This window comes from Mercenaria mercenaria, chromosome 12 (assembly GCF_021730395.1).
Source record: "Mercenaria mercenaria strain notata chromosome 12, MADL_Memer_1, whole genome shotgun sequence".
Lineage (NCBI taxonomy): Eukaryota > Metazoa > Mollusca > Bivalvia > Venerida > Veneridae > Mercenaria > Mercenaria mercenaria.
Window position 1 is genome coordinate 23,249,160 of NC_069372.1, and position 288,358 is coordinate 23,537,517.

Below are 288,358 nucleotides of genomic sequence, written 5' to 3' on the forward strand. Positions count from 1 at the left end.
ATACAGGACTGGTCTGAATGGACTCCAGGTAAATGTAACTTCCTGATGATCCAGAATGGAACAACACCACCTGGTTATTGTTGTCTACAGTTTCTTAGAACTGATGTTCCACTTCCTCATATACATCAAACACACAAAGACCAAGTAAAGGATACACAAGGACGGATCTTGTTGAAGAACACAATACTTGATACTTTAATGAAAGAAGGAGAACAGCGACAAGGACCATCACTTGCATCAGCTGCAAAACCAGGTTTTGCTGCAAGAGATGTTGTATTAGCACATTTTTGTAAATCATGGCCCCAGTCATCAAGAGCTTGGCTGCATCAGCAAGAAACAAATACATGACCAACAGCAGAAATGAAGAGATATGCAAAATCAACAAAGTGTTTTGTTGTTGGTGTTGGAAGCAGAGCAAGTGAAAATGCAGCCATTGAATGGAGACTTTCTACCTCAGTAGCTGAACGCTGCTTGATGTTCAATTTGAATATTACTCAGATAAAATGTTATATTTTAATGAAAATGATTCTTAAAACATACATGCATATTAATGCTGAAAGTTACATTTCAAGTTTCATGTGTAAAACTGTTTTATTTCACTGTATAGCAAATTAACCTTCATATGTATGGAATGAGTGTAATATATTAAACTGTTTAAATTATTGTCTATTTACACTGAACGATTGTTTATTGAATGAACATTGTCCGCACTTCATTGATCATGAAAACAATTTAATGGCAGAAAAATTTTCTCCTGAAGTCAAACAGCAGTTACTTGAAACAATGTCAACTTTGATACCATTTAATTGCATTTCTCTTTTTGGAATTCAGATTGACAACCTTGCTGAAAGACTTCAGATTAAGCTCAATATGATAAATGAAGTACATCATGATATACTACAGCCAGATGAGTATACAATGCTTGTAACGGGTAGATTATTAGTTAATGCAGCTGGATATGTTTTAAACATAGAGAAGAGCGAAGATAGAAATTTAGAAACACTATTACAGAAAGTGATACAACTAGAAAGATACTACAGAGCTGGTGACATGTTAGAAAAGACAGCATGCAGACTTCTAATACCTCTACTCTGTACCTCAATAGGATCTCGGTTAGCCTCACAGAACATTCAAATTAACAACACAGTTTCTCCTCAAGCGCTTACATGGATTGAAGCTGGACTGGACTCAGATTTCGCTTCAAGCAGACTAAAACTTGCATTTATAATGTACTGTGAAGGCAATGCAGAAATAACTGCTTTAATTCTTTCTCATATAGAGGAACGATATAATATAGAAGTTATCGAGCCCATATGTTACTGCTATGAATTCAATACACATTATGTTAAGAGAGGATTTTGTCAACTTTCTAGTCACTATGGTGTAGAAGCTTTAAAGTATATTGCTGCATTTTGTGTAATTTTTTTTCAGTTCGGAAATAAATTGTGTACCACATGAACTTCAGTTTGAAATGTTTAGGTCAACACAAGAAGACCTGCTACATAGAGGTAGACGTGATAACTGGATGGACTGTGCTGTAGTAGACACACTTCCATATCTTTACTTTCTACAGTACAAGACATACGGTTTCCTACAGAGACCCGAGGAACAGCAACAAGCACTAACCAAACTTGGGTGGGTCATTAGAACAGAGCGCAACCTTGCACGCAGAGAAACAGCACTGAATTTACTAGGACAGTGTATGGAACTGGAGAACAGACCTGTTGATACTTTACAATGTTACATGTCATCTTTACGCCTCAGAGAAATAAACAGTGCTGCGAAAATTCATATCTGCAGGTGTTTGGCTAATACAATCTCATAAAGATCTACCTACCTAAACTGACTGGTGATTCTGATTTTCAACTGACAAAATAACAAAAATACTTTACATTTAAAAAAAAAAAAAAAAAAAAAAAATAAGATATTATTCTTGTTATGAGCCAGTCAGCTTATTGTGAGCCTATGTTACAAAAGGGTTAGTTTTGTTTGTTTGCTTTTTAAATCAATTAGAGATATAACATGTAGCTATTTCTGTGATACAATTTGAATTTTTGCTTGTATTGGAGTTGTTCTTAACGTGATATTTGTAATGTTTGTAATTATGACATATATATTCACGAATAAATCTATCTATCTATCTACATTATCTACACTTATCAGGAATAGTTCTTAATGAGAGTGAATATCAGTAAAACTTTGTCACCTATTTTACCCATCCTACACAGAAAAGGTTATCATACTTGCAGTTATAGTGCGTTTTAATCGACTTGGCGGGACGGGGTTTCGCAACGGTCCACTGCATTATTGCGCAGGATGTGTAGTATATTCGGCAACCTGATTTCTATTCAGTGTTCATCTGCCTTACATTGTAACCAATGTAGCGTTGAATTTTAGTCATCAGTTTGCTCTACCTATTTTACTTGTTTTTTGAGATTACCCTTATTTGCATAAGTCAGAGATTAACTCCGCCCTGCCAGGTCAAATAAAATGCACTATATCACAAATACTGTGTACATGTACACTGAGATAAACAAAAATCTCACTTAAAACAAGAAATCACAGAGTGATCTTGGCGCCCACCATTGAGCCATTTTTGAATGTTCTAAATTTCAAGAATAGATCAAGGCCAAAATCAATGTCAAATTTCGTTTCAGTACACAAAACTGTGCATGTGATCCATGCATGTGGTCCAAATTTGAAGCTGTAGCTTGAGAAATTTGAAAGTAGGTCACTAGATCAATTTCAAGGTCAAAGTTCATTTCTGTACACAAAACTATGCACATGCTTCAAATCTGAAGGCTATAACTTGAGAAATATGAAAGTAGGTACTAGGTAAAAATCAAGGTGAAATTTCAATTCAGAATACAAAACTATGCATGTGGTCCAAATTGGAATCCTGTAGCTTCAAATTGTGAAGTAAGTCACTAGGTCAATCTCAAGGTCAAGGTTCATTTCAGTACACAAATCTATGCATGTGGTCCAAAGTTTATTTCTGAACACAAACAAATGCATGTGGTCCCAATTTGAAGGCTGTAGCTACAGAAATGTGGAAGTATGCCACTAGGTCAATCTCAAGGTCAAAGTTCATTTCTGTACACAAAACCATGCACATGGTCCAAATTTTAAGGCTGTAGGCTATATACTAATAAAAGAAATTGTTCTTTGTTTCATATAAAATTCAGCTACTTAGAACAATTTTGTTACAGTTTTTAGACTTTTACTCCGTCGTAGACCTATTTTCCAGAAGATATCCATACATATGCTTCAAGAAAAACGAAAAGAAAAAGGGATGTATGTATGCAGTGAAATGCAAGTCAACTGAAGTCAGATACCCTCATATTGCCGCATTTCAGAAAATGGTCCGCAGAATAAACACCCTACTTTCATTTTCAAGCAAACAACTCGAAAACATGCAAGTATTAGCATGAAACATGTCCTTTTATGTAAAATTCATTCCACGAGTGAAATAATGCCCATTTGGCCCCTGATTTACGCGTAAATGCGCGAAAAATGGAAAAATTAGAATCTATTTATTAGGAAGTTCTTTCGACTACACCACGGAAGCACATTTTGGACCGGATTACTGCATTATAACCTATAGCTTGAGAAATGTGAAAGAAGGTCATTAGGTCAAAATCTATGTCAAATTTCATTTCGGAACACAAAACTATGCATGCGGTCCAAATTAAATGTGACAGTAGGTCACTTAGTCCATGTCAAATTTTATTCGAGAAGACAAACCTATGCATGTGGTCCAAATTTGAAGGTTGTAGCTACAGAAATGTGACAGTAGGTCACTAGGTCAAGATCAAGGTCAACACATATCGAGGTTCATCTAGACACTCAATACTATACATACGGTCCAAATTTGAATGTTGTAGGTTATGACAAGAAGATTTTTAAAGTTTTTCCTTATGTAAGTCACCATGTGACCACTGGGGTGGGGCCATATTTGACCCTAGGGAGATAATTTAGAAATCTTGGTAGAGGACCACTAGATGATGCTACATACCAAATATCAAAGTCCTAGGCCCTGTGGTTTCGGACAAGAAGATTTTTCAAAGTTTTTCCCTATATAAATCTATGTAAATTATAAAAAATAAGCAAAGGGCCATAACTCAATCAAAAATTGTTGAACCAGTCTGATTTTCAGAGAAATTGTTAACGGATGGAAGGACGGCGGACACAGAGTGATTTAAATAGCTCATCATCTGATGATGGTGGGCTAAAATGTGCCCCAAGGGTGTAAACACACTTATTCTTTGATTTGACCTGGTGACCTAGTTTTTAACCCCACATGACAAAGATAAAAGTCCAAGATTTTATGCAGACAAACTTTCTGACCAAGTTTCATGCACATCAGTTGAAAAATGCAGCCCCTATTGCATGCACACGGTTTTTCTTTGATTTTACCAGGCGAACTAGTTTTTGACTCCAGATGATCCAGATTCGAACTTGGGCTAAAAATCATCACGATCATCATATTGATTAAGTGTTCACAAACCTTTCCTTTGATTTGACAAGGTGACCTAGTTCCTGACACAACATGACCCAGATTTAAAGTTTACCTAGAGATCATGACTAAAATACTGTGACCAAGTTTCATAAAGATTTGGTCACAACTGTGGCCTCTAGGTGTTCACAAGCTTTTCTTACGATCTGGCCTACTGACCAAGTTTTTGCCCCTTCATGACCCAGTTTCTTTCATGACCTAGAGATCATCAAGACAAACATTCTGACCAAGTTTCATAAAGATTGGGTCACAACTGTGGCCTCTAGAAAGTTCACAAGAAAGAGCAAATGTTAACGGATGACGGACAATAACACAATACCTCTCCTTGAGCACTTTGTAGTCAGGTGAGCTAAAAAATCCTTCAATGCAATCAAAAGTAATGGAGAGGAAACAAATTTCTACTTGACTATAATCAGTGACCTTGACCTTTAAGCAACAAGTATAGATCATGTGTTGACATATTGTCTTAGATAATCCATCCATGCATACAAAAGTTATGGAGTGGAAACAATTAGTAGTATTCTTGACCTTTGACCTACAAGCATAAGCATAATCTACATATTGCACTCTATTCACATACCAAGTTTTATGAACCTAGCTTGAATACTTTTTGAGTAATTGCAGAATCCAGATTTGCTGATGGACAGACGGGCAGACAGATGGAAGACATTCCTATAGTTTCCACCGGTGTTTCATGCTCATTGTATCTTTTTTGCACCAATTTTTCTTATCAATGATCTTTTTAGAAACACTTTACCAGAAGATATACTGACTGGACAAGGACACAGTTTAAAGCTCCATAAGGTTTATCATTTCATGTTAAAAACTGACAAAGCAACTATCCAAACAGAGAAGCAGGACTTTCTATATAACTGTACACATGAACTTAGGACAATAAAGGGAGGTAACTAAAATAATAAATTCAGTAACATTTCCTACAATGTTTATCAAATACTCAAACACATGAGAAAACAATTTTTGAATATGGTATCTGAGAAGAAAAATATATGAGCCGTGTCATGAGAAAACCAACATAGTGGCTTTGCAACCAGCATGGATCCAGACCAGCCTGAGCATCCATGCAGTCTGGTCAGGATCCATGTTGTTCGCTAACAGTTTCGCTAATTGTAATAGGCTTTGAAAGCGAAGTGCATGGATCCTGAGAAGACTGCGCCACTATGTTGGTTTTCTCATGACGTGGCTCAATAATATCTTAATAAGACTTATGTTCGAGCCAAAAATAAGGCCTTATGACGCTTTAATGATGATTCTTTTATACTTTTAAAGTCTTTCTTTTTAACCTTTAACCTGTTATATATCTGAAACGGACTGGTCCATCATTCAGTTTGGACAATACTATTTATTATTAGAACGGATGTTTAACTGAATAACGGACACTGCAAACCATGATTAGCCTGCAGACTGATCTTGGTCTGCATTGGTCGCAAAAGCAAAATTACATGTTGCTAGCACGCTAAAGGTTAAAAACACTTTCTGTTCTGATCCCCAACAAGTAGAGAAAAAAGAGCTATCCATAGGACAGCCAAGCTCGACTATTCGAAATATTGTCCCAGAAAGTCAAGCTAGATGGTTACACAAAGAATTGGCTCAAACGTAGCAGCTTCGTTCATGAGGCAAAGAAACTCAACAGAGAGTTCAAAACTGAGCTGAGCATACCAACGACTCCACTAGGTAGTGAAGAAATTATAAACCCACTAGCGAATGATCTGTCCTTAGTGACTGTGAGTCTTGCTTTTCCTCGTCTTGACCGCGGGAAGCAAGAGGATGAAGGCATTTGGAAGAGCCTCACACTAATGCTATGATCAATGAAGACTATCCTCGGGAATCATGGACTCATGTCTATACAGACGGATCAGCCACATGCGCCGTCAAAGATTGAGGAGCAGGAGTTTTCATTCAATATCCTTCTGGCTAGAGAGAAACACTACATGCAACCACAGGAAAACACTGCAGCAATTACAAGGCAGAGACTGAAACACTCATGAAGGCCGTCTCAATGGTTGAAAACTCGGCAGAAAAAAAAGCTCCTCAGTCGTCTTTCTCCCAGCTGCACTGTTTGTCATGGAGGCTCTGATCAACAATAAAACTCCGCAGCTAGCCAGGAGAATGCAGAGCCTGAGTATAACCTGCAAAGTAGCACTTCAGTGGATTTCATCCCATTGTGGACTTGCAGGCAATGAAGAGGCAGACAAACTGGCTAAGCTAGGAGCTCAGTCAGAACAACCAACAGAACCTATGAGTTACAAGGAGAAAGTCACCACCATCACGGCACTAACGAGACCAAGGATGGAGGAAGATGCATTTCATCTCCTTGATCGGTCTGAACAAGTGGTGACGGTCAGGCTCCGCTTAGGGCACAACAAGCTCAATGCTCATATGTACAAGAAATAAGACTGACATCATTGCAAACTTGTCCATGTGGTGAAGAAGATCAGACTGCGGAGCATATACTCAGAGATGTAAAAGGCATGACCAGGAGCGAGCTGCGACTTGGCCGATAGATACCTCAATCCACCAGAAACTGTATGGAGGCATTGAGGATCTGCGGCATACCTCACCAGTTTCATCGAGACTGGTGGTCTGACAGTGGAGTCGCGAACAACAAGAAGAAGCCCCAAAAGCAGGAAAATATTACCAAAAATGTTAAATATCAAAAGAGTTTTAAGTTGAAAAGCGGACATTATTTGACCAAAATGCATATCAGAGTTATGGGACTTGCTGCTATCAACTAGTTTTATAACCCTGAATACACATGACTGTGAAGTTTCAATTCAATATCTACATTAGTTTTGGAGATAGTAACTTGCATGTAAGATTTTGCATGCAAGTTACTATGTACAAAAAGGGGCATAACTCGCCCAAAATTCAAATCAGAGGTATGGGAATTGACCCAGAAGGTCAGAGTTATGGGACTTGCTGCTATCGACTAATTTTATAACCCCGAACACACATGTGAAGTTTCAATTCAATATCTGCATTAATTTTGGAGATAGTAACTTGCATGTAAAACTTTAACCAGAATTTTCTAAGTCCAAAAGGGGGCATAATTTGCTCAAAATACATGTCAGAGTTATGGAACTTGACCCAGTGAGGTAAGTAATTGACCTAGAAAAAGAATAAATAAGTTTCAAAGCTATATGCCTTTAAATAATAGCTGTATGTAAACTTAACCAAAGTGTGACGCCGACGCCGACGCCAGGGTGAGTAGAATAGCTAGACCTAGACTATTCTTCGAATAGTCGAGCTAATGAGATGTCACAGGAGACAGCGCGCTCGACTATTTTGATGCTAGATATTGAAATTGGGTACACCTGAGGAAGTTGGAGCTGTCACTGTAGTGTTAAATGACTCACATGTGGATGACTATATTGGACAATAGCTTAAGTCTCAAAAATTAAATTTTTTTAAATCATTAAAAGGAACATAATTATGGAAAATTTCTGCAAAAGAAATGCACCATGTGTCATTAAATTTGAATTATAATTCGAACAACTATTTTAATTTTTAATCAAATCTATTTAGTATTACTGGAGAGACAGAAGAAGTGCATCGCAACTTGAACCAGAAATTCTATTTGTATAACTCAGAACATACTGGTGCCCCATAATTATTCCCCTCGGGTAAAAAGAGGCCCTGCATTTGGGTCCAAAGTTTTACATGGACTTATATGGAAAAAGGCTTTAAAAATCTTCTTGTCTGAAAGTTCAAGGTCTATGCCTTTGATATTTTGTTTGTATCATTGCCTAGTTGATCTCTAACAAAATTGTTCGAATTATGCCCCTGAGGTGAAAAAAGGCCCCGCCCCAGGGGTCACTTGATATATCAATTATATAGGACAAAATACTTAAAATATTATCAGATCATATTTCCTAGACTGTTTAATTATAATTACCTGAAGACCCAAGAGATAAGGGGTCACCCGATTGTGACTTTGACTACTTTCTTGTTTTTAAGATACAGCCTTGATATTTGGACGACATGTACAGTTTTGCATACCAATTTTAAAACTGAATTAAAGTGACCATGAGTATGACCTACTTTCTTGTTTTTGAAGCTTTAGCAAAGAAATTTGTCCAAGCAAGCAACTTAACTCAGGTGAGCGATATATGGCCATCATGGCCCTCTTGTGTTATCTTAGTAGGTGGGCTTTATTCTGTACTTCTGTTTTTGCCTGGTACTCCATTTTCACCAAAGTTATACTTGTTTCAGTCAGGCTAGTTTCACATTAATAATTATTATTTGGTATACTTGCACAACATGGTGCATAGCCTGATCAGAACATCGTGCCACATTTTGGTGTACTGATGATGTGATTGGGATAGACTGGTGTTACATGAATCAAGCCCATCTAGTGATAAAATTGATATAGCAGTAATTCGGCCGAAAAGAAGTCTTCACGACTAAAAAAAAAATATGATCTAGAAGTGAAATCAGTTCACACTGTGGTTCTTAGCTATAGACCTGTATCTTTGGTGTAACATGTCATGTTATGATATTTATCCACAGAATTTGATAAATACCGGAGTTGTGGTCTAGACATGAAATAGCATCTTCAGATAATTCAACATGAACATTTTATGCCAGATATAAATACATTGAAGAATGGCAAAACACTAGAGCTTGCTGGACATTGACACCCCCCCCCCCCACCCATCCCCTGCCGCTGCGAGTTTCTTACAAAAGTGGCCATGTGGCACAAAAGCAGTTATTTGCCCTTAACTAGCCCTACTACTTGATGGCAATGTTTTTTTAACATTTTTCTAAGGAAACAATATTTTAGTTATTGGTAGTTCTGCATGGATGACAAAGCTTTAAAGTATTTTGAAAGGGGACCACCCAAGGAATTTTAGGGGTTATCCAGTTCACCCAATAATGCTATCAAGTTTTAAGATAATAGGTCAAGTGGTTCTTAAGTTATTGCATGGAACAGTTTTTCAAGGTTTAATCCCCTGTGACCTTTGACCTACTGACCAAAATAAAAACAATGATTGGTATTAAGTTTGAAGGTTGTACTCTGTATTACATCATATAGCGGAGTATTTTTGTCCTTACGTTATTATTTTTCAAAACGTCTTGAATGCTAAAGTGACTCGAGATCGATAGAAATAATGATTTTGGCCGTAAGATATCAGTTCCCGCAATTCACTCTGTGCAGTGACATCGTTATATTGAAATTCAATGTTCGAAATAACAGAGTTAAGTTATTTTAACATGTATTTCACTTGCATAATGATAAGTTACCTCTGTGTTGAGGATATGTTCTTTATCAAGAGTTACTCTGACATATCTTACATAAAAGGTATTTCAAGGATGAAGCCCAAACATTCAGTAGTAAAGGACGTGGCAAAGGGGCATAAGTTTCCAGGCACTGGTTTTTCCTGGGAGAGTCGAACACGTTTTGGAAATCTTTGATGAATGTCATGTGAACTTGTAAAATATATTCGAAGATTGTTCATAAGCAGATGCATATTGTGTTTTATTAAATCACGTGTATCTATGGCTTGTCTGTTTAATCATGTCATCGCGAAAAAAAAAAATATGTGTCTTGCAAATCGCATGACAATGTCTGTTGATATTTGATTATGTGTAGTAAATAGATAGGACATTTATCTCTCCCAGAGTAGACACCAGATTCAATTTTTCATGTCATCTGAAACATTTGAGCCACGCCATGAGAAAACCAACACAGTGCGTTTGCAACCAGTGCTAGCATCCACGAAGTCTGGTCAGAATCCATGCTGTTTGCTAACAGTTTCTCCAATTACAATAGGCTTTGAAAACGAACAGCATGGATCCTGACCGGACTGCGTAGGCTGGTAAGGATCCATGCTGGTCGCAAACGCACTATGTTGGTTTTCTAATGGCGAGGGTCATTTTATAAACCATTTCATCCACATAACATCACATGCAGCATCATGACATCATCACAACATTATGAGGTCACAAGAGTTCATGTAAACAGGATTTAAATAATTCAATGAGAGTTACATATTTCTATAACAGTTAATATTAAGGTACGAATACGTCCTGTAGTACTTTAAGAGCATCTTTTGATTTTATTGAAGTTTGTCTTTGACAAGAATTCCCTATTATTTATAATTAATACACTTCCATATTCAAGTACCAGTGAAAAGTATCGTGTGAAAACATTTAATTTCATGCATAAAAACATCTTATTTCAGGAGAATAAAATTGTGATTCCACCAAAATGGCTATTTTATCGGATATAAATTTGAGGATTTGACCTTCAAACATAAAATTCATCTTCCTTATACTGTTTTGTTGAGATTAAATTTTGTGGACCAACAACTGCAAAATCCAACAAAAGTAGTCCCCCCTACCCTCCCCCCAACAAAAAAAAAATACTGATTTTACAGAACTTAATATTTTACTCTTCATATTTCAAAAATTCACTGAAACACATGTAATCAATTTCCCTACATACATGAGAATGAGCAAATAACTGATAGAGACAATCATTACATAGAACTACCGTACTTATACTAATGATAGCCTCATAACATTACATTTATCGGAAGTAAATATTTGTATATATCTTGTTATTACATTGATTATAGTAAGAATATTAATGTACCGTATACATTACAAAGACATCACAATTATCAGCACTTGTAACTTTGGAATGTATCTAATTTATCTCTCTACAGTATTCGTTACTTACAAATTATTGCATGTTTGCTGGTACCATCAAAAATCAAAACTTATAAGAAGGTAAAAAACTATTGGCTTAACATAGCGGACCCATAATGACAATGGTTATTTCCATTCCATTGTGTGTGTGTTTTTCTTTGTTGTTGTTTTTTTTGTATGGCAACTTTCCAACTTTGGCACCCACCCACACCCCACCCAGTTGCCCCTCGGTGCCTTATTTTATCATGGGCAAGCACCTGGGTAAACCACTGATTTCTGTAAGCCAGCTGGATGGCTTCCTCACATGAAGCATTTAATGCCCCGAGTGAGGCTCGAACCAACATCAGTGAGGGGCAAGCAATTTTTTAGTCGATGAACTTAACCAGCTGCCGACGGAGACGAGAATATGGAATCACACGGAAACTGCTGAATGCCTTTACGGGTCCACTACTTGAAGTTAAGCTACTAAAAGTGGTCTTGATTTTTCCCTACGACCAGTAATAACAAGAGGGCCATGATGGCCCTATACATCGCTCACCAGAGTTGATCTGGCCTACTGACCTAGTTTTTGACCCTGCATGACCAAGAGCTGAACTTGACCTAAAGATCATCAAGGCAAACATCTAACTAAATTTCGTAAAGATTTGGTTACAACTGTGGCTTCTAGAGTGTTCACAAGCTTTTCCTTTGATTTGACCGGTGACCTAGTTTTTGACCCCATATGACCCAGATTTGAACTTGACCTATATATATCAAAACAAACATTCTGACTAATTCCCTGAGTTTCAAACTTAAAGTGTTGTCTCTAGAGTGTTGAAAAGTATTTCCTTTGATCTGGCCTAGGCTAGTAACCTAGTTTTTGACCCCACATTACCCAGATTCATACTTGACCTAGAAATGATAAAGACAAACATTCTGACCAAGTTTCATAAAGACTGAGTCACAAATGTGGCCTCCAAAGTGTTCACAAGCTTTTCCTTTGATTTTACCAGGTGACCTAGTTTTTGACCCCATATGACCCAGTTTCAAACTTGACCTAGAGATCATCAAGACTAACGTTCTGACCATGATTCATAAAGATTGGGTCAAAAATGTGGTCTCTAGAGGGTTCACAAGCTTTTCCATTGATCTGACCTACTGACCAAGTTTTTGACCCCACATGACCCAGTTTCAAACTTGACCTAGAGATCGTCAAGACAAACATTCTGACCAAATTTCATAAATATTGGGTCAAAATGTGGTCTTAAGAGTGTTCACAAGCTTTTCCTTTGATCTGACCTACTGACCTAGTTTTTGACCCCACATGACCCAGTTTCAAATTTGAACTAGAGATCATCAAGACTAACATTCTGACCAAGTTTCATAGAGATTGGGTCAAAAATGTGGTCTCTATAGAGTGTTCACAAGGCAAATGTTGACGGACGACGGATGACGCACGATGGGCGTCGACGGACGCCGGACAATGACCGGTCACAATAGCTCACCTTGAGCACTTTGTGCTCTGGTGAACTAAAAAGTTACAATATAAGCTATTTATAGTAACAACATCTCAAGATGGTGAAAAATTGTGCCAAGCTATATCAAAATCCCTCCATGCACGAAAAAGAAATGCTCTGGACAAAGTCATTCTTGTATCTGACATTTGACCTCTTAGTGTGACCTTGACCTTAGACCTAGGGTCCTGGTTCTTGCGCATGACACTTCTGCACATGGTTGTGAACATTTGTGCCAAGTTACATCAAAATCCCTCCATGCATGAAGAAGAAATGCTCCGGACAGTCATTATTGAATTCAACGTTTGACCTCCAAGTGTGATCTTGACATTTGAGATAGGAACCTGCGGTTTGCGCTTGACACTTCGTCTCACTGAGCCAACATTCATGCCAAATATAAACAAGATTGCTTCATGCATGTCAAAGTTATGGTCCGGACAATCAAATCCCGACGGACGCACAGACGCACGCACGCACATACACCAAACAGCCATTTGGACAACTATGTCTTCGCTTCTGCAAGCGGGCTTGACAAAAATGGAAACATTTCTGATAGAGACTTTATGCATTTGAGCCGCGCCATGAGAAAACCAACATAGTCGCTTTGCGACCATGCTGTTCGCTAACAGTTTTTCTAATTGCTATAGGCTTTGAAAGCGAACAGCATAGATCCTGACCAGACTGCGCGGAACCCATTATGTTGATTTTCTCATGGCATGGCTCATTTAATAACACAACCCTGAGTATGGCAAGTTGATTATAACTTTTGACTAGTACAAACTTGATTATTTACATTATACCAGCATTCTTTTCATAAACAAGTGACAGTTCTGCAGTGGCAATATACAGAAGTCCCCTACCGGTGGAAATCATTAAATAGTGACCTTAAGGTATTCGGTCCATAATGGAGTACCTCTGTTTTGAAGAGTATTTAATTTCTATCATAAACCTACTTTGACAACAATTTTCAGGGGGCATAGGTTGAAGCCCCACTGGGACCAAAATTTGTTTTCCTTGTTTTCTTTTTTTTCTAGTAAGTTTTTACTTCTTTCAAGACTTGTTATTGATTTATTGTACAAAAATAGAGAAAAAAATTGATTTGATAAGTGATTTCTTGCTGTTCAAACTGAATTTACCTCTGAAACAGAAGGGGTAGAGTTAGACATCTCTAAAAATACTGAGTTACATATGGAAAAAGTTGTCAATTTTGCCATCATTCTTTAGATTACATATTGTGGAAGAAATGTAGGTAGGTTTTACTTCTGCCCCAAAGTTATTTTTGAATGAAGTGAGCAAAATGCAAAACAGACCCGCAGGATTCGACCTTAATTTTTCAATGTTGGATTTAGAATTCTGACTCATCAAATCCGTTTACTCGAGGCACCCTAGCAAAAATGATACTGACAGTTTTTATTTTAAGTTGTATAATTATTTATCAATAGTTTGATGTTTCTTTCATAAAAAGTAATGGTATAATGAATTCTCTGCAAACGTTTTGGATAAAGGCCACCACTTTGAAATTTGTCTCTACTTGAGCTTGAGGAAATACCATAAATTACACAAAATTTATAAAAATCGGCACGGTAAAAGTTTTTAAAAATTTGCAACTAAGTGCGAAGCACGGTCAGCTGTAAGAAAATACCCTGCAAATGCCATTTTTTAAACATTACTATTAGGGGCCTAATACCTTAACCTTTGACCAATAACCATGGGTCATGTGTGTGACACATACTAGTATTCTAATTATGGGAAACAATTCTGTGTAGTAAAAAACAAGAGGGGAATGATGACCCTATATCACTCACCTGTTAAACTTGGCCTTGGAATCATTAACATAAAAATTCTGACAAAGTTTCAGGAAGATCGGGTCATAATTATAGCCTTTGATTTGAGTGGGTGACTTAGTTTTTGACCTCACATGACCCATTTTTGATTCAAACTTGGCCTAGGAATCATCAAGATTAACATTCTGACCAAGTTTCATGAAGATAGGGACATCAATGTGGCCTTAAATAAACAATGTTAACAAGCTTTCCCTTTGATTTGAGTGGTGAACTAGTTCTTTACCCAACATGACCCAGTTTAGAACTTGGCTTAGGAGTTATAAAAATAAACATTCTTACTAAGTTTCATGAAGACAGGATCATAAATGTGGCCTCTAGAGAGTTTTTAACAAGATTTTCCTTTTATATGAGCAAGTAATTTTTGACCCCACATGACTGAGTTTCAAATTTGCCCTAGGAATCATTAAGATAAACATTCTGACCAAGGTTCAATAAGATAGGGTCATAAATGTGGTCTCAAGAGTGTCAACAAGTTTTTCCTTTGAGTTAAGTGGGTGACCTAGTTTCTGACCTCATAAGACCCAGTTTTGAACTTGACATAGCAATTATCAATATAAAAATTCCATCAAGTATCATAAATGTGGCCTCTAAGTTGTTAACAAGCTTTTCCTTTGATTTGACCTGGTGGCCTAGTTTTTGGCTCCACATGACCCAGTTTCGAATTTAATCTAGAGACTAGAGATGCTTTGAGAAAAGCGCATGTCTCCCACAACTGCCTAATCATCTAAATAGTAAGTCAGTCTGTGCTTTCTTGGACCCAAAATGTACCCTATACTACTTGTGCATGCGGTTTCTTGCACCCAAAACGTACTCTATACTACTAATAAAAGTAGTATAAGATACGTTTTGGGTGCACGAAAGCGCATGCGCTCCGAGGATTTTTTGGTAATTTAAGGGCCATAATTCAGAAGTGCCTGGGTCGATTTGGCTACTTATCGAACTTGGCCAAGGTCTTACGGTCAGACACATTTTGTTTAAGTTTGGTGAAGATCGGGTGAGAAATGTTTGACTTAGAGTGCGGACAAGCTTTGTGACAGACAGACACACAGACACACACACAGACTGGAGTAAATCAATATGTCTCCCACACCACTGTGTGGTGGGAGACATAATTACCAAGATAAACATTCTTTGCAAGTTTGTCAAAGCATAATTGAAACCTCTATATGGTTGAAAAGAGCCAAAATAGAAAAGTTTGTCCTTTTCAGGGGCAGAAACTCTTGAATAAATGACTGGATCTAGCCAATTTTCAAAGGAACCGAGATCTTATTGTAACTTAAGTTGTTTGTAAGTGTGGTCAAAATTGAATGTAAAATGTCACTTCTCTTGTATTCACAAGGCAAAAGTTAACAAATTGTCTCTTTCAGGGGTCAGTCAGGGGCTGTAACTCACAACCCTATGATTGGATCAGATGGATTCATCATAAATCCAAGATCTATTGTTGTTAACAACATTTTGCAAGTTTGAATCAAATCAAACTAGAGTTGTCACAGGAGTGACGAATTATACTCCCACAATATGGCTTTGTCAAAGAACTAAGCCAGTGTCAAAACTGAACTTACTTGACCTTTTACCTACTGACCTCAAAATCCATCAAGTGTCATAAATGTGGTTTCTAAGTTGTTAACAAGCTTTTCCTTTGATTTGAGTGGGTGACCTAGTTATTGACCCCGAAAGACCCAGTTTTGAACTTGGCATAGCAATCATCAATATAAACATTCCATCAAGTGTAATAAATGTGGCCTCTAAGTTGTTAACAAGCTTTTCCATTGATTTGACCTGGTGGCCTAGTTTTTGACTCCATATGACCCAGTTTCGAATCTGGTCTAGAGATTACCAAGATAAACATTCTGTGCAAGTTTGTCAAAGCATAAATGAAACCTCTATATGGTTGGAAGAGCCAAAATAGAAAATTCTGTCCCTTTCAGGAGCAGAAATTCTGGAACCAATGACTGGATCTAGCCGATTTTCAGAGAAACCGAGATCTTATTGTGACTTAAGTTGTTTGTAAGTGTGGTCAAAATTGAATGTAAAATGTCACTTCTATTGTATTCACAAGGTAAATATTAACAAATTCTGGCTGTTTCAGGGGTCAATCAAGGGCTGTAACTCACGACCCTATGATTGGATCTGATGGATCTATCACGAATCCAAGATCTATTGTTGTTAACAATATTTTGCAAGTTTGAATCAAATCAAACTAGAGTTGTCACAGGAGTGACGAATTATACTCCCACAATATGGCTTTGTCAAAGAACTAAGCCAATGTCAAAACTGAACTTACTTGACCTTTTACCTACTGACCTCAAAATCAATAGAGGTCATCAGCTGGTCATGATCAACCTCCCTATGAAGTTTCAAGCGTTCTCAAGTTATTGCCCAAAAATGGTTTAAATGTTCCCGGTCACTCTGACCTCTGACCTTTGGAACTCAGAATCAATACAGGTCATCTGCTGGTTATGATCAACCTCCCTTTTAAGTTTTGTAATCCTAGTCCCAAGCGTTCTGAAGTTATTGCCCGAAAACAGTTCAAATGTTCTGGGTCACTGTGGCCTTGACCTTTGACCTACTGACCTCAAAATCATAAGGGATCATCTGCTGGTCATAACCAACCTTCCTATCAATTTTCATGCCCAAGCATTCTCAAGTTATCATCCAGAAACCGTTTAACTTTTTCATGATATTGTGACCTTGCCCTTCGACCTACTGACCTCAAGGTCGAACTTGACCTGTATATTTTATTTTACACCTGTGTACAAAAAATATGATCCTAGGCCAAAGTGTTCTCAAGTTATCTTCCAGAAACCATTTAAAAGTTCTGAGTCACTGTGACCTTGACCTTTGACCTACAGACCTCAAAGTCGAGCTTGACCTGTATTTTATGATGTTACACCAGTGTTCCAAAAACTATTTAAATCGGGCAAGCTTTTCATGAGTTATCATCCAGAAACCATTTTACTGTTTAGGGTCACTGTGACATTGACCTTTGACCTAATGATCCCAAATTCGAACTTGACCTGTATTTTCTGATGTTACACCTGTGTACCAAAAATTATTTAAATTAGTCAAGCCTTTCAAGAGTTTTCATCCGGAAACTATGAAAACCAACGGACCGACTGACCACCAAGCTCACTCCTATATACCACAGCACCATCCCCCCCCCCCCCCCCCCCCCCCCCCCCCCCCCCCACCCACCCACCCTCACTCCAAACGTTGTTTTGTGGTGATATAACTATCAATAAAGTCTCTATATGGCTGCAAAACCCAAAATAGCAACTTTTGGCCCTTTAAGAGGCCAAAACTCTGGAATCTATGATGGAATCTGGCTAGTTTTCATAAGGAACAGAGATATTATGCCAATACAAGTTGTGTGCAAGTTTGATTAAAATCAATTGCAAAAAGTTGTCTCTATCGTGTTCACAAGAAATTGTGGATAGTCGAAATTGTGGCTGGATGACAGAAGGCGATCACAAAAAACACATCTTGTCACTATGTGACAGGTGAGCTAAAAATGTAAGTGGAAACCATTTTAGCAGGCACTGGGGTCTGGGAAAGATTCATTCATAGGCAATTAATAAAGATTCAGAGGGCAATGGATAGTTTGGTGGTTTTAGTGAAAGCTGTTGATGTTCAGGGAAACTGTAAAAGTAAACATACAAATAGAATATTACTAATGGAAAACACATTTAATATATATCACTATATAATATCATTTATATAAGGCACTGAATGCAAATGGTCATCATATACAATACATTGATATCAGAGTTACTTCCCTTGAAAAATAAGTTTCTGAAACCAAAAGAGGAAGTTATATCATTTGGAAAACAATATAATCACCAACTACGTAGACATTTAAATTTTAGTTTTCTGTAAATTTACAAGGTCAGTATTCCATTTTTTATCTTTATCAACTTCTTCTTACCAAATTTTAGTACTTACTTTATAAAAAAACTGCTCAAATCAAAAATGTAAAAAATATCATGTATACAAATCTAGGGCATAAAAGGTAAAAATTACATAACACAATCATGAAAATATTTTATGAAGTCTGCCATGTTTAAAATTATATTATTTCAGGATGTTTCATACACCAGATTACTATCATAATATATCCATGAGACTATCTGCGGTACTAGATGATATTGGAGTAAATGAAAATATTGTGATGAAGAGGAGGAGGACATATTTACTGAGTGAAACTATGCACACAATCCGTATGAGAGCAAATGGTAGACAAACAACTATCTATGATTTAGGCAGTCAATCAGAAGGCACCACAACACCAAGACTGCAATCAGATTTAGACAAACTTTTCTGTGCGGATCGTGTCATTGTGATACAGGACTGGTCTGAGTGGACTCCAGGTAAATATAACTACCTGATGATCCAGAATGAAACAACACCACCTGGTTATTGTCGTCTACAGTTACTTAGACCTGATGCTCCACTTCCTGTAACACATGAAACAGGCAATGACATCGCAGATGATACACAAGGACGGATCTTGTTAAAGAACACAATAATTGATACTTTGGTGGAAGGAGGCCTCCAGCGAGATGGACCATCAGTAGCATTGTTAGGTGTAGGACCAGATTTTCGTGCTAAAGACTCTGTATTTGCATATCCTTGTAAATCATGGCCCCAGTCACCAAGAGCTTGGCTGCATCAGCAAGAAACAAATACATGGCCAACAGCAGAAATGATAAGATATGCAAAATCAACAAAGTGTTTTGTTGTTGGTGTTGGCAGCAGAGCAAGTGAAAATGCAACCTTTGAATGGAGACTTTCTACCGCATTAGCTGAACGCTGCTTGATGTTCAGTTTGAATATTACTCAGATAAAATGTTACATCTTAATGAAAATGATTCTTAAGACATACATGTATATTAATGCTGAAAGTTACATTTCAAGTTTCATGTGTAAAACTGTTTTATTTCACTGTATAGCAAGTAAACCTTCATGTGTATGGAAGGAGTGTAATATATTAAACTGTTTAAATTACTGTCTATTTACACTGAACAATTGTTTATTGAATGAACACTGTCCCCATTTCATTGTTCATGAAAATAATTTAATGGCAGGAAAATTGTCTGCTGAAGTCAAACAGCAGTTACTTGAAAGAATGTCAACTTTGGTATCATCTGATGGCATTTCTCTTTTTGGAATTCAGATTGACAACCTCGGTGAAAGACTTCAGATTAAGCTCAATATGATAAATGAAGTACATCACGATATACTACAGCCAGATGAGTGCACAATGCTTGTAACGAGTAATTTATTAGTTGAAAATGTTTTACACATAAAGAAGATAGGAGATAGAAATTCAGAAACACTATTACAGAAAGTGATACAACTAGAAAGATACTACAGAGCTGGTGACATGTTAGAAAAGACAGCATGCAGACTTCTAATACCTCTACTCTGTACCTCAATAGGATCTCTGATAGCCTCACAGAATATTCAAATTAACAGCACAGTTTCTCCTCAAGCACTTACATGGATCGAAGCTGGACTTGATTCAGATGCTGCTTCAAGCAGACTAAAACTTGCATCTATAATGTACTGTGTAGGTAATGCAGAAATAACTGCTTTAATTCTTTCTCATATAGAAGAACAATATAAAATAGAAGTTATCGAGCCCATGTGTAACTGCTATAATTTCCATACACCTTATTTTAGGAGAGGATTTGGTCGCCTTTCTAGTCAATATGGTGTAGAAGCTTTAAAGTATATTGTTGCATTTTGTGTAAAATTTTTCACTTCTGAAATAAACTGTGTACCACATGAACTTCAGTATGAAATGTTTAGGTCAACACAAGAGGACCTGCTACATAGAGGTAGACCTGATAACTGGATGGACTGTGCTGTAGTAGACTCACTTCCATACCTTTACTTTCTACAATACAAGACATACAGTTTCCTGCAGAGACCCGAGGAACAGCAACAAGCACTGACCAAACTTGGTTGGGTCATTAGAACAGAAGACAACCTTGGACACAGAGAAACAGCATTGAATTTACTAGGCCAGTGCATGGAACAAGAGAACAGACCTGTTGATGCTCTGCAATGTTATAGGTCATCTTTAGGCCTCAGAGAAAGAAACAATGCTGCTAAAATTCATATCTGCAGGTGTTTAGCTAATACAGTCTCATAAAGATCTACCTACCTGATCTGACTGGTGATTCTGATTTTCAACTGACAAAATGACAGAAATACTTAACATTTCTAAAAAAAGCTATTATTCTTGTTATGAGTCAGTGAGCTTATTATGAGCCAATGACCCCATTGGCAATAAGTTGAAAAAAACTTTATGGGTTATCTTGTGGTATATATATATATATATATATATATATATATATATATATATATATATATATATATATATATATATATATATATATATATATATATGTCTCTAAATTTATATATGTTATAAAAGAGTTAATTTTTTTTGTTTGCTTTTCAAATCAATTAGAGATATAAGATGTAGCTATTTTTGTGATACGGTTTGAATGTTTGCTTGTATTGGAGTTGTTCTTAAAGTGATATTTGTAATGTTTGTAATCATGACATATATATTCTCGAATAAATCCATCTATATTATCTGCACTTATCAGAAATAGTTCTAAATGAGAGTGAATATAAGTAAAACTTTGTCACCTATTTTACCCACCCTACAGAAAAGGTTATCATACTTGCAGCTATAGTGCGTTTTAACCGACTTTGCGGGGCGGGGCTTTGCAACGGTCATTGCATTATTGTGCAGGACATGTAGTATATTCGGCAACCTGATTTCTTATTCAGTGGTCATCTGCCTTACATTGTAACCAATGTAGCGTTGAATTTTAGTCATCAGCTCGCTCTACCTATTTTTTTTTTTTTTTTTTTTTTGAGATTACCATTATTTGCGTAAGTCAGAGATTAACTCCGCCCTGCCATGTCAAATAAAATGCACTATAGGTACATCGAATTTCACAAATACTGTGTACATGTTCAATGAGATAAAAATAATCTTACTTTAAACAAGAAATCACAGAGTGATCTTGGCGCCCACCATTGAGCCGTGTTTGAATGTTCTAAATTTCAAGACTAGATCAAGGTCAAAATCAATGTCAAAGTTCATTCAGTCACAAAACTGTGCATATGTTCCATGCATGTGGTCCAAATTTGAAGCTGTAGCTTGAGAAATGTGAAAGTAGGTCACTAGATCAATATCAAGGTCAAAGTTCATTTCTGTATACAAAACTATGCATATGCTTCCAATTTGAAGCCTGTAACTTGAAAAATATGAAAGTAGGTACTAGGTAAAAATCAAGGTCAAATTTCAATTCAGAACACAAAACTATGCATGTGATCCAAATTTGAAGTCTGTTGCTTCAAAATGTGAAAGTAGGTCACTTGGTCAATCTCAAGGTCAATGTTCGTTTCGATATACATAACTATGCATGTGGTCCAAATTTGAAGGATGCAGCTTAAGAATTGTGAAAGTAGGTCACTAGGTCAAATTTCATTTCAGAACACAAAACTATGCACGTGATCCAAATTCGAAGCCTGTACCTTCAAAAATGAGAAAGTAGGTTACTAGGTCAATGTCAAGGTCAAAGTTTATTCCTGTACACAAACCGATGCATGTGGCCCAAATTTGAAGGCTGTAGCTTGAGAAATCTGAAAGTAGGTCATTAGGTCAAAATCAATGTATAATTTCATTTCGGAACACAAAACAATGTATATGGTCGAAATTAAATGTGAAAGTAGGTCATTAAGTCAATATGAAGGTCAAATTTTATTTCAGAAGACAAACCTATGCATGTGGTCCAAAGTTGAAGGCTGTAGCTACAGAAATGTGAAAGTAGGTCACTAGGTCAACTCATGTCAAGGTTCATCTAGCCACTCAATACTATACATAAGGTCCAAATTTGAATGTTGTAGGTTATGACAAGAAGATTTTTAAAGTTTTTCCTTATATAAGTCTATATAAACCATGTGACCCCCGGGGTGGGGCCATATTTGACCCTAGGGAAATAATTTGGAAAGCCTTGGTAGAGGACCACTAGATGATGCTACATACCAAATATCAAAGTCCTAGGCCCTGTGGTTTTGCACAAAAAGACAAGATATTCGAAGTTTTTCCCTATATAAATCTATATAAATTATAAAAATAAGCAAAGGCCCATAACTCACACAAAAATTGTTGAACCAGTCTGATTTTCAGAGACACAACTATGGTACTAATACATCATTCTGACAACGTTTGGTCAAAATCCCCACAGTAGTTTCTGAGGAGATGCGATAATGAGAAATTGATAACAGACAGAAGGACGGAAGGACCACGGACACAGAGTGATTTGCATAGCCCACCATCTGATGATGGTGGGCTAAAAAAGGGTGTAAACAAACTTAATCTTTGACCTGGTGACCAAGTTTTTGACCCTACATGACCCAGTTTCTATCATGACCTAGAGATCATCAAAAGAAATATTCTGACCAAGTTTCATAAAGATTGGGTCACATCTGTGACCTCTAGAGAATTTACAAGGCAAATGTTGACGAATGACGGAAGATGGACAATGACAAAATACCTCACCTTGAGCACTTTGTGCTCAGGTGAGCTAAAAATCCTTCAATGCAATCAAAAGTTATGGAGATGAAACAAATTTTTACTTGACCATAAACAGTGACCTTGACATTTAAGCAACAAGCATAGATCATGAGTTGACATATTGTCTTAGATAATCCATCAATGCATATAAAAGTTATGGAGCGGAAACAAATAATAGTATTCTTGACCTTTGACCTATAAGCATAAGCATAATCTATATACTGCCCTATATTCCCATACCAAGTTTTATGAACCTAGCTTGAATACTTTTTAATTGCAGAATCCAGATTTGCAGATGGACAGACGCGCAGATTGACGGAAGACATTCCTATAGTTCCCTCCGTGTTTAATGCTCATTGTATCTTTTTTGCACCAATATTTCTTATCAATTATCTTTTTAGAAACACTTTACCAGAAGATGTACTGACTGGACAAGGACATAGTTTAAAGCTCCATAAGGTTTTTTATTTCATGTTAAAAACTGACAAAGCAACTGTCCAAACAGAGAAACAGGACTTTCTATATAACTGTACACATGAACTTAGGACAAATAAAGGGAGGCAACTAAAATAATAAATTCAGTAACATTTCCTACAATGTTTATCAAATACTCAAACCTATGACAAACACATGAGAAAACAAATTTTGAAAATGGTATCTGAGAAGAAATATATAATATGAGCCGTGCCATGAGAAAACCAATATAGTGACTTTGCAACCAGCATGGATCCAGACCAGCCTGCGCATCCATGCAGTCTGGTCAGGATCCATGTTGTTCGCTAACAGTTTCTCTAATTGTAATAGGCTTTGAAAGCGAAGAGCATGGATCCTGACCAGACTGCGCGGATGCGCAGGCTGGTCTTGATCCATGTTGGTCGCAAAGCCACTATGTTGGTTTTCTCATGGCTTGGCTCATATCTTAATAAGACTTATGTTCGAGCCAAAAATAAGGCCTTATGACGCTTTAATGATGATTCTTTTATACTTTTAAAGTCTTTCTTTTTAACCTTTAACCTGCTATATATCTAAAACGGACTGGTCCATCATTCAGTTTGGGCAATACCATTTATTATTAGAACGGGTGTTTAACTGAATAACGGACACTGCAAACCATGATTAGCCTGCAGACTGATCTTGGTCTGCATTGGTCGCAAAAGCAAAATTACATGTTTCCAGCAGGCTAAAGGTTAAAAACACTTTCTGTTCTGATCCCCAACAAGTAGCGAGAAAACAAGAGCTGTCCATAGGACAGCCAAGCTCGACTATTCGAAATATTGTCCCAGAAAGTCAAGCTAGATGGCTACACAAAGAATCGGCTCAAACGTAGCAGCTGCGTACATGAGGCAAAGAAACTCAACCGAGAGTTCAAAACTGAGCTGAGCATACCAACGACTCCACTAGGTTGTGAAGACATTATAAACCCACTAGCGAATGATCTGTCCTCAGTGACTGTGAGTCTTGCTGTTCCTCGTCTTGACCGCGGGAAGCAAGAGGATGAAGGCATTTGGAAGAGCCTCACACTTGCTATGATCAATGAAGACTATTTTCCGGAATCATGGACACATGTCAGAACAGACGGATCAGCCACATGCGCCGTCAAAGATTGAGGAGCAGGAGTTTTCATTCAATACCCTTCTGGCTAGAGAGAAACACTACATGCAACCACAGGAAAACACTGCAGCAATTACAAGGCAGAGACTGAAGCACTCATGAAGGCCGTCTCAATGGTTGAAGACTCGGCAGAAGAAAAGCTCCTCAGTCGTCTTTCTCCCAGCTGCACTGTCTGTCATGGAGGCTCTGATCAACAATAAAGCTCCGCAGCTAGCCAGGAGAATGCAGAGCCTGGGTATAATCTGCAAAGTAGCACTTCAGTGGATTTCATCTCATTGTGGACTTGCAGGCAATGAAGAGGCAGACAAACTGGCTAAGCTAGGAGCTCAGTCAGAACAACCAACAGAACCTGTGAGTTACAAGGAGAAAGTTACCATCATCACGGCACTAACGAGACCAAGGATGGAGGAAGATGTATTTCATCTCCTTGATCGGTCTAAACAAGTGATGATGGTCAGGCTCCGCTCAGGGCACAACAAGCTTAATGCTCACATGTACAAGAAATACAGACTGACATCATCGCAAACTTGTCCATGTGGTGAAGAAGATCAGACTGCGGAGCATATACTTCAGAGATGTAAAAGGCATGACCAGGAGCGAGCTGCGACTTGGCCGATAGATACCTCAATCCACCAGAAACTGTATGGAGGCATTGAGGATCTGCGGCATACCACAAGTTTCATCGAGACTGCTGGTCTGACAGTGTAGTCGCGAACGACAAGAAGAAGAAGAAGTCCCAAAAGCAGGAAAATATTACCAAAAATGTTAAATATCAAAAGAGTTTTAAGTTCAAAAGCGGACATAATTTGACCAAAATGCATATCAGAGTATGGGACTTGCTGCTATCAACTAGTTTTATAACCCTGAATACACATGACTGTGAAGTTTCAACTGAATATCTGCATTAGTTTTGGAGATAGTAACTTGCATGTAAGGTTTTGCATGCAAGTTACTATGTACAAAAAGGGGCATAATTCGCCCAAAATATAAGTCAGAGGTATTGGACTTGACCCAGAAGGTCAGAGTTATGGGACTTGCTGCTATTAACTAGTTTTATAACCCCGAACACACATGTGAAGTTTCAATTCAATATCTGCATTAATTTTGGAGATAGTAACTTGCATGTAAAACTTTAACCAGAATTTTCTAAGTCCAAAAGGGGGCATAATTTGCTCAAAATACATGTCAGAGTTATGGAACTTGACCCAGTGAGGTAAGTAATTGACCTAGAAAAAGAATAAATAAGTTTCAAAGCTATATGCCTTTAAATAATAGCTGTATGTAAACTTAACCAAAGTGTGACGCCGACGCCGACGCCAGGGTGAGTAGAATAGCTAGACCTAGACTATTCTTCGAATAGTCGAGCTAATGAGATGTCACAGGAGACAGCGCGCTCGACTATTTTGATGCTAGATATTGAAATTGGGTACACCTGAGGAAGTTGGAGCTGTCACTGTAGTGTTAAATGACTCACATGTGGATGACTATATTGGACAATAGCTTAAGTATCAAAAATTAAACCTTTTTAAATCATTAAAAAGAACATAATTATGGAAAACTTCTGCAAAAGTAATGCACCATGTGTCATTAAATGTGACTTATACTTCGGAACAACTATTTTAATTTTTAATCGAATCTATTTAGTATTATTGGAGATACAGAAGAAGTGCATCGCAACTTGAACCAGAAATTCTTTTAGTATTAGTATAACTCAGAACATACTGGTGCCCCATAATTATTCCCCTGGGGTGAAAAGAGGCCCTGCCCTTGGGTCCAAAGTTTTACATGGACTTATATGGAAAAAAGCTTTAAAAATCTTCTTGTCTGAAAGTTCAAGGCCTATGCCTTTGATATTTTGTTTGTGTCATTGCCTAGTTGGTCTCTAACAAGATTGTTCGAATTATGCCCCTGAGGTGAAAAGAGGCCCCGCCCCAGGGGTCACTTGATATATCAATTATATAGGAAACTAGATGCCCACGGGCAACATGTTGAGCCCGTCAGCTGTCTAAAGGACTGGGAGTTGCACACGACACTCTGCCTCACTGAAGCAAACATTTATGCCAAATAAAAAAAAGGATTGCAAAAAATTACAATACAAGTTATTTGTAGTAACAACAAAGGGAACTGAATCCAAAAATAAAAAATTGAAGCCAATACACAAAAATCCTTACCAGTAGAGATAGGTCAAAAACACCTCAAAATTGGATGTAACATGCCTGTTGTACTGCAGAAAAGTGGTCTTGATTTTTCCCTACGACCTCTATGCATGAAGAAGAAGTGCTCCGGACAAAGTCATTCTTGTATCTGACTTCTGACATTTGACCTCTAAGTGTGACCTTGACCTTTGACCTAAGGACCTGGTTCTTGCGCATGACACTCCGTCTCATGGTGGTGAACATTTGTGCCAAGTTACATCAAAGTCCCTCCATGCATGAAGAAGAAATGCTCCGGACAAAGTTGTCATTCTTGTATCCTTTGACCTCTAAGTGTGACCTTGACCTTACACCTAGGGACCTGATTCTTGCGCATGACACTCAGTCTTATAATAGTGAACAATTGTGCCAAGTTACATCAAAATCCCCCCATGCATAAAGAAGAAATGCTCCGGACAAAGTCATTATTGAATTTGACCTTTGACCTCTAAGTATGACCCTGACCTTTGAGATAGGAACCTGGGGTTTGAGCAGGACACTCCGTCTCACTGAGGTTAACATTCATGCCAAATTAAACAAGATTGCTCCATGCATGTCAAAGTTATGGTCCGGACAAATAAATCCGGACGGACGCACGCACATACACCGAACAGCCATGGACAACTATGACTTGGCTTCCGCAAGCGGGCTCGACAAAAATGCTTAAAATATTATCAGATCATATTTCCTAGACAGTTTAATTATAATTACCTGATGACCCCAAGTGATAAGGGGTCACCCGACTGTGACCTTGACCTACTGACCTACTTGTTTTTTAAGATACAGCCTTGATATTTGGACGACATGTACAGTTTTGCATACCGATCTTAAAACTGACTTTTAGTGACCAAGAATATGAGCTACTGACCTACTTTCTTGTTCTTTAAGCTTTAGCAAAGAAATTTGTTCAAACAAGCAACTTAACTCAGGTGAGCGATATAGGGTCATCATGGCCCTCTTGTGTTATCTTAGTAGGTGGGCTTGATTCTGTACTTCTGTTTTTGCCCGATACTCCATTTTCACCAAAGTTATACTTGTTTCATCAGGCTAGTTTCACATTAATAATTATTATTTGGTATACTTGCACAGCTTGGTGCATAGCCTGATCAGAACATCGTGCCACATTTTGATGTACTGATCATGTGATTGGGATAGAATGGTGTTAACGAATCAAGCCCGTCTAGTGATAAAATTGATATAGCAGTAATTCGGCCGAAAAGAAGTTTTCACGATTGAAAAAAATTATGAAGTGAAATCAGTTCACACTGTGATTCTTAGCTATAGACCTGTATCTTTGGTGTAACATGTCATGTTATGATATTTATCCACAGAATTTGATAACAGTCGTGGTCTAGACATGAAATAGCATATTCAGATAGTTCAACATGAACATTTTATGCCAGATATAAATCAATTGATGAATGGCAAAACACTAGAGCTTGCTGGACATTGGCACCCCCTACCCATCCCTCTGCCGAAGCGAGTTTCTTACAAAAAGTGGCCAGGTGGCACAAAAGCAGTTATTTGCCCTTAACTAGCCCCACTACTTGGTGGCAATGTTTTCTTAACATTTTTCTAAGGAAACAATAATTTGAAGTTATTGGTAGTTCTGCATGGATGACAAAGATTTAAAGTAATTTGAAAGGGGACCACCCAAGGAATATTCCTCTGTTATTTGGTTGGATCTGGTTTGGTTGTGAAGGAGATTTAAAAAAAACAAGAGAGCCATGAAGGCCCTGTATTGCTCACCTGACCTATCGACCTAAAGATCATCAAGATAGTTTCATTAAGATATGGTCATAAATGTGGCCTCTAAAGTCTTAACTTACATCTTCTTTGATTTGATCCGGTGACCTAGTTTTTGACCCCACATGACCCAGATGACAGTCATAAATGAGTGTTAACAAGCTTTTCCTTTGATTTGACCTGGTGACCTAGTTTTTGATTCAACCTGACCCAGACTTGAACTTGACCTATAGATCATCAAGATTAACATTCTGACCAAGTTTCATTAAGATATGGTCATAAATGTGGCCTATAGAGTGTTAACTAGCTTTTCCTTTGATTTAACCTGGTGACCTAGTTTTTGTCTCTACGTAACCTAGATTCAAACTGGACTTCGAGATCATCGTGATTAACATTCTGACCAAGTTTCATGAAGATACAATCATAAATGTGGCCTCTACAGTGTTAACAAGCTTTTCCTTTGATTTGACCTGGTGACCTAGTTTTTAACCCCAGATGACCCAATATGAAACTTGTCCAAGATTTTATTTAGGGTAACATTCTGACCATGTTTCATTAATATTGGGTCAAAATTGTGACCTCTAGAGTGTTAACAAGCTTTTCCTTTGATTTGACCTGGTGACCTAGTTTTTAACCCCAGATGACCCGATATCGAACTTGTCCAAAATTTTATTGAGGGTAACATTGTGACCAAGTTTCATTAAGATTGTTCAAAATTGTGACCTCTAGAGTGTTAACAAGCTTTTCCTTTGATTTGACCCAGTGACCTAGTTTTTGAAACCAGATGACCTAGTATCAAACTCATCCAAGATTTTATTGAGGGCAACATTCTGGCCATGTCTCATTAAGATTGGGCCAAAATTGTGACCTCTAGAGTGTTAACAAGCTTTTCCTTTGATTTGACCTGGTGACCTGGTTTTTGACCCTAAATGACCCAATATCCAAATCGTCTAAGATTTTATTTAGGGTAATATTCTGACAAAGTTTCATTAAGATTGGGTCAAAATTGTGACCTCTAGTGTTAACAAGCTTTTCCTTTGATTTGACCTGGTGACCTAGTTTTTAACCCCAGATGACCCGATATCGAACTTGTCCAAAATTTTATTGAGGGTAACATTGTGACCAAGTTTCATTAAGATTGTTCAAAATTGTGACCTCTAGAGTGTTAACAAGCTTTTCCTTTGATTTGACCCAGTGACCTAGTTTTTGAAACCAGATGACCTAGTATCAAACTCATCCAAGATTTTATTGAGGGCAACATTCTGGCCATGTCTCATTAAGATTGGGCCAAAATTGTGACCTCTAGAGTGTTAACAAGCTTTTCCTTTGATTTGACCTGGTGACCTGGTTTTTGACCCTAAATGACCCAATATCCAAATCGTCTAAGATTTTATTTAGGGTAATATTCTGACAAAGTTTCATTAAGATTGGGTCAAAATTGTGACCTCTAGTGTTAACAAGCTTTTCCTTTGATCTGATCTGGTGACCTAGTTTTTTTACCCCAGATGACCCAATATCGAACTCATCCAAGATTTTATTTAAGGTAACATTCTGATCAAGTTTCATTAAGATTGGGTCAAAACTGTGACCTCTAGAGTGTTAACAGTCAAATTGTTGACGACGGACGGATGGACAGGGCGATCACAAAAGCTCACCTTGAGCACTTTGTGCTCAGGTGAGCTACAAATTGTGGAGGACGAACAATCAATGGACGTCCAATGCTCCTGAAAGCTCACTATGAGCACAGAGTGCACAGCTGAGCTATATATTTTATCAAATAACAACATAACTAAAATTTACAATTTTATGATAAATTTTAATTTTCCATAATCATTTATTTTTATATATATACATAAGACTTAATATTGCACAAAACATACTTTAAAAAGGCTGGAACAGATATGAGAGAAGACATATCACCCTTTAAACAACATACATAGATATCATCCTTAACATTACAGTTCTAGTTCTGTCACAAACAAAAGAAAAAAAACAAAATATAACTTTTTACTTGCCCATGCAAGGTATACAATAACACTTCTATTTTACTGCTGATCTGAGGGAAAGACAATGATTAGCATGTTACCTAAATTTTATGCCAACAGTGATGCTGGACTATCCCAGAGTCTCATACAAAACTTAAACGAAAGAATACCAAAAGGGCTTAACTTTCTGCAAGGGAAAAAACTGAGTTGTGGTTAAAACAACTTCAGGTCAAATTTATTTGAAACAACGACTCCAAGTTAAATATATTTATCTTACTAGAACATTGTTTTTTCCTAAACCTATTTTTCATAAAAGCTTACAATTAATAGAGAGCTGTTTGTAAAACATGTATGCACCCCCTCCATGATGGGTTGTCCTATTTTAGTCACATGGTTACTATGACCTTTACCTACTAACCCTAAAACTTTATGGGTTATCCAGTTCACTCAATCATGCTACCAAGTTTCAAAGTAACAGGTCAACTGGTTCTTTAGTTATTGCATGTAATAGTTTTACAAGGTTCAAGCCCCTGTGACCTTTGACCTACTGACCAAAAAAAAAACGACAATGATTATGTTATTTTAACAGGTATTTCACTTACATAATGATAAGTAACCTCAGTGTTGAGGATATGTTCTATATCAAGTGTTAATAGTTACTCTGACATATTGTATATAAAAGACATGGAAAAGGATCAGGTTTCCAGACATTGGGTTTTCCTGGGTGAGTCGAACACGTTTTGGAAACCTTTGATGAATTCATGTGAACTTGTAAAATATATTCGAAGATTGTTCATAAGCATATGGATAGTGTGTTTTATTAAATCACATGTATCTATGGCTTGTCTGTTTAAACATGTCATTGCTAAAAAGATGTGTCTCGCAAATCGCTCAACAATGTCTGTTGATATTTGATTTTATGTAGTAAATAGATAGAACATATATCTCTTCCAGAGTAGACACCAGATCCAATAATGAGTTTCATGTCATCTGAAACATTTGAGCCACGCCATGAGAAAACACACACAGTGCCTTTGAAACCAGTCCTAGCAGCCACACAGTCTGGTCAGAATCCATGCTGTTCGCTAACACTTTCTCTAATTACAATAGGCTTTGAAAGCAATATGGATTCTGACCGGACTGCGCAGATGCGCAGGCTGGTAAGGATCCATGCTGGTTGCAATCGTACTATGTTGGTTTTCTCATGGTGTGGGTCATTTTATAAACCATTTCATCCACATAACATCACATGCTGCATCATGACATCATCACAAAATTTTGAGGTCACAAGAGTTCATGTAAGCAGGATTTAAATAATTCTATGAGAGTTACATATTTCTATAACATTTAATATTAAGGTATGAATACGTCCTGTTGTACTTTAAGAACATCTTTTGATTTTATTGAAGTTTATCTTTGACAAGAATTCCCTATTATTTATAATTAATACACTTCCACATTCAAGTGCCAGTAAAAAATATCGTGTGAAAACATTTAATTTCAAGCGTGAAAACATTTTATTTCATGGGACTAAAATTGTGTTTCCACCAAAATGGCTATTTCATGGGATATAAATTTGAGGATTTGACCTTCAAACATAAAATTCATCTTCCTTATACTGTTTTGTTTTGTTGGAATTAAATTTTGTGGACCAACAACAACGAAATCCAAGAAAAGTAGCCCCCCCGCCCCTCCCCCGAAAAAAAATAATTTTTACTCTTCATATTTCAAAAATTCAGTGAAACACATGTAATCAATTTCCCTACATACATGAGAATGAGCAAATAACTGATAAAGACAATCATTACATAGATTTACCGTACTTATACTAATTATAGCCTCATAACATTACATTTTTTTTTTGGAAGTAAATATTTGTATATATTTTGTTATTACATTGATTATAGTAAGAATATTAACGTACCGTATACATTACAAAGACATCACAATTATCAGCACTTGTAACTTTGGAATGTATCTAATTTATCTCTCTACAGCATTCGTTACTTACAAATTATTGCATGTTTGCTGGTACCGTCAAAAATCACAACTTATAAGAAGGTAAAAAACTGTTGGCTTAATGTAGAGAACCCATAACGACAATGGTAATTTCCGTTTCATTTACTTTTCTTTGAATGTGATTTTGGAATTTTCCACCGAAACCATTGCTTGTATGGACTAAATTTATCACCCAAACATGTCTAAATAACAGACAAGAATATATATATATATATATTTTTGTTGGGTTTAACGTCACACCAACACAATTATAGGTCACAAGGCAACTTTCCAGCTTTGATTGTTGAGGAAGACCCCTAAGTGCCCCTCAGTGCTTTACTTTATCACGGGCAGGCACCTGGGTAAACGACTGGCTTTTTGTAAGCCAGCCGGATAACTTCCTCATGATCACATGAAGCACTGAATGCCCCGAGTGAGGTTCGATCGAACCCATTTTGGTGTGGGGCAAGAGATTTTAAGTCAGTGACCTTAACCACTCGCTCACGGAGATGAGAATATGGAATCCAACGGAAACTGCTGAATGCCGTTACAGGTCCACTACTTGAAAACAGGTTTACATGTTGAAATACAGGAAACAAGACTCAACATTGTGATTTCAAACAGGTTTTAATTCATTCGAGGAAAAATAAGGACCTTTAACTCTAAACTGCCAGAAGATTGATTAAGTGAACCGCGCCATGAGAAAACCAACATAGTGGCTTTGCGACCAGCATGGATCCAGACCAGCCTGCACATCCGCACAGTCTGATCAGGATCCACGCTGTTCGCTTTCAAAGCCTATAGCAATTAGAGAAACCGTCAGCGCACAGCATGGATCCTGACCAGACTGCGCAGATGCGCAGGCTGGTCTGGATCCATGCTGGTCGCAAACCACTATGTTGGTTTTCCCATGGCACGGCTCAAGTATTAGAAAAATTGCTATAACTTTACACTAATCCAGCCTTCTTTTTCTTCAGTTTTTTCCTTACCTTAAAACAAGAAGCTTGTAAGCTATTAAAACCACACTTATCAGAAACAATTCAATAATAAATAAATCTGTTATATACACTCTTTAACAACTACATGTACATAATCAAAACTAAGAACAAACATGTATATATCACACTTAAAAACACATAGATAAAAACAGTCATCACTTAAAAAAAACACATAAAAAAAAAAACAGTTAAACTTTCTATTCCTACAAATAAAAACAATAAATCTTAGGAAAACAGTTATGATGTATTTTAACGTCCAAAGGACAAAATGATCACATTTTATGAATATGCATGATAACATGTTCTATAAATATTCATGATATGACAAAAAAAGTTAATATTAATTAGATTTGTTAATATATGGACAAAGGAATACTTCATTTATTATGATATGGTATGTATTACACCAGTTTAACATAGATAGAATATGTCCGAATACTTCATAAATACCTTACATACACTGTGCATTTCTTTTTTTGGCTTTAACCCCTGCTGTATTTCTAAAATAGACTGGTCCATCATTCAATATGGGCAATACCATTTATTATTCGAAGGGGTGTTCACTGAAAATTTACTGACTGAATAGCGAACAGTGCAGACCATGATCAGACTGCACAGATGTGCAGGCTGATCTTGGTCTGCACTGGTCGCAAAGGCAGAATCAATCATGTCCAGCATGGTAAGGGTTAACAAATAACCAAATCTATATTATAAATGAAATGTACCATGGCTCTGCTCATAGCCCAAGTGTCAAAAACTGAAGATGAGAAACAGTAATATTTTCAGTAAATAAAAAGAATATTTCTCAAAACCAGTTAAAGTTTACCTAAAAAGCTAATAGGAAATTCTGCAGAAGAACTATTTTTCTGTTCATAAAATGAATTGTCCACATTTTCAATGTAGTGCCAGCTATTTCATTGTCAAGTCAGCTATTTTATTGTAGAGCCAGCTCTTTCAATGTAGTGCTAGCTATTTCAATGTTGTGCCAACTATTTCATTGTAGTGCCAACTATTTTATTGTAGTACCAGCAATTTCAATGTACAGTCAGCTATTTTATTGTACAGCCAGCTATTTTATCATAAAGCAAGCTATTTCAATGTAGTGCTAGCTATTTCATTGTAGAGCCAACTATTTCACTGTAGTGCCAACAATATCATGGTAGAACCAGCTATTTCATTGTAACACCAAAAAATTTCATTCTAGAGCAAGCTATTTTACTACAGTGCCAGTTATTTCACTGTAGTTCAAGCGGTTTCATTAAAGTTCAAGCTATTACATTCTAGCGATTTCAAATAAAACCAATCACATTTCAAATGCCCAAAATAGATCATAAAGATCATACTAAAAATATTTTCCATACTTCTTGCTCTAGCCAAAAGTTTGGAAGGCATATTCTTAAGGCATCTTAAGTGTTGAAACTATGTTACAGAAACATAGACATGTATGACAAAAACAGGCATTAAGTATAAGCCATATTTCAATGGTTTGTAAATGTAAATTGTTTGTGGAAATGAACTAGTTTACTGAGTTCTTCACAGAAGTATTAAAGGAACAGTTTCAGAAACTACATAAAATGTAGACTTGCCCTATTAAAACTGCCATTGGTTTTCAAGCCATCTATCTTTCAACATAAAATTAAACTGAAAAACAAGAGGGCTATGATGGCCCTATACTGCTCACCAGAGTTTCACACCTAAACCAGTTTAACACATTGCATTTCTGCCAAATAACTTTAAAAACTGGCCTGCCTATTCAGAGGTTTTGGAAGTTTTTCAGAAATAGAAAACTATACCAACTCTTGGCAGCCATTTTTTTGACAAATCAGAATCGGTTTTTAACAATTTTGGTAGAGAGTCACAAAAGGAAAATTTCTGTGATATTATTTTCAAGCAGGGCCAGTGGTTTAAAAGATGATGTTTGGAGGTTTTTCTTCTTTTCAAATTTGTGCCAGCAGTTTCTGACAATATTTTTTAAATTTACCACTAAAATCACCCAAGACAAGTTTCATCAATTTCCTACTAATGGTTTCAGAGGAGATATTGTCTGAAAAAAATGTTGACAGACAGAAGACAAACAGACAATGAGTGATCAAAATGGCTCATCTCGAGCACTTTGTGCTTTGGTGAACTAAAAACTCCTACAGTGAAGTATAGATACCATCCCCATTATAAATACTCAAGTTTTCTATGCTTGTTAAATACCTCAATGATGCTAGTCAATTTTCCCCCCACTGGCCATAGAATTTATGTATATATGCACGTCATCGTTACAATGCTGATTTTTCATCCACTGTGAGAAGTATGTCATCAAAAATTAAAATCTGATTCAGTTGTAAATAACCGTTCATAACCTACCTTATGCTCTGCTAAACAGTAAAAAACCTCAGTTTTTCACAATTAAATTTACTTCTTTGAACATTTAGATGTGTTTGCAATCTTGTGACAATGTCCATTAGTATAGGTATATTTTTTTAAATTCTTTACACCTACAAAAAAGTAACTTCCTACCATGTTTTTTAATTAATTAACCCTTAGCCTGCTGCAGGCGAATTTAACAGCCTTTGCAAACAGCTTGGAACCAGATCAGACGCCGATTAAATCGGCGTCTGATCAGGTTCCAAGCTGTTTGCTACTCTGACAATATTTCTTCCAATTTTGGAGCAAACTGAATGAACTTTACAATTTTAGCAGACGACATTTCCAGCAGACGACAATTCATCTAGCATGCTAAAGGTTAAGTAAAACTATCACATACTTACCATAATGATGTAATCTAGTACTGCCAAACAATGTAGGACTATCTGGTAGGACTATCTAAATTATTGTCATATTTTTCAAGCCTTACTGTGTTTAAGGCATAACTGTATACTTGCGACCAGACAATACGGCAATGTGTCATAATATAGAGTAAAACCTAAAATATAGTTACTGTAAGATAATTTAAATAAATAGAGTAGATTTACTGGTAGAACTGAAAATATAGTAGTAGTTTTGAAAAGTAATTGTACAAAGCGTTCCAAATAACGTACCGCTTTGACTTAATCTAAACTGCCGAATCACAGAAAGATACAAACATTACATTGTCAATTCTTGTAGAACTTGGAGAGATGAAAACAGACAAATTCTATTTCAAAATGGACTACCATATGGCTAAACTTTATCATCAATTTTTGAAGTCTGAAACTTATCCTCAGAATTAACCTTTGCTGCTAAATTTCTAAAATGGACTTGTCTATCATTCAGTTTGCCATGGGCAGTACCATTTATTGTTTGAAGGCGTGTTAACTGAAAATTTTCTGACTGAATAGCGAACAGTGTAGACCAAGATGTGCCTGCACGGATGTGCAGGTTCATCTTGGTCTGCACTGGTCGCAAAGGCAGAAGTACATGCCACCTGCAGTCTAAATGTTAATAACCCAAATTATTCATTTGGCTACAACCATCTTTATAGTCAATACCATTACAGTATCAAGAATTTGCTGAGCTGTTTGTCACTTTGGAAGTTACATTCATGCTACTTTTCTTTACAATCCATGCCAATTTAGATAACAGCTTAAGTAACAGAGAGCATTTTGAAGTTCAAACTTAAAACATTGATGACTACCGACCCAGATCTGCAGGTACAGTTGAAAGTCGATATCTCGAACTTGCTTATCTCAGAATTCCGGCTATTTTAAAGACATTTTTAAGTCCCGTCCTCATAACACGTACAGAAAATAGCATTTTAAGCCCTATTTCGGTTATCTCAAAGTTAAACGCTCAATCCCTTCAAATTTGAGATATCAAGTTTTAACTGAAGTTTCTTAATTCATTAACAGCGAGGATTACGACTTTGGTTTGCAGTAAGGCATTCTGACTTGACCTTGAGTCCATTTATAATTGTAATATATCATTCTACAATAAGTTGTTCCTAAAACTTGAGACCTAAAGTAAACAACCTTTTAACAAATCAGAATGTTTAATTCAAAATATAAAAAGATTTTTGGCTAATCCATTGCCAGGATATTTAATATCAGGATGTATGAAGTGAGTCAGCACTACGTGAAAGAAGGTGTATAGGGTGTGACGGACTTCGGGTAAATGGTTTCCGTGGTAACCGTTCCATGATCTTCAGCAGCTGACTAAAACTGGGTCTGTCATCCGGATTGAAAGACCAACATACCAGCAACATGTCCTAAAACAAAAATTCAGGTATTAGCAAGAGATGTTTGTAAAACACATAATTTTTATGCCCAAACACTAGCCTGTTAGAGGCTAAAGCGTAGATAATTACAAGTAGGTTGTGGCCTTGACTTTCTACCTTATGACCTACAAAATGTCGGGGGTCATGCACTGACCATAGGCAAACATTCTATGAAGTGTGAAGGCCATATGTGGCATGGGGGATGGGGTGGGGGAGGGTGCCAGATGGGTTCTGTGGTCAAGGCTAAAATCACCAGTGTGCAAAGAAAACAAGACTTCAGATAAAACAAGTGTTAGAGGGCACACTTCATAACCTCTGATGAAAAGACTCAATAACTGTCTAATACTATCATGCTTGGATGGGTTATATACATAAAAAGGACTACTTATAGTTTTGATGAGTAAATTTTAACTGCCTACACTTTATGATTACTTGGCCTTCTGAAGTTTCTGATATATTTAGAAACATAAAATCTTTACATTAGTATTACATACCTTAACTTCTTTGGATCCTTTAATACTGCCAAATGATGGTTTGAGCCCATGACCCACCTGCCATATGATGCTCTCTGGAGGCTGACGATCAAACGGCCAGTTGCCATTTAACAACTCGTACCATACAGTGCTGAAAAAAGTAAATATATATAAAATATCTACATGAACTATATCAATCATAATATCTAGACTCAGTTCTGCTGGATAAGAAACACACATTCTGTTACCAACTATAAATGTGTTTTCATATATTATCTATACCTGGCATCCTCATATTTAATGCATGTTTGTGTATGTTTGCAGGGTTAACAACATTTTTAGCTGTACTCTAGTTATGCAAGATTATCTTAACCAGTGTTCATGGATTCTGTAGCAGTACTGACATGTTCTAAACAAGTAGCAGACAACTTCTCCATATGACTTTGAAGTGAGAGATAAATCACTTCAAACAAAATGTCTAACATCAAATTGTCACAAGGTAACTGATACCCTGCCTTAAGATCAACCACTCCGCATCTCTAAAATTCATTTACTGTACATTTCTTAATAAATGCCACTGGGATAGTGCAGTATTTATTAAAATTTGTTCACTCTAAAGTTGGATTTATAGCTTATCTATACTAACAAAATGTACACAGATAATTAACATCCTTGATAAAACCGCCAACTTTTGCAAAATGTAATGCCCTTGGGGGGAGGGAGTGGGGGCATTGGTACAGGAATATATGGTATTCATAGACTTGTACTCTAATTGCTGCAGCATAAACATGTTTATAATGTATCGTTTTATACCTAACTTGGAAATATTAAAATGGGTCAAAGACATTTAGTGGCATAACCACAATTACCGTACATAAACAGATTTGTTTACCTCTATTTCTGACTGTGATATATAGATGAAGTAAGTATAAACAGTGAAAATAGAGAATGAAAGCTACATTGTACATAATACTGGGCTTTTACTTCTGTAAATTAAACTTACCCAAACGCATAAACGTCCGACATTTCTGAGAAAGGAAGTTCAGTGTTAGCATAGGCTGCCCCCGCCTGCAGGGACTTGATGATCTCTGGAGAGAGATAACACAACCAACCTGGTGGGATCTGTAGGCGATCTGAATGTCTGAAACAACATTTTTATAGCACATGAGTAAACAAAGTAATGCACGGTGTCATTTAAGATTAAATTATTCAAAACACCTCCTAAATAACTTTCTTTATTTCCAGTTTATTTCTTTGCTAAAACACTTTTAAAATAATTTTTCAACAGTATTACAGTTATTTAATGACACTGTTTTAACCTAATAAGGTTCCTTCCTATGTATTTATGGAGACTAAATAATTTTCAATAAACGTCCTGATAATCTAGATTAGGACTTAGTTTTACTTACTTTCATTCTTTCATTAAGAACATTCTGGGGTGAGAAAAGGAAGATTTTACACTAGAATGATTTTTTGTTGGGGTTGGTTGGTGTTTGGGGGGGAAGAGGGGGTGGGGCTTACACCACACCGGCACAGTTATAGGTGATATAGTGATTCTTTGGCTTTTCATGGCAGAGGAAGGCCCTTCAGGCATTATTTCATCACGAGCAAGCACCCGGGCAGAACCACCTACCTACCATATGCCAGCTAGATGGCAGCCTCAAATGAAGAATTCTTCGCCCAGGTGAGGCTTGAACCCACATTGATGAGTGGCAAGTGATCTGTCAGAAGTCAAGAGACCTTAACCACCCGGCCATGGTGGCCCCACACTTAAATAAAATCATGATTCTTCCTATTATATTACCCATTCCACAAAATTTGTATGTACTCACCTATTAGCATGACAGAGTTTGGTAACATTGAATAAACCAAAATCTGTGATCACAACTTTATCTTTGTCAAAGAAGATGTTCTTTGTCTTCAAATCTTTATGCACAATGCCTTTAGCATGCAAGTATCCCATGCCCTGTGAACAGAAAGGCAATTTTCAATCTAAAGCTTGAAATAAAACAAAAAATCTTCACTATAAAAGCAACAGAATATCAACCGTTAATACATATTAATACACTTATGCAGAAAATAAATCCCTTAATATCGTAGGCACAATTTTTTTGTTCAGTGCAGCTGCTTAATGGGGGTATTAATTCATGGATTTCAAATTTTGGAAGATAAAATGAATGGGAATTTTACTTGTTCATTAGGATTTTATTTTGCAGATAGACTCGATCGTGGAAAATCATCCCCAATGAAAACGAATGATTTCAAAGTATTTATTGTAGACCGGGTATTTCACTTTGCTTTTATTTTGCAATCTGATAGATGACAGTCTATTCAATGTTTGTAACAGTTGTTTTCCTTTGGGAAACGTTTCAGTTTAACCTTTAGCCTGTTAAATTTCTTCAATTTGGGCAGTACCATTTATTATTTAAAGGGGTGTTCACTGAAAATTTACTGACTAAATAGCGAACACTGCAGACCATGATCAGCCAGCACAGATGTACAGGCTGATCTTGGTCTGCACTGGTCACAAAGGCAGAATCACTTGCCAACAGCAGGCTAAAGGTTAATATTCGTGATTCTTTTCACAGTGCAAAAATTGCAAATTATTTTATTTCAGTGATACAAAATTTCATGCTAATTCATGGTGGTGCGAATTTCAAACTTTGAACAAGAGGGCCAAGATGGCCCTAGGTCGCTCACCTGAGTAACACACAATAACAGTGTAAACATGTTTCACCTAGTGATTTCATGGAGACAAAATAATATTCTGACCAATTTTCATTAAGATTGGACCAAAAAACGTGGCCTCTTGAGTGTAAACAAGCTTAGTCTTTGATTTGACCTGGTGACCTAGTTTTTGACCCTACACGACCCAGATAAAAATCCATCTGATATTTCATGCAGACAAACATTCTGACCAAGTTTCATGCACATCAAATGAACAAGAATGTTAACAAGCTTTTCCTTGGATTTGACCAGGTGACCTAGTTTTTGACCCCATATGACCCAGTTTCGAACTTAGCCCAAGAATCATCAAGATAAACATTCTGACCAAGTTTCATGAAGATAGGATCATAAATGTGGCCTCAAGAGTGTTAACAAGTCTTTCCTTTGATTTGACTGGGTGACCTAGTTTTTGACCCCATATGACCAAGTTTCAAACTTGGCCTAGGAATCATCAAGATAAACATTCTGATTAAGTTTCATGAAGATAGGGTCATAAATGTGGCCTCTAGGTTGTTAACAAGCTTTTGATTTGACCTGATGACCTAGTTTTTGACCCGACATGACCCAGTTTCGATCCAGGCCTAGAGATCATCAAGATAATCATTCTGTTCAAGTTTGTATCAAATCAAAGCATAAATGAAACTGCTATATGGCTGAAAGGGCCAAAATAGAAAATTTTAGAACCCATGATGGAATCTTGCCAGTTTTCGAAAGGAACCAAGGTCTTATTGTGACTTAAGTTGTGTGTAAGTGTGGTTAAAATAAAATATAAAATGTCACTTCTATCGTGTTCACAAGGTAAAAATTAACAAATTTTGGCTCTTTCATGGGTCAATCGGGGGCCCTAACTCCGGAACCTATGATTGGATCTGACAGATTCATCATGGAATCAAAGATTTATTGTTGATGAAGATATTTTGCAAGTTTGTATCAATACAAACCATAAATGAAGTCTCTATATGGCTGCAAAAGCCAAAATAGCAAATTTTGGCCCTTTAAGGGGCCATAACTCTGGAACCTATGATGGGATCTGGCCAGTTTTCGAAAGGAACCGAGATATTATGCCGATACAAGTTGTGTGCAAGTTTGATTAAAATTGATTGCAAAATGTGGTCTCTATCGTGTTCACAAGAAATTGTGAACGAAGGACAAAATGCGATCACAAAAGCTCAGCCTGTCACTAGTTTTACTTATCTGTTGGGATTTAATTTCTCAAATTCACTCAACCAAGAAAATTATTCCCCAATGAATATTAATGATCCACAGCGTAAGGAAACATAAATCTGTCGGGACAAGTAACCAGCCTCAATTAACTATGGCAACACAAATGAAGATTCTACTTCTATTCCATCAATTTTAAACAGCGTTTCCATACACAAAATTGATAACACAGTTTTCTGTTTATGTGTTTACTGCTGGAACTTTTAGTTTCCCCAATGACTGTCTCAGTTTTAGACATGCACTGGTCTGCTGAGTACACCTTCGGGACCAAGTTGCTTGAAACCTTATCTAACAGTTAAGTTGTGTCTCATGCAGATATAAAAATATACATCAAAACTTGTGAAAACAATAGATCATCTTGAAGACATCTGGTGCCTTTGAACAGTGACATGTACTGTCCAGGAAGAACTAAAATCTAACCAGAAAGCTTGACAGTGGAAAGCTTGACCAATGGATACAATTATCAGCAAACCAATTCTAACATGTGTATAAATAAAGATTTAGTTATGACTGTACCTGTGACACCTGCTGCGCTATAATGATACTTTTACTCATTTGAAACTTCTCTTTTCTTACATGCAACAACGTAAACAGTGAGCTGCCTCGACATAAACTGAAACAGTAAATGTAGAAATGTAAATTGTGAGTTGCCTCGACATAAACTGTAACAGTAAATGTAACTACGTAAACAGTGGGCTGCCTCGACATAATCTGAAACAGTAAATGTAACTACGTAAACTGTGACCTGCCTTGGCATAAACTGTAACAGTAAATGTAACTACGTAAACAGTGGGCTGCCTCGACATAATCTGAAACAGTAAATGTAACTACGTAAACTGTGACCTGCCTTGGCATAAACTGTAACAGTAAATGTAACTACGTAAACAGTGGGCTGCCTCGGCATAAACTGAAACAGTAAATGTAACTACGTAAACTGTGAGCTGCCTTGGCATAAACTCAAACAGTAAATGTAACTACGTAAACTGTGACCTGCCTCGGCATAAACTGAAACAGTAAATATAACTACGTAAACTGTGAGCTGCCTCAACATAAACAGTAAATGTAACTACATGAACTGTGAGCTGCCTCAACATAAAATGAACCGACTAGATGAAAACTGAAAGAATGCAAAAATTTTACTATTTATAATATACTCAATTATAACATTAATTACCAACAGAATTCTTTTTGTTTTTTTTTAATACAAATTCGAACTTAATACCATTCATTACTGTTTTGCTACTATTTTTTCATGCTTTTCTACATACAAGCAACTTTATTATTACCTAAAAAGTGTTATCATAACTAGGGAAAACTCAAACAGCCATGTCTGATGTACAAGCCTCACATCCAAAGAGATAAAACATTATTTACCTTGTTACTATAGCTAGATGAGGAGGTTTCATACAAGCTCCCATAAACAATACCAGATTCTCGTGTCGTGTTTTTCTCAGCATTGCAACCTACAAGAACAACATTCTGAATTTACGCAAGTGAAACCACAATATTTCACCTCTTTTTAAGAAGCTACTTGTGTTTAAATAACCAACTACAATGACTTCCATGATATACAGTCAAATTTCGTTCACTCGAACTCGGATAATTCGGACACCTCCCTTTGCTCAGACTCATCATCAGGTCCCAGCAAAATCCCTGTATAATGTAAGCTGTTCAATGGCTCAAACTGCTGATAACTCGAACAAATTTTGCCAGTCAGCTAGAGTTCCAGTGAACAAAGTTTGACTGTGTATACATGTTTCTCAGTGCCTGACTCTGAATTAGAGCTTTGCCAGTAAAAACGTTTTAAAGCTTTAACTAAAAAATCTAAGTTTAAAAGGGGCATAACTATGTCAAAATTCAAATCAGAGTTATGGGGTTTGTTTCTTCTAGTGTAGACTTTGATAGTAACTATTTTAAGTTTCAAGTCAATAGCTTTAATAGTAACAGAGATATTTGACTTAATCAAAAACTTTTACCAAAAATTCTAAGTTAAAAAGGGGCATAACTCTGCCAACAATCAAAGCAGAGTTAAGGGGATTGTTTCTCCTGGTGTAGACTTTGATAGTTAATAACTATTTTAAGTTTCAAGTCAATAGCTTTGTTAGAAACAAAGGTATTTGATGTTATCAAAAAGTTTAACATAACATTCTAAGTTAAAAAATGGGCATAACTCAGTCAAAAATCAATCAGAGTTATGGGGATTGTTTCTCCTGGTGTAGACTTTGATAGTAAATGACTATTTTAAGTTTCAAGTCAATAGCTTCGATAGTAACAGAGATATTTGACTTCATCAAAAACTTTAACCAACGGCGATGCCGACACTGACGCCGAGGCGAGTGCAATAGCTCTACTTTTTCTTCGAAAAGTTGAGCTAAAAAGAGGTCTGTATATACCAATAGTGACTAATTAATAGTATTGAACAGATTATTGTGAAATCATTAATATTCTATGCGGACTAATTTTCTTGGATTTTGTGGCCGAGTCAATCCATCAAATTAAATCTTAAACAAGAGGGCCATGATGGCCCTATATCGCTCACCTGTTATCATTGCACTTGAGGACAAGAAGGTCCTCAGAAAAAATATCTAAGTCCAAAGGACAGGAACAACAAAGGGAAGAAATTAAAGCAAAAAGGAAAAAAAATTCTTAAAAGGTACAGATATGTCAAAATACACCTAAAAATTGGAGGTACCATCCATGTTGTACCACAGAAAAGTGGTCTCGGTTTTTCCCTACAGCCAATAATAACAAGAGCACCGCCTTGCGGGTGCTGACGCTCATCTGATTTTTTTTGTATAATAGAAATATTGTCCTACCCATGATTTTCTAAGTCTAAAAAGGGCCATCACTCTTGCAAAAAGCAGGATAGAGTTATGTTTCTTGATGTACAGTGTCCACTTATGATGGTGAAAAACTGTTGCAAGTTTTAAAGCAATAGCTTTGATAGTTTATGAGAAAAGTTGACTTAAACATAATATTCAACCAAGAAAATGATTTTTCTAAGTCCAAAAGGGGCAATAATTATTGCAAAAAGCAAGATGGAGTTATGCTGCTTGCTGTACTGGGTCAGCTTATGATGGTGAACAAGAGTTGCAAGTTTTAAAGCAATAGCTTTGATAGTTTAAGAGAAAAAGTTGACCTAAACATAAAACTTAACCAAGAAATCTGATATTTTCTAAGTCCAAAAGGGGCCATAAATCTTGCAAAAAGCAGGATGGAGTTATGTTTCTTGCTGTACAGGGTCAGCTTATGATGGTGAACAAGTGTTGCAAGTTTTAAAGGAATAGCTTTGATAGTTTAGGATAAAAGCTGACCTAAACATAAAACTTAACCAAGAAAACTGATTTTCTAAGTCCAAAAGGGGCAATAATTCTTGCAAAAAGCAAGATGGAGTTCTGTTTCTTGATGTACAGGGTCTGCTTATGATGGTGAACAAGTATTCCAAGTTTCAAAGCAAAAGCTTTGATAGTTTAGGAGAAAAGTTGACCTAAACATAAAACTTAACCAAGAAATCTGATATTTTCTAAGTACAAAAGGGGCCATAAATCTTGCAAAAAGCAAGAAGGAGTTATGTTTCTTGCTATACAGGGTCAGCTTATGATGGTGAACAAGTATTCCAAGTTTCAAAGCAATAGCTTTGATAGTTTAGGAGAAAAACTGACCTAAACATAAAACTTAACCAGGCAACGCCGACGCAGACGCCGACGCCGATGCCGACAACCGCTCAAGTGATGACAATAACTCATCATTTTTTTTCAAAAAATCAGATGAGCTAAAAAAGTTACTAAAAACAAGCTATTTATAGTAACGTAAAAGGGAAGTAATTAAAAAAAAAAATGATTGTAAGTTAAAAAAAGAAGGATCTGCCAAATAAATCTGTTGACATAAATGAAAATTCAGATCAGTATCTTCATTAGTTACGGAGATATACCAATTTTAATTTGAAATAAAGGGAGGTAATTTGACACAAAATCAGTCCATAGTTATCTACCCTCATTGGCTCAGTCCAACTAATGACAATAATGAAATTTCAAATAAGTCCTGTAAGTACTTACTGATATAAATCCATTTTGATTACAATCAGGGGAGTTAATCAGATATAAAATAACTCTGGAACCTACGAATGGATCTGATTTGTCATGGAATCCAAGATTTATTGTTGCTGAAGATATTTTGGAAGTTTCTATCAAATAAAACCATAAATGAAGTCTCTATATGGCTGCAAAAGCCAAAATAGCCAATTTTGGACCTTTAAGGGGCCATAACTCTGGAACACATGAAGGAATGTGGCCAGTTCAAGAAAGGAACCAAGATCTTGTGGTGATACAAGTTTTGTGCAAGTCTGATTAAATTCAAATCATGAAGCTGCTATTGTGCAGACAAGGTCAAAATAGCTAATTCTGGCCCTTTCAGGGGCCATCACTCTGGAACCCATAATGGAATCGGGCCAGTTCAAGAAAGGAACCAAGATCATATGGTGATACAAGTTGTGTGCAAGATTGGTTAAAATAAAATCATAAATGAAGCTGCTATTGTGCAGACAAGGTCAAAATAGCTAATTCTGGCCCTTTCAGGGTCCATAACTCTGGAACCCATAATGGAATCTGACCAGTTCAAGAAAAGAACCGAGATCTTATGGTGATACAAGTTGTGTGCCAGTTTGGTAAAAATCAAATTATAAATAACGCTGCTATTGTGCAGACAAGGTCAAAATAGCTAATTTTGGCCCTTTCAGGGGCCATAACTCTGGAACCTGTAATGGGATCTGGCCAGTTCAAGAAAGGAATCGAGATCTTATGGTGATACAAGTTGTGTGCAAGTTTGGTTAAAATAAAATCATAAATGAAACCACTATCGTGCAGACAAGAAATTGTTGACGCACCCACGGACGCACGAGACGGACGAAGGGTGATCACAAAAGCTCACCTTGTCACTATGTGACAGGTGAGCTAATAAAAGACAGATTAAATTTCCAATGATCTCATGTTCTCAACAATTCTAATCTGAAATCCACAAATTCCTATCCCTACCAAACAGCCATTTTGGCCCAAACCACAAAACTTCAAGCTAACATAATGAAATAATTTCACATTATATATTTCCTTCGTCCTTCTCAATTTGATATCAATTTATTATAATTTATCTCTTTCGTGATTTAATAAATCATCTCAAAACTAGTTTTCAAAAAATGATCCTTTCGTTTTAATTAACTTTCATCAAAATAGTGCTTTGAATGAAAAACAAAATAATTTACCTCTAATTTAAATGCAGACAGTTGTGCAGCGTTGTCTGTGTCTGGGTCCATGTTTAACATCTTAATAGCAACATCACCATGCCACTGACCCCTGTACACATACATATACTTTTTTGTCAGTAAAAAGTGTTAAACTTAATAATCTGGGCTAACTTTTCAACAAGATTACAGACCTTTCTCTATAGATGACAGCATTTTGTCACAAACACAGTTCTGACCAAATGACTAACTACTTAAAATATGGTGAGAAAATCAGCTGATAAATAATGGCTTTCATCAAAATATAATAAAATTTCGATGTATGTCCAGTGCCCTTCTAATTTAAAGTAACTTCTCTGGCAGACCAGGGCTGGTAGAACTTTCTTGGGTTTCTTATGGTCCGACATCATGACAGTTAACATCAGGAAATAGATGTCTGTGCATGCGCTGAGGTTAACTGTGCTATTTTTATATCAGTTAAGTGTTGTGGACGATCGTTACTGGTTTCGTATTTCCCAACAAAATCTTGAAAGTATACTAATTTTTACAATTTTCACTACTTCAATATTGAAAGCAAAAATGTTTCACCTTGAAAAAGTAAATTTTCTGTAAAAAAATGTAATCGTTCTGCTGAAAGCCGATTTATACTTCTAAAGGCAACAAAAAAGCAATCAGTCGGTCATACTTCTTCACATTTTCAAGCTGCTTCAAGTCTAATCAATAGTAAGATATTCACTCCAGTTTCAACAAATCAAGAATTCTGCACTTACTTATACACAGTTCCAAAACGTCCCGTGCCTATTGGGTCGTCTTGAATCAACTCTTCATATGGAATGTCCCACTCCTTTAAAGCTACTGAAAGCTGTAAAACACAAATAATGTCTAAATTTAAAGTTTCATCTTTCAAGTCTGATCTTATGACAGACCAACCAAACCACAGGTTTTTTTTTTAGTTTCCAGAAATTAAGTAAAAAAACTTTTTTAATCATTATCAATTCATGGTTTATAATAAGATTTTTATCATGAAAAGAGTGTCAAAACTTCTATATTCTTTTCTTTAATAATTCTACTATTTTATTCATTATTTTTCCTCATGAGTCATTTGAGAGCTTAGCTGACTTGCTTAAACCTCATATTTTATGTTCCCATATGTGGACATCTCTACAGTTGTATAAAGACTTGATTGGAACATACAGTTCCACTGGTTATATTATTAGACAAGAGCTGTCTCCATAGGATGACACATGCCCCCGATGGCACTTTGAATGAATAGTTATGGCCGATGTTAGAGTTTAGGACCTTTGACCTACGGACCTGGGTCTTGCGCGGACATGTCGTCTTACTGTGTCACACATTCAGGCGTAGTTATTTTAAAATCCATGCATGAATGACAAAGATATGGACCGGACACGCCCATCAATGCACTATCATGACAAATGACCTTTAATGTCTAAGTGTGACCTTGACCTTTGAGCTATGGACCTGGGTCTTGCGCGCGACACGTCGTCTTACTGTGGTACACATTCATGCCATGTTATTTGAAAATCCATCCATCGATGACAAAGATATGGACCGGACACTCCCATCAATGCACTATCCTTTAATGTCTAAGTGTGACCTTGACCTTTGAGCTACGGACCTGGGTCTTGCGCGCGACATGTCGTCTTACTGTGGTACACATTCATGCCAAGTTATTTGAAAATCCATCCATCGATGACAAAGATATGGACCGGACACGAAAATTGCGGACAGACCGACAGACAGACGGTTCAAAAACTATATGCCTCCCTTCGGGGGCATAAAAATACAAACTAACTAGAAATGTGCCCATAGGACACGGATGCCCCCACTACATAACAAAGGACACAAATTTTTTCCTAGGCCAGGGGCCATAACTCCTACAATACTGAATGAATCCAGACGCGAAACCCCAGGTGCACAACTGCACATGCTGACCAACATTCCTGTAAACTTTGGTGACTCTAGGTCAAATACTGTTGGAGCTACGCGCGACACAACATTAAAATGACCAATTTTTAACTAAGTCAGGGGCCATAACTCCTACATGACTGAATGAATCCGGACGCGAAACCCCAGGTGCACAACTGCACATGCTGACCAACATTCCTGTAAACTGTGGTGACTCTAGGTCAAATACTTTTGGAGCTACGCGTGACACAACATTAAAATGACCAATTTTTTACTAAGTCTGGGGCCGTAACTCCTACACTACTGAAATGAATCCGGACGCAAAACCCCTGGTGCACAACTACACATGCTGACCAACATTCCTGTGAAGTTTTGTGACTCTAGGTCAAATACTTTTGGAGCTAGGCGCGACACAACATTCTCGGACTGAAGGACGCAAGGACGGACGGACAAGGGCAAATCTATATGCACTGCCCCCCCCTGCAAAAGTGGGGGCATAAAAATTATACCCGAAAAATTTCTTCTAATCTATGCTGATAAAGAATTATATATTTCATGCATGTCAGTTAGTTGTCCGAATATTCAAAGGCATTTGAAAATGATCAGGATCTGTACGAAAGACGAGAGAGGAATAGAAAATGCAATGGGCGAGAGTAAGTCAGAAACTTTGGCTCAACTTGATGAGAATTTCCTAATGAAAAAAAAAACAAAAACTATTTACAGACTGCAGTTAAAAATACTTACACTATAAACTCTTTTCCAGGTATGTTGACCTAATGGATCATCCTGGCTATCTACAGAGTCAACCCTGTCCAGCAGGGTCACTTCTGATGTATTACTCTACAATCAATATATTACACTATATAATCATATATTCATACACAACAAAGTAGTCCCAGTACAAGCATAGTTACATTCTACATAATAATTTTCTTTCATGATTAACTATATTAAACAGACGAAAAAATTCGTTGAAACACTCTGTACCTTTTTAAAGCAAATATTAATTTGGAAAGAAAACCGTTGCAATTTTTTCTTTTTAACTTTTTGAACAAGCAAACCAGGATATATATCAGAAATATTTTAATCTTTACACTGCTAGATTTCCATAATGAACTTGTTCATCGTCAAATTTGGACAGTACCATCAACTGTTAAAAGGGGTGCTTACCATAAAGATACTGACTGAATAGCGAACAGTGCAGACCAAAATAAGCCTGTACGTTCATGCAGACTGATCTTGTCAGCTCTGGTCGCAAAGACAGAATCAACTGTGTCCAGCATGATAATGGTTAAAAACAACTGAATACTTACATCAACAATAGTTTTATCACTGTCATTTGATGTATTTGTGCTTACTACATCTCTGTAAGGAAAACAAAACATGTACCAGTTATAAAATCCTATTCTATAAATATAATAGAAACATTTCTAATACTGGCTTTATGCATTCAATAACATTACTTTGAGTATGGCAAGTTGATTATAATTTTTGACCAGTACGAACTTGATTATTTACAAGATACCAGCAGTCTTTTCATAAACAAGTGACAGTATTGGAGCGGCAATATACAGAAGTCCCCTACAGGTGGAAAACTTTCAGTAGTGACCTTAACCTTTGACCAATAACTATGGGTCATGTGTGTGACACATACTAGTAATCTAATGGGAAAAATTTCTGTGTAGTAATAAACAAGAGGGTAATGATGACTCTATATCACTCACCTATTAAACTTGGTCTTGGAATCATCAACATAAACATTCTGACAAAGTTTCATGAAGATCGTGTCATAATTGTGGCCTTTGATTTGAATGGGTGACCTAGTTTTTGACCCCACATAACCCATTTTCGATTCAAACTTGGCCTAGGAATCATCAAGATAAACATTCTGACCATGTTTCATGAAGACAAGGAAATAAATGTGACCTTAAATAAACAGTGTTAACAAGCTTTTCCTTAGAGTGATGACCTAGTTCTTTACCCAACATGACCCAGTTTAGAACTTGGCCTAGGAATTATAAAGATAAACATTCTTATTAAGTTTCATGAAGACAGGATCATAAATGTGGCTCTAGAGAGTTTTAACAAGCTTTTCCTTTGATATGAGCAAGTAATTTTTGACCCCACATGACCCAGTTTTAAATTTGCCCTAGGAATCATTAAGTTAAACATTCTGACCAAAGTTCATGAAGATAGGGTCATAAATGTGGTCTCAAGAGTGTCAACAAGCTTCTCCTTTGATTTGAGTGGGTGACCAAGTTTTTGACTCTGTAAGACCCAGTTTTGAACTTGGCCTAGCAATCATCAATATAAACATTCCATCAAGTATCATAAAAGTGACCTCTAAGTTGTTAACAAGCTTTTCCTTTGATTTGACCTGGTGGCCTAGTTTTTGACTCCATATGACCCAGTTTCCAATTTGGTGTAGAGATTACCAAGATAAACATCCTGTGCAAGTTTGTCAAAAGCATAAATGAAACCTCTATATGGTTGGAAGAGCTAAAATAGAAAATTTTGTCCCTTTCATGAGCAGAAACTCTTGAACCTATGACTGGATCTAGCCGATTTTCAAAGGAACCGAGATCTTAGTGTAACTTAAGTTGTTTGTAAGTGTGGTCAAAATTGAATGTAAAATGTCAATTCTATCATATTCACAAGGTAAAAATTAACAAATTATGGCTCTTTCAGGGGTCAATCAGGGGCTGTAACTCACAACCCTATGACTGGATCTGACGGATTCATTCTAAATCCAAGATTTTTTGCTGTTAACAATATTTTGCAAATTTGAATCAAATGAAACTAGAGTTGTCACAGGAGTGACGAATTATACCCCCACAATATGGCCTTGTCACAGAACTAAACCAATGTCAAAGCTGAACTTACTTGACCTTTTACCTACTGACCTCAAAATCAATAGAGGTCATCTGTTGGTCATGATCAACCTACCTAAGAAGTTTCAAGATCCTCGGCCCAAGCGTTCTCAAGTTATTGTCCGAAAAAGGTTTAAATGTTTCCGGTCGGTCTGACCTTTGACCTTTGGAACTCAAAATCAATACATGTCATCTGCTGGTCATGACCAACCTCCCTATAAAGTTTCGTGATCCTAGTCCCAAATGTTCTGAAGTTATTGTCCGAAAACAGTTTAAATGTTCTGGGTCACTGTGACCTCTGACCTACTGATCTCAAAATCATTAGGGGTCATCTGCTGGTCATAACCAACCTACCTATTCATTTTCATGATCCTAGGCCCAAGCATTCTCGAGTTATCATGATGTTGTGACCTTGACCTTTGACCTACTAGCCTCAAAGTCGAACTTGACCTGTGTTCAATCATGTTACACCTGTGTACAAAAATTTATGATCCTAGACCCAAGTGCTCTCAAGTTATCATCCAGAAACTGTTTAACTGTTCCGAGTCACTGTGACCTTGCCCTTTGACCTACTGTATTTTATGATATTACACCTGTGTACCAAAATTTATGATCCTAGGCCCAAGCATTCTCCAGTTATCATCCGGAAACCAATTAACTGTTTCGAGTCGCTGTGACCTTGACCTTTGACCAACAGACCTCAAAGTCGAACTTGACCTGTATTTCAAGATGTTACACCTGTGTACCAAAAATTATTTAAATCGGTCAAGCCTTTCTGAGTTATCATCCAGAAACCATTTTACTGTTCAGGGTCACTGTGACCTTGACCTTTGACCTACTGACCCCAAATTCGAACTTGGCCTATATTTTCTGAGTTTACACCTGTGTACCAAGAATTATTTAAATCGGTCAAGCCTTTCAAGAGTTTTCATCTGAAAACCATGAAAACCAACGGACCAACCAACCGACCGACCGACCACCAAGCTTACTCCTATATACCCCCCATCCCAAACTTCATTTTGTGGGGATATAACTATCAATGAAGTCTCTATATGGCTGGAAAAAAAAAAACAGCAAATTTTGGCCCTTTAAGAGGCCATAACCCTGGAATCTATGATGGAATCTGGCTAGGTTTCGTAAGGAACAGGGATATTATGCCAATACAAGTTGTGTGCAAGTTTGATTAAATTCAATTGCAAAATGTTGTCTCTATCATGTTCACAAGAATTGTGGATAGACAAAATTGTGGTTGGACGACAGACGGAGGGCGATCACAAAAGCTCACCTTGTAACTATGTGACAAGTGAGCTAAAAATGTAAGTGGAAACCATTTAAGCAGGCAGTGGAAAATGGGGTCTTGGAAAGATTTATATATAGGCAATTAATAAAGACTCAGAGGGCAATGGATAGTTTGATGGTTTTAGTGAATGCTGTTGATGCACAGGGAAACTGTAAAAGTAAACATACAAATAGATATTACTAATGGGAAAGACATTTAATATATATCACTATATAGGACCATTAATATAAGGGACTGAATGCAAATGTTCATCATATACAATACATTGATATCAGAGTTACTTCCCTTGAAAAATTAGTTTTTGAAACCAAAAAGAGGAAATTATATTGTTTGGAAAAAATATAATCATTAACTACCTAGACTTTTAAATTTTAGTTTTCTGTAAATTTACCAGGTCAGTATTCCATTTCTTATCTTTATCAACTTCTTCTTACCATATTTTAGTACTTACTTTATTAAAAACTGCTCAAATTAAAAAATGTAAAAAATATCATGTATACAAATCCAGGAAATAAAAGAGTGAAAATTACATAACACAATCATGAAAATATTTTATGAAGTCTGTCATGTTTAAAATTATATTTCAGGATGTTTCATACACCAGATTACTATCATAATATATCCATGAGACTTTCTGAGGTCCTGGACGATATTGGAGTCAATGAAAATATGGTGATGAAGAGGAGGAGGACATTTTTACTGAGCGAAACTATGCAGACAATCTGTGTTAGAGCAAATGATGAACAATGTACTGGTACTTTTTATAACTTAGGCAGTCAATCAGAAGGCACCACAACAAGTGGACTGCAATCAGATAGTGACATGCTTTTCTGTATTGATGATAGCATTGTGATACAGGACTGGTCTGAGTGGACTCTAGGTAAAAATAATATCTTCCTGATGATCCAGAATGAAACAACACCACCTGGTTATTGTCGTCTACAACTACTTAGAAATGATGCTCCACTTCCTCTTAGATATCGAACACACAATGACATTGTAGATGATACACAAGGACGGATCTTGTTGAAGAACACAATAATTGATTCTGTCATTGAAGAAGGACGACAGCGACAAGGACCATCAGCAGCATCAGCTGCAATACCAGGTTTTGCTGCAACTGACATTGTATTAGCATTTCCTTGTAAATCATGGCCCCAGTCATCAAGAGCTTGGCTGCACCAGCAAGAAACAAATACATGTACATGGCCAACAGCAGAAATGAGGAGATATGCAAAATCAACAAAGTGTTTTGTTGTTGGTGTTGGCAGCAGAGCAAGTGAAAATGCAGCCACTGAATGGAGACTTTCTACCTCATTAGCTGAACGCTGCTTGATGTTCAATTTGAATATTACACAGATAAAATGTTATATCTTAATGAAAATGATTCTTAAAACATACATGTATATTAATGCTGAAAGTTACATTTCAAGTTTTATGTGTAAAACTGTTTTATTTCACTGTATAGCAAGTAAACCTTCATGTGTATGGAAGGAGCGTAATATATTAAACTGTTTAAATTACTGTCTATTTACACTGAACAATTGTTTATTGAATGAACACTGTCCCCATTTTATTGTTCATGAAAACAATTTAATGGCAGGAAAATTTTCTGCTGAAGTCAAACAGCTGTTACTTGAAAGAATGTCAACTTTGATAACATCTGATGGCATTTCTCTTTTTGGAATTCAGATTGACAACCTTGGTGAAAGACTTCAGATTAAGCTCAATATGATAAATCAAGTACATCATTATATACCACAGCCAGATGAGTATACAATGCCTGTAACAGGTAATTTATTGGCTTATACAGCTCTAACTGTTTTAGAAATAGAGAAGATCGGAGACAAAAATTTAGAAACACTGTTACAGAAAGTGATACAATTTAAAAGATACTACAGAACTGGTGACATGTTAGAAAAGACAGCATGCAGACTTCTAATACCTCTACTCTGTACCTCAACAGGATCTCTGATAGCATCACAGAACATTCAAATTAACAGCACAGTTTCTCCTCAAGCACTTAGATGGACTGAAGCTGGACTGAACTCAGATGTTGCTTCAAGCAGACTAAAACTTGCATCTATAATGTACTGTGTAGGCAATGCAGAAATAGCTGCTTTAATTCTTTCTCATATAGAAGAACAATATAATATAGAAGTTATCGAGACTAGATGTCACTGCTATGGCTTCCCTAAACCTTACATTAAGAGAGGATTTTGTCATATTTCTGATCAATATGGTTTAGAAGCTTTAAAATATATTGTTGCATTTTGTGTTAAATTTTTCACTTTGGAAATAAACTGTGTACCACATGAACTTCAGTATGAAATGTTTAGGTCAACACAAGAGGACCTGCTACATAGAGGTAGAGGTGACAACTGGATGGACTGTGCTGTAGTAGACTCACTTCCATATCTTTACTTTCTACAATACAAGACATACAGCTTCCTACAGAGACACGAGGAACAGCAGCAAGCACTGACCAAACTTGGGTGGGTCATTAGAACAGAGCTCAACCTTGGACACAGAGAAACAGCACTGAATTTACTAGGCCAGTGCATGGAACAGGAGAACAGACATGTTGATGCTCTACAATGTTACATGTCATCTTTACGCCTCAGAGAACGAAACAATGCTGCTAGATTTCATATATGCAGGTGTTTGGCTAATATAAACTCATAAAGATCTACCTACCTGAACTGACTGGTGATTCTGATTTTCAACTGACACAATGACAAAAATACTTAACATTTTTTAAAAAAAAAAAAGCTTATGAGCCAGTCAGCTTATTGTGAGCCAAGGGCCCCACTGGGAATAAGTTGCAAAACTTTATAGGTTATCCTGTGGTATATATATATATATGTCTCTAAATTTATATATGTTACAAAACGTCAAAGACAATAAAACGTAAAAGTGGAACACACGACCAACACCAGTTGAATTTAACTAAATTTAATAGTTCCTACGTTTCGACCTTACAAAGGTCTTCAACAGGGAATATATAAATATGTACCAAATTTTTGATGCTGAAGTACTAAAAATGTTTGGTTTATGATCACGTGATTAATAGTCTAAAAATAGATTATAAAATGTTTGGCACATATATTGTCAATTTGATAGTCAACATATATATACAATAAAAAAGGTTTTGTTAGGACCTTGTTATATGTTATTATTTGAAAATTCTATATATTGAGTGGTGTGCTGGATTCTGGGGTTGTTTGTAAATATCGCTGGAATAATTTCCTTGTTTGTTTGTTTTGTTTTACCTGATAAGAGCACTGATCTGTCACAAAACGGTTAGTTTTTTTTTTTTTGCTTTTTAAATCAATTAGAGATTAAAATGTAGCTATTTCTGTGATACAGTTTGAATGTTTGCTTGTATTGGAGTTGTTCTTAATGTGATATTTGTAATGTTTGTAATCATGACATATATTCACAAATAAATCTATCTATCTATCTATATTATCTACACTTATCAGGAATAGTTCTTAATGAGAGTGAACATCAGTAAAACTTTGTCACCTATTTTACCCACCCTACAGAAAAGGTTATCATACTTGCAGTTATAGTGCGTTTTAACTGACTTGGTGGGGCGGGGCTTCGCAACCGTCCACTGCATTATTGTGCAGGATGTGTAGTATATTCTGCAACCTGATTTCTTATTCAGTGGTCATCTGCCTTACATTGTAACCAAAGTAGCGTTGAATTTTAGTCATCAGTTTGCTCTACCTATTTTGCTTGTTTTTTTGAGATTACCATTAATTGCATAAGTCAGAGATTAACTCTGCCCTGCCAGGTCAAATAAAATGCACTATAGGTATATCATATTTCACAAATACTGTGTACATGTACACTGAGATAAAAATCATCTTACTTTAAACAAGAAATCACAGAGTGATCTTGGCACCCACCATTGAGCCATTTTTGAATGTTCTAAATTTCAAGACTAGATCAAGGTCAAAATCAATGTCAAATTTCATTTCAGTACACAAAACTGTGCATGTGGTCCAAATTTGAAGCTGTAGCTTGAGAAATGTGAAAGTAGGTCACTAGATCAATTTCAAGGTCAAAGTTAATTTCTGTACACAAAACTATGCACATGTTTCAATTTTGAAGGCTGTAACTTGAGAAATGTGAAAGTAGGTACTAGGTAAAAATCAAGGTCAAATTTCAATTCAGAACACAAAACTATGCATGTGGTCCAAATTTGAAGCCTGTAGCTTCAAACTGTGAAGTAGGTCACTAGGTCAATTTCAAGGTCAAGGTTCATTTCGGTACACAAAACTATGCATGTGGTCCAAATTTGAAGAATGTGGCTTAAGAATTGTGAAAGTAGGTCACTAGGTCAAAATCAAGGTCAAATTTCATTTCAGAACACAAAACTATGCATGTGGTCCAAATTTGAAACCTGTACCTTCAAAAAGGTACTTTTTGCTCAGGTGAGCTAAAAAATCCTTCAATGTAATCAAAGGTTATGGAGAGGAAACAAATTTTTACTTGACCATAAACAGTGACCTTGACCTTTAAGCAACAAGCATAGATCATGTGTTGACATATTGTCTTAGATAATCCATCATTGCATACAAAAGTTATGGAGTGGAAACAATTAATAGTATTCTTGACCTTTGACCTACAAGCATAAGCATAATTATCATATTGCGCTCTATTCTCATACCAAGTTTCATGAACCTAGCTTGAATACTTTTTGAGTAATTGCAGGACCCAGATTTGCTGATGGACAGACGGGCAGACAGACGGAAGACATTCCTACAGTTCCCTCCGTGTTTAATGCTCACTGTATCTTTTTTGCACCAATATTTCTTATCAATGACCTTTTTAGAAACACTTTACTAGAAGCTATACTGACTGGACAAAGACACAGTTTAAAGCTCCATAAGGTTTTTTATTTCATGTTAAAATCTGACTAAGCAACTGTCTAAATATAGAAACAGGACCTTCAATATTACTGTACACATGAACTAAGGGCCTTAAAAAGAGGTAACTAAAATAATGAAGTCAGTTATATTTCCTACAATGTCTGTCAAATACTTAAACCTATGACAAACACGTGACATGAGAAAACAATTTTTGACAAGCAAATTCGATGAATTGGTATCCCCCGCCGAAAGGGTTTGTGGTGAGGAATGGCAAAAAGATATATCCGGCAAAAAGTTAAGGATGTTAATAAGAAGCAAATAATTTCATTAGTCAAAATCAATTTAACAGAAAACAAATGTTTAATTAAAGAGTACATAATAAATGTATGATACTTTGATCCTGACTAAAGAATTTATTTTGAATGGGATATGCTTACTGTAATAAGCTTAGCTTTTAAAATTAAATGCAGTTAATTGAAATGTGAGCTTAAAGTTTAACTGGAATGAAATATTGTCTTTGAGTGGTTTGGCACCAGGTGTTGCTGTTTTACCTTTGAACTTAAAAGATCAGATGTCCTTAAGAGAACACAGGTAAGGGCAGAGGATGCATGATCAGTGGTGGGCATGACTGGGTGGAGAAGTGAGGTGGGGGAATGGTACAACTTGGAAGGTTTGAAAAAAATCTAAAATAAGAAATGAAAATAAAAAAAAAAATTTGGGGGGTGGGGGGAGGGGGTGTGACCAAGGCAAGTGGGTGACCAGGTGTGGGTGCACAACTTCACATGTTTATAATAAATGTTCAAAGAAAAGAATGAAAGAAATTTAATGAAATTCTGCCAAATGGTAAGTTTGTTATGTACAAATATGTGGATTTTTAGACAATTAAAGGGCAATAACTCTGAACTTACAAAAAGAAATCCGTACAAAATTGTCTGTGCACAACCACATTATAGTGCTCTAAATTCTATTAAAGTTTCATAGTTCTAGGTCAAATATATCAAAAGTTACGATGCAGAAATTGCCATATCTATAGATCTATAGTACCCTATATAGTTAACAGTAGAAACTTCTAAGGGCCATAACTCTGGTGTTACTTGGGCAATCTGTCTGAAACTTGATGGGCTCCATAACCTCATAGTGGTGAACATGTATATGAAGTTTGTTTGAATAAAATCTAAAATAAGGAATGATTTTTTTTTTTTTGGGGGGGGGGGGGGGGGGGGGGGGGGATGGGGGGAGGAGGTGTGTGATCAAGGTAAGGGGGTGACCAGGTGTGGGTACACAACTTCACATGTTTACAATAAATGTTCATGGAAAAGAATGAAAGAAATTTAATGAAATTCTACCAAATGGTAAGTTTGTTATGTACAAATATGTGGATTTTTATACAATTAAAGGGCAATAACTCTTAATTTACAAATAAATCCAAACAAAATTGTGTGTACACAACCACATTATGGTGATCTAAATTCTGTTTAAATTTCATAGTTCTATGTCAAATATATCAAAAGTTATGATGCAGAAATTGCCATATTTATAGTACCCTATATAGTTAACACTAGAAACTTCTAAGGGCCATAACTCTGGTGTTACTTGGGCAATCTGACTGAAACTTGACGGCCGCAAGAACTCATTGTGGTAAACATGTATATGAAGTTTTAAATAAATATTCCCAACCATTTCCTAGATATGGCTCCGGACGGACGGACGGAAAGACGGAAGGACGGACGGAAAGACGGACGGAAGGACGGACGGACGGACAACGCCAAAACTATATCCCTCCGACTTTCGTCGGGGGATAAAAATGGAATCTGAGAACAACAAGAGATCACAGAGTGATCTTGGCGCCCACCAATGTGCCATTTTTGAGTGTTCCAAATTTCAAGACTTATTGACTAGCTCAAGGTCAAATTTCATTTCCGTACACAACACTGCATGTGGTCCAAATTCGAAAGCTGTAGCTTGAGAAATGTGAAAGTAGGTCACTAGGTCAATCTTAAGGTCAAAGTTTATTTCGGTACACAAAACTATGCAAGTGGTCCAAATTTGAAGGCTGTAGCTTGAGAAATGTGAAAGTAGGTCACTAGGTCAAAATCAAGGTCAAATTACACTTCAGAACACAAATCTATGCATGTGGTCCAAATTTAAAGCCTGTACCTTCAAAAATGTGAAAGAAGGTCACTAGGTCAATGTCAAAGTTTGTTTCGGTATACAATCCTATGCATGTGGTCTAAATTTGAAGCCTGAAGCTACAGAAATGTGAAAGTAGGTCACTAGGTCAATCTTAAGATCAAAGTTCATTTCGGTACACAAAACTTTGCAAGTGGTCCAAATTTGAAGGCTGTAGCTCGAGAAATGTGAAAGTAGGTCACTAGGTCAAAATCAAGGTCAAATTTTACTTCAGAACACAGAACTACGCATGTGGTCCAAATTTGAAGCCTGTATCTTCAAAAATGTGAAAGTAGGTCACTAGGTCAATGTAAAGGTCAAAGTTTGTTTCAGTACACAAAACTATGCATGAGGTCCAAATCTGAAGGCTGTAGCTTGAGAAATGTGAAAGTAGGTCACTAGGTCAAAATCAAGGTCAAATTTCATTTCGGAACACAAAACTATGCATGTGGTCCAAATTTGAAGCCTGTACCTTCAAAAATGTGAAAGTAGGTCAGTAGGTCAATGTCAAGGTCAAAGTTTTTTTTGTGCACAAAACTATGCATGTGGTTCAAATTTGAAGTCTGTAGCTACAGAAATGTGAAAGTAGGTCACTAGGTCAAAATCAAGGTCAACTCATGTCAAGGTTCATCTTGCCACTCAAAACCATACATGTGGTCCAAATTTGAATGTTGTAGGTTATTGACAAGAAGATTTTAAAAGCTTTTCTCTATATAAGTCTATATGAACCATGTGACCCCCAGGGCGGGGCCACATTTGACCCTAGGGGGATAATTTGAACAAACTTGGTAGAGAACCACAAGATGATGCTACATTACAAATGCCAAAGCCCTAGGCTTTGTGGTTTGGACAAGAAGATTTTCAAAGTTTTTCCCTATATAAGTCTATGTAAACCAGGTGACCCCCTAGGCGGGGCCATATTTGACCCTAGGGGGATAATTTGAACAATCTTAGTAGAAGACCACTAGATGATGTCACATAAAAAATATTAAAGCCCTAGGCCCTGTGGTTTTGAACAAGAGGTTTTTCAAAGTTTTTCCCTATATAAGCCTATATAAACCATGTGACCCCCGGGGCGGGGCCTTATTTGACCCCAGGGAAATAATTTGAATCATCTTGGTAGAGGACCACTAGATGATGCTTCATAACAAATATCAAAGCCCTAGGCTCTGTGGTTTTTGACAAGAAGATTTTCAAAGTTTTTCCCTATATAAATCTATGTAAATTATAGAAATAAACAAAGGGCCATAACTCACTCAAAAATTGTTGAACCAGTCTGATTTTCAGGGGGACACAACTAGGGTATCAATACATCATTCTGACAAAGTTTGGTCAAAATCCCCCTGGTAGTTTCTGAGGAGATGCGATAACGAGAAATTGTTAACGGAAGGACGGACGGACGGACGGACGGAAGGACGACGGACCACGGACGCAGAGTGATTTGAATAGCCCACCATCTGATGATGGTGGGCTAAAAATAATACCGGTATATCTTAATAAGACTTATGTTCGAACCAAAAAATGTGGCTTCAACATTTTAAACAAAGGCCTTATGACACTTTAATGATGATTTTTTTTTTTAACTTTTAATAAGCCTTTCTTTTTAACCTTTTACCTGCTATATAATTAAAATGGACTGGTCCATCATTCAGTTTGAGCAATACCATTTATTATTAGAAGGGGTGTTCGACTGAATAGCGGACATTGCAAACCATAATTAGCCAGCAGGCTGATCTTGGTCTGCATTGGTCGCAAAGGCAAAGACAAAATTACTTGTTGCCAGCAGGCTAAAGGTTAAAAACACTTTCTGTTCTGATCCCCAACAGACAGAGAAATATGAGCTGTCACTGAAGACAGCGCGCTCGACTATTTTGATGCTGGATAGTGAAATTGGGTACATCTGAGGAAGCTGGAGCTGTCACTGGGATGTTTAATTACTCACATGTGGATGAAGATATTGGACAATAGCTAAAGTCTCAAAAATTAGACCAGTATAAAAGGAACATAATTCATGGGAAACTTCTGCAAAAGTAATGCACCATGTGCCATATCAAGCGACTAATAATTTGGAACAACTATTTTAAGTTTTAATCAAATCTATTTAGTAATACTGGAGATACAGTAGAAGTGCATCGCAACTTGAACTGGAAATTAAATTTGATTAAATTAGTAACAGCAGAAATATAAAAAGCATCAAAATTAATCTTAAGTAAAAAGGGGATATAACTCATAAAACATTTGTGCCAGAGTGACTGACCTTGTGCCATATGAGGAGGATGATGATCTGGAAAAACTAATTTAAGTTTTTATCAAATTCATTAAATAACAAGAGCTCGTCGAACACGAAATGCCCCCCTTGATGCATTTAGTAATTGCACAAGGAACAGAAATTATATGCTCACTGTAAATTAAAGTTCTACCATTCTGTTTTAATCTGACTTTGACCTTTAACCTAACAAGAGATTACAAAGTGATATTGGTGCCATCCACTGAGCCATTTTTGAATGTTCCAAATTTCAAGACTAGCTCAAGGTCAAAATCAAGGTCAAATTTCATTTCAGTACAATATAATGTGTATGTGGTCCAAATTTGAAAACTGTGGCTTGAGAAATGTTAAAGTGGGTCACTAGATCAATATCAAAGTCAAAGTTCATTTCGGTTGACAGAAATATGCAAATGCTTCAAAATTTGGAGGCTGTAGCTTGAGAAATGTGAAAGTAGGTAGTAGGTAAAAATCAATGTCAAATTTCAATTCAGAACACAATAATATGCAGGCAGTCCAAATCTGAAGTCTGTACAATCAGAAATGTGAAAGTAGGTCACTTGGTCAATCTCAAGATCAAAGTTCATTTCGGTACACAAAACTATGCATGTGGTCCAAATTTGAAGCCTGTACCTTCAAAAGTGTGAAAGTAGGTCACTTGGTCAATTTCAAGGTCAAACTTTTTTTCGGTACACAAAACTATCCATGTGGTCCAAATTTGAAGGCTGTAGCTTGAGAAATGTGAAAGTAGGTCAGTAGGTCAAAATCAAGGTCAAATTTCATTTCGGAACACAAAACTATGCATGTGGTCCAAATTTGAAGCCTGTACCTTCAAAAATGTGAAAGTAGGTCACTAGGTCAATGTCAAGGTCAAAAAAAATTTCGGTGCACAAAACTATGCATGTGGTCCAAATTTGAAGGCTGTAGCTACAGAAAAGTGGAAGTAGGTCACAAGGTCAAGGTCAACTCATGTCAAGGTTCATCTAGCCACTCAAAACCATACATATGGTCAAAATTTAAATGTTGTAGGTTATTGACAAGAAGATTTTAAAAGCTTTTCCCTATATAAGTCTATATAAACCATGTGACCCCCGGGGCGGGGCCATATTAGATCCCAGGGCAATAATTTAAATCATCTTGGTAGAGGACCACTAGATGATAATTCATACTAAATTTCAAAGCCCTAGGCTCTGTGGTTTTAGACAAGAAGATCAGAAACTGCTTTAACTGTTCCTGGCCAATGTGACCTTGACTTTTGACCTAATGACCTCAAAATCAATAGGGGTCATCTGCTGATCATGACCAACCTAACTATCAATTTTCCTGAAACTAGACCCAAGCGTTCTTGAGTTACTGCCCTGAAACCGTTTTACTGTTCCTGGTCACTGTGACCTAGACCTTTAACATACTGACCTCAAAATCAATAGGGGTCATCTGCTGGTCATGACCAACCTCCCTATCAACTTTTGTGACCCTAGGCCTATGCGTTCTTGAGTTATCATCCGGAAACTGTTTAACTGTTCAGGTTCACTGTGACCTTGACCTTTAACAAACTGACCTTAAAATCAATAGGGGTCATCTGCTGGTCATGACCAACCTCCCTATCAACTATCATGATCCTAGGCCCAAGCGTTCTTGAGTTATCATCCGGAAACTGTTTTACTATTCAGGGTCACTGTGACCTTGACCTTTAACATACTGACCTCAAAATCAATAGGGGTCATCTGCTGGTCATTACCAACCTACCTATCAACTTTCATGATCCTAGGCCCAAGTGTTCTTGAGTCATCATCCGGAAACTGTTTTACTATTCAGGGTCACTGTGACCTTGACCTTTGATATACAGACCTCAAAATCAATAGGGGTCATCTGCTGGTAATGACCAACCTCCCTATCAGCTTTCATGATCCTAGGCCCAAGTGTTCTTGAGTTATCATCCAGAAACCGTTTTACTATTCAGGGTCACTGTGACCTTGACCTTTGACATACAGACCTCAAAATCAATTGGGGTCATCTGCTGGTGATGACCAACCTCCCTATCAACTTTCATGATCCTAGGCCCAAGCGTTCTTGAGTTATCATCCGACCGACAGACATACCGACCGACCGATATCTGCAAAACAATATACCCCTCCTTCTTCGAAGGGGGGCATAATGACAAAGATATAGTGAAAGTACACCACAATTAACCTGAGTGTGTGTTCGGGTTTAACTTTTTTCAACAATTTTGTACAAATAACCTGAAATTCTAAGTTAAAAGGGGGCATAATTCATGAAATATTGGTGGAAGAGTTACAACCCTTGTATCTTATGATGTGGATGATGATGTGGTACAACTATTCTAAGTATGAATCAAATCCATTTGGTAGTAACAGAGATATTTTAACCTAAAATTTTAAGTACAAAAAGGGGATAACTCATAAAATACAGGTGTCACAGTTATGGCCCTTGTGTCAAATGATGCAGGTGGTGATGATGAACAATTATCTTAAGTATGAATCAAATCCCTTGTGAAACAACAGAGATATAGTGACAATGCATCAAAATTAACATAAATCTCTAAGTAAAAAGGGGGCATAAGTCATGAAAAATTGGTGCCAGAGTTATGGACCTTGTGTCATATGATGTCGGTGATGACGGGGAACAACTACCTCAGAAAAAATATCTAAGTCCAAAGGACAGGAACAACAAAGGGAAGAACCAAAAAGAAAAAAAAATCTTAAAAGGTACAGATATGTCAAAATACACCTAACAATTGGAGGTACCATCCATGTTGTACCACAGAAAAGTGGTCTCGGTTTTTCCCTACAGCCAATAATAAAAAAGTTACTCGAAATAAGCTATTTATAGTAACGTAAAATGGAAGTAATTAAAAAGAAAATTATTGTAAGTGAACAAAAGAAGGATCTGCCAAATAAATCTGTTGACATAAATGAAATTTCAGATCAGTGTCTTAATTAGTTACAGAGATATACCCATTTTAATTTGAAATAAAGGGAGGTAATTTGACATAAAATTAGTCCATAGTTATCTACCCTGATTGGCTCAGTCCAACTAATGACAATAATGAAATTTCAAATAAGTCCTATAATAATTACTAACTGATATAAATCCATTTTGATTACAATCAGGGGAGGTAATCAGATATAAAATAACTCTGGAACCTACGATTGGATTTGATTTGTCATGGAATCCAAGATTTATTGTTGTTGAAGATATTTTGGAAGATTGTATTGATTAAAACCATAAATGAAGTCTCTATATGGTTGCAAAAGCCAAAATAGCCAATTTTGGACCTTTCAGGGGCCATAACTCTGGAACCCATGAAGGAATCTGGCCAGTTCAAGAAAGGAGCCAAGATCTTGTGGTGATACAAGTTGTGTGCAAGTTTGGTTAAAATCAAATCATAAATGAAGCTGCTATTGTGCAGACAAGGTCAAAATAGCTAAGTTTGGCCCTTTCAGGGCCAAAACTCTGAAACCCATTATGGGATTGCCGGTTCAACAAAGGAACTGAGATCTTATGCGACACAAGTTTTGTGCAATTTTTGATTAAATTCAAATTATAAATGAAGCTGCTTTTGTACAGACAAGGTCAAAATAGCTAATTCTGGCCCTTTCAGGGGCCATAACTCTGGAACCCATAATGGAATCTCGCCAGTTCAAGAAAGGAACCAAGATCTTATAGTGAAACAAGTTGTGTGCAAGTTTGGTTAAAATAAATTCATAAATGAAGCTGCTATTGTGCAGACAAGGTCAAAATAGCTAATTTTGGCCCTTTCAGGGGCAATAACTCTGGAACCCATAATGAAATCTGGCCAATTCAAGAAAGGAACCAAGATCTTATGGTGATACAAGTTATGGGCCAGTTTGGTAAAAATCAAATCATAAATAAAGCTGCTATTGTGCAGACATGGTCAAAATAGCAAATTTTGGCCCTTTCAGGGGCCATAACTCTGGAACCCATAATGGGATCTGGCCAGTTCAAGAAAGGAACCGAGACCTTATGGTGATACAAGTTGTGTGCAAGTTTGGTTAAAATAAAATCATAAATGAAACCACTATCGTGCAGACAAGAAATTGTTGATGGACGGACGCACGGACACACGACGGATGAAGAGTGATCACAAAAGCTCACCTTGTCACTATGTGACAGGTGAGCTAAAAAGCGGGGATAATTAACGAAATTTTGGTACCACAGTTATGACCTTTATGCTATATGATGTGGGTGATGATAAGGAAGAACTATTTTAAGTTTGGAGCAAATCCATCAAGTAATAACAAAGATAAAGAGAAAGTGCATCAAAACTTTAACCAAAGTGCGGACGCGGAAGGACGCCAATGCTGGATCGAGTAGGATAGCTCCACATACTTCGTATAGTCAAGCTAAAAAGGAGAGTAACAACTTACACATCTTTATCCCAGTCTGTAGAGAAGACAGGCTCTGTTTGTGTTACATCTGTAGAACTCTCCGACAATAATGTATCTACAATGTGGTAAGTTTATAATGTCAGAACGCTTAATAGAAGTATTGTTTAACAAAGCAATAAAGAGCATTTGGAATGGTTTTTTCTCAGAAACCAAAAGAATCATAGAAACAAAATCCAACAACACTAAACCACTACACTGGAATGAAACAATCAACCAAGTATTGTGAAATTATTTGATTTTGTGGGTACACAATTTCATGGTTTTGGCTATTTCCAACATAGAATTATTGGAAATTAGGCAGTGACGCATCCGTAATCGACAATAATAAGTTCCCCATGAAAATTAATAATTTCATCATATGTATCCATCATACCTAGAATTATCAGTTCACTGATCACTAAACTTTTGATCCACATCGGAATCACTTTCAGTTATTTAGTGCAGCAATAAATGACTTTTATAGTAAACCCTTACCAGATCCGATAGTATGTAAATTTATAACATAATAAATTACAAAGAATATGAAAACTCCATAACTGTGAAAAACAAGAGGACCATGATGGTCCTGAATCGCTCACCTGCCCCCACATGAACTGAGTATGACGTCTTTTTTCTATTATTTGACATAGTGACCTAGTTTTTGAGCTCATGTGACCTACTTCTGAACTTGACCTAGATATCATAAAGATAAAAATTCTGACCAATTTTCATGAAGATCCATTGAAAAATATGGCCTCTAGAGAGGTCACAAGGTTTTTCTATTTTTAGACGTACTGACCTAGTATTGACCGCATGTGACCCAGTTTCGAACTTGATCAGATATCATACAGGTGAACATTCTCACCAATTTTCATGTAGATCCATTGAAAAATATGGCCTCTAGAGAGGTCAAAAGGTCTTTCTATGTTGAGACCTAGTGACCTAGTTTTTGACCGCAGTTGACCCAGTTTCAAACTTGACCTAGATATCATCAAGATGAACATTCAGACCAACTTTCATACAGATCCCATGAAAAATATGGCCTCTAGAGTGGTCACAAGGTTTTTCTATTATTTGACTTACTGACCTAGTTTTTGACCGCACGTGACCCAGTTTCGAACTTGACCTACATATCATCAAGATGAACATTCTGACCTATCTTCATACAGATCCCATGAAAAAAAATGACCTCCAGAGAGGTCAAAAGGTTTTTCTATTATTTGACCTAATGACCCAGTTTTGGACCGCACGTGACCCAGTTTCAAACTTAACTTAGATATCATCAAGATGAACATTTTGACCAATTTTCATGGGAAAATCCCATGAAAAATATGGCCTCAGGAGGTCACAAGAATTTTCTATTTTTAGACCTACTGGGCCTAGTTTTGGACCGCAGTTGGGCCGAATTTCGAACTTGATCTAGATATCATCAAGATGAACACTCTGACCAATTTTCATGCGATCCCATGAAAAATATGGCCCCTACACGGGCACAAGGTTTTTCTATTATTTGACCTACTGACCTAGTTTTTGAAAGGGACGTGACCCAGTTTCGAACTTGACCAAATATCATCAAGATGAACATTCTGACCAATTTTCATGCAGATCCCATGAAAAATATGACCTCTAGAGAGGTCACAAGGTTTTCTATTATTAGACCTACTGACCTAGTTTTTGACCGCAGTTGACCAGGTTTCAAACTTGACCTAGATATCATCAAGATGAACAACCTGATCAATTTTCATGCAGATTCCAATGAAAAATATGGTCTCTAGAGAGGTCACAAGGTTTTTCTATTATTTGACCTACTGACCTAGTTTTGGACCGGGCGTGACCCAGTTTCAAACTTGACCTAATTTTCATCAAGATGAACATTCTGACTAATTTCATGCAGATCCCATGAAAAATATGACCTCTAGAGAGGTCACAAGATTTTCTATTATTAGACCTACTGACCTAGTTTTTGACCGCAGTTGACCAGGTTTCAAACTTGACCTAGATATCATCAAGATGAACAATCTGATCAATTTTCATGCAGATCCAATGAAAAATACGGTCTCTAGAGAGGTCACAAGGTTTTTCTATTATTTGACCTACTGACCTAGTTTTGGACCGGACGTGACCCAGTTTCGAACTTGACCTAGATATCATCAAGATGAACATTCTGACCAATTTTCATGCAGATCCCATGAAAAATATGACCTCCAGAGAGGTCACAAGGATTTTCTATTATTTGACCTACTGACCTAGTTTTTGACGGTACGTGACCCAGTTTCGAACTTGACCTAGATATCATCAAGATGAACATTCAGACCAACTTTCATGAAGATCTTGTTAACAAGAGGGCCATGATGGCCCATATCCTCATCGTTATCATTGCACTTGAGGACAAGAAGGTCCTCAAAAAAATATCTAAATCCAAAGGACAGGGAAAAACAAAGGGGAAGAAAAATTTTAAACCCAAAAAGAAGAAAAAAATTCTTACAAGGTATAAATAAAGTCAAAAAAAACCTAAAAAAAGGGGGTAAACCCTCCAGGTTTTACCACAGAAAATGGGCCCCTTTTTCCCCATGGCCAATTTAAAAAAACCAAAGGGGGGACCATATGGTCCAATCGCTCACCCCTTTCCCCCTACCCATTTTGAGTATGACGCGTTTTTTATATTATTTGACATAGGGGCCCCCCGTTTTTTTAGCTCATGTGCCCAGTTTTTAACTTGACCTAGATATTTTCAAAATAAAAAAATTTTTGGGCCAATTTTCCCTGAAGAACCTTGAAAAAAAGGTCTCTAGAAGGGCACAAGGGTTTTTTTATTATTTTGACCTATTGACCCATTTTTGAAGGTACGTGACCCTTTTTGAACTTTTTCTAGGGGTATTTATCAAAGGGGAAAATTTTAGATCAATTTTTATAAGATCCTTGAAAAAATATGGCCCTTTAAAAATTTAAAAGAAATTTTAAATTTAAATTTTTGACCTAATGGGCCTATTTTTTTACCGAAATTGGGAAACCCGTTTCAAAATTGAACCCAGAAAATCATCAAAAATGAAATTTTAACCAACTTTTAACAATCCCTGAAAAGTAAAAGGCCCCTTTGAGAGGGCACAATTTTTTTTTTTTTATTTTACCCACTGACCTAGTTTTTTTGGGGGCACGTGACCCACTTTCGAAATTACTTTGAAACATCAAGATGAACCCTTTAAACAACTTTCATACAGGGTCCCCCCTGAATAATTTTGGGCCCCCAGAGAGGCAAAAATTTTTCCCATTATTTTACCCAATGACCTAGTTTTTTAACCCCAGTTGACCAGGGTTTTTAAATTGACCAGAATTTATCAAAGTGAAAAAATTTGACCAATTTTCATGAAGATCTCATGGAAAAAATTTTGGCCTCTAGAGAGGGGCACAAGGGTTTTTTTATTTTTTTGACCCCACGACCCCAGTTTTTTTTACCGCACGTGGAAACCCCTTTTTGAAAAATTGACCTATATAACAAGATGAAATTCAACCAACTTTCATAAAAGGGTCCCATGAAAAAAAATTTTTCCCTTTTTGGGGAGGTCACAAGGGGTTTTTTTTATTATTTTACCAATGAAATAGTTTTAGACGGCACGTGAAACCAAATTTTTTAACTTTTATGACCTGATAACAAACAAGATTAAAAACTGACCAATTTTCATTTAAGATCTTGTGAAAAATATGGCCTCTAGAGAGGTCACAAGGTTTTTCTATTTTTAGACCTACTGCCTAGTTTTTGATGGCACGTGACCCAGTTTCGAACTTGACCTAGATTCATCAAGTTTGAACATTCTGACCAATTTTCATGAAGATCTTGAAATATATGGCCTCTAGGAGGTCACAAGGTTTTTTCTTTTTTTAGACCTACTGACCTTAGTTTTTGAAGGCACGTGACCCAGTTTCAAACCTGACCTAGATTCATCAAGATTAACATTCTGACCAATTTTCATACAGACCCATGAAATATAGGGCCCTCTAGAGAGGTCAAAAGGTTTTTTTCTTTTTTTTAGACCTATGACTTGTTTTTGATGGCACGTGACCAGTTTGTAACTTGACCTAGAATTACCAAGAGAACATTCTGACCAACTTTCTAAAGATCCCTTTGAAAACTATGCCCTCTAGAGATGTCACAAGGAAAAGTTTACGCACGCACGCACGCACGACGGATGCCGGACGCTGCTCGATCACAAAAGCTCACCTTGTCACTTTGTGACTGGTGAGCTAAAAAAAATATATTGTAAGTGAACAAAAGAAGGATCTGCCAAATAAGTATGTTGGCATAAATGAAATTTCAGATCAGTATGTTCATAAGTTACGAGATATACCCATTTTAATTTGAAATAAAGGGAGGTAATTTGACATAAAATCAGTCCATAGTTATCTACCCTGATTGTCTCAGTCCAATTAAAACAATAATGAAATTTAAAAATAAGCCCTATAAGTACTTACTGATTATAACCATATTTTGATTACAATCAGGGGAGGTAATCAGATATAAAATAACTCTGGAACTTACGACTGGATCTGATTTATCATGGAATCCAAGATTTATTGTTGTTGAAGATATTTTGGAAGTTCGTATCAAATAAAACCATAAATAAAGGGCTCTATATTGCTGCAAAAGCCAAAATAGCCGATTTTGGACCTTTAAGGGGCCATAACCTTGAACCCAAGTGGAATTGGCCAGTTCAAGAAGGAAGCAAGATCTTGTGGTGATACAAGTTGTGTGCAAGTTTGGTTAAAATAAAAATCATAAATGAAGCTGCTATTGTACAGACAAGGTCAAAATAGCTAATTTTGGCCCCATTCAGGGGCCATAACTCGGGAAACCCATAATGGGATCTGGCTAGTTCAAGAAAGGATCAAGATCTTATGGTGACACAAGTTTTGTGCAAATTTGGTTTAAAATCAAATCATAAATGAAGCTGCTATTGTGCAGACAAGGTCAAAATAGCTTTTTTTGGCCCTTCAGGGCCAAAACTCGGGAAACCCCAAAGGGATCTGGCCATAAGAAAGGAACCGACATCTTAGGGTTTGATACAAGTTGTGTGCAAGTTTGGTTAAAATAAAATAAATAATGAAACTACTATCGTGCAGACAAAAATTTTTGACGGACGGACGCACAAACGACGGCCCGACCGGACAAAGGGTGATCACAAAAAGCTCCCCTTGTCACTATTTTGACAGGTGAGCAAAAAAATGGCCTTAGAGAGGTCACAGGTTTTTCTATTTTTAGACCTACTGACCTATTTTTTTGGAACCGCATGTGACCCAGTTCGACTTGACTATATCATCAAGGTGAACATTCTGACCAATTTTCATAAAGACCCCATGAAAATGTGACCTCTAGAGTGGTCACAAGCAAAAGTTTACGCATGAACGGACAGACGGACGGACGACGGACGCTGCACGATCACAAAAGCTCACCTTGTCACTTTGTGACAGGTGAGCTAAAAACTGGATGCTTATAGGCGTTATCTTACATTTCCAAATGACTTATTTTTTTAAATCAAGCACAGATCATCATTATGCTTTTCCTTCAATCGGGGCTTTTTTCCAGTAAAAGGAGGTGATACCAAAGCAAAAATGTATGGCTTTTTTCACGATTTTGAATTCAAATTTTTTGCTGTTTTAAAACAGTTTTGCTGATTTGTATGTATATTTTGGTTATTAAACCAACAGTTATACTGTTGAATAACTACTGAAATGCAAATCATTAATATTTCACACACAAAAACATCTTTATATAGATTTTGGTAATTTGCAAATTTTCCCAATTAAGACAATTTTCGAGAGCATTTTCCCAATTCCACTGGTGTTGGTGGCATTCCCAAAATTATGAAACAAGAAAGTCATTGACCCTGAAGTGCTCACCTGAGTATAAAGCTTTGTGTTTGCATAATGCAATGGTACAAGTATTGATACGTTTCTTCTATGTACGTCGTCACATACATTCTTTAGCCTAGGGCAATAGTTAGACAGTACAACTCTGATATCAAACAACAAAAATCAAGACTCTAGCTATTATAGATTCAGAGAAGAAGATGCATGTGGTCCAAGTTTGAAGCTTAAATCTTCAAAAATGTTAAAGTAGGTCACTAGGTCAATGTCAAGGTCAAAGTTTATTTCGGTACACAAACCTATGCATATGGTCCAAATTTGAAGGCTGTAGCTACAGAAATGTGAAAGTAGGTCACTAAGTAAAAACCAAGGTCAACTCATGTCAAGGTTCATCTCGGTACACAAAACTATGCATGTTGTCCAAATTTGAAGGCTGTAGCTTGAGAAATGTGGAAGTAGGTCACTAGGTAAAAATCAAGGTCAAATTTCATTTTCGGAACACAAACCTATGCAAGAGGTCCAAATCGAAGTCTGTACCTTCAAAACTGTGAAAGTAGGTCTCTAGGTCAATGTCAAGGTCAAAGTTTATTTCGGTACACAAATCTATGCATGTGGTCCAAATTTGAAGGCTGTAGCTACAGAAATGCAAAAGTAGGCCACTAGGTCAAGATAAAGCTCAACTCATGTCAAGGTTCATCTGGCCACTCAAAACTGCACATGTGGTCCGAATTTGAATCTTGTAGGATATGGACAAGAAGGTTTTTTAAAGTTTTTCCCTATATAAGTCTATATAAACCATGTGACCCCCGGGCCTGGGCCATATTTGACCCTAGGGGGATAATTTTAACACATTTGGTAAAGAACCACTAGAGGATGCTACATTACAAATATCAAAGCCCTAGGTTTTGTGGTTTTAGACAAGAAGATTTTTAAAGTTTTTCCTATTATATAAGTCCATGTTAAACTTGACGCCCCCGGGAGCAGGGCCTCTTTTCACCCTAGGGGCATAATTTGAACAATCTTAGTAGACAACCATAAGGCAATGCTACATACCAAATATCAAAGCCCTAGGCCCTGTGGTTTTCGACAAGAAGATTTTTTCAGTTTTTCCTTTCGGTTGCCATGGCAACCAGAGTTCTGCTTGGAATTAAATTCTTTGAACAGTTATGAAAGGGGGCCACCCATGGATCCTTCCTGTGAAGTTTGTTGTAATTCTGCCCAGTGGTTTTCAAGAAGATTTTTTTAGCAATTGTTGATGGACACACAATGCACGACAGACACTGAGCGGTCACAAAAGCTCACCATGAGCCTTTGGCTCAGATGAGCTAAAACGGCCCATGACAATAAAATGCATACCTGGAAACTGGAATGAGTGTATTTGCTGTACATGAGGTGATGGATAAGGTGATGGCGAGGTGTACGTTCCCGACGACATGCCGTGCGGGATCGGTGAGGAATGTGTGGATGAGTTAGATGAGGAAGCTGAACTCGAGTCTGGCACCGGGAACGCTGGCAACACGTGCTTTCCATGACGCTGTAACTCGGGCGTTCTTCTCGGATTTGAGGCACCTATATAATGAAAATATATATTAATTTCTTATGAGCAATCAAAATGTTGTTAATCAGTCTTATTTAAAACTTCCAACAACTTACATAAATTACAAGACCTACAGAAAGTGCTTAGTGTGGAAAGCATTGTAACTAAAGTACACACACATTAGACAGCACACACACACAATTAACAGCACACACACACACACACACACACACACACACACAAACAGCACAGGTGTTTAAATGTGACCATATCTTAAACAATCAAAAAAAGTTTCAAAGCTATAACTCTTAAAGTATTCAAGTAAAGTGAGCCTTAACAATAATGGGTCAAAATGCCAAAAACATGCAAGAGAAAGTTATAGTTCTTGGCCAATTTACTCAACTTGTAATGATATACAGACTTGCAAAGTTTCAAATCTATTGCTCAGATAGTATTCAAGAAAAAGAATCTCTAGAACAAGAAATTCTTGGGACTGACTAAACTACTGTGCAATTCCTTTCATCCACCTACACCAAAAACACTCATTTAAAACATATAGAAGCAATATCTTTATAAACTGCTCACACGGTGCTATACAGCTTACGCTTTTTAGGCTTCTTTAACATGGTAGTAATTTCATGCAAGAAGGAATGGGAGTGTCTTCTCTCTGGATAGACTAAAAAGCACAGCTAAATATTTCATGAAGAACTTAGGAAAAAGGAATTTTTAAAGTTTAATCCCCATTTGTACCAATGTTTTAACTATTTTGAAATCTGGTCTAAATACTATAATATTGTCTATCCAGCTAGTGAAATTAAGTGCCATACTAAAAATCTTCAGTACCAATCTCCTAAAATCTGATTAATTTCAAAATTAAGCTGTTTGAAACAAAAAAGTTAACATTTCGTACCAGATGTAGGAAGGCAAGTCAAAAATTTATTTTACTAGATGTGTTTACGTTTGTGAAATGTAAGAAATATTTTATTTACTCAACATGTACAAACCTTCAAAGTATGTTTTGTTGGCCAAGTTGACCATTTCATCTGAAAGACCGCAGCTTGGAGCTTCTCTATGTACACAATCTTTATGACACTTAAATCTGAAACAATATATGTATTAAAGAAGTTTATATGAAAATATTATTTCCCATATAAATTACATAATGAATATTAACCTTCAGCCTGTTTGCAGACAGTGATTTTGCCTTTGCGACCAGTGCAGCCAAACCAAGATCAGCTTGCACTGACATGCAGGCTGATCACGGTCTGCGCTGTTGGCTATTCAGTCAGTAAATTTTCAGTGAACACCCCTTCGAATAATAAATGGTACTGCCAAAACTGGATGATGGACCATAGTCCATTTTAGAAATTTAGCAGATTAAAGGTTAAGTAAATACACATGAACAGGATATATAACTTTAAACAACTTAACTTTGTTTTCCATTCATGTACTGTAAAACCCTAATATTCATGTTCAACTGACTGTGTATTAGTAATAACAAACTTGAAGTGGTTTCAGTGCCCGCCCTGGCCATTTACTGGCTGTAGCCAAATAAAGAAAGAGTTGTAAAAACTATACAAAAATACGTTTAAAATTGCAAAACGGACAATCAAATTTGTAGCCAAATTGAAAAATTTGTAGCCAAAGTGGCATTTTATTAGCCATTGGCTACAATGGCTAATGGCAGAGCAGGCCCTGTAAGGTTTAGTTAACACTATCCAAGGTTTTATATACTGATGGCTGAACAGAAAACTGTCATAACTCCTTCAGTATTTGATATGGATAATAGTAGTTTTCCATCCAACTCTCAATATCCTATATAGAATTAATCTGTTTATATTTCTATGGCATCGTCATCAGTTCATACATTGTGTATATCAGTAAAATTACCACTTACTTGCAATATTTACATTGTTTTCCTCTAAAAATAGTTTTACCACAAACATCACAGGTACTCCCGAACAATAATTTTGTGATTAATCTGAAATGTAAAAGAGAAATTCTCAGGTACTAAGAATGCTAGCTTTATCAGCTAATTTTTTATGTGAAATCATTAATATTAGTGGGAGGCTATTTTTAGTGGATTTTATGGTTGAGTCAATGTTTAGTGAAAACTTTATAAAAACTACTCAAGTTACAGAATGGACTCAATTTCACAAGTTTTAGTAATTCAAGGGCCACAACTCCTGAGCCAATAGGTCAATCCGGATTGTTATCGACCTTAGCCAAAATATTATACCCCAAAACATTATGACTCGGACTAGTGAACACTGCATAAGAACTACACGTAAGAGAGCAGACACTTGTCAATTTTTGTAATTTTGAGTATTTCATGGGCCTTAACTCATGACAGGCTTGAAGAATGAAGCTGGTTATCAGACATGGCTGAGATACTATGCCTACAAACATTATGACCAAGTTTGGTGAACACTGACTCAACGGATGAGACTTGCTGAAGTTAGATAGCGAACAACTTCTGTGGACACTATCCATCCGCTGCCAACTGCCTTGGCACCCATAATACAACCCATTTCAGTAGTAAATAAAAGCTATTTCTGTTGAGTATATTTATTCACATAAGCTCCTGCAACATGGCAAGCCTACTGATGTCACTCAATCATGTTGTGAGCCACGCCATGAGAAAACCAACAATGTGGCTTTGCGACCAGCATGGATGCAGACCAGCCTGCGCATCCGCGCAGTCTGGTCAGGATCCATGCTGTTTGCTAACAGTTTCTCTAATTACAATAGGCTTTGAAAGCAAACAGCATGGATCCTGACCAGACTCGCGGATGCGCAGGCTGGTCTGGATCCATGCTAGTCGCATAGCCACTAAGTTGATTTTCTCATGGCGCAGCTCTTGTAATGTGTACCTGTCAACTTACTTGTGGTTAATTTGATGTTTCATCACATGAGTCCCCATCAAACCTGGCACCATTAAAGTTCCTGAAAATACAAAATCAAAATATGTGATCACTGTGGTATTACTACTATTCAACAAACCACACGGAAATTTGTCATTTTTGAAAAGAGTGCAATAATGACAAATTAATTACTATGTGCATTAGAGCAAAGCACCATGAATTTTGCAAGTTCTAAAGCCTTTAAAAAGGGAATAAAACAAGAGGACCATGATGGTCCTGAATCGCTCACCTCTTCCCACATGACCCAGTTTTGAGTATGATATCGTTTTTTCTATTATTTGACATAGTGACCTAGTTTTTGAGCTCATGTGATCCAGTTTTGAACTTGACCTAGATATTATCAAGATAAAAATTCTGACCAATTTTCATGAAGATCCATCAAAAAATATGGTCTCTAGAGAGGTCACAAGGTTTTTCTATTATCTGACCTATTGACCTAGTTTTCGAAGGTACGTGACCCAGTTTTGAAATTTACCTAGATATCATCAAGGTGAACATTCTCACTAATTTTCATGAAGATCTCATGAAAAATATGGCCTCTAGAGAGGTCACAACGTTTTTCTATTTTTATACCTACTGGCCTAGTTTTTGACCGCACGTGACCCAGTTTCGAAACTGACCTAGATATCATCAAGGTGAACATTCAGATCAATTTTCATGAAGATCCATTGAAAAATATGGCCTCTAGAGAGGTCAAAAGATTTTAATAATTTTAGACCTACTGTCCTAGTTTTTGACCGCAGTTGACCCAGTTTCAAACCTGACCTAGATATCATCAAGATGAACAATCAGACCAACTTTCATACAGATCCCATGAAAAGTATGGCCTCTAGAGAGGTCACAAGGTTTTTTATTATTTGACCTACTGACCTAGTTTTTTAAGGCACGTGACCCAGTTTCAAACTTGACCTAGATATCATCAAGGTGAACATTCTGACCAATTTTCATGAAGATCCATTCAAGGGTATGGCCTCTAGAGAGGTCACAAGGTTTTTCTATTTCAAGACCTACTGACCTAGTTTTTGACCGCAGTTGACCCAGTTTCAAATCTGACCTATATATCATCAAGATAAACATTCAGACCAACTTTCATAAAGATCCCATAAAAAATATGACCAATTTTCATGAAGATCCATTCAAGGTTATGGCCTCTAGAGAGGTCACAAGGTTTTTTCATTATTGGACCTACTGACCTACTTTTTGAAGACATGTGACCCACTTTCGAACTTGATCTAGATATCATCAAGATGAACATTCTGACCAATTTTTATGAAGATCCATTCATAAGTATTGCCTCTAGAGAGGTCACAAGGTTTTTCTATTTTTAGACCTACTGGCCTAGTTTTTGACCGCATGTGACCCAGTTTCGAACTTGACCTAGATATCATCAAGATGAACATACAGACCAACTTTCATAAAGATCCCATGAAAAATATGGCCTTTAGAGAGGTCACAAGGTTTTTCTATTTTTAAACCTACTGACCTAGTTTTTGACCGCAAGTGACCCAGTTTCGAACCTGACCTATATATCATCAAGGTGAACATTCAGATCAATTTTCATGAAGATCCATTGAAAATATGGCCTCTAGAGAGGTCAAAAGATTTTAATAATTTTAGACCTACTGTCCTAGTTTTTGACCGCAGTTGACCCAGTTTCAAACTTGACCTAGATATCATTAGGATGAACAATCAGACCAACTTTCATAAAGATCCCATGAAAAATATGGCCTTTAGAGAGGTCACAAGGTTTTTCTATTTTTAGACCTACTGACCTAGTTTTTGAAGGCATGTGACCCAGTTTCGAACTTGACCTAGATATCATCAAGATGAACATTCTCACTAATTTTCATGAAGATCATTTGAAATATATGGCCTCTAGAGAGATCACAAGGTTTTTCTATTTTTAGACCTACTGACCTAGTTTTTGACCGCACGTGACCCAGTTTCGAACTTGACCTAGATATCATCAAGGCGAAAATTCTGACCAACTTTCATAAAGATCCCATGAAAAATGTGACCTCTAGAGTGGTCACAAGCAAAAGTTTACGCATGCACGGACAGATGGACACTGCGTGATCACAAAAGCTCACCTTGTCTCTTTGTGACAGGTGAGCTAAAAAGAGACACACATGCACTAAAAAACAGAAACAAAAACAGAAAAGTAATTAGTTTAAACTCTTACCATCCCCTAACTGGCCTTGTACATAAGGTGGTGAATGGATTGGTGAGTTGACTATAGGTGAAGCCGGACCCCGGCTGCTTCTACCCGTTTCATGCTCATTAGAAGGACGTCGTATAGCCAGGATGTCATGGCTACCGCTGATATTCACATAAGGATTACTGCCTAGATTCAGCTCTTTTATGTGCTTCTTCTTGCCAGACCTGATCATATACAATGAATGTGATTCATTTCAATATAATTTCGCCATTTTCAAATTGAAAATGCTTAAAACATTTGTTCTGATTCTTTCACTGGTTGTAGAGACAGATAGGAATATCCAGCTGGAGACTATTTATGAGGCAAAAAGAGCAGGACCTTTCACTGCCTTTCATTTATAACAATTGTGCATTTTGGTTTGTCCTTAATATGTACTACTTTCTTACAGCAACTTCAACGCTAATTTTTCAGTATCAATAGTATAATGCATCCGAAATTATAATACAGCAAACCAGGTTTATACAAAATTCCTAGTGTTAATATCCAAACAAACCTACCTGACCACGTCTATATTCTATCGACTGGGTCTACATCTTGTACTTTGTGAGCTAACATACCTGACTGGGACTATATCTTGTACTTTGTAGGCTGACTTACCTGGCTGGGTTCTGTACTTTGTGGGCTAACTCCACCTGACAGTATCTACATTTTGAACTTTTCTGACTGGGTCTATACCCTGTACTTCATGACCTAACTAATCTGCCTTGGTCTATATCCTCTCCTTTGTGAGATAACTTGTAAGCTTACTCACATGATAGGTCAGTATTCTGTACCTTAAGAGTAAATTTACTTGACTGGGTCTATATCCTGTACTTTGTAAGCTAACTAACCTGATGGGTCTGACTGGGTCTATGTTCTGTATTTTGTGAGTTAACCTACCTGACTGGGTCTATATCCTGCACTTTGTGAGCTAACTGAGACTCCTGGGACTTGCTTCTACTGATGGTAGGATATTCTGGGAATAACAACATCTTCTTCTGAGGTGGTGGGGTAATTGGATACTTTGTCTTTGGTGTCCGAACTGAAGGCGGAGTCGGTGGGGGAGTATACCTTCACAAAATAACATAATTACTGGATTTTATTATCCCTATGTCAACAATGGAAGGATTTTTCATTTTCAGGAAAACAATTGGTCTACCAGCAAACCAACTGAATTACGTGAGTAAAGTAAACTTGAAAATATACATTTAAACTGAGCCCTTAACACAAGAATCAGCATATGCTAGACAAATACACTGTGTAAATTACACAAAAAATTATTTTTGTAAGAAAAGAACAAATGATACAAGGCTGAAACTTTTTACCCTACTGAACGTAGTCTCTCATTGTGTGCATTATGCGCATGAGGCACCGGTGACGGAGGTGTACTGTGTGTCTGAGCTGGGGCACTCATTGTTGTAGAATTGTCTGACGATGACATAGATGATGTCGACGGTCGTGGACTTCTCCTTGCTATATAATCATATGACGATGTGGACTCTGGATTTGTCCAGTGCAGTTCAACATCACTGTCACCCGAGGTACTGTTACCGCCTGATAACTCCCGTTCTGCAACACAAGTTAAATATACTCACTGTCAACATTACATTGGTTTTATTCCAAACAGGAAATTAAAAGAACAGCTTACATTCAAGAGTTAGACAAACAATTTTTTCCAGTAAGCTCCTTAATAACAGTAACAAATGATTATTCTTTTCATTCAACAGACTGTTATGCTAAACAAGTAGCAGTACGAAAAAGGCTAGTTTATACTAATTTCTTTTAGGTCGATTGTGAAGCAAGTTCTACAACTTATATTAATCACTCTCGACACCTCATTCCTGATGGAATCCATCGCCATGAGGGTATGAGAGAAGAGAAGTTAGTTTTCCTTTTAATGCTGAGCGCCAAGCAAGGGAGCTACTGGTACCATATTTCACGTCTTTGGTATGACATGACCGTAGATCGAACCCACGACCTCCTGCACTCGCAACGGACGCTCAACCACTAGGCTATAGTGGCGGTCGAAAAATGCTGAAGCAATGAACCACACTGCGTAACAGAACAAGTGCGTTACGGCCTAAAATAAAATACTAGTATTTGTTTCCCCAACCACTACGTTGCAACAAAAATTGCTCCAACCCAAAATATTTTATCACATACATTACTTTTAAGGATGCGTGGTTATTACACTAAAAGAATTTTATTCACTTGGAATTGCTACTTTCAAATCAAACCATCTACAAACAAAACTGGATGCCTTCTTCACATGAGACTCCTAGCAAAGGATCAAACCCATTAAGTTATGCCGGGTGTGTGGTTCAAAGTCAGCAACTTAAACCACTTGGCCACATAGCAATATTAAACGATATGCATATGCAACACACATACCTGTAGCTATATTAAGGTTACGGAGAGAGAGGTTCAACCGTCTTGCATCTTCATTACTGGCATTATGTTTCAGTAGTTTTGTTTTTATATCTGTCTCTGATAGTTCCAACAGCGTGTACAGGCTCAAGTTTTCCTCTTCCTTCATCAAACCCTGAAAGATTCAAACACATTCTGTGATGATCATGATTTAGACTAAACCTTTTATATCTGATGTTTGAAAGATGAAATCAAATAAATTTTCAAAATATTGTTTCCTTTGGACATTATATTCATTATCTTTTTTTGAAAGCAAATGAAACTTAGTAAAAGAAGATAACCCTTTCATTTACAGTCTGTACCAACTTCGCTATTTTAGATATTTGTAAACTATCCTCAAGTATTTATAATATTATTCAGCATTATTCTGACATCAGAAAATTAATCTTCTCACATGCCGGGGTAAAATAACAGTTGCCGACAAATTTCAAAAGTGCAATTCAACATTCGAATGTTTTAGTTTTACAGCTATTTTAGATACAACAAGGAATCGGTAAAACCGAATGATGCTCCCGGATGCATGTGCTTGTCCCAATATGGGGAATATGGTATTAGAAACCAAAAAACATGGAGATAATAAAAAGAAGAAAATTGAATAAAGGGAGATATTAAAGCAAGGGACATTATCATTAAGTGTAATTTTTGCCTCTATCATTTTGTGAAGTTTCAATGAAATGCCATTAATACCTTTCAAGTAATGCTCCGGACAAGCCTTATTTTGTATAATAAAGAGAGATAATTCAAAAACTAGGTAAGGTTGAGTTATGATTCTTTGACACTGCACTTCCCGTCAATGGCCTCTATCATTTTGTGAAGTTTCAAAGAAATGCCATTAATACTTCTCAAGTAATGCTCCGGACAAGCCTTATTTTGTATAATAAAGGGAGATAATTCAAAAACTTGGTAAGGTAGAGTTATGGTTCTTTGACACTGCACTTCCTGTCAATAGCCTCTATCATTTTGTGAAGTTTCAATGAAATGTCATTAATACTTTTCAAGTAATACGCTGGACAAGCCTTATTTTGTATAATAAAGGAAGATAATTCAAAAACTAAGTAAGGTAGAGTTATGATTCTTTGACATTGCATTTTGTCTCAATAGCCTCTATGATTATGTGAAGTTTCAATCAAATGCCATTAATACTTTTCAAGTTATATTCTGGACAAAAGTGTCACGGATGGACTGACGGACGGACAAAGCGGCAACAATATGCTAGCCCTTAGGGGAGCATAAAAATAACAATTCCACATACTATTAAACTAAAACATCTTAAAAGCGCCCGCCCGCTTAGCTCAATAGGGAGAGCGCAGATCGACGCATCGCGGGGTCTTGAGTTCGATCCCCGGGTGGGGTGTATGTTCTCAGTGATGATTTGATGAAAGACATTGTGTCTGATATCATTCATCCTCCACCTCTGATTCATGTGGGGAAGTTGGCGATTACTTGCGGAGAACAGGTTTGTACTGGTTCAGAATCCAGGAACACTGGTTAAGTTAACTGCCCGCCATTACATAACTGAAATACTGTTGAAAAACAGTGTTAAACCCAAATGATACCATAACTGTATCCATGGCATACATCATATTTCATGTTTTTCCTGACATAATGCACAAAACTGTTTTACAACACATCGCAATCTGTTTCATTATAGATACCTTGATTGTATTTTCTGGCAAACCAACACAGGACAGCCATTGTTTTGTATTCGGGTACTCGACAAGTTCATCATGTAAGGCCTCACTGGTTATCTTGCTCTTGATAATAATCTGCTTGCTCACATACAACACAAGTTTGCCCTGAAATTACATAAATGTACATATACACAACATTTGTTTGCTACATCAAAATATCTTTCAAAGTGAACACCAAATGCAATATTTCTTTGAGTGATGTAGCCACAAGTGACATGTAAATTGTAACAGCTAGTGTTTACCGTAGATACCCATGTATAATGCGCACCCGTGTATAATGCGCACCCCCGATTTTGGCCCAAAATCCTGGGAAAAAAACATTTTTGGTCAATTTTGAGGTGGATGGAAAACGGAAGTAGAGTTTACATCGACACCGGTAATAAATTTCATCTCCGCGGCAGAGAGCAGCATCGGTCTCGCGGTACTATCGATTTTTGTTTTCTCGAACGTAAAACCAGTAAAATATTGTTTTATTTGTTGTTTTACCTTTTTAATGAATTATTTTGAATAAATAAACAGCAGCTGATTCAATATTTCGGAATGGTATCTTTCAAAATGACATGAGCTTCTCAATTCAAACCAATAACAAAAGGTGTGATAGTCTTTTTGTCACGATCAAATAGCCAGTAAATACCGGCAATTAACATGTCACCTCGTGTCAATTATGTTGTTCTCGGTTAAAGATAATTCTCCATCTTTAACTAGTATCATAATTTTTGTGATTTATTAACATTTCTTTCATCAAAATACTTTTAAATTTATATAAAAAAGAAAAATAAACCATTCAATTTTTTACGGAATGTAACGGCAATCTTAGATTTTAGCGGTGACAGTAAGCGCTGGGAGTAGTTTCCCTTTACCAAAATGGCGAACATCGGTAACAAACTTGTTTTGAAGATGGAAAATTGTCTATACCCGTGTATTAGGCGCACCCACGATTCGGGGGTGGTCCCGGGGGTCAAAAAACTGCGCATTATATATGGGTATCTACGGTAACAGTGTTCACACAATATTTTCACTCTGAGGCTGACCAATTTCCAATTCTGGGGGTTTTCAATGAAAACTGGGGGTGTAAGCACAAAATATGTTTGGACTCGCTGGACGTTTTCATTTGGAGTCCAAGTACTTACGTCAATGTAGCATGGTGTTGCCCTCAACATATTGTAACTTAGAAAACATGGACAACTGTTTTGAAATTTCTAAGGTTTAACCTTTTTTGGCACTGCTTTTCACAACTCTATGTCGTTAGTAGATGATTATAATGTAGATTAAACTTTAAAAAATTGTTATCTCTTTTCAATGAGTTTTAGAAAAAAAAAACACAAAAAAACTGAGGATTTAGAAACTTTGAATTTTTCATAACTCAGCAGATCGCCAAACGATACCACAATGTGTTAAATCATATCCTAGGTACATAAACTCATCTCCGTAACAACGATCTCTAAATGTATTTACTTTTCAACTTCAGTCTTTCACTATTTAACACAAAAACAAATTAATAAAACAAAAAAATGTCATTTGTTTTAAAATGCAACCAAAACTTGTGAATAACAGCGCAGACCAACATTACAAACGAAAGATAATGATCCGTCTTGAGATCAATTAACGCCAATTAATTATGAAGGCAATTAACTTAAGTACTGATTCTTTGTCGCAGGCCAACTTTCAGTTTCAGTCTGCCCAGTTTCACTGAAAAGCAAAAAAGTGATTGGAAAAGCAGCTAGAAGTATTTTTCGCCTGAAAGCAGGAGCCGGCAAATATCTAACAGCGATGACTGTTCATTGGTATCTGTCGGCCACGATTCATGTATAGCAGTAAGCGTGCACGGAAAAAGCATGCCTACCCAGCACTCATCGATTAGCGTTTTAATTTAGATGTGCGCAATGCCCACACATAAATTACATCATTACTGGTTTATTTTTGTAGAAAAGCTGATTAACCAGCTAGACTTTTTGCCAAGGTACCAAAAAATTCTGCATACATGAATTGCACATACAAAAACATTTTGTTTTAAAATATGTACGTTTTTCCTTGTTTTGTGTGTGTTTCATGCACAAATGTACGCTGATGTCATCATGAACACTGTGGCTTACTAAAGAGGGATATTATACATACAAATTTTCTTTTCACATTTTTTTTTCATAGGCCCAACAAATTTTCTTCCATTTTGCTAAAACTCAGAAAAATGTGCAGCGTCAGCTAGTTCTGGATACCGTAACTAAATAAGGTCGTTTATATACTGACGGTGACCTTTTAGTTATGTGATTGTCCTCTTTCAAAATCAACTGTTTAAGACCAGCACATAAAATGTAAGTTCACTGTTAGAATATTGCAAAAAAGTAACGTCTACGTTTAATTGTAATATTATTCAAATGTTTTGTTGAAAAAATTTCGATATAAAACCTACATGTAACGATTTTATGCCGAAAATTCTATTACTTCCTTATTCTGCATTGCATTTTGATCTATTTACTGATGCCCATGAGAATCTCGCAGGTGCGCGCAAGTGCCATTTTCGGAAAATCCTTGATTAAAATAGAATAGGCTAAGTTAAATAATAAAAATAGACTGTATCAACATCAGCAAATACACAGTTTAAAATATGTCTGTGGAAATTCTTAATTAAGATTTAATTTGGTACGGAAAAACTTGGGAAACCAAAAAACAGTTTTCTTTCTTTCTTAAAATCTAATTTGATATGGAAAAACTTGGGAAACCAAAAAACAGTCACGTGGTTTATGGAATACTTTGGTTATCGTCCAGTGTCCGACAAATTTATAATTTTACTGGTAGCCCACTGGGCTACCAGATTTTCTTTCTGGTAGCCCAGCATTTTCTTATAGTTGCCCAGAAAATTAACTATGAAAGTACTAACTTGCTCTATCCGTACCCGACTTACTGAGATGTGAGAATAAGATGGGTCTTTAACAATATTTTGTTAATAACAGAAATCTAAAAACACAAAGATAAACATTTCATTCTCTTTAATCATAATATAGAAGTACAAGTTGAAGTTAATACAACATCTTATTAAAGAAACATTTTTACACAAGTATCTCTTAGTTTACAACTTAAAAGTCTTAAAATATTAAAATTGTAAATTTCTGTCAGTATTGAGATCAACTTGAGTACTTATACTTTCTATACCGGTAATCACAAATAATTTGTATTAGAAGTTCACAAAATGTATTTAAATTGCAAGTCACTGTCAATCTTCACAGGTGGCAGTATCATTGATTGGTCACCCCTGAAACAACTGATACGTATTAGACCTTCCTGGTCACCCCTTCCCCACCCTAAGACCCCTGATACCACCCTGAAAAAATTCTGACATTCTCAGGTGTTACTTAATATCCCCACCCTACAAGACCCCTGATACAATCATGAAAAAAAAATTCAACTATCAAAACAGTAGTTTGATAGTTGAAAAAAAAATTTCAGGGTTGTATCAGGGGTCTTGTAGGGTGGGGATATTAAGGAACACCTGAGAATGTCAGAATTTTTTTCAGGGTGGTATCAGGGGTCTTAGGGTGGGGAAGGGGTGACCAATCTGATTGGTGATTGGCAATCAATGATACTGCCACCTGTGTCAATATTGAGATCAACTTGAGTACTTGTACATTCTATAAACATTCTATAATCTCTAGTTAAATGTTCACATAATCATGAAATGGTAATATGAATTAAGAATTTTGACTGGTACATTGGTCATAATTAACTATCGTTAAATCGGTCTACTTTGATTAGTCGAGCGGAGACCAGTCCACGATAGTTTGCATATTTGATATTCGTAGGCGGAGACTGCTTCTGCGGCCACCGTTGAAATTATTGATAAATGGGCGGGGTTAAACTAATAGCATGGTTTACGACCCGTTAATCAGTACACATGGAAAGTTGTTTATTGCAAGTTACAATCGAGTAAACGACCGGATGTTGATGATTTTGTTTGGGAATTTTGTAAAATATACAATAACCGGGCTACTGATGCTTCAAATTTATGGTTGCCCGGCGGGCTTCCGCCGGTATTTTTTTGGTAGCCCGACGAAAATTTCTGGTAGCCCACGGGCTCCGGGCAATTGATTTGTCGGACACTGTCGTCGATTCTGAAAATGGCGAATTGGTCTGAAAAACGGCAAAATTGCAGTGGTTTGAAACATTGACGGAATTTATGGTATTTCTTGGACAAACATTTTATTAAGATAAGATAAGATAAGATTTATTTAAAGTCGGCAAGACATCGAACAAGTACAACATAAGCTCATGTGAGCTTTTGAACTGACTTGTTTTTAAAGTGCTGATAGAATGTGGTCCAATTGATGGGATACCATAAATTTATTTGTTAAGAATGTGCATTTTGTAATAAAACAAACGCGACTAATTTGGAGTCGTACAGTACACCTGTTGACTTTCAAAAAACAACCGGCTTCCACGATGAAATGTAATGCTCATAATCATCGTCAAAGACCTTCCACTAAAAGAGTGGAGGCTAAATTTGATGACAAAATAACAGTAACTGTAGTTTACACAATCGGTTATAATTACCTCTGTGACACGTATCTCTTTTTGTGTGAATTCATCATTGGGCGCACACTGCGTTCTAAGTCCTTTCAGGTGCTGTTCAATATAGTCAATCATCGACTGCAAAGTTTTCAGCTCAGTCAGAGCTTTCTCAAACTCTGTGTCTGAATCGGACATTGTTGGATACTCAAGTTATTGTGGAACAATAAGGCATCACTGCATACAATAAATAATAATTGGAAAGAATGTAGTTTTACGTGTTTCAAGCGCAAACTTTTATAAAATCGACAAAAAGCGATTTTGACGCCATATTGGATTTTATGAGTCACGCGAGATTTTATTCTCCTGTGAGTTTGCGAGATGTTTTGTGGTTCCACACTTTTGAGCGGAGTATGACAAAATAACGTAAGCCTGGAGCAAGTGTTTACCGCGGAAAACGGAATCGGGGAGCTAGTTATTTATTTGTCTTCATTTTAAGTTACAGAAAATGTCAGAAAAAGAGAAAACAAGCCCAAATCTTCCTTGGTAACAATGTTTATGCCAATCTTTGATTATTTTGATTCTGTGAGTTTTGGATATAGCATTTAACCAATAAAAAGTTGTACAGTACCCGGTTAGAAAGGTCTAGCTGTATGTCTTGGCATACCAGCCCTTGGTGGCATAGAAGCCCTTGAAGTAGAGTTAAACATGCTCCCACTAGACCTCAGACGTGAAGAACTGTCTATAAGAGAACTGACCCGACTACTCGTGAGACAAGAAACTGAGCCCATCGAGCAAACCATAATGCATTGGTTAGAGGGTTGCAACACCTTATGTACCAGTCACTTTATGTACCAGACACTTTATGTACCAGACACTTTATGTACCACTTAGACACTTAGTGTACCACCTATACATTATATAGTAATTGTATCTCATAGTGTAGCACTGTAAATATGTGATAATTACTTGTGAAAACAACTTTGATTTAAGGTACTTCCGCAAATTGAAATTAGAAATTTATGTGAAAAATCAGAATCCTCGAAACAGCTTTCGAAATGCAAGGACATAAAATATATATGATAAAAGTTAAAAAGATATATATCTGTAGGTAAATTTGCTAGCATGAAAGCTACGCTGAACCCTATTTCCACAGTGCTTTGGAAGAAAATGAGTGAACATTTTTGGTGCAAAATTTTGGTATCGTATGCAACCGGAATTGCTATAAAATATTTATTTTCAAATCAAAGAAATGCCAAAATAGTGCACACTAGCGTTACTTTTTCAAGAAAATGTCGTTAAACATTCTAATGCGCAAAACACATGCACAGTTTTTCTAAAATATTTCGCCGCCATGTTTATTTCAAGGAATAAAATATATGATTGTTATTTTACCTCAGATTTCCTTATTGAAATATGTATGTCTCCTTATTGATGGTTAGAGATATCCATTTAGTATAGTTTTTCACTATCCGATGTCCTTAATCTGGTACCGATCCTTCACATTTAAAGAATAAACACAATGTGTAATGATAGTTTTTCCCTTTACACACCTTTCTTGGACAAGAAAGCCGTTTCACTTAAAATTTGTAAGCATCCGTTGGCAAAATATTAATGAAAGATCGGAACTTTTTCCAAAATATAGATGAATTTCGATCATTTTCAAAAACTGGAAATATTGCACATTGCGTTTAATTTATAAATAAAACAAAAATCCCCAAAATAAACCATTTTAGAACTTTTCCGGGAACTATACGTTTCAGCCGAACAACGCATTTCAAGATGACACAAAACTGATTTCTCTTCGTAAACAATGTCAAAGTTCACCTGAGGAACATTGCTGAAAAAGTAAAAGTGCTTACTGGTTTCAGTTTTACGTCCTGTAGAAAACAATCAACTTTCAACTTTAAATGCATATATGTTCTATAATTATTCCAATATAAAAAACTGTCCGATCTTTTCCGTGAGAAATAAAACGAAGCAAATTTATCTATTTGTTTACACTTCAACCATGTGAAATTAAAGGCATGTACTATCACGAGACTCCCGTGCATTTTGAACCTCGTGGTGAATAAACTGAATTTACTTTAAAGTATGGTGTCTCAGATGAGCCAGTTATTCGTTAATGTCAGAGAACATACATTAAAGAAGTGTTTATGAGATTATGCATATGTACGAATATTAACTAGTCTACTTTATATTAACGACGATAGAAAACAAGTGTGCACTCTGCAAATAGCAAGTCTACTATTTTCATGTGTATACTGAACACTGATCCCAATGTTCGTAATTTTCAGACAAAGAACTCGTTATCCTTGGTTTCGTAGACAGTCTTAGTACTGGACCGCTGCTTCCGCTGTCAACACCGCAGTAATCACTAATGTAAAGTCAGTGTCCATTTCTATGCCGGAATTTCAGTACACATTTATTATCAATTTAAATATATGAAAGTGTAAAAAATATCATTGTTTAACGAAGAAACAAGATACAGAAAAGTTACTTTTGAGATATTGCCGATTTTAATCATCAGGTTTTCGCGTGAGAAGTTCAACTGATAGCATTTTGTAAAATGTTTCGTAGTTATCTACAATTGTATACAAATTGTATTACCTCCTAACATATTTGGCTGTACATTTTTTCTGCGATTTATTCACACTGTGTTTTGAAAAACATACTACATAAATTCTCTTATTACATACTCGTTTCTATTCCCCGTTAAGTTACACTGGTACCGGAAACGTCAATATTTTTCCATACACTGGCGCCTGAATTTCATATCGGGTGCGTGACGTAATTCAGTGTGTGTTGTTGAACTTTTTTTTCTATTTAGTTCAGTATTGTCAATCCTATTCAGGCTATTGAACACATTTGTGATATTTACATAATATTTATACGTGTAGATGCATATGTAATAAAAAGGTTATTATCTTTGCATCGGGAAATATGCACTCGTTCTTCAGTGGAAGAATATTGCGCTCCTAAAGTCGCGCAATATTTCAAAGTTTCAGTTAGTGCATAGGAGAATTGTCTTACTGAATAGATTGCATATAATTTTACCTTATTAATTATGACAATTAACATTTAAATTTAATAAAAAACTTTCCAAGCTCCTAAAGTCGCGCAATATTTCTGCTGAAGAACTCATGCATATTTCCCGATACAAAGCTAATAACCTATAAATATTGTATAAAAAGTCGATATATCAAAATTGGTTAGTTTACGACGCATGGAACATCTAATAAGGAATCACTATACACATCGAACTTGTCCTGGACCAGTATGCGGAAATACTGTGGTCAAATGTTTCAAGATTGTCTAAAAATATTTGCACATATTGTGATAAAGCAAATATTTCGATTGTTGTTTATAATTTGTAAATATACAATCAAGTATGTGTGAGAAAGTTACGTTAAGTAATTTCGGTAGTTACCGCAGGAAGTACCAAAAATTCCATTTCAACCAAATTTTCCGTGAGATAAGCAGCGCGTAAGTACATAACTTCCACTATAATAAATTAAACCTTTCTCATACTTGCACAATCCTTGAAAAGAATTTTGGATCGTTGCCAAATCTTGTTCACATTAAGTCTGAGACTTCTCTTACAATTTTAGGCAGTTTGGTACACCATACGTAAAAAAATCATTGTCTGCACATTGCACTACTTTTATGTATGCTGAAAATACATGAGGTGGTCAGATTTTAAAACAGATTTTGTACTAAGTTTAGTTCTATTCAGTAAGACAATTCTCCTATGCACTAACTGAAACTTTGAACTAACTTTGCCATTCATGAATTTTTAATAAAGTATTTTGAAAGGATTTATAAATCTAACCAAAAATTTGGAAAAATACAGGTAAAATATCTTCTTTGTTTATTTCCAAATTTTAGTTTTACTTTTTATACAGCTACTTTTAGTTCAGGTCTTGCAAACTGAGCTGTTTTTGTACCTGGAACAGCTGCATTTGAAAGCTTTTGTTCACTATATTTTCACACCTCAAATGAAGTTCACCCTAAATTCAAGATGGCGGAAGTACCTTAAGAATATTCAAATATAACAAATGCATATAATTTTACCTTATTAATTATGACAATTAACATTTAAATTTAATAAAAAACTTTTCAAGTAACATAAAATACAACATTTGCATCAAATCAAAACAAAAATGATCATCTACTATATATCATATAGGTGGTACATAAGGTTTCCAAAGTGGTACATAAAGTTTCTGGTACATAAAGTGACACATTCTGCTAGAGACACCAGATACCTATCTCCCTTGGGAAAGATGTTCATCCAGATAAATGACATGGAAAACAACACAAGTACTAACTACCACAATCTTGAACATCAGCTGACCTACCTAGAGTACATGCAGCCAACACGGCGACCACCAGAATATTTGCCCACCCTAGGTTCATCCAAAAATAGATCTTGACTCCAAATACGAGAATCAAAAGAAATAATCAGAAACCAGATACAAGACCGCAACATCCATACCATACTAGCATTCACAGATGGTTCCTGCAAAGGAAATCCAGGACCATGTGGAGCAGGGGCATGCGTATTTATCAGGGCTCCAGATAAGATGCGTATTAGCGTAAATTATGCTTTGAAATAGTGCATAAATGCATGTCTGATAATTTTTAAGTGTATAAAAACGTATATGAAATAACAGAAATGCATGCAATGACTTTTTACTGGCGTAAACAAAATCTGAATTGTCCGGATGCTTTATGTAACAGAGCACAGTCGGCATTAATTCGCCCACATTGAATGTACACACGCAAGGCATTAAAACCAACATCTCCTGGATGCCTGGTTATTCAAACATCTTTGGGAATGAAATAGCTCATCGTCTTGCAAAGGAAGCTGCAAATGAAGCTTAGTCAATGGGTAAGTCAAATATCCCAACAACCATACAAGATATAAAGAAAGCAGTAAAGAAGTCCTGTGAGATGAAATGGCAAAACAGGTGGCAACTAACAGACACCGGAAGGCATCTCCACCAATACATGCCTGATGTTGGGCTCAAACCCAAGGTTCCCCCAAACACCAACATCGAAGTACAATGTCAGCGTGTCACCCATCAATTGAGAACCGGATACTGCATGCTAAATGGATATAAATATAGGATCGGATTAGCAGAATCACCGTTGTGTGCATGTGGACATGGTGCTGAAACAGTCCAGCATTATCTTGAAAACTGTGTCCTACATGAAGAAGTAAAGGAGAGGTTAAGACAAGAAATCGCAAGAAACACTGGAATATATATTCGTTCAATGCAGAACTACCACTCCAAAGAAAGGAAGACGACCCTTACAGTGAATGGCAATATTTATTGTACGAGACGCTCTGCAGCTTCATAAGTACCACAAAGCGTCACATAAACAATACCAACTAACATCAATTTAGTGGAATACTACCTGAGTGAGAATCATACCGTGAAGAAATACCAATGTAACCGACTACCAGAGAGACATTTGAGCCAATCCGGGCTCATGATTCAACAATACTAGGTCTCAAATCACGGGGGCCGGCACATGAGTGGATTGAGTTTAATGACTTATTTTTGAGTCCTAGAGCCATAATTATGAAAAACCCATACTAATATAACTACTCCCGACCCTAGACAAGGGTTTTAACCCCTCAGAGGCTATGTTTTCAACTACTTTCTTTATATGGCCAGGAAAAAAATATCCGCTATTTTCCAATTCAAACATTGCCATCAGTTAATCAAATGAATCAACTTTTAAAATTACCTCAACACATTTTCATATATTTATTTGTTTTTCGACAATACAACATTGTATCAAACAGTACACAGAGCGAATCCTAAGTCTGACAACATCGCATAACAACGAATCAAGCTATAAGCAATCAGTAAAATCAACATTCTGGACATTTAGTGAACGATTTTTGTCGTCTGCCGAATATAGAGTTGAATCGTCATTCGGGAGGGATTTTGACCGGCTGTTTAAAACAAAAATCGCTTAACAGAGGTGGTCGCAAGGACGATGTCGACTGTATATGTTTATGCTAATAAACTTTTGAATTGAATTGAATTGTTGAAGAAAATTTGCATTGGCGTTTGAAAATGTTCTCAAAAAGTAGCCTACCAGTTCAATCCAATTGATAGCATCTCTTTAAATGCTACACATAACTGGTACTGTTATGGAGGACAGAGCCTTGTTAAGAAAATTGTACATAAAAATCGTACTATGGAAATGTAAAAACATTATTTGCCAGTCAATCACATGTGATTATTATATTTTTGTATATTCAGTTTCTGCCCAAAACTTTTGAATAAAATTGCAACTAAAGTTGATAAATTGCGAGTTGAAATTTTTTGTACTCGCTAATATTTGCAAGAGTGCAAAAAACTGTTAAATTCTAACCCTGTTAAATTCTGTATAAATTAAAATGCAAAAGTAAAGTTTTTTTATTTTCTGTGAAAAAAATGCTTTAACCAGTTCTCAAAACTTGCCTTTTTGGATTTTTAAGAAGCACTCTGTTCAAAGTATGGAACCATTCTAAAGAAGCCCAAAGTTGCCCAAAAGTATTCCACATTGCTATAGGAGTCCTTTGTTCAACAGTATTCCACCATTCGAAAGAAGCCCATTGTTCAGCAATATTCCACCATTCCGAAGAAGCCCTCTGTTCTAACAGGCTTCCACCATTCTTGGGAAGTCCTCAGTTCTAACAGATTTCCACCATTCTGTGGAAGTGCTCTGTTCTAACAGATTTCCACCATTCTGTGGAAGCCCTCTGTTCTAACAGGCTTCCACCATTCTGTGGAAGCCCTCTGTTCTAACAGGCTTCCACCATTCTGTGGAAGTCCTCTGTTCTAACAGGCTTCCACCATTCTAAGGAAGTCTTCTGTTCTAACAGATTTCCACCATTCATTGGAAGTCCTCTGTTCTGACAGATTTCCACCATTCTTTGGAAGTCCTATGTTTTAACAGATTTCCACCATTCTAAAAAGCCAGTCTCATTTTAATGTGTCAGAATCAGCTGTTATTTGATTTTTTTCAGGGTGGAGAAATACAGACCCAATAATTTGGATGATTTGATTTCACATCAGGATATTATTTCAACAAGTATGTACCCACCTTATTTTTTGAGACATTTCCTTGATACATGTAGGTTCATGGCACTAGACAGCTTTTGGGGACAGGTACCCATACCCTCTGGAAGGTGAATTTTTAGTTGTTTTAAGACAAAAAGGGGAAGTTTTTAGCCATATATGTTACTACTTTTCACACTTATTAATACTGTTTTCAATCATTTCTAACTAATTTAACTATATTGCAGCAGTAACCTTCTATAGAGGCACTATAATATAACTTGAAAGAGAGTGTCAGACAACCTATTATCAGGGGAATTTTCTTCTGAGAAAGGGGAAAAAAACATTGTCCTATGAGGGGAATGGGGCCCATATTCGGCCCCAAAAACAGCTGAACGAGTGCCCTGAGGTTAAAGTAGTTAAAGACATTGATTACAAACAGTTGGACTGTATAATGACTACTATGAGTTTTAGACACTTGCTATGGTCTGTTGCATACACCTAGTCTACTTTTAATTTTGAAAAATATTATATTACATAATTCATATATGCATTTATTAGGAGCTTTCTTGGAAATTACTACAAAGCACATTAAAAGCTGGGATAGAAGACCTGGCCCTCACTCACTTTAGAGGATTGGGACAAGGCCTTAGGGTAGGGGAATTTTTGTGTCATTTCTAAGAAAGAGAGGGTTTTTAAAAGTGGTACTTTGGACTCAATTTGAGAATTTTGTCACATTTCAGAAGAAAATAGTTCATGAAGTACAGTTCTTCCTTTTGAATGTAAAGCTGTACACATACAAATTAATCTTAAAAAGTGTTTTTAATAAGGATTTTTTTATTCAAATTTGGAGGAGTGGGAGGGAAACATACTTTAGGGAGATGAGGTTGGGGCTGAATTTCGACCCTAAAAATGTTGAAGGAGGGCCCTTGCGGACAAAAGAGAGCAGTCTGACAAAGCAGTTTAAACTTTATTTCAGTTAACAAGTTTGTGTCACAGAATCGACTTCCACATTTACTTTTTTATGGTCCACCGGGTACAGGAAAAACCAGCACAATTCTTGCTGTGGCTAAACAGATGTATACCCCTGCTGAGTTCCATTCTATGGTTCTTGAGGTAATGTATAACTTCTGCTGAAAAAAATCAGCCCAGTTTTGACACTGGCTAAACATATTTTTAACCCCAGCTAGTTTTCATTCTATGTACTTGAGGTAATGTAAATTTGAGAAAAAAAATTCGATTTTTGCATTGACTTTACAACTAGATGATGCTATATCTTGAACTAATGTGTAACTTAGTACTTGAAAAACCTCTCAGTTTTGACACTACCTGTGCTTTTTTTAGATTGACTAGAAGCTGTCCTACTTGCCCTGATGTTGGCATCAGTTTCCAAGATCACAGCTTTGTTAAAATTTTGTTGCACTTTCACTAGATCTCTGTTATACATGATAGATTTTCTTCAAAAGTTTTGATGCACTTACAATCTTCAAATGGTATGGTGAACACAATGTTGGGGAAAAATTGGAGGGAGTTTTTGTCCAAAAAGGAGAAAAACTACTTTTTGAAGAGGGGAATAAATTATACTCCCCAAACTGCCTCTCAAAGCAGATTACCTAAACACAATGTACACCTCAACTCTACTCTGTGGTTCTATAGGTTATTTGTAATTTGGTAAGAACTGGTAAAACCAACAAAGTCCTTGCAGCGGATAAGCAGAAGTATTCAGCAACTGAGTTCAGCATTTAGCAAGTCCACTGGTAAATTGTTAATTATGAGTGAGAAACCCCGAGTAATTAGTCCACTATTGGTTGAAAACCAGTTTCGGGGACTATAGGAATGCACTTTTCCGTCATTCCGTCCGTCCGTCCGTCCGTCCGTCTGTCCGTCCGTCCGCATTTTTGTGTCCAGTCCATAACCCTGTCATCCATGAAGGGATTTTAATATTACTTGGCACAAATGTTCCCCATGATGAGACGACGTGTCATGTGCAAAACCTGGACCCCTAGCTCAAAGGTCAAGGTCACAATTGGAGGTCAAAGGTCAACAGGGCTTTTTTCCTGTCCGGTCCACAACTCTCCCATCCTTGAAGGGATTTTAGTATTACTTGGCACAAATGTTCCCCATGATGAGATGATGTGTCATGCGCAAATCCCGGACCCCTAGCTCAAAGGTCAAGGTCACAAATGGAGGTCAAAGGTCAACAGGGCTTTTTTCCTGTCCGGTCCATAACTCTCCCATCCATGAAGAGATTTTAATATTACTTGGCACAAATGTTCCCCATGAGGAGACGACGTGTCGTGCGCAAAACCTGGACCCCTAGCTTAAAGGTCAAGGTCACAATTGGAAGTCAAAGGTCAACAAGGCTTTTTTCCTGTCTGGTCCATAACTCTCCCATCTATGAAGGGATTTTAATATTATATGGCACAAATGTACCTCATAATAAGACGATGTGTCATGCACAACTTTCAGACCCCTAGCTCAAAGGTCAAGGTCACACTTAGCAGTCAAATGTTAACATAGCATGAACAGGGTCTGTTTCGTGTCCGGTCCATAACTCTGACATTCATTAAGGGATTTTAATATAACTTAGCAAAAGTGTTCCCCATGATGAGACGACGTGTCATGCGCAAATCCCGGACCCCTAGCTCAAAGGTCAAGGTAACAATTGGGGGTCAAAGGTCAACAGAGTTTTTTTCTTGTCCCGTCCATAACTCTGCCCTCCATGAAGGGATTTTAATATTACTTGGCACAAATGTTTCCCATGATGAGACGACGTGTCATGCGCAACACCCAGTACCCTAGCTTAAAGGTCAAGGTCACACTTTGAGATCAAAGGTCAAGAAGATTTTTTTCCTGTCCGGTCTATAACTCTGTCATGCAAAGCAGGATTTAGATATCAGTTGGCACAAATATTCCCCTGGATGAGACAACATGTCATGCGCAAGAACCAGGTCCCTAGGTCTAAGGTCAAGGTCATATTTAGAGGTCAAAGGTCAAATTCAAGAATGACTTTGTACGGAACATGTCTTCTTCATGCATGGAGGGATTTTGATGTAACTTGGACCAAATGTTCACCACCATGAGGCACCCTTGTTTTTAGAATTACGTCCCTTTGTTGTTACTATAAATAGATTTTATTGTAACTTTTTTATTACTGGCGGTAGAGAAAAATCAGGACCACTTTTCTGTGGTACAGCATGCATGTTACATCCAATTTTTAGGTGTATTTTGACCTATCTACCTGGTAAAGAGTTTCTTGTGGACTTATATTATATAGATTTTTTTTGATTTTTTTTTTTAAAGATTAATTTCCCTTTGTTGTTACTATAAATAACTTACATGATAACATTTTTATAATCAGCCAAAAAAATTCAATATGAAAACAACTGTGGGTTTTTATATATGCACATTTTAATCCAAGTGTGTTGTTATAACATATTGTATATGTAGTACAATATTGTTTATACATCATTGACAGGTATCAGTTCATTATGTTATACTGCAGTAGAGAAAATTAGGTGCCTTCCAGTAGGGGACTTTGTATTGCATGGCAATACTTCATTCACTTGTTTATTTAGTAACCTTTGATCAAAATAACCTGGCCATAATGATACTGTAATTCTGTTACCTATCAAGGGATTTTATGATTGCCTGGCACAAATGTTCCTCATAATGAGACAATTGTTATGGGCAAAACCCAACCCCCTAGCTCAAAGGTAAAGATCACACTTTGAGGTCAAATTTCAACATGGAATTTTTTCATGTCTGGACTCAACCAAAAGTTAAGTCAAGTCAAAACGCAACAAAAACAACAGAAAAACTATGGAACTTATTGATGTGCATGATGAATATGTGGTGTGAGGACTTGAAAATGTTTTAATTTTGCACTGCGACTTCTTAAAGTTGCCATAGTAAAATACAAAAACAGAAGATGCTGTAATAACTCTTTAAATTTCAGTTAAATGCATCAGATGACAGAGGCATTGGAATCGTTCGGGGACAGATCCTCAGTTTTGCCAGCACACGAACAATTTTCAAGTATGTACATTACAATTTGCTGGTATACATTACAGGATTAATTTGTTTCTTTTACTTTACTGTGAGAAAATATTTTGTTGGAAATAAACTAAGCTAAAATAAATGTGAAACAGGCTTTTGAAATGAGACTTGAAAAATATCTTAACAAAAAGAGAAAATCTGTATAACCATCATGGCATTTTGATGCATAGGAAAACAACTTTGTAAATATACTTTCACCTATGTTTGCCAGATTTGGAAAATGCCTGAAATTTGCTATGAAATAACTTGCTGATCTTCAACTGTATTCATTTTTACTACATAGTAAGATGATTTGAGTTTACAGATCTATCTGACTTTGGATTGCAGGATTTGTCATGTAAATGTTTTTGTGACTTAATATATGCAGTGATAACAATAGTAAGATTAAGTTAGAATATAGCGACGTTTTTTTTTTCCTTATATTGACTGAGTTACTTGGTGTGAATAAATTGCACATCCATTTCATGAAAGAATACCTGAATATACCTTTATAGTATGTTAAATATTTACACGATTGGTTTTGCCTTTGCGACCATTGTAGATCATGATCAGCCTGCTTATCCATGCAGTCTGATCATGATCTGCACAGTTCGCTATTCAACCAGTATCTTTTTGGTAAGCACCCCTTTTAACAGTTAATGGTACTGTCCAGTTGTAAGATGGACAAGTTCGTTATAGAAATTTAGCAGGGTAAGGGTTAGTGTATGTGTCCCAGCATTTGAAAATGTCCATTTTAGACAAAACTACCAACTTTACTGAAATCTACATGTTCAGATAGTGAATAAAAATTGCATATTTCCAGTACTTTATAAGCAAGTGACTCAGGATGAAAGTTTATAATTTCAGGAAAGGTTTCAAACTTGTGATCCTAGATGAAGCTGATGCTATGACACGGGATGCACAGAATTCACTTAGGAGAGGTTTGTTGAATATTACACTGAAAGAAATCTTCCGATATTTACAGTATGTGATTCAAGTTTCTGTGCAAAAATTACGTAGACATTGATATTATTGCTTTGTTTAAATCATGCCAGATGGAAGTTTCTAAACTTTATTTTGAAGATTAGTGTCAAATCTCCAGCAGCTGATATGAGCCGCGCCATGAGAAAACCAGCATAGTACATTTGCGATCAGCATGGATCCAGACCAGCCTGCGCAGTCTGGTCTGGATCCATGCTGTTCACTAACAGTTTCTCTAATTGCAATAGGCTTTGAAAGCGAACAGCATGGATCCTGACCAGATGCGCAGGCTGGTCTGGATCCATGCTGGTCGCAAACCCAGTCTGTTAGTTTTCTCATGGTGTGGCTCATATATTTTTAGCTTGACTATTCAAAGAATAGTGAATAGTCTGAGCTATTCTAAACTTGGCATCAGCGTCACACCTTGGTTAAAAGTTTTGCATGCAAGTACATATAGCTATCATTTAAAGGCATATCGCTTTGAAACTTATTTTTCCCTTTTCTAGGTCAATAACCAACCTCACAGGATCAAGTCCCATAACTCGGACATGTTTTTGGGTCAAATAATGTCCCCCTTTTGGACTTAGAAAATCCTGGTTAAAGTTTTGTGTGCAAGTTACTATCTCCAAAACTAATGCAGATATTAATCTGAAATTTCGCTTGTGTCTTCGCAGTTATAAAAGTAGGTCATAGGCATCAAGTCCTATAACTCTGACTTGTATTTTGGCCAAAGAATCTCCCCTTTTGGCAGTCAGGGGTGTAACTGTTCAAGTTATCGCTGTTTTAACCTTGAGTTTTGCTTACTTCAAAATTTTTCGTTCATAATATAACAAAGCCTCTGTGCAATTTTCATTGATGAGACTAATGAATATGGCCTGATATGCTGACCTTATCTTTCCGCTATGCATAAAAATTTACGCAGCTGATAAAGTTTTACGCAAAGTTTTAGAGTGTAAAACTCTTAACAATCCATTATGCTTTCAGGGCTATTAAAGAAATTTGATTACAACGGGTTTTCTATATTTCACTTTAAAGTCACATTGTTGAGGGAAAAGCAAAATTTTGATAACTTACTGTGTTAACTTATTTTATAAACAGTATAAAATGCTGAAAGGTAACTGAATAGTTATATACTTAACAGTTACACCTGACGTTGGATTAAAATTCCGGGACAGTTTGCTGCAAGAATCCTGTTAAATGCCATTCAGTGAGAATAGGCCTCATGCCCTTGTTAATTAGTCAGCGATGGAAGTTAAGCAATTTTGAGGTGGGGGGGGGGGTGGAAATCTTGTATACAGAATGACTGTAGTGGTATTTTGTACAGTAAGACTTGCTGTAAAATCGTTACTTCTTTTCCTTGATTTCGTTGTTGAGTCAGTCCACAAAATTAAATCCTATGGAACAAGCAAAATTCCCATTCCTTTTATCTTCAGAATGTGAAATCCACGAATTCATATCCCCATGAAATAGCCATATTGACCAAAGTCACGAAATTTCTTGCCCATTTGAAAATTGAATGATTTTACAGTATATTGTGTATTTCAGTGATTGAGAAGTTCACAGATAATGTTCGGTTCTGTATCATCTGTAATTACCTGTCTAAGATCATACCTGCCTTACAGTCGAGATGTACAAGATTCAGGTTTGCTCCTCTCTCCACTGATCAGATGGTTCCTAGGTTAGAACATGTTATCAGAGAAGAAGGGTAGGTTATTTTTTTCATATACATTCCACGAAAACTGAGGAATTGACACTTTTAAGAATGAATACGATACCTTTCTGGATTCAGTATTTTATTGATTCCGGAAAAATGGGCATTTCTGAAACAAGGTGTTTACAGTCACTTGACATTTGGTTGACTACCCGTCTCAGTTTTGCTAAAGTTAGAATCTTACATTTTAGGAAATAGTCCATTTCATTCATTGTGTAAGGTAAATGTTCCAAATTGGGAAATGTTTAGTCCCATAGGATATAGTAAAGATGTGTTTAAGCACTTTCTCATACACTTGTTTCACATTGTACAACCTCTTAAACATACTGCCATCACAAAATTGTCCATAATTTGGTCAATGTTTGTGCAATTTTGATGAAATTTTTTTCAGAATGTAGATTGGGAATTTTTGCACTCATTTTGGGAAAAAAACATACTTTTTGGCATTGGGAATATAGCCGAATAACGGCTATAAAAACGGCCGAAAAAAAACCCTGGAAAAGAAAGCTTGTATTGAACATGAAGCTTTTTACTTGAAATTTTAACTCCTCTCATCGCTGTATTAAAATTGGAACTTACGTGCAAAGACCCGAGTTGGTTATCCTTAGCAGTCTTGACTCTTGCCAACAGCAAATACTGGTAATGTCAAACTATTGGTCAGTTAGCCGTGGTCCAGTGGTTAAGGTGTTGACCGCTCAACTTCCAGGTTTTGGCAGAAAGTGAACACAAGAGTGGTTGAAATAAGCTTGGAAGCTTTTGTACAGTCGAGCTAAAATAAGTTAATATAAACTTTTAAAAAGTTACTTGAAAGTTTGAATGCCATTCAAACCTGTCTAGTTTCTTGTTGACGAGAGGTTTATTCATGTTTCTTCTAGGGTTAACATTACACCAGATGGCAAGAAAGCAGTGGTCACACTGGCAAATGGTGACATGAGAAAATCACTAAATATACTACAGGTATTGCAAAAAAACTTCTTAAGCAAATTTGTGTCAAATCTTAATTTTGATTCAAGTATTTGAGTAGATTTGGAATACAATGGTGGATTTTATTACACGTTTTTTGAAACATTAAATGAACAAATTCATATATATATACAAAGTTTTGTTAAAATCATCAAAAAACATGAAATGAAAAGAAGAAATCACTTGATCTTACATTTTAACTTGTGGTAATATAGCATCTGGTGTTTTCTCAGTGAAATATACTTCAATTTTTCACTGAAACTTACAAGAGCCCTCCATTAATTTTTGCCCTGTGATTGAACATCTTTTTTTCAGAGTTGCTTCATGGCTTATGATGAAATAAGTGAAGACTGTGTGTATATGTGTGTGGGACATCCACTTCGGAAAGACATTGAAAATATAATGTACTGGATATTAAATGAAAACTTTACTACAGCATATAACAGTATCCTTGGATATATAGTTTGTTCATATAAGTAATGATTGAAACTACTGAACACTAATGCTTATATGAAGTGCATTGTCAAAGTGAAAATGTCTAACGGAAGGTCAGTGGTTCTACCCAGGTGCCCGCCTGTGATGAAATACTGCACGGAGTGGCATTTGGGGTCTTCCTCCACCATCAAAGCTGGAAAGTCGCCATACGACCTATAATTGTGTCTGTGCAACGTTAAACCCAGCATAAAAAAAAATCAAAGCTAAAGAGAAGTGCCACTCTGTGTTGGTTGGTAAAACATGTTTTCCAAGCTATATATAGAGAATGCTTAGGCCTATGCGGTCAAACTTCAGTCTGTTGATGAACCTTGGTGTTTAGGGGTCAGTTAAACAATGTCAAGGTCACAATAACCTTTAAAGTGAAATCTTGATTTTGCTCAATAATTAGAGAAAGCTTGGGCAGTGTGGTCAAACTCAGTAGGATGACCCCTATTGTTTTGGGGTTTTGTAGGTCAAAGATCAAGGTCACATTTGATGAAAAGAGTATCTGGAGAATGCTTGGGCCTGCGATGGTCAATCTTCATACAGTGTTGACGTTGTCAGTAGATGCTCCCTATTATTTAAAGGGGTCAGTAGGTCAATGGTCATGGTCAAAATGACCTTAAGCCTGAAAAAGTGTTCCTGCTCAATAACTTGGGATGCTTTTGCTTACAGTAGTCAAACTTAATAACGTGATTGTCTGTGATCGTTAAATAACCTCTATTGTTTTTATATTTAGGTCAAAGGTCAAGGTGATCTATGCAAAAAAGTTTGTAATCAAGACCTGGAGAATGCTAGGGTCTTCGGTTATTAAATTTGATAGGATGATTGTTAATGGCCAGTTATTGCTTTCAAATTGTTTTTGGGGTCAGTAGGTGACGACCTTGAAATTTTTCTGGTGATCACTATCTTGGGAATGCTCTGGTTTAGTCATCATGTAACCCCTACTGTTATGTGTTGGCAAGTCAAATGTCATGGTCATATCATACTGGAGACTGAAAATCACAGCTGGTTTCCAGTGATGGGCCATCATAGGGGGCATATGTGTTTATAAACAGGCCTTGAACATCATTTTCACTAAGAGATTTTTTTGCAGGGGAGAGAAATGTTTAGGAAAATTGGAACATTAATTTTGTTCTGCTCTTCTGCATTTGTCTGTGTATTCATGAAAAACCTTAACAACTGTTAGATCTGATGAATTTAAAAACAGCCAAAGGGTTAGCACTACAAGATATTTTAACAGAAGTACATGAGTATGTTCACAAAGGTAAGCTCCAGAATGTTATCCTGGATTCATTTTTAGCTCGACTATTCGAAGAATAAGTAGAGCTATCCTACTCACCACGGCGTCGGCGTCACACCTTGGTTAAGTTTTTCGTACCAGTCCACATTTTGACAAAGTCTTTTGAGATAAAGCTTTGAAACTTTCAACACTTACTTACCATCACCATGGCCAGTTATAGGCAAGAGTACATAACTCCATCAAGGATTTTGGCTGAATTATGGCCCCTTTCGACTTAGAAATCTTGGATAAGTTTTTCGTACCAGTTCATATTTTGACAAAGTCTTTTGAGATAAAGCTTTGAAACTTTCAGCACTTGTTTACCATCACCATGTCCAGTTATAAGCAAGAGCACATAACTCCATCAAGGATTTTGGCTGAATTATGGCCCTTTTTGACTTAGAAATCTGGGTTAATATTTCGTACCAGTTCATATTTTGACAGTCTTTTGAGATAAAGCTTTGAAACTTTCAACACCTGTTTACCATCACCATATCCAGTTATAGGCAAGAGTACATAACTCCATCAAGGATTTTGGCTGAATTATGGCCCCTTTTGACTTAGAAATCTTGGTAAAGTTTTCCGTAACAGTTCATATTTTTTGTAAAGTGTTTGACATATGGCTTTGAAACTTTTATCACTTGTTTAGTATAATAGTCTCTATCTGTAGGAAATAGTACATAACTCTGTCATCTATTTTGGCTGAATTATGGCCTTTTCTGGACTTCGAAATTGGTTCTGTTTTCATACAAGTCCACGTTTTGTCAAAACTATTTGACATGTGGCTTTTAAACTTTGAACACTTGTTTATCAATATGATTTCCATCTGTAGGCAAGAGTACATAACTATTTTGACTGAATTATGGCCCTTTTTGGACTGAAATTGGTTCATACATTGCCATTTAGTGCAATACTTATCGAAATCAAAGAAATACAGGAACATTGTTTGTCTAATCTATTTATTTCTTTTGTCTGAATATCTGTGGAAATATTTTGACCCCGTTCTTCAATCAATTCTTCGAATAGTCGAGCGCGCTGTCATCAGACAGCTCTTGTTCTTGTCTTTCTGAATTCTTTGATGGTATTCCTAGTTTATCCCTGTAGTGTTCCAACACAAATTTTAACTGCCTATTTTTGTACCCTGTTTTGGAGAGGGGGAATTTAAATTTGCACTGGTCTGTGCATTTGTCAAAAAAGAATTATGACGAGTTAATCCTTAGCTTGCTTAATTTCTGAAATGGACTGGTCCATTATTCAATTTGGGCAATACCATTTAAGATTTGAAGGGGTGTTCACTGAAAATTCACTGACTGAATATCGAACAGTGCAGACCATGATCAGCCTGCACAGATGTGCAGGTTGATCTCGTACTGCACTAGTAGCCAAGGCAGAATCACTTGCTGCTAGCTGGCTAAAGGTTAAGAGTCATGAAAGTTTAGAATGTAATTTAGCAAGTTGTGTAGCTGGGGTTTGTTTGGGGTGTCACTCAGTAAGACCAGACTTAGGGACCTTGACTTAGTAAAAAGTATGCATAAATGGCTTAAAAGTTTGTAATAAGACTCTTATAATAGGATAACTGCATTTATTAACCAGGAGTTAATAGATTGGGGTATGTCGTTGGTCGGGCGGGCGGGCGGCGGCGTCAAACTGGTGTTTCCGGTCAATAACTTTTGTTTCGGTAAAGATATTTGAATAAAACTTGGTATGTATGTAGCTTATATCAAGACAAAGGCTGGGATTGATTTTGGGGTTTCTGGGGTCAAGGTCAAGGTCACAGTTACTTAAAATAGAAAAAGGGTTTCCGGTCAATAACTTAACTTAGGAATGAGCTATCATGATAAAACTTGGTGTATAGAAAACTTATATAAAGTTGTAGCTTGGGATTGATTTTGGGGTTTCTGGGATCAAGGTCAAGGTCATTGTTACTAAAAATAGGGTTAGGTTAGGGTTAGGGTTAGGGTTGTGCTTTAAAGTGGTGCACTGTGATTCAGTATACTTTTTTATTCTTATGAAAAGTGCTGAAAACCTGGTTTCGTGGCATTGCCGCATTTCTTGTTCTATTTTAATAACAACCAGAAACCGGATTGTTGTTTTCTGTTCTACAATGGCCAGACTGTGTTTGGAAGTAAGGGCCCCTGTTTCCTGTGGACACATCTTTGCAATATTTGTTGTGGTGTCATATTGTTTTGATAAGCTCAGAGAAATATTTGTTACTGCAGACATATCAAGTTAATGTCTGTAATTGATAACTTAGCAGTATACCCTATACATGTATATATTGTTTTAATGTATATCTTAACAAAAACAGTAGACGGATATTTTTGAAGATTTTCATCTAGACTATAGACTTTTCTTATAACAGCAGAAAGATTGAATTGAAGAGGATATTTTCTTATTTTACAGTGGATTTACCAATGCATGTTAGACTACATCTCCTAGAGAAAATGGCTGAAATAGAGTAAGTTTTTCATATCATGTAGACTTAAGTTAGCACCTTAAACAATTCTAGTTCTGACCAGTCTGACTTTTAAAGCCCAGTCATTTTTACACTATGAATTCCTTTCCTGATGTTAGTTCTGATCCCTCGCAAACAAGTTTTCTTAAGACCTGGAATCTTTGGTCACCAGTAGTGAAGTCTTGTTTACTTTGAGAGGACTGACTTAGTCTAATAGTACAGGTAAGATTCCAGTGCCACAATTATAAGCTATAATGCTACTGAAATACTATTGAACAACATTAATTTTTAGACGTTACATGACTGGAGAAGTGTTGACAAGGAAAAATTACCTTTGTGTAACTGAAATAGTTATGAAAACAGTATGTTTAATTAAAAAACAAGACAGAAGAATCAACTGGCCACATTCCAAGGTTTTTAGTTAACGAAAATGGTTGGTTTAGTGGTACTTCTCTGTTGAAAATGGTTCATTTATTGGTGCCTCTCTGTTGAAACTAATGGTGAAAGGCTTACCTGTGAAAGTAAAACTGAAACAGGAGACTTTGTAAGTTTAATCCCATGAATGGGTGTTCTTTGTACAGGTATTTTGTATGGAAGATCATTTTGCCTGGCTTCCTTACATGTGTAGAAGTTGCCACTGACATGCAAAGGATTAGTATGTTCATGAAATTGATAGGAAACCATGGTCATATTTGTTAATCATGAAATTGATAGGAAACCATGGTCATATTTGTTAATCTTGAAATTGATAGGAAACCATGGTCATATTTGTTAATCATGAAATTGATGGGAAACCATGGTAATTTTTGTTAATCATGAAATTGATAGGAAAGCTAAGGAGATCATGGTCATATTTGTTAAAAGCAAACTGAAATGGTACTGAAAATGATGTTGTACCTAACACAAACTGAATATGTTCATTCATCCTAACTACACATATAGTACAAGACGGAACTATTTTCTGTGTATGAATAATTTGCTTACTGGAGTTCATGGATATTTTCAGGTTCAGATTGGCTTCTGGGACAAATGAGAAGATCCAGTTGAGTTCACTGATAGCTGCATTTCAGGTTACCAGGGATATGATCGTGGAGGAAGCTAAATGATATAATACATAAACATGAACGTTACAGGGGAAAATCACTGCTCTGTGAATAAAACTGCTGACCAGAACATAGTGCAAATTATGGGCATGAAGAAATGTGATACAGTTTCAAGATTGAAAGTAGTACTATATTTCATAAATTAACTGAAAAACTAATACCTGTTTTTGCATAAATACTGTTACTTGTATGAAAATCCTTGATACAAGGTTAACTTAATGGGAAAAAGCAGTTGAAAACAATGACTTGAGCCATTGCTTCATGGCTTTACTTCTGTGCCAGTTAAACATCAGGCTGTAACTGTTCTTGGTGAGTGGATATCAATTAATACACCAAGGGTGGTCATTTCTTTTTGTCCAGTGTTTGTTTTTCAATTCAAGCTTACAGTTAAGTGTGGGAAGGGTAACTTAATTTTTAAAAACATAAGCAAAATTTACTTATTCAGTAATCAGTATCCATGGTAAGATACGTTTTATTGATTGCTTTAAGGAGCAATTTTTTAGCAGGTTTAAGAATTTATATATATTTAAGGGTATCAGAATGTACATGTCTTCAACAACATTTGCCAGTTAGTTAAATTGCATATTTAAGTTCCAGTCATTAATTCCTGCTTTAAGGGGTCATTTCCAAGTCATAAATTCCCGCTTTGAGGGGACAGTTCCAGTCATTCCCACTTTGAGGGGACAGTTCCAGTCATTAATTCCTTCTTTGAGGGGACAGTTCCAGTTATTAATGTCCACTATAAGGGGACAGTTCCCGTAACTAATTCCCACTTCAAGAGGACAGTTCCAGTCGAGCCAGCAATGCTAGAGCTGAAGTTATGTCGATAACATGTACATGTATATGAGAAATATTTTTGTTACAAGATGCGAAGATGGCATTAAAGTGAATAAAAAAAAAGAACTGTTTTTGTAATTTTTATTTCTATCTAAATACAATATATTTATATATTTGTAGTACAAATATGTTTATTGACAACATATATTTACAACAACATATATGTTCCACAATATAATAGAAAAGAATATTGTGCTGTTGAATGCACAGATAATATTTTGGCAGCAACATGTTGATGTAATACTAGAACATGTGAAGATAGATAATAGATATTCAGACCTAGCAAAATGGGCTAATAAAAAGGAAATGTTTTTAGACTGAAACTGTTTTTAACATTTCGCCATGCACGAATCCCGAGCATTATTTCCAGACTTTGAAAGATCTAAATCTAGTGAACAATGTATGACTTTGTTTAATACTTACAAGTATTTGGCATTATTTACCCTTTTGTATGAATTTACCCTGGATCATATTGGAGAAAATGCAATGCCTGTGTTCTTGATAAATGAGCTGTGCCATGGGAAAACCAACATAGTGGCTTTGCGACCAGCATGGATCCAGACCAGTCTGCGCAGTCTGGTCAGGATCCATGCTGTTTGCTAAAGGTTTCTCTATTTGCAGTAGGCTTTAAAAGCGAACAGCATGGATCCTGACCAGACTGCGCGGATGCGCATGCTGGTCTGGATCCATGCTGGACGCAAAGCCACTATGTTGGCTTTCCCATGGCACGGCTCAAATATGAGTTACCCTAGATAAATCAAATTTTGTGTTGCATTTAAAACTTACATTTACTTACGTTCATAGAATCTGTGTCAGTACTGACCTATTCTCAGTAAATGACTGACAGTTTTCCATATGAACTAAGATATTGTCTTCTGTCATTTCCCCCACAAGAACTGAGACACAATCTTGTGTCATTTCCCCATATGAACTGAGACACAGTCTTCTGTCATTTCCCCATATGAACTGAGACACAATCTTCTGTCAGTTCCCCACATGAACTGAGACACAGTCTTTCATCATTTACCCACATGAACTGAGACACAGTCTTCTGTAATTTCACCACATGAACTGAGACACGGTCTTCTGTCATCTCACCACATGAACTGAGAGACAGTCTTCTGTCATTTCACCACATGAACTGAGACACAATCTTCTGTCATTTCCCCATATGAACTGAGACGCAATCATCTGTCATTTCCCCATATGAACTGAGACACAATCTTCTGTCATTTCCCCATATGAACTGAGAGACAGTCTTAGTCTCATTTCACTAATCTTTTTCAGAAGCAAAACAATATGGATATTCTACAAAGATATTAATTTTTGTAAGTATGTTTACTGTGAAAGAATGTTTGTCGTAATGCCTATTAACTTAACATTTTGTCCACACAACATCAAATAATTGCAAAAACAGTTACATTTTTATATGTACACAACCTTAAAAAAAAACGATAACTTTTATATGCGAGTTATACTGGGGACAACACTATAGTGTAACAAGATTATGCTGTATTGGCCAATAGTATGAAAACATGAAGTTGTAACCATGGTTACCTTTCAAAAATCACAATATCTCACAGATACACAGAGATAGATGTAAAATTTATTCAAATATTTGATTATTAAAATGTATTTATTCTTCATAAATATAAATTAATTTGTCATCTGTTTGATGAAATAAAAATTTATAACTTGTATTGCAGCTAAATTTTAGTTAAGACTTTTTGAATGGATATACCAGTAGGATTTTTTTTTATAAATTCAACAGTATACACTGAACAAAATTGTCATGAGTTTCAGTGACTATATTAACGCATTTACATGCAAAGAAATGACGACAAAAAAACCCAGAATATATCCCTACCAATAAAGTATTCTTTTATGAAGTAAAAAGGGGAAACATTTTCAAGATGTCAGAATAATACCATGCACACCTGTACTTGTGCAGACAATGAAATAAAATTGTTTAAAGTCTACCTTCCTTTCAGCAACATATTTTTTCGCTTAAATTTCCCAAATATGAAAAAAAAAATGCGATTTGTTATTTTTACTATATTTTCCATTTCATTGTATAAACTTTATTTTAAGGGAATCGACAAACATGCCATCAGTTCACAGATTATGATAATACATGTATTTACAACTGTTCCAGGAGGCCTTGGATTCAGTCAAAAACCAAAAGCCTGAAAATCTGTGATGCAAAGCCTGAAATCTTTTTCCAATAGAGTTAAAGGGGGAAATTCTGGCAGTCGAAGGCAGAAACCCTGACCAGCATGAAAAATCACTGACCTGATAATTTATTTGGATATCAGTAATGGTATTATTACAAGAATGGCATATTTGCCAATGCAGACTATTATGGTTTAGCGGGGTATTTGGCAATTTTGTTCAGTGTATCGTACTGCCAGTTTCATTTACAAGCTTCAATGTTTTAAAGACTTTTATTCTTTAAAATCTGACCTATACTCTTAAGGCACAAATGTTTCAGGGTATGATTGTAAATAGCCTGTTCTGGACCTTATTTTTTTTAAAAAAAAACTGATTTAAGTTAGTGAGATCTGGTGCAAGAAAACATTGTTGATAAGTGATTTAAATAGTGTCTTCTCTGTTTAGCAATTGCCTACATACTTGTGTTAAAACTGTGCATAGAGCTAAAATCCTACAAACTTAACAATGTCACAACATCATATATTAACAACAGTAACAAACTATTTACAGCACATCTTACGGGTAGCATTCAATCAGTATTTACTGAAACAGCTACAACATGTAACAATTTATATCTTGCCAAAATTAAAAAAAAACACTTGTAACATAAACTAGTTAAATCCATTGTTATCCGGTAATACGTGTGTAGGTGCAACACGGGGGCCGTTTCACAAATGTTGCTTCATGCCCGTTTTCTTAATGCCAAAATTATAAAAAGTCATAGTTTTTCTTTGAACATGAATTTTAACTGCATAGTAACGTATATCTGAAGTAAACTGTTTACTTTTTCAGGAACGGAAACTGTTCTAGATAATGAACCAGTATAAAAATGTCTTTTTTTTTCGCCAAGTAATACGTTTTTGATTAAATATCTGTTTCTGTGTCAGAATTCTGTAGGTACTCTTGCATACATATTCAGCGCACCAAGTGTGTGCTGCTTTTATATAAAATACAAGAGTGAATATTCTTGTGAAAAAATACAACATATTACAAGTATAAACACTAACAATATCAAATTTTAATTATTGCACTTATGAACTCATTGTGAATTCGAGTGGAATATCTCCCAATGTACTCCATTCATGTCTTAAATGCACAATCCCTTTATATATCTGCATTTCAGATTTCTATTTGGTATCGCACTTTTCAGTAACACTTGCGAATGCATTTTGGCATGCTTCGTGAAAACGTTGAGGTGGCTGATTGGCCATTATTTTTAAACGTGCACGCCCACCACTCCTCCATTGACTCTGACGTCATTGTAAGCCACACCCTCGCAGTTGGCAGCATTGTCCAAGTAAGGAGTTAACAGGTAATGGAACCGCTATTGAAATTGAAGAAAACACTAAGAACATGAATACAACATGCTTTTTAGTCTGTTTCACAGGAAATGTCCAAAATAAGAAAATCGGACGATAAAATCATAAATACTGAAGACAATTATGAAGTAAAGAAATTAAGTACTGCATTCGGTTGTTTTAATTACATTCGGCTTTAAATATATTCTGAAATGTTCATAAAAGGAAAGAAACATTAATCCATTATGTCTAAAATGACTGTCGTTAGTATGTATTTTATTCCAACGGATACATTATTGATGCGAGATTTCCTCCAAATGGATGTTTAAACATGCAAGCTGTATCTAAAAACACTTCACTCGTCACTTAACTGCCACAAACACAAGACAGGTTACAGGTTCTGGTTCGAATGCCAACATAAGAAGAATTAATAAAAGCAGTAGCAAACAATAGTTTTAGCAGCATACAATCTCGTAATTATATGAAACGTTTGTCTCAAATTGATTACCTCTGAAATGGATCCTTTTGTTCTCAAGAACTGGTAGAGTGCAAAGCCAGGTATACACAATATACTCGATAAGGCAATACACCAGCCAATGAAGTTAGCCTGCCACGGATACTCGTAGGTGTCGTATTCTAGAGGAACGTAGTTCACAAGGCCAAAGATCATGATAAACTGAAACGTAAGTTGATTGTAGTAGTTCACAAGGCCAAAGATGGTGATAAACAGAAGTTAATGATAGTAGTTCATGAGGTCAGAGAACATAACAAACTGAAATACAAGCCAATCGTAGCATTTCATGAGGTCAAAGAACTTGATAAACTGAAACGTAAATTAACCGTGGCAATTCACGAGGCCAAAGATCATGATAAACAGACATAAGCGCAGCAGTTCACGAGGACAAAGATCATAATAGACAATTATACTGTTTCACGAGGTCAAAGATCCTAATAAACTGTAATATAAAAAAGACGTTAACTGTTCACGAGGCCAAAGATTATAATACTAGTAAACTGAAATATACGTTAATCATAGCAGTTCACGAGGCAAACGATCATAATAAACTGAAACAAGTTAATCATTAGCATTTCACGAGGCCAAATACAATGATAAACTGAAACAAGTAAATCATTAGCATTTCACGAGGCCAAATACAATGATAAACTGAAACATAATTTATCGTATCAGTTCGCGAGGCAAAATATCATAAAAAACTAAACTATATTTTTAATAGCATTTCACGAGGCCAATGATAATGATTAACAGAACTATAAGTTAATCATAAACATGCATAATCGTAGCTGTTCACGAGGCAAAAGTTCATAATAAACAAGCATAATCATAGCAGTTCAAGAGGCAAAAGATGAACTGAAATTTAGTTAATTTTTAGCATTTCACGAGGCCAAAAACTGATAAACTGAAACGTAAGTTAATCATATCAGTTCACGAGGAAAAAGATCATAATAAACTGAAATATACGTTAATAATTATCATTTCACGAGGCCAAAAATCATAATAAACTGATCGTAGCAGTTCATGAGGCAAAAAACAGAAATACAAGTTAATCATTAGCGTTTCATGAGGCCAAAGACAATGATAAATTGAAACACAAGTTAATCAAAGCAGTTCACGAGGCAAAAGATCATAATAAACTGAGATACATGTCAATCATTAGCATTGCACGAGGCCAAAGACAATGATAAACTGTTCCTTATAACCGAGTGTTCCTTATATCCGAGTTCCTTATAAGTGAGGTTTACTGTATACGTTAATTATAGCAGTTCACGAGGCCACAGATCATAATAAACAGACTATCGTAGAAGTTCACGAAGCCGAAGAACATAGTAAACTGAAACATAAGTTAATCGTTAGCATTGCACGAGGCAAAAGATCATAATAAACTGTAATATAAATTAATCATAGCAGTTCACGAGGCAAATAATAATAAAAACTGAAATGTAAGTTAACTGTTAGCATTTCACGATGTCAAAGATCATAATAAAGTGATCGTAGCAGTTCACGATGCCGAAGAAATTGATAAACGGAAACATAATTTAGTCATAGCAGTTCACGAGGTTAAAGCGCGTTTACATACGTGTGTTTAATGCAGCAATATATCAGGAAACGGCATACAAATGAGGACGAAACGGCATACAAATGACGACGAGTCCGCCCGCTTAGCTCAGTAGGGAGAGCGTTCGTCTACGGGTCGCGAGTTCGATCCCCGGGCGGGGCGTATGTTCTCCGTGACGATTTGATAAAAGACCTTGTGTCTGATATCATTAGACCTCCACCTCTGATAATTCATGTGGGGAAGTTGGCAGTTACTTGCGGAGAACAGGTTTGTACTTGTACAGAATCCAGAAACACTGGTTAGGTTAACTGCCCGCCGTTGCATGACTGAAATACTGTTGAAAAACGGCGTTAAACCCAAAACAAACAAAACATACAAACAAACAAATGAGGACGAAGAGCCACTTATGTATGCCATGTGATGAGTTGTCTTGAAGTTCAAGGTGACATAGTTATTACGACTTACCAGCAAGAACACCGGTGCTAGATATTTCCAAGTAACTCTCCAATAAATGCCTGGCCGAAACCCAATCATTGATTCAATATCGTTTGAGAATCTCTCAACACCTGTTCAATGGAAACATTTATTTCATATATGGGTTGTTCATGGGTTTGACAATACAATAGACTTGCCCTTAAATAAAAAACCTAAGCGGTTAAATAAGGATAAATTTATTAAATCTGGCAAAAACTGATCTAGGCAAGACTCGTTATTCTGACAATAACTTGTATTCAAAAAAAAATTCAAAGCCTCATTTTGATAGATATTACAGTAGGACTGGCTATGTATATAACAAACGGGTCATCAAAACGACATGGCCTCGTTGGATTCAGGTACTCGAACCGGAAAATATTACACCATATGTATATATTGATATTACATCAAACTTTTATATTAATGAATTGGCATATTGTTATCGGACTTTCTGGATGAAAATAAATACAGTTTATATGTCGTCCAACAGAAAAAACCCTATATTTAAAAAAAAAGGATATATATTGTACATGTATTGGAATAAAACCGGTTTTCAATGAAAAGCTTAGCCGATAGATTTAGCTTTTGAAGTTTGATATAAGTTATCATATAGTGGTTTTAACATTTTATACAATCGTGCCATTTCCTACTACACTCAATTCATTTCGAACGTTACAGTTGTGATGATGCATTACAAAAATACGGTTCCGCATTGCCTAAACACCCTATACACTTACCATATGCCCAAGAAACAGCCAAAGTTTCGAAGAAAACGGCAAACAAAATAGAATATCCGGCTGCATACTTGTCCATTAACGTCACCACGTACGCTCCACCCTGAAATATAGGTTAATGGTAGGGTGACTACGGCCAAGAAAGTCCACTATTTCTAGGGGTAAACCGGACCCAATTTTTAACAAGGCATTTTGTGTACCGAAATGTTCGTAAAAGTTTGTAGATTCTGAAAGTGCCAGCATAAATTGGCATAAATGGTGGCGAGCTGAAAAAGCCAAGATGGCCACCATATAATGAAAAAGGTACTTTTTTTTGTAAAAAATAAGGTTTTCTTCATTCACTTTTGATTAAACAAACTGCTGGCATGCATTGTTTTGTAGAATTATTGCAACACACCTATCATGAATTGTAAAACATTTAAAGGTAAAAAAAAGATGTGTCTAACGGTCAAATTTCTGCAAAAAATACAAAATTTACCCATTCATTATCACTAATTTGTAGTTTTGAAAACTAGAACTTATAAATCCTTTTGAAAGATTTCAAAGAATGACGCAAAAAGATTATCTGTTACGAAGAACGACAATTATTGATGTTTTACAGTAAAACTGCTGTAAAAGGTATGCATACTAAAGTGACTTTATATATATGCGCATTACAAGCAGGTAAACAGAAAAGTACTTGAAGAAGTTGATACATATTGATACATTGTCTAATTTTTTTCTTCAAGTTATGCAGTTATAAAAAAAACAAATTTGTGGTCAGTTTCTAGTTCTGTTTTATGTTTTGTATTCCCCAAGGATAGGGATATTTTTCCATTATGAGGTCAGAACGTCAGAATAGTTACATATTTGGTTCATTTACGGTAATTGTCTTAAATTCTGTATATTAGTACATTCATTTATATTTGTTATCATGGACACGGATAATGTCGTATTATCCATAGCCAGGTTTTCAATGCTATTCAATTATTGTGCGCATATTGCCTCAAGCAAAGATTTGCATACAAAAGTAGAGTGTACTTTTGCATGACTTGAAATATATGCACCTTGATAGAACATTATAATACGTTTTTAAAACGTTTCGACGTTGTCACTGAAATAATTAAAAGTCTAATAAATCAGTTTTACAAGAGCTGAAAAAAATAATCATCGTCATACTTTCCAAAAAATTGTATAATCATATTCGGTTTTAAATGTCAAAACTGAAAACAAATTGACACTATTACCCTGCTTAAATGTAAGAAAGATGCCAGATATAAACTATTTTTTCAAACCCTTTGTTTAATAGTTGACTGATGACCTATTCCAAAAGGGGATACGGTAGGTCGACATTTGTCGCCCCTTTTTCGTTAGAGAAAGGGGCATCGACCCTGTGATGCGTGTATGTGGTCGCACGGTCACATTTTTTTTTACAACGATGTCCCTTTTATTAGTCTGGTGAGAAATGTTCAATGGGAAGGACTCTAAGTGTGCTGGGGTTACAATTTCTCAGTGATCATTGCTAATGACCAGTGTGGAGTGATCAGAGCTCTGAGTACTTTTCACAGAACATTGATCATCTAGTAGCGTTCACTGCACCGTGAATACTGCACACTGAGTAGTATTCATGATACTGTGAGTACTGCTCACTGAGTAGTGTTCATGAAACCGTGAGTACTGCTCGCTGAGTAGTGTTCACGGCACCGTGAGTACTGCTCACTGAGTAGTGTTCACGGCACCGTGAGTACTGCTCACTGAGTAGTATTTCACGATACTGTGAGCACTGCTCACTGAGTAGTGTTCATGGAACCGTGAGTACTGCTAACTGAGTAGTGTTCACGGCACCGTGAGTACTGCTTACTGAGTAGTATTTCACGATACTGTGAGCACTGCTCACTGAGCTGTGTTCATGGAACCGTGAGTACTGCTCGCTGAGTAGTGTTCACGGCACCGTGAGTACTGCTCGCTGAGTAGTATTCACGATACTGTGAGCACTGCTCACTGAGTAGTGTTCACAGTATCGTGAGTAGTGTTCACGGCACCGCGAGTAGTGCTCACTGAGCAGTGTTCACGGCGCCGTGAGTACTGCTCACTGAGTAGTGTTCACGGCGCCATGAGTACTGCTCACTGAGTAGTGTTCACGATACTGCTCACTGAGTAGTGTTCACGATACTGTGAGTACTGCTCATTGAGTAGTGTTAAAGGCACTGTGAGTACTGCTCACCGTGTAGCATTCACGGTACTATGAGGACAGTTCACCAAGAATGAACTTATGGAGATGTTTTTGCATAAATTATTTTGAAATCTGAAAACTGTCCTGAAATCATATGCTAAATATATACTTTTAATTAACCGATATTTGAGTTTTATGATTCTTTGACCTTAAATCTGCATAATAATCTTAGGCAATTTATGTTAAAAGGATACTCATAAAATCTGACTTATCGCAGTAAAATATTAAACAGAAAAATAATTAAAATTTATATGAAAATGTAGACATTAAGCTGTGTTTGAACATCGTAGTCATCATTACTTCTGTTGCGGCCATCTTGGACGCCTTCTTAGATTTTTCAGATCGCCACCATTTATGCAAATTTATGCCGTCAGCCTGATAAATTTCACACCTTTACGAACATTTTGGTATATAACTTGCCTTGTTAAAAATTGGGTTCGGGTTCAACTTTTTGAATGGCCTAATTGTCGCACTACCATGAGAGTTTTCACTTTTGGACGGTTGACGGTCCTGTATATGTATCATGGCGCAAAATGGTAAAGTAATCTTTTGTAAGATAGCTCCCGACTTAACCCTTATCATGCTGCATACGGTTGATTCTGCCTTTGCGAACAGTGCAGATCATGATCAGCCTGCACATCCGTGCAATCTGGTCATGACCTGCACTGTACAGTCTGGTCATGACCTGCACCGTGCAGTCTGATCATGACCTGCACTGTTTGCCATTCAGTCAGTCTCTTTTTTGTATGCACCCCTTTTTACAGTTAATGGTAATGTCCAAATGAAAGATGGACAAGTTCATTATAGAATTTAGCAGGGTGAGGGTTAATACGAATCTAATGTCGAATGGTGTGGTTCTCTGTAGGACCGTTTCATTATAAGATAGAAACATGGAAGACACAGAGAGCTTCCGAATCTTGGAGAAAACAAAACTACGAACCCTGAAGCTCTTCAAAAGTATTAGTACTTGAGACAGTATGTCATATAAATATACTTTTACTTGAACAATTATATTCTTCATAAAATGACAGTCGTTTATAATTTGCATTATTTGTTTAACTGACTTACCTGTGATACAAAAGAAAGTCCGATAATAAAGTATACACCAAAGAGTACAGCTACAAATATCTCTCTGTGCTTGCGAAGTATGGGGAACTCGTCAGACAACGCTGTAATAATGGCTTCTGAACCTCCAAACTGTAAATAAACAACATCTAAACTATTTTAAAATGATTATGAACAATTGCATAAATGACTAAGTACAAATTTAAAGCTATGTATTTATGACTAAGAAAAAAGAACGTCGCCTAAAGCACACTAGTTCATTTGTATATTTTGTTCTCTTCATTGTATACGATTACAATGTAATGAAATGTAATGTGATAATAAAATAGAGTAATGTATGACACACACACACACACACATTTGAGCTTAAAATAAAGAATAACGTTCACCTTAATATTCACATATAAGTTTATAATAAACACATTGATTGTACACAATTGAAGTCATGTTCCTCGGAATCCTGAAGCGTAGTCATAAATGATAGATCAGTCAGTACGAAACAAATTGAGTACTAAACAGTGTAACATCTGAACATACCGAACTGTCAAGCCCAAGTGTAAGCAACATAAGGAAGAAAATGATAGCCCAGAACGTTGATCCGGGTAACGTCGCGATCGCCATAGGATAAGCTTCAAACACAAGTCCTGGACCTGAAACAGTTGGCATAATACGATGGTTATGTTTTCAACCGCTAGCTTCAAACACAAGAATAAGATCAAAACCGGCCAAAAGACGTAAATTTAAGATCGCTGTCGCCAAAGTAGCTTCAGACACAAGCCCTGGTATCAATAATTGTGTCCCAATCAGCTTAACAAGGCAAGGAAGTCATATGTGAGATGTTTTTATTTATTCTTTAAGTTCGACAAGGCTTTAAATTGTATGTTAAAAACAGATGAAACAGCTATTCAAATAAATATTATCTGCATACTTACATTGTTAGAAAAACATTACATTACTAAAGGGAGGTAATAAAAACAATGAATTTAATAATACTTTCTATGTTAATGACTATTCAAACCTTTCATAAAATTAGAGAAAACAATTATTAGAAATAGGATTTAGCAATAAATTGGTATATTTTCTGTTCATAGCAAAAACAAATGTGGCAGCTATATTATCAACCCTTTAAGTATCAGTAACAATGTTAACTTTATTACCAAAAATATATTTTACAAAATCTGTACCGAACTAGAACTGTGTCCATGGGACAAAGATGCCCCACTACATGACAAAGGACACAGATCAACTTTGGGAAAACAATATGCGCGACAAAACATTAAAATGACATTTTTTTCCTAGGTCAGGGGCCATAAACTCCTACAATACTGAATGAATCCGGGCGCGAAACCCCAGGTGCACAACTGCACATGCTGACCAACATTCCTGTAAACTTTGGTGACTCTAGGTCAAACACTTTTGGAGCTACGCGCGACACAACATTAAAATGACCAATTTTTAACTAAGTCAGGGGCCATAACTCCTACACGACTGAATGAATCCGGACGCTAAACCCCAGGTGCACAACTACACATGCTGACCAACATTCCTGTAAACTTAGGTGACTCTAGGTCAAATACTTTTGGAGCTACGCGCGACACAACATTAAAATGACCAATTTTTAACTAACTCAGGGGCCATAACTCCTACACGACAGAATGAATCCGGGCGCGAAACCCCAGGTGCATAACTGCACATGCTGACCAACATTTTTGTAAACTTTGGTGACTCTAGGTCAAATACTTTTGGAGCTACGCGCGACACAACATCAAAATGACCAATTTTTTACTAAGTCAGGGGCCATAACTCCTACATGACTGAATTAATCCGGACGCGAAACTCCAGGTGCAAAACTACACATGCTGACCAACATTCCTGTAAAGTTTTGTGACTCTATGTCAAATACTTTTGGAGCTAGGCGCGACACAACATTCTCGGAAGGACGGACGGACAAGGGCAAATCTATATGCCCCCCACCCCCCAAAGTGGGGGCATAAAAAATGTTGCTTTAATTACTGTTTTGACTATAATGTGTTATGGCTGCATCAGGATGAATAATTATTAATATGTTTATCTTAATATCCAGTACATTTTACCTTTTTACTACATAAATTAAAGCTCTCATGAAATTTGATGTAACTAAACATACCTTCCGTAGCGACGGTTTCTATGCTCACTTTTGCCCTGTCCGCCATGTAACCAAGGATCATAAAAATCACAAATCCAGAAAAGAAGCTGGTGCAGCAATTCACCATGCTTGTAATTATTGCATCTCTACAAATAAAGAAGAGGGTCATCGACACAAAAGATATTTAACAATTGAGTATTTTCTAAATTTGCAACTTTTGATATAGATTTGAACGCACGTCCCATTCACAAAAATAAGAGTACATGTACTCTATTTCAAAAGAGAAGACTTCGCAATCTTTGACCAAAGTGGAAGAAAGTAGTCTTGCACGACACTGTGGAGTATTGATTTAGTACTACATCTTTGTGTAGGTCATCACTTGAGATGTTCCTAAACATTAAACTTGACACCCCTCCTCCTACACACGTGCAGACTCCTTCTCCCCACCACCACAGCGAATTAATATTAATATAAAGTTATTAAAAATGTATTTGTAAGGTAAGTATCCCATTTATCGTATTTGTAGTATTACTCTTATTTTTGAATGCAAAGACGAATAAACCTTTAACCTTTACCGTATTAGATTTATATATTTTCAAAAAAAGAAGGAAAACATATTTCTTAAAAAAAAGCATGAGGACCTTACCGGTATACATTATTATTTCTTTTATTGTAGCTGGCAAATGCGAGTAACACACCGAAACCTGGTCCCAACGAGAAGAAAACTTGTGTCCCTGCATCAATCCACACCTGATAATGAGGGGAATACATAGGTAAAGTTACACTATATAACCTTAGTTGAAACTCAATGTCTCGATCTCGCTTATCTCAAGGCTATCTCACGGATTTTTCCAAGTCTCGACCCGAAAACGCGTGCACAAAATATAATTGAGCCTTGCCATGAGAAAACCAACATAGTGGGTTTGCGACCAGCATGGATCCAGACCAGCCTGCGCATCCGCGCAGTCTGGTCAGGATCCATACTGTTCGCTAACAGTTTCTCTAATTCCAATAGGCTTTGAAAGCGAACAGCATGGATCCTGATCAGACTGCGCGGATGCGCAGGCTGGTCTGGATCCATGCTGGCCGCAAACACACTATGTTGGTTTTCTCATGGCACGGCTCAATTTCAGGTCGAATTCCGGTTATCTCGAAGTAAAACGCTCGATGCTTTGGAATTCGAGATAGCGAGTTTCAAATGCATTTCTTTACTAAAGGGTTCAATTTTGACTCTCCAATTCGGAGAACTTTTGGTGAATTTAAGTTACTTTACTTACATTGATCATGTTAAAACCAGCAAATTAAATAAATCGTTTTGAAAGGAGATATATATCTATTTAAGTAAGTCTGTATAAAGCAGCTTTTTCATACCCCTGACGTTGCCAGTCTTGTTACGTTTGGTCGAAGGTAGTATTTGACACCATCTGCGGCCCCTGGTAGAGTGGCCCCACGTATCAATAAAATAAACAGCACTACATAGGGAAACAAAGCTGTGAACCATACAACCTGAAATACACAGGGGAGCAAAGCTGTAAAATTACAGAGTGTAATGCATAGGGAAACAAAGCTGAACACATACAACCTGTAACGCATAGGGAAAAAAGGTGTAAACATACAACCTGTAATGCATAGGGAAACAAGGCTGTAAATATACAACCTGTAACGCATAGGGAAACAAGTCTGTAAATATACAGCCTGTAATGCATAGGGACCCAAAGCTGTACACATACAACCTGTAACACATAGGGAAACAAGGCTGTAAATATACAACCTGTAATGCATATGGAACCAAAGCTGTAAACATACAACCTGTAACGCATAGGGAAACAAGGCTGTAAATATACAACCTGTAATGCATAGGAAAACAAAGCTGTAAACATACAACCTGTAACACATAGGGAAACAAGGCTGTAAATATACAACGTGTAATGCATAGGGAAACAAAGTTGTTAACCATACAACCTGTAACACATAGGGAAACGAGGCTGAAAACATACAACCTGTAATACATAGGAAAACAAAACTGTAAACATACAACCTGTAATGCATAGGGATACAAAGTTGTTAACCATACAACCTGTAATACATAGGGAAACGAGCTGTAAACATACAACCTGTAATACATAGGGAAACACAGCTGTAAATATACAACCTGTAACACACAGGGAAACGCGGCTGTAAATATACAACCTGTAATACACAGGGAAACACGGCTGTAAATATACAACCTGAAACACATAGGGAAACACGGCTGTAAATATACAACCTGAAACACATAGGGAAACACGGCTGTAAATATACAACCTGAAACACATATATAGGGAAACACGGCTGTAAACCAAACATATTATTATGAACACATCATAAACACATCATTCTACCGAAACTGACCCAGATTATATACAGTTTTCTCACAAGATATATAAACGCCATGATTTATATCTATACAAAACTTTAAATTACATGAGTATATGATGTTAATATGTCAATAATACATTGATTTTCTGTTGCACTGTTTAAAACTTTAAAGAAATTTCTGTGTGTCTCGTACCTATTTTGCTTTCAGGCTCTCAGACTTAATTTGATGTTTAACCTTTAGGAAAGCAGCATAATTCTCATCCGGCTATTATAATGTAACTATGGACCTTTGTTGTTTTTTCTTTCTTTCATAGTATAAATAATAACACTTTCATATGAGTTCTTGTGTGTCGAACCATCAGATTTAATCATTTGAACAATCATGATTTTAAGAGGCATATAAATTAACATTTTTCAAAGTGACTGTTTTTATAGGAGTTATGCTCTTATGATATTTATACTAGTATACAGTAAAAGGCATATTATATCAATACGCTATATTCAATAAAGGGACTTACACAACCTAACCAAACAAACGCTATGTTTCAAAAGTCGTTGCCATCCTCTGAAACCAACGGGTTTTTGTTTGTTTGTTTGTTTGTTTGTTTAACGCCGTTTTTCAACAGTATTTCAGTTATGTAACGGCGGGTTGTTAACCTAACCAGTGTTCTTGGATTCTGTACCAGTAAAAACCTGTTCTCCGCAAGTAAATGGTAAATGTCAATTTCTCCACATAAATCAGAGGTGGAGGACGAATGATTTCAGACACAATGTCTTTTATCAAATCGTCACGGAGATCATACGCCCCGCCCAGGGATCGAACTCACGACCCCGCGATCCGTAGATCTACACTCTCCCTGTTGAGCTAAGCAAGAGGGCAAGAAACCGACGTTTAGTTAATTTTCCATTAAGGAAAAAAAAAACACGAAAAGAGTACTCAATAATAGATAATAAGAATTTAAAGCTTAATGAACCCGAAATCCAAATCTACGATATATTTCACACCAAAAAAAAATCAAATTTCCATACAAACTCTAAAACGTTTAAAGTTATTTTCATCTGATTTCACCTTATTACACCTGTTTCCTTAGTCGAATCAATCACCATGTCTCTTTTGAAAATTGTAATAAACGGCTATATAACTTTATATAAACTTTAAAGCTATGCAAATTATAATACAAAAAAAACCCATACACTTTGAAATTAGACAGCATTTGTCACTGTTTTGAAAACAAACAAAAAAAAAAAAAAAAAACCAAAAAACACTAAAATTACTATTTCCGTTAGATATATTTATGACAATTAAAATTATTTGTACTGAACTATAAGTATGTTTTCATATTAATACGAAAATACATCGATTTTAACCTATTGCCTTATCCAATATGATTTTTGGATGGGTACCGACATATTATACAGAACAACGTTACTAATAACATTCATATGAACTGCCTTCTAAAATCTTTAAAAGAGAGGTGCTTAAAAGTGGCTACCTTTGCATGAATGAATTATCAACCATCTGTAAATGGTATTCATGGACCATATCATGATTTATTACATACTCATTTAAAAACTCTATTAAGATTCAATGGAAACTGAAACATCAATATTTTTCCATACTGACGTTCAAATTTCATATAGGGTGTTAGACGTCATTTGTGACGTCCGTTTCATGTATGTCGTCTTTCACGACGATATTTTCAATTTCACTCAGGCTTTATAACAGATTCATATAATTTATTTAATAATTTTAAGTGTAGATGCGTATGTAATAAAAAGATTATTAGTTTTGCATCTAGAAAATACGCACTCGTTCTTTCGCGGAATAATATTGCGTTCCTAAAGTCGCGCAGTATTTCCGCTGCAGAACCCATGCACATTCTCGATACAAATCTAATAGCGAGCGTAGCTCGCGAGCAATTGCGCGAAGCGCAATTGCGAGCGCGTAGCTCGCCTTACGGCAATGTGTAGGCGAATATAACAAAGGTGTGCCGAATGGGGCAAAGTGATGTAGCTGAAAAATTTTCCTCTCGTCTGGGCGCCGCCATTTTGGGTGCCGCCATTTTGTTCTACTTCCGTCAAAGTCGGGAAAATTGTGTTTTTTTTTTTGTCTTTTTTTTTAATTTTATATTTGAGTTACAATCTCTATGTTCATTAGGTGTCTTTATTTTCAAAAAAGTTATGTTATGGAAATAATTTCAATTTTGCTTTTATTTACAAAGTGCGTGTCCCTAGAGGACCGGTGCTCACAGGAAATGCTTTGTTGGCAGTGAATACAGAACTTCATTTGATTGCTGAATATTATCCATCACTCAAAAAGAATGCAAGAAAGATTTCCAGTTGGTAGAAAAAAATATGATTTTCTTTTAAAAGATCAAGCATTGGCCAGAAAATGGGATAAAATGTCATAAATAAGCATAAAGCCATAAGAACGCCACAAACAGGTAATGACGTCACCGTGACACCGGCTTTCCATAAATTTTGCAACGTATGATATTCGCTGTTACAGGTATAATGACACTAAATTTTTGTTTCTTTTCAAGTGAATAGGTTCTCGGAATTGTTTTAAGCAGTGAATAGTTTCTTTGCGGTTTAAGCTACGCTCGCTCAGAGGCTTTGCCTTTTTCATATTAACCTATAATTATATACTGTCATAACAAGTATAAAATATAAGCTAATAGTGATACTGCGCTTGAAACTGGAAACAATAAGTAAAGGTAAATATTGCGTTCCTAAAGTCGCGCAGTATTTCCGCTGCAGAACTCATGCATATTTCTCGATACCAATCTAATAACCTACAATTATATACTGTCATAATAAATATAATCTAATAGTGATACTGCGCTTGAAATAATCTACTGCGAACTGGAAACACTTATGCGTTCCTAAAGTCACGCAGTATTTCCGCTGCAAAACTCGTGCATATTTCCCGATACAAATCTAATAACCTATAATTATAATAATTATACTGTCATAACAAATATAATCTATTGCGAACTGGAAACACTAAGTACAGGTATTGTACTGTAAGTACAGGTTAGTCAGTTAATGATATTGCTTCTTAATTGGTCTGGGTATTTAAGGAGGTAGGTTACCTTCATATTTGTATATGCGCATGTCCAACCGGAAGCTAACGTGACGATTTACGACGACGTTTACGACAAACTAAATGTGTTTGTATATTCATTCTTCTGAAAACAAATCTTGAACTTGTCTTCGATCTGATGCTTTATGGTATAATAATGCAGAAATAATGAATAAATTGCCGCAGAAACGCTTCAAAACAATTTTGCCTTAAAGTGACGTCATTGACGTCATGACGTTACGTGTCAGTTACCGCGCAAAATTAATAGCTTTTATCTTGAAAGTACGTAATTCTGTACATTTTCTTTATTTTTACTATTTTCAAATAACCATTATTTGCTGAAATATTTTTATGAGTCTTTTGCTCTGAATAATAATCAATATTTTGCTTCTTTTGTGTAGTTATATTGAAATGTTATGTGGAATGTAAGAAAATGGATGATGGCAACCAATGTTATTTGGAATATAGTTGGGTGAAAGATTACTTGTTACGGCCATTATAAAATAAAAAGTCTAGCAGTTTGATTTGTAATACCTATTTTTCAGGTTCCGTTGATAATTTGTTACTTTTATACTAAAACTAAAATCTAAAATTGTTCAGATTTCAGTAGAAAATTGTGGTTTCTTGAATTGAATTGATGTTACCATGGAAACGAAGCCCGTGACCTATGTATCTAGATGTAAAATTCAAAAGCGTTGGTCTATTTAAGAAACACAGCTTCGGCTTTTTATTTTCATTTCAACAATATCCATGAGAATAATAGCACCACGCTGAACGATTTTTCCATGAAAAATGGCAGACGAGGTGTACTGCTGTACGTATTCCAAGCTGTGAAATTTGTTTGAATAAATGCAAATAACACGAAAATGTCACCTACGTTAGAAATAATATGTTTTAAAGCTACATCAACTAGAAAGATAATCTTATTCAATATGTTTTTAAAGAATTTACGACAAAAAGCAAGACATAAGCTATTTTAAACATCTCTGTTGCCATGGTTACTTTAAAATTTAAGAAAAATAGGGTACCATGTAAAGTGCTTGGTATTTTGCTAATAATATTACCCAAATATTTTATGTTGGTCATTAACAGAATGGCACTGAAGCCGTCGAAAACCCCTATTTTTATACATAGTTGTTTAAAAATGAGAGAAAATGCGTTACCATGGAAACACGAGCCCCGCGACATATACATTTTAAGCTTATATTAGAAAGATAACGTGCAAACCAGTAAAATTATCAACTATGCAGACTTCTACGGATATCAATGAAACTAAAATACACTGAAAAGTGTAAAATATCCGTATTTTCCTTCTTCTTTCAATATGAAATAGCTTTGGAGGGTCATGTTCTTCGAACCTGGATGAAAATTGAACTTGAAGGGACAGAGACAAACGAAATTGAGATTGTAGCAGTTAAAACTTCATATTACACGAAATGCAATAACATGCTGCGGTTGAACTAATTTGAATTTACCCTTGTAACAAGGTAACCTACCTCCTTAAGTGATAAAACGCATTCGAAACATTGACCCTGATGTCAGTACTAAACCGCACTTTCAATTAGCAACGGAAATACTTGTTTTCCTTTGAAACGACCATTTCTTTGCCAGTTATTACAATATATTTACACACTCATAGTCATTATGCAAAGTAGCTTCTACAAGCACAATATTTTATTTACTAACTTAAATCTCGTAATTGTTTTCCTAGCGGAAAGTAGTCTATTTTGAAAATGATGTTTGCTGACCAAACAGCGTAATACAGTGATATGGACGCATTGAACCCTTTATGACGATGAATGCATACGATTCCAATGATTCCAATAAAGTTAATGTAGCTACGATTTTAACAGAACACACCATCACAAAATACAAAATAATAAATAAATGAGCCGTGCCATGGGAAAACCAACATAGTGGCTTTGCGACCAGCATGGATCCAGACCAGCCTGCGCATCCGCGCAGTCTGGTCAGGATCCATGCTGTTCGCTAACAGTTTCTCCAATTCCAATAGGCTTTAAAAGCGAACAGCATGGAGCCTGACCAGACTACGCGGATGCGTAGGCTGGTCTGGATCCATGCTGGTCGCACACCCACTATGTTGGTTTTCTCATGGCACGGCTCAAATACCATCGCTGATTAATAACATCTAATACGATATCGTGACATTTTAATTGCCTTTTCTCTCAAATATTTACTTATGTGACATTGGGGCATATTTCAAGCGGCCAAGACGATAAGCGGTCAAATATATATACCGCATTGTTTGAATAATAATAGAAAAAATAATTTAGACTTTAAAACCGACGGGTTCTCTTCGTTACGCAGTCTTGGTTTTATGCGACGAACTAATGGAATCACGGGATCTACGACGTAACCAAATATTTGCATTTCCTTCATCTATCAAGAAAATTTCTCTTTTATGTCCAAATGATGCTGAAAGCCTTGTGACGTCACACTATCAACTGATAAATTTCGCGCGTTCGCACTTAAACAGGCCTATATTATTGGCCTCATTTGCATTAGATCAAGTATGGTTTTTTAGATTTTAACCCGAAAGCAATTTTAATCACGACAATATTGGACGATGTTTGTAACTAGTAATGGGTTCCTAGTGTTTTTGATGCGTCTGCGATGGTAATAAAGAGGGAAAACTGAATATCGCAGACGAGATCGTGTGAACATGATGATAATGTCGTTTGGCAAAACTCGGTTAAATGTAACGAATTTATGGTCACTGAGTGTTCATTTTCGACAAATTACTCAGGGAAAACATAATTGTAAATGATATACATGGTCGCTTTCTTTTTCATCTCTGAAAGTTAAAAAAAGAGTGATATCACATTAGGCACCGGCGTTGTGTTTTAATGTAATAATTGCACCACTAGAGCCATGATTTTGACTAGATAGGATCTAAAAACAGATATGGAATTTCAAAACACTTGCAACGTGAGTGTCTGAGTGGATGTACGTTACTGAATTTAAGATCATTGAAAAGCTTGTAACGATGTAATCTGTTTTATTGTGCGCCATAGAAAGACGTATTTGTTTGTTTTTGGTTTAACGCCATTTTTAAATCGACTTTTCGAAGAAAAAGTACAGCTATTGCACTCACCCAAGCGTCGGCGTCGGCATCGCCGTTGGTTAAAGTTTTTGATAAATTCAAATATCTCTGTTACTATCAAAGCTTTTGACTTGAAACTTACAATAGTTATTTACTATCAAAGTCTACACCAGGAGAAACACTCCCCATAACTCTGGTTTGAATTTTGACAGAGTTATGCCTCTTTTTTACTTAGAATGTTTTGGTTAAAGTTTTATAAAGTTTTACTCACAAAGCTCTAAATCAAGCACTGTAAAAAGTCGAGCGTGCTGTCTTACGGACAGCTCTTGTTCATCATTATTTCAGTTATGTAACGGCGGGCAGTTAACCTAACCAGTGTTCCTGGATTCTGTACCAGTAAAAACCTGTTCTCCGCAAGTAACTGCCAACTTCTCCCCACATGAATCAGAGGTGGAGGACGAATGATTTCAGACACACTGTCTTTTATCAAATCGTCACGGAGAACATAGACCCTGCCCGGGATCGAACTCACGACCCCGCGATCCGTAGATCTGCGCTCTCCCTATTGAGCTTAGCGGGCGGGCTGAAAGACGTATTTGACGAAACAACAAGTGTAATATAATTGCTCTTGGTGGGAAAAAAAAGCTTTTGACATTTTTTTTGTTCAAATAAGCATTTCTTTCGTTACCTTTTTTTAAAATTTTTCGCCCGAAAGGACTTTATATGTGATGGCGCTGCTAGTCCATATGTCCGCCCCTCTGTCAGCAATTTTCTTTCCCCTAGTAACTTAAGACTGGATTGACCTATTAATATACTAGTACACGTAAATGGCACATTGTACATGGGTAGCGAATGGACCCATCCTGTTAGTTTGAGGTCAGTAGGTCAAAGGTCAAGGTCACAATGACTGTTATCACAAAAACTGTTTCCGTTTAATATTGTAAGAATGCATTCACTTACGATTTCCAAACTGTGAATGTGTCTTCGCTTTGTAATATATTATTGCTCTTGATAAAGGTGAAAAGATGAGTTTTCTTTATATTGTTCATAACGAAATAAGTGAAAAGGAATACATTTATTTGTTTGTTTTGCTTCTGTTGACATATGTCTGTTGGCAAATAATATATATAATGTACATATCTGTTGCTACATGTCTGTTGGCAAATAATATATACAATGTACAGATCTGTTGCTACATGTCTGTTGGCAAATAATATATACAATGTACAGATCTGTTGCTACATGTCTGTTGGCAAATAATATATACAATGTACAGATCTGTTGCTACATGTCTGTTGGCAAATATATATACAATGTACAGATCTGTTGACATATCTGTTGTACATGTGTCTGTTGCTACATGTCTGTTGGCAAATAATAATACAATGTACAGATCTGTTGCTACATGTTGTTGCAAATATATACAATGTACAGATCTGTTGCTACATGTCTGTTGTACAATGCACAGATCTGTTGTTACATGTCTGTTGGCAAATAATATATACAATGTACAGATCTGTTGCTACATGTCTGTTGGCAAATAATATATACAATGCACAGATCTGTTGCTGCATGTCTGTTGGCAAATAATATATACGATGTACAGATCTATTGCTACAAGTCTGTTGGCAAATAATATATACAATGTACAGATCTGCTGCTACATGTCTGTTGGCAAATAATATAGACAATGTACAGATCTGTTGCTACATGTCTGTTGTACAATGTACAGATCTGTTGCTACATGTCTGTTGGCAAATAATATATACAATGTACAGATCTGTTGCTACATGTCTGTTGTACAATGTACAGATCTGTTGCTACATGTCTGTTGGCAAATAATATATACAATGTACAGATCTGTTGCTACATGTCTGTTGGCAAATAATATATACAATGTACAGATCTGTTGCTACAAGTCTGTTGTACAATGTAAGATTTGCTACATGTCTGTTGGCAAATAATATATACAATGTACAGATCTGTTGCTACATGTCTGTTGGCAAATAATATACAATGTACGATATGTGCTACATGTCTGTGCAATAATATAAAATGTACAGATCTGTTGCTACATGTCTGTTGGCAAATAATATATACAATGTACAGATATGTTGCTACATGTCTGTTGTACAATGTACAGATCTGTTGCTACATATATCTGTTGGCAAATAATATATACAATGTACAGATATGTTGCTACATGTCTGTTTTACAATGTACAGATCTATTGCTACATGTCTGTTGGCAAATAATATATACAATGTACAGATCTGTTGCTACATGTCTGTTGGCAAATAATATATACAATGTACAGATCTGTTGCTACATGTCTGTTGGCAAATAATATATACAATGTACAGATATGTTGCTACATGTCTGTTGGCAAATAATATATACAATGTACAGATCTGTTGCTACATGTCTGTTGTACAATGTACAGATCTATTGCTACATGTCTGTTGGCAAATAATATATACAATGTACAGATATGTTGCTACATGTCTGTTGTACAATGTACAGATCTATTGCTATATGTCTGTTGGCAAATAATATATACAATGTACAGATCTGTTGCTACATGTCTGTTGGCAAATAATATATACAATGTACAGATATGTTGCTACATGTCTGTTGTACAATGTACAGATCTGTTGCTACATGTCTGTTGGCAAATAATATATACAATGTACAGATCTGTTGCTACATGTCTGTTGGCAAATAATATAAACAATGTAAAGATCTATTGCTACATGTCTGTTGGCAAATAATATATACAATGTACAGATCTGTTGCTACCTGTCTGTTGGCAAATAATATATACAATGTACAGATCTGTTATCATATGTCTTTTTGCAAGCAATGTATTCAAAGAATGAATATGCTGAAACATATATGTTTGCAAGTAATATACACAACGTACACATCTGTTGGCACATTATACATACAACGTATAGACCTTTTAACACATGTCTGTTTGCAAATGAAATACACAACGTATAGACCTGGTGACACATGTCTGTTTGCAAATATCATGCACAACGTATAGACCTGTAGACACATGGTTGCTTTCAAAAAATACAAACAACGTACAGACATATGTATGTTCGCAAATAATATACATAACGTCTATATATTTTCAAGCGCAAATGCAAATACCGACAAATCATGACTGTTTGGCTAAACCTTAACATGCACAGTTCCTCTGACGTCATTGTTCTCTTCATTGAGTTTCTTGACAGCATACTAACTGCTATCAACTATTTGAAAGTTAAATTTGAAATTTGTTATTTTCTCCAGAAATAATTTGATGACATACCTTTCCGGAAGTATGAATTCCTTTCCAGAGACTGAAATAGCAGATGAGATATACGCCAAGCAGACACAACATCAGCTGCCAGTTTATCTGTCCTACAGCAAATATACCACCACTTTTGTGTAGCTGTAACATCCCTCGCCTGAAAAAAATGTAAAAAAAAATGAAAAAATGAAAAAATACTTGAAGTAGTCCAACTCGTTATACATCACTATGTTCACATTTTCTGAAACAGGATTTGTAAATGATAATGGTAGCTCAAAAAGTGATTCAAAGGGACTTCATCAGTGAAAACAATTTGACGGGGTTGTGAAATTTCAGTATTTTTGGGTAAAAAATGTTGAACTGATTTATTTCAGATTCCATTTGTTAGATTTTTTCAACAACATTTTTGGCATAAAAACCAAAATTGATGTATACAATTCTGGCCCAAAATGTCTCGTAACCCCGTCAAATTTCACTGATGAATGCAGCATTTTAAAAATTGAAATTCCTTCGAACCACCATTTGAGGCTGCATAATTATTTATAAATCCTGTACCAGAAAATTTGATTATTATGATGAAAAAAGCTGAACTACTTATGATTTTTTGTCAACAGCTCTCCGGTATTCCAGTTTCATGTTCTTGCAGTAATTCAAACTGGTTAGTTTACTGAACGTTTAACATAGCTGACGTATTATGCAACGTATATGGAATACACTAGAGCTGCTTTTGAGAAAAGTGCATGTCTCCCACAACTGCCTAATCATCTGAATAGTAGTATATGAGTCAATTATGCACCAAAACCTCAACTGCCTTATCAGACTTTGAGTGCTTTGATTATCAAAAACAAGTTTCAAGGGCCATAATTCCGAAGTGCTTGGGCCGATTTGCCTAGTAATCGAACCTCGCCGAGGACTTATTGGCAAACACATTTTGTTAAAGTTTGGTGAAGATCGGATGAGAAATGTTCTACTTAGAGTGCGGACAAGCTTTGTGACAGATACACAGACAGGAGTAAATCAATATGTCTCCCACACCACTGTATGGTGGGAGACATAATTAATTGTTATAAACACTGCCTCTCAAATGCAGAGCATATGCATTTTCCAAACATATCATTTACAATTTACATAAATCAAACCTCTGTACAATTCAAGCAGTAAGAGCAACTAATTCCCGATACTTTGGTCACATGTCGCATCTTTTTCTTGGAATTTTAAAAGACTTTTTCATGTTTTAATTTTGATTACTAATTCAAAATTTACGCAGTTTTTACAATTATTTAAACACTTACTCAAAATATTCATGAGCTGGAGACACTCTTTGCACAGTTTCATTACTGGACGTCATGTTTGACATATAATCTATGGTGCTGTTAGTGTCACTAGAATTTCCTTCGGGAGGGTCCATTATACCCTCATAACATAATGGAGTGTTCCAGTCATTGTTACACTTTTCCCAAGGGAGATTACCCGTGAATGAAGCAAAGAAAAAATGTAACGCCCACGCGATAACAACATTGTAGAAAAAGTCTGTATAAAATGCAATTAACACCACTGCCCAGCCAATTCCTGAAATAAAAATGTCTTGGTCATTATTCGTGATGATATTTTATGGTGTTATTTTTTTCGTTTTTCGGAAGTTGTTATATGAATATTAAACCACATTCGTCATTGTTATTTATGACTTTAATCTAATTTGTATGCGTTTAGTCGAGTGTAAGCCACAATGGGACTTCTTGCATCATGCTAGCGATACTTGGATAATTTGCAAGAAGTCCCAAAATGCACAAAAATAACACCCAGTTGTTATATTTGAGCCGCACCATGAGAAAACCAACATAGTGCATTTGCGACCAGCATGGATCCAGACCAGCCTGCGCATCCGCGTGTCTAATCAGGATCCATACGCTAACGGTTTCTCTAATTGCAATAGGGTTTGAAAGCCAACAGTATGGAGCCATAATCAGCCTTTTTTTGAACGACACTATTTTGTTCATATATATATTTTCTTTTGCAAATGAACAAGTCGCGGGTGCAGTATCGCGGAAGGATCACTCTTGATATCAATATACCAATATTGTTTATACGAAACTAAACGTTTTGTTCTTTCTATACAAAGCATATAGTGAATGTAAATATAATGAAATGATATTAACTTAAAGCGTAATATAAGCCCCTGTTCTAATGTACTGGCAATACTTAAGGATTAGGAAATAATGGACAATTCTACAGTTTATTTATTTACTTCGATTCATACATTACAACCAATCGTCATTTGTAACCAATGTGACAAACATTGCATTTAACTAAATAACAGTCAGATATTTCTAATGTCAGCAATGTACTTAGTGTAATCTTCGAAATACACAGCAAATTATCGATATACCTTTGAATAACGGACATATTCTACCCCAACATGTTATGGCCCCCGTTCTGTAAAATTGTCCGAGTGCAAGTTCCATATAAAACAATGGTATACCGCCAAATATCAGCATCAGACCGTACGGTATCAAGAAGGCACCTGCAAGAAAAAAGCAATCTTTTAAAAACAAACCATACAGGAACTATGCAGTAATAGATTATTTCATGTTTAAGAAAAGTTGTATTTAATTAAATATAATGGGAAACTATCATGCATTCTCCGTTTTGATGGGCAATAGAAGAGAATTATTTCACATTTATCCTGTCACTTGCAGTATTTTCGACCCGATATCAGGGTGCCGTATATCTTTCTTGATACACCGTCAGTTGATCATGTGACCAGTGATATACGGTCAGTTGATCATGTGACCTTATGATCGATATTGTTATCATAAGAAATTTTGCAACGAAACCATCATCATTGTGTTGGAAATGTCCGAACTAGGAAAATGAGTGGTCAAATAATGAGTTTTTATTCAAAAACGAAGAAGTTATTGCGATTTTGCCGGTAATCACGTCATTATATAAGTGACGTCATTACGAATATGACGTCATTAAAGCGGTTGTCGCACACTTATTTTTGTAAAATAAATTGCCAAATATCGGAAAATGAAGTAATGACAAGATAAATAGAATAATAGGTTAGTGCCTAAGATGGAGAAAGTTTATCTGGCTCGGCTCCGGACGTTATCAGGTTCGCCTTCGGCTCACCCGATAACCTCCTCCACCTCGCCAGATAAACTTTCTCATCTACAGCACTAACCTATTATTCTCTATAAGAAGGGTCAAAAATGACTTAACTATACTAATATAATGGTACATACCAACGTCATTTTCATATAATCTACAAGAGTCATATAAAATAATTAGTAAGTAATTCATCCACTTTATATCACAAGACTTGATACTAAAGATCAAGACCAACACAATATTAATAACAGCCTTACAGCTTATTTTATGGAGGTCTCGGCACTATGCCTTTCTCAAGACAAAACAATTAACGGAAGTTTTTTATAGCACGCGACTTGAAATTCGAAGTCGTTAGATAGATCAATGTCAAGGGTGTTGTACAACTTCCCTCCATTTTAATAACGCAAAAAATGTACACCATACCAACAGTAGATAATGTCTAAAGGGTAGTTATTACATACATCCACCATTTATTTTATAAGCACAAAATCACCAGACACTGGCAAAGAACAACGGCAAATTTTATCTAACGACAGCTTTTTTTTTTTTAATTTTATCAGATGAGAACGGAAATCACCAGAAAATAGCTAGGTGACTGATGAATTTTATCTAACGATGGAATACGTGCCTCCAACGTTTTCTTAAACAAGATTGGAAATAACTAGACATTTGCCAGATGACGAATTCTATCAGCGGTATGTACATGATGAAACTCGCCAGACATTCAGCAGACCAAGGTCAAAACCCAACCAGCGGTAAATACGCAGCAGCTCCATTTTTATAACACAAAAATGAAAATCGCCAGACACTAGCAAGATCAACGACGAATAAATACATACCTCCTGCATTTTTATAAAACGAAAATTGCCATGATCGCCAGACATTAGCCAGATCAACGGCAAATAGATACATACCTCCTCCATTTTTATAACAAAAAAATACAAAGAAAATTGCCAGAATCGCCAGACATTAGCCAGATCAACGGCAAATAGATACATACCTCCTCCATTTTTATAACAAAAAAAAAAAAGAAGAAAATTGGCAGAATCGCCAGACATTAGCAAGATCAACGGCAAATAGATACATACTTCCTCCATTTTTATAACACAAGAATGAAAATCGCCAGACATTAGCCAGATCAACGGCAAATAGACACATACCTCCTCCATTTTTATAACACAAGAATGGAAATCGCCAGACATTAGCCTGATCAACGACACATAGATACATACCTCCTCCATTTTTATAACACAAGAATGGAAATCGCCAGACATTAGCCAGATCAACGGCAAATAGATACATACCTCCTCCATTTTTATAACACAAGAATGGAAATCGCCAGACATTAGCCAAATCAACGGCAAATCCTATCACAGAAAGTAAAAAGTCAATTTTCTTGTTCCAAGTTTCTCTATGTTCCCCTCCCTCTCCATCCTCTAACACGATATGAGTTTTGTTATTCGCTTCCATGAATTTTGTTACTGAAAAAAAAAAGTTCAGTTATTGTCACTTCAATATTTTTCATGATGTCAGTTGCTCAGATTTGCTAAATATAATAAGCTACATTCCGATTTTTGATGTTTAAAGCCTGTAGATTGGAGCATCTGACTTCATTCCATACCAGTTTTGAAAAAGAACAGGGATATTTTGTAATGAAATTACTACATAATGATGTCAGTCCTGCTCAATTGTCTGTTTTTCTATGTTCATTCAGGGAACTTTATATTTATGTCAATATTTTTGACATTCAGATAATATTTATATTTGTAAGTAACTGTAAGTAAAAAAGCAAAGTAAAACAAGAGCTGTCACTAATGGTGACAAATGCCCCCGCAGCGCCTTGACCTTTGACCTGGTGACCTTGACCTTTGACCCCCAAAGTCAACAGGGGTTGTGTACTCAATAAGTACTATTAGCATGTGAAGTTTGAAGGTCCTGGGTGCAGTGGTTTGTGAGTAAAGTGCCTTCATGCAAGAAGTTAACATTGGCCCCTGTGACCTTGACCTTTGACCTGGTGATCCCAAAGTCAGTAGGGGTCGTGTACTCAATAAGTACTATCAGCATGTGAAGTTTGAAAGTCCTGGGTGCAGTGGTTCGCGAGTAAAGTGCCTTCATGCAAAAAGTTAACATTGGCCCCTGTGACCTTGACCTTTGACGTGGTGACCCCAAAGTCAGTAGGGGTTGTGTACTCAATGAATACTATCAGTACGTGAAGCTTGAAGGTCCTGGGTGCAGTGGTTCGCGAGTAAAGTGCCTTCATGCAAAAAGTTAACGTTGTGACGAACGAACTAACGAACGAACGAACGGACAGTTGAAAACTAATATGCCTCCCTTGTCAGTAGAATATCTAAAGTGTTACTTACTTAGTAAATAGCTAAACCTTATATCATGCACATAGAATATGAATATGAATAATACTGTGTTATGTTTTCTTCCTTTAAATTGAGGTTTCTAAACACATGAATGTAGATGCACATAAATATTGTTACGTAGCTTCATATTAAATTCTCGTTTAAATTAATTATTCGTGCACTATATTGTAATTAAGCATAGCACAACACCATCGTCTATCAAACATGCAACTATGTTTATATCAGCTGATAATGTTTACGAAATACCACCAAAATCATATTTATGAAAATAAATACAGTGCAGTCTTTAAAGTCAAAAATAGTCAGATATCATAAAAAGTGACATGTGGATGCGGGATTAAAAAGCAGCAAACAAAATTGATTTTTTTGCAACTTTTTTTTTCTCACACATAGAAATGCAAGGTTCCGCTTACAAAACCTGCTTAAGAACGTCTGACAAACTTGACACCTATGCAATATATGTCAAAATATAATACACAGATAATATATACAGGGCTCCATCTATGCCACCTGGAACAGAAATTACTGAAGACATTTTAAAGATGTGAAGAGTAGATATGCCATAATGGACCTGACAGATATCAAGGTATGATATAATGTTACGTAATTGATATCAATATAAAAACTGTTCTTGACAAAACTTCCTCCGAAGTATTCACTTTTAAAAATATATATTGATAAGAAGAGTTTTTTTTAAACGGAATTATAAGAGACCTCCCAGAAAGGAGTCAAATTATCAGATATTAGGTTAATATAAGCTAACATGTAGGCGTAATTATGCTGTTAGTGCAAGGTCGTTAACTAGTAATAGTTTCTGGTTCTTTGGGATAATGCAGTGCACTCAATTATACTGTAACAGAATTCCACCGGGGGCGTGAGGGGTGTTGCATATTCTATTACCTCTCATGAACAGACTCTGCTATTATTTTGCTTGGTTGCATTCTGTGTTTCCAAAAGATCCTCTAACAGATTTTATAATTTATGAATTATCAATTACATATTCGTTCTCGTACTCCTGTGTTGATAGCTGGAAAAATCATTTTTTTCAGGTTACAGTTCAGTGCTTAGAATAATGTTTTGTAAGTTTGTTGGGTTTAACATTGCTCCGACACAATGATAGGTCATATGGCGACTTTCCAGCTATTCACGGCGAAGGAAGGCCCTAGGTGCTCCTCCATGCGTAAGCCAGCTAGATGGCTCCCTCGCATGAAGAATTCAAAGCCCCAGGAAAGGTTCGAACCCACATCGGCGAGGGGCAAGTGATTCGAAGCGAGTGACCTTAACCACTCGATCAGGGAAGTCCCCTTAGGTTTTGTAAGTTTTATTCAGCAAATTTCTTTATGTTTATATTTCTTTCTACTTTTTATATAATGATGTCATTTGCTTTTTGTTGTTTTTCTCTTTTTTTTCATGTATGTGAGTGTCTAACGAATGAATAAACGTAAAGCATTTTGATATATTTGCTACAGTTTTTTTTCCGCAAAAGATTCGTGGAATTAAACATGTTTGTGTATATGTATATTGCTGTTGTTGTTGTCAACTGCAAAAACAATTTATTCCTTTCACTTTTATGCTATGTACACTTTGTACGTTATCTGCTTTAGACCTTTATTATTATTATTATTATTATTATTATTATTATTATTATTATTATTCGATATATATTTAAGTCGAGTAATTATCAAGAATGTAATACTCCTGTCTAAAGACACATTCATTTTTATCATTCAGACAAAATTGTGTCATTTTTTTTTCAGAGGAAATAATTTTCGTGTAGATATTATTAACTTTATTACACTTTTAAATCATAATTACATGTTAACAAAGAAGTATAAAATATTTTTATAGCTCTTTGATGTTAACAACAAATGATGTGCGAATTTTTAAAAATATTATGAGTTTTAGCATAAACCTAGTGCTTCCAACACAATTCTTTATGCTGTTATTTTTAATATCATATAAACAAAATGCAAATGTGTTTATAAAATATTGTTTAAAACAATATGGAAAGTGCCAACATTATCCACGAGAAGAACATTTGCTAAATCATGTATGGTAAATGTTCTCTTGAGTAACACAAAATAAGGTAAAGCAAGTAACATTTGCGAGTATATACTCCTTTTCTGTTAATATGAAAAAAAGACTTTCAGACCCCGTAAATCTACAGATTGTATTAAATTTCAAAAAAGAAAAGAAAAATTATCTAAAGTTTCTCCGGCAAGAGCTTTAAGCACAGCGAACACAGCCACGCCTCTAAGTCCCCCCCCCCCCCCCCCCCCACACACACACACACGCATCTTAACACAGGCTTTACCGACATTCTGTTATAAAAGAAAACACTCCATGATGATTCCAAAGGCCCTGGAATAATAACAAGGCATGAATGTCTTGGGGTTTTTTCGGGAAATATAGAACTTATTTGTTCTGGCGGACAAACGTGACTGGATCTTTAGCGATAATACGTGTAGTGTGTGTATTGCTCACTGGTTGGAACAGTTTTTGTACTTTTTCTTATCTATGGATGCTTTCATAGGCTAGAGAATCAGAATATAATTTTCAGTTGATCTTTTCTTTTATATTTCAACTGCGTTTCGGCACATTTATATCGTCTCTAAGCAGATAAATTTGAACTTATGGCCTATATCAGGAACCAATCTATTGTCTGTCTGTTTCGATTTAAATTGATAATTCCGTTGTCAATACTTGTGCATATCTTATACAATTAAGGCTGTGATAAAATGATCGTCTGCTCCACACTTGACAGGGGGAGGGTACTTCAGAGTTTCTACTTTATCAAAATTTAACTATATGTTTCACTATGTGGTTCGGTTGTTGATTTTTTATATGACGTTATATTTTCGAAGAATATTGATAAACAACCCTGCTCATTGTATAATATTTAGTTTCTAGCATGGTATCATATTTAGTACCATATTTAGTTTAACCAGCATTTGTATAAAAACATTTTGTTATCCCGTCGTTTTGAAAAAGGGTAATTTTCCTTACAAAGAAATTGTTTTACACTGTTCAATTACAAATTTATCTTTATCATATATTTTGAAACATCCACATGTTTCAAAACTGATTGTTGTCTTGACGAGAAAAGAACTAAATTAATATTTAATTAAATCTATAAAAAGATCCTTTGGAAGCATAGAATGCAACCAAGCAAAATAATAGCAAAATCTAAAGCAGGTTTCAATCTAACTTTAAAGGTCCATTACTAAGGGAAAGTGAGTTGGCAGTTTTTTTCATAGCCAGTGCATAGACTTCTGCAAGACACTAAACAACGAAGATTGGCAGGTCAAAATTTACAGAAGGTCTTTGGAACTCAAAGAAATGTATGTGTATTATGTTGAAATTTCAATGAATCGACAGAATGACCCCCAGGTCTTTTTAACTTTCTTCATACTTCATAGAAAAATAATTGTACATATACTGCGATTTATTTCGAATTTCTACATACCAACTTTCATTTTCCAATAAAATGAAATAGTTTCTGTGCTTTTTAAAAGAAATTAAAATGTTCACTTTCCTTAGTATTGGACCTTTAAGTCATTAATTCAATTCATCTGTTTGTATTTCACATTTTCATTTCTACGCTATGTTTTCTTTGTATCAGAGTGGAATAAGGCCTGTTTTGCAGAAGCTACACTATAACGTATAAATGTAAATTTTTTTTCACCGAACAGATTTAATCCATCACCGATTTCCTAATTTCTTGTTGTTCTCTAGAAGTAATATACATATGTGTTGTAACGCAACTCCTTTGAAGGATAAATTTTTGTTTGGTTAACTAATAACATTTGCCCTTCTCTCTGTTTCTGTTTAGTAAAAGTAAAGTAAAGTATTTGTTTAATATAGTGTCACCCCTACTGAAAAGGCCAGCCATATTGGCTTATGAGACACCTTAATACATTATAACAGCATTACTTCCCGATTCCTATTTTTTAATGCCAGGCACCAGGCAGGTAGGCATTCGGTAACCATTATTTAACTAGCCGGCAGCTCACCAACCGGTCTCTATTCAGTAACAAGACCCTCCCCTGACAGGACTCGAACCTTCGACCTCCCGATTGCGGGGCAGATGCTTTATCCATTAGGTCACTGCAGCTCAGTCAACATACATAAATACATACATACGACAATACAATATATCAACCAGTATTAAAAAATACGTTGAAAGACTAGTAAATTTCTCTCACGTAAAACAATACATAGCAAAGTTTAATAACAACCAAAAACTTTTTTTATATTTACGTAAAAGTGTATTTATGAAGAAAATGGATGAAATAAAGCACGGACACGCACAGAACCCAGTAAGAAAAATACTTTTAGTTGAATTAATGAGGTTTAAGGAATAAGAAGAAAATCTTACGACTTGAAATAGGTAGTAGTATATGAAGCGCATAAGTTAAATTTTTAAGACCCATCGGAACGTATGATTTAACCAGTAACGTAATAAAAACCTTAACCCTTATCATGCTGGACACGATTTATTCTGTCTTTGCGACCAGTGCAGATCATGACTTGCACTGTTTGCTATTCAGTCAGTTTGTTTTGGTAACCACCCATTTTAACAGTTAATGGTGCTGTCCAAATTGAAATATGGACATGTTCATTATAGAATTTTAGCAGGGTAAGGGTTAGAGATGCAGGCTCTGTTTTTATAACTGAGCTATGTTAGTTGACAGTATTGCTGTGAGGTTCGGCGGGCAGCAGGTGCTACAAGACGGATTACCACGGCTTTATGCAGGAGTTATTTTATTTGGATTTCTGTACTACTCTTTTCGATTTGTTGTGTTTAATTTAAATATCAGATCCAATTAAAGGACTGAAGTACAAATCTTCTTGCAGAATTCCAAGTCAATATAGTTGTTATAACTTTAATGAAATGCTTATAGTCGTCTGGGGAATTGTGTTATTGGGTAACGCCACATCTTCAAACTCTAAGCTTTAGATATATGCAAAGTTGCGTTTGCCTTAAGACTGTAAAGTGATACATTGTATATGTACAGTCCATGAATAAATTCCAGTGTGAAAAGTTAGTCATGGCAAGCAAGACGGAGACAAGAAACCATCTTTCAAATGCTTCAGCACTAACTTGTCACATACTGACATTTTAAAGACTGCTTTGTGCTTGTAGTAAAACCAATAAAACTGATAATGCACTTCTGACATTTTAAGCTTTACTGTTAAACTGACTATGTTAATTAATACCACAGACGTACATCTAACAATCGTTAAAAATCCAGAAATGCATTCGGTTATACAGACAGATTAAATCATTAAGAAACAGACCTTAGTTTATCATAGATCGAACCTAAGTGATCTGTATGTAAAAAACTGAAAGATATGAGTGGATGAAAAATATACAAATGCCAGATCGTATGATTTGAAAGTGGGTCTGTTTTTATACAAAGGTCAGAGTGGCACACGTGATATTTATTACTTTGCATTATCTGTTTAAGAAGTGTACGGGTGGGGATCGTAACAGACTATCTCCACTGATTGCCAGAAATTGGTATATCATTTCAACAAAGACAAAATGCGTAGTTTTAGATTACATATGTAGAACAAGGTCAAGTGCTGACTAAAATAGTTCTACATTTTTTTCTTGTAGACGAAAATACCTAGTTGCGTCTTTGATCAGATGGGATGAAATGAACATGATTTCAATAGAATATAAAAGCAGAATTGCCTGGTAAAACAAATAAAATAAATGGGGAAAGAAAGAAAATTTAATATAACCTAATGCAATTAAATGAAATTGATTTATAATCATTTTTATTGATAGAACTGTAAACACATGCAGTGGCATTTATCGTATTCTGTAAAATTGAAAAAGTTTTGCAATTAAAGGAGTTTATATAACTTTGAGACACATCACATGTTTTGGTGTTCAACCATTTTACAGTTGAACGCTATGCTTTTCACAACAGTACACATATTGCCAAGTGAGACTCGTTTTTTTTTAAACATGGAAATTCCTTTGGAATCAGTTTGTCCCCGTTGTTTTTAAGAAAGACATTTCTCAAGTACGGATACAATATACAGACCATGAACGTTTATTTCTTGTTTAAGCGAAGTATACAAAATCATTATATCTCCTTGCGAGACCTAACAAACTTCGCCCCTACCTGATTTTCATAATGATATTAGACTCTCTTCACTATTGAAAATTATTCAAACCCCGTAACATGACTGTGTCTGATACTCTGCCCTAAACACTACTATCTCGTTTATTTTTTCGGCGACGCCGTCTAAATTCGTTTTCGTTACCTATGCCACGTGACTTCAGTTTGCAAATCAAACTACTTGATAACGCATTATAGATAATTTATCAAAATGGAAAGTTTATGTAACACTCTGCCTGATTGGACAAGAGTGTCAATTTCTTTCACTCTGTTGATTGAGCTACGCTGAGTGAAATGTAGACAAAGCGTTTATCCTAAACGACGCTGTTCACAGTTTTAAAGCTAACTTTGGCTCAGTATATTTAGCAAGAATATTGATATATCTCAAAATGATAAGTAAGTTTAATAAATATGATAAAAACCTGTTCAAATACCAACATATATCAAATTAAAGAAAGAGCTGAATACGGTCTGCGTATCACATGAATAAGGGTGTGATAAGAGTCTTTTATGTAAAGAAGTGTTTTTTAAAAGATTTTCCTTGTTACAATTGTCGTCTGTATATGAAAAGGTTTCTTGCTTTTGTGACTTATTCAGACTGCATATTAAAATGAGTACTTGTTTGCTTTGATATATTTGTTATAAATTATTTAACTGATTTATTGTATATGAATATTTTTCTTTAGTAGGGTATGCAAATATTGAACTCAGTTGAAATCTGTTTTATTATATATATGCTATATAATGACTGAATCTCATTATACCGAAATGAAGGTACGCTGTATACAGTTTATATATGTGATATGACTACGGTCAAACTTTGCTTAAGAAACAGAAATATTGAAATAATTACAATTGTATGTTTTGCTTGACCTTCACTATTTTATAGGTGTGACGTCATTGTCCAAAGATTCATGAATAGCGAATATGCTATTTGTTAAAGCGGGATCAGTTGGCCTATTTTAGAAATAAATAAAAATAATGAATAAAAAATCCTTTAATTGATATTTTCTCACGTATTCTAATCAAACTTGATTTGTAGCATCTTTATTAGGCCCGCAGACAACTTTGTTCAGCTGGGACATTTGACCCCTTTTAGGGGCTGCTAGAGGTAAAACTAGAAATGCCTTTATACAGCGTCTCATGAACAGCTTGGTGGATCTTTGTCATACTTGGTCTGGAGCATCATTATAAGGTCCTCTTCCAAATTTGTTTATATAGGAACTTGGGCCCTATTAGGGACCACTATAGCTAAAAGCAGACATGCCTTTCTTCGCATTAACCACTAAAATGTAATGGATTTTTATCAAACTCGATGTGTAACAATATCGTAAGGTCTCCTGCTATTTTGTTACAAATGGGGATAGGGGCCAATTTAGCTAAAATATAAACACGTTTAATGACCTATTCTCATGAACCGCTTCATGAATCTTCATCAAACTACTGCTGTAATTATTCGTCTAAGGATAAACGAAACTAAATTGCAACCCTACGAAACCTTTGCGAAAAATTAAAAGAGAACCATTTAAATTGTTAAAGTGCGGTGTTTAGTTTTGCAATTTGAAAAATGTTAGATGAAAGATGAATGATAGGTGAAAAATTCATAAACTTCTTTCCTTATTACAATTCGCCGACCATCATTTTTAAAGATATTTCTTGTTAAATAATATATTTCAAAAATGGAACAAACGTAGTCTAATGTAGCAATGTTATTTTATCTTCCGGAAGTTTCTACAATAGATTCCTATCTTGTACTTCAAGTGGAGTGGACGACGCCATTTGGGAAGCTTTTACAAAGTTTTACAAGACGATTTTTATTACGTCCTCCAAATGGCTGTGCTTTTATAACAACAATTCAAGAAATGTCTTAGCACTTCACAAAGTGTATCGACAGACAGCTTATTAGCTAAGCATGTTTGTTCTCGTTCTTACGATAACCGATTGTGAAATGATATAAGGGTAACAAGAAAACTGCCTTTGGTTGATATGGTAACATCACTGATAGCAGAACGGTCTCTAAAGGAACATGAATTCTGACACGTTATTGCTTCATTTACGCAAAGATTAGCTAATTAGAACGTTTTTCACCCCAGTTACGAAATACTCTTGAAGTTCACATAATTTGTTTTCTTTTTCTTCACAAGCAAAATGACCAACATTAATTGGAAAGTCAAATTAACAGGAATTCAAGAATGAATTAAGTGTGATAATTACAATACTGTACACACACAGTCATTACGAATTCCACTTTGAACATGTTGACCATAAAGTGCAATTTGCTTCATTAATGCCGGAAGCTGTAACGGGAAAGCTTTCAAGAAATATGTGCCATGGACATAATAAAGCAGTTCTCGTTAATACTGTTTTAATTATTGTTAATATGGGAAATGCATAATTCTTCGGACTAAATGTATAAACATTTTAATACTTTTAGGCGTATTTCCCTATGTAACCATGCCAAGACTATATATTTCGACGTACGATCGCCATGTGACAGATTCACACAGCTATCACACTGAGCCGAGTGTTTTCTCTACAAACACTGGAACAATCTGAACAATTTGTAAACTGCTTTCTGTTGTAGAGATCTGGAGATAATAAATTTGCTGAATAAGAACGAAAATCTCGTGATTATGATGACTGATTGCGAGGAGATACGAGTGTAACATGAAAACTGTCTTTGGTTTACATTACAACAGTAGTAGTTAGTCTAACTGCGCCAGAAGTATGTCTCCCTGTATAGATTGAGATAATAAAGACATCACAGTGATGTGTCAATTTATTTAATCTAACATGCGCGGAAATTTTTGCATTGGTATTATTCCCTTGGTTCAGAGATTGCTAAGCGAAAGACATATCCGAGTGAAAGTTAGAAAAGTAATGCCAATTCCACACAGTGCTTTTCTTGTTTAACATTGTCTTACTGTATTAGTTTGCTATAACATTTTATGTATACATGCATGTAATTTTTGCGGAGTATGGTTTCTCATCATTTTCTGCGTCCACCTATACTGAACTCAAAATTTTTCATTTCATGTACATTCTGTATAAATAAAAAAAAATCTAAGAGACATTTCAAAGAAAACATTTCACGTGTCGTTTTGTCCGCTTATTAATACGAGTTCAATATAATAAATATTTGGTGTGAAATTCAACGTTGTGCGTATTTTGGAAATTTTAGGGAAGAAAGCATTTCACATTTACATACTTATGATTTTCTCCGTAAATCGACAAAACCTATTGAGTAGAAATAAGCCTTAGAGAACGTCCGATTAAAGAAAAAAGGTATATCCATCAAATCCCACAGTAAACGCATTATAATGCAATGCTGTTAGCATGGGTCTGTTAGAAAAATACTTGAAATTAAACTGCACATTTCCAACCGGTCACCGTGGCCCAGTGGTTAAGGCGTCCGCCTCGGGATCGGCAGGTCGAAGGTTCGAGCCCCATGGGGAGCGTTCGTCCGGGGAATGTTTGTGTCATGGGACTCGTTCCGAAAAGGCCGGTTCGTGAGCCGCGAGCTAGTTAAATGAATGGTTACCGACTTCTATCCACCTGGCGCCTGGTATAGTGGTAGGAGCTGGGAGGTAATTGGTACGCACAATAAAGGTGTCTCATAAGCCAAATGGGGTGACACTATAATAAACAAAACCTTTACCTTTTACAAAGGACTCAACTTTAGAAATTCGTTAATATATCATGAGGTTTAACCGTGTTTTTTCATATTTGCTTTTATATAAACTAAGAGCAATCGCATTTAACATCTAAATATTTATGGCCTTTTCGTAAACTGGTTATTCTAGAAGACTGAAAATGCATTAAATGCAATACAAAAAAAATAGTGACAATAAAAAGTAGCACATTTGTGTATATGAGAAATGAATACGCCCTAGTTATTTTTTGTTCGTCTACAGTTTTATTAAAAGTCTTACTGGATTGAAAAAAAAATAATCTTAATCTTAAACGTCCAAGAAATAAGTTAAATGAAATAGAAAAAATGGAAACTCCACAGGTCGCTCAACACGACAAAAACGAAAATGTTGCAGGCCCGGTTTGAGTGAGCCTGTTCATGGACGGTAGTGGAAATGCATGCTACCGTCCACGCCATCTAGCCCCGTGTTGAGCAGAACTCAACATATACACATGTTAAAAGTCAGATAACAATTTAGAGACATCCGCAGATGTGTTCATACGGCGGTGCACATGGAACCTTCAATGATACACTAGCGCGTAATTCCATGAAAACTAAATTTGAATTAAAAGTCGAAGTCATTTCTAAACTCAGTTTTAAAATTACTCTTGGTCAGTTTTAAAATGAAACTAATCACTGGACACAAATCAAAGATGCAACTAATAAAATGAATAGATAAAAACCTGTATTATATTATACTTTGAAAAAAAATGGAATCTTCCCAATAAAACAGACATTATAGGTAAATTTATTTCCTAAAATAATTTTCTTGCGTAATACTAAATTATATCACAAAACAAAATCAATTAATTATGGTAAAGCTGTAATGACCTACCCCCCCCCCCCCCCCCCCCCCACTCACTCTAATGGAATGCATTACAAGATGTGAAATCAAAACTAGAAAAGCAAATATTTTCTCCCGAAAATCGTTATGTCTATGAAACTTGTGACAAAGTTTACATTTCCCGGAAATCTAATAAGTGACAGAAGCGCCTAGAAATACAAATATTCTTGAGTGGACATCACTTAAATGAATTTTCCTTCAGGGAAATGCGACCATAAAATCACTGTCGTCTAGTGGCCCTGTGTAAACAATCACCGGACAAACCGTCCCATCCATTTTGTTTTCGTTATCAGTGCTTTATAATCATAGCTTTTTGCAAGAATTTTTCTCGCTAACATAAGTGGCTCAATCAATTTGGCGCGCAATCCAATTGGCGCGAGTAAGTGGTCTATATTGTTTACTTGATATTTACACTGCTTAATGCCCCTCAAATACTTGCTGTCAATAAATCTTCACGATCAATCTCAGCTATTATCATTCTCTAAAAGCATTCTGGAAGCGGCACATAAAGGGTATTGATGTTGCATCTGAAAACACCGGGTCTAGTGTTCACACCAAGTTATTAAAATCGCACACTAACTTCCCCGGCATCGAGTCGTCAAACTCGAACTTAATTACAACTGATTTAATGATTCCCATAGAGGTTTTGAACAATTTGTATTCAAATCCATCGACTGCTCTCTTAAGTTAAGTAATTAATCAATTAGTCGCTGTTTGTAGTAGTGTTTTGCATTATGCGTTGAGGGACCCACGGTGTGTGGATGAATGGGCTTATATCAAAACATTAAGTGAATAAATCAATACATGAGTTTAACGTTCTGCATTATACAACATATTCTAAAAAAAAAAATGACGTTTTATTATTTCTAATGTTTTGCATGCAAGCCATTGCGACAGACCCACAATAATACGTTAATTATACAAACAAATGCATACAAAGTTAGAGCAAATGGCTATTTTAAAGCACAACGATTTTATTTATTATTAAAACAGATATTGGACGCAAATGTATTATATATGCAAACTCCCACATAATTTAAGATTTCTTTGGCTTATAACACAAATGTTCACAACCAGAAAATACAAATTTACAACCAGTTTGAGCTTTAGTATAAAGAAAATACTTGTTTACACACAGACTGTGCTTTAGTATGAAGAAAATACACGTTTACAATCAGATTGTGCTTAAGTATAAAGAAAATACACGTTTACAGCCAGATTGTGCTTTAGTGTAGAGAAAATACACGTTTACAACCAGATTGTGCTTTAGTGTAAAGAAAATACACGTTTACAGCCAGATTGTGCTTTAGTGTAAAGAAAATATACGTTTACAGCCAGATTATGCTTTAGTGTAGAGAAAATAAACGCTTACAATTAGATTGTATTGTGTAAAGAACATAAAAAGTTTCAGGCTGTATCCTTAAATTAACGTCACGTGTGTTAAATTATCAGATACCTACATAACCAGTTAACAGTGTGAAGTCAATATAAATCATGTTTTGTTTCGTTAATCCAAAGTAAAGTCTCATAAAATACTATCAAGACAATTAAGAAGGAGTCTGTCACGTGCTTCCCTTAACACTGAATATTAACGGTCTGTGCTAACCAGATACTATGAATTATGTTATTGTATATGAACACGAGATATAGTGTGCCATTTTTTAGGGTTACATATGTAAGAATGGTATACCAATATAATCAGGCGTTGAGTTTTGGTATTGTTGGACAAAGGTTATCAAATTTACTACGAATACGAGTTAAGGGTGCTACACAGAAATATTATATTTAAACTGTTAATATATGCTATGAGTTTAGATCTAAAACCTTTCGATTATTTTTTCGAGAATAGAATTAGAGATGTTATATTAGAATTAATATGATTCTTTCATTAACTGTTTTAACGAGAGCTTGTTCAGTGGTGTTTTGCCGCTGCCTATTTCAAGGAGGGACTCACTGTGTTTCATTAGTGTTTTCTCCTTGGTTCACTGTTATACAATTTTATGCAGCTTTAGAACACGACGGTACTTCAGAGTCAGGTTATGTGTTAACGCTCTCTAGTGATGTTTTTTTTCCCACTGTTCTATTTAAAGCTGTGCCTTACCTTTGTTTGTTTTGTCCTCGTTGTGTACATGTTTTACTCTGAGTATTTTGGGATATCTTTTATGAAATATTTGAATATCCATACATACAGGTGGCATGCTGGTCTAGTGATAACACAATTGACTGTCAATCTAGAGGTCCGGGCTTTGAATCCCGGTCTAGGCACTGGACATTTCTGAGATGTTCTGATATTCTTGAGTTTAAGAGGCCAGTACTGGTTCATCCTGAGAAAGCCGGCTTCGCGTGTATCGGCCCTAAACACTGGGCACGTTGAAGAACCAGACTGTCTTTCCCCAGAGAGCTAGTTAGCCCGACATGTCTGTATCTCTCGCTCTGTCCCTCTGGTCAGATCGCTGTGTCTGTACTTGTGGAGGATGACTTCGGCGCCCTGAGTGGCTAGCGGCTTTGAACGTGTTTGTCTGACATAATTTATACTCTGCTATAAGGTTTCAGTGTGACAAGGCTGCGTTCTTGTTTTAACATGGTTTTTCATATTGGATCTTTGACAAGAAGCAAAACAATATATGTATTTAGAGATATGTCTTTGATTTGTAAAGAAATCTTCCTATAATCATTTATTTCGTTCTGGTCCATAGAGAGCAGACATAAATCTAGTGTCCAAATGTAATTTACTATAGTAACAATACAAACGCACAATTGCACAAAAAAGCCGAAAGAAAAACTCTGTTAACATCGAAAAAGAAAAAGAAACATACGAAACCAATATGTTTAATTTAGACTTGCTTGTGCCTACAAGCAGTAGAAATTGATAATAATTAATTAGAAAAATGATGACTGTAAAAGTATGTTAGAATTTATTAACAAAACTCTAGAAAAAATATTATTAAATATAAATTAAATGTGAATATGAATGAAATTGGAAAGATAAGATTATTAGCTATTCGTGATGTTTAATACCAAATTTTAATGGCATTTATGTCTGTTATATCAGAAAACTATTTACCATTCCACTCACGTTCTGATTTGATGGATGCGTTCCTGTCTCGATTCGTGCTAGAGACAAAACTGAATAAAGTTGTACAGTTAAGAGCCGCCAATTAATTAAAGAAACCGACACTTCCTTGTAAGAATTTAAATGCATTCTCCGTAAAAGTTAAGCACTTCAATGAAAACTGACATATTCATTGCGATACTGGTAGAATATTGTGAAAGCCAACCGACTGAAGAATGATCCTTAACTGGCCAATTGAAACTGTGCTGAATTTCTCTAAGCATACTAACGGTTTCTCAAAAACCCAGTCTTTAAATTATTATGATGAGTCTTCCATCCTTGCTTTACCCCCTCCCCCAACTCCCCCATTTTCTACCCCTTATCCATTTTTTTGTACTTCAGAATTAGTAAATAAGATGACCATAATAATATGCACAAACCACTACAGTCATGTTTTTGACTCCGAAATGATAAATCGTACACTGGATTTCTGTTGAAGTACCAAAGAAAACTATAAAGTAAAAGAAATAAAACTTCTGCATGTAATTTATATTTCGCTTTTCAGTAGACAATGTACTTTCAAATGATACCAAAATTATATGTCCTTACCATGTATCAATATTTGATCTATATTAATAGCACTGTTATACAGAACTTGCTTATTTGTGGACCGGATACCTTAAGATGCCTCAGTGCTCCAATCTTACCGTATGCAGGGCAACGTTTTCAATCATTTTCGCTTAATTATAGTTGGTGTATTTGTATAAAAATTGACTTTTTAAACAATGACAGACGCTTAAATGGAAGAAATATAAACGAAGATAATGAAACTAAAAATATGAAAAAGGAGAACAAATTCTTTGGTTAATTTGGCGGTTAAGATACAGACAATATGTCATCGAAAACTATTATCCTTTGTATTGTAATATTTGACTATTTGCTTTATTTTATAAATTTGCATTTTGAATATAATAAAACATGTAAGAAGAACATTTGAGCCGTGCCATGGGAAAACCAACATAGTGTGTACGCGACCAGCATGGATCCAGACCAGCCTGCGCATCCGCGCAGTCTGGTCAGGATCCATGCTGTTCGCTAATAGTTTCTCCAATTCCAGTAGGCTTTAAAAGCGAACAGCATGGAGCCTGACCAGACTGCGCGGATGCGCAGGCTGTTCTTGATCCATGCTGGTCGCATACCCACTATGTTGGTTTTCTCATGGCACGGCTCATTTGGAAGAACAGAATGCAACCAAATAAAAATTTGATAAATACATGTAATACAAAATATATAATACAAAACTAAAGCTGAGTCTTTTAATGAGAGGTTGTGAAACTGGCAACACCATTCACGTTCCCTAGCACCGGCTTAAGTGGAATTTTGTTAGAAAGACACATTTAATGAAATCCGTGATGCCAACGGCCCAGAAAACACAACAACACTAAGTCGACTAACATTATATCCAGTTCTGATTTTTTTGGTATATATTCATAAGCACTTAATATTATAAAAAATACATTATAGACTTGAGTCATTTAATAGTAATCTTCGTACGTATGGCCTATGAAGTTTTAATTAAGATATACAACAATTGTAAAAGAGAGTTCGAACCGATTATGCCAGCTGTGCGGATATTACTCAGTTACTTTAAAAAATGTACAATTTTATTAGATAAAAATCGTGAACCATTCTTAGATAATCTTATAGTTGCTCAGTAGAATCCAGAAATAACCTAATAGAACCCCCTACTGAACATGCTGTGTTCATGCGATGCTCGTTTGCTTCTGTTTCGCTTTATCTTATTTCGATATTTTTTTTTGAAATAACATTTATCGGTACTAAAATCACCGATGCCCTGTTCACATTAACTCTAGTTTGAAACAGCCTTTAATAATAACAGGATTCAAAACTTGTCTACAATGTGGATGAGTGCAATTATATAATTATATTTTGAAATGGGCTTTTTTCAATTTTTGGAGAGGATTCTAATAACGATATTAATACGATAAATAATAAAGCCTTTAGATGAATAAAATGCAATAAAGCAATATAATAGCAGACCCTGTTCATATGACACAACGTGCATCATCAATCATGTCTCCTAGCACGTGCGTAAATAAACTCTGTTATACATTAAGGTCATTTACTGAAATCAGATCAAAAAGGAATGAAAGTAAATTATGCTTTTACGGCTATCAAGATATTAAAAATGTACAAATTAGATGCGATTAAAGCCATTTATTACTATACAATAATTATCTTACTAGTAATAGAAACAAAACTGGTGAAAAAATACGCTCTTGTGTATAACTTTCTCCCATATCTGGCCTATATTGTTTTTCCGTCTTTGAATATAAAACTGATAAACCGAATTCTATGCTACACTTTACTTATTTACGCAGTCAACTGGCAATGTTCGCGTGAACATGGTATAACATGCAGAGTATGCAATCTCATGATTTGAAATTATGATATCATGTAGGTATTGACATTAATGGACTCTTTGATAAAGTAATCGATCATACCTTTCAAGAAAAATAAATTTCAAAAAGTCGGACCGATCTAGAATAATATAGGAATATTTCATAGACATTATTTTGTCATTAACCTAATGGACGCCACTGAGACTTTTAGAAATATAAAAAGATATTTTTGAATGGCCAATAAGCTTTTTATTATTGTAAGCAATTAGAGTCGTATAACTTTCCGCATGTTTGTGTACATTGTAAGAATGAAACAAATATAATTTACATGTCAGGTTCAACTGAAGTCATAACCGAGCGACAATCTGTAAGGATGTTGGATAAATTGTAGGGGAATACATTTCATAACATTGAATATAAAAAGATAACAAAATAGTTATTTTGATTTCCTCTTATGACAAAATTAAACCATGTATATGAATAGTTTGCTTGGTACAAAGAATAATGATAAGTGGCGGTCCTTAAATGTCTCCTCAGCTTGACCTATAGTTTCCTTTAGGATAATGGAGTTCATTCGATTTTCTTTTCTAAAAGAATTTTGTTTAAACCGAAGGGTGATACACTTTGGACGACTTGACCAAACCGAGTCTTCTTTATTTTGCTTACATTCTTTGCTTTAAAAGGATGTTCTTGTAGATTTATTTAAGTACATATATTGTAACATCAATTGTTTAGTGCTGTGTGGCGGCCGTAAAACTACCTCCTTACTAGTACTTCAGAGTTGTAATTTCTGGTCTTCAAGAACATGAAGTCCAATAATATTCTTTTAAATTCATATAACCATTACAACCAATACATCAACAATTCTAAGTGCTGTGTGTTGGCTCTAAAATATCTCCTCTATTGAAATGTCTTAATGGTTTTTGATCCATTGAGATAATGGAGTCCATTTAATTTTCTTTTATAATAGATTTCCGCTTATACTTTTGCTCTGGACGTAATGGGACGTTTCAATTTTCATTAGAATCTACCTCTCATGAACCGGCTCAGCCAAACCGGGTCTATTCATACTTAATGCTGCTTAAGGACCTTCTCCTATCATTTTTTTATTTGTTTGCTTTGAACTTTTTTCATTTTTATCTGCATGACATGATGGCGTTTGACTAAGGACTTAAATGTCGGGAAAGGAAATATATGGGGTTTTTTTTGTTCTTATGTATGTATATGTTAAAGTGATTCACAAGAGCGTATGAGGTTCCCCAGATGTAACAGAACATTATTATGCGTTTTCATACAATATTGACTGTTTTGATCAGTTTCTTTTTCAAAATTCACTTTTCAAAAACATAAAATAGTCTGTAAGCTTACTAAGTTAACATATATACTGTTCATGACTGTTGCATGATTCCAAAAGCAAGAATGGACGTAATAGGGCCTATGTATTGAAATTATTATACAGTTATTGACTTATGCTCAGGTCAATATGTGTTTTTACGGACCTGTAAAATTGATATTGACTGAGGACGCAGTCCGAGGTCAATATGTGTTTTTACAGGTCAGTAAAAATACATATTGACCGGAACATAAGTCTATAATTGTTATATTATATGCCCTTCTCAAATGCATTCATTTGACTGGCCCATATTTCATAGATAATAGAAAAAGTGATATCAAAAGAGTCATTATCACTTTTGCAGGTCAATATCTTTTTTTGCGGACCCGCACGTGCACTCATTTCGACCAATCAAATGAGCGCATTTGAGAAGGGTATATAATATATATTAATAAATGATATAACACTATATTACAGTCTTTCACAATGTACGTTATGCAGTAAAACGTGATTAACAATAACTAGAATTTAGTTGAACTTTAGTTCATTTTAACACGAGGTCTTATAAAAGTTTTTGTCCTCCCTTTGAAAACCCCTGATATTTCATTTGTGCAATTTTAAGCCATGCCTTGTGGTAATGCTTTTTCATTACTAACAGTCCTGTCGTAATGTATTATGGGAATGTTATTTTTACTCTTAATTTAAAGTATCCTTGGGGTGTGCAATGAAATACAGAATAAAGCATGTCACCATTAACAAACATTCCCTCAGCAGTCGTTTGAACTTGAATTTTCTACAGTTCAGTAGATGACAGGATAACTACTCTTACTTGACTTTTGTCATTTCTGTCATGATTTCTGTTTAATTTATAATTGTATAATGCAGATGAGTCGCTGATCATCCAGCTACCAGAACGCAACCCCTTAAAACGAAAGTCGTGCACTTGGCTGCTGATACCACTTTATCAAATGATAACAAAGTTATATCTGCAAGACATTGATAACGTATATCTTCATGTATGATATCAAATTGTTTTATTTTTCAACTATCCCACAGATAGTGTTTTTTTTTTTCCAATGATATTTCCAAATCTGTGCGCCACTATGCTTCTTTGTTTACTTCTTTCCTCGATGTATGTTTTGCTTAGCCCTCGTACTTGTGTATATTGTAAAAATGTACAGGTGCATACAAACATTACTCTAAGCTTTCAGTTTGAAGAAAAACATTCTTATAACATAACATTTCCTGTTGAATATTTGTCCTTGCTTTTTACAGTAAGATCTTTTACAGATGACCTACCTGTTCATTTGTTTTGTCTGCTTCCATGCACTAGTTTCGTCACGCTTTAAAGAGTTGTTTACGATTTGGCAAATTATCGTTATATCGGGACGAAATATCAATTATCTAACAATATTTCTACGATTTACTTTACCCAAGAGCATCAATTAAGTATGATGAACCTAGACTACTGCCGAACAGCAAGGATAATTTGAATATCGAAGAAAAGATAACAAGTGCATTTATGCCACTGAGTGCAAATTTGATATATATCTTTTATTAGTTCCATTTATTTCAATAAAGTTTTATCTATATTATGTTTTATTATGTGTTTACAACATTTTTTAACGTATAGAAAAAAGATAAACATAGAGTTTTTCAGACTTAACAAACAAAAGACAATCTAAGGAATAAGATTACATAGAACATCATTTGCTTTTATCAACATTTCTTTCGAGCCTGCAATGAGCATTCTATGACATGATATACGCTGTTAGTTATTGTCCAGGGTGTCTACACTGTGCAGTGAGGGAGTTTTTTCCTTTAACATGCTTTTCATGAACTTTCTTCATTTTTCTGTCAATGAATCCGTTATCTGTTCTCCGCAAGTGACTGCACACTTCTCAGTACGAATCAGAGGTGGGGGACGCGGGTGATTTAAGCAGAAGCAGATGTGAAGGACGGATGATTTAAGCAGATTCGAAGGTGGAGTGCGGATGATTTAAGCAGAATCAGAGGTGAGGGACGGATGCTTTAAGCAGAATCGAAGGTGGAGGGCGGATGATTTAAGCAGAATCAGAGATGGAGGACGGGTGATTTAAGCAGAATCGAAGGTGAAGGGCGGATGATTTAAGCAGAATCGAAGGTGGAGGGCGGATGATTTAAGCAGAATCAGAGGTGGAGGGCGGATGATTTAAGCAGAATCAGAGGTGGCGAACGGATGATTTAAGCGGGCACGTCGTATATTTTATGGTATAAAACGTTCAAATCTAAAGTTTAAATCAATTGTCTGATACTAAATATTATAGACCCATTTTCCCACAAAAGCATATTTATTTGCAGAAAAAAAAATCTTGAGCTTTTTTAATTTCCAGATCATTTCTCATTCACATATATCAGACCCTGGAAATATCTATTCAAAAATCTCCTACTGAAAACGCATTCCCCATCGAGTTCTTGTGATGATAACATAGTTTCTCAGTTTGAGGTGCTTGAAATAATACTTTATAATTCTGATAACTGATACCCTGTTGCCACTATATATGATCTAAAAATATTTGTATAACAAATTAGATTCAGTTTCTGAAACAAAGAGGATGCAGAATTTTTATTTTCAGGTTTGTTTTTCATTTTCATTCCACAGTGACTCAACATAACTTTCATGAAACAGAATGAACGTTCAAAAACATAACGAGTTTTTTTTTCTAATAAGTTCTACATGTATGATATAACAAGAAGCATTTTCTCATTAATCGAATGGACAGCAAAACATTACAGCAAATAAGATACTTTTTCCACAGCCATTAGTATCTGAACTTTGCAAGCAATTAAAAATTTAAAACAATTATATCCGTACATGTTTGTGATTTTAATATTGGAAATAATGATATACATACAAGGTAAATAGAAGTACTAGTATCTGTCACATTGCTTAAACCGTGGTGAAAATTTACGCGAGAATTAATTTTCGCGAGATACAGGGCCTCGAGAATACCACTGGCACCAGAACAGAAAGAAAATGCCTCTGTACATGTTATACCTTACCCCTAGGTATTCTATAAGGACCATGGTCATGAACGGGAAAATATACTAACCCGTTTCTATCGTAAATTTCTCAATTTAAAACGCACAGTTCGGTGAATGGGTACCTAGTATATTGAACAAGCGATAATTTATCTTCCATCGTTCACCAGTCACATCGTCTCAATATTCCATATTGCTGAGATTATCAACATATTTTATGCTCTCGTCAACGTTACAGAAAACACTTCCTTGACCTTCCCTAATGAATATCCGGTCTAGAGGTCACGCTAGTGTGCACATGTTAGGCGAAATGTGAACAAACAAAAACAGAATTTAAAAAATTACATTTTTACAATAAAACTCGAAATGATGAATGAAATTCATCCAGTATATGATCTTTAATTTGAACTCGCACATTGGTCTGCATCTGTTCTGTTTATTTTATTCATTTTGCACATTTATGCTGCAGTTTCACATTTTAGCGAACACGTGTAGTATAATGACGATTTACATACATTTTCACATTAGCCAATCAGAATGGTTTTGTAATCTACAGGGAAGTTCAAGTAAGTTTTTTGTGTAACGTTGAAATAACTATAAACTACGCGTTGTTTTTCTAAGATAAGATGTATTGAAGAAATGTGACCGGTACATAATGGAAGATAAATTACCACTTGTTTGACATCCATAGTACACATTTACAGAACTGCGTGTTTTAGGTATGAAATGCGCGATTGAAACGGGTTAGTATATTTTCTCGTTCATGACCATGGTTCTTATAGGATACCTAGGGGTAGGGTACAACATGTACAGAGGCATTTTCTTTCTGGTCTGGCGCCAGTGGAGAATACTGCAAAAAATTAAACCCTCGCAAAACAATTTGCTTTTACAGTATCTGTCACATGGCATAATTTTTGTTTGATATTTCATAGAATTGAAATCAGATATAATGACATTTATACAAAGTAAAAATAACACTTTTTAGATATTTTAATCTTAGAAATATTCCTTTCTGTTTAAATCCATAATATAAATTACATGAAAAACTTCCATTCTGTAATTAATGGTACTGTCAAATTTGAATGATGGACAAGTTCATTATAGACATTTAGCACGGTAATGGTTAAAACGATTTACTTAAAAACAATGATAAAAGATCCAATAGGAAACACAGCTTTAAAAATCATTACAAACTCTTCGCACTGATCCAATGATTAATTAATTTATTGTAATACAGTCAACTAAGCTGCCAACACAGTAATTGAACTGCAGGTATTCACGCTTTCAACAAATTTTCTACACAAAAAATACATGTACCCTGATGTTCCAAAAGGAGCTAGAATATATGAGCCTTGCCATGTGAAAAACAACATAGTGGGCTTGCGACCAGCATGCATCCGCGCACAGTCTGGTCTGGATCCATGCTGGTCGCAAACCCACTATGTTGGTTTTCACATGGCAAGGCTCATATAACGACTCTAAGTCAAAGTAAGTGATGTTCTCCAGAACTTAAAGACTGCTGTTGTGAAAGTTAATATTAAAATATGCGAAAAAATCCTTTTGAAGCACAGCATGCAATCAAGCAAAACAACAGCACATTCGATTTGAGTGAATCTGTTCATAAGATGTAATAAAAAGTGAAGCACCCCACATGCTCCCTTAGAAATAAAAACTGAAAATATTCCTTTGGAAGCCTTGCTATACCCGTGGGGTTAGGCATGCAAAAACTGCCTCGTGACAAACAGTAAACAACTAAATTTTGTATGTAGTTTGTGAAGTAACAATAATTTTCAAAAATTTTCTATCGCTCTTCATTTTTAAGTCTTATCTATTTACTTTCACACACACCTTCACGCACGCTTTCATACACATTAATTGTTCATGCAGGAACATCAAAACTTTGTCTGAAAATACTCTTACGGGAATTAATGTATATCATGTACCACTCTCTGTGGTACTTGGTAAACAAGAGGGAAATGAAGGCCCTGTATCGCTCACCGGACCTATTGACCTAAAGATCATCGAGAATAACATTCTGACCAAGTTTCATTAAGTTATGGTCATAAATGTGGCCTCTGAAGTGTTAAATAGCTTTTTCTTTGATTTGACATAGTGACCTAGTTTTTGACCCTACATGACCCAGATTCGAACTTGACCGAAAAATCATCAAGATTAACATTCTGACTAAGTTTCATGAAGATACCGTCATAAATGTGGCCTCTAGAGTGTTAACAAACTTTTCTTTTGATTTGACCTAGTTTTTGATCCTACATGACCCAGGTTCAAACTGGATTTTGAGATCATTAAGATTAACATTCTGACCAAGTTCCATGAAGATATAATCATAAATGTGGCCTCTAGAGTGTTAACAAGCTTTTTCCTTTGATTTGACCTAGTGACCTAGTTTTTAACCCTACCTATCCCAGATTTAAACTTGACCTATAAATCATCAAGATTAACATTCTGACCAAGTTTCATGAAGATACAGTCAAAAATCTAGCCTCTACAGTGTTAACTAGCTTTTGCTTTAATTTAACCTGGTGACCTAGTTTTTGACCCCAGTTAACCAATATCAAATTCATCCAAGATTTTATGGAGGGTAACATTCTGACCAAGTTTCATTGACATTGAGCCCAAATTGTGACCTCTAGAGTATTAACAAGCTTTTCCTTTGATTTGACCTCGTGACCTAGTTTTTGACCCCAGATAACCAAATATCAAGCTCGTCCAAGATTTTATTGAGTGTAACATTCTGACCAAGTTTCATTAAGATTAGTCAAAATTGTGACATCTAGAGTGTTAACAAGCTTTTCCTTTGATTTGACTTGGTGACCTAGTTTTTGACCCCAAGTGACCCAATATCAAACTCGTCCAAGATTTTATTGAGGGTAACATTCTGACCAAGTTTCATTAAGTTTGGGCCAAAATTGTGACCTCTAGAGTGTTAACAGTCAAATTGTTGACGACGGACGACGGGCGGACGACTGACGGACGACGGACACAGGGAGATCACAAAAGCTCACCTTTGAGCACTTCGTGCTCAGGTGAGCTAATAAGGTGTTTGAAATTATTTTTGTTACTTCGCATAATTCTAATTATGCAATGAAAATGAAAATATATTATATATTTCGTTCTGTGCTGTAAATGATATAGAGAATGAATTCCACTTCATTTTAAAATGTACATTGTATAATGACTTAGAAAAAAGTACATTAAAATGTATTATTATAGAAATGCAAGTGCATACAAACTTATCGAATTGTTAAATTGTTTAAACAAGTCTGTGATTAATAAGCTAGCCTTATTCATTACTAAGGCCTTTAAACGAAGACAACCTAATATCAGAAATGAGATGGTTTAACATAAATACATAACTTTAATGCAATGTAATGGCAGGAGGATTTTGCAATATGTGTGTCTCGATACATAACATATTTCATGTTTTTGCTCTATATATGTTTTTTACGCATGCAAGTGAATATTTATTTGTGGTTAATGTCGATGAACTGTTTATGCTTAAGACTAATAAAATTTATGTTATGTTATGTAATGTTATATAATATTATTGTATCTCTTTACTACGCTTCAAGTAATTAACAAATTTCTTTTAACTGAACAAGAAAGATCTATCAATATCTGACATTTTCTGCCAATAACCACAAACTCTACCCTCTGGTGATAAATCGTTGTACGGATTAGTTAGTGCGGGACTATTATTCTAATTCTTAATTGTTATTATTTCAAAAGTGTAATAAAATACAAAATAAGACACGACGACTAATACAAACAATCCTGCGGCAATTGTGTGTTCATTCGTTTGAAATTAAACACATCATTTGGAATTAACTGCGGTACCGATTTAGTTTGTCCCGTTATTTATACACAGTTTTTGATTATTTTTAGCCACGAACGTGGTAACCTGAAATACTATGCTTTACAGTTCATATCTGTTATTTTGTATGATAAACAAGTTTTGGAAGTATACAATGCGCGTTCCGCTTCCACCTGCGTATCTACTGGTCTTCATACCTTCTAACTCCATGCCAGACACAGGTCTATATAAAGAATAAGGTTTATTGGAGAAAAATATACACGTGCTTGTTTATACTTATGCATGATGTATTTGGTTTTATATTTAATGTTTTTCTTTTAGTGTTGTCAACGGGTGTGCTGAGCCGATAGATGGATAACGAACACAGATGCAACATCAGCTTTGGCCATGCAGAGTATGATGCCAGGATTGTCAAGAGGAACTGGACCGTCCCCGTTACAGAATGACAAATTAGCATCGTGGCAGTTTTCAATTTGCTCACTAAAACGTTCGTTGAAATGCTCTACCATACTGTGTAGTTTGCCAAATTTCGACAGGATGTCAGTCAATTCAGTTACGCAAATAGACGAAGCAGACCTCTGTTGTTTTAATCTGATTTTACGTCTTGACGAGCATTAAAATTAAAACAATCTGTTTTCATTCATTTTACCACTTTTTCTCTCAATGACAAGTACAAGACCTTTCAGTCGGAACAAAAAAGATAGGTTTGATGAAAATAGCAACTAATAAATTTGTTAATTAAATTCTTCCTGTTTTCACAAGGGATGAACTTGTATAAAAAGTATTATTGTCCTTACCTTGTGGGTGCTCTATATGGTTCAGGTCTGTGGGTTTTTCATCCTCAGGCACCTTCTCCTCGGTCTCCCCCATTGTCATCTCGTCAGTTTATCTCTTTATTCACAACATATCTGCAAAAGCAAAAACGTGACCATTTTAATAAAGTAAGTCATGGTTATTCTTAAATTTTGTTCGAACACTTGTACAGTTTGCAATTCTTTGACCTTCGGCTGATATAAAAGTATCTGCAAAACAGAAACATGAGATTTGCGCAATATAATATAGATTTCACATATAGTATAATTTCACAATCATCAGCCTTATAGTGCTTGTCGGAAGTTGTTACTTCTAGAGTTCACCAATTAATACATACGCATCGTTTGAAACCATCATATATGACGAGACGACAATTTTGTCTTTTTTTTTATATTTTTAACAGAAAACCAAGATCACATACAGCGTTGAACTATATGCTGTATACAACATGCACGTATAACGCGTTTGGCAGAAGAAATTTTCTTTGGCCATTAAAATCGTTCCTTGAATATTTGCTTACACAAAATATGTTGATGTCGTGAAGGTTCATTCATTCGACTTCATTTCATACTGAAATTAACTCAATAGAATGTTAATCTATCTGATTCAATTAATTACATTAATCGTTCTACGAGGTTAAGTTCAAGAGTGCCTACTATTTTCTTGATTATGTAAATTGTGATTTACACTTCGTTTCTATTTCTTCCTTTTTGTTGCGTGGCTTCCTTACGCATGATTCTGGCATTTATATACGTGTAAACATTTTATTTGTATGGAATCTATGGAATCTTTTAAACTTGAATGATTAAGTAACCTAATACTTAACCCACTGTCAAGTTTATTAAATTTAACAAATGTCTCTGTTGTGTCTATCAAACCATTTGTCAATTCCTTTCCCTGTGTCTCATTAAAGACTTAATATAAGAGTCTTTGTCTACTAGAAATTAGAGCAAAAGTATATCCAGCATAGTATACGTATAAATGAGCATAAATTCCAGAAGGAGAATTTACAGTTTCTTGAGTTCTTTACCGAACTATTCAAAGAAGGCGAAATTTCCATTTCTACTCCATAACGAGCTCCACATGATATCTCGTTCTATATTTGGCCATAAAGTGGATAAAAATATGACAAAAGGTTCCATAATTACGCAAATTTTATACAGATCATGAGATGAATCGTTGAGCATTACTTGAAACACGCAACAAAATACCTGCTTAAGTAAGAAATGCTAATAAAGCGTTCTATGAAATATGTTTTAATTGCCTCAAATTTCATGGAAATTGATCAAAGCTACAATATAAAAATGCCAAGGCAATGACCGCGGTATTTGTACATTGACAAGGAGCGTTTTACAAGAAACGTATAATAAATATATGAGCCGTGCCTTGAGAAAACCAACATAGTGGCTTTGCGACCAGCATGGATCCTGACCAGCCTGCGCATCCGCGCAGTCTGGTCAGGATCCATGCTGTTCGCTTTCAAAGCCTCTTGCAATTAGAGAAACCGTTAGCGAACAGCATGGATCCTGACCAGACTGCGCCTATGCGCAGGCTGGTCTGGATCCATGCTGGTCGCAAATGCATTATGTTGATTTTCTCATGGTGCGGCTCTAATATATAGAGAATAATAGGTTAGTGCCGTAGATGAGAAAGTTTATCTGGCGAGGTGGAGGAGGTTATCGGGTGAGCCGAAGGCGAACCTGATAACGTCCGGAGCCGAGCCAGATAAACTTTCTCCATCTTAGGCACTAACCTATTATTCTATTTATCTTGTCATTACTTCATTTTCCGATATTTGGCAATTTATTTTACAAAATTAAGTGTGCGACAACCGCTTTAATGACGTCATATTTGTAATGACGTCACTTATATAATGACGTGATTACCGGCAAAATCGCAATAACTTCTTCGTTTTTAAATAAAAACTCATTATTTGACCACTCATTTTCTTAGTTCGGATATTTCCAACACAACGATGATGGTTTCGTTGCAAAATTTCTTATGACAACAATATCGATCATAAGGTCACATGATCAACTGACCGTATATCACTGGTCACATGATCAACTGACGGTATATCAAGAAAGATATACGGCACCCTGATATCGGGTCGAAAATACTGCAAGTGACAGGATAAATAAAGGTATGCGTTAAAGCGGTCGATTTCGACATGAATGGCTTTACTTAATGTATAGTTTTAACTGACAGTCCAGCAACGCATTTTAGAAAATAAACCATTGAGGGTATTAAAACAACATTGACCCTGCTATATTTTGATGCTTCCCATATGCTTTAAAAATGTAAACTTAAAAATGTTAAAGAATTTTTTTCCAGGCGCTGTTTGTCTGCTTCATTTAAGTTTATATGTTTGATTAAACGTAATAACATTTGTGAAAATGTTCTTCGTCACAACAACACACAACCAAGCAATAACAGAAGACTTGGTTTTGTTTTCTTTAAGACTTTTGTAAACGTCATTCTCGACAAGTGTTACATTTTTTTTTCATGCCCCCTTTGGGTAACCCCATTTATTTCCTTCCACATAAATGCAAAACGTACCAATCACATGTAATTATTTACGTTCTACTTTGTTTATAAATAAATAAATACAATATTCTTACTATAGAAAGGGAGGTGTGATTGTTGCACTCAGAATGGTGTTGCCCACAGTAAATTTTTTTCTGACTTAGTTACCAGATTTATACTATAAAAATTATGGTATTAAGGTGCATTCTTTAACTTTCTGTCTCCTTTTACTACCTATATAGAATATTTCTTCTGAAGAGTCCGATACAAAGGAAAACCGTTTCTGAACTTCAGAATACTTAAGTCTTTACTGATGTGTATTTACACAATTAGAATCCTCTAACACACCAATAGCCTGTTTTAGAAAGTAGGCTCAGGTTTTCACAGCAGTGTCTGTAACTATTACTATTCTAAGTTCAAATCTTCGATGCTTCCTAAATCCGTATAAATCAGAGGCACTTTCATTGCTTTTCTGATTTTAGGACAGCTTGGTAGACAACGTAGATCACACAGAGACACATTTAGCTCTAAGAATAATCAAAGCCATCACATTTTACTAGTTTTGCAACACTCCCCACACGAACTCGTGTTGCTCAGTTCTATAATGCATGAGTGAATAATTTTACGACGGATTTACTGAGAATAATTTCACTTTGTAATTGCTGGTAATTTGTCAAAGTTTCATGTAAGAAGGCAATTAAGTGACCAAACGATGTTTGTTCTTATTTTCAAAGAGTACTGCTATTTATCATTAATTAGCAAGTTCTTCATAATTGTCGTCACTCTTAAGAAGAAAGTGGTATTTGTTAACTCGGCTGAAATTTACAAGTGTTTGTTTCTTTGTTTTGGGTTTAACGCTGTTTTTCAAAAAAAAAAAAAAAAAAAAAAAAAAAAAAAAAAAAAAAATACACGTGTACTGAAATTTTTTGTTGAAAAACGGCGTTAAACCTAAAATAAACAAACAAACAAACAAACAACTGATAAACCGATTTACATTAATCGTGGACAGTTTAAACAGTTAAGCATATTTCATTTGAAAAAAAAAAAGAAAAAAACAACAACAACAACAATAACAAAAACATACATTGCATTGTAATATTCAGAACCAATTTATGACAAAAGCTCGTTTAAACTGATTTAAACATGACATAGAGGTAATACGTCCTTGGTCACTGTAACATGCACGCTTCAGCCGCATTATGAGAAAACCAACATTGTGGCTTTGCATCCGCGCAGTCTGATCAGGATCCATGCTGTTCGCTGACAGTTTCTCTAATTGCAATAGGCTTTGAAAGTGAACAGCATGGATCCTGACCATACTGCGCGGATGCGCAGGCTGGTCCGGATCCATGCTGGTCGCAAACGCACTATGTATGTTTTCCCATGGCGCGGTTCATATTTCGAGCTTTAAATGTCTGATATGAACATTATAGTTTAACTTTTCTATACATTCAAACCGATACAAAGGATTTTCAATTTATTTGTATGTTTTGGAATAAGTCTTTACTCGTATATATTCAACATTTGTATTGAATAGTTTAACAGAAATAGTAGCAAGTTATATATAATAGTAATTTATTTGAATTCAGTTAATATATATATTTAATATTCCTACCCATCGAATCGTCTTACTTTAGGCGTATCATTATAAAGTACGGCGATTCGAAAGGATTGTTTTGTTTAAAGTTCTTTATATTATGTATTTCAGAATAGAAGCCAGGAGCCCATTCGACATTGTCTGCGATTTTTTATCCCTTAATTTTAATGACCATATAGCTGTCAGAAGGAAACTAAATTGAAATGGAATTTTATTGAAAACTATAAAGCATACATAGTTTCTGTCCTCATATTTGCATTCAAACTTACTTTCAGACATGGTTCTAGGTTCTATATATCATTTTATATTCATACTTTATACAACATGTCAAGAAGACAAAAAATTTTGAGACCTTCACTCTTGAACATTGGAATTAACGCTCATTTTAGTATTATGGCATAGCTTCACATTGAATTAATGATGTAATAAATCTTTGTTTATAGCCAGTGCGTGATCTGCCAGCGTTTTATAATGACACGATTCCACGTTCTTTCATTCTAACAATTCATGATGTACCAGTGTGGTGTTTCATTAGATAGTAACTGTAAAATTTCAACAATTTCTCGAGGTATAGGTTGTATAATCAGATTTGAGAAACATTTTATGACATTTAACAGTTCTGTTTGTTTTGGGTTTAACGCCGTTTTTCAACAGAATTTAAGTAGTGTTCCTTGATTCTGTACCAGTACTAACCTGTTCTCAGTAAGTAACCCAACTTCCCCTCTTGAATCACAGTTCGGACGAAGTTTCAAAATCAATTGCCTCGGAGAAAACACGCTTCGCCCGGAGATCGAACTCACAACCCCGCTATCCTCCGTTTTGAAATTCATTTAAAGAACAAAATGATATTTTGCATAGAATTAGATCCTTATTAAAGTGTATATGTTTTATCATTATTTTTATGAAGTACCCACTTTAATAAGAAACTGTGTAAGCAGAGAACATTTCTTTTAATTTATCTACGATTGATAGTTTTTACATTTGCATATTTCAACAATATCAACCTGAAGGGAAAATTTTAATTAATTGATTTATTTATTTGGGTTTTACGGCGCACCAACACAGTATAGGTTATATGGCGCCAAACAGGACTACAAATTTTGGTTCCACATGTCATTTACATCGAAATAAAAAAATGAGGTGTGAAATCAAAATTTGCATACCTGCTAGAATCACAGTTACAGCAAAACCAAGTGTTAAGACCCTGTTAGTCGCCTCTTACGACCATGCAAGGGTAAGACAGTGGTTCCAATTCTTTTCATACACAGATCGTCCCAGAACCACATGGGGCGGAAAATTTTAAATCGGGTGTAGTTATTGTATTCATTTATTTCCAATCAACCACGATAGGCAACTGGAGGTAATAACTTCACAAAATCTTGCATTTCTAATGATTTAAAATGTCAATGTCAATTTAACAAATATAATGCAGTAGTTTTTTAGTTCATATCATTCCTAAAACAAATTATTTCATTACATTTATACTTATGCTAAAATAATTCTTTACTGGGCAACCAGAATAGGAAAATTAAATTTTAACAATAATAGGCTCTCGTGTCAACATTACATGTATTAAGTATTCGGTAAAGAAAATAAGTGTAAGTGATCAGTAGAAATGCATTACTCGAGCAAAATCTGATTAACCAGCTTAAATGTTATAAACACGGCGTGGTGTAACTATCAGTCGTATGTTGTTACAGATAACACACTCATAAGTTACATATTAAACTGAAGTTTAAATCTATAAGCACTGCTATTCTTACTTAATCTAGGAATAACATACAGGGAACGTACAGATAAGCTTTTACTGACCGTCATTTTATGAAATATGTTTTTTTTTTCAAATTGAGGTTACAGTGGCATAAACTTTTGAAATAAATTTAATATGGACATCATAGAGGCAACAGCCGAACAAGGAATAAAATGTTAAGATATTTATTTGTATGGTTTAAGTAAGCAGAAATAGTCGAGCAGAACTTCAAAACTAGATTGTGATTAAACCGATGAGGTGTTGAACAAAACCAACCGGAAAGAAGCCTGAATATCGCAAACCTAAGCACACACGACTTGATTCAAAATTTGCTTCTTACACTTTAGGAAAAATTTCCAGACAGAATACTCGCAATATCTATCTTAACAGCCTATTTGAAAAGAACCTAATATTGAAAGGGGCTATGAATTGGCACCCACAACCAAACACAGCACGCATCATAGAAAAAAACAAATAGCTCGGTCAGCTTTTAAATCTTATTATCAGTAGTGAAATATTTGATATATTTGTATTCATTCTTGTTATTTACATTTATTCACTACATTTGGCTATGAAAATGCATAATTCTAAACAGAAAGAACGGACTCCTGTCCTCTGATAGTAGTTTGCAAGCACAGTCCATCTTAGGATCACTAATGAACTTTTGGGCCTATCGAAAACAACAGTTACTTATGATGCCTCGAAAAAATTACAGCTGGAAAAACATTTCTTTGACTTTGCCATGACAACGCTATAACAAACTTTAGGAAAAACAACATAGTGAATTATACTAATGCAAACTAACTCAACAGGATCTACTATTTGCAAGTTGAACATGATATCTTAAGGTTGAATTTGGCGGTGGTTGCAGCCTTGCGTTTGTCATTTAAACAATCCACTTATCCATATGCCTTTCAAAAAAATGAGACAACCTTTTCATAATTATGAGATTGAATTTAATTTTTGTCTTCCATTTCTACCTGAATCTCCATCTAACAGATGTGTTCTTTGTACTTAGAAAGTTTGATTTATAAACAAAATGTCTGATTTCAAAATTTGTAAATACCTTTAGATAAGCATGATAAGACTGGAAATAAGGAAGGCAATTGCACACATGCTATGTATTCGTGCGCTTTTTCAGTACAGCCCATCTTGTTATCGTTTGATAGATTTTGACATTAACTTAACCTTTTGGTTCACATTAAGTGATTCGATATAACTCTTTCGTAATAAAAGATCTCAATAAGTTTGGGTTATTTTGAAGTGAAATATTTATATCTGCATTTTTTATTAGAGCTTTTAAACTGTTAAAAGATTGCAACTTAATAAGCTTTAATATGAAAAAGATGAACTGATACATAACAGTTTAAAATATTTTCAGTTTATCGTGACAACATAGGAATGGTGCGAAGTGTTTCTTCGTTTCAGCCGTAATTTCCATGCCGTCCAAAACATTTAAATGCGAAAATAAAACTTAAAGCATTTCTGTCTGATAGTTTTTAGGGAATGCTGTATTTGATTTATGCTCTCAAAACATTGCTGTAATAGGTCGTGTTTTTTTTTCCACACAAACTAAGTGTATGAAGTAGTCCATTTTCACACAGTTAACAAGTCCATGGAGTAAAATAAATCAACTGACTGACAGAACCACTTGACAAACTCTCAAGCAATAACAAACATTATTTTTATATCTGAATGATTTGTGTAAGTTAAAGAAGAGATGTTTGAAGCCATTATGTGATTATTTGGATGATTACAACTGAAATGCTATGTAATTTACCAAACAAATGAATGAGAAGTTTGTATTATATCCTGTTTGATAAAGAGAACCAATTTATATTGTTACACGTTCTCAATACAGTATAAGTGTTGGTTTTTGTAGACTCAAAATTACCTAAAACATCAGAAAAATCAAAGCCAACCGATACACCTGAAGAATCAACATTTCATTGTGCACAGACCGGTCATGATTTGAACCATGTTGGTAGAGGTCCACTAGACATGCTACATACCAAATATCTAAGCTCTGTGCATTGTGGTTCAAGACAAGAAGATTTTTAAAGGTTTTCCCTATACAACTCTATGTAAAACTGAGGCCAATATCAACCCTAACCCTAAACCCTAACCCTAGAGCGGAGTGATTCCGAATATTTCGAATGTGAATATAAAGTTCATAATTATTCTAGAATCCGTTGCTGCTTGTTTTTGTTGTTTAAAACAGTAGTCCTCAGTTGCTCACACACTCACACAATACCAAATAGGACTACTTTTTACACGTCCAGAATATTTGTGTGATGCGGTCACATATAAATAGAAGGAAAACTCAAACGACGCGAGGTTGAAACTTCGTAGTTGATTTAAAGCTATAGCCAGTTGCTAAAGCACTGGATAAAAACAAACACATTAACAAAGAACCTATTTTTACGAAACATAATTATGCTCATACTTTGCAGTGAACGCTAGTTTTCAAATCTGGAAAATATCTAATATGCCACATACGATATTTTTAAATAAATTTTCTTAAAATCCCGAAAAGCCAAAAATCAGCATACTGGTATACATGGCGAAGTGTACTCTTAAAAAGCCTCAATGTTATATGGAAATATTAACAGAAGTGTACAGAACACAATGCAAAAGAAAAATCTATTTTAAAAATAACACTAAATATCTAAAAATCTAAGTTTTCGATTCTAGTGCTATGATGGCTGTATTTTGAACAAGCATGTAACTACCCACCTTTTACACTATGATACTGTGAAATAAAAATGAATTTGTGTATTTCTTGTTATTATTTATATACATTCAGTAGTTAATGCAAAAACTTAGGTTCACTAAATTTAAAAAAGAACGTAACATGCACCATGCACAACTAGGGTTGGTACTGATCACTTGTGTGAAGTTTCATTAAATTATGTGCAAGGGTTCGGAAGATCAGGCGCGCACAAGATTGCATATGCAGACTGTATGTACATAGTATGTTAACAAGAAACAAAGTCCCATATCTCTGCAACTTTTGTTGTTGAAAGAACCTAACATGCCCCATGCACAACTACTGTTGTTACTGATCACTTGTGTGAAGTTTCATTAAATTATGTGTCAAGGGGATAAGAAGAGATGGTGCGCACAAGATTGTGTCTATGTATATAGTATAGTAACAAAAAACAAAGTCCCGTAACTCTGCAAATTTTTTTCTGAAAGAACCTAACATGCCCCATGCACAACTTCTGTTGTTACTGATTACTTGTGTGAAGTTTCATTAAATTGTATCAAGGGGATGAGGAGAGATGGAACGCACAAGATTGTGTCTATGTATATAGTATAGTAACAAGAAACAAAGTCCCGTAACTCTGCAATTTTTTTTTCTGAAAGAACCTAACATGCCCCATGCACAACTACTGTTGTTACTGATCACTTGTGTGAAGTTTCATTAAATTGTGTCAAGGGGATGAGGAGAGATGGAGATCACAAGATTGTGTCTACGGACAGACGGACAGACAGACAGACAGACGGACGGACAGACAACCTGAAACCAGAATACACCCCCTTACAACTTTGTTGTCGGGGGATACAATAAGACATATTCACGTTAAAATATGAATGAAAGCCATACAAGCTATACAACAGAAATATTGATTGACACATGGAATGTTACTAATCCAAAAGAAATTTAATCCTAACTTTCTGTTTACTTAGCATATGGCATCCTTAAAATGCGTTTAATTCAATAACAATGTCACATCACTTTTACAATGTCACAGTTGAAGTTGTCTGAAATACTGTCTAAACATATGAGACAAACAGTTCAGTAACCTACACTTTTGAACTTTAAGGGCACACCTGTATGAAAAAATGTCTATTTCAAGTTTTACTACCAGCCTGTAGACAAATATAGGCTCGTTTAACCTTTGTCATATTAAACTACTGGTTACTGTATATTATACAGGATATCACGGTGATTGCATCCTGATAATTAAGCCGGTATGTCCAAGTATCATAAAATTCTACTTGTGTATTTTTATGTTTTCCGCTATATCCAAGAAAACAATAGAGAATCCTTCCGCTTTAGCTATAAAATAGTTCCGTCATTTCGTTTCTCACACGACAGTAGTTAGACAGCCTGGAAGTCATTTATGTATGGGTTAAGTATTTTAACATTTACCATCAGATACAAGTACCAACATTATTTTATAGGTACACTATTCGTCACATTCACAAATTTACAGATTTTGTCGTAACATGAAACAAAAACCAACCAACCAAACTACTAAAGCCATTTTAACCTCTGCCAGTGGTCGGAGTGTCAATAACTACCAACTTTATATTGTATTATTAAGTGCTATCAGCTAGTAAAATGTCAATTCAAGTCTCTGAAAGTGCGGAAAGTTTGTCTTTGTGCAAGTTGTACGATTTCCGGTAAACATAGAAAGTACTGAAGCGGAGAGAACAGTCAGGTGGGGAAATTGTCATTCAAGATCATGCAGTCATTCAAATAAAAGATTACAGATAGCTAGAGTAAACGTTCTCCATCCATGCTCGCTTAAAGACCATTGGAATACAGACACTGACTCATCTGATCTGCATCTTGATGAAAAAGACCCTACGATTAAGTTCAAACGAATGTATTAACCGTTTGAATATTTTCAGATGATAAGTGTATAGACGTTCGATTAGCCAATATTTACCTGTGAGAAAATGTTATAATCTATAAATTTGTACGATTATCGCAGATTGCAGAAAATTACACGCTGATCTCAACCGGGTTATGTAAAAATATGAAGTACTGGCTTCGGTAAATGAGTCCTGAAATTTGTAATAATCGTGTACCCCTTCTGAAAAGATAATAGAACTTAAGCATGCAGCAAGAAGTTATTGATATAGTAATTTACGCAAAGGTGTATGAATTCGTATTAGATAATACTTAAATGATAATCTTAGTAAAGATCTGGTAGATTGTGATGGTATAAAGTTGGATTATTCATAACTTTCAATACTGAAATATTTATATAGAATTAAGGTAGCTTGATAAAATCGTGCTAAACCTTTCGTTTTTCTTTAAGAAAGTGTAAAAAGAAGTAAACATTGACGTCTCTAGTCATACTAGTCATACTGCAACAACGTATGTAATAATATCGCGTATTTTTAACAGTGAACAGATGTATATAACTATTCTAGAAATAGGCCTTGCTTTTTTTATAAATAAAATCAAGCACACAGTTCTGAGCTGTCAGCGGACATTACATATTATAACAGGAGTGATAGGCTTTTAAGAATATTTTGGGCGAATTAGTAAATGTTATAAGGTAAGTTGTTTCGTCAAAAATCTGCTTCCGAGAGTTCCAAGTAAAAGATATTTTTCCTTGCTTATTTGCGCAGTTTCGTTTAAACTGCATGAAATACAACGGCATAAATCTTGACAAGCCGTGTCGAGATTGTATTGAATTAATGTGTGGACAAAAGCCAAAATACTTCGCTTTCAGGATGTTAGGAATTTCACAAGGAACGACATAACCCCCTATTTTCTTTATCATATTTCGTCAATCTGGTATAAAAGTTTTATGGAAAGTATGTGCACGGGAGGTAGTCTTCTCTAATGATGAATAAATCAGCTCTGACATTTTCATTCTTAATATGAAACACAGAAAGATTTTATTTAGTGATCTTTTACCTATATATAACATTGAGATAGTGACAGAAGAAACAACGAAGCAGAAAGGGATACAATTGAAACTGAACTTTTACCACTTCTAATGAAAAATCACCGAGTGATGCTCTTTTCTATAATAACTGTATTGTTGTAATCAACACAAATAACTATCGGGACGTCTAGTTACAGAAGGCCAAATATGGAGCATTTGTGGACACTGCACAAATTGCCCTTGATGGAGTCGAAGTTAATTCCACACCATTACAGTCTGTTTAAGATTACAAATCATATTATAACAGATAAAAGAGGAATTATTATAGTAATTTTATTATATTTGTCAATGATCCGATAGCCTAAACAATTAAATAATGTTTTTGTTTGATATTGCACACTTATGCGTCCATTACAGACGAATGCGCACATTAATGAAGTCAAGCAAAAGATTTACTGATTTTCTTTGAAATCCCACTATTTCATGACACACTAATTCAATTTACATGTTACACATTAAGCAGTTTTAAATTATTCATCTCGTTTACTACCTGAATCAAAGTGGTCGAGAGGACGAAAGAGGCAAAAACATTCTAATAACCTCTGCTAATTCAGTTTTACGTAACAGGACCTTCTAAATTAAAGAATCTGATATTTGGCTCTCCCTGGACACGGTCTCGGGAGTGACACAATAAACATCATCGAGATAAACAAAATAGTTTTGCCAAAATCTCACATTAAATCATGCTCTGTTCTGTGTTTCCATTTATGAATCATTTCAATCCTGTAACTTTTTTATGTATTAAGCTGCTTATAAGCGAACGATATAAATGCCCAGTTTTCTGACACCACGAAGGAAACATGATAATAACAACTACCTTAACATTACCTTCGAAGTTACCAGACGACTTATGAGTTCTGGACATTGAATAATTATCTACATGATTATCTGGCATTTAGAAGACTTTCTATTTTCATTATACGAAGTTAGCGTTGGCGTCAGCGTCCTTATTTTGTTAAATTGTTGACTAATATTTGTAAAGACGTAATGGATTTATTCTTCAAACATTAAACAATAATTCCTCATTATCATACAATTCATATACATAGAGTCCGACAATGCGGCACCAGTTTTCCACGAATTATTCTCCCTTTTTTAACACACTTTATGTTAGAGTTCTATGCTACTCAATTTCTGTTACTATTATTTCTATATGATTGAAACTAATTAGTTCTTACTCACCATCACTCCCGCATCTAATTTTTCAAGGTCCATACTTTGGCACAGACATTTCATAAATTATGTCCCCTTTTTATAAGGCTTTGATGCGCTTTTACCCTCTCTTCAATATCATTATTGAGTTTTGAAACAGTCGTACCGCATCGCCGCCTGTGTCATAATTGCAAAGTCCATAACTCTGGTTTTATTTCATCTCTTCTTTATAATGTCACATGATAATGGCTAACGATAACACATTTGCCATGTTTATTTTACCTTTTAAGGGGGTAAGAGTGAGGTTAGGTGCGCACAATATATACCGGTTTAAGCTCCCCAGTGGTGTTTTTGCCACTGGTCGTTCCAAGGCGGTGTGTGTGTGTGTGTGTGTGTGTGTGTGTGTGCACATTTGCGTGCTGTGAGTTACGTTTTGGGGAGGGTGCGTTTTTGGAACGTGGTATTCCCTGTTTGATATTTATCCTTGTTTTTTTTTAATCAAAAGAATAAGACTGAATGAACAGTTTTTCAAATTTTCCATAATAAATTCTACTTTTAAACCGTGGCAGTAATAGTGTCATTAGCAGTTTAAGCTGACTAAATCAGGTTACTTCTTGGTACACCCGATTTACAACATCAGATTAAATCATTAATCGGAACCTCTTTAGAGATAGCACAGTACCTATAAAGTAACAAATCAAAGAAAAACTTATCTCTGTAAGCCTAAAGAAAATGCAAGAATCTGAGAGTTCCCCTCTGTAAATGAATTATAGCAGATAAAAGGAATAAAATCTGCATGCGTTTATGTTAATATAAACATTTTAGCTTCCGGAAAGATTTTGTATCTACACTACTCTACATCTTTTAACGTAAACATGTCTGTTATTTTTCAAATATTTCATTTCTATGAAACAAGTACACATTACTCTACATCTGGAATGAAAATTGCTTAAGGTCTAATTATAAATGCATCCCACGCATGCTCGTTTATAAAGTTCTGTTAATATTTTATATGTATATACAATATGTTTTCTTTACTGGAATGGACGCAGTGTTTATATAGCTTGCAGAAATTATTGATAATTAATAAATGATTAATGATAACAGAACTGAACATTGTGTAAAAGCTGGGGCTATATATTTCTGTCAGTAGAGAGCAGCGGATTAACATGCCTAAGATTTACAGAAAGCATGTGATTTAGAAAATAAAAATATTTCAATATTGTGTTTGAATCAGAATACTGTTAATTTGTCGTCGGTAGTGATAGCCGTGCAATACCGCCATGAGTTTATTGATACTTAATAAGTAAAATACAATGTAGTTAAAATAGGGTTATTAATACAGTACCTTGATTTGCAATCAATTGGATTTTTTTCATATCCGGATCTCACAAGGCGTTTGCGTCGAGTGTGATCTGGCAAAATCCGAATGCATCATAGAAGATCAAGGTACAGTTTAATTAAATGATCCTTTTATTATATACATATACCTATTTTTAGTGTTATATATATCTTTCAAATTGACGCCACCATCACGTCATTTTCGACTGAATATTTTTCCGTATCCGTTGGGAGTTTAATGCAAGGTTTTACATTCATTAATGAAATTCATATTGTTTTTTGAGACAGAAAAATCGTGATTATATAATAAAACAGTATATTTTTGGTTAAAAATTGATTGTGCAGTCTGTATGATAAAAAAATATCAGTAAATTATTCACATCTTGTAACCGAACAAAACAGTTAACATTCTATGATCAGGCATAAAAAAGCCAGCTTTAAATCTAAATAACTGTTTGGAAACTGGTTATGTTATGTAGTCCAGCATCATAATTGGAAAAATATTAATTAAGACGCTTTCTGATTAAAAAGAAATGGATTTATGTTAGGCTCAGAACGATAATTATATCAACGCAAAAAAAAATATAGTAAAACGTTCTTTTTCATTTTCTAAATACATATAACGTACGACAAAAGTCCCATGGGCATAACGACACTGTTGTACAGAATTCACAAGTAACTGTCATTTCATACATATTTATCAATTTTGTGTTATATGCGTTGTATGAACCACCATTCAATTATTGCTTCTTTATACAACGCCAGTGCCTAATTCTTATACTTCATTAAAATTCTTTTTAAGATGGTTAAAACCCAGCATGCCTCAATCTGCAATTTATTAATAAAGTTATGAAGAAGGAGAAAATTATCGAAAGCAACGTATATACATATATATTTGTCTTATACATACATATATATTTTAATCAAAGTTCATATATGTAGAAAACGAAATTACCATGTTTCCATAAAATGTCTAAAATCAAACATGAATATTATTTGTGAACGTAAACCTACTTACGGTTTTATCGCCTATCAAATCCACGAGAATTTAATGCTAGAAAATTAAAACTCGCACTTTCATTCACTTTCCATATACACTCGTACGTTTACCTTAAAATTTTATAAAAATCCTATAACAACAACATTGGTTTATCGTAAAAGCAAAAGTCATAAAGCAAGTGCTGATTTACAAGTCTGATGAGTTGAAATAATGCATTCACGTCCTGTAGCAGCCACTAATAGATGTCAATATAGAGTTCGTGATGATCCAATTAAGTCTAGGAGAGATGAACATGTTGAAAAATAAGTAAGGAAGAAAATTACTTCACTCAGGTTAACACTGAACGATACCCACGGATCGGCACTGTCCTGCGTATCTGTCTATTACGTAGTAAATAATGATGCTCACTATCTTCTTATACTGGTTATATGAATAAAATATCGTTCTAAACACGCTAACAATAAATGTTGTTTTGCGATTTTTCTGTTATCATTTTCTAACTGCTAAGCTGTAAGTAAGTAAGTAAATATTGTTCTAAACATGCTAACAGTAAATGTTGTTTTGCGATTTTCTGTCGTCATTATCTTATTGCTAAACAGTAAGTAAGTAATATAGTGCTCTAAACATGCTAACAGTAATTATGTTTGCGATTATTCTGTCCTCATTATCTAAGTACTAAGAAATACGTAAGTAAAATATTGTTCCATACACGCTAACAGTAAATGTTGTTTTACGATTTTTCTGTGCTCATTTTCTAACTGCTAAACAGTAACTAAGTAAAATATTGTTCCAACCACTAACAGTAAAAGTCAAATATTACACCGTTCTGCTGTGACCTTCCACTAGGTTAATAACAGGTCATGTAGTTTTTATATATTCATTTTCTCAATTACTATTATAACTATATGTCATGGCTCTATTTTCATGGGCCTAAGGCATATGTGTGTATAATGAAATTTAACTAAATTCATGTTTGACATTTTGATAAACTTTCAAACGGATCAATTTCAATAAGCTTTAAGGTAACAAAGAAATGTAAACGTGACAAGATGAAACCACCATTAACCAGAACAGGCACATTGGGACTTATCTGTATAGGACAAATTTGTGAATAATGAATAAATCTATACAGAAAAACAGTAGAAGACGTTCAGTGTTGTTATAATTTTCTGGCTCTTTGGGTTTTAAGGAGTCTTTTAATATATGTAATACGATTCCGCTTAAGTCAAATCCAAGATGTGTGAGGGGTGCTGCAATATTTCCTTTATCTCTTATGAAAATTTTATTTTCTTGTTTCACCCAGTATGTGTACACCACAGGGCACCGTAGCTAGTCATATGGATCGCGTTCCTTTAAAGAAACATATGAATAATTTTTTTCTGTAACGCATCACAAACTCCATTTATTATCTATCAGTTAAAAATGAAACATACAACAAAATGTATTTTGAAAAAAAAAAATGGTTTGATATAAATTGAATCAGCAATTGAATAAATTCGTAGCATTAGGATGTTTTCTAAATATTTGGGCTTTTAAAGAGAAATATTTTTTAGTCAAATTATTACTACATTTCTGTTTCTCTGCTTCAATTAAAATAGAACAAGCTGATGTCGATTAAAAGAGAAAGAAATAGATATCTACGCCCATCGAATAACATTCAGTTTACATCTGTTGATATAGAATGGAATAAATTGTTTCTCAAAATTAGAAAATACCAGCCGTGAACGGTCATATTATCCACTGTACAGCATGTGGAACAAAATTTAATTATTATCCACATATTATATGAATAATGTCATATTTAATGCAATTCAACGTATCTAATTAATACAAAGGAATATGTGTACTTTTCATTTGAAGCATATCATGTGATCATTTACAGTAAGTAGTGTCTTAGGCAAAGGAACGGGCTTCATATTAAATGCATGCATTAAAGGGCAGTGTTTACGTATGCTTGAACATCAGAAAAATAAAATATTCAATCCGTATAATTACAAGAAAACATGTTTCTACACCAACTGTTCATGTTTGATATTCTGCACTCCTCATCAACATTTTCGAAAAACAACTTTTATCAAATTTTGAATTGCACCACGCTTATAGGATACAAAATGGTACACATAGGTTTCGTTCAGAGATAAGAAAGTTATCGCAAGTTTCAGAAATATCTGCTGTTACAGCGTTGAAATACGCGCAAGAATATAAAAATGATAAAAAGTGCGAACATCTCAATGAAAAAATTAACTTTCTTGAAATTGACATATACTGAAATTAAAGTATTTTACTTTATTTAGGACGTTGCAATTTGATATACCCAATTATATACAACAAAGTGGAAAAACAAAGTTGTATAAGTTCATTATAAGAAAGTTCAAAATGACGCTATTGATATAACTGTATATCGAGTACAAATGAGATATCATACATCTAAATGAAATAATCGAAATACTCAACTTGTTAAGTCTTTGAACAGAAATGTTTTCATCATTGGCAAAGAAACACACAGGCAGATTTTCATAAGACACTATTTAAAGCAAAATTTGCTATATATCTATACTTCTTACAGAGGTAATCTTTTTATTGCTGTTTGCCTTCATATCTGATTTACGTAAATATTCTACCAAATGCTAAAATACGATGAACTGTTGAAAAAAAAAAATGCAACTTGACTGAACACCTGATACTCTTACGTCTGCCTCTTTCGATCAAATTGGTAAAATAAAACATCTATCTGTCATTTGAATTTTTTATTTAATGTTTTTTTTTTGATGATTTTAACACCTTAAAGGTATACGCAGAACTTCCTAGTGCAAACAGAATTGATATGCAAGGTATATCATCATAAGTAAAGCACGAGGGGTGTTCAGTATTTACGTTGACATTGTTCCCTTTATGTGCAATTTAGTATAACTTGTAACGAGTAGTACCATGTCCGCTGGAAACTTGTACTTATTCATATAGAACCACATCACAATGTACAAATATACAGATTATTTGATTAACATTGTAACACACTATCAACTTCGTCCACGTTTTGATGTCTTAAATGTAAAATCATCACGCAAATAGAATAATATAACTTAATGCTTTAGTATATCACTTCAACTCCGTAAATATAGTCTATTTTTAATTCTAACACGACCCGATTTCAACGCTGAAAAGTGTGTGTTATTATACAATTATTCGTTTCTCTGACGTCACAATTATTACATCATAGCGTCAAACGGCATAGCGGCGCGCTGGAAAATAAACCAACAGAAAACAGGCAAATATTTAAAGGATGTCGTCAAGGATGTACTTTAAAATCCTTGGTTACGTGTTACAATCGAAATAATATATTTCATTTAGTGATTTGTTCTTGAACAAAATCTTTTTTGTCGTTCAGATGCGTATTATCATATTATCAATTAGCAAAAATATTTAATAACATGACAAGGTATAAATACAAATATACATAGACTGTTTAATGGTTTCCAAGGAAACGACGAAAAACTTAATACCTACAAACTTCAGTTAAATGTATAATTCAAACGAGAGTTATTGATATTCTTGTTCTTCAAAAGTTACATCTTTAATAACGAGAAAAGTTGGTCAGTATATTCTTACAGATTAAAATATCAAACTGATTACGAAGACGTCGCTGACGTTGGCAGGGAAACGTACCCACTTCTTTAAACAAGTGTTCACAAAACAAATATAATGCAAGGTAACACTTTGGTACATTTTTAGCAGGTACATTGTTTGTCAAAATGATCTGAGTTGAAAACCTCCTTGTTGGCTAGTTTAGAAGTTATTGCATGACTCTACGTATGTTGTGAACTGCCCTTCTATCCTTTTAAATTCATTTTAGTTTTTTCAATATTGCTTCAGGGGAGTTTAAAAAGTAAATTTGAAGCCAACAAAGATCCTAAAATTATTCTTATAGCAAAAAAATATTTCTTTATTGGGTGTCATAAGATTATATTCAGAAAAAGAGCAATTTACCAATAACCTTGTAAAATTGGACATTAAAATGTGAATAAAATTTTTAAAAATCTATCATTATTGTTAAAACTAACTTTAAAGAATGAAAACATAAAACAGAAATTACTTACAGTATCTGTATTCCAATTAAATCCAAAACTTTTGAAACATTTCTCCAAGCAAGAAGAAATTTTATCAAACAAACATTCCAATAGCAGGTGGAAATACTGTCAGTATCAATAGAAAAATCGTAATATTCATAGAAGCGTTTATTTAAGTCAATCAACGTTTGTTGAGCACAAATGTCTATAAAAGGCCAGAGCGCTTGGATGATGCTTTAGTGGAGCGCACAATAAGAGTTTAACGATTGTCAATACTATTTCATGTTGCTTCTATTAAGTGACAATGATTTACGAAATATTTGTCTCAGATAATCTTCAAGAGTCCGGTCGTTCTCTAGTATATAAAGAGAAAATTGACTCCTTGTAATTCTAATAATACAGTCAAAACTCGAATTCAAAGGGATCGAGCGTTGTACTTGGAGATAACTGAAATTCGACTTAAAATGATAGTTTGTGCACGTGTTTTCGGAATTGCCTTTGTAATAACCGGAAGTTTGAGAAAAGCAAGTTCGAGATATTGAGTTTAAACTGTATTTCGGGGGCTTGGTGCAAAACTATTGTAAGTGTATATAAATAAAGAGCAAGATACAATAGTTTTGCGCCAATCCCTCGATTTGGTGCAATGAATACTAGTATATAGTCTGCGTTTTTCGTACCATCATATACTGAGACGAAATAAACTATTATAATCAGCTCATTAACATACCAGCTATTTATATTTGCAACACCTCTATCTTATATAAACTTGTTTTACAAGGCTAAAGGCCATATTTGCAGCCCCTTCAAACCACATCAAACAAAAGTAAATGTATGGACGTATTCATGGTTAGAATATACATAACCATGAATGGAAAGACGGGAACGAAACAAACGAATATAGGAACACACTGAGGAACCGTCGTGGTAAAATCACTACTGCACATGTTGAAGTGGTTCATGGTACCAACATAGCCTTACTCTCAACCTCCAAATATCTACCGAAATCTCAGGATAATGTAAATGGACATCACTACTGCCAGAGAAATACTTTTTTCTCTATCTGCCACGATTTCAACCCAAATTTTTGTTTTTAAATTTCAAATTAAATTCTTACATATTTATTAAGTTTTCATTTGTTTTCATAATATACTTGCATTTACTCAACAAATGTATAGAGAGTACTGGTATTACATTAAGCAAAATCATAAAGCAAACTCCAATTTACAAGTCTGATTAGTTGAAATAATGTATTCGCGTCCTGTAGCAGCCACTTACAGATGTCAATATAATATGCTCCAATTTACTCTAGATACACTTGTCGAACAAAGTAAGGAAGGACTTCAATAAATGATAAGGACAATTTTTGTCCAGTTTTTTTTTATAATCTGTAAACGACTTTTTCGTGCATTAGCTAAATGACAGAAATAGTAACTCAAACAAAAATGTAAAAAATCGACACTGTTAAGCTTATGTTTGGAAAATTTAGAGTTGAATCAGGTTACCTCTTTGTGATAGTAAAACACATCAAAGAAATTTTATCTTTGTAAGATCAAAGAAACTGGCAGACTCGGTAAATGAATTCTAGGAAATAAAAACATATACAATATGCATACGTTTATGTTGGTTATAGATGCCTCAGCTTCCGGAAAAAATGTATCCAGACTACATCTATAAACTACTTAAGCTCAAGAACCAGGAAAGCTTGGACTATCCTCTCAATAACGTTACTGACAGTCTTCTGGAAGAGTCGGTTATAAGGGTTTCCAGTGCCGATTATAAACAAGTTAACATACAAACAAACAGTACAGAAGTGCTCCAAAGAAGAAAAAAATGATTAATTTAACAATGTTATCGATTTCCCGAATGTCAGTTGTCAGGACCGGTGTCTTTAGTTGGAATGGTAACAGGCCCGTTTATTCATTCCAAGGACTGATAGGTAGGTGCTAATTTAAAAGTTGAATCGACTATTGCTTCGAAGTGTTAATTTCACACTTTCCTATCTTGTAATATAGAGAGCATTGATGGTAAAATGTGCATATTTTGAAACATGCTGGAATTGTAATAAAAATTGTATTTGTACTCTCCATCTATACTCAGGTTATTTTAAATGCGAAAAGATATTAGACAGTTGACAGGGACAGAGGAGAGGTTGTAGGGTTTCTGACTCTAAGTGTCTAATTTTGTGGATACAATCATACCTTTTTAACGTAATAATTACTTATTATGTGTCATATTTTCATAACAGTTAATTAAAGATCTATTTTATTATGTGTAGCTAATATCAAATGAAATAGTAACATTTCATAATGTCATTTATGTAGATCGATTTTAGAATTCTGCTGACTCTGTTATCGTCTACTGAATCCACGTGCACTTGATGATAGCAAATTAAAAATGAACAGTTACTACAGTTCACGTATACGTTGATATAATACATACATACATACATACATACATACATATTCTTTATTCGACATAAAATTGCAAACATACAATTTATAGTCAATACAAACAGCACAATTTTGTAAAGCATAACACAACATGCCTGTAGTTTCCAATCATTTAACTGAGAAGTTCAGTAGATTAACACCTATTACATGTACACTTCTATATCATAACTCCCGACAACAAACTGGTATGAAAAAGAACCTGATCATAATTTACTCTTATCTACACAACTAAGAGCAGGGTAAGGGCAAGTAACTTTTGATTGTAATTAATACATTCAAGTCCTTTAGCTTTCATTTATACATGTCAATATAGAGTTCGTAAAGGCCCAATTAAGCTTAGTAGAGATGAACATGTTGAAAAATTAGTGAAGAAGAAAATCACTTCCCTCACGTAAACAGTAAATGTGGCCCATAATGCCTTGTTCTGATTATTAATCTACTAAACAGCAAATCTTACTTATTATAACAATACTGATAGTAAAGTAAAATGTTACTCACGACTTTTTTCTGTCCTAATTATCTGTTCACTATATAGTACGTAAGTACAATATCATTCCAGCCATGCTTTAAACGATTATTTTCTGTTCCGACTATCTATATTTACCAATCAGTTAGTTAGTAACATGTTTTCCAATCATGATAACAGTAAATGTAGGTAACGACGTCTACAAGACCAGATTTATAACATTATGAGTAAGTAATTGATGAAGGAAAGTGTTTCATCTACGTTAACAGTGAGTATGGTGACGTTAACGTTTTATTTAGGAAGTAATATATCCCAAACAGTGATCTGTCGTTGAATAAAGTCATTGTTTGGGAGTTTAGAATCCACCGAATATTTGCCTGTATTGTGTGGGTGTCTGTTCCAGCTCGCCGCTATGACGACTGACGCTATGACGTAATATTTGTGACGTACAAACAGTGAATTTTTGCATAATAACAACAATTTTCAGTAAATATGTTAGTAAGATAGTAGGTTAGAATATTACTCAATCGCGATAAAAAAAACCCGGAAGTGTATATTATTTCCACTTTTAAAGTAGGTAAGAAAATCTCCTCAGTAACTGTCACTGTCATTATATGTTTTACAAATAATTCTCTCTAAATTCTGTTAAATGTCCATCATAGCAGGCGATTTAATGAAAATAATTATTGTCGCACATCTATTAGATACAATCTGGTACAACACACTGAATAAATGCAAATCATTTGAAGCAGGCAATCAGTGTTCATTCCATATCATATCATACCATTCTATTATGACTTTAATTTTCTTTTTCTAATTCTTAAATTTCTCAATTACATTAATCACTATTTTATATTTGTATTTGTATGGGCTTTAAGCGTACTTATGATGTCTTTAAATTTAATTGGAGGTTGTCTCCGGGTGTTTTGACGGCTCACCTCAATTTAGCTCTAAGGTGACACTGAAATTTAAAAATGAAATGGAGTTAAAACAAGATGAAAACCTAAAAGGGTACATGGAGACTTAACAGTATAGGAAAAATTGTCAAAAATGACTAAATGTATGCACAATACAAATCGTTCCTTTTACCAGCATAGAGACAGTAAAACAGATAAATCAATGTGTGAAGGCGATCCATCATTTAAAATGGTACGGATGAAGCGAATCAGACAATAAAGTTAATGGTATGGCTTGATAGTGTAGTCCATTAGATTTGAACTCTATTTCACATAGGGCACCATAGCTAGTAACAAAAGTAGGGCTCTTCCAGCAATTAAATAACCATCAAAACAAACTTTAGTAAAGTAAAGTGAATGTTACAAATATAGATTTTTTTCTGAAAGGCATCACAGTCACTATCCATTCTCGACCAATCAAAAATGAAACACACAGCAAACAATACTTTGATTGATATTTTATTTAATGGTTTTACCGCGATGCAATTACTGATATTAACAATAGAGCATATATTTTTAGCTCAAAATATCGGAGTCTTTAACGACACACACTTTAATCAAAGTATCGTCGCTTAACTCTTACAGTGATCTATGCAATTTTTTTTGCTATATTTGCATTCTTAAATTATTGTAATCCTTAAATAGTCAGTAATTAGAAAAGACCATCCGTGAGATATATTTGCATCTCAAGATATGCCTGTACTCGTATTATTCACAAATTACTCAGTGATATACTGCTGATCCCACTTCTCATATGAACAAATTAATGCATATACTGTACATATAAACCACATTTCATTGTAATTGTCGTAGGATCACAGTAAGTAATGTTTTAGACAAATAAGAAAAATCCAGTGAAATCAAACTTTATTCTCTTAACACAATGTATTATATAAACAGTCAAACTGAGCTGCCTCACCTATAAGTCAAATACCATCAAGCTATTTCACGAAAAATTCGTCGCAGTCTTTAATCTAGAGAGCCACTTAAACTCCTGCCCATTGCTTTAAGGTTCCAAAGATCCTGTCCATTTGTTTTTAGGTTCTAGGGAGCCTGCTGTAAGTTGTTGAAGCCACTTTAAACCTCTACCCCTTTGTTTTAGGCACTGGATATTCTTTATTTTCAATGACAAGTTGTTACCCAATCCTATGTAAAATACTCTCCTGCTGTTTCACTTAGCCTAACAAGGAAACAAACTTGGCGTTACTTTTTGCAAACTTTGGCTTTAAGTAGCCAATAGAAGTGTGACTGATTTGTAGACGTGCTGGTGTTGTTTATTACTGATGGCTCAATAAGACAGCTGCACGAGTGTTCCATGTAACTGAGACTTAAATGTCAACAGAAGAAAATGACTAGTTTTAGAAAATATTAAACTAACTGTTAACTACAAAAGGTGTTTACATAAAAGTTTAGAAATAGCAGACTCTTTTTATTATTCATAGTGAAATTTTCCTTAAAAGGAGCTTTAACTGAAACGACGAATGCACTGTCCGGCCAAGCACTTAAACTATTTAATTTTTACTAGACTATAATTGGATTGAGAAAAATGTTGGTCAAATCGTGCGGAAGTGGTGGATGTATATAATACATGTTGTATTGATCAATTAGATATTATATTTTGTCAGAAAACTTGGCGCTAATGTATATCTAAAATATAGCAGTTGTATGAGATTGAAGTGAGTGAGTTGGGTTTTACGGTGAATCGACACAAAATGGTCATATATCGCCGAGAATAAGAAGGTATCATCTATGTATATGTAAGGAGAGAGTTAGTTATGAAGTGTACGTTAATACTTATAATTCTAACAAGACCGGGTTAATTTCCCTTTAAAAAAAGATGGCTGAAAACTGTGTGTTATTATACAATTCATTTTTCTGACGTCACATTTATTTCGTCATAGAGTCAAACGCTGGAAAAGAAACCAACAGAAAACAGGCAAATATTTGATGGATGCCGTCCAGGAGGTACATAATAATCCTTGGCAACGTGTTAGAATCGAAATGATATATCTCACACAACGACAAATCACTGTTTGGGGTATATTATTTTTTTTATTTCTTAAAACACAGTTTCCTGTTTGACAGATATATACAATACTAATGGAACAATATCAATTCGCCGAAGTGTTCATTTTTGGCTTAAAAAGATAGCATGCGATAAAAAGCATTAGCTCACTTTTTCAAAACAAAACTTTATATTTAGAAATTACTTCCAATGTCTGTTTCCGATAAGATCTAAAACTTAAACTAAACTTTTTAATCACTGTTAAAATATTATTTTTTTCATTATGTTTTGTAACTGTTGGGTTTAACGTCGCCTCGACAAAATTGTAGGCCATATGGCGACTTTCCAGCTTTGATGGTGGAGGAAGACCCCAGGTGCCCCTCCGTGTATTATTTCATCACGAGCGGACAGCTGGGTAGGACAACCGACCTTCCGTAAGCCAGCTGGATAGCTTCCTCACATAAAGAATTCAATGCACCAAGTGAGGCTAGAACCCACATCGGTGAGGGGCAATGATTCGAAATCAGTGGCCTTAACCACTCGGCCACGGATGCCCCTATGTTTTTTTTCAATAATTTCAAAGAAAAACGTCAAACCAATTAGTCTGTTATCGCCTACAAAGTTCTAGAGACACTGAATTTGATACCAAATCGAAACTGAATGTTCAATTCTTATACATAAATTTAGTAAATTTCTTATGCACTCGTATATATTCAACAAAGTGTATAAACAATCTATTACTTTAAGCAAAGTCATAGAGCACATCACATTTCACAAGTCTGATTAGTTGAAATATTGCATTCACGTCCTGTAGATAAATATACTATACTCCAAATAATTCCGGTCGACAAAAGTAAGGAAGGATTAAAGTTTTGGATAGGGACGATTTAAATATAGAATTTTTAATATGAACGGCATTTTCCTGCTGGTAGCATTTAAAAATGTTTAAAAATATACGAATGATGTATCTCAATTACTGTCAGAAACAGCATATTATTTTAGGACTGAATGAAGTTGCTCTCTGGTATTCCAGATTAAGCCAATAACCTTAGTTAAAAGTAACAAATCACATAAACTTACCTGTTTAAGAGTACAGAAAGTACAAGAATCTGGGCTACCCTATTTAAGCGAATTTTAGCAGAGAAAACAGACTTAACTCTGAATAGTTTTTCGTTAATATAAACAGGTAAGAATTTTCAAATTTTAATTTCGACGAAGCAAGTAAACATACCCCTACATCTTGCCTTTACTGGCTTCTATATCTGGATGTTTAATACTAAATATTTACCTTGTATGAAAAGAACGATAATATTATGTAAGATTATTAATACTAGATCATAATTATTCAGGGGGCCTCTGTGGCTTAGTGGTTAAGATCGCTGAGTTCACTCGTCCCTTATCGGTGTGGGTTCGAGTCTCGCTCGGGACGTTGAATTCTTCATGTGAGGAAGCCGGGGAAATGGGACAGTTGCCTATATGTATAAAGGCAAAAAATTTCCTATGGGCAGAATTTCTTTAAACTTTGTGTACTGACTGAGAATCAAGTTTAAAACGAAAATATGTGTTAAAAATCATAGGTACCCGGGCTTGATCTTTAGTTATCTAGTACCCTTGAAAATCAGAAACTACTAAAAAATCCAATTTTCAAGGGCAGATAATTCAAGATCAGATCAAGAGAACTGTGTATTTTAAATTTTATTTCTGTTTCAGACTTCATGTGCAGTCAGTATACAAAGTTTAAAGAAATTCGATACATGGGATAGACTAGGACTTTGCGGTATCATTTTGTCATGTTCATAATTAAGGACATTTGCAACAGTCTCTATACTGACATGGGGAAAACATTTTCTTACTGGCAGAGAATCAAATCAAAATCAGAAATATGAAATAAAACAAACCATAGGAAACAAGCTTTGGTCATGAATTATCTGCACTTGACAGTCGGAACATACTGAAAAAAATCTACTTTCAAGGGCAGATAATTCAAGATAGAGCCTGGGCACCTATGATTTTTGATACATAGTTCTGTTTTAAACTTGTTTCCAAGTTAATACACAAAGTTTAAAGAAATTCTGCCTGTAGGAAATTTTTTGACTTATATACATATAGGCAACTGTGGCATTTCCCCTTAATCAACATAGTCTTACATCAACGTTTCTATTTTTAATTATCACACATTATTCTTCTGAGAAAAAATTAATTCATATGACAAAAAAAATGCCAGAAAAGTCCTGTGTGCTATGTAGGACATTTATTAAACAAAATGCATTTTACACAGGTTTTCAAACTGCTTTTAACATTTGGATATACTTTGTGTTTGTGTTGAGGTATTTCAGGAATTACTTATAAAATCTAATAAAATCTCTTTGCTCTAACCTGATTTTTAGTAACATTATATTTCATCTAAAACTAATTTTAAAGTATCGGTTGTGGTTATTGTAACGACGTAGCATGCCATTATTTACAATCTGTTAATAAAGATACCAAGAAGAGGAAAAAAATCGTCAATGACCGTCAGAAAGCTAATGATTTACGTACTTTTTATCAAAATTTATGTGTAGAAAATGTCAAATAGAATTGTTACATATTCATAATTAATCTATAATCCACAACAAATATTACTTTTAAAGAGCGTAAAACGTACTTACGGCGTTATCATCTTGTAACGTTTCAGTGCCACACAAATCCCGTCGGTGAAAAGCTAGCTCATCACCAAAGGTGATTTATCGCTCTTATATACTGTCATCTTACTCCAATGACAACTGACAGGTTTGCAAATTTGCATATTAATGGAATTACTTCCCTTTATGCATTCAGTAATCGTTACATTACTTTCCCCTCCGAGAAATCCCGTCCCGAGATTTGGCCTAGGAAATTCATGGGTAAGGCAACTCCAGTCCGGCAGTTGATTTCATCCCCCACACTGGCCACCATTTGTAACGTTTCAGTGCCACACAAATCCCGTCGGTGAAAAGCTAGCTCATCACCAAAGGTGATTTATCGCTCTTATATACTGTCATCTTACTCCAATGACAACTGACAGGTTTGCAAATTTGCATATTAATGGAATTACTTCCCTTTATGCATTCAGTAATCGTTACAATCTTTAAAATCCACGAGTTCATATGCACTCGTATGTAAACTACTAAATGTATATAAAACAACCTATAACGACAATATTGGCTTGACGTAATTTAAAAGTGATAAATTTAATGTTGTCAGGGTTTGAATAATTTTCTAATTTACTCTGTGTCTAACTTTTAATATGTCATTATCTATATTCATAACGTAAGATAGCCTACTTTTCTTAATTACACATTTGCTTTTGTCGTCATGAATCTGAACGTATAGACATCATTAGAAACATTTACTGTTAGCATTATTGGGGTAATATAAACTTACGTAATCCAGAAGAAATCACTATTAGCATTATTGGGGAAATATTAACTGACGTAATTATTGGGGTGATATTAACTTACGTAATCCAGAAGAAATCACTATTAGCATTATTGGGGTAATATTAACTTACGTAATTCAGAAGAAATCACTATTAGCATTATTGGGGAAATATTAACTGACGTAATTATTGGGGTAATATTAACTTACGTAATCCAGAAGAAATCACTATTAGCATTATTGGGGAAATATTAACTGACGTAATTATTGGGGTAATATTAATTTACGTAATCCAGAAGAAATCACTATTAGCATTATTGGGGAAATATTAACTGACGTAATTATTGGGGTAATATTAACTTACGTAATCCAGAAGAAATCACTATTAGCATTATTGGGGTAATATTAACTTACGTAATTATTTGGGTAATATTAACTTATAATTACGTAATTATTGGGGTAATATTAACTTATAATTACGTAATTATTGGGGTAATATTAACTTACGTAATCCAGAAGAAATCGTAAGCATCATTTATTGTAAGCAACATGGAGTCACTAAAACAGTCACGCAAATCACACTGAGGGTAAAGATGCTCATACGTTACTAACACAATGAATCCATTTATACTGGTAAGTAAGATGATTAATCAGTATGTCAGAACATTACTCCAATCACTCTTAGGCTGGAAACCTCCACTGTTCCAGTTTCCCTTAAATATGTAGCGAAATTATCTCCAGTTTTCTCTCACTCTGTTAAATGCCCGTCATAACAAGTGATTTTGATGACATTACTGTCACTCATATAGAAGATACTATCTGCACACAGAATGAACGCAAATCCGTTTGAGTAGATTACCAGTGTTCATTCAATGTTATACCGTTCTGTTGTGACAATCCATTAGGGTCATAACGGGGAGCTGTTGTAGATAATTTCTCAATTACATAAACCTGTATAGGAAGGCATAGGCATATTTTTATATTTTATTGATACTTTACAAAATTTGTCTTTGACAGTTTAATATTGATCACCTTTAAAGATTAAAGTAATGAAAAAATTGAAATGAAATAGAAACGTTCCATGATTAATAGTTAACGGAATGGCTTCATAGTGTAGTCCACTATATCTGAATTGTTGTTTATTGTTACTTGGTAAATTCATGCAGTGCACCACAGAAAAAAAGTATTAATATGGTTATGCTATCATATACGCAAATGAAACTTGCGTGTCCCTAGCACAAATTAATAAGCGAGTTCTGTTATATATACTGAACCAGAAAACATAACAGCACTGGCTCCAAATGTGGAGATAAATCTTATGACCACCACATGGCATTTAAAACTGACAGACAATAAAATCCAAACGATCATTTGGATGCATAGTATGTAACTATGTAAATAATAACCAACTTGTTTGAAAATGCCTTTGACATTTTGACATTGGCTAGGATGTTCTGTGGATTACCTGCGATTGACACTATATGTTTCATTTTTTTACAATCTGGTATTTTGTCATGTTAGAGCCTTTCTCAGCGGGGGATTATTTTATTTACACTATGCATATGTCCAGTATTGTCTAACTTGTTGAAAATAGGGTAAATGCGTACCCATCATGTACTGGCTTGAGCTCCCAGCAGTCTTTTTTTTTTGGCATCGGCCATCCCTGAGTGGTGCCCCACAGTGTTGTTTTGTTCTAATTGTTTGTCTATGAGTGTGCGCGTATATGTATATATATGTGCGTGTGTGTGCGTCAGTGTGTGTGTGTTGGTCCTGTGCAGGTCTATAGTTTATGGTCTAGGGAGACTGCATTTTTGAAGCGTGGCTCTCCTTTTGTATATTCATCACTGGTTTTACCACTTGCCCAAACACCATACCCAATTGTCTGACTCATTCCCTTTTTTGCACCTTGAATATACTTAAAGTGTATTTGCTTTTGGATTTTTGAAGTAGTCCGTTTGCTATATCTTTTCTACTAAAGTTTCAATTTGTTGTAGACCTACTTTGTGATGCATGTCTCTGACTGTGTTGTTTTCTGTGCTCTATGCTTCCGGGGGAATTCTACCCTTAAATCATTTGAAATAGGCTTTGGTAGTAAAATGGTTAAGATGATAATTCTATCTACGAACATGTACCAGTTTTTTTTGTTTTTTTTTTTTGCCTAAAAAATGGAACCATTCTAAGCGGTACGTTCGTAAATGATTTATTCACAGTACGTCAATACTATGCTAGATTTAAAATATTATACCTATTTTAGCCATACTTTGGTAGTGAAGTTATGGATTTAATATTTAAACCAGTTAATTATATTACATTTACATGTTTTAAAATGTATTTTCATTGCTTAGCAACTGAAACTGGTAGATATGCTGTTATAGCCAGAGGTCAAAGATTTTGTCAATGCAGTTGAGTCTGAATATCACGTACTTATGACTTGTATAACGTACGTTCTAGATATATAATTTTTGATGTCATCTGACAGTCGACATAACAACTAAATTTCTAAGTAAAGTAGAGATGCTAAAACGCATATTGTATATCTTTAAGCATAATGCGCAGACCGTGTTTTTATTGTTTGTTAGCAAAAGACATATTCCGATATTGCAAATTAATTCAATTGTTGTAAACAGTCTGCATTGTGTAATTGTCTTGTCATCAAAAATACTTCAAATTATTTTTCTTTTAAGACGATGCAACTTGAAATACTATATAATTAACAAAGTTGTTCACATACATAAGAAGGTACCCAGTGACCTCATAACTGTAAAAGTATTGAGTAGAAATAAAATTACTTTCATCTAATTGAAACTACTAAAGTTATCAACTCATTTAGTCTTTACAGCAGTTGTTACTGAGGCAAAGAAATAATAATGTGGATTTTCGATTACAAATCAAAGTAAAATATTGCTATATTTTATCATAATTCGTATATAAAGATAACCCATGTATGCTCTTTGCCCTGAATCTCATATTCGTAAAGAATATCTAAGTGATAAAATGCGATATAATACGATGATCTGAGAAAACAAGATTGATTTAAAAACCTGATATTGTTATATTTACCTAGTTCAAAACTATATACGAATTTCAAATAAATTACATAAACATCTATCTGTCCTTCGATTTTACTGTTGCTTTTGATGATGAAGTAATTTTGAAACGGTCTACCCAAAAGTTTGATGAAAAACTAACTAATGCATACATGACTGATATGTATCGTATGTTACCATAAGTGAAACAGGTAATGGTTCTACATGAAAAGATAAATTAAGATTCAGTTTTGCTGTATAAATATTCGTAAAGCGATTTGAAAAAAAGTATATATGCAATAATTCAGTTTTATAAAGGGATACGCAGAAAAAGTCACTAAAATACTATTTCGTAAATTTTATAAGATAAATATGTTAAGGAAAATAGAAATATCTCATTAATCATATTAGTTTGTAAAAATTATTACATACAATTTCAGTATTTCATCTGAATCCAAAACTTATGAAATTCTTTACACAGAAAGAAAAGTTCAAACAACAACCCAACATATATTTCCAGAGAACGTATGTTTAAGTCAACGTTTGCAGATAAATATAAGATGATCTTTTGGAAGCAGCAAAATAACTGCAGTTCTCACAAGCATCTACTTTAAAGTCCAGAGCTTTGAAATGACAACACAATAAAGTGATTAAGTTTTTTTCCTCAATTAAGTTCTGACTATTTCGGGAATATATCTTATAGAGATTTCACTCTAAAGAATATAAAATATTAACTAAATATATAATTATTACAATATTTGCTGCCATGAAATTATAATCTGGTCGTCTTCATAGCACCTGGATCGATAGACTAATGTGATTAGCTGATATGCTTACATTTTTTGCAACATATTAGATTAATATACACACACCTATGTTATCAAGCCACAGTAGGTACAGTTAAAAGTCCTATTTCTTTCGCGAAATTGCCCAATCAAGTAGATCAAAAATGACTGACAAAAATCATGATATAGTACTTTTCGATACTTAAATTGTTGATACTTGGAAGAAAGAGCTTAACCTGCCAATGTTTTTGTCGTCTTACACATTTATTCAGTTCCCACATTCATTGTATAAATATTCAATTACGACAGTGGTGTCTTACCGTTCAGCAACAGTATTAACAGTTGAAATAATGCATTCATGTTCTGTTTTAGCCACTTATAGATGTCCATACACTGTTTAGTCCTAGTGCACATATTCATGATGCATAATAAAGTATGAAAAAAATCATCACATTCAAGTACATAAACAAAAATGTCTAATTTTTTACAGAATAACATTCTCTCTCATCTCATTCAGATGCATTCCTAATACACGTACATGGTTATGTAGTTCCCAATGTGCAAACTGACAATTCTAACATTATCAAAGCATGTCACACTGATTGTCTCAAAGACAAAATCACTTGCCGCCAGCAGACTTAAGGTTAATGTACATACAGTCATGTCCTTTACAGTATTTAATAGATAAGTGACAATATCACTAAACGCAATGTTATTTTGCAAATATAAATATTACGCCCGATATATAAGAAAACAACCCTGACCATTAAACATATGTTTTTTAAACGCTATTATATATCCATTGCAACCAGCTATATTAGATATTATCAGGTAGTGGTTAAAATCTCAACCTCCTGATTACATTTACCCTACTAGAATGTATATGTATGTATGTATGTATGTATGTATGTATGTATGTATGAATATTTATATATCAGACATGTATTAATGTAAAACATTTAGACACAAAGATTGAACTAAAAAGTGTGCCGCCGGCTCGCAATTGTCAGTGGCAAGGACACCACTGCGAAGATAAATGAGTGGATTATACAAAAAAAACTCTGCTCCTTATCCCCAACACGTTCCAAAAGTAATGGTTTTAAAAGACATGATATACATACTACAAGATACATATAAAAACTAATGAAAATACACATGTACTTGTTAATTGTCAACAAGACAAAGCAACAAGTGAAACGCCATTGAAGAAGGACATATAAGACAAATATCAAAGCGTTTCAGTCCAAGTGGGCTGGCTTTGATAAGTGTATCATAAGTCCCTTCAGACACAATAAAATAGGAAAGCACACCGTTCAAATGTAAGGGGCTGATGAGTAACAAACATTCGGCTAGTCTCCAAATAAGCAGGTCGTAACCGCTTTTAATTTAAGTATTTATAGTTTCACTTAAACAATAAGAACATTGCTATGACCTAGGGACACACACCTATATAAGAATATTCATTATGCATGTAAACCCACATATTGTTGAATCTTTTTGCTTTGTTCTGTCATGTTGTTACCATGTTGTAACCTGACTGGAAATAAAACTGTTTGTTGTTGTTGTTGTTGTTGATTACCGTATATGTAGTACATTTATATTTGTTATATATTCGATGTGATATTTCTCTTCATTCATTGCAGGACCTTCGGATATACTTGGATTCAAAAAGGGATGCATTAATGAAACGACAAAACGTATCAAATAACAACAGCCGGTTTCAATTTAATATTCTATGATTTTCGTTAGCAACTTTTTTCAGAAATGTCACTCTGCTATGAATTTGCATGTATTTTGAATTTCGTAAGTAGCATTAATCACGTTTATGAAGACTGCGTTCATGTGTCGTGTCCACACCTAATTGGTCGTTGTCATTGTTTTTATACTCACAATAGTGATGTTTGCCATGCATACGTAGTGGCTGTAAAATGTGTCACCATTCATTCAATTAATAGTGTTACAATTTCATTCTTGAGGGATTAATTGTTTGGTTCTTTGGTCTAAGCCTCCGTCAAAGATGTTTGTTCATCTATTTTGGATTTATTATTATTATTACCAGCTTTATAAGGGAAAGGGGCTGCGGGCATGAAGCTTCTGAGACGTGTTTATAAGGCACTGAAATTTGGACTTTAAATATGTCGTCAACAAGTCAAGAACAAAGTGTAACTGAATTGAGTCTATGTACCGGCACAGGTATCAAATACTTATTGATACTGCTTCTACAGGTACGAGTACGAACGCTCGAAAGTAATGGCGTCACGTAATGTATCCGGTTAACGTATTTTTGTAGAATGTTTCTCATTGCAGAGTTGGTGCAGCCGTTCTGCGCCTGCACGGAATTATTATCCATTGGAGCGCACGGCATAATTACTCATTTTTTTGCATGTCCGCACGCATTTAGAGTATCAAATGCATAATATACTGACTAGAGGTTAGGGCAAGTATCACCATGGTTACAAAATATATACTTTTAAGATATTTTCTTTCAAATTTAGTTAATCCGGTATATACCGGAGTCTGTAATATATCACAGGTGCACCAACTCTGTATTAAGTCACAGCCATTTTTGTAATATAAAAACTGAGCAACGCATTAACTGTAACATGTTTTAGGTTTTTTTACATAATTTATTTAAACGGCTGCGGAAAGGACATCTTGATTAGATATATTACACTTTTTATATATGGGTGGTTTTCAAAATAATGAAGCAAAAGTGTGACATAGGGGTTAAAAATTCAAACTCATTTCTTTTGGTGGTCACCTATTTTTTATGATAGCAAATACTTCAAATTTGAAGGAAATAACTTTAGGAAAGTGTTGAGAAATGCCAATCAGAAAATATTTCAGCCTTTAATTCGAAAGTTCAGTGAATTTCCAGTAAGATGGGTGATAAATGTTGCATGGTTTTATGACAAGGAAATATGTATAACAGTATTTTTTTCAACATAAATGATAAGTAATGGGTTTATGTGTATTGTTTGAAACTTATTTAATCATATGTTTGTGGACATTGGTTTTTAAAATCACCCTTTCTGCACAAATCTGACATGAAAATAAAACTTTACCTAGAAAAGTTGTTGCTGAATGCAATATAACTAACATATAATTATAAAACCTATTTTTTTCTCACACTTTGCATGTTTATAAACCACATGCCAAATTTCAAGAATGTCCAGTAATTCTAATTTCTAGAATTGTCAACTCAAAATTGAGTTATTCTACAGATGCACAGGGGACAGATACTGAAGATCAGTGTAATATTCATCCATTATTAGTTTTCTATTCATAAAAAGACTAATGGTAATCAACTTTAGACAAATACTATTAAAAAATTAGTTTATTCCACAAAATAACTTCAAAATTGAAAATTTTCACTACAAAAACATGAAAATTCAACAGAATGTAATGCTTTAAATAAAAAATAAGTGACTTTAAACATAACTAACACATTGAAATCATTTAGTTTACATGAACTGCTTATTCAGAGAAGAAAAATGACTAAATGCCATGCATGATAAAACGGAATAGTAAAATTCATACATACTTTATAATTTTACTAAAAAGGGTGCACAGGGGACAAATTGTGTCAAAATATTTATTTATAGAATATGTTCATGGTAAGTAAAATTCTTTTAACTACACAATATTTACTAGTGAACATTTACATATGTAGGTAAACTTAAGAGCTTAAGAAGCAATAAAATTGACGTTTCCACTTTCAAACTTGAAAATTGACAACTTCAGAAAAAATGCAAACAATGAATTTTAAATTGTCCAGGGTTTCTAATATAATGCTAAATTATCAAGTAATGCCTAAATTTTGCATTCACACTGCTAAGAATATAGAACTGCCACCACAAATTACTGGAATGCTATGATAATTGATATATGTAAAAAAAGGGTGCACAGGGGACATCACTTTTGGCTTTGTGAATATTTAACAGTCTGTAATATGTGAAGTTGAATGCTGCTTTTGTATCTGTTGTAACTCCCCTTCAAGGAAAATAAAGTAAAATCCCATTTTATTTAAAGAATAAAAGAAATCTGACACTTAACAACTGAAAAGGTGCACAGGGGACATTTTTAGGTGTATAGAAATTCATCAAGTTTCTGAGAAAGTCGATTTATTAAAGAAAAAAATCATACTGTGTCTTCACAGCTGAAAGGATAAACATCTTAGAAAAACATTAAGACTTTAAAAAAGTAATAGGGTTATGAAATTGTAGTGTTCAACATTTTAATTTAGTATTTTTTTCACTATTTTTTGTGAAGGGGGTTCCATCACAAGATGTGAAATATTGGTAACAATAAGATGTATGTAATGAAAAAGAAGTATTTTATTTAAATGTGCAGAGTTTAAGTTACATAAAAAAGTCAAAGCTGTAACAATAAAACATGATTTTAAAAAGTAAACCACAGTTGAAAACTATACTTCATGTAAAATGTCACACTTTTTTGGGTGCACAGGGGACAAAATTAGCTATATAATTTAATATAACTTTAAAACTGCTTGAGCCATCAAGATAAAATTGCACACATTTATTGATTAAATTGATTTGGATATAATTTGCTCCAAAACACATTCTAAAACTGAACTGAATTAAAGTAAGGTGAGAGAGAAGAAAAAGCTTCATTATTTTGAAAACCACCCATATACTGTTTTGTCAGCCAGTTGTTTAACCCTTAGCCTGCTGGCGGCGATTGGTTTTGCCTTTGCGACCCGTGCAGGCTGATCATGGTCTGCACTGTTCGCTATTCAGTTAGTAAATTTTCAGTGAACACCCCTTCAAATAATAAATGGTATTGCCCAAACTGAATGATGGAAAAGTCCATTTTAGAAATTTAGCAGGCTAAGGGTTAATAAAGGCAAGATGCATTCAGAGTGAAAAGAATTGTATGCAATACCAAAAGCTTCTAATTTATTTGTAACATAATGCATTTATCAAAAGGTATTTTAAACTTAAAGAGATGTACAATTTGCCGCGTAGAATGGCCGAGATCATGGATCATGTTACAGATGAATTTTGTCACTAATATCAAGGTTTTTATGCTAATCATGTAAAACCAATTACGTAAACATAATGTTTCAACCTAGATTTTATTTCAATAATTAAAATTAAAATGGGATTTGATGTGTTATTGAAGATGGGTATAGGAAATAAGTTTGTAGGCCGAGGACTGAAAATAACATTAGCTAAATCATAGCTGGGTACAGTTTCATGTAGGCACAGCTGTTTGGAAAACGTAAATTTAAATTAAATCTTCTTATCATGTTTTTGAGACAACGTTTTCAAGTCTCAAGCAGACGGGTGTCTTTTGAAAATCTAAAGTGAGAAAATTGTCTATAATTTGCCAAAATTACTTTCTTTTCAAGACATGTTTGTAACAGAAGTACGTAATAAGCATACTCATGTTAACTTTACAACGAGAAACTCGTACCAATTAAAACCTATGAGGAGATCTGTTGCATGCAAGCAAACACAATAAAAGCAGACTCAGTTTTTACGGGGTATGTTCACAAGAGGTGATGAAATGTGCAAAGCAGCACTGGCTTAAGTGACATCCTTTACGCAGTAACAGTGGACTCAATGAACCTAAAGGCGAGACAAAAAGTTATACTTAGTCAAAGTATGCGAACAATTTTTAAAACCGGCATACGTCGCAAGAAGAAGTAATGAAATCATTTGGTGGCATAGAATGTAACCAAGCAAAATAATAGTCAAATCTGTTCAAGACGTTAGGAAGTCCTTCGGGTTTTTTACTATCATTCTGTGTGCCGGTTACAGACGAATACGAAAGCGTTAATCCGTGCTTAACGTTACATCCTGCGAGACACCAAAGGCGTCCTTGAGTCGGATCACGTAGCTCGAGTAAAACGCTCAAACACCGGAAACCGGAAGTGGAGTTTTACAGCCTTGTTTACGGCGCTTGTTTACATTATCGACATTTCTACAAAAGTAGGGTAATTTCTTCATTCAAATAATATTTTAATTGGCCATAAATTTATCATATGTTTATTTCGCTATGATGTTTCTTTGACATTGAAGTTGTACCTATTGTTCTCGCATTGTTTGCGGTCCTCCCAATTAGGAGGTAGTGTGAAATTGTGACCTGAGAACAATGTTCTTGGGCCTTGTTCGTGTCATTAAGGCGGTTATTTTTCGGGTCGGACACAGAAAAACAAGAAGAATGAAGCGCCAAAGGACGCCCCTAGTGTCTTCAACCACTGTAAATGCAATAGAAGCAAACTAAAAATTGAACTAAACCAGGTATCGCTTTAACGAGCATTTCTTTCCATTGAATTTTATCAGGGGAGGCAATCAGAAATACAGAACTGTATATAAAATTTCAGCGCAAACTGTTACCAAAGAATGGTGCCACATGTACTTAAATTACATTATGTGTGCATATGGTATAATGCTTTTTAGGGAGAGATTCAATATAAAGAGTGAAGTTGTGTATGTACATACAAATGTATGCAATGACTTAATATGCCGAATGTTGAGTACAAAACAACTGCTTTCATCTAATCAAAACTATTAAAATTATCAATTCATTTAGTCTTTACAGCAAGTAAATAAACTAAAAGTAATAATCATTGATGTAAAAGTCCACAGGCAGATATTTCTTTTTACTCTCAATTAAAGTCCGGGCAGAAGTGACTTTATTTTCTCTTAATTCATAGAAAGATAGCCCCTTCATGCACTTTGCCACACGTAAAAATCTCTACCTGTTAAAGGAACATAAAATACAATGTCTTGAAAACAAAAATATGAAATTTATACAATTTGGTTGAAACTTCATAGTTCAAAGTCTTTACTTGATACGAACACATCTGTCTTGCCTTTGATTTTTGTAGTTCGTTGTATCTTTTAATCTGAATAATGGAGGTTGAAATTTTAAACTGCTTAAAGGCTTCACATTTTTTAGTGATTTCGAACATCAATCAATTATATATATTACCATTTTCATGCGGGACACGATTGATTCTGGGATTGCGGCCAGTGTAAATCATGATCAGCCTGTACATCTGTTTATCTTTTTGGTAATCACCCCTTTTAACAGTTACTGATACTGTCCAAATAGAAAGATGGACAAGTTCATTATAGGAATTTAGCAGGGTAAGGGTTAACGTTTTGTTAATTATAGAAGTATAAAGCGACAAATAAACCCACGGAATTAAACAGTCAGTGGTGTAAATACAGGTTCGTGCTTCATATTGTTGATGAAAAAAATGTGACGTAAACATGTTTGCTACGTATTTCAAAATCACAATCATTTATTTGAAAAAAAAAAAGGAAATAAGGTAGTTGTTTTGTTTTAGATTATCATAATGAATCTTAACACTATGGTGTTTTAATGACATAAAAAATATTTAGATAGAAATAAAATAAAAATGTTGCCAGTAAGTTTTAGGCAAAGATAAAATGACTTTTAAGTTGCAGTAACTTAACTTGATAATGAATGTATGTTATCTGATATCGTAAGTAAAGCAGGCAACATATACGTTTGCAAAACTAAAATTATTAAATATAGTTTCTCGGTTATCATTAAGAAAAGAAATTACAAATCTGTCATTCGTATATCGGCTCGAAGTGGTTTGATCAGCAATGAGGGGGATTCTAATTTTTTATGGAAAATGTTTTTAAACTTAAAGCAGTTTTAATAAAAAACAGAAATGATGTTTTAAAAAAATATTTTTATTTATTCTAAAGTAATATCTTAATATTACGAAATACTGAAATATAAAATTTGTTACTTACAATGCCTCCCTATTGCGATTAAATCCAAAACATAATTCACTAAACTAAAACAAAAGTGGCTGGTTTAAGTTATCAAATCAAAGTCCCAATAGCAGTAAAATAGCGCACTTAGAACGGTCCGTATTAACAGAAAAATAAGAGAAACGTGTATTTAAGTCAACGGTTGCTGATCGCAAATGTCTATTGAAGTCCAGAGCGCTTAAATGATGCTTTAGTGGCACATACAATGAAAGCTTAACGATTGTCAATAACTTTTCATGTTGCCGCAATTAAGTGACGATGATTTAGAACGGGAATACCTATGTCAGAGCAGTCTTTAGGAGCAACATCACGCCACAGTGAATAAAATCAAAACGTTACTACCAGCCCCTCCTTTACGAATCGAATTATTTTGGAAGGGGAATTGTATATCTGAATTTAAGGTTTCATTTGAAGAAAGATTTATTTGATGCATGTTTTAGTCATGCACCCTAAGCAATAATGTATTGCACTAATGTATCGCTGAGCATTGCAGATGTTGTATTTAAATGCTTTTAAAATGTAATTTGTAAACACTTCTAAAGGGATAGAATATTATGTTACATTTAAAACGTATTCTTGAAAAGTATTTTTTTCTTTATGAAGATCGCAAAATTAGCAACCTTTTTAAAACAGTAAATATCATATTCATAGGATGTTATCAAAGATAATTCGAATCATTTCACGTATAAACGTTCATTAAGTAAATTCAGATCATCGCCAGTAATTGAATATAGTATAATATAATATTTGTTATCATAGGGATGTGATGCAAACAGCCAGTTAAAAACTGTAGATCCTGAATGATTTGAACAAGAAATAACTAATACTCAGATAAAGTAAATTCAAAACCTTTCATGATAAATATTTAGAATTTGCCTCTTTTCATTAATGCAATGTAGTTTGTTTTTCGTTACCTAAAAACAATTTAAAAAATGTTCATGTACTTCACGTTGCTATATCATAAGGAACTACCTCACAGGTGCCCAACAAGTGGTCAGTGCAACGGTCTCAACTGTTCTTGTAATGCAGTCTACGGGCGGTACATTCTAATATTACTACGCTTGCAAATTAGTACGCGTATTGAAAATATTATAAAATCAGAAAAGTTTTAACAGAAGCGAAAAGTACGTACTGTACGAACACTACAAACTAGTTCTTTAATGGGTAAAAGTTTGCAAATTTCTAATAAGGACTGGTCCATCATTCAATTTGGGCAGTACCACTTATTATTTGAAGGGGTGTTCACTAAAAATTTACTGACTGAATAGCAACCAGCGCAGACCATGATCAGCCTGCACTGATCTTGGTCTGCACTGGTCACAAAGGCAGCAAAATCACTTTCATGTGATTATGGGACTATGGACGTTACTCAAGATTCTTCTAAAAGGATAGATATGACTTGAAAATGACTTGACCAAATGAAATTACATATCTTAAACTAATTCGAGGGCATTTTAAACAGAAGAAAAGGAAGGCAAGGGGCGTAATAAATATTCGGTCAAATATGTGATACGCATACTTGATACCTTCTTCGGCTTCAATAATTTCAATAACAAAATATATAATGACATTCTTGTCTGTACTTCATTCAGAAAATCTTATTACCTTTTGATAAACTATTTTGTTTGTCAATGAATTGTGTGAATTTACTTTATAATTGAGCCGCGCCATGAGGAAACCAACATAGTGCGTTTGCGACCAGCATGGATCCAAACCAACCTGCTCATCCGCGCAGTCTGGTCAAAACCCATGCTGTTCGCTAACGGTTTCTCTGATTGCAACAGGCTTTGAAAGCGGACAGCATCGATCAATGCGCAGGCTGGTCTGGATCCATGCTGGTCGCAAACGCACTATGTTGGTGTTTTCACGGCGCGGCTCATATAATTATTTAAATATTTTCTCATTTGTCAAAGTTAACAGCAGGTGAGTACTTTAAAAAGTTAACCTACGTTAAAGGGAGTATGCTCAGATTTCTGAACGGAGCTTCTTTCCTGTTTAAGATGTAAATTCGCAATACTAGTATGTTATTTACATACCTGCGATTACATTCAGAGTTCACACGCAGGTGTTATCATGTCTAAAAGTATGCGTTTGAACTTCTTTTTACTTCTTTTCATTTTGCCAATCGGGAAGCAATTTTAGCCCCTTTCCTATTATTAAAATTCTTGGGTAAAACAATACGATTTCTTATTAATCCCCCGCCGTGGCGGAGGGATTAAAGGAATGGTCTGCGTCTGTCCTTCCGTCCGTCCGTCCTTCCGTCCGTCTTTCCGTCCGTCCTTCTGTCCGTAACAAAATCGTGTCCGGTCAATATCTCCTAAACCCCTTGAAGGATTTTCATGAAACTTGGGTCAAATGATCACCTCATCAAGACAATGTGCAGAACCCAAGAGTCAGCCTTGTCGGTTCAAGGTCAAGGTCACAACTCAAGGTCAAAGGTTTGAGCCTACCATTTTGTGTCCGCTCTATATCTCCTAAACCCCTTGAAGGAATTTTATAAAACTTGGATCAAATGATCACCTCATCAAGACGATGTGCAGAACCCATGAGTCAGCCATGCCGGCTCAAGGTCAAGGTCACAGCTAAGGGTCCAAGGTTTGGGCCTTCCATTTGGTATCCACTCTGTAGATCTCCTAAACCCCTCAAAGGATTTTCATCAAACTTTGGTCAACTGATCACCTCATCAAGACGATGTGCAGAACCCATGAGTCAGTCATGTTGGCTCAAGGTCAAGGTCACAACTTAGGGTCGAAGGTTTGAGCCTTCCGTTTTGTGTCCGCTCTATATCTCTTAAACCCCTTGAAGGATTTTCATCAAACTTGGGTCAAACGATCACCTCTTCAAGGCGATGTGCAGAACTTATGAGTCAGCCATGTCGGCTCAAGGTCAAGGTCACAACTGAAGGTCAAAGGTTTGAGCCTTCCATTTCGTGTCCGCTCTATATCTCCTAAACCCCTTGAAGGAATTTTATAAATCTTGGGTCAAATGATTACCTCATCAGAACGATGTGCAGAAATTAGGAGTCAACCATGCCAGCTCAAGGTCAAGGTCACAGCTAAGGGTCCAAGGTTTGGGCCTTCCATTTGGTATCCACTCTGTAGATCTCCTAAACCCCTTGAAGGATTTTCATCAAACTTTGGTCAACTGATCACCTCATCACGAACTCATGAGTCAGCCATGTCAACTCAAAGTCAAGGTCACAACTGAAGGTCAAAGGTTTCAGCTCTGTATCTCCTAAGCCCCTTGAAGGATTTTCATGAAACTTGGGTCAAATGATCACCTCATCAAGACGTTGTGCAGAATTCATGAGTCAGCCATGTCAGTTCAAGGTCAAGGTCACAGCTAAAATCAAAGGTTTACCCTTTCACTATCCATAGCAGTGGCGGGGGATTTAGCTGTCTTTCAGACTGCCTTGTTTTTATCTATGAAAATTTTACACACTGACAAAACAAAAATTCCCCAGCGCTCCGTAACGGAATAAGAGTATATGGAGATTTTTGGAGCATCGTCAAATCGTTCTAAAGACCCTATTTGATGTTGTCTAAAGGTGTATGTATATGCCTCAGGTGTAAGATCAGTGTTTCTGTATTTGACAGCTGCTGACCTACACATTCAAGCCTTTTTTCATGAATGACTTTCGTGTACTGTACTGAATGTTGTTTCTATGGAAGTGTGAATGTGTCATTGGCCGCAAATACGTTTCTAAGTTACTGAAGCGGAAAAGAATGTTGGAAACGTCCTTTACATGAAACTTGATCAGATAAAAAGTGGGCTTAGAAATTTCACAAGTAAATATATAGGATCGAACTCGCGACCCCGTGTTCAGTAGATGTGCGCTCTCCTTATTGAGCTAAGCGGGTGGGTTATCATTGGTCCTAACTGAAATTAACTTGTCAGTGACGAAACATTTTAAACCTTATAGGAACTATTTGTCTTGAAATGAGAAATATAACTGTATATTATTCCATGATAAGTTGTACCAAATTCAGTAAAAAGAAACAAGAACTAAAGATATAAACAAACTCATAGGAAGTCTGTTAAACATTCATATAAATATTTTGCATATCATTTTGTAACATTCTATTGAATATGTAAGAAATTTTGATCAGTAGTTAACAAACTCTAACACATTGGATTTAACTTTCGTTTTTCCGTTTAATTTCAATATTTTCTAATATCCAGTATTAAACATTTAGGGGAGCAGTTTCATATGAATTCCATATAAGATAATTATGTATGAATCATTTCTTGAAACGGTTTATGAAATTATATCGTGAACAGTAAGTATATAAAAAAAACAACCTTCCAGAGACAGCGGGAAAAGCTATACTGTCTTGGCATTCGAGCTGTTAAATAGTGTATAAATTAGCAGTGTCAAAAATGTGTATTCAGTATCAAAATGTACCTCTTTATTTAAACCTACTACTACGGGATAGGTTTCGAAAAAGCTCGAATGCGAGACTTCGGTGAATTAAAAATAAATCTTTGGAACACAATGCGTACTTCATAAATATTTTATAAATGAAGAGATGTACTGACTACATGTAAATAGTCCGAGATCATGTATTATGTAAAAAATGAGTGTTGTCATTAATATCAAGGTTTTATGCTGATCACGTAAAACTTATTATGTAAAAAGGAATTTTCATTCTAGGTTTTATTTTGATAATAAAAAATAAGATTGAATTTCATGTGTTATAGAAGATAGATATATAAAATGAGTGTGACAGGCGAATCATATCAGCGTACAGTTTCAATTAAGCACAGCTGTTTTCGAAACGTAAGCTTTAATTAAATTTTCTCTTCGTTTTGTAATGGGGTTACAAGTTTCAAGCGGACAGAAGTCGTGTGAATGTTTCAAAATGAGAAATTTGTTTATAATTTGCCTAATTTACACTCACTCTTTTTGAAATACGTTTATGACAGAAATTCAGGTTACGCATATTCGTGTTAACAACGAGAGCTCGTGCAAATCAAAATCTGTAAGATGTGTTGCATTCATTAAAGTCCAGTTGTGTCCATTCATTAGATGTAACGAACGTTTCACAACTATGTATTTTACTACTATTCTGCGTGTAGCTAACATACCAATGCACCCTCTATTGAAGCGCTTGTCCGCCCGCTTAGCTCAATAAGGTCAGCGTAGATCTACGGCTCGCGGGGTCGTGAGTCCGATCTCCGAGCGGGGCGTATGTTCTCCGTGACGATTTGTGTACATTAAATTCAAACGGATGAAAAGCCAAATACCCCACAATAAATATTGGGTCATACATTTGGCAATGCAATACTAACTCTGGCTACCTTTATTTCAATGGAAACAATTTTTAACAAAATACATTTTGCCTCTTTCATTCAGAAAATCTGCTTGCCTTTAAGTAACAATACAGGGCGTTATTGTGCACCTTACGTGTTTATTTAAAGATCTGTTTTCTCATTTATCATAAAATATAGCAGATAAAGTGTCAGTTAGATACACAGTTGTTGATATAATACATAGCGTTAGGGGAGAATTTGTACAGAAAATGATGAAAAATATATATCCGGTATGAATTCCTATTTAGTAAATAAGCCCGCCCGCTTAGCTCAGCAGGGAGAGTGTTGGTTTACGGATCGCGGGGTCGCGAGTTCGATCCCCGGGCGGGGCGTATGTTCTCCGTGCCGATTTGATGAAAGACATTGTGTCTGAAATCATTCATTCTCCACCTCTGATTCATGTGGGGAAGTTGGCCGTTACTTGCGGAGAACAGGTACAGAATCCAGGAACACTGGTTAGGTTAACTGCCCGCCGTTACATGACTGAAATATTGTTGAAAAATAGCGTTAAACCCAAAACAAACAAACAAAATTTAGTAAATATATGACGTATAATAAAGTCACATTATTCATTTTGTGGCAAGAATATACCATAGTTGAAATAATTCTTCCTAGCAGAAGTGAAATTTTTTGATTGATTTTTTATCACTCCGTCATAAACTATCGACATCCGGTAAGTATATTTACTCAGCACCGTTTTTTTTTCACACTTTGATTTATACCAAATCAGTTTGAACGACATTAATTTCATGTCAAACGGACAAAAGAAAATCCACTATTTCTGCGAACCTGCCGATACCTTAAAAGGAAAACGAGGTAGAGTTGCAAACAGAAAACAAGATCCTGAATATAAGAATAAAACTAAACACAACCTCATATCAAGCAATGATATCTCTTGAAAAGTGCTAAAGAATAAATCGTGTACATTTTTCTGTCATACGTAGGATAATCTTTTAAGAAAAGATATGCCGATTTGTCATGTTTCTCCCGATCTTATATTGTCTCAGACTGGCCTCTTTGGAGACGGTTTCATCAATGCAATGTCTTTCTTTTGTCCACTGTTATCAAAATTATATTAGATCCAAATTTCATACTTAAAAGCATGCACTGTTACTTTACAAAATTAACAAGTAGCATGTGTATAAACAGTACTATGCATTAGGTTGAAAAATAGTATTGTAAGACATTTAATTAGGAATGTAGTATATCCAAACTTGGTTTTTATCATATACCTATATAAATTCTTTTTTTTTAAATTGGCTTGTATTTCACAATTAAATAGGTAAAGGTAAAGGTCTTGTTCTATTATAGTGTCAACCCTATTGAAAGGGCCAGCCAATTTGGCTTATGAGACACCTTTATTGTGCGTACAAATTACAAACTATGCCAGTCGCAAGGCGGATAGAAGTTGGTAACCATTCATTTAACTGGCTCGCGGTTCGCGAACAGGCCTTTTCGAAACGAGTCCCATGACAAACATCCCCCGGACGAACGCTCCCAATGGGGCTCGAACCTTCGACCTCTCGATCCCGAGGCGGACGCCTTAACCACTGGGCCACGGTGACCGGTATGAACCGGTATAAATATGAACAGGCAGAAAAAAATCCGTATTGTACCTTTTAAATTTCGTATTGTACCTTCTGTATTGTATGCTGCCGGACTACTTTCATTAATATTCATGACCTGACACAGTACTAAAAACAGCGCACATAAAACTTCGCTTAGTTCCATTTTAATATTGAAGATTTCGTTCAGTAACAAACAACAAACAAAAAGGTAAAGGTTTATAATAAAACGGTCAATATAAGAATGGCTAGATCTGGGATTTTGTATTCGGCTCTCGTGGATTTTGCAGGATCGGATCACACTCGGCGCTTGCGCGCCTCGTGAGATCCGAACTGGCAAAAATCTACTCAAGCAGAATACAGCAACCCAGATCGAGCTGCTGTCATAATAACCCTATTATGTATTTAGCAAAAGTAAGATTTTGATGAGGATTTTATGCAAATAAAAGTAAATATTTTATGATATAAGATATTTTATTGAAAAATTGCAAATGGATATCTTTAATTGAATAAAAAATTTGACAAATTTAGTACGGACTCTTTCACGAATAATGAATAGATGTACCATTTAGTTATTTAAATTTATATTTGACTGATGAGGTTGCTGTAATATGAATATTATGCAAATGTGTATATTTGTTAAACATCATTTTTTTTTTCAAACATACGTTATATATTGTCAACGAAAATGATAAATCAAAACGAAATAACTGATACACATAATTCAGATTGTTTTTATTTTGTCTACATATTTGACATAAATATTTTAATATGTTCATGACTTGAATTCATATCATTTTCTTTTTAGCTATAAACTATATAAAAATATAAACTAATAGTTCGAGCTAATTTGAATGACAAAGACACAAGCACAACCCGGAGATGTAAATTATAAAACGAATGTATATTTTGGTACAATTTTATTCACTAGTAGGAAAATGGTTTAGAAGCCGGTCACTTTTTGGTTTAAATAAAATATCTTATTTTATAAATTCAAAAGTGATAAGTTTACTATAACTCTGAATTCTCTTGTTTGAAATGAATGAAGTCTCAGAAGAAGGAAATAAATATACATATATTGAAAGTATTAAAAAAAAGGATTTAGAGAATTTAATTACTAAAGCTATTTGCTCACTAAATGAGCCGTGCCATGAGAAAACCAACATAGTGGGTTTGCGACCAGCATGGATCCAGACCAGCCCCCGCATCCGGACAGTCTGGTCAGGATCCATGCTGTTCGCTATCAAAGCCTATTGGAATTAGAGAAACTGTTAACGAACAGCATGAATCATGACCAGACTGCACGGATGCGCAGGTTGGTCTGAATCCATGCTGGTCGCAAACCCACTATGTTGGTTTTCTCATGGCGCGGCTCAAATGATAGATAACCAACGATTGAAGGTTCTTGTAAACGGAAATAAGGTTAAAAATGGAAATAACTATCAAAGTAACAGCTACAAACAAATTATGTCAAAATTCCTTTGAAATTGCAAAAATAATTACTCACGTGTCGTAAATGTGTCCCGGCTAGCAACATTCCGACAGCTCGATCGCGTTGCTTTTGTGTCAATTTCACCATGATATGTGTTTTTCTAGTAGGACTTTCGCAAATAATGCCAAAAGTGTGAACGAACACGTGCATGTTGGCGCACATGCCTTGCACGTGCAAAATATGTAATATTAATCAAAACGCCTAATGCGGTTACTTTGGCTGTGAGTCGCCAAAAATAAATCAATTTTTAGCTGCAGTACCTATTCAAATGTCGGTATGTGAAATTTTGTGTGAATACATGCATTATTAACAAAAAGTAATACAATATAAACTGACCAATTAGGAATTTTGTTGAGTGTAACTAATAGTCGGCAAAGATGAAATGCCACTCATATTCTTGTATGCGATCATGAACTAGTGTTTCTGTTTCAGCCGCTAAGGATAATTTAACAAACAAAAAATAATAATTTAATGCTTGCATATTTCTTATAGCAGTAATATCTAAAGAAAACACTTCGGTAACAACGAACATGCAGTCATCAGGTTTGATTAAGTCTCTTCAAGACAGATAACTAAATAATTAAATATGAAGTCAAATCTGAAAATATCCTCTTAAGCCTTTTCCACGAAAGTCCGTTATTTAAAAAAATAATAAGTTCCAAACGTGGTTTATCGTAGAATAACCCGAGTTTTGAGTTCTTATGCGTACGAATATATCACGAAGGCCGTAGGCCTTCGCGTTGTTTATTGTCTAATTTACCACGGTTCAGAGTTCAGATGCGTAGGAATTGAACCACGAGGGCGTTAGCCCGAGAGGTTAAATACTGAAGCATCTGAACGATGAACCGTGGTAAATTAGACGATAAATCACAAGAAGGCCTTCATTGTTTTCATTCTGACATGCACGTTGATATATTTCAATAAATATTATGCTGGAATTCATTTACGCGAGGAGTAATGTATCGGACGTCAGGCGGCTACATGACGTCAAAATTGACGTCATAATGCTCTCTTACCGGTCCGTGCGTCAACCTTGTTTATCGCAGGATATATTGCGTTTGGTTTTCTTCTTTGTTTAACTGGAAATCAATTCGAGCCATGTTAGAATCTATGATAAATCAGACTTGGGAACTTATTATTTCGATTCTAACACGACATACTAGTATCAACAGTGTTAGAAAAAATGGTAACTACTTTTTACGACCGTGCTACGCACCTGGATAGGATGACGTCATTGCACGCAAGTAGTTTATTGCAGAATAACCCGAGATAGATTTTGCTCTACATGTATGTAGGTTATTTGCTGGTCGTGTTAGAATATAGGTATATTTTTATGTTGTTCGCATAGTATTACGGTGTGGCTAAAGTTCCCCGATCCAGCCAAAAAAAATATATCACCGACTGGAAGATTTACTCATAGATGTTCATATATGTATACTGCACAAGAGTGCAAAAAGTACGCCCTCGTAAAATTATTCTGCAGGACATATTGATCTAACACATTTTGGTCGTGATTAAATTAATTTAAACACGCTTCTGGCACATTATTTCTTGATTATAATACACCTAAATCAAATTAGAATCGTGATGATAAGTTCAAAACTACTTGAGGTAATTAATTTGTTTTAGATGTTTCTAGTACCAATAATTTTATTCAATATATTTGTCATTAAAATTATGAAAATTTTAAAGTAGATAAACCAATTATTGATTATATAACAAGATGTTTTAAATAGCATTGATTAAGTTAAAACAAATTAAATAGTTTTAATTAATTTAACAGTCATAAGTGTCTGAAATAAGACAAAAATAGACTGAAAAGATGAGATGTAACCACCTCCTATAAATACCAAAGAATATTGAAATCAAATACTTATTCTTTATTTTAAACTTCTTGTATGAATATATTATTAGCATCTCTTTGACCAAATGAAATTTTTGCTGGTGAAATACTTATCACCCTCCGCAACTTTTGTCTCATTAGTATGGTAATATTAAAACAAAACTAAAAGGTTCTTTAATACGAAATAGTACCTTAGGATATGATAATTTACATTAATATACACAACTCCCTTTACCCGGGATATGTTTTTATCTCAACCATTGGTTCTGTTGATGAAGGAAGGCGTACAATTTCGAAAATTTTGTTTTACATTTAATACCATTTAGCAATCTTCTTACAAGCTCTCCCATGTTCGTATTCATTTAAGACCGTGTCAGAACAGGCCATTTATTATGTATTTTTTTGCAATTTAACCCTACTTTAGAAGATATTTATCTGAACTAATTTTAACGACTTGAACAAATGTATATCACACAAGCAAAAAAGAAAATATTACCGCGGGTGTATGTTATTCATTTACTGGAAGTTTGGTTACTATGTCACAATTTCGAGATACTTTGGCAAAATTAAGAGTAAACATTTAGTCAAAATTTCGAGATACTTAGTCACATTTTCGAGATACGTACTCTAAATTTCGAGTCAAGTTAATGAACGGAATTTCCGAGTAACATCTGGAAATTTCTAGTTACTTATTGGAAAGTAAGATTTTATTGCAATATACATGGAAATGTGTTAAATTGTTTCAGTGTGTAGGATACAGACTTTTAGTTTCCCTTTTGCTCACTTTAAATGTTCCTTTCTTTTTCATAAGGACATATCAAACCTTAACACTGGCAGCAAGATACTAGTCCTGCGAAAATACATATCCGGTATGTTGGAGCAAAGTTACACATACGAGACGTAAGACAATACCAGTTTGTCTACTGTCCTTTGTTTTATGTCTTTCTTAATTGTATGCTAATGGACTTTATATTTTATACCGCTAACATAAATATTTGTACTTCGTAATAGTATGTTTAACCACTAAGGCAATAATTGAGCCGTGCCATGGGAAAACCAACATAGTGGCTTTGCGACCAGCATGGATCCAGACCAGCCTGCGCATCCGCGCAGTCTGGTCAGGATCCATGCTGTTCGCTAATGGTTTCTGTAATTGCTATAGGCTTTGAAAGCGAACAGCATGGATCCATGCTGGTCGCAAACCCACTATGCTGGTTTTCTCATGGCGCGGCTCATACGAATATTACTGTCCAAGTGATTAAACAACGAGGAATCAACGCTATATTTACATATGCTACTAAGGTGGCTTCCCTCTTCACTTAAAACATCTGGATGAATTATCTAGGTTTCAATCTATTTGCTAATATACTTCCACAATCCATTGTCGGTGCCTTGCGCATTTTGATATATTGCAACAACACAGACAAGTTGCCTTATGTCAGGTTAAATCATGAATTCACGTAAAAAGACCTGTCAGGCTGTGTTGAAAATTCTGTTGTTTTTTTTTTTGTTTTTTGTTTTTTTCTATTTCCTAATTTATAAAATGATATAATGATATCATATCATTCTCAAGACAAACTGACTAAAAACTCCTGACTGATTTTTTTTCTATTCATTGGTGATTGTTGTAAAATTCAAAATGTCAGAGAAGATATGAAATACATTATTTTGTGATTTACAACGATAACAATAAATATCAATCATGCTTAATTTTATATAGAATTTATCTTTTAATCTTAAAGTTGCCGGCTAGAAGGTGTATACTTGAACCTAATTTGTAGTCTAGCCACTACTAAACTTCATTCATTAAGTTGTTTCACACATTACATCACAAGTGACTGTTTTTCAATATTATATCTATAAATCTGAATTTATTTTGAAAAATAGGGTTAATCTTAAGGTCATTACACAAGTAAATAATTTCTATTTCAAAGTACAAATCTGTCAGTTACGTAAGTACTTTAGGAATATTGTTAAAGATGTATTTGATAAAAAACAATCAGTAGCGATAAACATTCAAAAATCAGAATTGTAATGTCTAATAAAATCTGCTCAAAGATCCTTTCGTCTTCGTCTTCCAGTAAATGGTCAGGAGTCGGGTTGGAAGCATGGCATGCAACCAAGCAAAATAATATCAGACTCGGTTTGATTAAGTCTTTTCATGAGGGGTAGTGAAATGTGCAACACCTCTCACGCACCCTAGCACCGGTTTAAGCGGAACTACCAAAGGACCAGAAAATGTATCATATGTGGAGACATTTTACAGCCGCCACACGGCACTTAAAGATTGCTGTTATGATAGTCAGTAAAATCTGTAAAAAGATCCTTTAGAAGTTCACTCTTGTCATTAGTCATCTCTCCGTATGTACTCAAGAACCGACGTGCTAATTTCTAATTAAAAATCTATTTCTATATTAGATCTAGATCTATTATATTATTGACACTAAAATATCAAATGGTGGGTCAGCTGTTTTGTTCAGTATATTTAGCAAGTTTAATATCTTTTGTTTCGTTCTGAGCAATTATGGGCCATTTCTTTCTTTAAAAAGTAAAATTCTAAATGCATTAAGCTTGTCTGTATAGCAAACTCTGCAGTATGACCTTGGTCGAATAAAGCTAATTTTAAGAGATATTCTATAAATATGACGAATAAATAGGTTGATTTTACAAAATGTTAAACGTTGACAAATATTATTTTGCCAGTCATGAATTAAACTGAATAAGGAAAGAGAATACTACTGAACTTATTAAAAAGATGAAAATATACTAATAATGATTTACTACATGCTAGCGACATTCACATTTTGTCATCTAACTTTCTATGGGCTCCTTTTTCCTCATTTAAAACATTTTAGTAGACATATCAAGATTTTGAATATTTATATTTTAAATGTTGTATACAATGTTCTGATGCTTACTTAGTATTTTGTATGTGTTTGTCAGACTGTACGCCATCTGTCCTACATGTCATACTAGTATTTATTGTACATGTTAACATGTTTTGTAAATGTTTATAGGCCAAACATGGCTTATTACGGAAATAAAAGTTCTAAAGGTTTAAATTTCATTTACAAGGCTTTGGTCTTGAACGGATTTAGAAAAGATATATATCAAATAAAATAAAAAATGATAAATATTGTCGCTAAATTTGTAAAGCTCATATGGATATTCAGTTGTATATTTTAGAAACACTTTTATCAAATACATTGTTCTTTAAACGAATATATTTGAGCCGTGCCATGAGAAAATCAACATAGTGGCTTTGCGACCAGCATGGATCCAGACCAGCCTGCGCATCCGCGCAGTCTGGTCAGGATCCATGCTGTTCGCTTTCAAAGCCTATTGTAATTAGAGAAACTGTTAGCGAACAGCATGGATCCTGACCAGACTGCGCGAATGCGCAGGCTGGTCTGGATCCATGCTGGTCGCAAAGCCATTATGTTGGTTTTCCCATGGCACGGCTCATTTGTGTTTCAATCATTCAGATTACTGTACTAAATCCGCTCTTGAATAACAGTTTTTAGCATATATGACCAATGACAAATTGTTTAAAAGTTCAGTTTTGTCCTTTCGCAATGTCTGAAGGATGAAAGTGCGCTGTGGTTTGGACTGTTGGCCGGTAAGCCAATAGATAAGCGTATGATGTGTACTCTCTTTATACCCCAATCACACATACGGCGCGGATAGCTACGTCTAGCCACGGATAAAAACGTAGTTATCCGTATCGATCCGTACCTGAGCCGTACCTTTAAGTAGTAATCCGTATCAATCCGTACCAATCCGGTACGTTTCTATCTGTAGCTGGACGTAGCTTTCCGCGCCGTATGTGTGACTGTGGTGTTAGTCATAGAGACTCGCGTTATGATATATTTACGCTCACTGCAAACGTAAGTTTAACTGATATTCAGCATCAGTATACTAATAATTATGGACATCATTTTTAAGCAAGCGTACTTTGATATATGGATATACATTTATATGTATACATGTATATAGAAGGAACACAACTACAGACAACTAATTAATTAAGATGTGAGAGGTGCTTCCTTCCTTTTGCGCATCTTCTTATTCAGTTTCTTTTATTCTAATGATGCTAATTCGGCAACAAAGCAACATTTATGCAAAAAATACACCCAAAGTAGAGTTAAATCATAGACGCAAAACTTTGGTTTAAACAATATTTTATGAACCACAATTCATTTACAACATGTACATAATATATCAAAAAGGCATACAGGATTGAGTAGGAAGCTGAGAGCTTATTTGAAACTCTCTCCTTAAAAAACTTTCTGTTGATGGTTATATATACCAGGCGAATGTGTGTGCCAATGAATTATTTTGATAGCGACTGTGTACAATTTAATGACTGTCTAACCATTTAGACAATAGCTGTCTTGCAGATCAATCACATCAAAGCAACGTCAGTATTTACATAAGCTCTCAATATGCTTCAAAAACTCATCGCAGAATTAGATGTGCTTCACTATTAAAACAGTTACTGATAAGATTATAGATAGTTCCGCAATATTCCCACATTATTTAGATATGGTTAATATCGAGGCACAAACAAGTATTTGAAAATTATAATCTTGTAATCTGAAATAGTGACATAAATGATTACCATGCTCCTAAAGTGGTTGTAAAATTTTATATGATCGAATTTTAAAAAACTACATTGGCACCTGGTCATTCGAATATATATCGTAATTATCCATTGCAGACGAAACCTTGACAATAATAGCATCATCTTCCTGTAGCTTTATTACATTGAATAACATCTGCGCTTCAGAATTCATTTTGAAAATATATATCGATATCAGTGAGAATTTAGATTGATTTTCAATTATAGGGTACAAATATTTGAAATACGTACACATCTGTAAAATTATTGCAGCTGTACTTGATAACAACGTCAGACTGCAATTAGCTAGAGACATAAACAAATTTTATATTTCTAAATTGGAAAGTACAGACTCAAAATTTGTAACCAAAAGTTTCGATTTCCTATTAAAGAGTTACTCGGGTCGTAACCTATATTGTTGTGCCACTTTACTATATACCGAAGTATTAAATGTGAATGTAATGCTCGTAAATAATCGATTTCAAAGAAATTCCACCTTTTCTCACTCAATCTACAGTGAAAATGTCATTAACTACATCATTTGGTCTTTTGAGAACCTCATTGATAGTGTTTTCTGACAAAATATCGTCGCTTTTTGATTCCAAGTCGTTTGAAAGATCTCATAGACAATCTATCGGAATTCTTAACAAAACCTCACTAACATATTGCGCTTTAACGACCAATAGTATCTTTGTTGTATCGTCTTTGAAAGAAAACTTTACGACTCGGACGAAACAGCAAATTCTCCCTAAAAAGACATTTTCCATTTCATCCGGAAGTGTATTGTACTTAACGACGTTATCAAAGGAGGACCAAATGGAGTTTAATTATGATTACAATAATAGATGCATTACCACTACTGGGACCAGTCTTTTAACAAGTATTGTCTAAGTAATAGATTATTGTAATATTATAGCATGTTCCTAGTAAAGGTATCGATCACTTTCGGCTATTTCTATGGGCGATCTAGCAGTCTTTGTGAGATGAAAACAACATAGAAATTTAAGTGGCCTCATATTAAGTTTTCAGCTTTACTGATGCGAATGACTTTTCAGAACAGAATAAATATGCTTTCCTACGAAAACTCTGTATGCTAGCAAGCTTATCATAAGATACATAATACATGAAAAATAAATTATAAAAGACAGGGATTACAATGAAAAGATAAGGGTAGATTTCCTGGGAGCTCAAGATACAGTCAGAACCACACATCGTAAAGTATGGCAGCCACAAGCATAAATTGTAGCGAAAAGATATATAGCAGACTGGTTACTTCGAATATCTATCAAAAAGTACATTTTATCACGCTTCTACAACTGCCGAAAAAATATGAAAAAATTGTTTGGCCAAGTTACACAAAGACTACGAATTACACTAACTAAATTTTACATTGCACAATGCATGATAGGAGTAAGAGGGTTGTTTAAGAAATAATAAATCTGTTCCTATATTTTATCAGTTAATAAAATATGGGCAGGAGTTTGGATATGTAATAATTAAATCACGAGTGCGTAGCACGAGTGATTTAATTATTCGCATCCAAACGACTGCCGATGTTTTATTAATTGTTAAAATTATTGGAACATATTTATTATTTCGATTCTAACAACGCAAATAATTCGCATTTTACAGTACTACATTTTCAGCGTAATACGTCATTCGGGTCATATGCTGTTACAAAATACCCCCTATGGTTAGAGAGTGTTGCATAGCCATTGGAACGTATAGATATTTGTTTCTTTTTTATCAGAATTTTGAGTAGTATTCATAAATTAGTAATCTAACAGCTCGCAAACTAATTATGAACAGAACCATCAAATTAGGCGAGTTGACCCTGTGTTATGAATGACGAGCTTAACTTTTATATGACGTCACATCATTATGACGTCATACTTTATGTCATACATTTTTGACGTCACCGCTGAATTATAATTAAGCTAATTGAATTCTCTTGTAGAGATCAGAATGTGTTTTACGGACTTACACAGAAGTCATTGTGACTTTTTATTATATTTACGTTTTTGAAATGCTGTTTTTAACCGTTTGGCTCTGAAATAATTCGTATGTAATGGAACTGAAGTAGAATCTCTTATGTTACAATCATAGGGGGTGAAATGTAACAGCCAACCATATTTTATCGTAGATTCATGTATAGGCGATTTCGCTATATGTTTATATAGAAATTGCTGCGGATCGTGTTAGAATAGAAAATATAACACAGGCTTCTGCTGTCCAAAGCCGCCTGTGTATAGCTTCAATGTGTATGGCATTTGCTATTGCATGTGTTTGTCGCTGTAATAATCAATTAAACATAAAAGTCGGTCAAACTGTTCCTCACTTTAGTCTTTGTAGAAATTTCTCAACAAGTGTCAGTCATTGCCCCATCGTTTTATTAAACAGGCATGGCTAAAAATGTACGTCTGGGGGTCTAGTTGTACTTTACTGTCACTTCCTTGCCTTGTCCTTTAAGGAACGTTTACGGCCAATTTGGAGTTAAAATGTGTCAAATGAGCCATTTATTGAGATGGAAAAGGAGATTATTTGCTCTATTATTTACAACGTCTAAAAATTGTCATCGGGAGAGACGAAAAGTAAAAAAGACGAGAGACGAAAAGTAAAAAAGACGAAGCCACTGGCAATAAGGAGTAGATCTGGAAGTGTTCTAGATATTTCATAAAGAAATATGAATTTGTTATTTTACACGGCTAAAAGGTTCTTCTACACACCAACCAAAACATTGGGCTTCGCCATTGTTGAGAGTTTACAAGTCATTTACGCAAAATCTTTTATCATATACACCATATGATTTTTACTTCAGCCAATAGGATTTCCATTTCTCAAAAGAAAATTTATTAAATGAGGACATGTCAAAATCAATTTAAAAAACTAAAACAGAAAAATATCATAAAAAAACAACACTTTTTGATAAATTCAGTCGCATTCGGTGCATATGTTAAAGCCGTTATTTATACATTCACATTAGTTACAGACAGACTTAATTTTTAGAAGCAAATTACATTTTGTTTATTTTGTCACTTATGGTAAATTAAGATTTAGAAGAACATTATTTGGAGGCATATATGGCAACCAAGAAAAAAGTAATATCAAACTTTGATTTACTGTGTCCGATCCTAAAGGTAATAGACAGACAGAGAATGAATTGCATTACAACATTATCTATAAATAAACTAATTTCCACTGATCACACAGCTACATTGGTGTATATCGTCAAAAATAGAAAATAGGGTTTCCTTATACAAATCAAACGCCATCTAAATCTAGGAGTTATCGTTTAGTTCTGAGTTAAGTCCAAAAATGAAGACAAGTTCTCATTCAAAACCCGGTTTGACAATATGTTATAGTTTTCATCGGAAGAATATAAGAATGACAGTAGCAGTGTTAAGTGAAATGACATCATAGTTATGACGTAACTTAGATGTACTTTTCGAATTGTAGTGTACATACAATAAGTACAAGAATATTTATAATTTAGTCAAAAATGATAGTTTAAATATTGTGACAGAGACTTGTATGAGGATGTTATTTGTAAAATTCTATTCTGTATCACTGAATTGTTTGGGAAGATTATAAACAGTTTTATTAAAAGTGGCTATGAATCAACTATCTTCTTTTGAGACATACCGCATGTCTGATGTTCAGCAATTTTACAGTTGGACGCTACGCTTTCCTCTTTGATTTTTTTTCAGGCGGTACAATAGAGTTTAATATCTATCTGGTTGGTATTTGATATTGTATTTCTATGCATGGGTTCAAACGCATATCTTTCATGTGATTAAGGTATCATATATGATAAAAACAAAACAGAACATGCAATTTTGAGCTTTGACGTGTATCTTTTCTAATTTTACAATAACGCATTATCATTAGACTAGACCCTAAGTATGTTTCTTTAGTAATAGAAATATAAAGAGTGACTAGGAACCACACTAAAAGTCAACAAATATACTTGAAATGTAATGACAAAGCACCACTGACATGATGCATAGCTTTATCTTCAATGTTTAAAATCAGTCCACGATTGGTTTCTAAAAGTATTCTTAAAATGGTCGTTGATGGAGAAACGCTTTAATGACCATTTGGTAATTTTTGCCCGTTAATTGATTATTTTTTGACGATTTCTCAATTATTAAAACTTCGAATGTTCTTTCTAATTTCTGTACAATTTTCTAATTCAGTTTCTAGTATTTAAATGATGCCAACTTGGAAACAAACAAAACTAATTATTTAAATAAAGTCAAATGATAGAAGCAAACCTATTTGTTAATGGCATGATTATGCAAAAATTCTCACAAATAAATGAAGTACCATCTCTATCTGTATAATATGTGTACACCATAATAAAAGTCTAGCCCCTAATATTGTTGACTTGCAGATCAATGACGGAACATCAACGTCGGTATTTACAGAAGAATTAAGGATACACTAAGGACTTTTTTCTTTGGAATGTGGTAGAAAACCATATTAAAGCAAGCCCCTCCCCCACCTCACTCCTTTCCAAACCCTCGGGAATTTTTTATTAGTTCCACGATATAATTACATTCGTTAACTATGATATATTCATATCTAACTAGACACATATATAAAATATTTGCCATTCTCATAAAATGGATATTTTACCTTTTATATTCCTCAAAGTTTAGAATTTACAAACCCTCCTTTTCTGTGAATTTATGTCATCACGTGCGGTGTAGTCGAAAACCTTTTAGAAGTCGTAAGAAACATTCAATTTCTTTATGTACTAATAATTAATGCTGTGCTTCTTAATTTGTTTTGGAAACATATATTGATAGAGAACTTAGATTGTAGAACTTAGATTGTAAGGTATGCAAACAAGTTCCATTTCAGTGTACAAATATTCAAGATACGTAAATACACCCGTATAATTAATAAATATGTACTAGAAAACACGATAACACCGTAATCAGCTGCCGAGTATAACATATTTGAGCCGTGCCATGGGAAAACCAACATAGTGGGTTTGCGACCAGCATGGATCCAGACCAGCCTGCGCATCCGCGCAGTCTGGTCAGGCTCCATGCTGTTCGCTTTTAAAGCCTATTGGAATTGGAGAAACTGTTAGCGAACAGCATGGATCCTGACCAGACTGCGCGGATGCGCAGGCTGGTCTGGATCCATGCTGGTCGCAAACCCACTATGTTGGTTTTCCCATGGCACGGCTCATTTAACATTTCTAACTCAAAAGCAGTTCAGTTTTTTCCGTCTCTCAGCTAATGATATTAAAAGATGCTGAAGAGAATAACCTACGTTATTACATTCATTTCTTATGTACAGAAGTATAAAATTCAACATAAATATCCTTGTCAAAGAAATATTGCGTGCCCTCTCTCTCTCTCTCTCTCTCTCTCTGTCTCCTTTTCTATAGTGCAAATGTCATTTACAACTTGACTTGCTTTTTTGAGAATACTGTTATATCATTTAATTTCGTGGGCATGAAATTTCGTGGTGTTGGTCAAAACGGCAATTTCGTGGGGATATGAATTCGTGGATTCCAACTTTTAAACATAAAATGAATGGGAATTTTACTTGTTCGTTGGGATTAAATTTCGTGGGTTGACTAAACCACGAAATCCACGAAAATTAGTCCCCCACGAATATTAATGATTTCACAGTATCATTGATTGTCGCTTCTGACAAAATGTCGTCGCTTTTTGATTCCAATTTAAAAAAAAGAAAACTAAGCATAACTTGAATAAACTGGTTTTGACTCATTTGCCTTGTAAAACATGAACCACAAATCCGAACCTTTTCAGTATACATATGTTCGTGCTATGATTCCGGAAGGTTTACAAGGATGTTATGTTACCGATAAGAAAGCTCTCATATTTCCGATAACTAAGTATATTTAGTTTACAATACTTTTATTGAATCTTAAAATGCTGAAAACAATAAATAAAATAAAAATATTAAAGAAATTATTCTTTCATTATTCCTATGAACGATGTCATAACATAAAATGGTCGTTTTATATGAAAACAATACGGAATATTATTCATATTAGCTACGCATTTCCCTACCCTCATCGCTGTGTTATTATTATTATTATCCAGATTTGTTGAGCGCCCTTTTCATATGAAATATACGTTCAAGGGCGCTTTACAATTAAACATATGACATATCACAGATATGTAGGAAACCTCATTTTAGTTGTAGATTATTCTTCATTAGACGAAGCCATCCAGCTGGCTTACGGAAGGTATTCCTCAACCATCAAAAGCTGAAAAGTCGTCATATGACCCGCAATTGTGTCGATGGGACTTTAAACTCAACAACAACAAAACAAAATCATATTAGCTTCAGACATAATAATAAAATATAACCTGAATGTTTCACAAGTTGATTATATTTGTGTGTGTTTACAATTGTGATCAGACTAGACAGAGAGCTAATTGTATTAGTCAGTGTAGACAACTTTCAAATTAAAATGAAATGTTTTCTATTGTAGTGAAACATTACATATTTCATAATGTGTAAAAGTTCAGTCTGTAATAAGAATAACTTCAATTTCCTGTATAATCTATAAGGAGATGATGGTCAATAACATTGAGCCTTGAGATTTACCTAGTTTATGCAAAATTTTAAAAGACTGTATTCGGATTATTTGATTGTATTTAAATGTAACAAATAAGTAAATAAGTGTTCTTCGACTTGCCGCGGCGAAGAGTACAAAGTACATCTATTCTTGCCTTTGCTTGTGTGGCCCCAGTTTTAATGATTTAAATACTGTTATATTTTATCATATTTTGTAAGTCTAATACATTTCCGATATAGATCTTCAAGATGGCTGAGTATTTATAAATTTGCTTACAGCATAATTTTATTCAGCTAAAAAAGTAACCATATTTTCCAGCAATCCAGGTTCTATTTATACCATTTGAAAATATACCTATTTTCTTTGAAACTGGTCAATCGGTCAAACGTCTCCTGAAATATTTACCTAACTATTGTACTTGACTACGGGCATATCAACAATCTAGTATATCAATAATAATATTCTATTTGTAGAATTGATCATATATATCTTTTAAATCTGTATTCATTTATTAGAACCAATTAAGTAAATCAACAAAACTCATTTATTCAATAAAGGGGAACACCACCTATGTCGCCCAACTTTGTCGCCCTTTTGAATTAATTGATTATTAATTTTCATATCTCAGCAAATGGACAGTGATATCCGGATATATTACAAATATTCGGGTAAACAGTAAGGCATATTTAGTAAGACGATACCAATTAAAGTCCATTTGGTTTGTATATGGGTGGATTTGGTTGTATATGTATGCTGGAAATTGTGCTTTGAGCTGCAGAATTATTTTGTAAAAAAATCGAAACACTGTTACGCGTTCCTAATATAATCTTAAGTAATCTACAATCTGACCGAATCTACTCTGGCCAGTGGTCCATGTTAATAATATTTAATAAATAACTTTTAAAAAATAATGGATCCGTGATTGAATTAATGAATAGCAATACTTATTAAATCTTAAAATATCAACTTAACAAAGTAACAGGGTTTTAAACCTCTGTCTTTTAGTGTTTAGAATCATACATAATTTCATCGTTGATTACTCAGTAAAAAAAATGCCTGATCGACGATTAGACATGACGAAAAACACTTAGAAGTCAGCGAAAACAACATAAAATGACACAGTATACTTAGAACTTGTGAAACGACGGGCAATTTCGTATTATGGCCGAAAGTCAACGAATCTAAGACTAATAAATAGATTGATAAAGCAAAGATTTCAAGAGATCTCTCATTATTATGCTTAAAACGTTATAAAATGAAGTAGTCGATCTTGGTTATTGGACGTTCAGTTGAAACGTCGTACTTCCGGTTTAACGCAAATATTGATCATAAGAGGTGAGAATTTTTCGTTATTCAATCAGTTTTTCTTTTCAAGCTATATATAAGTCTTGGATTGTAAATACAGTCTTACAGACAATTGATGAATCACTTTAGCTTTTCAGTTTATTCTCGTATTATACTTTATATATAATAAAACTCAAGCACTGAAGAGCCCCTTCTAATACGTTATGTTATTGTCTGAAAGTTTCTGTCCCCTGGTTTTTAAGTTTTACAGTAATAAATAATCAAACATGATAAACCTCGAGAGTGATTGAAATTAGCTTAAAGCTTTTTTCACTATAGAAATGCATACGTTTGAAAAGTATTGACAAAAACACCAAAGACGTGTGCTCCATTACTATTTGAATGTTTTAAAAAGTAAAATATAAATCATACAATGTTGTAAAGAAAAGGAAAAGCTATAATTCCTTGTGATACCGCAAACTGGTTATTTTCTTTGAAAGTCAGACAGCAGATATGATGATCATATGAGCCGCACCATGAGAAAACCAACATAGTACATTTGCGATCAGCATGGATCCAGACCAGCCTGTGCAGCCGCGCAGTCTGGTCTGGACTCATGCTTGTCGCAAATGCTCTTTGTTGGTTTTCTCTTGGCGCGGCTCAATTATATTATTGCCTTATCTACGCGTTTATTGCGCCAAACGGTCTTTCTTTATTCCTTTTTTGAGCAGATTTAGTGGCGAGATACATTTTAGAAAAAATGTGTTCTTCGCCTTACACCGTTTATTTTTCAATAAATATATGTTTAGCCTAACAGAATTCTACTTTACTATCCTATATTCAATAGTGGCATACCATCAACTTTCAGTTTATTTAAATATCCAACGTAATTATTGATAAGTTTCTGTCTGTTTCAACATGTAATATATCAACAGCATACCTGCACCTCATGACACAACTGATAGAGAACGAAACAATTCGCAAAGAAACAAAACAAAAAAAAATAACAAACGTTGATGCCAGTGCAACTATGTACCATTAACATATTACGTACAAAGCACTATGTCTTCCGTAACACATCTTGCAATGGCATGTTGATTTCATTCACACGATTACTTTAACTTCATGTTTTAATGTCATTCTCTAATCTGGAAAGGTATACTAGTAGTTTAGATTCACAATCATTCTTAAAACCTGTCGTTGATGGAGAAACTGTGTTCTATCAATACTCTAATGATCGTCAGCTAATGTTTATACATCAAAGATGAAAGAATTAAAAGATGTCGAAATGCCATTTGTCTGTACTAATAATGACACTTACTTCGCATTGGAATTGTAAAGCGCTTGATGAATGCAAAGTAAAAACACCAACAGCCTGTTGAATGGCTGGTATTTATACGCTGTTACTGCATAAATCAAAGGTTTACAGTTGTTAACAGAACAAAAGCTAGCATGTTTGCATATTCAATGAAGATTGTAAGAAGTATATGTAGAGAGCTTTATGCAAAATTTCAAGTATCAGTATTTGCTACCATAAAACTAATAACATGGATCTGATTTACAGAAAGCCAAACAAAAACAAAGATAAAAATCCATCAGAAAATGACACACTCAAAGAACGCAACCACCCATACAGTATTTGTATAAATGTAGTGTCAAATACACACTTGCTAAGAACATGCATACATAAACATAAATGAACGCAATGATAAAGCACAGAAGTAACAAACAGACATAGACATAAACATACATGAAGAAGAAACATAGCAAGTCATAGCCTTTGGCACAATCAGTGACAAAACCACCACGGGGGAGTAAAACTTGTTTACTGGTGCCAGACCTCACTCTATAGGCCCTACACTGTTTATAAAATTACAAGAAAAGTAAAGTAAACTGAACACCTGTCAGTGATTTCCTTGTAAAACACAAATATGCCTTTATAAAGATACATAAATCGAAACTACTAAACTACCACCATTTTAGGGTGGAATTAATAATGTTTGTATCACAGTGTCGCAGGTTATATATATAACTTTAACTTTCAGACAGGTCGTGCTGTCACATGTAATATTCTGTTCATAGTTGGCTTATCGACAAAAAAGTTTTTTTCCAGGTTCAGACTTCTTCAAACAGACTTAAGTCAAGCGAATAGTTTCAATATAATTCGTTAAGCCTTAGCACAAGTTAATCAAGTTTATCATGCGTGTTTAAATGTATTATACAATATCTGATTAGCATGGCTGCAAGAAAAGCATATAAAAATTGTATGTGATAAGTATGTGATTTATCCTTACCAAAAACATATTCTTTATTTCTTATTCAGTAACTTGTTCTATTGTTAAAATGTAAAAAGGACAACCCTTATCCGGTGCTGCAAATAAGGGGATTGTCGAAGGAGAAAATAAAAACTGGAATTGCTGGTATTGGCTTACTACTTGATATTATTTGTTAGGATTTAAACATGTCAAATAACTGGACATATTTTCTCCCATTTATGAGTTTATACGTGGCTTTAGTTAAGAAATCGCTAAAGAAAAATGAAGATTAAAAAAAGTGGAATTATGTGTTTCCTATTTGATAGTATTTAACGTAGATAATGTACATTAGTTTTAAATAATGCTTCCTAGACTGGAAGAATTTTGATGATTTCTTTTGACAATTCATAATATGTGCAGTGACATATTGGTCATAATTGCTAATAAGCAAAATTATTACATACTCGTTTCTATTTCCCGTTGAGTTACAATGGTACAGGAAACATCAATATATTTTTTTCCATGCACTGACGCCTTAATTTCATGTCGGGTGCGTGACGTATTTTAATGTGTGTCGTTGCATAAATTCTTTCATTTAGTTCAGCATTGTCAGTCTTATTCAGACTATTGAATAAATTCACAATATTTACATTACATTTTTACCTGTAGATACGCATGTAATAAAAAGGTTATAATTACCTTTGCATAGGTAAATATGCACGCGTTCTGCAGCGGAAATATTGCGCGACTTTAATAAGCACTCGTTCTTTAGCGGAAAGTCGCGTAATATTTCCGCTGCAGAACTCGTGCATATTTTCCGGTACAAAGCTGATAACCTATAACTATTCGCCTGACCTGTTAACCTATTAATTTTCATTCAGGACTTGCGAATTCTCTAGTCTAACTATCATAGTATTTGATTTGTAGAATTGATCTTAAAAATATATTAAATATATATTTAATCATTTGTAAGAACTAATTCAACTAATTCAAAAGTTGAAATAACCGGCAGTGTTCTGTGAAATTAAAACACAAGATCTAGCCTGGGAGACAAATGATTTATTTTCATTTCATAAAGTATAATAGGAAACGACAAACGGGAACATTATGACTATCAATAATGATATTTATATTCTAACGATAAACAGACAGGTACATTATTTTAGGTAATTTTAGTCGGCTGTATTGATCGTTTATTTTTAAAGGTATTTGTGTTCTGGATTTTTGTTATAAAACTGACGTTATGATTTTTATCAGTATTTCTTTGTCAGTATATATATATATAAATTTTAACGTTTAGGTACTTTTGGTTCGTTTTCACTTGGTTTAGGGTCACACCGACACAATTATTGGTCATATGAAAGGTGCAATATCGGGTATAATAGCAACATGGTCGGGTACATTGGTAGAACTACCGACTACCCTTAAGCCAACTGAATATTTTCCTCAAAAGAAGAATCCAAGCGAGGTTTCGAACCATTGTCGGTCAGAGAGAAGTAACTCGAACCTCAGAGGCTTTAACGACAAGACCATAGAACGTTAATGTATAACAGAATAAAACTTTAGATGACTTTAAGGTTGGGATTTTATTCCTATTGATATGTACAGTCATTACTTTGAGCATGACGAAATGTCTAATACTAGTAAGTATTTATGTGTCCTACCTCAATATTAAGGTGATACTTGCATAAAAGCTGCTCGATGTAAATATCTCATAACTGACATTGTCATAATATATGTCAAAACATGATAGTTAAAGTTGTTCAAAGTAATAGATAAGAATAAGCCGGAAGATTCCAAACGTCATGGCGCTAAAGGTAAGACGTTAACAGATATAGTGTGTTTACAGTGAAATCAAAAGTAATAAATTAAAACTGAAACACGTGCAGTGTTATTCTTTAAGAGGATTATGTGAGTTATACTCTGGATAAATCATTGAAAACGAAATTTTAAGAGAACCACCCGAGATAAGTGTAACTTTTTATCAGAATTTGAAGTGTGAACAATTTTCGCTCGAAAACATGAATATTGTGGCCGTAGCGATTTCGATGGATTCAACACATTAAATACTCTTTAATATAGTTACAGCACAATTCACACCTGCATAAACAATTGTTATTCCTTCATAGCCTTTCAACAGTAGCTTTGTTCTCAAGCGCTTCAGCAAATTGCATCATCAATACAATCTTCAAATCTTTTAACCTTAAAAGTGATTTTGAGAGATTTGGCATTGTGTTATGTAATGTGACTTTTCTTTCACGAACAACCTTCAAATCTTTTAACCTTAAAAGTGATTTTGAGAGATTTGGCATTGTGTTATGTAATGTGACTTTTCTTTCACGAACGCCCTTCAAATCTTTTAACATTAAAAGTGATTTTGAGAGATTTGGCATTGTGCTACGTAATGTAACTTTTCTTTCGGTACTTATTTCTTCTAATCCAATGGCTGTGTAATTTTCAGCTTGGCATAGCTTTTTATGACCACTTGCTATGTTTACACATCTAAAAAAGCAAGGATAATAACAAACAGGGATTGCCATAGCCTCCCCAAAACGAAACTCACAGCACGCAGATGTGCACTCTACCAACACACAAACTCACATACAAAGCAAACACACGAAGACAAAACGAACAAATAAAGGCACACAATGGGGCACCGCCTTGGAACGCAATACTAATTTAATGAAATTATTCATGTACATATGTAAAAAAAGAAACCATACAAAACCATAATCGAATGAACTCGATAACTCGTCAGATGGCAAAGAACCCATTCAAAGCAAGTCGAAACAAAACAGAAAATATCAATTTCATTATTCGGAAAACAGTTCAATCATGAAAATTGCCTGTCATGCAGTCTTCCATCACTTTCATCGGACATAAAGAGGAAAGCTAGTAAGCGTCCAACTTCTCGTGTAACATTTCTGAATACTAATCATGCGGTATGTCTCAAAATAGCTCAACATAGTCGGGTCATAGCCTGTTGATACTTTTACCGAATGCAATATGGAACTTGCTATGGCTCACGTTCTTACGTTTGTTTGAAACAGATAATACATATGAGCCGTGCCATGAGAAAACCAACATAATGGCTTTGCGACCAGCATGGATCCAGACCAGCCTGCGCATCCGCGCAGTCTGGTCAGGATCCATGCTGTTCGCTAACAGTTTCTCCAATTCCAATAGGCTTTAAAAGCGAACAGCATGGAGCCTGACCAGACTGCGCGGATGCGCAGGCTGGTCTGGATCCATGCTGGTCGCAAACCCACTATGTTGGTTTTTTCATGGCACGGCTCATATAAGTTGTGGCATACGTTTCGCATGAACACATACATGGGAATCGACACTGTAAGTGCCCGTTCTCAATATAATAAAACTGTATAAGATCAAGCATGCAGTTTCTATGATTTTTACCAAGATATAAATATGTTTTATTATCATAGTTATTACGAAATATATGTAGTAAGGAAGTTAATAATGACATTCGCATATGATCCATAATTGTCTTGGTTGAACCGTAGTTTAGATATTACAGGACAAAGGAGTTAAAACTGTGAATAGACGATATGAAATATCTGCTAATTCATCATAAAATGACCGAAAAAGTGAAATTAAAATATACCGCATTCATTGTTTGTTGTTGCTTAAATGGAATCCAACTCTCGCTTGATCATAAGACAAGCCCAGATGTAGAGCAATGGTTTGGGATAAATATGAACCCTGAACGGGATTTCGTTACCAACTAAGAACAAAACGAATCAGGACAGAAGAAATATATCAAAGCAGGTCAGTCTTGCGAACTGCCTGCCAAGCAGTCTTACATCTGCTTGAAACTATTTCAAAGAAGAAGCATGTCGAATTTTAAGACAATATCCACATTACAGTCAGAAAGATTGTGATATAAGTGAATCTCAGGTCCTGGATTGACTTGAACCTTTTAATGAAATATCGTCATGAACAAATCATAATCGTTGAAACCTTCTTAAACCTCCTTCTTTTTAATATATTGTAAAAACATCATAACTAAACAATCTCTTTCAAGGAAACAATTGTGCCGTCATCCTTGCTTGAACTAAAATAACTGCACAATCCGACAAAGCTTACCTTACTCTAAAAGAAATTTTCAATGAAAACATAACTGCAAGTGGCGGGGGGGGGGGGGGGGTGTACTTTTAGCTCTGTTTTAGAAAATGTGTTGAATCCTGTCTTTGAAAAAATAGCCAACATTCTTAGCTATCAGTTTGAAAAAAGGTGTTTCAAGCATTCGGAGGATTGTCTGAAAGTATGTCAATGAAATAATATGTATCTTTAAAAAAGGAAGAAAACACTTTTGATTCTGACAGTTGATTCAAATACGAGATATGCTGCATGCTGCACACTTTTTATTAACTTTTTTTTTGCACCAAAGTCGTCAATTGATAACATTAACAGATTACAGTTAAGATAAAACAATCCGTCGATGCTCTTGTATATCAGACATAGTACTATTATGAATTAATGTTAAACCATTTTGAACACGGTGGAATGTAATACATAGACACTTATAAAATATGAATATTGCTGTCTGAGGGATCAGTTATAGAATATCAACACCAGTATTTACATAAGCTCTTAAGATGCTTCCGCAAACACTTCGCTGCATTACATTTGCTATGATATTCAATAATGTTTGGATGACTAAATTTGCTTATTCCGCAATAATTTTAAATTAAATACAATATGCTTTATTCGTATCATAAAGCAGTTCCTCCTTCCTACTGTTTTGGTATTTTTGTCGTAGGCGTGTGCTGTCTGGAAAACATACGCATGCTTTGACCGTGTTTAATACGCATTTCCTTATTGCGTTGCATATCCGTTTTCGCTATGAAAAAATATATCTGAGCATACATGGATAACGTAATTCGTTAGATAGGTTAACAAGTTCAATCGATTGCAAATATCTGTGGCATATACCGCTTAATTGTTATTACAGAAGGTAATGATTTCAATGTGGTACACACTTTTAACAAAACAGAAACACAATTGAAACTAAAATGAAATTTCGTAATACAGTAATTCTTTTATAAGTTCCTCATACGACATATATTTCCCTTAGGTTGTTGATCTCATACGGGATGTCAAATGCAGTGTTCACCAATAGCTATTATTCTAAATCAAGGGATTGTTCGAAGTTAAACAACAAGAAATAAACATTTCAATTTCATGGTCGCTGTGACCTTGACCTTAAATACAAACGGAAATGCAAATTATCTTTGAATCCATGCCCAGTATTATAAAACTGTAAATGTTTAGATAATTCCTACTCAAGGAAGGAACATAGTTTTCAAAGAAATGAATCTGTATGTTAAGAGAATGGTAGTAAAACGTAAAATTGTCCTTCAGATATCACCAACCGAAGATAGCCTCATTTTTATTTTATGTTCAGATGTTCTACAGGTCAGAGGTTTGAAAAATGCAACCAATTGTCTAACAGGGGATTGAACCAATTTATTGCATACATGTTTGGTTTGATAATATAATACAAAATTTCATTGCCTAATATATGTTTACCTACGTGTTATTATATTTTCTAGTCCTTCAAAATCATGGAGTCCAAATCATGGCATTCAATATCTGTGAAAGAGAATTCCGATTCAGCCAGTGTTAGGGAACGTGAGGGGTATTGCGTTTCTATTTACTTCTCATGAACAGACGCAATCAAAGCGAGTCTGCTGTTGTTTTACTCGGTTGCGTTCTATGCTTTCAAAGAATCTTCCTACAAATTTTATGAAGACATTTCTTACTTTCAGCAATTTGGCAAAATTGTGAAAGAAAAAATAAACTCACTCTAGTTTTATCTTTTCGCCAAGTAATATCTTTATGCTTACCATGCACGTAGATATCTGCCTCCCATAATTTAACAAACTGTTGAAATCAGTTTGATATGTGGAATGTTAATTTTTGGGAAGCAAATAGTAAATGTTAAGATGCGCTTCCTTCCTTCTGTACTTTAGTCATGTGTTAAAATGATGCCAACTCTTTCTTGCCAAATTACGTGTCACAGAACTGTCAGTTCATAGACGCAAACTAATTTGTTTACGTTATTTCTCTTCCAATCTGTATTCTAATGAATTATTTTGTACTGTGGTACGTTAAGAAGTTCCATAACAAAATATAAACATTTGAGATAGATACGTAAATACGAGTACACCTGTATAATTATTGGCGATACACTTGATAGCATTGTAAGAATGTAATTAATAAGTGAATATAACATAGCTAATATTTCTTAATCACAATTACAAGTTTTAAGCTACGGGCCATATTCTCAAGTTCAATTTTGTCGGTTTCTGTGCCTGTAGTTTAAAGGGACCTAAATTATTTCACCCTTATACTGTGTACGGAAGTATAAAGTTTAACGGAAATCACAACAATTATTCTTTTTCAATGTAGGGCAGAAATGTGATTACGTGTTTCACATGTTGTTTTGTTCTTTATTGACGTCTCTTTCAAAATGCCGTCTGATTTTTCAATCTAAGTCGTTTGAGAGATTTCTAAGACAGTCTAGCAGAACTCGTAGAAAATCCTCGCCAACTTAATGTCCTTTGACGACCAATCGTTTTGTGACATTTTTGAACGAACGAAATAGCCATTTCTTCTTGTGAGGTCAATTTTCATTACATCCGGAAATGTATTGTGCTTAACGACGTTATCAAAGCAGGGCCAAATGGAGTTTAATCATGATTACAATAATAGATGCATTACCACCACTGGGGCCAGTCTTTAAACCAGTATCGTCTAAGAAATATATTCTTGTAAATACTATCACATGTATTTTAGTAAAGACAATATGCAAACTTAAGTAACCGTAAAAGTTTCCACAATAACTGATGAAAATTGCTTTTCAAACTTATCAAATAGCCTGGGAGTCTAGCTCTACTTTCCTCTTACTTTCTTGTCTATTGTCATTTCAGGGAAGTTTACGGCCAATTTGGAATACAAAATGTGTCAAATGAGCCATTTACTGAGATGGAAAACGAGATTATATGCTTCATTAGATTATCGCGAATTGTAAACATCATGAAAAGCGTCAAATGGAAGATGATGTCTCGAAAATAAGATACAGATATGGTCGAGAAAAGATACATGATTTCTAAATATGTATTAATAAAAAAAAATAGGATTTGTGATTCAAACCGGCTGGCATGCGCTTCTAAACATCATACAAGAAAAGAATCTAACAAAATATTTTATCCCCCACGGTAGCAAGTAAAATATTTTATCCCCCACGGTAGCGAGTCTACATGCATATATGTTTTCAGTTTCTTTGGTTGTATAAGTCATTGCCACTTTCAGCTAAAATAATCCATTTTTTGTCATTATTAATTAGTAATCTAATATTTTAGCATATATTCATCTGAAATAAATTAAAGACGGAGATAGTATTAGCAAACATAGTAAGATCACGGGTCATGTCAATTTTCTAGTTGTATTAGGTAAAATTATAGAACTTTTATTTAAAACGGCTGTATACGGACTATTATTGAACAAAGCTCATGTTTGATGTTCAGCCCTTTTGCAATTTTACGCTACGCTTTCATCTTTCATTTACATCTGATTGAAAATAATGGTGATTCAAGCATTTGGGGAAATGTCTGGAAAACGTCAATGAAATAACATAACCGCCGTTATTTTCATAATGCATTTTAGCAACAGTATACTAGAATTGTTTAACAGCAGCAAATAATAATTTTCTTCATGTGGAATATATCTTTAAAAAAAAGAAAAAAAAAACACTTTTGATTCTGACAGCTGATTCAAATGCGAGACATGCTGCATGCTGCACAATATTTATTAACCTTTTTTTCACTTAAGACACCAATTAACAACATTAACAGATCAAAGCTGAGATAATACAATGTATGCCAGACAGGGTACTATCATGAATTAATGTTATACCATTTTGAACATTGTGGAATGTAATACATGTCTAAATACTAAGAAAATATGAATATTGCTGTCTGAGAGATCAATTTCAGAAAATCAACATCAGTATTTACATAAGCTCTTAAGATGCTTCCGCAAACACTTCGCTGCATTAGAGATTTGCTATGATATTCAATAATGTTTGGATGACTAAATTTGCTTATTCCGCAATAGTTTTAAATTTAATTATATTGTATATGCTTTATTCGTATCATAAAGTAGTTCCTCCTCCCTATTGTCTTTTTTTGTCGTGACATGTGCTGTCTGGAAAACCTACGTAGAATCATAAGCGAACGCTTTGACCGTGTTTTTATAGTATGCATTTCCTTATTGCGTTGCATATATGTTTTTTGCAATGAAAAATATCTGAACATACACGGATACTGTAATTCGTTAGATAGGTTAACAAGTTCAGTCGATTGCAAATATCTTTAGCAAATACCTCTTAACTGTTATTACAGAAGGTAATGATTTCAATGTGGTACACACTTTTAACAAAGGAGAAACGTAATTTAAACTAAAATGAAATTTCGTAATATTTCTTTTGAAGCTCCTCATACGAGATATATTTCCCTTAGGTTGTTGATCTCATACGGGATGTCAAATGCAGTGTTCACCAAAAACTGTTACTCTAAATCAAGGGATTGTTCAATGTTAAACAACCAGATACATTTCAATTTCAAAGTCATTGTGACCTTGACCTTAAAGCAAACGGAAATACAACGGGTAAGAAATTATCTATGTAAGATTGTCCTTCAGATATGACCAACCGGAGACAGCGTCATTTTTTTTGTATTTTATGTTCAGATGTTCTACAGAGCAGAGATGTAAGCATACCATAAGGGCTTGGTGTTTGCAAAATGCAACCGATTTTCTAACACGAGATTGGACCAGTTCATTGCATCTCGTTTGGTTTGACTATGCATCTGTATAATGCAAAATTTTATTGCCTAATATATGTTTTCCTACGTGTTTGTTATATTTTCTAGTCCTTTAAAATCATGGAGTCCAATCTTTATCTCTGCATTCAGTATCTGTGTAATAGAATTCCGCCTTAGCCAGTGTTAGGGAACTTGAGGGGTATTGCACTTCTACTTACTTCTCATGGACAGACGCAATCAAAGCGAGTCTGCTGTTGTTTTACTCGGTTGCGTTCTATGCTTCCAAAGAATCTTCCTACAAATTTTATAAAGACATTTCTTACTTTCAGCAATTTGGCAAATTAGTGAAATAAAAAATAGAAATACTGTTGAAATCAGAATGTATATTTTTGGGAAGCAAAAAACTAGTAGTAAATATTAAGATGTGCTGCCGTCCTTCTGTACTTAAGGCAAGTGTTAAAATGATGCCAACTCTTTCTTGCCAAATTGCGTATCACAGAACTGTCAGTTCATAGACGCAGAATTTTTTGTTAATGTTTATTTCTCTTCCAATATGTATTCTAATCAATTGCTTTGTACTGTGGTACGTTTACAAGTTCCATAACAAAATATAAACATTTGAGATACGTAAATACGAGTACACCTGTATAATTATTGCAGATGCACTTGATAGCAGTGTAAGAATGTAATAAATGAATATAACATAGCTAATATTTCTTAATCACAATTACAACTTGTAAGCTACTGGCCATATTCTCATGTTCAATTTTTTCAGTTTCTGTGCCTGTAGTTTAAAGAGGCCTAAATTGTGTTGTTTCACAGTTTTACTGTGTACGGAAGAATAAAGTTTAACAGAAATTGTGACAATTATTGTTTTTCAATGTAGGGCAGAAATGTGATTACGTGTTTCTCATGTTCTTTTGTTCTTTATTTTTAGTGAAAACTAAAACATAGTCAATATGGGTTGTGAATGAGAATTTGTCTTCATTTCATTTTTGGACATAACTCAAAACTAAACAATAATTACTAGATTAAGATGGCGTTTGATTTGTATATGTAAAACTACATTTCTATTTTTACGATATACACCACAGGGAACAAAACAAACATTAAACATGTTATATATCTGTCTCAAGAAGGAGCTATTTGACCAGTGGAAATTAATTTATTTTTGTTATAATACAATTTATTCTTAGATCAGACACAGTAAATCAAAACCTGCTATTATTTTTTTTTCTTGTTAGCCTTCTATGCCTCAAAATTATCTTCTTAAAAACTGATTTACCATAAATAACAAAATAAACAAATGAAATATGCTTCTGGAACAATTTCGTGTTTATTAGAATGTCTCTAGCTAACAAGAATGTATAAATAACGGTTTATATGTACAGTCATCGTTATGCGCTTTTAAAACTTATGCACCGAATGCGACTGAAATTATTAAAAATATTTGGTTTTTATGATATTTGTCTATTTTAGTTTTTTTGTCATATTTGGCATGTCAGCATCATTTAATAAAAGTTTTTAAAAAAATGAAAATCATATTGGCTTTTAATAAAAATTGAAATCATATGTATATAATAAAAGATATTGCGTAAATGACAAGCACACAAGTTTAGCTACAGTCATGTTTAAATGAAACATGTTTAGTAGGCATGTATTAAATTATTATTATTATTATACCAGATTTATATAGAGCCCTTTTCATGATCAATTTCACGTTCAAAGGCGCTTTACATAGTTCAAATGCAGCCACACAGGGCGCATTATTCATCCTCTACTAGTACAGACACAAAGCGATCTGACCATAGGGACAGAGTGAGACAAAGCCCCCACGACAGAGAGATCAGAAATCAGATGCAGGCTTGTCCGGCTAACTTAGCCTAGCACGTTTCGAATAGACAGACTGGTTCTTTAACGTACCCAGTGTATAGCACTGATACACGCAAGGATTGCCTGGGTTCCCGACCAGTACACCTCTAGTTGGGTGGGAAACACTGAAAAGCGTTTCTGAAAATTCCCGAGTAGCTGCCGGACATCAGGATTGGAAGGCCAGTGTGCAAACCACTGAGCTATCCGTCCACCCAAAGTTAAAGCAGGTAAAAAGATTAATTTCTGTAATTCCATGCAATGCAAATTCTGTTAAAGTTGTAAAAGAATTTTGATAATCCTGTATAAGTTTCAATTAGCAAAGACTTATGCAGCCAAAGCAAATAAAACATTTCACTTGTAAACTCGTTACAATGGCGAAGCACAATGTTTTGGTTGGCGTGTATGAGCTCTTGTTAGCCGTTGAAAATCACAAAATCATATTACTTTATAAAATTTTTAGAAAACTTCCAGATCTTCTCTAGGTAATCTGTATCTAATTGTCAGTGACTTCGTCTTTCACATTTCGTCTTTCCTGATACGACTATATGTATATAGACGTTGTAAATAATAGAGCAAATAATTTCCTTTTCCATCTCAATAAATGGCTCATTTGACACATTTTGTTATTCGAAATTGACCGTAAACGTTCTTTAAAGGACATAAGACCAGGAAATGACAGTAAAATACATCTAGACTCCTAGACGTACATTCTTAGCCATGCCTGTTTAATAAAACGATGGGGCAATTACTGACACTTGTTGAGAAATTTCTACATGCACTAGCAAATATGACATACATTGAAGCTATAGACAGGAGTAAGAAGGTTGTTCAAAAAAATGTAACGCAGTCTTCTGCTGTCCAAAGCCGCCTGTCGTGTATTGTGCATTGTAAAATATAGTTAGTGTTATTCGCAGTCTTTGTGAAACTTGGCCACATAATTTTTTCATATTTTTTCGGCGGTTGTAGAAACGTGATAAAATATACTTTTTGATAGATGTTCGAATAACCAGTCTGCTGTATCTTTTCGCTACAATTTATGCTTGTGGCTGTCCCACGGCCTTTACGATGCGTGGTTCTGACGGTGTCTGCAGTGTTCTGAGCTCCCAGGAAATCTACCCTTATCTTTTAATTTTAATCCTTGTCTTTTATAATTTATTTTTTCATATATTTCTTATGATAAGCTTGACAGCAAACAGAGCTGTCGCTGGAAAGCATATTTAATCCGTTTTGAAAAGTCATTCGCATCAATAAAGCTGAAAACTTAATATGAAGGTCACTTAAATTTCTGTTGTTTTCATCTCACAAAGACTGCTAGATCGCCCATAGAAATAGCCGAAAGTAATCGATACCTTTACTAGGAAATGCTATAATATTACAATAATCTATTACTTAGACAATGGTGGTTAAAAGACTGGTCCCAGTAGTGGTAATGCATCTATTATTGTAATCATAATTAAACTCCATTTGGTCCTCCTTTGAAAACGTCGTTAAGTACAATACACTTCCGGATGAAATGGAAAATGTCTTTTTAGGGAGAATTTGCTGTTTCGTCCGAGTCGTAAAGTTTTCTTTCAAAGACGACACAACAAAGATACTATTGGTCGTTAAAGCGCAATATATTAGTGAGGTTTTGTTAAGAATTCCGATAGATTGTCTTTGAGATCTTTCAAACGACTTGGAATCGAAAAGCGACGACATTTTGTCAGAGAACACAATCAGTGAGGTTCTCAAAAGAACAAGCGAAGTAGATAATGACATTTTCACTGTAGATTGAGTGAGAAAAGGTGGAATTTCTTTGAAATTGATTATTTACGTGAATTACATTCATTTCAATTCTTCTGTATATAGTAAAGTGGCACAACAATGTAGGTTACGCCGAGAGTAACTCTTTTAAAGGAAATTGAAAGTTTTCGTTCCAATTTTGAGTAACTTCCGATTTAGAAATATTAAATCTGTTTATGTCTCTAGCTAATTGCAGTCTGACGTTGTTATCAAGTGCATTTGTAATAATTATACAGATGTCTACTTATTTCAAATATTTGTACTCTGTAATTGAAAATCAATCTAAATTCTCACTGATATCGATATATATTTTCAAAATGAATTCCGAAGCCAGATGTTATTCAACATAATGGTCTAAAGCTAAGCACGATACCGGAAGAAGATGCTGTTATTGTCACGTTCTCTGCAACGGATAATTACATATACATATAAATAGACCAGGTGCCTACGTAATTTTAAAATTCGATGATATAAAATTTTTAAAACCACTATAGGAGCTGGGTAATGTCACTATTTCAGATTACAAAGTTATAATTTTCAAATACTTGTGTTTGCCTTGATATTAACCATATCTAAATAATGTGGGAATATTGCGGAACTTACATTAATTTTATCAATAAATGCTTTAATAGTAAAGCATATCTAATTCTGCGATGAGATTTTGAAGCATCTTGAGAGCTTATGTAAATACCGACGTTGCTTTGCTGTAATTGATCTGCAAGACAGCTATTGTCTAAATGGTTAGACAGTCATTAAATTGTACACAGCCGCTATCAAAATAATTCATCAGCACACAAGTTCGTTTGGTACATATAATCACCAACTTATGATTTAACTCTACTTTGTTATGTATTTTCGGCATGTATTGCTTTGTTGTCGAGTTAGCATCATTAAAATGAAAGAAACTGACTGAGAAGGTGCATAAGAGGAAGGAAGCACGTCTCACATTTTAATTATTAGGTTCTGTACGTTTGTTTAAAAAATGATGTGCACAAAAAAGCGTTCTAAAATAGGCAACTGAACACACACACACGAACTTTACAATTTTAACGACATTATTTGTCCTTTTTTTATTCTGTTATATATATATATAGAATAGAATAGTTTTATTATGCAATTAACCTGACAAGATTCATGAGCATAGCATCAATACAATTCAAAATCTAAAACATGGTAGGGCAAGATGACAAAAATGCATTTATATTGTACAAAAATAGAAAGCTGAAAATTAAGACGACAGCTATATGTATATCACAAGTGTACGTCTACATACCTTTAGACCCTATTTGTATTATTTCTTACTTCAAAAGCTTTGTGTATATATAAATAAATAAATTAGGTACATCAATGATATTATCACTTTTAAGTAACTGTAAAAACTTAAAAAAAAAGCTAGGATGGCGCCAGAAATAATTTCTAATATACTGTTTTCGGAGGCTTAAGAAATCCTGGCATTCTATAACGAAATGATATTCGTCCTCGAGTGCATTACAACATGTACATTTACGGTCGTCATAAGGGATACTTTCTGGTTTTCTCCATCTGCCTGTTTCCACTGCAAGTCTATGAGAGGCTAGTCTTAATCTAGACAGTGCAAACCGAAATTTTTTTATAGTTACAATATTCAGATATTCATTAAATTTGAAGTCAAACAGATTTCTATAAAATATAGCTCTACTCGATTCATGTAAACTTGTTCTTAAGTCTTGTACGTAAATGTCCTTAATACGTTGTTTCAACAGACGCAGAAATATGTTGACATCCCCTACTCCCTGTGAAAGCCAGACATCATAATAACCTAACCTTGATAATATATGTTTAACCTGTGAAACCCAATTTATTTTCTCTGGATTTAACTCGACACAACTTTTTAAACAATTATAGACCTGTTTAATATATTTGTCTTCATTAGAGTTACAGATTTTCAACCAGTATTTTATAGTGTTCAAATTTCTGCCATTTTGGAGATTCATTCTACCCGAATCTCCATAAATGAAAGAGTTCTGGGTTGTGACTTTAACACCAAGTAACCTTTTACAAAAACCTAAGTGTATACGTTCAACTTGTGACCCTTTGTTGAATCCCCATACTTCAGAAGCATAATTAAGTATTGGTAATATGAGTTTGTCAAAAAGATCAAGAGTATGCTTAGGTTGTAAGTCTGTAAATTTATTTAAGTATTTATTCATTTTAAAAATGGCTTTTAGTGCTTGGCCTGCTAGCATCTTATCTGTCTCATTAAATGACCCGTACAATACATAGACTTATCAAAGAATTTAGTATAAATATATTATCAATCGTGCACATCCCTTTTCGAAAACCAGCTTGAGCCTCAATATAAACAAAATATTTCTCAGCCCAGCAATTTAACCTTTCATTTAAAATACGTGTGAATAATTTTCCTAAAGTGCTAAGTAGTGTAATGCCTCTGTAATTTGCAGGGTCATTTTCGTCACCCACTTTTGAAATTGAAATTATAAACCCTTCAAACCATTTTTCTGGAAAATAACCAATGTTCAAACAGGTATTAAATAATTTATGAAAATAATGTATTAAAGCATCCGCCCCATCCGCCCCATGTATGAAAAATTCATTCAGAAATAAGTCCGGGCCTCCACTTGTATTTGGGCGTAATTCTTTGATAGCTTTGCGTATTTCATACATAGTGATTTCCAAATCTAGCTCCGCGAACTTAACCTGCATTTCCCCATCTAGAAAGTACGGTGTTCCGTTTGGACAATCGTGACTTTTTATTTGAAACAAAACCGCGATGCACGATGGTACGATGACGAAAACGCGATGGCGCGATGGCACGATGATGAAACAACGATGGTACGATGGTGAAAACGCGATAGCACGATGGTGAAATCACGATGGTGCGATGGTACGATGGTGAAATATCGATGTAATATCGCGTTTTCATCATCGTACCATCGCGTTTTCACCATCGTGTCATCATACCATCGCGTTTTCATCATCGTACCATCGCGTTTCCACCATCGTGCCATCGCGTTTTCATCATCATACCATCGCATTATCACCATCGTACCATCGCGTTTTCACCGTCGTACCATCGCGTTATCACCATCGTACCATCGCATTATCATCATCGTACCATCGCCTTCCGGTGGTCATGCGCAGTGATACAGTATATGTGTCAGTAATACAGGCTTGTTAAATCTCATTTTCACATTGCACTATGTACCTTCAACATCCTAACAAGAATAACTATTACATCCGGCTTTCTATTTACATTCATGCATACATAAATACAAAGGACATGGCCTTGAAGATTTTACACAGTTTTAATGACTTGAGCACTGAACATTTTGAAAAACATTTTGCAAAACAGCAGAATCTAAATGGTAAATTTCTTCTCACAAAATACATTAAGATACATTCATCTATTGTTGACAAAAATTCAAGTGTACGAAACTACGCATTTCTAACCGGAAGGCGATGGTACGATGGTGAAAACGCGATGGCACGATGGTGAAAACGCGATGGTACGATGATGAAAACGCGATGGCACGATGGTACGATGATGAAAACGCGATGGTACGATGGTGAAACCGCGATGGTACGATGGTGATAACGCGATGGCACGATGGTGAAAACGCGATGGCACGATGGTGATAACGCGATGGCACGATGGTGATAACGCGATGGCACGATGGTGAAAACGCAATGGTACGATGATGAAAACGCGATGACACGATGGTACGATGATGAAAACGCGATGGCACGATGATGCGATGGTGAAAACGCGATGGTACGATGATGAAAACGCGATATTACATCGACATTTCACCATCGTACCATCGCACCATCGCGATTTCATCATCGTGCCATCGCGTTTTCACCATCGTACCATCGTTGTTTTATCATCGTGCCATCGTGAAGTAAGAAATAATACAAATAGGGTCTAAAGGTATGAAGACGTACACTTGTGATATACATATAGCTGTCGTCTTAATTTTCAGCTTTCTATTTTTGTACAATATAAATTCATATTAACACTAACCTATGTTAAAACAACTATTCCAAACACTATTTGATCTAATACATGCTGTCTTTCCCGTTTAACAGTTTATTTAGACAATGAAACTTGTATCAAGTTTGTACTTTTTGTCATCTTGCCCTACCATGTTTTAGATTTTGAATTGTATTCATGCTATGCTCATGAATCTTGTCAGGTTTATTGCATAATAAAACTATTCTATTCTCTCTCTCTCTCTATAGAGAGTAACTTCCGATTTAGAAATATTAAATTAGTTTATGTCTCTAGCTAATTGCAGTCTGACGATGCCATCGCACCATGGTGATTTCACCATCGTGCTATCGCGTTTTCACCATCGTACCATCGGTATATATATATGGTATCGAAACTAATCTTATTGGGTTAGTGGACTTGCTGTGGCATGTGCATGTTCGTTTGTACTGCTAGGCGCTTTGCCGTAATTGGTCTGGTATATTGTGGTGGTGATTTAGTTCGTATTAATTAATTCTCTCTACTATATAATAATTTATAATGCGAACTTGTATCCTAGCGGATCTCACGTATGGGAAAGTCAACTGTTCTGAATATAATTATATCCTTTAACGCAAATTATCTATATATATTCAATGTATCCTCGAGATCCAGTTAACTTTCAGAGAGAGAAAATATAGCTTCTCTGGTCCCAATCAGTTATAAAGACTAAAAAGTCACTACTGATTTGTGAGACATGAAAACAGAGATTTGAGTATATATATGCAAATGTTGAACCAGTACGAATGTGTAGTACAATTCGGGCTCGTATATAAAGCAGTATCGAAACTAATCTTATTGGGTTAGTGGACTTGCTGTGGCATGTGCATGTTCGTTTGTACTGCTAGGCGCTTTGCCGTAATTGGTCTGGTATATTGTGGTGGTGATTTAGTTCGTATTAATTAATTCTCTCTACTATATAATAATTTATAATGCGAACTTGTATCCTAGCGGATCTCACGTATGGGAAAGTCAACTGTTCTGAATATAATTATATCCTTTAACGCAAATTATCTATATATATTCAATGTATCCTCGAGATCCAGTTAACTTTCAGAGAGAGAAAATATAGCTTCTCTGGTCCCAATCAGTTATAAAGACTAAAAAGTCACTACTGATTTGTGAGACATGAAAACAGAGATTTGAGTATATATATGCAAATGTTGAACCAGTACGAATGTGTAGTACAATTCGGGCTCGTATATAAAGCAGTATCGAAACTAATCTTATTGGGTTAGTGGACTTGCTGTGGCATGTGCATGTTCGTTTGTACTGCTAGGCGCTTTGCCGTAATTGGTCTGGTATATTGTGGTGGTGATTTAGTTCGTATTAATTAATTCTCTCTACTATATAATAATTTATAATGCGAACTTGTATCCTAGCGGATCTCACGTATGGGAAAGTCAACTGTTCTGAATATAATTATATCCTTTAACGCAAATTATCTATATATATTCAATGTATCCTCGAGATCCAGTTAACTTTCAGAGAGAGAAAATATAGCTTCTCTGGTCCCAATCAGTTATAAAGACTAAAAAGTCACTACTGATTTGTGAGACATGAAAACAGAGATTTGAGTATATATATGCAAATGTTGAACCAGTACGAATGTGTAGTACAATTCGGGCTCGTATATAAAGCAGTATCGAAACTAATCTTATTGGGTTAGTGGACTTGCTGTGGCATGTGCATGTTCGTTTGTACTGCTAGGCGCTTTGCCGTAATTGGTCTGGTATATTGTGGTGGTGATTTAGTTCGTATTAATTAATTCTCTCTACTATATATATATATATATATATATATATATTTCTCTCTACTATATATATATATATATATATATATATATATCAAACACAATAAAAAAAGGACAAATAATGTCGTTAAAATTGTAAAGGTCGTGTGTGTGTTCAGTTGCCTATTTTAGAACGCTTTTTTGTGCACATCATTTTTTAAACAAACGTACAGAACCTAATAATTAAAATGTGAGACGTGCTTCCTTCCTTTTATGCACCTTCTCAGTCAGTTTCTTTCATTTTAATGATGCTAACTCGACAACAAAGCAACATTTTTGCCGAAAATACATAACAAAGTAGAGTTAAATCATAAGTTGGTGATTATATGTACCAAACGAACTTGTGTGCTGATGAATTATTTTGATAGCGGCTGTGTACAATTTAATGACTGTCTAACCATTTAGACAATAGCTGTCTTGCAGATCAATTACAGCAAAGCAACGTCGGTATTTACATAAGCTCTCAAGATGCTTCAAAATCTCATCGCAGAATTAGATATGATTTACTATTAAAGCATTTATTGATAAAATTAATGTTAGTTCCGCAATATTCCCACATTATTTAGATATGGTTAATATCAAGGCAAACACAAGTATTTGAAAATTATAACTTTGTAATCTGAAATAGTGACATTACCCAGCTCCTATAGTGGTTTTAAAAATTTTATATCATCGAATTTTAAAATTACGTAGGCACCTGGTCTATTTATATGTATATGTAATTATCCGTTGCAGAGAACGTGACAATAACAGCATCTTCTTCCGGTATCATGCTTAGCTTTAGACCATTATGTTGAATAACATCTGGCTTCGGAATTCATTTTGAAAATATATATCGATATCAGTGAGAATTTAGATTGATTTTCAATTACAGAGTACAAATATTTGAAATACGTAGACATCTGTATAATTATTACAAATGCACTTGATAACAACGTCAGACTGCAATTAGCTAGAGACATAAACAAATTTAATATTTCTAAATCGGAAGTTACTCAAAATTGGAACGAAAACTTTAGATTTCCTTTAAAAGAGTTACTCTCGGCGTAACCTACATTGTTGTGCCACTTTACTATATACAGAAGAATTGAAATGAATGTAATTTACGTAAATAATTTATTTCAAAAAAATTCCACCTTTTCTCACTCAATCTACAGTGAAAATGTCAGTATCTACTTCGCTTGTTCTTTTGAGAACCTCACTGATTGTGTTCTCTGACAAAATGTCGTCGCTTTTCGATTCATTCCAAGTCGTTTGAAAGATCTCAAAGACAATCTATCGGAACTCTTAACAAAACCTCACTAACATATTACTCTTTAACGACCAATAGTATCTTTGTTGTGTCGTCTTTGAAAGAAAACTTTACGACTCGGACGAAACAGCAAATTCTCCCTAAAAAGACATTTTCCATTTCATCCGGAAGTGTATTGTACTTAACGACGTTATCAAAGGAGGACCAAATGGAGTTTAATTATGATTACAATAATAGATGCATTACCACTACTGGGACCAGTCTTTTAACAAGTATTGTCTAAGTAATAGATTATTGTAATATTATAGCATGTTCCTAGTAAAAGTATCGATCACTTTCGGCTATTTCTATGGGCGATCTAGCAGTCTTTGTGAGATGAAAACAACAGAAATTTAAGTGACCTTCATATTAAGTTTTCAGCTTTATTGATGCGAATGACTTTTCAAAACGGATTAAATATGCTTTCCTACGAAAACTCTGTATGCTATCAAGCTTATCATAAGACAATCTGACTAAAGTACTTGATCTTCTAAACGAAGATCTGAGAACGACCCATTCACATTCGTCTTCTGTATATTTTGGATTTCCAATATTGCTATTTTTATTTTCGCAAATCTATTTTTGTTTGAACCAATCAGACAATTTGTTCGAATGTCAGAGTAAGAAAAATTTGCAGTTAATCCAGGGCTCGAACCCGGGACCTCTCGCTTACAGAGCAAGTGCCCTACCGACTGAGGCCCTACCGACTGAGCTAACCGGCTATCTGACATCTTTCGACATAAAAATTGTTGAAACCAAGGCTTTTTAAAGCTTGCAGAATGATGTAAGTTAGCTTTTGATTGGCTAGCGAAAGGGTTGTCAGAACGAGGCCATCAATAGCTCGTTGTCAGATCCTATGCGTAGCGTAATAGGAGATGTACTTTAGTCAGATTGATCATAAGAAATATAATGTATGAAAAATAAATTATAGAAGACAAGGATTAAAATTAAAAGATAAGGGTAGATTTCCTGGGAGCTCAGAACACTGCAGACACCGTCAGAACCACGCATCGTAAAGGTCGTGGGACAGCCACAAGCATAAATTGTAGCGAAAAGATACAGCAGACTGGTTATTCGAACATCTATCAAAAAGTATATTTTATCACGTTTCTACAACCACCGAAAAAATATGAAAAAATTATGTGGCCAAGTTTCACAAAGACTGCGAATAACACTAACTATATTTTACAATGCACAATACACGACAGGCGGCTTTGGACAGCAGAAGACTGCGTTACATTTTTTGAACAACCTTCTTACTCCTGTCTATAGCTTCAATGTATATCATATTTGCTAGTGCATGTAGAAATTTCTCAACAAGTGTCAGTCATTGCCCCATCGTTTTATTAAACAGGCATGGCTAAGAATGTACGTCTAGGAGTCTAGATGCATTTTACTGTCATTTCCTGGTCTTATGTCCTTTAAAGAACGTTTACGGTCAATTTCGAATAACAAAATGTGTCAAATGAGCCATTTATTGAGATGGAAAAGGAAATTATTTGCTCTATTATTTACAACGTCTATATACATATAGTCGTATCAGGAAAGACGAAATGTGAAAGACGAAATCACTGGCAATTAGATACAGATTACCTAGAGAAGATCTGGAAGTTTTCTAGATATTTCATAAAGTAATATGATTTTGTGATTTTAAACGGCTAACAAGAGCTCATACACGCCAACCAAAACATTGTGCTTCGCCATTGTAACGAGTTTACAAGTGAAATGTTTTATTTGCTTTGGCTGCATAAGTCTTTGCTAATTGAAACTTATACAGGATTATCAAAATTCTTTTACAACTTTAACAGAATTTTCATTGCATGGAATTACAGAAATTAATCTTTTTACCTGCTTTAACTTTGGGTGGACGGATAGCTCAGTGGTTTGCACACTGGCCTTCCAATCCTGATGTCGGGGGTTCGATCTCCGGCAGCTACTCGGGAATTTTCAGAAACGCTTTTCAGTGTTTCCCACCCAACTAGAGGTGTACTGGTCGGGAACCCAGGCAATCCTTGCGTGTATCAGTGCTATACACTGGGCACGTTAAAGAACCAGGTTGTCTATTCGAAACGTGCTAGGCTAAGTTAGCCGGACAAGCCTGCATCTGATTTCTGATCTCTCTGTCGTGGGGGCTTTGTCTCACTCTGTCCCTATGGTCAGATCGCTTTGTGTCTGTACTAGTAGAGGATGAATTATGCGCCCTGTGTGGCTGCATTTGAACTATGTAAAGCGCCTTTGAACGTGAAATTGATCATGAAAAGGGCTCTATATAAATCTGGTATAATAATAATAATAATTTAATACATGCCTACTAAACATGTTTCATTTAAACATGACTGTAGCTAAACTTGTGTGCTTGTCATTTACGCAATATCTTTTATTATATACATATGATTTCAATTTTTATTAAAAGCCAATATGATTTTCATTTTTTAAAAAACTTTTATTAAATGATGCTGACATGCCAAGTATGACAAAAAAAACTAAAATAGACAAATATCATAAAAACCAAATATTTTTAATAAATTCAGTCGCATTCGGTGCATAAGTTTTAAAAGCGCATAACGATGACTGTACATATAAACCGTTATTTATACATTCTTGTTAGCTAGAGACATTCTAATAAACACGAAATTGTTCCAGAAGCATATTTCATTTGTTTATTTTGTTATTTAAGGTAAATAAGTTTTTAAGAAGATAATTTTGAGGCATAGAAGGCAAACAAGAAAAAAAAATAATAGCAGGTTTTGATTTACTGTGTCTGATCTAAGAATGAATTGTATTATAACAAAAATAAATTAATTTTCACTGGTCAAATAGCTCCTTCTTGAGACAGATATATAACATGTTTAATGTTTGTTTTGTTCCCTGTGGTGTATATCGTAAAAAATAGAAATGTAGTTTTACATATACAAATCAAACGCCATCTTAATCTAGTAAGTATTGTTTAGTTTTGAGTTATGTCCAAAAATGAAAATTTTCATTCACAACCCATATTGACTATGTTTTAGTTTTCACTAAAAATAAAGAACAAAAAAACATGAGAAACACGTAATCACATTTCTGCCCTACATTGAAAAACAATAATTGTCACAATTTCTGTTAAACTTTATTCTTCCGTACACAGTAAAGTGTGAAACAACACAATTTAGGTCTCTTTACACTACAGGCACAGAAACTGAAAAAATTGAACGTGAGAATATGGCCAGTAGCTTACAAGTTGTAATTGTGATTAAGAAATATTAGCTATGTTATATTCATTTATTAATTACATTCTTACAATGCTATCAAGTGCATCTGCAATAAGTATACAGGTGTACTCGTATTTACGTATCTCGAATGTTTATATTTTGTTATGTAACTTCGTCATCGTACCATCGTGCATCGCGGTTTAGTTTCAAATAAAAAGTCACGATTGTCCAAACGGAACACCGTAAGAAAGCGCTCATTGAAGTACAAAATATTTTCATCTGCCTGGAAAAAACGATCTTCGGGGTTATTAATTGTCTTAAAATATACAGCAAGATTGTCCATACTAATGTTTGGTTTTGAAACACATTTTGTACACTCTTTTAACAGTTTCCAATATGACTTTGCATTTGATAGCTTCTATGAGTTTATTTGTATTTTGTTTACGATCATTAAATTTTTTCTGTCTGATGACTTTTTTATATTCTGATCTAGATTTAATAAGATTTACTCGATTACTCTCTGTTTTATTTAATCTAAACTTATTCAAATCAAAATAAAACTGTCCTCTCTTTAATGCACACTCGTCGTCAAACCAGGGTTTATGTTCTACATAATTGGAACTATCTGATGATTTCTGTATATTGTTTTTAGTTTCTTTTCTGAATAATGGTGAACAAACGTCGTCCATAATATTAGAAAACTGTAATATATTACTGTCAATATCTGATGTACTGTTCGTATTATTCATACCACCAGTTAACACATCAAGTGATGATTTAAATTTATTTGCATTTAATTTATTCTTATACTCATTTACTTTACTACCATCCCACCTGTACGTAAATTTAATCCTATCAGAATTTTCTGCTGTCGGAGTTTCTTCTATCGATCCAAAAATACTTAAGCTAAATGTTATTGCGCAATGATCCGACAGTATATTTGGTTCATGTACTTTAAATGATTCATATTTGTCCATAATTGTCTGACTACAAATGACGTAATCCACGACACTGCAACCGTTACGCCCGACATATGTATAATCGCCGACGACAGCGTCATCGCCTACCCGGCCATTCATAATTCGCAAACCACTTTCTTTACAAAAATCTATAAGGATCCTACCATTTCTGTTTATACATTTATCTTGAGTTATTCGGGGGAAATCATTTTTATCACAAATATAATCGTCTGGAAGAATATGTACATTTTGATCAAAATCATCATTTTCAACAAAATCGTTTAAACTACCTACTCTGCTGTTTAAATCACCTAACAAAAGGAATGTGCAAGCACCTTCAGTTTCGTTAGAAATTCTCACCATATCTGCTAAAATTCGATCATATACACCTATTTCTATGACATTTTCCCGGCTGCTACCTTCCGGAACAACATAACACAAGCATACATATAAATCAGTTTGTGTACATAACAATTCTTTAGAAAAAGTTAACCAGAGGACATCATCACTTTCACTCTTGTATACAGTAACAAATTTTGTATACATGTCTTTTATATAACAACATATTCCGCCTGAGTTTCGCTTTGTATTTAACGTTTTTAAATGTCTATGAATGCTGTATAATTTGAAACCAGAATAAGACATGTCCATTAAATCGTCAGTCCAAGTTTCACATAAGAAAATAAAGTCGTTGTTTTTAAATAGATCTATTAATTCACCATGTTCCAGTTTATTTATGTTTTTTTGAGATTAAGCACTGTATATTAAGCAATGCAAATGCTATAGATCGTCTCTCCCGTCGTCCTAGTGTCCATTCGCAACCGTTACACCTGGCTGATTTACCTGTCGAGAAATTTCGTCTGCATGTATATATCATTTTCTAAATCAGTTTAAGACCAAAGCCTTGTAAATGAAATATAAATCTTCAGAAACTTGATATGTCTACTGTTTTAAATGAGAAAAACGGAGCTCATAGAAAGTTAGACGAAGACATGTGAATGTCACTAGCATGTTAATCATTAATATATTTTTATCTATATAATAAGTACAACATTCTCTTTCCTTATTCATTTTAATTCATGACTGGCAAAAATAATAATTGTCAAAGTTTAACATTTTTGTAAAATCAATCTATTTATTCTTCATATTTATAGAAGCTTTCTTATCTATTAAAATTGGTTTTATTTGACCGAGATTATACTGTAAAGTTTGCTATACAGACAAGTTTAATGCATTTAGATTGATTATCAAATTGTGCGTTAGATTTCCTTGCTTATATACGGAGAAAGGACTAATAGACCTCTAAATGTTTATTTTGCTTCTTATAGGTTTTATAAAGTACATCTTTAATAAAACTCCTGAAATACTTACGTAACTGACATTTTTTTTACTTTGAAATAAAAAATATTTTCTTATGTAATGACTTTATGATTACCCATATGTTTTTAAAAAAAAAACAAATTCAGACTTTTTACAGATATAATATTGAAAATCAGTCAGTTGTGATTTAATGTGTGAAACAACTTGTTGATTGAAGTTTAGATGTAGCGGCTAGACTACAAATTAGGTTCAAATATACAATTTCTGGCTGGCAACTTTAATATTTAGAGATAAATTTAAAATAAAATTTAGCATGATTGATATTCATTGTTATCGTTATAGATTACAAAATTGTGTATTTCATCTTCCCTGACATTTCCAATTTTACAACAGTCACCAGTAAATAGAAATAATCTGTCAAGAGTTTTCGAAGTTCGTTTTTGCGTCAGTTTGTCTTAAGAATAAAAATACTACATATGAATCTATTAACATTTTTTGAATTAGGAAATAGCGAAAAAACCAGAATTTTTAACACATTATCCTGACGGGTCATGATTTAACCTGACAATAACAAACTTGTCTGTGTTGTTGCAATATATCATTTAAAGTGCACACAAGGTTCCGACAATGGATTAGGAAGTATGTAAGGAAATAGTTTGAAGCCTAGATAGTTCATCCAAATGGTCTTTGATGCAAGAAATCAAGTTTTTTAAGGGAATAGGGAAGCCCCTTGGTAGCTTATGTAAATATAGCGTTGATTGCCTGTTTTAATGGTTAGACATACTATTACGAAGTACAAATATTTATGTTAGCGGTATAAAATATAAAGTCCATTAGCATGCAATTAAGAAATACATAAAACAAAGGACAGTAGACAAACTGGTATTGTTTTACGTCTCGTATGTGTAACTTTGCTCCAACATACCGGATATGTATTTTGGTAGGACCAGTATCTTGCTGCCAACATTAATGTTTGATATGCCCTTATGAAAAAGAAAGGAACATTTAAAGTGAGCAAAAATAAAGGAAACACATCTTCTGTGTTCTACGCATTGAAACAATTAAACACATTTCCTTATTGTATAATTCAAAATACTCTACAGTTCGAAAGAGAAACTAGAAATTTCAAGACTTGTTACTGGGACTTGTCACTTATTAACTCGTAATTTTGAATTAATATTTACTCTAAATCTCGAAATGTTGACATAGTAACGGAACTTCGAGTAAATAAACAACATACAACTGTCGTAACCTTTTCTTCTTTATTTTTTTTTTGTTTGTGTAATAAATATTCTTTCAAAAGCAGTTAAGATAAATATCTTATAATGTAAGGGTAAATTGCATGAGAATACATAAAAAGCAGAACGGATCTTTTACATAAAACGTAGAGAAACAGATGAATATTTCAGACTTGTCCTGGCTCTTTCTTAAAAGAATTTGATTATGAGATAGCTTGTAAGTAGTTTGTTGAATGTCATTAATTGTAAAACAAAATGATGGAGATAGTACGCTTTCCTTCATCAACAAAACCGGCGGTTGGGATTTTAAAATGTTAGAGAGGTGTATATCACTGTATCTTACCCTAAGATACTGTTTCTTTTTTTTATTTTGTTTTAATAGTCTAATGAGACAAAAAATTAGCGGAGAGTGATTAGTATTTCAACAGAAAAATTTTCATTTGTTCAAAGAGATTGCTAATTATAATGTAGCAGAAAAACAAATTCATACAAGAAGTTTTAAATAAGAATAAGCATTTGATTTCAATATTCTCTCGTATTTGTATATCACATGGAAGGAGATGGTTACAGTTCGTTGACTAGGCTGAACCATTCTCGTGATGCTTTATTTAGCAGTCAGTTAAAGTGAGATTCCGATTATTATCAGTAACGATGCAATGATATTTTTCCTTTCAAAAGTACTTTTCGATCATTTCCGTAACTCGGTAAATTCAGTAAGATATATTTCCAAACATTTGTTTCTTGTCAAAAATGTCAATCTGACTGAAGTACATCTCCTATTACGCTACGCATAGGATCTGAGAACGACCTATTCATAGCCTCGTTCTGACGACCCTTTCGCTAGCCAATCAGAGCCTAACTTACAACATCTTGCAAATCTACCTGTAGCCTTGACTTTTGATATTTACAATTCTTATGTCGTAATGTATCAATAGCCGGCTAGCTCAGTCGGTAGGCCACTTGCTTTGTAAGCGAGGGGTCCCGGGTTCGAGCCCTAGAATGACTGCACATTTTTCTTACTCTTTGACATTCGAACAAGTCGTCTGATTGGATAAAATAGCAATACTGGAAATCCAAAATATACAGAAGACGAATGTAAATGGGTCGTTCTCAGATCTTCGTGTAGAAGATCAAGTACTTTAGTCAGATTGCAAAAATGTTTAACTGTCTTTGTGCAGTATTCGTGTTTCGTAAGTACTTAAGTATTTTAAAATATGTTTCGAAGTCAGTCAGCCCTTTTTTCAGTCTATGTTGAAATTTCTTAGTCAGAATAAGTCGTTTTCCGATGGTTTTATTATACAAGCATGTCTGAGAATATACGTCTGGGAGACTAGCTCTACTTCTCTCTTACTTTCTTGTCTGTTGTCATTTCAGGGAAGTTTACGGCCAATTTGGAATACAAAATGTGTCAAATGAGCCATTTACTGGGATGGAAAACGAGATTATATGCTTCATTATTTGTAGCGTCTACAGATTATCGCGAATTGTAAACATCATGAAAAGCGCCAAATGAAAGACGATGTCTTGAAAATAAGATACAGATATGGCCGAGAAAAGATACATGGTTTCTAAATATATATTAATAAAAAAATTAGGATTTGTGATTCAAAACGGCTGGCATGCGCTTCTAAACACCATGCAAGAAAAATAAGATAAAATGTTTTTATCCCAAACGGTAGCGAGTCTACATGGATGTATGTTTTCATTTTCTTTGGTTGTATATGTCATTGTCACTTTCAGCTAAAATAATCCATTGTTTACCATTATTAATTATTAATCTAAAATCTTAGCATATATTCAGCTGAAGTGAATTAAAGACGAAGATGGTACATGTATGAGCAAACATAGTAAGATCATGGGTCATGACAAGTTTCTAGCTGTGTTAGGTAAAATTATAGAACTTTAATTAAAAAATGCTATATACGGACTATTCTAGAACCGCATGTTTGAGGATCAGCCCTTTTGCAATTGGACGCTACGCTTTCATCTTTCATTAACGTCAGTCGGAACAAGCGGAAGACTCCAAAGTAAATAAGTAGTTAGATTAGATTAAATATGACTTTTATGATGTATGTTTTATTAATAATTTCATCCTCCTATCACTATGCAAAGATGCCTTTCTGATCAGATAAAATGCATCTAAATGTAAGTGTATGTGACCATGAATTTCACTTGAATATATTGCCAACATTTGATTAACGTTAAAGGTATTCTCATCCTTGAAAGTATATATCCTTGAAAGTATATATAAAACATACTTCTTCAGATTTAGTAAACTTTACCAACTATTATAATATTGAATAAAAGCATAATTATTTTAAATTTATGATATAATATGAAAAACTAACGTAAGAAAATGTTAAAAATGTATATTTTAGAATGACAATAATTGAAATTATTAACTAATATGTGAGCATATAACTCCGATACTACTGCTCAAGTATCAGAATGGCAAATGTCATATATCACAGTCAGTTTGAACAAATACCATGTTTCAGGCTTTTAATTTATTTGAATCCGTCTCAACTCCGCCTCCTCAATAAACCGATTCTGTTATCAAATGAGGACAAGCGATTGTCGTGGCCCCCTTAGGGCGCGAATCTCTCTATGTTGAGTGTCCGATACCGATAAAACGTTCCATCCTTTTAACTTTCAACACTGAAATCATACCCGTGCCAAAATACGCTATTTTAATATGATATGACACTGCTTACGAGTACAAACGTGCATTTTAATGTGAAAGGTCCCGTTGGAAAGGGCATAGGGACAGCCAGACGGAGACATCTTTGATTTGGCGCTAAGCAAAAGGGACAGTCAGGGACAGTTTCTTGTAAATGATAAAATTCGGCCTTCTGTAAAAAAAATATGATAGAATAGGCTTCATACAGGCCGGTATTATCAACACAATGTTAATATGTAACACCTTTAAAAAAGCATATAGGAAATATATGATTGAAAGACCCTTTTGAATATAAATGCCTGTAAAGTGTACTCTGATATCTTACCCGGTCCAAAATAGGCTATGTTTAATATGACACTGCTTACGAGTACAAACGTGCATTGTAATGCGAAAGGCCTCTTTGGAAAGGGAATAGGAACAGCTAAACGGGGACATCTTTGATTTGGCGCTAAGCGAAAGGAACAGTCCAGGGTAGTTTCATGAGTATAAGTCTCTCATAATCATGGCCGTAAAAGCAAAATATAATAAGGCTTAAAAGAAACACGGGCCCAAGTCAGGCTACATACAGATCGGTATTATCAACACAATGTAAGAGGACACTTTAATAAAGCATATAGGAAATATGGGATTGAAAGACCCATTGGATATAAATGCATGTAAAGTGCACACATTTGTTGTACTCTGTGTACCCGGTGCTAAGCGAAAGGAACAGTCCACAATCTGCTTGTAAATGATTAAATTCGGCGTTCTGTAAAACAAAATATAATAATGCCTCAATGAAAGACTGGCCTAAGGCAGGCTACATACAGGCCTGTATTATTAATACAAGGTTAGTATGTGAAGAGGACACCTTTGATAAAGCATATATGAAATATATCATTGAAAGTCCCATTGAATATAAAAATGGCTGTAAATAGCACAATTTCTTTCAGTTTCTGTTTTGGCGAGACACCTATAGAAATGTTTCTATTTGGGCGGGACACCTCTAAATATCTTTCTATTTTGTCGGGACACTCATAAAAATGTTTCTATTTGGGCAGGACACCACTCAAAAATATTTCTTTTTTGGCGGAACACCTCTAAAAATGCTTCTATTTCGGCGGGACACCTACAAAATGTTTCTCTTTTGGCGGGACACCTCTCAAAAATGTTTCTATTTTGGAGGGACACCTCTAAAATGTTTCTATTTTCAGCGGTATACCTATAAAAATGTTTTTATTTTGGCGGGACACCTCTGAAAATGTTTCTATTTCGGCGGGACACCTACAAAATGTTTCTCTTTTGGCGGGACACCTCTCAAAAATGTTTCTGTTTTGGAGGGACACCTCTAAAATGTTTCTATTTTCAGCGGGATACCTATAAAAATGTTTTTATTTTGGCGGGACACCTCTGAAAATGTTTCTATTTTGGAGGGACACCTATAAAAATGTTTCAATCCATCTGAATAAGTGTCGTAATTGTATCTAAATCAGAAATCGTCCTAAATTGGAACGTTTAAACCTCTGGCTTACAGAGAGGGCTTAATACTCCAGTGAGTTAAGGAAATAACAATTTATATACCAATTTTTGGTTAAAAGTTCACTTCGTATAAAATCAAAATTATTTCGATCACCTATACAGACTGTCAAACGTAATATATGCTACTCTCCTACCTCTCGGTCAAGCCTGAAGTGGAAATCCCATTTGGAGTCTTTCCACCTTATAGCAAAATATTTTGTAATACTTTATTTCGATTTGTGTTGATGCACTTCCTCATTTAATTTAAATCATTAACAATGGTAAACACTTGAGTTTGCAATTCAGTTACTGTGTTATTACTTATTACTTTTTATCATTATATAAGTCCTTTAAACATTTGGAGACAAAGATTTTCAATTTACTTGAATTCAAACTATTACATTTACCTAGAGCTTATACTTGTTCAGCTTAAATAACCACTAGCTAATATTTTTACTACATTCCGTGTAAAATAGCCTAAATTCGTTCTTAAGAAGTGGTGCTTCACTTGAAACAGGTATTCGGATGCACGTTTGTGAAACATAATGACACATACGCAGGTTTACATAGCTATGAACTTATTTTTTTAACAAATGTTTTATCTTCTCTTGTCTTAATACATGTAGAAAATTATAAAGTTATTTTGGGGTCGTACTGTGACAAGTGGAAGAAATGCCCCGAAAATATGATTATGGTGATACCGTTATCACTACACTCATATTCATATATTGTAAAAGCGTATCATAAAAGTGCCCGCAATATTAAGACGGATCAAATTTTCTACAATGCAGAATTAGATTTTGCTTTTTACAAATGATAATTATAATGTCACAAGTTAAACAAAAATCAAACTACTAAAATGATAAAGTCATGAGCTTGAATATTTTTTGTTTTTTGCTTAAGTTTTCATAACGAGAGTCTTTTCGAAAACAACAATTTCAACGAAATCTACAATGTATCTATTCAAGTAAAACTCTCATAGTTGTAAATATACATATTTTCAATATTATAATTATAGCTAAATAACATGTATCGACAATTGTGCTTAATTTCGAGACATTTGCCCGTGATTATTCAAGAGAAACCAAAATATGGAGCTATTTTTTATGACATCATTTGGAATTATTTCACTTGCATTTTTTGTCTGAATGTTTAGTCTTTGAATAATAGAAATGATTTATCAATTGACATAAAGGTTGTTATCAGTTCAAGGCATGTTTTATGTTTCCGTGTGCCCGACCAAAGTTTTTTTTCCACTTCTGCAATTACTTTTAGTGTAACAAATATGCCGAATAAACTTGAAGCAGGAGTTACCAAAAAAAAAAAAAAAAAAAACAAAAAAAAAAAAACGACGTAACATTGACAAGAAACCAACGAAAATGTCGAAACTTTGTTGCAAAAGGTGAAAGTGTATCGTTTACATGAACTAAAAAATGTTATTGGCCAGTTGGTTTAAACGGAACATGTGACATATTCAAGTATAGTAATCACAATCTCATGGACTGCAAGAACGCAAGAATTTATAAGAATAGAGGCATTTCTTGTTCAAGAGTTAGTCACTTAGGCCGACTAATAACTGAGTACTTTCTCTGAGATATATGTACAAAAAGTAGCGTAAACGAGAACTGTCTTGCGTGTAACCAATATTAAACATACAAATTTTTTTGATACCATCCAATCAAATCAGGCAGCTAACTCACAACTAAACACAAACCATAGTTTTATCTAAGTATTTTCCATTCGAAACAAACTTCATTCTAAGCTCATATATCTATCAGTCGAGGGGGAACTTGTTCGGTTTAATAGAAATATTCGACAATGAAGTATGCACTTATATATTTCAAATGCTTCGCATATCAAACTGAGACGCTTGCGATGTTTTATAGAGTTAAAGCCTTGTCTTATACATTGGTATAGTTTTATGACCACCTGTAAAAGTATTCAATAACATCTATAGTTATGCCTGTCGTTCTGGCAAAACGTCTCCTGAAATATTTACCTTACTATTGTACTTGACTCCGGTCATATCAACAATCTTGTATATCTATTATGATATTTTATTTGTAGAATTGATCGTCAATATCTTTTAGATCAGTGTCTATTTGTTAGAACCAATTAAGTAAGTCAATATGAATGACATTGTTCCATTGAATAAAAGGAAAATACCACTTATTATGAGCTAATATTTAGATCAACTTCTGTCGCCTAGATTTAAGTAGGGAGATAAAACTATTTATTCTCATTTCTCGGCACAATAGGCAATGACATCCGGGTATCTGGGTAAACAGTTAGTCAGACATTTTGTGAAATTTGATAATCTGATAGCGGTTCAAATCTAGATGAATCGTATTTGTTCTTGTGTTTCTATATATGGGTTCAAAAGATTTGTTTGCACTGTTTTGATGTTCGTTGTTGTTTGGGCTCCAAATATAGTTTTTCAATAAACTTTGTTTTGTACTCTATAAACAATCTTGGATTCGAGTTTCTTTATTGTAAACACTGAGATAAAGGATGATTGATGAACAATTTTAGTTTTTCATTTTATTCTTGAATGATTTAGTATATAACCTGTGTAATTTCAAGCATTGAAATAGCTTTTTTTCTGACCACACACTATCCTAATCAATTGCTCCTGACTCCTAGACTTTAATGGCGTTTCTGTTGTTGAATATTACCTTCTGCACTAAGTACGTTCGTAAGTGGTCGCTGTGTTTTCTTTATATGAGCCGTGCCATGAGAAAACCAACATAGTGGCTTTGCGACCAGCATGGATCCAGACCAGCCTGCGCATCCGCACAGTCTGGTCAGGATCCATGCTGTTCGTTTTCAAAGCCTATTGCAATTTGAGAAAACGTTAGCGAACAGCATGGATCCTGACCAGACTGCGCGGATGCGCAGGCTGGTCTGGATCCATGCTGGTCGCAAAGCCACTATGTTGGTTTTCTCATGGTGCGGCTCAATTATATAAATTTACATTAACACTTTTTTTTTACATATGAAGCCTATTCTCACCACTGCATATTCCAATGAATCACTTGACGAGCCTAAGGTTAACACTGTCCTGTAACTTTAGAACATCGTGAAATTAAGGCGGTAAACCGGTTAACTCCTCAGTGGCGTTTTTGGGGATAACGTCAACATTGTCCTGTAACTTTAGAACATCGTGAAATTAAGGCGGTTAACCGGTTAACTCCTCTGTGGCGTTTTTTGAGGATAACGTTAACATTTTCCTATAACTTTAGAACATCGTGAAATTAAGGCGATTAACCGGTTAACTCATCAGTGGTGTTTTGCACTGACCGTTCAAAATCGTTGCCCGCTGTGTTCCATTATTTGTTTGTTTCGTCTAAGTTTCCTGTGTCTATGTATATGCGTGCTTTCCATTTCAGGAGATTTCATTCGTGGAGCATTTCTTTTCCTACTGGAAGTTTGCTGTTGATTTTATTGAAACATGAAAAATCTTAAGTGTGATTGAAATATCTTATTAGAAGTTAACATCTGTATTTAAAGAATATAAACTGACGTTCTCCACCACAGAAATCCTGAATACGTGTATTAATCTCATGAGGTATGTTCGGGGTTTGGCGGCTTACTTGTATCTTTTGTAAAACCAACAAATGAAATGACTTCAGAGTTTATGACATAAGAAGCTGGGGTCTCCATAAGAGACAAAGTGCTTACTCTACCTGTGAAATATCCTAATTTCCATGTTTATTCATCTGATGCTTCATTTTTTTATTAACAGCAGTACTAACCGTTAAACACTTTAGATACCGCTCTTTCTTCGCTTGATGAGAAGCATTGGAGTAGTGCATTTAAGATAAGAGAAAATCTACTTCGGTTCTCCCGTACTTTGTAATGATAGTATTTATTGAAAAGTGAAAGTTCCATGTGATTATTGATATATGAGCCGCACCATGAGAAAACCAACATAATGGTTTTGCGACCATCCGCACAGTCTGGTCAGGACCCATACTGTTCGCTAACGGTTTCTCTAATTGCAATAAGCTTTGTAAGCGAACAGCATGGATCCTGACCAGACTGCGCGGATGCGCAGGCTGGTCTGGATCCATGCTGGTCGCAAAGCCACTATGTTGGTTTTCTCATGGCGCGGCTCATATAATCTGCTCGTGTTAGAATATGTTTGGTCTCAACAATATATCTATAACCAACTCATGACACATTTTGAGTCAGCAAATTACTATTGTTTAAACTAACTAAAATGTGAACCAATAAAACGGCTTTTGATGCCAAGGTGACTCGGTACAAATCAGATTTAACTTCAACAGAATATTGTCTAGATATAAAACACTATGTCTTCCGTAACGTATCTTGCTATTTCCTATTGGTGTAATTCACTTTTGTGACCGTCCACTGAAGAGAGCTTATCTTCTACTTTTAAAGTCAATCCTTGATTTGTAAAGGTATTGACAAATTGTTAAGATTCTTATTGATTCTTAAACAGGTCGTTGATGGAGAAGCTATGTTCTAGCCATGCTCCGATGGCCGTTTGCTAATGTTTATACATCAATAGATCAACGAATTAAAATATTTATCAATGGTATCAAAGAAAACCTGACTGTTCTAATATTACATTAAAAATTGAAGTTCTTCATGAATGCGAGGTCATAAGACAGAATGTCTGAAATGAAAGGCTTCTGTTTTAAAGGCCGTTTTCCTGTGAAACAAAAGTTTAAAATGGTATTATTTTAACATAATACAGAAGCATACATTTGAATTAAGGTTTCCAAAGCTTATAGAAACAAGTGTGTGTAAAGAGTAACATGCATTTTCACTACCGTCAATGAACAGGTTCAATCTAACCGAGCCCGCAACATTTTCATTTTTGTCGTGTTGGGCGACCTGTGGAGTTTCTATTTTTTCTATTTCAACAATGTTTTAAGATTACAAATGGTTGCCATGGGTGATAATAGAGTTCTTGATATTTCTTATGATATATAATAAAATACATGGCACTATTTTGCAGATGGCCAAACCTTGAGTAGCAGCTGTTTTGAAAAAATGTTGATTGTATCTCAGGTTAAAAAAAAAGTTAACTTTCGGACGATAAATTTCCATTAGAAAGAGCCATATCCTCATCATAACATGGTATCACATGTTATATTGTATTCAAACGTCTCTTGTTGAACAACTTTGGGAATGATATGTAACATATTACTATTTCTTCAGGTTCATATTTCTTTAAAAGATTGAAGTTTAGCGTTTTGTAAAAGTGGAGTGTTCCGCACCATAAATAGAGAATATAGTTCAAACTTTTATTGTTAAGATTTATCTGGTGGGTTTCATTTCTGTATTTTTGGAATGGTGAGGGCAAAGAGTGAGGTTTGGTGATCATCAGTAAACAGTTTAAACTCACCATTGGTGTCCACAGTTGTAGGATTTCGTGTCGGGATGCTGTGTCCTTAGAGCACGGATCTTTGACTTTGTTTTCATCAAATTTGTTTACATGTATATGTTTTATGATAATTTTATACTGTATTACATGTTAATGAATGTGAAGGTTAACATACGCAGCAAAGGAGGCAGGAAATGCATCAAAACAGGTGTCAATATGATGAACAGTGTCCTTTCCTAGAACACATTTACAATATATGTCTTCAGCTTCTATTAGAAATGAAAGTTGACTTATGCTGTGCTGTTGTGAAACGAGAAGAAAACTCTTATCCGTGGCTACAATTAGGAAAAAAGAAATACTTGGCTTATTTGATTGCTACTTGGATTAAAACATGTCAGTTTTAATGTCTAAGAGACTAGACTGGTTTTGAAGACTTGAACAGTTTGAAAAAATCGGTCATATTTTCTGAATTTATTCATTTAGTTTATCTATATACGTACTCAAAAAATTTGTTTGAACTGTTGTTTTTTTTTTTTGGAGTTTTTTTTGTAATAATGAAACAATAGTGCTATTATCAGAACTGCAATTTTCAGTCTACATTATACTTTCAATGTTTTAGAAATGGTCTTTTATGAGAGTTCTTTGTGTACACAGACCTTGATGTAACTTTAAATGTGGGATTTTAATTTTCTCCATGTGACTGTACAGTCTTTGCTTTAAATGTTTTATGCTTTTAACGCGACCAGAAGAAAAAGAAACAGAATCCGTAACCCTGCGATACGTCTAAATAGTTGAAGATTTAACCATTGCCAATGTAGGATTACATGACATAATATATCAAACATTGGATATTTAACTGAGTCACTAAAACGAAAATACAAGCATATGTGAACGGACGTGAAGCCTCAAGATCATAAACGTCATGCCGCTAAAGGGATCGATATTTTCTTAAGGTCAGAGACCACCAATTCCAAAAAGTACAGGGAACTTACTGGGAATGAAGTAAGTGTATACCTGGGAATAAGGTAACGTCTGTGCGTTCTGATTGGTCAGTCATGTAAACAAACCCAGGAAGTGATTATTTTTTTTCAATATTGATATTTTTTCACTGCATTTACAGTATTTTATTATACATTTTGACAAAATTTGCTACATTTTATGTGTATTGAAAAAAAGTTTTATCAAACGAATTTCTCCCGCCATGTCAATGATGTAAACAGGGGGTCATCTCATTCACACGAAAATTACTTAAATAAAGTATCACTATTCATGTGTTTTTCGTCCGATATTTTGGTAGAGCTAAGATAGTTCTTGAAAAACTTGTAATTAGATACACATGTTTCGATGTATGGAAGGCCGTACACGCCATAATGTTACAATGTAAGTCTGTGGGAAAACAATTGGTGGTCTCTAACCTATAATAGAGCTAAAACATGAGTTTCGTCGGAAGTCATCACAAGTAATGTTTATGGCCACAAATCTGTTGTAAATGATGTAGAAAGACGTTTTCGTGCAAAAATAAGCGTGAAATTTGATTTTTTTGTAAGTGTTGGCCTCTTTTTTTAACAGGTGTGCCCATTTTTGTCTGAGCTTTTTGGTCAAAAAGGATCATTTTTATCTCTGTAATGTTAGAGAATGATCAAAATTATTAGACCTTATTTCTATTTTTTACGGAATGAATCGTATTTCAGCTTCCAAGTCAAATCAAAAGCAGACAACTGAAATTTTCACGAAAAATTGCAATCTGACGACGACAGGGACTGAGTCTGGGCATATAAATCGACAGGGGGTGACCTCAGTAAACTGTCCATATCTTTCTTAAAACTGAACATTTCTTCATGAAACTTTGTAAGACATTTGGTATTGGATCATGTTTCACAATATCACTGTAAAATTGGAAAATGTGATACGAAACATTCATCTATAGGTCAGAGACCACCAATTCCAAAAAGTACAGGGAACTTACTGGAAATGAGGTAAGTGTATACCTGGGAATAAGGTAACGTCTGTGCGTTCTGATTGGTCAGTCATGTAAACAAACCCAGGAAGTGATTATTTTTTTCAAAATTGATATTTTTTCACTGCATTTACAATATTTTATTATACATTTTGACAAAATTTGCTACATTTTATGTGTATTGAAAAAAAGTTTTATCAAACGAATTTCTCCCGCCATGTCAATGATGTAAACAGGGGGTCATCTCATTCACACGAAAATTACTTAAATAAAGTATCACTATTCATGTGTTTTTCGTCCGATATTTTGGTAGAGCTAAGATAGTTCTTGAAAAACTTGTAATTAGATACACATGTTTCGATGTATGGAAGGCCGTACACGCCATAATGTTACAATGTAAGTCTATGGGAAAACAATTGGTGGTCTCTAACCTATAAGCAATGCTATGTATATCGTCTTCGTCTCGTCTTCCAGTAAATAGTCAAGAGTCGGGTTCGACTGTAATGTTGACCAGTGAAAGGAGATGGGACAGCCATCATCTTCAGAAAGTTTAAAAACATCATTTTGTACATCTAAAACAATTTACATCGCGCTGCTCATTCTACTCCTTGAAGGCAAAGGAGCCACCCCTGAGAAGATCATCCAGGGCAGCCATAAAACCTTCGCCGGTATCGATGTCAGTGATTATAGTCATAACAAGTTAATGAATCAAAATAAAACGCGATCAATTTCTATTTTTTAAATGCATTACGTGAATTCTACTCGGCAAAAATATTGACAACGAAAACCGCTCGAGATAAATGTAATTTCTTATCCGGAACCTTTGTTCTCTCGGAAACAAGAATATTTATTTCGGCCGTAGAGACCTTTGGCAGTTTAATACAAGGAAACAGTTATTGCATAATAAATGCCAGCATTACTCTCAGCGTATTCTCGAATATACATATTGCATCATAGAAGTAATACTGAAATTTTGTATTGCCTTTTCTTCCGGTAAAATATTGCAATAATGTGACCCTAGCTTAGACACCGTTCTTTGACATACCAATAGCAAAATTGCTATATTTTATAACTGCAAAGTTCACGTAAATATTTATTCAATAACATCTGCCGTATGGTTACAAATTACCTAGTTCAATGGACAATTGCAGATTGTATAGATAGATTTGAATAATGTACTTCTCATTATTTTTGTTTAAAGGTCCTTTCCCTGTAAACATGAAGTCATCGGGCCGACGACGGAAAACCGTCAAAGGATAATCGTTGTTGGGCCACTGTTGGCCCAACAATGATTAATAAGTTATGTAAATACAGCGGTTGGGCCAACGTTTAACCAGCTTTAAATTTCAGTCACAGATATCTCTGCATTGGCCCAATACTGATTTTCAGGGAAAGACTTACACAGAGAAAACATCGTTGGCCCAACGTTGGCCCATTAAAAGTAATAATATAATAATTATATATTTTACAGGTCACTGTTTTATCACAAGCCTCTACAGGTAAACACGTTGTGTAGGTGTAACATGCAGTATTTAATTAATAATTAAATACGTTTTTGCATCAATTCGTAATCTTATAGTTTTGGCTAATTAAACTTAATTCTTATCTGCAGCCGTAATGATATTTTGAACCATTTCAAATCTACTACCTGAAGCATCTAATTTGTGAAAAAAAATATTGAAGAAAAAAGAACTGCTATAACAAATATCTTATTTTATACCATCATAAAATGTTTACAATAAATCTGTTTGAATAGTCCAGAACTTGAACTCTCGTTAACCCGAGTTATGTAAGAAATCCCAGACAATGTGGTTAATTTTACACTCCAGGCGAGATTTCTAGCTGCATAGGCATGTGAAGTAAAGGAAACTATTATACATGTTAACAAAAGCCCGGTCTACTAGCTATAAACTGTAAGTAGAAGTTTTTGAATATTTTTTGATAAAGTTGTTAATTCTTATAGAGAATTTCTTTTTATAGCCTGTATGCATGTAATATCTATGTGACTTGAACATAATGGTGAATACTTTTATCTAAATCTTGCGGATGGCACTAGTGTTGAGTATTTAATTCTGTAAATAAAATAACTCATATTCTCGTTAATTTTAACATATTTTTTTCGGTTAAATACAGACAAAAATAAATTTCGTACAGTTTATGTTCAGAGGTTTATGTGCATCTGTATAGTTATTCATATCAATATGACGTAGATTATTTATTCACATTATGATTTTCATTTTTCACAGGATGCTGTTCAAGAGAGAAATAATTGAGCGCCTATATAGCACTGTGGGACACAGGAAAAAAGAAAAGATAGAAATCTGCAACTTCAGTGAGAAAAGAAAACAATCAGACAAAACTTGGACATATAATATATAATGATATAAAATACAGACAGTAATTCATTTTAATAGGATTTAATCAGTGACTGAAAAGAGAAAAATAGATTTATAAATGGCTTGAATAAATATTTGACATGTTGTAGTGATGAAATATTCGGTTATATTTCTTCAGGAAATTGCAAACAAACCTTAAATAAATGTTAGATTTCTTCTTGTTAAATGTTAAATAAATCACAATTATTTGAAAATAAAATGTGTACTAAATAATTTTAGTTTTAGTCTATTGTTTCAAATTCGTTATCGTTGGGACAGCGTTGGCATCCTTCTTTTGGCCAACAAAGAAATAGAATTGGCCCAACGTAGGACCAACCATGATAGATGAAAAAATGTTGAAAAAATGTTGTTGGCCCAATGGAGGGCCAACGATAAGTGTTGGATACCAGTAGTTGGCCCAATGGAGGGCCAACGATAAGTGTAGGATACCAGTCGTTGGGCCAACGGTGTACCAACCGTTGGGCCAACGTTGCGCCAATTAGCAAAATGGCGTTGGGCCAACGTTGGAAATCTTTGTTGGGCCAACGAAGAGACTGCAGTTGGCCCAACGTTGGGCCAACGCATGTCTGCTATCTGGGTTGAAAGTATAGAGCATAATATTACGATTAATACGACGAATAGATTCAATATTCACGAATAATGAGATCAAAGTATAACAACAACATTGACTCTATATAAGACTATATTTTACGGTCGCCACACAGACGTTAAAAATGCTTTTGTTAACATAAGTAAAAGCTTTTAGTAGATCGCTTGAAAGTAAATTAAGCAACAGAGCAAAACAATAGCAGACTCGGATTTATTACTTCTCTTCATGAGAGGTAATGCAATGAACAACATATATCACTCCTCTAGCGCCGTTTTAAGCGGAAATACTCTAAAAATCAATGAATAGATACCATTCTCCAAAATAATCAGAAAAAAAACAGAACCAAGCCAAAGACTACTACTGTGAATGTTAAATATCCTTTGAAAAAATATAACACAACCGAACAAAATAATAATAGACTCGGTATGACTAAATTCCTCACGCTTATACGGGACTCTATAATTATAAAGATTCTGAGTCAAGGCAATTTTCCAGTTGCATTTGGATCGAGGCGGTGTTTAGCTCTTTTACAATTGAACGCTATGCTTTTCACTTTGATTGTGTCCGACGGGAGAGGTGATGGATTTCACGATAGGCAGTTCGTAAAGCCCGCTTGAACTTAACTGCTTTGACACTCATCTTGTATCATGTATCGTCGAGTTCTAATTGAATATTCTCTTGTTTTTCTGTCTTCTACAGGCACTGAATACTGTCTTGTATGGTCCTTCAAGTTTACTTAGTTGCTTGCCGATCCTTTTTTCATCATGTGCCAACATATATGCATATTTTTTTCTTATCATATTTTCTTAAGCCTATTGTGCATATTGATTTCTGTTCGTGAAAATTTATACTCCTACAATTCATGTTAACATAAGTCCGTCTATGAGGTATTTCTGTCATAATCTATATATTAAGATAATTCAAAGTAATACAGTGTGTACATGTTTTAATATTTATGCAATGATGAAAGCTATCTTAAAGTATCTATAAATGATTGTTATAAACATATCCCGCAAATGAACAAACGAAATAATTTCGAGTGATATAGCTACATTTGTATACGACGAAGGGCAAGTCATGAACAAAAGTGAAACATCCTTTTAAGATCCGGTTGATACTGGGAAAACCGTTGTATCAACTTTTTTTTTGAAAATAACCAGACTCTAATATTGATAAAGTACAGTAAATGGAATATAGTGGTAACTATAAATGATATAGAGCGGTATCATTAATGCGTCTAAATAGAACTGGACTCTCCTGGAATCATTCGATTTGACGAAACTGATCTTTTATCCTTTGTTTAACAGCCGTACAAATCATTATAATATCTCATATTTTGCGGAGGCATCCGATTTAATTCATCTTAAGTAAAATCATTCTATGTACTTCTTTTGTCATCTAATAGGGCCATACCAAATGGATTAATAGTTCTTCGGAAAATGTTAAAAAAATTGGGAGCGAGCGAGCGATTTTTTTTTTCTCAATTTTGATTTTTTTCAGAGGCGGGTAGCTTTTACGTGGAACGAGTGGGTATTTTTTCTTTTTTTTTTGCAGTTATGATTATACATGAATTTAACATTTCTTTAAGAATAACCCAGAACGTAAACATTTACAGTGTGAATAACACAGTAGATAGCTTTTCTATATGTTTTAAAGACTATATAAATGGTTTTGCAAATAAATTCTTGTTAAAACTCACTGAATCACTTTGTTTTTATTTTGTATTTATAATTACTGAGGGATGCGTGTCTTATTTTTAATTTTGATTGTTCTACATTAATCTGAAGGGGTGCCCATTTAACGGCAGAGGATGAGGAATATCTAAGACAAAACGGGCACCCAAGTGGAATAACATATCTTCTGAAACCCAGTTAGATGGCTTCGACACATGAACAACTTTGTGCCCCTTGTGAAACTCCAAACGGTAGAGGTGAGGGGAAAGTAATAAATCACTTGACCAATGAGACCAAACAGAGTTGGGCATACAAATGCTTCGACATTGCTCGAATCCCATTGGAATAACTTCTTAACAGATAAAGTTAGCTTAAGTTTTTGTGGTTGAGGTTCATTTCAGTCAAAAATAATAACAGACGGACAAAAAATGATCCCAATATGGCCACTCTTGAAAGTTTTATTTGTTGTGCTTTGATTGACCAAGAAATTTTGAGTTGGGAAGGTCTGTTTTTTTAGATTCTTTCTTTCAATCAATTCACAGCCAATTAATATACAAACAGGGAAAATTGGGGTTACAATACAACAGAAATTATTTTTTATATCTACAGTACACTACTTATTTGAAAAGCTAAACATTTTTTTAATGAATATATGCATTTTGATAGAATATCTGACTGCCGTACTAAAGAAATTACGTTCAAAACGATTTGGGCCCGAGACAATTAATGTGATGGATCAGTCAGGATCTGTGATCAAACTTTTTTTTAAGAAAGCACTGGCTTTGGCTCTAGATCTGAAATATTGAACTAAACAACTGATAACAAATGGTTTGAAAACTTTATCTGAACAATATTTCTATCTTTAATCCAAATATTTTCAATTGATACCCCGTGGCCGTGCACGTCTGAAAAGTCGGGCTTTGTTCTTTTCACTGTATACTTTGAACAATCGTAGAACGTACCTACTTCATCACCTACCGGCACATCGAAGGCCATGTGTGGCACTAGCACAGACACTCCAGATTTAAAACAAATGATGAACAACACCATAATTCCTGACTTTTTGAGTTTTTGTCATCAGCTACATGTATTACGAACGCATGGATTCCGATCAATATCACTTTGACGCATTAAAACAGCGATAAAACCTGTTTTACCGTTATCATTCCGGACCGCGTAATCAGAAAAAAAATGTTCTTCGGCGATTTTTATGTACGTGCGGGCGTGTGATTTTTTTTTCTTTTTCTCGGGAATGAAATCATTGATGCGGTAGTTCCGACGAACGACAAATCAATTTGGTATGGCCTAGGCGTTTATATATATGAATACGAACGTTATCCAATGATTAACCGGTATGAAATTCTCACATTTCGCCACCATAATTGAGGATATGTAACATCAGCTGGTCAAAACCCCGCCTTGAGTTCAATGCATACAATATAATTTTCAGCCAACTTTATTCTTTTCACTTGTGGCTGAACTAATTATTCCATCTGTGCTCCCGAATTTGTTGAAAAAAATATATCAGAGAGTATAAATATTTAAAATAGGTAAATACACATGCATTATTATTACAGATGTACTTTGCAAGAAGCAGCTGTAATTAACTAATGAATATAACAGATTTAAGGGTTATAAATCAGAACTGCAAACTTCAAGCTTCTTGCCATATTCTAAAATACATACATTTGTATTTTTACAACCGGTCTGACTTGAAGTGCTATACATATTTACTGTCTACAGAAAAGCTATAAAATTTAACATGATTCACAATATGTATCGATTTCAAAGTAGCATCGCCCTTTCTCACTCAATCTACAGTGAAAATGTCATTAACTACTTCAGTTGTTCTTTTGAGAACTTCATTGATTGTCTTCTCTTCTCTGACAAAATGTCTTCGCATTTTGATTCTAAGTCGTTTGCAAGATCTCAAAGACAATCTATCGGAATTCTTAACAAAACCTCGCTAACATGTTGCGCTATAACGACCGATAGTTTCTTTTTTGTGTCGCCTTTGAAAGAAAACTTTATAACTCGGACGAAACAGCAAATTCTACATAAGAAGGCATTTTCCATTTTATCCGGAAGTGTATCGTACTTAACGACGTTATCAAAGGGGGACCAAATGGAGTTTAACTATGATTACAATAATAGATGCATTACCACTTTGAAAGCCAGTCTTTTAACCAGTATTGTCTAAGCAATAGACTCTTTAAGGTATTGATCGCTTTCTGTTATTTCTACGGGTGATATAGTAGGCAGCCTTGGAGCCAAGAGACAATATAGAAACTTAGGTGACCGTGGAACCTGATTAATATGACTTTTCAAACCTGATTAGATATTCTTTTATATATTGACCTACTAGCGTAAAAGACGGGAAAGTATGCTTATTTAAAGCTAAATAAAACATTTAAAAAATCGTTTGTAATTTAGGCTAGATATTCATTATTTCAATATAATTCACTTTCAAAACAACGGGCAAAAAGGCTAGGATGTTCTTTTTTAATTTTGTTGTCTGAAATGGTGGTATGGTTGCCAAGAGCATATTGTGCTTAGTTATCAATGGAAATGTTGACGTACGAGTGGACGCCACATGATCCATCTGAACCATGTAAGCTAGATAATTTTCAGACCTTAGTCTAAGTTTTAAATTGCTCGGCCAGGCTGACGATTGAATACCATCTTACAACGAGCGAGTCAGATGCTCTGACATGTATTGTCTCTCCAATGTTTTTTCTTGATTTCTTCCTGATTGCAGTAGAAATACAAAATAAAACAATTTCAGTCATTTTTATAAACATGTTCAATTCACATGTACTTTTCGATTTATCTGGTAGGGTAGCATGCACTAAGAACATCTGATCAATTAAATGATGGAATTGTGCGATTTATTTTTGACTCGACAGTATAAAATATTTGGACCACTCTCCATCCATCAACTAGTCTATGGAAAAATAAAAATTCACATATAGACAACATTCTTCAACGTTAATTTCAACGAGACTTTTCACAGTCGTAAGATTGTATATTTTCTTCACATGGTCAGACATATGTATACACCCGTTTCCTTATTTTTTATTTTTGAGATAGCCGTGGTCTAGTGGATAAGGTGTCGGCCGCTCAATACAGGGGTCGTGGGTTCGAGCCCCACTGGGGTCACGCTCATGACTTCTCATATGACACCAGTACTGGTTTTTCCAGGAAGCGGAATCGAGAGTGGTTACAATAATACTGATGCTTTCATCATAATCGAGCTAAAACAAATTAGTATAAACAAAAAGTCCTGCAAATTTCAAGCAGATCTTACGACAATTTCAAATAGGAAAGACTGGCATCAGTCGTTAGAGTCATTTACAATAAATGTCTCTGCCATACAATCCTATTTATTAGCACTTTCTGAAAAAAATTACAATATCTCTTATCTCTGAATAAATGAGCCCAGAGAAAAAATGGTTTTATGAAAAAAAACGTGGTGTCTGTATGAAGAATTACAGATTTCTTAATCAAAACAGACTTTGTAAGTCTACAAATAGAATTATATGCCACAGTAGCGAGTTTAAAAGTAAAATGTTTTCAATTGCCTCTGTTGCGTAGGCTACTTTCGGCTAAAATAGCATGCTGGTTATAATTATCAAAATATTATACAATTTTATAAATTAATTGAAAATCAGAGAAATAAGTCTTTTAATCTGCTTTAGTATGTGTCAAATAAACAGGTTTCATTTAAATATGACAATTTGGTTTAATATGATATTTAACCATAGCCTGCTGACGCAAGTGATTCTGCCTTTGCGACCAGTGCAGACCAAGATCATCTGCACATCCGTGCAGGCCGATCATGGTCCACACCGGTCGCTAATCAGTCAGTAAATTTTCAGTGAACACCCCTTTGAATAATAAATGAAAAGACTGAATGATTGATCAGTCCATTTTAGAAATTTAGCAGAGTAAAGGTTAAATACTAACTGACCTCTTCAGAAGTAAATTAATATATTAGTTTGTTTACATTATTGTGGCAAGCCAAGAATGAAAATAAACTATATTATTTTACGTAGACATTGTTCAAATTAGAATAAATGTTTATTCTAATGTGAGAGATATTGTATATAAGTGTATAAATCCGTCTTAAAAAGTACATACTTATATCTAAACAAAATATCGTCTTAAATATGGACATTAGAACCTTTGACGTGACGACAATACACCAATGCAATTAGAAATAACAAATAACATAATTATAAAGTTCCTGTTGGACAAAAGTCCACATTGTGAAACGATTCGAATAATTTGCACAGTCTAACAATAAGAACTATTTGCTAAACTAGAAGTCTAAACCAGAAATTGTGACTTGAGTGAAAATGACGTATGGAGTATTTCCAGATTTAAACAATATCTTATCAAAGTAAATTTTTGCAAGTGTATGTTGTGTATGTTAAAATTATACCTAAATAATGTAGCATTCTGTAACTCCCCGTTGGTAAAAACATGTTTTTGATATGAACTGTATAATTACATTTCATCATTTTATGTAAGACCATGAAATAATTTTGTTTGAGTTTAAGTCATAAATATTTCTAACGTTCATAATATTCAAATCAAGAACAAGTAATCAAAACGACTCCTTACATTTGTCTTAATTTCATTATAGTATAAAAAGCGTTTTCGCAAGTAATTATAATATATAATATAAAAAGCGTTTTCGCAAGTTATCATATTATAAAAAGCGTTTTCGCAAGTAATTACAATATAAAATGCGTTTTCGCAAGTTATCATATTATAAAAAAGCGTTTTCGCAAGTAATTATGATATAAAAAAGCGTTTTCGCAAGTTATCATACTATAAAAAAGCGTTTTCGCAAGTAAACATATGAAACATTCGTAGGTTTACATTTTCGCAGGTATATTTTTAAAGATTTAACTGGTTTATAGGTTTACTGTTTACGCGATAGAATAAACACTATAACTTTCTGGCTCAATTTGACGGCAATGGTGTTAAATGTCTTTAACTGTATCAATGTCCTGTTGCCAGTGTTTTGTTTCATTTTTTTTTATTGTGCTTTTGTCTGATGCACTAGATTTCGTACTGCAAGCTCTTAAAGCGTAAGATCGTCGGCCGACAGGACCAAAAATATAAAAATAGTTCTGTGCGTTCGAATTTTTTTCTACGATGTAACAATTTATTCAATCCTGATTTTACATAGCAACATGATTAAATTTTATAATAACATAATTCAACTCATAAAAAGGATAGGGATGAGTGATTGAATTTTTGCTAGACTGACAGATCTGAAGAAATTGAACTTTTTGGATAGTTTTTAAAATGTGAGTCTTTGGGGAAACATTAATTGCGATAACAAACATTACACAACGCCCATTTTTCGACTGTTTCTCATAGCAGCGTATCAGTTTTCTTTCTTATGGTCAAAAAGAATGTATAGGCACGTGCTCCTAACTTTGAGATATTTGCCCACGGTAGCTAAATATGAAGCTGATTTCATGACATCCCTTGAAAATATTTCACTCATGTCATAATTTTTAGTCTTAATGAAATAGCAACATTTTATCAATTAGCATAAATTGCCATATTCAATATTTCAATATGCACGACCCTTGATATTTTTCTATTTATCCAGATAAATTGCGTTAAGTTATTACTTCCGGTAGAGCGTCGGTCTACGGATCGCGGGGTCGTGAGTTCGATCCTCGGGCTGGGCGTATGTTCTCCGTGACTATTTGATAAACGACTTGTGTCTGAACTCATTAGTCCTCCACCTCTGATTCATGTGGGGAAGTTGGCAGTTACCTACGGAGAACAGGTTTGTACTGGTACAGAATCCAGGAACACTGGTTAGGTTAACTGCCCGCCGTTACATGACTGAAATACTGTTGAAAAACGGCATTAAACCCAAAGCAAACAAACAAACAAACAAATTACTTCCGGAGCGGTGTAGCAGTTGAGCAGAATAACTGTAAAGCGTAAAGTGCCCAAAAACTGAATTAATAGTGTTGAAACAAGAGAAATCAGTGCAAGTAAGTATTACCTATACTAAAGCTACGAATACGTTTAATGTTTACCTTAGTTCACTGAGTTGTCTTTATCCGTGGTTATATATCTATTATATTTTTACTTTCGGAGCAAAAATACATTTTATTTCCCAATTTATATGAAAAGATGTGACCCGTTCTCGTATAGGCATCGCAATCTCATTCGACATTTAAGAGGACTACTTGAACGACGGAGGGGTGTGTTGGCAGTATGTGGTATACAACTGAGGTGATCGTTCTCTTCCATAGATTATTAGACAGAACATTCTTTATGACATAATATGTAAAATACGGAGTTTAAATAAAGTAATTCCAATATTTATCAGTTTAAGTAAAACTATTGTTTTTGTGTTTTTGGTACTCATACTCGTATTTCAGTTTTGCATAATGGTCGAACCAGACAGCAGGAAATTCGAAAAACGGCGACAAGTGTTTTTAGTTCTGAATGAAACACATTTTCTTACTTAGATAATTTCCTGTCCTTCGGGGCTTTATTCAACATGTACGTTATTTAATAAAAGCCATTCCTCCACCAGACACAGTCCCCGCCATTCTGAAAAGTAGAACAACCACGCTCACTCGCTGTTAGTTAAAACAATTACGTCATATCCGTTAACTAGAGAAAGTTCGATCCCACACTGATTATTAAAAAATGCTTACAATAGCAGATGATCAATATATGCCTATATAAACTAAAGGTTTGGTCCTGCAAATTGTGGGGTACAATTTCTCCCAAACCAAATCTTTAACATGATGTGATTATGGAATGTAACGCATAAAAAAATATAAATATAATCTTTAAATCCATGCGTTCATCAATTTGATCTGATTAAATAGACATGCTCATACAGGAAGATAGTTGGTTAACTGCTTTATCTGGTCTGTTTCAAATAGGTTTTTTTTCTCAATGATTCACCATGCGAAGTTTTATAGACATGTAATGCGGCAGACCAGTATGCATGTTCTATACATAAGAAAAAAGCTTTTTATGATTTATATTGGCCACCTGTTAAATCATATAATAACATCTATAGTCATGCCGGTCAATTGGCAAAAAGTCTCCCCAAATGTTTACTTACTTTTATACTTGACTCCGGTCATATCAACAATCTAGTATATCTATTATTATATTCTATTTGTAGAATTGATTGTAAATATATTTTAAATCGGTGTTTTGTTTGTTAGAATCAGTTAACAGACATAACTTGAATGGCATTGTTCTGTTAAGTGGAAAACATTATTTAATACGCGCCAGTATTGAGATAAACTTTTTGGACCCAGTTTTAAGCGGGGATATTGTATGACGAATTCTCATATTTTATAGCATAACAGAAAATGACATACAGGTACATTGAAAATAAGAAGTCAATTATTTTATGTTATTTGATTAAATTATGTATGTTTTGTTTCTACATGTATCTTTGTCTTCAAACACTTTTTTCTGTGTTTTGTTCTACACATTTGTCTTGGAGTTGTGTTTTTTTTCTGTGAACACAGAGTTAAAGAACAACTGATAAATCATTTTAAGTTTTCAATTCATTCTGGTATCATATTGTTTTACAAAAAGACATTCGATTAGTATGTATTTAGCATACAAAAATCTACGTTAGTACTATTAGATCTGATAGTTAGATTCAATTGTTATTTAAGTCATTGAATGGGTCATCGGAATCAAGTAAACATATTAACCTTAAGCCTGCTGGCGGCAAGTGATTTGCCTTTTCGACCAGTGCAGTGCATACGTGCGGACTGATCATGGTCTGCACTGTTCGCTATTCAGTCAATAAATTTTCAGTGAACACCCCTTCGAATAATAAATGACATTGCCAAAATTGAATGATGAACCGGTTCATTTTTGAAATATAGCAGTGTAAAGGTTAATTTCAGCTTTGTGGTAACATGTACGATCTCAACAACATACATGTATCTTATGACCCGTTATAAATCAGACGGCACCAATTCACAATTGTTTAAACTAAAGTTAGCTTATAAAACGGTTTTGATGCCACCAAAAAGCTGCAACGTCATCAGCAAGTAATGTACCTTGCTATTTCCTGTCGGTTTAACCTTTACCCTGCTAAAGTTCTATAATAAACTTGTCCATCATTCAATTTGGGCAATGTTATTTATTATTCGAAGGGGTGTTCACTGAAAATTTACTGACTGAATAGCGAACAGTGCAGACCATGATCAGCTTGCACATCTTGGTCTGCACTGGTCGCAACGGTAGAATCGCTAGCCGCCAGCAGGCTAAAGGATAATTCACCTTCCGACTTAGGTATCTACCATTACTTTATCTTAAAGACTTAAAGTCAGTCCCTGATTTGACTTATAATTCGGTTTCTTTTTGAATCTTAAACCGGTCGTTGATAGAAAAGCTATATTTTAGCCATGCTCCAATGCCCATTAATGTAACATACATCAATAGACGAAAGAATTAAAAGATGTGTGAAAATTTTCATGATTTGATAAAAAATATTACAGTTCTACTGTAACATGGATCTATTTCAGAGAAGGTCAAAGTCTGTTTCTAAAATCATGTATCGACGAGTTAAATTTGGATTTTAATTTTCAGACCTGGTGTCACAAGTAATATCATGTTAAAAGATCGTTTGTAGACAAAATTTACGTGGTAAATTCCAGTCAAAACTTCTTTAAGCAGACTTGAAGGTTTTGTAAAAATTGTTGGTAAATGTATTATGGTAACTTTATTATGTAAATTATTAAATTAAACCTAAGGCATTGAAACTACTATGGCTTATCAAGCAGGAATAGCATATACAAATGTCTAAGTGATGAACATTATTCTTACCTTAAAACTACAAACAATACCTGTCGTCAACTTCTCTTAGTAATGCAAACAACAATAACAGGGAATAAAACTTGACATGTTTGATTGCTATTTGATATTGTTAAACATGATCATACTATGTCAGTTTTAATGTCAAATATAGTACACAGATTTTTCTACCAGTTGAATAAAATTCATATTAAAGTATAGGTCATATTTGCAAGTCAGCAAAACAGTCGTCTGACCTGTTTACCTGACTACAAACTAAAACCCGGAAATAAAAACCAATCTAGTCTACTTATCATAATGTTTCATCATAAAAGTCTTTTTTAAATATATGTATGATCATTTGTAAGAGCTAATTAAAAGTCAATATAAACGGCATTGTTCTATAAAAACCACCACATAAAACTTTTGTCACCTAGTGCTAGTTCAATAGACAACGACATCCTGAAATACCAAATACATTAATAATAATATTTATTCTCTAAGGGTAGGCAGACATGCCCATTATTTTATGTAATACAGTCGAATACCGTTACCTCGATATTCAAGGGACTGTAAAAATTGCACCGACGTATCCGAAGTTCGACGTAACGATATCGACTATCTGGGACTTCTTTGTACTTGTGTTGGACGTCTATATTGTCATTATATCCAATGCTTTTTAGAGGGTTTGAAAGGGGAAAGAAATAATATAAAACGTAAATACGATTTTAATTTTATTTACAAATAAAATATCTTAACTAAATACATACGACTTTTTAATTTTTCAAAATATACATTTAAACATTAGCATTTTTATTCCTTCCCTAAACAAGTCTGAATGCAGCGGTAACGTTCCTAGTTGAGTAGTCATTTTGACTGTGGTTCAATAACGAAGATTTGCCAGTTAAAAACGCATATTCTCAGTCCTAAATGGCAAATTTTTACTCCGTCAAACAGAAAATATTTCACCCAAATTAGTTGTTACATTTGAAAACAGCTTTCCTGCTTGCACGGTGTTTTATAATACTAATTATTGGGAATTAAATGCAAACATCCTAACATTTAAATTGGATTAAAGATTAAATAACAAACAAAACAAACACACAAACTAACTTGAATATGATAAATACATCGCCGGACAACAACAGGTTTATTTTCACACCTTACAAATAACATTGATTTTTTTGGACAATCTGTGATACCGACGAAACCAGGTGTAAAAACAATACGGGTAAGTTGACTGGACTGAAAAATCTCATCGAGCTAAACAAAATATCGAGCTAATCATATCGAGGTAATGATAAATAAATACATTAAATTAAATAGCGAAAAATCGGGACCGACTAAAACACATCGTGCTAACCGGAGTATCGAGCTAACCGATATCGAGGTAACGATATTCAACTGTATTAGTAGGATATCAATTAGTTTTTTCTAAATACGTTTTCAAAGCTTTGTTTGAAATGTTTAGTGTTGTTTGGCGTCTATAATGAAATAACAGTGTTAATTGAATATCATTTTACAGTATAAATCATACTAACGTTTTAAAATATGCTCATTTATTTGTATGAGTGTAAATTTGCTAACACAGACATTGTGGTTTTTGTGACTAGTGAATTAAAATTGTGCCTTGTGCCTCTGCGGACCTTACTTTGAGTTGAGCGGTGTTTGTCTTTTAACACTACCGGGCCGAAAAAAAGTAACATTCCATAACTGTACGATACAATAGGGTTATTTTAATAGTAGCTTGATCTGGGATGCTGTATTCGGCTCGAGTGGATTTTGCCAAGGCACGCAAGCGCCGAGTGTGATATGACTTGGCAAAATCCACGAGAGCCAGATACAAAATCCTACCTCCATCTTTTTGTGTGGTGCTTTGTTATCACTCGAAATCTTCTATGTTTATCAATGTTACTAAGATAGAACTACATTGTAATTGTAGTTTTTGTGTGCGCTATTTATAGAACTGTGTCGGGTCACGCTTATTAAATGAAAGTAGTCCGGCAATATAAAATATAAAAGGTACAATACGGAATTTTTTCAGCCTGTTAGTATTAACTTGTGAAATACAAGTCGTACTTCTGAAGAAATTTATATAGGTATATAATAAATCTAAATAGTATCAACTGTACTCACTCGATCGCACGCTGATATTTGAATCTGCTTGTCTCACAAATATTAGAATATATGGCTAAACATTTTATTCAGATAATTAACTGAACTTTTCAAAAGAACAGACACACATATCTTAATCGTCATGGCGCTTAATGTCAGAAGTCCATAGATAAATAGTCTTAACAGAATAAAAATAGAAAGAACAAGCTAATTAATGTAATTGAAACACATGCATTTTTATCTTTTCTGACGATTATGCGAATTTACTCAAAACAATAAAACGAGTACTACTTGAGATAAATGTAATTTCGTATCAATGTTTGAATTTCGATAAAAAACCAGACATCTCGCTGGTTTATACATAGCAAATAATCTTTGATTCAGTTAATGCCCGTATTTTTCCTTTGTCGTTTTACGTGTACATCTATAAAGAGCTTTAAGTTTTATTTGTATAAGAGCAACTTCACGTCACATTATTTAGATTGGGAAATACAATTTGAACATATTATGACGGCGAAAAATTAGCAAGCGGTCATTGGAGCGTGGCTAGAGCATAGCTTCTCCATCAACGACCAATTTATTAATGATAGAAACTTTGACCTATTAGTCAATATCTTAACAAAATAGGGATTGACTTGAATTTTTGAAATAAAGTGCTTGAAAATTCTTCAATCAATACTTACAAAGGTGAATTAAATCGACAGGAAGTAATAGTAACCGTAACAGAAATCGTGGTGCTTAGATGAATGCATACCAATTTAACTAGTACCGAGTAACCTTGGCATCAGATAAATAAGTTTACGATCTTAAAATGCTTTCAACAATTGTAAAAGGTACAAATATACTGTCTCAATTGAAATGTGTTATTTGTAACAGGGACGTTGAAGAGACGTTATGGACACGTATGCTGACTTCCTTTAACTGAGAGTTTCAGGTAGAAATGGACAAAAGCAGGACAGTTAGTAAAATTGTATTAAGGGCTATGTTACATCATTACACCAACGTAATAAACATTTTATTCATGAGTTCCTGTGTGCACGTATTTTAAGTAAGGATATATTCTAGCCATACTAGACTTAGACATAAACTATGATTTACAATAACGAAAAAATGAAAATCAGAATCAATTTTGATTTGAAACAAAATCTGATAAAATGTTTCAGATTTTTTCACGTTGATTACTGACTTTACCTATCAAGAGTTTTAAAGAAAGAGGCAATGCCACTATCATTCTGAGACACACTGCATGTTCAGCGATCATCTCTTTGACAACTGGTTTCTATGGCTTCCTCTTTGATTGTGCGATGACGGGAGATGGGAAAGACTTCATGAGAATTAGCTCTCAAAGCCCTTTCCCTCCCCCAAGGACGGACTGATGTGATAATTATCCCTTGCCCTGTTTCGCCATGTCCTTAATTGTTTTTCTCTTTCTTTTTCTCTAGCTTCTAAGAAATTATTGAGTACGTACGATAATTATTGCACGAGCTTTTTGGTGTTTACGTGAGCACATTTGTGTTTTACAATTTGTTCCTTACAATGTATAAGGGATTCATCAGGCAGAGGGAGATTTTATCTACATTGTCTTGCAAAATAAGCACATGGTGGTTGATAAAGTGTGAGGTATTGTGCCAACAAACTAGTTTAAACTCCAAAGTGTTTGTTTTGCCACTGACGGTTTCAAGGCGGTGCCCTGTTGTGTTCCTTCCTGTGCGTGTGTGTGTGCGTGTGTATGTGTGTGTGTTTTATATTGTGTATTGTTTCTCAGTATTGTTGTATTTTCTGGTCCTTTTGGAATCCTGGGGTACATTTATTTTACCATGATATAATTCCGCTTCAGCCGGTGCTAGGGAGCGTGAGAGTTGTTGCACATTCCATTACCTCTCCTTAACAGACTCAATCAAACCGAGTTTGCTGTTAGTTGCTTGGTTGCGTTCTATGCTTCCAAAGGATATTTTCACACATTCTATTATCATCGCAATTTGGATATACCAAAATTGGGTATATTATTCGTAACCCAATTAAAATTAACATTAAAAGTTTCTTTCTGAATGGCGTTTAAGAATCTCAGGAACAATGTAGTGGTAAAATAGTTTAACAATAACGTTTCCTAACACCCCAAAACTGATAAAAACTAATCTAAACAGGTTTAATCTTATCTAGTTGTTATAATTCAGTCACCTTCAGTTTATATATCTGTTAAAGTTGTTCTCCGCAAGTAACTGACAACTACCTTACTTTGTCTGCAATCGTTTATCAGAGAGAGAGAGAGAGAGAGAGAGGAGAGAGAGAGAGAGAGAGAGAGAGAGAGAGAGCTTATATCAAAATGCAATAAGATCAAGAATTATTTTCAAACGTTGCTAAATTATATATGTATGTTATTATTTTTGTATGTTTGTTATTGTTATGTTCAATGTGTGTCATTCATATTCTAATGTTGTCATTGCATTATTTAAATTGTATGTATATTTTATGTCGTTATTTTTATGGTATGTTCGATATTCTTATGACTTTTACCATAAGAATATCGAACATACAATAAGAATAACGACATATACAATAACAATGGTAAGACTTAGAATATGAATGACGCGACATTGAATAACAATATTAAAGATACAATAACAATAACGAAACATAGAATAACAATGATGACTTTTACCATAAGAATATCGAACATACAATAAGAATAACGACATATAGATTAACAATGGTAAGACTTAGAATATGAATGACACGACATTGAATAACAATAAATATCAAAGATACAATAAGAATAACGAAATATAGAATAACAATAATGACTTTTAGAATATGAATGACAAGACATTGAATAACAATGACAAACATACAATAATAATAACATACATATATAATTTAGCAATATTTGACATGCCATAGTATGTTGTGTTTTATTCCTACTTTAAACAACCCTTTATAATTACAGGAGTTTGTTTCAGAAGTAAGAAAGGACGATGAACTTGCGTTGCTCGTAAATCAACTGAAAGGGCATAAAATGGACATTATCCATTGAGTGTGACCGTCCAATGGAAATGTTTTAATGGGTGGCGTTTTCTTTGAAAGTCGTTAGCTTTCCATTGTCGAGAATTCACGTCATAGAAAAGTACTTAACTAGCAATAGAAGAGTATAGAATCACCATTACCAACACTCGGAATTTTCTAATATAAGTGGATTGATTTGGGTTTTAACGAGATGATTGCGTAGACATGTGCAAAGAACAGTAGGTGTGGGGTCGGCTAAACACAAAAGCGTTACCATTTCAGTTCTTCCCCCCCCCCCCCCCCCCCAGACTGCTGAGCGTCCCATACCGTTTTTCACAGAGTTGAGAAAAATTAGAATAAAACATTTGTCTCCTCGGACAATGCTTTACTTGCTTCCCGTTATTCATTAGAAAATGACTTCCAAAATTATTATATTGTTTGGTTCTTACAAAAGAATACATATGAGCCGTGCCATGAGAAAACCAACATAGTGGGTATGCGACCAGCATGGATCCAGACCAGCCTGCGCATCCGCGCAGTGTGGTCAGGCTCCATGCTGTTCGCTTTTAAAGCCTATTGGAATTGGAGAAACTATTAGCGAACAGCATGGATCCAGACCAGCCTGCGCATCCGCGCAGGCTGGTCTGGATCCATGCTGGTCGCATACCCACTATGTTGGTTTTCTCATGGCACGGCTCATATATTTTTAAAAAAAATCACAATAAAAATCACGAATAATATATACACAAGAGCGTTGATACGCAACAGCTAGGTAATCATTTTAGCAGACGTTGCATCTTGACAAATATTGTCATGCTCCTGCTTTTTATGACGCTTACGTGATTTCCGAGAAGAACCGTGACTTTTGAAGTGATACCATGATTTTTGAGAGGGACCGTGATTTTTGAAGTGATACCATGATTTTTGAGAGGGACCGTGATTTTTGAAGTGGGAACGTTTTTAGAGGGAAAGAACGCACCGTGGAAAGAAACCAGAGCTAAAAACTGTGGAGCGTAGTTTTTTGCGGAATCGGTCAAAATACCTTACAATACAGAAATGTTCACACACGGATACATCCTGCATAAAACACAGGTAAGAATTCTAAATACCTTGGTACTTTAAGACCGATATGCGATATTTATGGTTACTCAAAATAAAATACATTGTATCAGAATTATTCTAATTTGTTTGAATTACCAACTGATTATTAATTTTAATTAGGTATTTTTTACGATCTTATCAAATAACTTGAAATAATCAAAGGAATACTAAATATTGAATTATCTTATTTGCTACTTGTAACAAAAGGTCAACTTTCTCAAAGTTACTACAAAGCAGTGATACATAGATTGTTTGTTTTTTGATATAACGGCGTATTTCAACAGTATTTCAGTCATGTTAACCTAAAATGCCCCAACCACATCAAACTAGTTCTCAAAACATCCCAACTCGTCCTACAATATCGTAAAACGGGCTGTGTTTGTTATATTGCCGATCCATCGCGTCTATATCCCGTCTGAAGTCCGTTTATAGCAAGTTCAGTTTGGGAAAAATGCCCGTTCACCTCTTGTGGACACTGTCTGTAAGCAATCAAGCCCGTCTGTAGTCAGATTAAAGCAGTTCGTAACTAGTCCTACTTCGTTCCGAGTACGTACAGAATCTGGCCCGACGTCGATAAAATGCCATCACGTTTCGTCACGTTTCGTCCAGTTCTCATTCTCGTTTGTGTCTTTCTGTAGTTAGTGTCTTCTTTTTCTATAAATAGGGTAATGCGTTCAAGAAGTTCGTCAAACATTAGCGGCTTTACTCTCAAAAAGTTGTAGGACTCATGACCATCCAAGTGGAGCTTCACCACCAGCTGGTGATAATGTCTTACGGCTAATCTTCCCTCCGGTTTTAACCAGTTTATTACCCAACACGTTCTTTGTCTTCTTCTTTGTCTTCTCTCTTGTGTTATCATCACATTGTATTCACCAAAAGCTACATGAAACCAACATTTAATATGTTAAGAGCTACAATATTATCCACGGTTCCGGCTAAACCTTGTGCCCAAATGTTGAACCTGTACGGCAACGGCCTGTATTTGTACCCTATCTTGTGTTATTGTACTGCAGACGGGATCGACGTTGTAGGAACTGCGAACAGACGTAATAAACGTACTATAAATAATTGGAGCGTACTGAGAACCTAAAGCAAACTCTTAGAACTCTTCAGAAACGTATTGCAAACTTAGTATTTTATTTTGATCGTATTCAGACGGAATAACGACTCACTAAAGATGTAATGTGGTCGAGTTAAGTCTGTCTTTGAACGGGTTAAACGAGCTACATACGGATTTGGTCGGTGCGCACACAGACTGAAATTGACGCCCGATCGCATTACGGGATACCACGTCTCTGGTACGATCGAACTACGGCAGTTCAGTTTTTAGTACGTCTATCTCGTTTTAAGTACGTTATCAGTCCGTCTAAAAAATGCAGGACGGGGTGATCGGCAGAAAATTTAGAGCAGGCTCAAAGTTCTCGAGCACCATTCCCGTTCAAACCCGTCCAAGCCAGTCAATAAAGTTCTTAGGCAGACAGTAGAACGTCGCTAATACGTCTGTTCCGTTGGCACACAGTTTGAGTCCGTCCGGCTTCATTTTTTAGAACGTATTGAAAACGAGCTTGGTGTGATGGGGTTATACCCAGTGTTCCTGGTTTCTGTACCAGTACAAACCTGTTCTACGCAAGTAACTGCCAACTTCCCCACATGAATCAGAGGTGGAGGACGAATGATTTCAGACACAATGTCTTTTATCGAATCGTCACGGAGAACATACACCCCGCCCGAGGATCGAACCCACGACCGCGCGATCCGTAGATCGACGCTCTCCCTATTGAGCTAAACGGGTGGACTAGTGAAATGAAGAAGTGTTTGGCAATACATTACTGTAATAAAGTTATGGAAGAATAAAATGGCTTTTTTAAAACGCAGGTTTATATATCGATAATCTAATAGCTGTACTAAAGAGAATTTATTAATA

The 288,358-nt window shown here is 34.9% G+C and overlaps 4 protein-coding genes across 10 annotated transcripts; 2 read left to right on the forward strand and 2 right to left on the reverse strand.

Moving 5' to 3' along the window:
• Positions 1–18,318: 18,318 nt before the first annotated feature.
• Positions 18,319–20,842, forward strand: LOC128547108 (uncharacterized). The gene is made up of 2 exons (XM_053518833.1): positions 18,319–18,410; positions 18,606–20,842. The coding sequence occupies exon 2, from the start codon at positions 18,607–18,609 to the stop codon at positions 20,680–20,682; it is 2,076 nt and encodes a 691-aa protein (XP_053374808.1). The 5' UTR covers positions 18,319–18,410; position 18,606; the 3' UTR covers positions 20,683–20,842.
• Positions 20,843–30,471: 9,629 nt separating this feature from the next.
• On the reverse strand, positions 30,472–88,786 carry LOC123534324 (kinase suppressor of Ras 2-like). 2 transcript variants are annotated; one of them, XM_053519440.1, is made up of 22 exons: positions 88,495–88,786; positions 83,917–84,057; positions 82,226–82,376; positions 81,160–81,403; positions 80,735–80,905; positions 79,820–80,019; positions 77,599–77,659; positions 76,611–76,694; positions 75,718–75,812; positions 75,318–75,389; positions 74,533–74,745; positions 67,318–67,393; positions 50,737–50,788; positions 50,168–50,263; positions 48,265–48,356; positions 47,516–47,606; positions 43,636–43,724; positions 42,778–42,874; positions 40,146–40,279; positions 39,317–39,454; positions 38,335–38,464; positions 30,472–37,831 (listed from the first exon to the last, which is right to left on the reverse strand). In XM_053519440.1, exons 1-22 carry the CDS (start codon positions 88,645–88,647, stop codon positions 37,670–37,672), a joined length of 2,742 nt encoding a protein of 913 aa, XP_053375415.1. In that variant the 5' UTR covers positions 88,648–88,786; the 3' UTR covers positions 30,472–37,669. The 2 variants fall into 2 exon arrangements, with proteins under 2 accessions (XP_053375415.1, XP_053375416.1); XM_053519441.1 differs by lacking the exon at positions 75,318–75,389.
• A 72-nt stretch (positions 88,787–88,858) lies between these two features.
• On the forward strand, positions 88,859–108,838 carry LOC123534327 (replication factor C subunit 5-like). Its single transcript, XM_045316533.2, has 11 exons — positions 88,859–88,995; positions 95,483–95,547; positions 96,493–96,629; positions 99,472–99,551; positions 100,419–100,492; positions 102,078–102,237; positions 103,119–103,200; positions 103,522–103,651; positions 104,870–104,947; positions 107,366–107,420; positions 108,424–108,838. The coding sequence occupies exons 1-11, from the start codon at positions 88,958–88,960 to the stop codon at positions 108,521–108,523; spliced, it is 999 nt and encodes a 332-aa protein (XP_045172468.1). The 5' UTR covers positions 88,859–88,957; the 3' UTR covers positions 108,524–108,838.
• A 586-nt stretch (positions 108,839–109,424) lies between these two features.
• LOC123534325 (sodium-dependent dopamine transporter-like) lies at positions 109,425–204,292 on the reverse strand. Of its 6 annotated transcripts, none has more exons than XM_045316527.2 (15): positions 203,962–204,292; positions 163,973–164,083; positions 137,775–137,951; positions 135,746–135,880; positions 134,652–134,928; positions 133,378–133,516; positions 122,923–123,057; positions 122,198–122,301; positions 121,573–121,697; positions 119,964–120,076; positions 119,430–119,558; positions 116,153–116,252; positions 115,407–115,507; positions 113,375–113,542; positions 109,425–112,892 (listed from the first exon to the last, which is right to left on the reverse strand). In XM_045316527.2, exons 2-15 carry the CDS (start codon positions 164,049–164,051, stop codon positions 112,785–112,787), a joined length of 1,890 nt encoding a protein of 629 aa, XP_045172462.2. In that variant the 5' UTR covers positions 164,052–164,083; positions 203,962–204,292; the 3' UTR covers positions 109,425–112,784. The 6 variants fall into 6 exon arrangements, with proteins under 6 accessions (XP_045172462.2, XP_045172465.2, XP_045172464.2 ...); XM_045316530.2 differs by lacking the exon at positions 203,962–204,292 and adding an exon at positions 183,145–183,331; XM_045316529.2 differs by lacking the exon at positions 203,962–204,292 and adding an exon at positions 179,069–179,425.
• Between the last annotated feature and the right edge of the window lie 84,066 nt (positions 204,293–288,358).

Bases quoted from the DNA above. Each gene is read 5' to 3' on its own strand.
- LOC128547108 (XM_053518833.1), top strand. From the start codon at position 18,607: ATGTTTCATACACCAGATTACTATCATAATATATCCATGAGACTATCT.
- LOC123534324 (XM_053519440.1), bottom strand. From the start codon at position 88,647: ATGTCCGATTCAGACACAGAGTTTGAGAAAGCTCTGACTGAGCTGAAA. The intron at 84,058-88,494 runs GTAATTATAACC...ATGTAATTTCAG, and splicing joins AAGAGATACGTGTCACAGAG to GGCAAACTTGTGTTGTATGT. The intron at 81,404-82,225 runs GTATGTGTGTTG...CTTGTGTTGCAG, and splicing joins TAACCTTAATATAGCTACAG to AACGGGAGTTATCAGGCGGT.
- LOC123534327 (XM_045316533.2), top strand. From the start codon at position 88,958: ATGTCAGAAAAAGAGAAAACAAGCCCAAATCTTCCTTG. The intron at 96,630-99,471 runs GTAATGTATAAC...TTTAAATTTCAG, and splicing joins TCCATTCTATGGTTCTTGAG to TTAAATGCATCAGATGACAG. The intron at 100,493-102,077 runs GTTTGTTGAATA...TGTGTATTTCAG, and splicing joins ACAGAATTCACTTAGGAGAG to TGATTGAGAAGTTCACAGAT.
- LOC123534325 (XM_045316527.2), bottom strand. From the start codon at position 164,051: ATGACAATGGGGGAGACCGAGGAGAAGGTGCCTGAGGATGAAAAACCC. The intron at 123,058-133,377 runs GTATGTCATCAA...TGTGTATTTCAG, and splicing joins GAATTCATACTTCCGGAAAG to GTTGTATGGTTCACAGCTTT. The intron at 116,253-119,429 runs GTAAGTCAGTTA...CCTATATTTCAG, and splicing joins GACTTTCTTTTGTATCACAG to GGTGGAGCGTACGTGGTGAC.